The following is a 288358-nucleotide window of genomic DNA, read 5'->3' on the forward strand; positions in this document are numbered from 1 at the left end:
TGCCAAAATTTCTTCTTTTACTATATTTTATATGGAAAATGCCAAATATTTGCCATTTTCCCTGTTTTGTTTACCCAGCTTTGTTCTGTTTTGTTCTTGTAGGTAAATGGTACTGTGAATTACTGGGGCTGATAACTGATGTTCATGAAATGCGTAAGTTAGGCTTCCTTGGCTTTGTTTTGAATTACTGTTTTTCATTTCAATTACATTTGTGGCAGACATCTAGTTAAAATGAATACTCCTTTTTCTTACTTGGTAGCAATCTCAATAATTACTTTCTGGATTTACACTTTGTCTCGCAAGTCCTGCATTTGGGTTTCTTTTCTCTGTTCATGCAACCTTTCTCACTGCCTTCTTCACGCGTTTCTGGAGCTTCTTGGCTCTGTCAGTGATGAATCTCTACCTAGGATGGGTTTGTTTCTGTCTTCTCTGACTAATTCAGTGTCTTTTGTATTGGGAATAGGAGACAAAAAATAAGAGCTTCTTCTGGTATGTGAAAAGATAGAAGGCTGCAGTTCTGTACAGTTAGCTTTTAAAAAATAAAGGGGAGGGAAGGGGGAGCAAGAGAGAGGAATTACTCTGGAAAGCCTCACAGATTATACATCTGCTCCTGTAATTCAAACCGGGATTTAACACAAAAATAGTGAAGTTGATTGAGTAACTTAACAGTGGGAGAATAATCTCCCTGTTTTGGTGGCATGTGTCTTTGAAACCTTCCCTCACTAACCACCCCCTCACCCTGAAATGGTTGAATGCTGCTTACTGTATTTGCCAAATATAAAATTAAACACCTGCATGGTTGTTATGCACAGCTGTACCCATTTGCTGAGCATGCCACTTGCCATTTGCTTTGATTAAGAGCAGGTTAAGAGAGGCTTTAATTAAAGAAAGTCCATAACACAGTTAAGCATCCACCTCTTCAGCCTCTTGCCTTGATTATCCATTTTTCTGCTTTTCTTCTTGCAAAATACAAGGTATTGGCTCCAGAGCGATATAATTTAATAGCCACAATAGATAATTATTTTCCAGCTCAAATATAGAGTATCTAGACAGCAGACTTAGACTGACACATCGGCTGTGATTTTGTGGTTCTTACGCAAAGTGTGGTGTGGGGCTAACAAACTGCTCCTGACAGGCAGGCACCACCTGCCAGTTGTACTGCCACCATGTAGTCTAGTCATATTGTGCTGTCCCGATGTATAAAGATAACAGTTTTCTTTAAACTGTGGTTATCTGGTTATCTGCTATTAGGATAGGAAATACTTTAAGAAGTGTTCCATGGAAAGGTACATAAGCCAAGAAAAGAACTGTAATAATGGAAACATGCCCCATGGGATGCAAATCAACCCAACACCATTGCAGAGTTGTACCTCTTGAGGGCACTGAGGTGAATGGCCTTGGTTTGATCCCAAATAAACATTAGAGCACCCAATCACTCTGCTTGTGAGTCACAAACTTTCTTCCTTCAAATTGCTGTGACTCAGTAAATTTGCATCTTAATGAGAATTAGCTGTATTGAAGTAAATAGTGATAAAATGCATGCAATAATTACTATGTAGTGCTAATACAGATATTCCTTCTGTAGCACCCTTAGCCTGATTGCAGTCACTACCCATGGTCTGTAGTTTACAGTAACAGGAGTAAAAAGTGATACATTTAAACAAAGACAAAACATATCTTACGTGTGCATACTGTTATGAAACTCAGTGTGGGATCTGGGGGCATATGGTCTAGCTTGCTGTTAACTCCTGAATTCTACAAACAAAGGAAAAGAGAATGACAAATAATTAGTGGTGATGCTCTTTGGGTAATTCTGATTGGTTCTTGGTGGTTGTTTGTCTTGAAGGGAAGCCCAGAGGACTCTTTGGAGTGAAACTGTGAAACTTATCAGCACTACTACTACTATGCACTTCCTCTGTTATTCCCAAAAATGTATCATAAATGTGTCCAGATTGCAACAGGAAATTGCTGATAAGTAGTCATGGGTGAAATTATGCTTCACATATTATTTTGCTAGTTTGGGAAATATTAGGCAATGTTTGCATTTAGAAAGTATATTCAGAGTAATTTCCTGACTTTTTCGGAGCTGTTCATCCAGTTTTCCAAAGGCAATAAAGTGGTATAAAGAACTCCAGGAGAGCATTTAAGTAAAAGAAGGCTGAAACCTTGCACTGAGGCAGTGTTCAGAAAGAACAGTGTATTAATAGAACAAACCTTACTAGGATAACAGAGGAAAGACAGACTTACTTTTCAGTTGAATGGCAGCCAATTTTTGAATTAATGTCATGTTAAGAGAATATGTAGCTTTACATTTGAAATGTATTGATTTTTTTACCTCTTTGTCTTTTGACATTTATTTTCCAACTTAACTTGAGTGTGTTCTAAATCTTTTTGTGTCTTTTCCTCTCACATTGTCATATAGAGACCTAGAAAACAAAAGCTAAGAGTGGAAGTAAGAAAGAACAGATTTAGAAAGAATCTTTATTTAAAACATAGACAATATGTGGAGACAGCATTTTTTTATTTATTATATTTTTATCTAGTTACTTCTTGTCTGGAAGTTTGAGACTTATTTTGGATGTGTGTGAGAGTGCTTTGTTCAAATCCTGCAATGAGCATTATAAAGAATGTTACAATTGTGTATATGCATTATCTATTGAGGTTGTAAATGATCCTTTCCTCAGTCAATCTTGATATCTTCCTAGAATTTCAAATAGAGTTAACGCTGTAATAAATGTTGTCCTTCTGACCTTCTCGGCCTATTGAAATAGTGCTTTTTGAATGCATGATGTTTTTGCTGACACTGGTTGGCATTTAGGAATGTGTGGCTTTGTCAAGACTCGGAAAAAAATCCTGTTTCATGTCAAAATTAGATTAAGACTTTTTTTCCTTACAATTCATTTATCTCTCTTCTGGGGACTTGCAAAGACAAAGAATAGACAGGTTCAAGTGTCCATGGGGAACAACACAAAAAGGGGTGTGAGGGCCGTGTTTGATCTCAGGTATCTCTTCCTTCCATCAGGAACTTGTGGGTGATCTCATTCTGGCCAAAATTTTATCCCAGACATGAAAATATTTCCATATGAGAGGATCAAAATTCATGTTCTTGTAAGGATTTGGTATTGAAGAAACTGCCTTTTCCAATTAAAAAAAAAAAAAAAAAAAAAAGAAAAGGCAAAAAAAGTCACAAGTTTCTGGGCTGGTATTGGTGAAGATTTGGACATGCACAAGAGGAGCCAGATGAACGGACATATTCCCACTGGCAGCATCTCAGAGGTGCCACAAGATGTTGCTGAGCAGCAGGTAGCAGGTTGGGTGCTGCGCTGGGTGCTCAGCAGGAGCACTGTGGATACACGGCCATTGCCTGTGGTGCCCACAGCAGGAAGCCTGCGTGCATGGTTCCCTGGCTGGAAATAGGAAACAAGGGTCCAAAACCTTTTGGGAGCAGTTCAGAATACTGTTTGCCAGTTTCTCCGTTGCCTTCCTGAAAAGAAAAGCTGAGCTCTGTCTGATAACTCAGTCTGTAGCCTGAAGAAGAGACTCCCTAGAGCTAGACAGGCTGTGGTTCCTTTCAGGAAGGACATTAGATCTCCTTCAAGGCAAATGTTGATGGTCCTCACCACTGTTTAGCACTTGCTGCAGACTTCAGTTTTCTCAATAATCTGGAGAAAAATATCCACTGCAAGTGGTTACATATATCAACAAAACAATTTATTAAAAAATGACATTAGAATATCAATCAAGATGACAAGTTTTACAAAACTGACCTTTGTAAGCAAGAGAGAACTGGGTGAAAGTCATTTTGCATTCCAAATAATACCAGTAAACTGCAGTACAGATTCTTTAGCCACTTTAACAGTGTGGGCACAAATGATATGTGGTGTGATCTAGATGATAACAAGACAAGTCTGTCTGTTCTGTCCATCTGGCCTTAAAGCACTATAGGCTGACCTCGGAACTGAGGTTAAAAAAGAATCTCTAATGTTGCAATGTTACTGTGTTCTTTGAAATCACATTGCAAGTTTATAGCACTTTATAGTCATTTCGTATTGATGTAGCATCAGGGGATATCAAAATAGAATTATAGGAAAACCCCAAAGGTTGTGTCCTTTCAGCAGGCGAGAGTCTGGATTTGCTTCTTTATCTTAATCCCATCCACTAGCAAAATCCTGCCCTAGATTTTTACTAGTTTAAATGTTTTTTAAAATTATGTTGTGAAATGATCCAGATTAAGGAAGAAATCAGTCTAGAATTTATATTAAGTTGGCAATAGGAAACTGCCTAGCCAGGATCAGCAATAGCAAGTTAATTAGACTGAACCCAAAGCTGGTACAGTGGATGAGGTGAAGCTACACGCGGATGAGTTTAGGTGAGTCATCATGGGTTAACATGATTGTTCTGTGCTGCAAACAGCATCAGTCAGTAGTCTAGAGCTCTGCTTGGCTGCCTGAATCAGACTGGCTTGAACACGTGTTGTGGGAAGGAGCAGCTTAGCAAAGAGCAGCTCTAGAAGGAGAATCTTTAGGGTTTAGCTCAGTTCTTCTATCTCCTATACTATGTTTCCTCATTGATCCTTTCTAGCTCAAGGCAAATTTTTCTTTTGGTTGATAATCTGCTGTTCAAAAATGAACCATACACAATCCATTTACCTGATTCTCTGCATATTGCTGTGATTTGCCAAAATTATTTTGAAATTTGATTTGTTCTGGAAGCTTATTAATAGAGAAAGCAGACTTAGCAGTATGTATGTCCTCTGGCAAAACAAAACCCCACACCTTTTATATAGGAGGAGGAAAACAAAACTGGAGTGTGGGAACACCAATAGGCTTGAAACTTTTATTCCAAATGCATTATGCCTTAGTACTGTGGTTCACCCAAGGCTCTGTAAACATTCTTCTGTTTGTTTTCTGAGATCTGCAGCTCAGTGACTGTCCGATATCTTCATTTGGCTTTCTGGGAGTTGTCTTAATTTTGTTTAAAATGTTAACTGTTTCTGATAGTTAGTTATTGTACAGGCAACCAGAAATTGATTTCTGTTGTGAAGTGGATACAGCAGGAACACAACGAGCATCATCAGCGGTGTCCTGGATAAGACAGTCAGTAATTTATTTCTCTGACACCTTCAGTGCATTCACGAAGGTTTTTGTCATTCCTGCTCCATTTGAAGGGATTAACTTCAGGCCAAACTGGTGATGTTTCACTTGTATCAACTGTAACTATATCTGCTGAGGTTTTTATTCTCCTTATGGGTCAGCAGTTTTTTTACGTGGAGTTATTCTGGAGAAATGGATAAATAAGTATCCATGTGCTGTAGGATGTGCTGTGTTTCCAGCCTGCCATGGTCTGAGTGCAGAAGAATAGCATTAGTTTCACAGAAACACAATGTGGTTGACAGCCAGAGTTTCCTGTGCGAGACTTTTCTTCCAAGTCAATGCCAGCGTCAGCAGGAGGGGGCGGGCGGGGGAAATGGTGCAGTCTGGAGCTGGGCTTGCTGTTGCACGGCAGGCTGTGACCTGCTGGGAAATGCTGCCAACTGCCTGACGGTGCTTTGTCACCAACATCGCCGATGTTCATACACAGGAATGAAGGCAAATTCCCTTGATCTGTCACTTCAGTGCTGCTGGTTCTTCTCTGTTGAACTGCCAGAGCCTGTGTTGCTGCTACACCTTGTACTGTGAGACAATAGGTGAAGATTCACCAGAACAAGCACCGATTCACTTCATAAGTGTTACTTGCCTATTTTTTGCTGCCTGCATCTTGTTCAGTCATGGTTTGCTTTGGAAAATATCTGGAGATGACATAAATATAGGTTCAGAATTTCAAACTCAGTTTTAATATATAAAATCCAATGTGATGTTATGCTGAGAAAAATGCCATCAGTGTTTTTTCAATGAACAAATAATGTCTGTTCTCCTCCCCAGTGCAAAGACACAGTGTCAATAGAAACAATTACTTTGTATAATTTAATTTGAAAAGCTACGTGCAGAGGAACAGGCAAGCAGTTTAGCAAGATTGATGTAACTGTTGGTTTATTTAGGAAAGATATGGATCCAGTTTAAAAACAGGAGGCTTCTCCTGTGCATCTGAGTCCTTAAATTAAGGAAAGTGGTGTTTATTTTTATAAAATATCTTTATTTATAAAGCCTGTAGTTAAGGTGAAATAGGACCTGGGTCCAAAAATAGCCATAGTAATTTTTTTTCCAAAACTCAATTCAAACCCTGAGTTTTTCTGATACCCCATCAAGTTTTGCCCTTAAAATTTGCTGTGGAATGTCTAATGTAGGAAATCTAACTTAATCATACGTAGAAAATTAATCAATTTTAGCAACATTGTTTGTTCTTGAAATCAAGACAACCCAGTTTTGCTGACAGATTAACTAATGGGATATCCTCTTATTCCAGTAAGCACAATGAATTGCTTTAAATTGCCTTAAGGCAAACACACAAAGGTGAAAGTTTCTACAAATTCTGTAGTGGCTTTCTCAGTGTTATTCTTTCATCAAATAAGGCTTGGCTGATCTGTAGTTACAGTATGTAGATGATATGTGAGCAGTTGTCTTTGAAGCAGTTCAATGAATAGAGCAAGTTTGTTCTGAGCCTTAAAGGGCAGTAGACTTTATGGCATGTCATGCAGCCAGCCTGGCAATATATTTTTTTCTTTCTTCTTCCTACCACAAGCCTAACTATAAACCCAGTGTTTTAAAAATGAAGCAGTTATGCAGATGACACAGGTGTAAACACAGAAGAAGAACAGTGTGCGTCTTACTTTCCAAAACCTATAGGTTAGTACCAGACATTAAGCACCTGATGTAGGCTGTGCTTCTGCAATTCCTGGCAGTTAAGCATATGGGCATTTGTATTGCTTTTAATACTAATTTGATACAGAACATTTTGGGCAGACTGTGTTCAGGGGGACTCGTGATCTGGAAAGCTAATCCTTGGGCATGTTGAATTCTGAGGAACTGGGACATAAGTCATGGACATTCTTGCAAGCCCACTTTCTTACAAACTCTTCAGCAGTTTGGATTCTTATTTTGTCTGCAGGGCACAGATTATGTTGGGGTATGAAGATGCAGACGACTATCACTGTTTCAAAGTGACCTTTTCTGTAGTGTCTCATTTCCCATTTAAAATTGAATGTAAAGTCTTTCCTGTGTGATGAAATCAGGGTGAAGTGAGTTGCACTATGAATTGATGGTATGCCATCTTTTCTGCTTTGCATACTCCTTCATGCAGTCTACATGGCCATGGTTAAAAACCTTCCCTTTCCCCCGCCTCTCCCAAATGAACTAGTTATAAGTGATGGAGAGATGTCAACTAAACCTGAAGGGAACCTGCTAGGATAGTTTGGAGAGCTGCAAACTGCCTTATTTATCCTGGCACAACGTTAATCAGCTGTCCAGTGCAATCAGTTACACGTCACCCTTGTTAACAATTTAATTCTCCCTATGAAAAAGGGAGGGAGAAGATGACAGATATTTATAGTTCCTTCTCTGTGACCTCTCATTTAGTGCCACCAAGACAAGACTGTTACTGCCTTGAGCATGAGCACCACCACGGGTGTCTGCTGACCGGATTATCTGCTGACCAGAACAGGCTAATGAGGAGCCCATATGGACTCAATGAACTTATTGCAACTTGTGTGTAAAGTGTTTTTTCAGCTAGCAGGGCATTGTCATATTTTTATTTATATACATCTATAGCTATGCAGATACCTGCATTTCTCTGCTTCCTGCTTTAAAAGTATTTAGTTGTGCAGTGGGAAACAATACTTTCAAGAAAAAAATCATCTTTCTGAACCACAATTGTTGGTTCAGTTGAATTCTAAGAAGTGGTGATGATGCAGGCTAGTTCTTAATTAATTTGAACAAAATGATACCTGCTCTTAATGCAGTTCGGGTGGTCAGGGTAAAGGCTTCCAGCTGGGATAAGTTAAAGGGAAACAGAAGTGAATGAGTTCAGATAAATGGCAAACAGTAGAAAAAGAGGGGGCAAAATGGAAATACCCAGAGACTAGCAGGAAACATCAGACATTTGTAAAAAGGCAGATTTGAAGGCACATGCAAGAAGAGGTTGATAGCTGTAATAGCAGGAGCAGCAGCATCTGACGCAGAAATGAGAGAAACAGTAGTAGCTAGGACAGGAACAGACGCCGATATAGCAATAGCAGTAAATATGTTCTTTCTCGGTGCACCCGAACCACTCATTTAGGGGCAGCCAAATAGACTGCTACAAAGCAAACAGACCATTATGGTCTCTTGTACAAATATGTATTTGGATGTCGATGTGTGGTGGTGAAACAGAAGTTGCCATGCGGGCTCAGCAGCCCCAGAGCCATGCTGTGTGTTAGCAACAGTCCTTTCTGCAGGGGTGCATTTTGTCCTTTCTGGAAGACGATTGGATCAAGAGGATTGTAATCAAGCCGCTTCAAAATTTCTGGATATAATTTCAGTTTCTTAGTCATTAGTTGTTATTTTATTTTACTCATTTAGGTTTTATAAGGGAAAATACTTTGGATACACCAGTTCTTTCTTTCTTAAAGGATTAATACATTCCACTATACATTTCCTGGACTCCAGGATGGCTTTCACAGCCTCTACTGAAGACCAATGCCTTTTTCTTTAAGAAAAAAACAAAAAGCTTTGCATTCGTATCTTAGCTATTGCAACTACATGTTCTCCCTTTGAACTACATTGAGCTGCAGCAACTCGTAACAGCAGAGAAACTAGCCTCTGGACTTCTAGGCATATTTACTTCTGTTTAGAAAAATGGTACTTGAATTCTTTATTAAAAATTGGTAAGTGCACTTATATCAGCTGGCTTTGCAGTGGGTTTGGGTTAGAAGTGTTCCTGTATATGCATGTGCATACGCACGTGTGGATGTGCAGCTTTCCCATCCACTGCTGATAGGAGGTGTTCACACATTTTAGAATCTCAATTCACTGCCTTTATTGGAGGAAAAAAGAAAAAAAAAAATTAAAGTCTCTTTATGCCTTTCAGCATAAAACGGACAAGAAAGCACTCTCTGAATAGTCTGTGTGAAATATTAGGTGCTTTAAAGAAAATTTCTTAAAGGAGCAGGACCTTGATCCAGCAAATTCTGAAGTAGTGTTTAGTCCTGTACTTAGGAGTAGCCAGACTGCCATAGCGAAGCACTTGCTATAGTGTTGTGCGTGACTAATCTTAACAGTTCAAGTATGCGGTTAATCAAAGTTGTGTGTCTATTCTGTGGGCATCTTCCAACACTTGCTTCCATTGCCCAGGTTCTGACCTTGCAGGCACGTGTGCATAGCTCTGCTCCTTTTGTTGGGTGAGTCCACAAGCTTTTACCCACAGGTATAACCTTAAAACTTACAGTCATTTAATAGTAATAATAAAGAAATCTGCCCTCATACAAAGATGTTTGATGATGCCTTTAACCTTGGAGCTAAATTTTAGATCTCAATTCTAATTTCTAGTAAACTCGGGATTAAAATGGAGATGTTGACACAGCAGAAGTGCTGCCGTAAAGACAGCATGTCACACACTTTATTCTAACAGCTCTTGATTGCCTAGAAAAGAAATGCATAACGAATAAACATTATTTTAAAAGGCTTGATAGCACAATGAATTTTTCAGTGGAAGAAACAGAACAGAAAGTATTTAAAAATACATGAGTTTCATATTTGATTATAAGTCATGAAGCTGCAGAAAGAACCAAAAAAATTGATAGCAATGGCAGCAGGCACCAAGCTGTCAGTCTTGAATTAATGAGGTTATTCATAATAGGGAGGGAGTGACATAGTGACTAGTTAATTACTGTGCAGTAACATACAATTAATGTACAACCGGAATTAGGATACAATGAATTAAACTGCCACATAATGCAAGCAACAAAACTTGAGAAGGAAACCTTGACTGCTGATTGAAGTTGTTATAACAGCAAAAAGTCTATTGAGATCACAATAGTTTAGCTATCAAACAACATGTTTAATTTGTGTGATCTGATTCCAACCTGCTAACAGGACTGCTGTGGCAGAGCGTGGCTTGCGCATCAACTGCAGACTTATATGCATATAGAACAAGTGAGATTTAACCCAAGAAAGTTCAAAGGCATAATGTGAGGAAACTTGCATGAATTGTAACTGGAATTTTCTATGACTTTTGACAAAACTAATAGATGTTCAGCCTGGCTTAGTGTAGCAGCTGCCCTGTCATCAGCCCAGCGATGTTGTATCCCGAGCACAGCCTGGCAAGGACTGCCCAGGCACAAAGAATAGCTGTTACTGCCTGTGGATCACACACCAGCAGCTCCATCACAGCCGCTCAGCAGGGTGGCTGTTTCGCTGGACCTGCAGTCTCTTGCGTGGGCGCAATGGTAAGGAATGATTTTGCACGTGGGCTGGAGGTGTCTATTCTGTATGATCTTTATGTACCATAAAGCAGAAGGGCAGCTGCCAGGTCAGGAGCAAATGGTGTTCACCAAGCCAGTCTCTTTTCCTTTTGAGAGAGTAGGGCTCGGACAAGCTTCTATCATGTAAGGAAAGGAAATATCTCAAAATACACCACATTGTAACTTAGAGCTGCCTTGGCTCTACTCCAAGTTATGTCAGTGAAAAAAGCCTTTTTATCTTGTGTATATATATAAGCTATATATATATATAGTGTGTGTATATATATATAAGCTATATATATATAGTGTGTGTATATATATATAAAAGCTATATATATATATAGTGTGTGTATATATATATCTAAAATGATCTTGCTATAGCATGCTGCAGGCTGCACTGGAGCTGCAGGCACGCTAACAGCTCCCAGCAGCTGGCAGAAGGCTGAAACCCTTGGTCTGCAGCACAGTGCAGTTTACTCTGTTGGCAGACCATTTCTACAGTGGTTCAGATAAGAGTTTGCAAGTGCATACATTTTTAACTTAGATTGCAGAAAACTGAGCTGATGTTATTGAAAGATCATCCTAGCCTCAAATTTATTATCTCTCTTGCCATTTAGCAATGTAAATAAGACTGATATTTTTTATATAAGATCTGGTTTCTATCCTAAGGAATTTAAAATCTGAAGTAGAAAAGTAATTTATAATAGTGTACATAAAGATAACCTTGAGGGAATTAGGTGAAAGAGAAAAATTAGAATAAGAGCAATTTGTAGAAGGTGCTTTATGCATGGAAACTCTGAAGTTATGGTCATTGATTTATCTTCTAACGTATTTATTATTTTCTAGCATGTAATCCATTGCTGATACTTTATTTCAACTGGTAGTGCACTTTCTTGGGACATAGTACTTCATCCTTGTACTTCAGGTGAGTTAAAAAGGTCAATAAATCAATAGCAAAAAACATTTTTTAAAAAGGAAAAAAGGTATCATCAGATATCATAACATGTCACTTTTGTGTCAATACAAAATTATCAATAGGTATATGTTGTTATAGGAATCTAAAAATGCAACCACTTCTGGACAGAAACAGAAAAACACATTATTAACTGTGATAATTTTAAGTCTCTGACTGAAAGGAAAAGGAAGCTTTAATCTTAAGAAATGGTCAAGAGTTAGCAAAAAATCCTAGCACTTTTCTTTCCTATCATGGGCCCCAATTCAGTGAAGTACTCAAACATTGTTAATTTAGTTGCTCATAAAGGCTCTGCTAGGCAAGTGAAGTTCTCTGAAAGCCTTTCCTTATGTCACCAGAAGCTGTACAAAAGTCACTAATTTTTTTCCAGGTCATTTCTGAAGATGACCCTTTTCGATAATACTGTGTGAGAAAGTTCACCTTTAGTAAGTGCTTAAGTCTGACCCTATTAAGTTGAGGGCAAAAGTAGCACTAAATTTAATTGCCCAGCATTGGTGACGCTGGGAGTTGCAGCAGGAGTCTGAGGCTCCCGGGCTGTGTGTGACCAATGGAGCTCTGAATCTTCCTCTCTGTGCTTTTCCATAAGATACCACAAAGATTTCAACAAAACCAAACCTTTAGAAATACCCCCCAGCACAATGCAGCAAATTGTCAGCTTTGTCACATGTAAATTATTTTGAAAACTGACTACTTCTCTTCATGGCCTGCTGAAATAATTTTCATAATCAGATGTCTCTTTTTTAACCCAGATCTGGTTAAAATTCATACCATGTCAATCAACTGGCTTTACCAAATCAGAAGATGATTTGGGTTTCTTCAGCCTTATCTTGGATTTCTTTCTCTCTCTCCTCTCCCTCTCTTCTGCTGCTGTTCCTCTGAGAAATTAACTCAGCCTTTCAGTCAGTGAGAGAGCCAGGTTGGGAATAACAGGAAAGCCTCAGTTACTAGGAACGGTATTAGTTTATAATAAAGTGCTGATCCTTGAAATGTCATTTTCTTGTTTGAGGACAGTATCATAAACAGCAATAGAAAATCAAGTACTCTGTTACTTTAAATGGTTGTCTTTTTAATATTTACAGTATTCTAATAAACAAAAATATTTCTGCTTGTAAAAGTTCATCCAGCAGTATTTGCTGTGAAAAAGCCTAATCATTCTATGATATTAAGCAAGTATGGAGTTTCTGGTGTTCTGTGCTATAGCCGAGGAGCAGGGAAACCTCCCAGTGATTTCCAGCCACAGGCTTCTCTCCTCAGCGATAAAGCAAACTATTTACTAATAACTATTCTCAAAGACACTTTTGACATGGGTAAAGCAGAAGAGCTTGCTGCTCGTCATCAAAAGAGCTCTCTACCTCGCCTTTTCCTAGAGCTCTTCTATGTAAGTCACTTATGGAGCCTATGGAAACCAGTCTTTTCTTCTCATCTCCCTCTGTGCCAATAAGTGTGTTTGCTCCAGGCAGCTGAGCATTTGCTGGCAGGTACAACGAGCAGATACTCACAAAGTAGCATTTGGGACTACAATTATTTATGGTACAAAACATGTCTAGTAAAATGGAGACGTGGTTAAAACTATGTTTGTAAGGTTCACAGTAGAAGTGAATGTCTGAGTGGAGGGTATTATATGTACAATGCTGCTGATTGCTCTTATTTACATTACCTTCTGCATTAGCTCTTAGTGTGGGAAGAGCTGCCTTGCTGGGATAGGTGCAATTTCAGGTAGAAGTGGACCTGACTCAGTGATGGTGGTCAGGGATGTAGTAAAAACTGGATCTGTGAAACACACCTATGTAGTAATGCTGACTTATATAGGGCCTGTAAGCTTGTTGGTTTTTCTTTAATTACTCATTTTGAATTATGTTGGTCTTGACTGTTGGCTCCCAAGCAGTGATGACATTTTCCCCATAAAGTAAAATATTAATAGAAACAACAGCCAATCTCAAAAGTTGGGTTTGTTTGTTTTTAATTATTTACCATTTCCATGGCTGAGTTTTAGCTGAGATCAAAACCCCTAGGGAAGACAATGGCTAATTTCAGAGGTCTGGAGTCCAGGATTTTGCCAACACTTTCACAAGAGACAAGTGGTATTTCAGGCTGAAAAAACCCTATCAATTTCAAAACATGACAAAACCTTTTCTTTTTGTGACATCATCCTGTGTTACTTTGAAAAAAATTCTTGTGTTTCATATATTTTACCCTAATGACAAACTCAAAGTAAATTGCTATGTGCTGAAGAGCAGACAGGGAGTGAGTAGGGAAGGCTTCTGATGTAGTTTAACAAGAATTATTTTAAATCAGTTCAGATGCTGGTTTTGGTACAGCAAAGACCTGCACCATAAAATATAAAAAGGTCTGAAGGGCTTGAAACTTTGCACACCACAAAATATGTTGCACAGCTCCGTCAAATGTAAGAGTTGTGCCTCTTTCCACCCTGTACAGCTGGGAGTAGGAGCTGAAGTTCTGTCTCCATTACTCGTCTGCAGGAGTATGGCTGAGACCTGAAGGACCATTTTAATCTCTCTGATGTGAAACTTTAGTTCCTTCTTCTGGAAATGGCAAATCTACAGGCAGATTTGGAAAGATTCAACATTTTAAATGTTCTTAATTCAACATGCACTGAATATGTATCTGGCTGGGTGGGCAGTAAAACATTAGTTACTAAAGCAGTGAATATGTGGTTTCGTTTGAGGACAGAAAGATGAACAGTCAGTGATGATGATCCATGTCAGAAAACCTAATCCCTTGCCACCACTCACTGGTGTTTTAGTTGCAAGTATGAAATTGCACTTGGAATTTTGTGTTTATTATCAGTTCAGTCTGCTAGTTTCATCTTTGCTTATGTATTCTTAAATTAAAACAACAACAAAAAACACCACACCCAACCCAGTGGTTCCTTTATTTGTTCCAAGACATCAAACACAAAGAAATGCCATCACCCTGCCCCAGCAACAGCACTGCATCAGTGGTAAGTGCTGCCAAAGCTTCATGAAAATTTCAGAAAACCCAGTGTGTTGTTTCTTCCATGTTTTGCCAGAGTGAGTCTGAAAATATTGTATTCAATTCCCTGAGTTCTGGAATAATTACAACAACGTGTCATAAATAGATGCCTGGCAACGCGCAGCTTCACTAGACAGAGCAACATCAAGGCTGCCCCAGGTGTATCTCCTGCACTGATGTGTAACGACCAGGGATGAGTTTGGCACAGATACAACAGGAGGAAAGGGTCCTGTGCCTCAATAGGCGCAGATATTGGCTCACATGAAAAATTATCTACTGTTAGGCAAAGGAAATGTAAAATTAAATTATCCCGGTGAGTATGTAATTTAGAAAGTTTTAGTTATACATCAAATGATTATTTGAATAACATCTAGATGTAGGAAAGTCCTCAGTAGAGGTCTATGTATTGAAATAGATTTTCATATAAAAATACCATTTCAGGGTTGTGGCACATGGGGATTTGTGAGTTTTTGATGCTGTACATATGTGACTATGTGTCTCATATCTGGGGGAACTGAGTGCAATAGGAAGGAAATCTTTACCTTCTCAGAGGCTAATGATGAGGGACAGCTGCAGTGCCCCCTTACAACAATGGGGAGTGTACTGAAAAAGTACAAGTTTGTTTAACATTGAGGAAAAGAACATACAAGATAAGATGTTGAGAAGTATTGAATGGCATTTGCACAAGAGGCTCCTGTACCATTTTTGAAAAAGTGCTCAAGTGGTTTCTTCTTTCCTTTTTTTTCTCCATTTCTTAATGTTTCTATTGTACTCTGTCAAACTCTGCCATTCACTTTCCTACATGATGTATTTTACTTTACAATGTTGAAGGAATACAGAGCGTGTTTTCTATTAGCTCTAAGTCTTCTCCTTTCCTTGCTGTGTGAGGGCAGTATTCCTCTCACAAGATATTTTAAAACAACTGCAACAGTTTTCTGGGTAATTCCATGACTGAATGCCTGCTCACATCCACCCCACGTTTTTCTTAATATCTGATATTTTTCAAAGACTGGAAGGCAACATTAGACAGTAAAAAGAGCTGACATTTTTGATTTCTCTCTCCCCATCTCTCAGTGGAGGAGGTAGCATTTGCAATCCCTGGGCAGCGCAGCTGTTACAAAGCTTTATGGTGAATTGTCCTTGTTTACATTACTTCAGAACAGCATTTTTGTAAATCTTTTCCTTAAATTGTTTATTGCAGAGTCCTGTCTTAAACTCTGGTCATCCCTACACGCTAAACTGAATAGAGGGGCAGGCTCAACGCTTACACCTTGCAGTAAGTGGGGTCTGGTGAGAGCGCTATTGACGATCGTGGGGCTTTTTCCACTGATCTCAAGGGGCTGCTGATCAAATCTCTGTATACTATGGACTGGAGCTCAGCTTCTCCCAGTGAATAGCTGACAACATCTATAGTATTTAGGACTGTGACTTTTAACCTAGATGATGTCCTCTGCTCCAAAATGTTTTCTGAGAATGTTTTTTCTAACATCTCTGTTTTTCACATTGATGTCAGTCGCTCAGATACATTTGTATCTGCTTCTGGCAGAGTTAAAGCTTCATCTCCTGCAGTCTCACTCAAACAAGATTTTTCTCTTTTCTTTTGGGAAGGGTAGAGAGGTAAGGTCCTATGCTTTTGTCTCCAATATTCTATTAATGCTCCTGGCCATTTGGGCGCTGAGGCATGACTTTGTATTAAGAACTGGATTACAATGCAATGCTGTTTTCTTGGTTTTGCTATTTTTCCCTGCCTTTTTCCTTCTTGGTTCCTGCCTTTTTCTGATTCCCAGACTACTAAAATGTATTTTTTGTGCAGTGGCATTTTTTTTCCTGTTTCTTTCTCTTACTAATAGCACTTTAACTTCATTTTCGGTGAAGTTAAATTCTAAAATAGGTTATGCTTTAATATGGTAGAGGTACTACTACCTGGTGGATATTATTTACCTCTGAACTTTAGAATTCTACAACACACCCTCAAATATTTTTCAGTTTTCTTGGACTTATTATAAAAGCCTTTTGCTTGGCTAAGCCACGTCTGACACATGAGCAGCTCTGTTGGACAGACCTTCCTCAGTCTTGTGAAAATGCAGCATTGTTATGAAATGCCCAAACTGAGACCAGTCTCCTGCAAGGGAGCAGCATCATGGTGGAACCATATGCTGATGTTTTAGATGAAGATCACACTGAATTGGTTTTCTTTAACTGATTCTAGTTATTTGTTTGGGTGGGTCAGGAGCAACTATCACATTAGATCTCCCTGTTTCTTTCTATAATGTTATTTTCCTTTCTTCCTTTTCTCTTTTATTTTCCATCTTCTACTGGTCACTGAGTTGCCGTCTTCTTAAGTGTGGCTAGCACAGATGTACTGATTTTCATCTGTTTAGTGAGGAGAGAAAGGTGAAGGAATGAAGGAGGGTTTCTGAGGAACTTTGACTTCTCCATAGTCCACAGGATTAATCTAGGGAACTGTGGAAGGCAAATGAATTTTTGTCTGCAAGCAATGGCTGTCCCTGACAAGACTCTATGTGGATAAGCAATATAAGGTTATGGTAAAAAACCACAATGATGAAAGTTCTTGTGACTGTTGGCCAATTTCCACAGCAAAAATTAATGCAAATATATGCAGAAATGCCATCAGTTCAATCCTGTGCTCTAGATACAGGAGGATTCAACATGGAAAGGTTTCTGCTCGTTTGAGATCATGTGGTGGGATGTCTTCAGATCCCTTGGCTACATTCACAGAATCACACACAATCACAAAATGGCTACGGTTGGAAGGGACCTCTGGAGATCATCTAGTCCAAGCAGGTTCACCAGAGCAGATCACACAGCAGCACATCCAGGCAAGTTTCGAATGTCTCCAGAGAAGGAGACTCCACACCCCCTCTGGTCAGCCTGTCCCAGGGCTCTGGAACCCTCAGAGTAAAGAAGATTGTCTTTGTGTTTAGATGAAACCTCCTGTGCTTCAGTCTGTGCCTCTTGCCCCTTATTCTATCATGGGGTACCACTGAAGAGTCTGGTCCATCCTCTTGACACCCACTCTTGAGATATTTATCATCATTGATAGATCTCCTCTCAGTCTGCCCTTTTCCAGGCTGAACAGACCCAGCTCTCTGTCTTTCCTCCTAAGCAAGCTGCTCCAGACCCCTCATCATCTTTGTAGCCCACTGCTAGACTTGCTGCAGTAATTCCTTGTTGTTTTTAAACCTAGAAGCCTTGAAATTCAGGATCTCTCCTCTGCTCATCAAAGATTCAGGAAGGCCCATGGACAGGATGATCTACTGGCTTGAAGGCTTCTCTCAGACAGCAAATTTCCTTGCAGGACAGCTGTCCTTTCCTGCAAGTTTGCTACAGAATATTTTTCCTTCAGCTTTGCGGTACGTGTTTCTTTCTTCAAACTGCTCAGAACCAGAGTGAAAATTAAAGCATGAAGCTGCAGGTGGTGCTTTCAGTAGTTTCCAGATACATACTTGTCTGCCTGAGCATACATTCGCTCTCTGACTCTTCTAAAACCCATCGAGAGCTATACTCAATGCAGTGAAGAAAATGTATGGTCAAGTAAAGCAATCAGTGTTATCTGAAGCCTACTGAGTCTTTGCCTTTATGCAAAACTGTCACTGTACCATTAGTCTTAAATGGCTGGTAACTGCTAAAATGTCTATAATCGTCGCAAAGTGGAGACACAGTGAGGTTTCCTGACTTCTCTGCATATTCCAGCATCTCTGCAGTATATAAAAAGCCTCTGTGAACACTCACAAAGGGCTAGTGCCTCAGCTGAGGCCCATTGACTTCACTGGCGCTTTGCCAGCCTCCACTAGCCGAGAACCTTTTTTCTTGTATTTTCTAAAGATACTATTGGGAAAACACTTTTGAAATCCGGCGAACAAAGTTCAGTCAATAAAAAATTAAAAAAAAAAAAAAAAAAAAAAAAGAGAGAGGGAGAAAAAAATAGCATGTGCAGCAATGGAATAAGTGAAATTGAATTCAGAGGTGAGTGAGTGCTGCTGGTGGATGTGTTTTTCTGTCTGATAATACTGATTTGGTAAAATGGGAACATTTGACAAAAATGCATCCAGTTTTATCAGAACACTATGGGAAATCACTGGAACTTTTTACATCAAAATTAGAACGTAGCATTTTGTTTCAGCTGTTGTGCAATGAGGATTGAAAAATCCTTTTGGAAACCAAGCAGTTTGACCCTTCTGAAAGAAAATACTTCTGCAATCTCATTTTGCTGTAAATTGTGACATTTCAACATGTTACGCAGATCTGGCAAGAAAAGAAATGCCGAAATTCCTCACGGAAAGGTGATTTAAGACAACTTTAATAAGAAGCAGTTTTAATAGGAAGTATTATCTTAGAAAACCGTGAAAGAAATAGGCACGCTTGTTGTTAGCAGAGGTATGCATTACAAGTGAAATCCTCACAATTGCTTTAGAATAGAAAGTGTTATGATATTAAGCAGTAGCACAGCATTTCAAAAGAAAGTGTCGCTTTCCTCTGCCTGTGTTTAACCACCACAAGGTTCACATGGTCTCAGTCTAACTGTGGGACTCAGCAACCAGAGCATCAGCATAAGCATATCTGACTTTTCTTAACAAATTTCTAGATTAAATATAAGAATGCAATAGGCAGTGTAGGTTCAGAGGCAAAAGGGTGTCTACATCTGCCAGTCCTGCCAAGAGCTGGGACAGGAAGAGGGATTGTTCACTTAACATCCTCTACGGACAAAATTGGTTGGGATCGTTTTTTGGAGTATTCAGCACTTGAGTTCCTGGTATTCTGGTGCTGTTTCCCCACAGTTCATTTTCCTGTGGGTAAACAGTTGTGGGAGAAGATAATACATCACCTCTGCACAGTTATTGATGCCAGAAACTTGATCTGTTCTCTGAGACAGGCTATGCTGGCAAGGCAGGTATATTTAGAGATCTTATATTGGACAAGAGGTTTTTTTTCTTTGAATAATGTAAACCATTTATCTTTTTTTTTCTGCCTCTGGAGAGAATATTTTCTGTAACTTAAAAAAGGCAATAAAAATACTGATCTGAGAATGACACCACACCTTGGAGGTGTGCAAAGTTCTCTTTGTACCAAAGCTCCTTTGGAGTTTTTCCACTGGGAGATTTCCCTAAAAACTACAGGAATGGGCCCTCCGTTAAGAATAAAGATAAGTCCAAAGTGCACTTGCATGACCTTGTATTTTAAGAGGCTTCATTCACTCGATTTGGGGATTTATTCCTCCCTTCTGTATTGATAAAAAGTCTCTTTTAGTTCAAATTAAATCGATTTGTATTCATGGTACTATTTCAGAGTTCTCAACTCATAAGGATATTTGCATGCTGAAGTGGAGCTGATTTTGTTCTAATTCCACTGATTTTTATTTCACATTTTTTCTAGTTATAAGGAGTAAAAACTTCTTTAGATCAGGGGATCATTATAGAGAGAAAGGATCTTAATATTCTCCTTCTGTTTCCTACCTGCGGTGTGGCGGGAAGATGAAAGTTAATCTCCAGCCACTCCACTGGGAAGAGTCACTGAAGCATCATTTGTGGCTGTGAGCCCCACCTGAAACAGTAGGTGATGCATCAGATTCCTTCACTTAGTGAAATTTTCCTAAGTAGTTTTAGTTTTGTGCATATTTATTTGGTAGCATCTAAATGTGCATGGCTTGGTCTGCAAAGGGCATGGAGATAAACAACAGTACAGCCAAATCTGCTGTGGTGTCCCTGATTCTGCATTCACGTCCCATTCTGTGCTGTTGGCGTTTGTGCTGAGGGGGGTATTTGAGAAACTGCATCTTTCTCTGAGCGGCAGAAAGGCCACAGAAAACCTGCCGAGGCTTTTCTTCTGATAACCTCTAGGTGAGCAGTGGTGTTCTGGAGATAGGGCAGACTCGGAACCTGAGCTCTTCACACGCTGTCAGCCCTCAGGACTTGCAGCTTCCACTGTTCAGACAGGGTTTTCTGAAAATATCAGGCAGTCGTCGTCTTTGTTATCCTGTGTGTTGAGGCAGGAGGGGTATTACTCATTTTGCTGTGCTTTCTGTGTGTGCTTATAGTAACTGGAAAAAATTGTGGGCCTCAGCAAATCCGTTTCTGAGTCAAAACACTAATCCTGGCCTCAGTTATAGATATATAATTTCACAACCTGTAATGTCAGAGTATGAAAAAATTATGCAGGAAATGAAGGACTTCTTTTGTTCAAGTGTCTGTTCTGACCCCAGGGCCCATCATAACTACGGGAGACAAAGACAACTGTCTTTCTCTATATAAATATGTCTTTTGTTTATATGTATTAACTTACAGGGTTAAATTTATGTGTATATATCTGTAATGATTATGCACAGAGTAGAACTCCCAAATGCTTTTTTTTTTTCACTTAGAAGGATGACTCACAATTTCCTGAAAAGTAAACTTAAGCAATAAAATCTATACTTATCCTGAGTTTGGAAAAAAATAAGGAATATGCAAGAACTGAAGATTTGCCTTGCTGCTTCTTCCTAAACCCCACTGATAGGTACGATACTAGATGAAAAAATAGTAGAGCGACCTCCATTTTCCTCAAATGCCTGCACTTAGATTGCACTGATGCTTGCCCTCAATTAATGAACTCTTTAGGGATTATGCAAAAACCAAACTCCATAGTCCTCCACTTCTGCTCCCCTCTGCACATCCTAATCCCAGTTTTAGCTACAGTCAGGTTGGCCACATTTACCCATGAACAACAGATAACGAGACCCCTGTGATACCAGGTCCCATAGTAACTCTTGAAGGCTTCTGGCATTCCAGCACCCATCAAGTTCTTCTGTTGCCCTTATACCTTGAGCCCAACCCTAAACTAGTTTTTCAGACAGCATTTCGATTTTTTATTTCTTTTCCTTTCAAAGTTGCACCCAGTTGGGTCAAACACACTGTTTTGTCCCCCGGGTGAATACAGCCTTTTTTAGTGATTCAGTCCACTGAACGCAGTGAAGCTGGCCCACATTGGTAGGACTGTACTCACCTGCAGTTTTCCAGCCCCCCAGAGGACACTTCTGTTTCTCGTGCAGGCTCTGCTTGGTGCTGCTCTGGATAAATGAAGATGCATCTCCAACACCGAGTGTGCTGCCAGCCTGGAGGAGCCCACGGGGAAAGGGAACAGCTCAGGGACAAACTGTCCAAAGAGCATTTTACAGTGGCTGTATAGATTTGTCCCTAGTGCTGTGATACTGGACTTGTGGAAGTGTCAGAAAGTTGTTCAAGACTTCTGTTGGGTTTGGTGTGTCAAACTGCCTTCCAGAAAATATACACTGGTAAGCAAATGCCAGTAAAATCGCAGATGCGGGATGCATTCACATGTGTGGGAGAATGAATGCAACCTCAGTATCTCTAGAGTATCACTATTTTTGTAATTTCGTCCATCTGTGCCATTTAGTTGTTCTTTGGGTTTGGGATTTTTTTACCCTGTCTATGTTTTACTGTCTCCTTATTTGATTTTTTGGTCTCTTTAGTACTTGTGAGTTACCTTTGTCAATTAATTGGTGTATAAAATATCAAGGGAAAAATTCAAGAAGGTGGATACAGGCACAGATACTCTCTCTTATAAGAAAAGGGTGGTGTGAGAACAGGGTTGTGCCTGTTTGGCTTAAATAACATCTCCATATTTCTGTAAAATTATTATGTAGACAGGCTAAATATTGGTTTTGGAGCTGATAGACATACAGATTAGGCTTTCCACAATGCATTGTCTCAGCCGGCAACAACAGCATCAAATTCCCCTGGCATTCGAATTATTTGTCAGCCCAGGGGCTGACAAGAGAGCTCTGTGGTGAAAAGTGTGCCCTTCTCCCAGGGCCCTTTTCACAGCAAGTGAAACCATTCAGCACGGCATGTGGATCTGGGAGGGCTGTGTCCTCTGGGGAATAAGGAGTAGGGCTTTGGCAACAAGCTTCTGATTGCGGATTTCTGTGCTGATTCGTTCTGAAGGTCATTGTTGATGGGAAGCTCTTGATTAGGATTTTATTTTGTCTTTTTAAAACTTTTTTAAAAAAATAGTACTTTATACTTTTAGGAAGTTAATGTGTTTTTTTTAATCAAGACAGTTATCTCAGTCTGTGTCTCTTAGGAGCTGATTTTTCTCCTCTTGCACTTCAGTTTTGTCCTTGACTCTTCCTTCAGTTTGGGTTCTATCACTAGATTTTGCGTAGAATCTGTATTTTGTATCCAGTAAGGCCTGTCCATGTTTGCTTTATTTTCTACTAGCAAATGCCCTTTTTCTAATTGCTTTTGTGATTAAGTGAAAACTATTACCTGAGCAGTTCTGATGTGAGCAGAGATTTCTGTGAATCTTACAGACCTAAACTAGCGTGTGGTTCAAAAAACAAGCTGACATGTCTCTTTTGAGACTATCAGTGTAGATACTTCTTGTTACTTAGATCAGTCTTGAAGAAGCCCTCAGCAAAGATTGTTGGACAGTGTGGTGTTATGAAGATCTCTGGTCTCAGGAGGCTGCATAGGATGGGACAAGAAAGTGTATGTGGAAGTTGCTACAAAATGATGCTTACAGTGAGCTGATACCATTTCTGCTAGTTACCTATGGGCTGTTCATTACACTGCCAACTTCTAGTGTCCATCAGAGCCCTCCAAGGACATTATTAAAGGGGAAGAGAAGCTGGAGCTGTTTCTCTTGGCAGAGGAAATAAATTCCCATGACTTTTGTCAGATAAACCCATTTTAAATGTGAAACTTACTGTTTGGTTAGCTTCCCATACTCTTGCCAACTTCAATATATGTTAATTTTTTTGACTCCAGGTGTGTCCAAGGGGTGTGTGAATGCACTCTGCCACTCCTTAGGAAATAGTCTTTTATTTTTGTTCCTTCTGAGGCTGCACGTTGTGTGTCAAAAATAACGGTTTGGTGGTACAGAGCAGTGTGGTGTGAAGCAGATTGAAACTTTGTTGACTTAAGTGCTTTCCACAGGATTTCAGGGGACCACAACCATCCCCAAAAAAACTCTCTTCATAAGCAAGCAAATAAATTTAAGTCATCATGTTTTAAAAATTGCCATGTTTGTTCTGTTTATGCAAGAAAATAGAATAAAAAGAAAGGAGCGTTTTTGTTTTACTTTACTGCTAAGCAGACTGTCTGACCTCTGGCTGACAGAAAAAGATGCAATTTCACTGCGAAAGAACTTATTTCATTCAAAAGTGATGAGATGTCATTGCTGGAAAATGCAGAAAATATTGCATAGGACAGATTCTGGATGGCTTGTGTAGGGCAGTGATCCCAGATGGCCCTCGCCATTTTACAGCATCGCAGCAGTGTTCATGGAGGGGAGCAGGAATCTTGACGTCCGTGTCAGCCGCAGATACAACAACTGCATCTGACAGACGGGTCATTCTCTGCAGGCCTGCAGTAGGTCACTGCCATTTTAAAATTCTTGAGGTGATTTGGAATTGCTTAGCGTCCACCACTTGATAGGCTGGCTGGTTATTAAGTTTAGCTGCAGACACGCTTTGATTGAAATATGTCAGCACTGAGTTGTGAACCGCCAAAGTTTGTAGTTGAGATAGATGATCTTGCAATAATCAGTTTTTTGACCTGGGCACTGACCCCTCTGTGTTTCGAATTGCCTAAGGAGACCCGGCCATTCTCCACAGCCCTCCCAACCACTGCAAAATGCTCTGGCTGTTTACAAGACTTTAGCCCTAGTAAACATTTGGGCTGTGGCCTCTCTGCTTTCTCTTTTAAGGACAACAAAATGAAATAACTGCTTCTCTCCTTTTGTACTTCTGCATGGACAGTGATTAACTTGCTGACTTTTCTGGACTTGTGCTTAATGTATAATAGCAGCTCTCGTGCTGCACAAGTGCAGTTGTTTTGGGCAATTCATGCAAGAATGCTAAAGCAACCTTTTGTAGATGGTACTCTAGGCTGCTTGTCTGCTATCAAAGCTCAATTTGTAATCAAGTTCTTTGTGTCAGAACTGAATCTTGGTTTCTCCAGCTCATGTTGGTTGTCCCACTCTTTCTCCCCTGAATGTGAATTTAGATTTCTTCAGACCCAGCTCTTGTGCCAAAGTTTAGACAGAGAAGAGAACATCACCAGCACACAGGAGACTTGCTCCTCTAGCCTGGTAAAAGCTTCTGTTTTGAGGAGTGGTTGAGAGGTGATGACCAAACATAGAGTGCAGCTGCAACCCTGGTCTCTTAACTGCCTTTCTTTAACCACCAAGATATCTGAAGAAGAAAAACCTAAGCTCTCCAAGTAGATTAAGTAATAATGCTTGCCCTTTATTTTTTTTCTTCCAAATCTTATTTACTGTGATGATTAAAGCTAAAACCATTGAGAGGACTTGACCTATGAACTGACTGTATTATTGACTAAACCAACCGACTTATTTCTCACAAAGCCAAAATGCAACATTTGCAGATGTTGTGAGTGTTCAAGCAAGCTAGAATGGAAATGGGAAAATGCTTCCTTTCCAGCACTCTTCAGGATCAGAACTGAGCATTTGCTATTCACACTGATCTATAATAGATTATTGGCTTTGGGTGTCTCTCGCTAAATGTCCTGTGATTCACCAGTTTTCTTCTTTTGCTGCTCATCAGTTCTCCACACACATGGTTACCACTGCATTCATTCTCTGCAGTTTGAAAAAGCAGAGACTGTTTGTATCTCAGAAAGAGATACAAACCTATACAAATTTACAGGAGACAGTGTAATTGCATCAATAGAAAAGAAATCTGAATCAGTTCTTGAATGGACAAGAAACATTTTGCAGTAGTTAAGAAGTGAAGTCCTTAATTCATTATTAAATCCAGCTGTGCCATATAAAGGAACAGATTGCTGACATCTAACCAGTAAAATAAACCCCTATTTTTCATGGCAGTTGTGGATTGATGCCCCATGACATCTTCTAAAAGTCCAGATCTAGAAGCACATAACCACAAATTGTTCTATTGACACTATTAGTAGCACTTTTACAGATGTAGTTAAACTGCTGCAAATAAAATCTTAATTGCCTAATTTTGTGGAAATTATGGGCCTAGATCCAGGCATCTACATCTGCAGTGTGGTGTTTGGAAAAATGAACTTATACTCCATTCTGTAGCATTGAGAGTAGTGTGAATTTGAGTGCTCTGCAGTTGCTAAGTCAACAAAGTTAGAAATCATTGAGGTTCTTGGGAATGAAGGGTGGGGGAGCCTGGAGAAAAAATGTCTGAAGGAGTGACTGGGGAATAACAGGCTGAGCTTCCCTGGTTTGCTTCTAGTCCCAGCTGAATAGCAGCTTTGCATCCATGGCCATGCCTTTGGGTGCTGATGGTGTATGTCTCCTGCTAATGTTGATCAGAGGTAGGGGGAACCTTCTTCTCCCAGATGGATGTCTAGAAACTCATTTACCTGGCCTTTAAGAGGATTTTACAAAGCAATTGTTTTGTCAATTTGTGTCATAGTGATTTCCAATTATTCATAACTCATTGTACATGGAGATCAACTGCTTCACTTCAGGTAATTAATTATGTTGAAAACGAACACTCACCCTTTTACATGGCTTGGTTTTCCCTTCTTTCTTCCCCTTGTCCCTACTACCTGCTCTTGATCTATACTACCACATTTTGATGGATTTGCTACGTTTAGCAGCTTTGTGCAGTCCCCTTGCGTGGGGCTCCTCTGAACCCCATATGGACGCTCAAAGGTTATGTTGGGAATGCTTTCCTTAACACTTAGACCTAAATGTTTTCATTTTTCTAGGGCATCCACTAGAACAGTTTTCCCTTGGAGGAGTCTCTGGTTATTTGTGCTTGAAGCAAAAGTTAGTAAGAAGTCTATTGACCCTTTAAGGCACCAATATTCTGCTATTTGCTTGTGGTTCTTTACTTGATAAATTGTTAATTTAGGGTGAAATCATACTCTTTAGTGGCTCCCTGTTCATAAATCACAATCTGACATTTTTTTCTCTGGGGAAAGATTGCTGTTTGCAGTATGCTCTGCTACCAGAACAGATGACAATATTAGTTTATCAGGAGAAACCTATATTTTTAAAAACAAATCCTGATGCAATAAATTCCCAGCTGTCTGTATTGCTGCTTGAATGTTTTTATTGCCAGACCATCTCTGTGATCTTGAGCTCATAAGCCTTTGTATAGAGAGTATGATCAAATGGACAGAAAGGGGAAACCAGTATTTCAATTTGACAGTGGTTTACAATCTGCACAGGTATTGTAGCAGATTACTTACGCTGACGAGAAATCACACACCACTTTCAATTAAGCAGCATTTAATCAAGAATAAGATTTTACTAAAGCTGGAATCCAGTATTTTCAAGAATCTGTTAAGCTGTTCTTGTTTTTAAATTGCTACCACAAAAATTGAGGCTAGATTTTTAGAGGTGTGTTTAGACCTTGACTCTTCCAGAATTGGAACTTTATGTTGTATATTGATGTATTGCCTTTCTAACTAGCATACAAGGCTCATTGAACTTGTGTGAGGTCCCTACACATGTGACTTGCAATTGCTCTTTGCAGGAAGAGTGAGACAGAGAAATTATAGGGTTTATCCTCTGTCTCTTAGATGACAGAAATGGAAATCTTAATCTCAAGCCCTTGTGCTTAACTGCAGAATGTCCATCCTACCTCGCTGCTGCCAAGACAAGAACTAAGAACCTCAGCCTGTGCTTTTTGCTGGGCTGTTGGTGGTGATACATCTGTGTGAAGAGCAGTGGAAGAAGCTTCTTTCCCTGCTCCCCCATGCATTATGCTTTCCCCATCTGTGGCTGGGTGGGTTTCTCTCTCATCCTCTCGGCTACACCTTGCAAAAATGGCTGGGAGGTTGTGAATGATGGCTCAGCCCACCCAGCTAGCTGAGATGCAGACGTGTTCCTAGCGAGGTCAGCTGATTTTGGAAGGGAGATGTAATGCACTGACCCTCCTCCATGCTCCCACATGGGCCTGGGCTCCCGTGGGCCACCAAAGTTTGAGCAAGCAGAGAGAGTCTTTGGGATGAAATCCGTGAGCATCCCATGGGACCTTGCCACCCATTTCTTCATTGTAAAACAGGAGCAGTGTGAGACGCAGTACTCCAAGCTTCATTTTTAGCAGATTTGTGTTCTCTTTTCTCAAACACTGCTTTGGAGAAAATTGGGGAGAAATGACCAAAAAGCAGGAGGAAGGAAGGAGAGCAGTTCTGCTTCTGACACCAGCAACCTCTGTGTCCATTCCTGCCCTTGCTGCCCCCTTCCCTGTCTGCCAGCCAGTCTGAGTTCTGTCGCTCATACCTTCCTCCTCTGCCATTATAGATGGTGCTGTTGATGGGCTTGTCTGCAATGTGTCTTCTGTGTGTACATCAGGATAGAGAACACTTGGGTGCGGTGCTCTCCACCTTCCCTGTGCCCTCGGCCTGGGGGCGACAGGGACTCGGCAGCTGCAGCAGCAGTGCTGGGCTCTTCAGTCATGCTAAACACATTTTAAAAAAGTAAAAACCACAGGTTCTTTTGTATTCCAGTAGAGTACTGCTGGCATAAGAACATTGTTCCCATGGGTCTGGAAATGTCTTTACATCCTTAATGTGTCTTTACCTCAGAGAAAACAGGCATGTGCAATTAATTCTTATATGTATGCTACTTGAGCCTATTTGAAATCATGTGTCTGTATGTGCAAGGTAATTAATCTCCATTCCTTAGAAGTAAGAGAGCCAGGGAGGTTTTTTCCTTTTAGCGGTGGCAGGATGAGGATTCAGACTTAGGTTTTTTTTTCCTCCCAATTCTGCGCTGTTTTTTCCAGATCACACTGCCTGAGAAAGCAAAGTCCTCATATAGAGGACTTTCAAGCAATAAAAATGTGAATGATAAAGATGTATTTTAATGATGACCAGTATATAGCACAAATCAAGGAAAATCAAACAGCAATTTCTGATAATTCACTTATTTCTAGAAGAGAAATTGTTTTCCCGAAGGATGCTGTCATGATAAGAGCAATAAAAAATGGTTGCCTATTGAAACTAAGACTCATGCTCCAGTGCAAGTTGCCTCATGAAAATAGTTTGCAGTATAGTTGATGTGCACTGGGTTTGGTTTTCTCTATGGCTGCCTGTTTAAAGTGTCCCTCAGGATAAGAACTTAAGTGTATAGCTTTAGGGTTTGCAAATTTTATTCACCAGCGAGAACCCTCTTCAGTGTTCAGAAGGAAATACAGGAAAGAGAGAAGGAAGACAAAGTGACAGACTCGTTTCTGTGCAGTATCTTCTTTAATTTTGCTTCCAAAAAATCATTTAGCTCCTCAGAAACAAGGTTAACGTGCCTAGGCAGTTTGATACAATTGCTGTTACTTACCACTCATGATGTAACTCATAAAAATGTCTTGCACCATTTATATGGAGTCTGTTGTACTTGACATAAAAAGGTGGAAAGAAGTTGTTTCACAAAGACTGTAGTTTGTTCCTCTGGGAGTCATGAAACTCAGTTTTCCCTGAACATAATTAATATCTTCCCCATTATGAACTCAAGGAAGGTCCATATAGCCTAAAATGGCAGCAGACTAATCGTCAGAAGAGGCACAGGGCTGAGACAATCATATGCTGGGTATTCATTTAGAAAATGAACTTCAGGAAAAATAAGAGACATTAACATCAAGTTTTGTAGCTGTGCTCTACCACCTATGCAAACAAAAGATGTGACTTTCCCTGACCTACAGCGTTTATTTTTCAGTGCAGTGGGTTGTTTCAGCAGCATCACTATCACATTCCGATTGCACACAGGGGGCCAAAATCCTTCCTTGATGCAATCCCCTTCCTTTAGCTAAAGGAGCGCCATGGCTGAATTTGGCTCATGCTTCCTGTGAATTGGGGCTTTTTAAAGGAGATGCAACTATTATAGGAGACATCAGCACAGCATTTCTGCCCCATCTCCCCAAAATATTTTTTCTCAATAATTGTGGACCATGGCATTTATCACCAGGAAGCTGTGCCCATATTTTTGTCAAGTGTGATGCAGGCTGGCCAAAGCCTTGAAGAGCACAGTGTCACTGGTGGCCCACTGGAAGGAGCATGGCCTGCATCAGCTGGGAAATCCAGAAGGGAGCTTTTAACCGTTACCTGTTAGTGAAAAAGGGCAAAGTGACCAAATGGGCCTGATGTGGTTTGCATTCTCTTTGTGTGACAGTGTGGGGTGACAAAACAGTACATGGCCTTTGTGTGAAGCCTGGATTAGCAGACTGAAGTGACAGTGTAGTTCCAGGGAGGAGATACTGTGTGATCATCTACCAGAAACCTGAGAAGGTTGAACTGTCTTTAATTCTTGGACATTGAAACATGGCCATGGCAGACAGGCATAGCAGCACAAGGCTATTCTGCATTGAGAGTTTCTGCCAGGATATGGTGAATCTCTGGGGCTTTTTCTTTTATTTCACAGTAGGTCTCTCTCCTGGGCTACTTAAGTATCACATTCACTTTCCCAGCAGACAACACAGGGCTAGATGTTCTCCAGGTTTGAGTGCAGTGGAATGGTGCTGTTGCAGTCACTCTGGGGCTCATCTGCTGTCCCTTGAACATGTTCTGTGTATGAGTTTCCACTTTTATCACCATTTCTGCTTGGGGACATTGAACAAAACATTATTTAGTGTTTCATCAAAACGAGTTCTCTAAAGAGGTTTCAAACTTGTGTCTGATGTCTTCAATTATTAGACTTGACAGTTTTATAAGAGAATCTCTTCTCTATGTTGTTCTGGATGAACCAGTTCAGACTTCTTCAGGGTTCTCATCCTGCTGACATCTCTGTGCAAGCATGTGGGAGTGATGTGATGAGCTAGATGTAGTTAAACCACAGTGGAACACTCCCCCAACCCTGAGAGTCGGTTCAATAACACCCAGTGTATTTACCAATGAAGTGAGAAATCAAGGCCTTTCCTGTGTGTTCTGACCAATCATCTGAAATGTTTTAATCCCATGAAGCGGACTGACCTTTGACTAAGAGCGCTCTGAGGCAAGAGCTGGAAAGAGAGAGCCTGTGGTGTGACGTGATCTCTGCTGTCGGAGTTGGGAGCTCATCAGCACACAAAGGGAGCTTTGGGAGGACTGATTTGTGGGGGCAAACCAGGCGGGATGCTGGCATAGAAGTATGTGCTATTCCTCTCATTATAGCTACCTCTCCCTCCTATGAGTTCATTTTCTAGTTGCTACAGGCAATGAACTTGTAAAGTGTCAAAACTTCGATAGGTTGTAGCATCTCAATGTGGCATAGGATACTGAACATTCAGACCTCCCATGAAAGCCAAGGAGAGTTCAGCATGTTTTAATTCTGACTGGCTTCAGAAATTAGGACCAAGTCCTTCATTTACCAGTTATCTGCACTTGTTTGGCATTGACCAAGTCTGCCAGTGCTATCCTATTAGTATAGGTCAACAGCATTAATTGGTTGTCGTGCATCTTGCATATTGAGCATGCAAAACGTGGACCGTCTTGCCAAGAATAGAAGCAGAGGCAAATTAAAGAGTGCTTATGTTGGGGTAATCATAAGATGCTTCCAGGTAATTTTAATAAATTAGTTGTTCAAGTCACTCACATAGCACTAAATTAATATGTCTAGAGCAATGTGCTGTATTTTCTATCAATCATTTTTTATTTTTCTTAATTATATTTCCCCTGCTTTAGCTATTGCCTTCTAGCTGTGGAACCGTTATGCTTCAGCTGCAGTAGGTACAAAGATTAGAATACAAACAGTGCATTTAGCTCTCAGCAGGAGACTGAATTTAAAAATGGTTCAGTGAGTGAGTGCACAACAATGTTAAAAGTGGAGAATACTGCAGACTGAGGAGTGGTTCTGAGAATCCTGTTCAGCTAATGCACGAGGAACACACCCAGGGCTAAAGAGTATGCAGAGGTAATACAAAAGACAGTCCTGGATACCTAGTGGGCTATTTTAGTGTAGAAAATTGAGGCCACTTGGCTTTTACTAAACATCAGAGCTGAAAATTTTTAAATAAAATAGGTTGTTTTCAACATAGCACAGTGGTATTATAAGAAGACTTTGCAGCTGAAGAAGCCATGGGAAATGTCACTTGTATATTCAAAGGCCACTTTTCCCTTTCCCTGCCACCGATATGTCAAGAGCAATTCTAGTGAAGTCCAACCAGTTAGACTGGCAAAGAACCAGTCTAGATTGTCACTTCAGAATATAAGGCCCTGATCCTGCAAATCTGTCCTGTCTTCACAGAGAGCTTCTGAGATTCTATGCAAACTTAGAAGTTACCTGCACTGTACTCTTTACAGAATTATCTTCTCCAGTAACATCTCTCCAAAACTATATATCTCAACATGCTTAAGCATGCGAAGATAGGATTGCAGGCTAGAGAAACAGGAGGTTCAGCAGAGAGCGCTGAACAATATTGAACGTACCGACACAGCTTTATTAGCTCTTTCTTACTTCTGGAGACAATGACTTGGCAGGGCACATGCAGAGAGATTTGGAAAAAATCTGGGAATGCAATGCAGAAGCCCTGGCTTACAGCCCTGGCTCATCCAAGCCCGCCGTTGGAATACATTTTCCTTGGGTGTACTCCAAAGGGAGGGGAATGTCTGATGTGCTTGGGTTTGGGGGAGGGATGTAAAAGCACAAAAATTGCAAAATTGGCACAAATGTGATGAAGATACGAGTGAACAAATCATTCTTAACTGGCACCAATAAAATCTTTATGATGAAATAGCTATATTTAGATTTCTTCCTGCTTCTCAAAGCCTTTCTGCTTGGTTTTATTTTTTCCCTTTTTCTGAATCTCCTAAATTTTATATGTTTTAATTGGTAATAATGTTAGCACTGGGCTAGTGCATCCTTTAAAACAAAACCTACGTGTTGGCTGAGCTACAGCAAGTGTCCTAGTTTTTATAGTTTATGCATAATGTCAACTACAGTGGTGCCTCAGTATTAAGGTCCAGCCCTACAGTCTGGATTTACTGTTTGCATTTGCTGAATCACTCTGTATTTACACGTTCTGTTGGGTAGTACGTATTTAGCAGAATTGTTTTCCTGTTTGTATATTTAATAATCTGCCTAAAAGTAAGATATATAAGCAAGCTGTAACAGGCTCGGTTCTTAAAAAAGCACTGTTTAACAGTGCTTCACTGGCATCTGTTTAATTCAAGTGTTATGTTTTCAGTCAGATTGTATGATGGATGTTTACGGGAAAAACCAACCTGGTTTCAGCCAAAGTGCATCTCGAGTTTGAGTTTTCTTTGCTGTTTTTTCATCTTGCAATGTTTGGGGGGTTTTGTTTGGTTTTGGTTTTGTTTTTCCCCCAGTGTGTCACTCTGAAAAACATATGAATTCTTCCTATAATGATTTCTGGCCATCTGTGCAGTCTAGTGGGGATTTCATAGGCTATTTCTATTAAAATTTGTAATTTCTTACACATTTTCTGGAGGACCAAAGTTGTATAGGAGATTCTAGAGAAATGCATTTGTAGTGCTGAAGTGCTGAAAAGAAGAGCACATAGAGAACAATATGACAAAACAAAAGCTTAAGTGTCAGTAGATTGTCCATAAATAGTTGATAAAAGCCTATACCTTTCTGTAAAGCAAGGCAGTGTGTGCCTACTATTAAAATGAAGTTGCCTATTCAAAAAGTAGATACAGGTTATCAAGACAAATATTTTAAAAGCAATAAAGTGAAAAGCCTCTCAAGAGAAAGAGTGGAAGATTCTTCACACAGATCTTTATAAGATGAGATTGGTCAAAAGTAATCAGTCTAGGCTCAGAGCTGCACTAACGAGGTAATGGAAGACAGCCCCAGGTCTTTTCAATGTCTAATTATTATGCCTCCATGAATATTCTCCAAATTCAGGTCACTCAAATCATTAGGTGCTGATCACAGATAACGTTTCCTAGCCTATTTGCATTTCGCACTATGTGCTCAGAGGGTTAGTGATTGTGGATGCAAATTTAAGACTTGTGGATGGAAGAGCTCAGATAATTCTGCATTTCATTGAAGATCTAAGGCCACCATCTGTCCAATGTGCCCAAAGCTCTTAGAAGCACAAGTCCTAATTTCCCACAAATGAACTGTAGGTGTTAAATTTTAAAACAATGGTTCCAATCTTCTAATTTTAAAGCTTCTAAAATTTCTATTCACAAATAGAAATCCTTCTTATCCTTCTAGAATTTCTTATACATAGCAAGAATAAATGAACTGTTCCCACAGGCACAGTATTTACAGCTCGGCATATTGGTTGTTTCATGAGCAGTGATGAAACCAATAGATCTGTTGTTAATCTAACCCTATCTGACTGAAAAGAAGTTTCAAAAGTAGAGACAACAGACCTGCCATTGCAATGTGAAGTTCCTAAGAACAAAAAGACTAGTTTAGCATTGTAAATCCTAGCATCCCGTTTCAAGAAGCACTTAGCTTCTTAAAGATAGTTAGGCATTTGTGATATTTGTGTTACATTTAGCTCCAAGGATAACACTGTTAATGTAAAATTCTCCTTTATGTGCTCTTTGTCTTGTTCCAGGCTGAGTATGGGCTCTGGTAATCCAGTGGCAGATGAAAAAGCTGCATGTTATCCTACAGCAGTTTGGCTTCTGTTTCTCATTATTTTACTTAGCACCCAAACTAATTTTTGTACCTGTTTGCTGTGGTAGTTGATTTTTAATTTCTTCCTTGAAGGTTTCTGTTGTGAGAAAAAATGTTACCACAAGAAAAAAACAGGTTTTGTGTATTTCTGGTTTAGCCAAAACCATCTCTCACTTCCATTTAGTGCTGCTAGCTCTTGAAGTTTATAGTGTGGCCCTTGTATGCAGAGCATAAGAGCAGCTTATATCAATTGAGAATACCCAGGGGGCTTCAGGATATGTTTTGAAACTATCTTGAAGTTGTAGTTTTGCTGTTCATCTCAGAAGTCTCTAGTAATTAAGTGAATGCAGAGGAAGTTTCCTGTAACAATTAACGGTAACGTGGTCATGCACCAGAGTGAGAAGATATCACACAACTAATATTTACACTGCAGTCCTTGTTGAAGACCTGTGGATAAGGGAAAGCTCTGTAGAAAGTATAGTTGTGAAGCTAAACATTCATCAAAAGGTGACCTTGAGAGTTTTGGTGTTGAATTTCCATTCACGAGGTGTAGAGAGGTTATACAAGCAGAAGAGGTTTGAAAGGATCTTGACTGCCAAGGCCATGAGTGCAGAGCCTCCTGAACACCTATTGCAGTGTGCAATTCCTCACTCTCTTCCTCTGCATTCAACATGAACACACCAACCTGTATTTTCTGTTTAGAATAATAACCCATAAAATGCCATAGGTATCTATCCAGCTGCTCTGCCAAGCCCAGCTATCTTGTCTGTGGCCCTCACAGGGCATCATTCACTCCAATCGTTTACAGCTTCCCAAAGCTCTTATTTCTGTTTTGTGACAGGTTTTATGGCTTCATTTCAGACTATGAGACCTCCCCAGGACTTACTGACTCATCACTGAATGGTCTGAAAAACAATAGATAGATCCCCCAGCTTGCTCAGCCAGAGGTCCAACATCTAACAATTACAAAATTGCATTATGCAGCAATTCTGCAATTGCAAAGCCAGGTGATGTCATGCACTGAGTTGCTGCCACAAATTGAAAGGATGCTTTGGAAAATGAGGCTCTGTGAAAGTGGGTACTGACGATGCCTTGGGACTGCAAAAGCTCGCGCTCCTCTTTCAGATCTAGCAGTGAGGAATGGCATAGTATCTTGAATGATGATCTGAGCTTTAAAAACTAATACAAAACTCGTGCTGGGTCCATTTTTTAAAACTACTTGAAACGTCATGTATCAAAGTAACTGGAAGCTAAGCTGAGGAAAAACCTTTTGTTTTTTACTAAGCAAATTCATTGCAGCTTAACTGGGAAAAGTTTGCAGGAACATTTTTCAGTGTGAGCCTGTTGCCTGAATTTGTCACGTTTCCTGAATGTGCTGTCAAGATGAAAAATGTCACCAACACATCAGCTACAGAAATTCAGGAACATGAGAATTGGTTAGTTTGGGGTGGGGGGAGCAGTTGCCTCCCGCTCCTTTTTTTTTTTAATGGGAGAAGCAGCTAGGGTTTTATTCCTCCTGAGGTTTGTGTCAGCTGCTTCATAGTTTGAATTAGGAGCAGCAGGAAGAGCCAGGTCAAACCTGGAGGTGGGCAGCATACGTACTGTTCTGGCCCTGCTGGAATCAAAGGGTTTTATTTCAGAAGAACCAATATGACTATTTAATAATCTGTCTATATGTATCACCTAATACATTGTTAAGGTCTTTGTACTCCCAATAGTGTCTGAGGGTAATGGAAACCTGGCTTATAGTTAGTGCCATTCTTTGGTACTGTCTTGGTGTTTTAGAGTTTTCCTTTGGCTCTTTGATGATTTCACCAGAAAAGAGCTTGGAAATTTGCTTGTGAAATCAAAGGGGTTTTCATACTGGCCTTCAGTGGTGGCAGTGACAATCTGGGTCTGCTGCAAAGTCCTCCTCAGGGAAGAAGCTGCTCAAAATTGCAGAGTCACATAGGATACACTGAAGGGGAGCTCTCAGCATCTTTTCCCTCCCTTGCAACTGCTATTGGGACTTTAGCATTTATAGCCTACATGCATGTGTTCTGATTGACAAGACTCACTGAAAGAGAGATTCATTTTAACTGGGTTAAAATGAAAATTAGCATATACGTTTCTGAAATTGCTGGTGACTATCAGAAATAATATCATTATGTAACTATTGGGATACTTTACCTTTTTTTTTTTTTTTTTTTTTACACAAAAAGGCCATTTTGCCATGCAGACCTCTCCTATCACTGTGAGAGGCATGTCATATTGGGGCTGAGAGGGGCAGAGGACCCCTCAGTGTAGATGCTGTAAAGTTAATCCTATCAGAAAGAGAAATTTGTCCCTTTTAACAGGGACTTTCATCTGAGTGGAGACAGCTGCATTCTGTAAATTGACTCTGAAAAACCTTCAGAAGAGTATTCTTCAATTATTCACTGGGAAGGAACTTTTCCTATTGCAGTAGCTATCATGTCTTTGACATAAAGTTGTGAGAGAGTCATGTTATAAAGTTCAAGTATCCTATTTATATTAATTTTTTCTGATTTGTTTCCTCTACCTTCTGATTAAAACTTGTAGCCACTGTGATAGAGGTGCACTGCTGGAGCTGCTTCTTTCATATGAAGGTACCGATAATGTCAGGAAAACAAATGGAAGAGAAAAGCTGTCTGATTGAAAGTAAATACTTGGAGCAGTTTCAGCAGTCCTTTGGGTGGGAGCTAATATAAAGTTGCTTAGTAAATCAGTAAACAAGTTAAAATGTGCACAAAAAAGATAAAGAAGTAGAATACCATCTGAAATGAAGGGCTCCCAGGAAATAAATCGAACAATCAAATATGTGAGGAGTTGGACAGAATCTCAATCCCCTGTGCTGCAGAAGGCAGACACAACTTTCCTCTCACACTTCCACATCTCTGAGGTTCTTGGCCTCGATTGTAAATATTTTGTAGTTCTGTCAAGACTTACTTAACCTTTATGGCCCATATGCCTTGATTACAGTCTTTTCACTGGAAGATTGAAAATAATTTGAAACATCACCACTAGCACTGTATTAGTACTGCTATGAAGCTCATGCTTATGTTTGCGTAAGTCTACAATAGATGGGCATAATGATAATTTTAAGGCTTTCAGAGCTCAAGTTTTCCAAACTTTACCAAATGTAGTTGTTTCCACTAAATAAATCTGTAATAAAATTATGTGTCTAATAGGACTTAGACTTACAAAAGGCAAGAAATTCGTAGCTTAGTTTCTGTGGAAGCTGAGCACTCAAAAACCCCCTGTGCACCTTTGAGAAATCTGTAATAATGCTTAAGCTGCTCCTGCCCCATTTTTTGCATCCCTGGCAGAGTCTCATCGTTTGGATTTGGCTTATGTATATCTTCTGGGTTGTAGGAGCCATGTAGTGAGTCTTATTTCAAGTATTTAAAGCTAGATGCTATTTCCCATATTTATCTTACTAGAATATTCTCACATTAAAAGTCAAAGCATTAAGATGGAAAAATGTTTCACGCTCATGGTTATGAAGTGTTTTCAGTACCACAACACAGTTTTACCTGCTCCCATGAATCAATCCAGCACCATGGGAACAGCAAACTCAGGTTTTAAGCAGGTGACCTAGGTGTCCTGTTTGAAGGCTTATAGCCAGCAGCATTGACCAACAGCTGTTTAAAATATAGGATTTTTACTCAGATCAGAAAAAAAAAAAAGGCACCAAACTCCATGTATGTATGGTGTTATCCAGTCTGGTGCTTCAGTACATGCTGAATGGGACAGGCCTTCTTCAATCAGAGGAAAGGTCTAAGCCAATTTACAGTCTTCTGGGGCTCACCTGCTTACTGGTATAAGTTGCACTGGTGAGCACTCCCAGCAGAAATATTGCTGCTCAGGAAGGCTGGATAGACACAGTTTTAGCAACAACATTTGCCCTCTTGGTATCTCTTTAGACTAGAGAGCAGCATGTCATCCCTCTGTTCCCAGGTGCCCAGACCACGCACCAGCTCTGAGGAAACTTTGGCAGCATATACCCTTCCATGCCATCCCCCTGCGCCCTCGTCACGGCAGCTGTGCTGCAGCGTGCAGTATTTTGGATCTGATCCCTTAAAAATCTTTCTGTGTAAAATTAGTTTAGGTGTCCGTTTCCTGCTTTGTGCCTTGTCAAAATACGAGTGTTGTTTTGTTTTTCTTCACTGTGTGTGTACTTCATATATTTTTCACACTCCAGGCAAAAGTTGTTCAGCAGCTTGTCAAAAAACGTTCCGCTTTGCTGTCCTGTATCCTGACCAGCCCAAAGGGGATAGTGCCAGTCCCTGTGTGTGCCGTGCTTGCGTCAGCTCTGGATAGTGGTTGGTGACCCCTGTGCTCACCATATGCATCAGAAACTTTTTCTAAACCATAGAATTAAACTTCTGTCAAGCACTATGGGAAGCAATCAGCACCACTGAGCAATTCTGCCTGGTTAGCCCCTAAGAATAGACAAGAATAAATAATGATTTGGGGCATTTCAGTCAGCCATAACCACGCTCTGTGAGCAAGTCAACAAGACTAGGACTGTGGCTGAAGCCTTTAACCACTAATCCAAAACAATTTTGTCTCTTTCCCAAATGTTCCATGATTTGAAACCTTTTTGAACAGAGAATGAAAGTTTACAAAATACACCCTTTCTAAATAAGTTTAACAAAACTCTCACAGCAAATATGAGTGATACAGTCACGTTCTCTAAGTCAGTATGACTTTGTGCATAAAATTGTATACGAAATTTAAATCTTCCTGATTTGAGCTGAACTTGAAAATATTATAATTACAAATTATCTTTTAGATGCAGACATGGGGAAAGGAATTCCTTACCATTTGCTGTCCTTTTTTTTTTTCTTCTTGCATTTCAGCAGGCAGCAAGTACCTAGATAATGTGTTAAAACTATGTATAGGCTATATAGGTGAGCTATATGCTCAACACATCTTGCTTTCAGAGAAGCAGTTAGTATAGGACTGTCTTCTGTTTCTACTGTTATTAATTGTAGATCACGAAGCAGTGGGTAAAAGGCTTTGGAAATTTATTCTGAGCGTATGTGTATTGTTTAATATTGAGTATGCAGACTGGACTGTTGCAGTTTATCTTTTAGTTTTTCATGTCCTACTTATTTTGACCTTTAAACTGGCTAAAGTTTATTCTTTAATAAGAATTTGGTTCTGTGATTAAGGAGAAAATAATTTTGTCATAGGATAGCTAATATGTAGAAGATAGTGATCATTTTTACAAGTCTTTTTTTTTTTACTTTGGGATCAATGAAATGTTTGTAAACCAGTTCTACAATTTCTGCCTTCAGAAGTATTTAATAAATAGTGTAAGCAAGGATAAAGCTGACAAGCTATGGATTGTTTATGAAGCAAGTTTTGAAATTCAGTTTTCAGACTCTTCATGTATACTAATGAAAAATAGTTGGTTTTTTAGTTAGTTAATAAGATCAATCACATTCTACCTATTAGGCAAAACTTAATCAACGATCACATGGTGAGAGAAAATATGCTCAGTTAGAGAAATCTGCTTGTGCCTGCTGTTGCTTCTGTTCGGAGCTCCAGGCAAGTTTTATAGCACAACCCTATTTCAGTATCACCTGAACATTGAATTATCTACATTTTAATCAGATATTAGACAAAACACTTGCTAAAATCTTGCAATAATTTAGTAAACATAAACAGAAGAGGAAAATAAATTTCTAGCTAAGTATTGATATGTTTAAATTGGCAACAGTTTTCTGAATATCACTTTTTTAAATGGAAATGAATCTTAAAATAGGAATTTGTTCCTATGAGTACATACTGTTTCATGAATTCCTACTTTCTTTGCAGATCTTTTTTGCTGGCATAAGAGCTCAGCTTATTGTCATGTCCATCCTGTAATGAGAAAGACAATTCTATTTGATAGTTACTTCTCTGTTTTCAGCCTGTCTGTTTCAGAATTAATGCCAGTTCCACAGACCTGGGTACTATGTTCTGACATACAGTGTCTGGGTAATCAACATTCGGAGATAATCCTCTCTGCTTCAGGCCTTCCATTCAATAATATGCAGAACGACAGAGAGCTTGGTGGCTTTGCCATTGTCAGGTTCTTATCCCTTCCTTTCTGATGATACACTTAACCCTCTTGTTATTTAATGAGTTTTTCATTGCGTGTCCTGCCTCATCTCGCCTGCCCTCTCTGTTGTGGGCTACAGCTCTGCTTGGCTCTGGCCCACAGAGCAGTGGAGGCTGGGTGGCCGCGGCCAGAAGTAAGGCAGAGATTGTCACCTCCTCATGGGCCAGGCACCTCGAGAGCTGCTTTGCCTGTTGCACATTAGGCTTTTTGTTTGCATGTCACTATAGCTTAGCTTCATGTTTTAAGTCTTTAGAAATCGTAGTGTGTTTAGTGCTGATCAGATTAACGTGACAAAATTAATAAAGTACTTTAATATACAGGGAGAAGAGACTGAAGGGAATTGCAATTAGGGAGACAGAAGAACAAAGGCAGTCCTTAAATGAACATTTTTAGCAGCAGCTTAACATTATAGAGATTAATAGGAATTAATTTACATATATAATGCAATGTACAGAATGCAGTTCAAACTGACTACTGATTCTACAAACACTACTATTGTAAGAGAAGAGCTACATAAAATAGGCGTATCTGTTTTCTTCCCCTGGCCCAGTAAACATGCTTGACTAAAACTGCAACAAGATGTTCTTGTGTCATGTGCCTTCATCTTGGACTGTACAGTCACAGGCATCCCACATGTTGAATCTGGTGTGAGTATTCTTATTTTATAGCTGATCAAAGCATACATAGTCATAAGTAATGCTAACGCAAATAATCAACATCTGTGATAACACTGGGCCAAAACAAGATGATCAATAACCTACTGGTTGGTTCTTCAGCGAAGTAAGAATAAAAAAGCCTAAGGAAGAACCACGGAGTAAGACAGTAAGAAAATAACTCATTTTATGTAAGCTGGCTTAACTAAGACAGTCTCCAAGCACGTGAATGTGTAAGCTTGAGCCCAAAACATACAGGTCACACTGAATAGGTTCAGCCTCTGTTTTCTCTGTTCCTCTGAGCATTTCCTGCTCATCTTTCTCAATGTAGTGTGCTGTAGTGATATACCTGTTATCTGCCCAGTCGTAATGTTTATCTATAGTGCTATCGGAAGGCATAAGTCTGGGGAGAACACAGTCTAAATCCAGACTGAGAGCTCTCCTACAACCCATCAGCTAGGACTAGGATTACAAAAAATAATATGGGATTTCCTGTACTGTCTGATTGAATTTTATATATTCAAAATCATCATAATAAATAGGATGGTATTTTCTGTATTTCCCCAACATCTGCTGTTTCCTTATGTGCAGACAAACAGCACATCCTCAAGCTGCAAACCTTCCTGACATGTATACATGATAGGAAATGTCACTTCATACCTTGTCTGCTCTGGATGATCACTGGGAAAGGGGAGAGAGAAATGCCTGAGCATCAAAGATAAGATTAAAGATCTTTAGAAAGGAGCAACTGCAACAGATCAGCAACACCACCTTCCCTCATCCCCACGCAAGCTGCATGCAGTGGGACATGCATTGCTGCCTCCATCAGCCCAATGTAGCATGTAATTTTGCTCACCGGCTCGCACTATTCTGCAGCAGCTGCAAGCTGCTGTTGCTCTAGGAAGCGGAGGCAGGGGCACTTGCACTGCAGCACTGCTGTTGGTACACAGCACAGTGAGAACTGCCAGGATGGGTGCCCACAGTGTATTTGTACGAAGCACACTGGAGAGCAAGTGGTGGGTCTGCTTTTGTTTGTATCTGGCCATCTGTGAGCGTCCTCGCTTGCAACAACACCCCACTTACAATTAGTTGTTTCCACATGGCTGCCCACTGTTTCCAAATGCTGTCAGATGATACAGTAAAGGAAATTGGTCTTTACAGTTCACTAAGTCTCCCTTGAAAGCTATGCTTTGCATGACGTCTGCATGCTGAAACCTAAGACCAATACGAAAGCAGAGGAATGCAGACTTTAATTCTGAAATCAAATTTGAGGGAGGGAATAAGGAATAAGAAAAGGGAATAAAATTGCATTTCAGAGTTTTCAGAGTTCCCGCTGCTTGTCCTGTCCTAAAACTGGTGCTTTTAGGGGTGTACTCCTGAGTGCAGACCAGCTCGGCAGCTGCGAACTCTCATCAGGTACAGTAGTGACAAAACTGTAGAGCTACGTGAGGTCCACTCTGAAGCCCTGGTTTAATTATATTGGTGCATGTTGTCTAGATAAGAATATTGGCCCAGTTCAGAATCTGGGGTTTACTGTGCAACCAGCAAAATAATCTAGATAAATTGTTGTGTTTTAAATAATTAGTTATTGACCTTTTTTTTGTATTCCATCTATGTTACCTAATATCCCAATGGACTCTTGATCAAAGACCTACATCCTACTCTTGCAGGAAGGTGGATTTACTGGCTTGATGTGTCCTTCCCATTTCTACCTTCAAAGGCTGCTCCCGTGCTTCTGCACTGGCATCAGCTGCCTTGTTACCTTGGGTGGACGGTTGTATAAAGATGTTACACAAAGAGCAGATGAAGGGAAACTGGACACAATCTCGGGAAACTTCTAGCTGACACACAGGATGGCTCATACAGCAAGAGGCATGCGGATAACCCCGAAGGAAAGAGGCAATAGTGAAGTGCTGCTTGTAGGCACTGTTTGTGTCAACAAATGACTGATAATGGGTTTGGGAGAGTCAATAGATTTCAGCCCAAGGCACAGATAACATGCCAGTATCATGAAGCACTATTCAGTGGTGTTGGAGTGTCTACAGAGACATTTACTATCTACAAAGACCACAGTGTAGCAAGGTGAAGGCTGCTGCACCTCTTTGGAGTTACTGTGTGTTTGCTTGCTTTTCAACAGTATTCATTGTTCTGTGATGCAGCTCAGTGTTTATAGATAAAAGCTGCTTTGAGCAAAATTTCCTTTTGGATCATCAGAGTAAATATGTCCACAAGTCCAGGAGTCCCTCGTCTTCAGCCTCTGTGTACAACAGCACTTGGAGTGGTGGAGCTGTGGTGGTGCTGTTACACTTGAACGTAATAGCTGTGGGCTCAATTTTAATTTTTTTTGCATTATTTATCATCTTAGACAATGTCTGTGGGTTCTTCAGGTAGCATGCTGCCCTCAACCATTTTCTACTCCGGAATAAGGAATCCCCCAAATCCAGGCAAATACAGAGTCAGCGTATTGATCCAAGTTTGATCACACCATTAAGAATATCCTGTCATTTACAAAAAAGGTTTGAGATTGGTTTGTTTGCTGCAGCTGGAAACCTTCATTTCATTACGCAAATTATTTCTCTGAAAGCTGCTAAGAAGGATTGTGGTCTATAATTAGAATAATACCCCACAGGATTACGTTCACAAATGTAATTATATAATCATTTAGAACTAAATTGTGCTGTGAAACTACAAGGTTTTTCAAAGTGGTACTGGCATTTCTGGAGGGTTGTTTTCAAGATTTTCTGTTGTAAAGTAGTTGCCATGGGCCAATGAGAAAGATTTTCACTTCAACAGAGAGCTCCCCTGACCTGTCCCTATTAAAAGTTTGAGATTAATCAAGACTGGGGTTTACGTTCATATATCTGCTGTAATTCAGAGCCAGTTAGCAGCAGTAAAATCAGACGCAGGCGTTTAGCTTTCAGTACTTACAGTGAGATGGTGTAAGCCGGAGTGTGTCTGTTGAAAGTCCACAGAGGAATGCTGTTTTACACAAGCTCTTTTGGTACTTTAGTACAAATGGTACTTTAGTATTTCATTCAGAAATGAACAATCAGTTGGTGAAATTGTTCTTCGGGGACTGTCGTGTCACGGCTCTATGGCAGGGAGGCTGTGAGCTGCATTTGTGTCCACAGTGCTCTTGGAAGTCTGAATATACTGAACTCTCCTTACTCAAACCTGTGTGAATGTGTTGGTGCAGTTCATGGATGAGCACTCAATTTTGGACTCAATTCATTTCATTGTTCTTCTGCCTGAAATGATGAAACATAAATATGAAGTTTTAAGCAGTTTTAATGTGCGTTTTTCTTCTTGAGGTTTGCAAAATCCATTTTAATACCTTTACACTGTTCATATGGCATCTAATCACATCCTTTTATACATTGGTTTATTCACAGTGCCTTGTCTCTTGCACGGACAAAACAGTACCAGAAACTTTGCTTTGTGTAGCACAGTGTACTCTAGAAATAAAAAGCAGTACTTTGCCATGTTTTATTAGGAATTCACCCACTGTCCTCTCAGGTTGCAAACCCCTGCTTACTGAGCCAATGGGCAGTAGCAGGGTAGACTAATGAGGAACTGCAATATTTGCAGCCTGAGAAAGGCAAATATTTCACGGAGTTCTCCAATTATCTCTGGTAGCCTCACACACTTCTAATGAGCACAAGGTAATCAGCCGATCTCTTCCAGTGTATTAATGAGAGACACTTAAAATTCTCCAGGATTCCTGCAGTGAACTGATACATGGACCAAAATGGATAAATAAAGTGATTGTGCAGTTGCTACTCCGATGCCTCCCATACTCTTCTCAGGGCTGGTTGTCTCTGCCTGCAGGGTGTTTTGTTGATGCCTTTATTGTATGCAAACTAAAGACACACTAATTTTGGAATTGCAAACATGCCTGAGCAGCAGCATAACCTGTCTGCTGGGAGTCTATGAAATCATTCTTCCCCAAGACAGGATCCATCTCCCGACAAGGACTACTCTGTGTTCAGCTACTTGCTCACATCTCAAGCAGTGCAACTGGGCAAGAAATGGGATGTCAGAAAATGCAAAGCTGCAAACACCAGCAGTTACTAGCTGGGCTTTTACTGTCCCATCCCATGTCAGGAAGAACAGGAGGATCTCAGGAAGCAGCGAGCATGGCATGAGGGCCATCTTCTTTGGGAGGCTTCTGATTAGCAACAGTAGCTGTATTTATTTAAGATTTTTTAAAGCAAGGACAGGAGAAATTGTTACTCAAATGGACTTTGCCTGTGAGGTTGGAATGTATGCAGATTTGTTAATACCCAACAGAAACTTGGAAAGGAAATAGAATTTGAAAACATTCTCCAATCCAAAAGTCTGTGCCATAATGAAACCCATTTAGAAGCAGATGTTTATAGGAAAAAAATATCAGTCATTTGAAAGTATAAATTGACAGCCAGTATCCTTTCTAATTCCCTAATCTGCAGCTGTGCTAAATTCAAACGTGTACTTTTGGATGCTCAGGAGATTGGTACTGAGAGACGTTCTTCCATGTTTAGTACCTCCTGGCCTTAAAGTTACACCACATGCTTGTATCTGCTTGCAACTCATATTACACAGTTTTGTAGCACAGATCAGTTTAGTATTTTTGTAATCATGCTAACACCCTCAGCTGAACTGTAAGTTCAGTTGGGGGACAAAATGCTGAGAGTCTGTTGTTACTGAATGAGAATCAAAGTTGCACAGCTGAGTTTTTAACTAGTGTCTTTGTCTTGTATGTAATTGGCATAGAGATAGCCTAAAACAACTGCCTTGAACCACGAGACAGAACTGAAATGTCATTGAGGTTTTGCAGTCGTTTGGTGGCTGGCATGGGGTTTGGGTGGCATTGCAGCTCTCGGTGGGCAAAGATCTGCATGGCAATACCAGCCCAGTCACCTCCTCTCTGTCCCTGCTGGCTGAATGGAGCCCTGGGAGTTTCAGTTCTCACAAAACACCAAGAATGTCAAAATTCTGTCTAATGTGCAAGCAAAAAGCTTCATCCAGCAATGCAGCAGCTCCCGGATTTGCTGCTGAGAAAGCTGAATGCTGAGAAGCAGTCAGAGAGAGCTGGAGTGCTGTGAGGCACCAGCTCAGAGTGCTGGTGTTGGAGCCAGCAAGGGCAGCGAACTGGGGAAAGTAAGGGGAAAAATAAATATTAATATGAGTGAAGTGTTTTGCCTATGTATAAAACCTCAGTTGTAATATTGTAATACCTGTTCTTGTGGTTTATGATGGCATTAGGCTCTCTAAAGGTTTATTATGTGCAGCTGGATGTACATTAGTCTATTTATTAGTCATCACAAGGTTGTTGACATTATTTCCACAGTGCTTTTACATTAAGAGCTTACTGAAATGATAGATTTATGTTAGGGTACTGAAGTAATTTCCTCATATCAAGACAGCTTAGAAATACAGGGACCTAAGCTGTTGCTGTAATGAATTTTCTGCCTCTCACAGGGATATTTATCCAATCTGTTCTGTAAACAGAGAAATTAGTTCAGACTTGTGCAAATGCTTTAATTACACTTAACTGGATTAAATGGCTGAACTCTGAGGAAATGGTGTTTCTTCAGACAAAACAGTTTGACCAGGTCATCAGACTACATTTTAAATTCAGCCTGACAACTCTGGACAGAACAGGCCTGTATTAGCTGGGCTGCTGGTGAAGAAGCCGCTGGCCCTGAGCAGTTGCGTTGAGATGTGAGGATCTGTGACATGAAGGGCTGTTTGGTATTAGAGTTCATGCCATCTCCTCTTTTCAAGCTTACCCCTCTTGGACAGAAATTAGTCTTTGGAAACTGATCCAAATTGTGGCAGTTTCACAGTCTCTTTCTTCCTCCATGAGTGAACGATTGGCTCCAAAGGTTTTATGGTGAATATTTGCTGATCAATTTTCTAAAGGTGCATGCAGCAAATCATCTTAAAGGCTTCAGGTCTCATTTCCTTGACTATGTTGTGTTAGGTTGAGTGATGACTTTTGGAGAAATGCCAGATGGCGTTGTTGCTTTGGTGGCATCTGCCTTCCATTCCCCTTAGAGCAACCTCAGCTATGTCCTGCGTGAAACATGCGTCCCCTTGTGCACTGGGGATGGGCTCCAGGCAGCCAGTCCCAGCCACAGCTTCCCGCATCCTCCAAAAACACTCTTTGGCCCTGAGAAGGATTTGGTTTCTAATCCCACCTTGTGCTAAGCTCCTCATTGAGTTGCTACAGCCAGCTCCCTGCTCAGTATGGTCCTTGCAGGATTATGTTGAGGCATTTCTATTTCATTTTTCACCTTATTGAAACTAAGTATGTCTTAGACAGGGGTGTAGGTCCTGTTGCAAAGCCAGGACCAAACAGTGACAGCTCTAGCACCTGATTCTGTTTAAGCCCCAGGAGCTCAGCATCCCCCAGCCTCCCTGTGCACCCCTCTGAGCAAGCACCTGGGTTAGCCCTTGGCAGAAAGTTGCTCATTGGTGCTGACAATCAGACCTGAGTGTAAAGGAGCCACCTCCTTTCTTCTCAGATGACAAAATGGGCATAAAAGCTAAACTTGATGAGTGTGGTCATGGACATAAGGCAAAATGACATCTTGCACTTACACCCTTTCTCACCTTCTCAACGTTCTTTATAGAGGCGGTTTCTGTGCTTTCCACAGATACGCAAAATGGCAACACTGTCACCTCTGTTATTTCTATATGCTCTAAAATTTACATGTCATATGGTAATGCTCAGCTTTACTATCTTCTCCACTTCTAGCCATTGCAACTCCCACTCTTCCAGCCCTTCAGCCATTTAGAGGTAACAGCTCAGCTTCCATTTTTCATTGCCACTGTCTGAACCAGAACTACTGGAGAGCTTTGGAGTTTCTCTGGTTTGCTGGGGTTCCTGAGACCAGAATTCCTTCTAAACCACAACTGCAGCACGAACATCTTCATGACATATTTCAGCAGTGTCTTTGAAATTCATTCTAATTAGTGCTCTCTGATAAAAATGAGTCTCTTATAAATATTATATACACAGGTACATTTCAGGCACAGGAAACCGGAAGAATTTAAAAAGGGATTGTATGGCAGAGGACAAAAAAATGTGTACATACTCTGTACAGACTTTCTATTTTATGCAGTGTCTGAGAAGCTGTGTTAAGTATATACAATTTTAGTACATCCACATATCCACTTCCATACAAAGATAAATGTTGACTTCAATCATTTAAAAAAAAAGAGCTTTTATTTTTCTCAATATTGTAAATATACTGTTGCTGCAAGGACAGCTGTGAGCTTTGTTCTGTTTAAGGTTTTAAATAGCTTTATGCACATAATGGGAAAAGGCCAGGATTGTCAGATCCTGCCAGAAAGGAAATCAGCTATAATCAAAGTGTGGCACGGCATTACATACCTCACCATGCAGACGGTGCAGGGCTAAACGGAATCCGTAAATTCAGTATGTGTCAATTCCGTGTAATTTAGAGTTCACTGCAAGTTGGCCTTGAGTCTCTTTCGATTTAAAATATTCCTGATTTGCACTGGTGCACCTCAGGAGAGGGAGACATCCCCAGCTTTTTAATATTAACAGTGAGTGGAAATGCCATCAGCATTTATCATTCAAACTTTGCTGAATACATTACACTGCAGATCTCATTGCTCCTTTTGCAGAATGGGAGAGGAAGGGAATTGTGTTAAATACTTGGTGGTTGTGCCAGGAAGGCTCTCAGTGCTCCTGCTGCCCGGAGCAGCTCTCCCCAGAGCACAACTCCTGTCCCTGCAGCACCACACTTGGCCAGGCAGCCTGGGCCGGTGCTGGGGCGATGCCCAGGGTCACCTCTGTGTGCGAGCTGTGCCATGAAGCAGTGGATCACACTGCCTGTTGGGAAACAGGCTCAGGCCTGTGTTTCCTAGAGCTCCTCTAAGTATTTTGAACAGTATTGTAGCCGGTGGTTGCTTGGTTTGTTTGTTTGTTTTCAGCAGAGGGAACAGCGGCAGAAGTTTGGTTATTCCCACAGCACACATAGAGGCACAGAGCGTGTTTGTCCTCCCACCCCCCAGGCTGGAGCAAACTCAGTGGTTTGATTATAAGAGATTAAGAATATGATGCTTCCCCATTGCTCGATAGCGTTAATTCCATTTATCTCCGTCGGTGCTAACAAAGACATGTCTGACTTCTGATTTGGCTTTGTTTGGGTTCAGCTCCCTGACCTTGGTTCCTTTTAATGTTTATTTTCATGAGATAATTAATCCTCTTAGTGTATGGTACCTTCTCACCTCAAAGGTATTGTTCTCATTGTTATTCCCAGCCCTGGGAACATCAGTAAATATTAAACCACAGCCCATTGCTTCATTACAGGGAATGGTGACCAGTGGTGGTAGGACACATGGAAATGGAATGAAGCTGCATCAGGGGAAGTTCAGATTGGACATTAAGGAAAGGGTCTTCACTGAGAGGGTGGTCAGTCGCTGGAACAGCTTCCCCAGGGAAGTGTTCATGGCACCAAGCCTGCCAGAGTTCAAGGAGTTAGTCCCATGATTCAGCTTTAGGTAGTCCTATGAGAAGCAGGGAGTTGTACTCAATGATCCTTATAGGTCCCTTCCAATTTGAGATACTCTATGATTTTATGACTCTATGAACAGCTGAATCTCTTCTCCTCTTCAGACCTTTTATTTTCTCTGGGCTATGGCAGCTAAACATCAGAGTTTAAGCTAGCACAGAGAAAGGACCCAGCTTTCTTTGCGCTGGTTAAAGCCCATGTGGACATTACATTAGCAAGAGCTTCTTAGCATCCCCCAGTTTTGTCAGGGAAGCTTCTCTGGGAACAGCAGAGACAACTAACCATCATCTGTCATGTATCTGATTGAAAGGGGGGCTCATTCTCCTTTCTTTTATGTCAACAGTTTGAAACACATGAAAGGAACCGCACTGGCACTGACCAAGGGCTATTTGGAAGTCACCTGCATTGCTTCTTGTCCTGGAGCTGGTGTGGGGGGAGAAGGCTTTCAGGTAAAAACTCATTTCAGACAAGTGGAGGACTTTTCAGCACTTGTTTGGGTTTAGAAAGTGTAATCACTTGTATTATTACCATAAAATAAATATCAGGAAGATTTTGAGAGTTTTTAGTGAGCTACTAAAAGCTAAACCAGAAAATGGCATTAATGAGAAATAACACCACAAAAAAATAAAAGTCACTGCTGTCCATTTGCACATAGGCACTGTCAGAAAGAGCTAAATATCAGTTTTCATAGCAAGATTGCTGTTTGTTGGTAAATCATTTTTATGCATATAAAGAATGCTTTGGGATTTTGCTCCCTTGTATGTTTATTTATGAAATGTAAAGCAGGCAGAAATTTTGAATACTCCCATGGTATAACCCAGAACTGAAATGTAAAGATGCAACAAAAAAAACAGTGGTGCTAATAATAGAAATGCAAGGTCTCTGAGGGTGAGCGTGATTGGTGGGGAATGCTAGTGCTGTTGTAATCGGGAAGGAAAGGATTCTTCTGCTTCACTTCTTCCCAAGAGTTTTGGAAAGCTTTTTCTTTGTTTTAAAGTTGTACTTCACAAAAAACTGGTGGCACTCACGACCTGAAGGAGCAGGGCAGAAACAAACCACAAATGCAGCAGCGCTGAACGTTTCAGGGCAGAGCGAACAGCCAGTTTTTGGCTTCATGACATTCAGGGGCAGCTGTCAAATTTATTCGTTCTAGGTTGGCTTTGACTGTGCCAACCTGAACAGGGCTGAAGGGAAGCCCTCTGCTACCTCTACAATAGAAAACTGTGACTTCCCTTAACTGATGATGTGAAGAGTGAACAAATTTACTGGCCTAAAGCATCTTGCATCTTAGCGGCAGTGAACCAGCACAAACGCAATGAAGCTCCCCTGTGAGGTGCCTTTCACCCTTCCTGTTGGACTGAGATTCTTTCGTCGTATTTATTTCAAATTCCAGTAGCTTGTGTGCACTCTTGTATCATACAGCTTTGCCACATGGAATTGCTTCTGTGTTTGTCTTTCTGGCAGTGTTTAATACCTTTTTTATGTGTAGTTTTCTCTCCTTTCTGCTCTGTTCCTATTAGTTCTTCAAGCAGTCTGCCATGTCTCTCCTCCAAAAGTGGCATAAGCGCCTTAGCAGGCTAAGCCTTCATGGATGGTTGCTCCTGTTTCACTGAGTGGAGGCGGAGATGATAGGGCCCCTCTTCCAATCCTATTACCTCCTTGTACTCTTCTTATAAAAAGTGGGCAATGGGGGTGAGCTGTCCACAAGCAGTGCTGTGCAGGACATCAGTACAGTCATGATTTAACACTATCATTCAGCAGATATAAGTCACTAAAGCTTTCAGCAAAGCTGTAGGGCTTAACCCAAAGCACTCGGAAACAAGATAAAAGCTTAAGCATTTCCTCATCTCACATTCGCACCTGAAGATATGTGTGTACTGACCTTTCATATTGCTGGAATCAGCGTGTAGTGAAAATCCCTCTGTAATTTAGTGCTACAAGGCGTGCAGTCTGACTCATCTCTGAAAGAACATTTTGTCTGCCACTCAGGGTCCAGAGTGGCTAAGTGTATTATTTGTCTATAAATAAAAACACCTTATGAAAAGTGTGTTCTAGTCAGGGAAAGCAGGCATATTTGATTCACGTGGTTATTTTGTCCACAAAATACAAAAACTGAGGAACTCTGAAGTTGCTCTCAGTTATCCAGGTCTACACTTCACCGACTTCTGCTGTTGCTTCAGTCACATTGAGGTGAAGAGAAGGGGTCTGTGCTACTCCATGAATATTTCACACTGATTATTTCACTTTTGGGGCAACTCTGGAGCATGTTGAAGCACACTTTGTTGGGAGAGGTTGACCTGCTATTCCACCAAGAAATTGTGGCTATACAAAATGGCCCATCTCTCTCCTTGGGTCCTTTTGCCAAAATTACAGCTGTATCCCTGTTCTGAGAGAAAATTAATGTCTCTCATCTTTCACAAAGGATGGTATGCTCCTAAATCAGGGTTTTTAAATAAACCTTGGATAGATTTTGTTCTCTTGCCTGTATCCTCACTAAGCACTAAATTTTATGCCTAATGGGGCTACTATACATCCCCATCTAAGCAGGACTAATAAAACAATATAAAATTATTTCAAACACTTTCAAGTGTCCTGATGACATGTATCTTCATACAGTTACTGAAGTTTAGTCTCACCAAGAGATGGAAAATCTTTTTGAAATTAGTCAGCATCCATGTGGAAGGTAATGAACTGCCTGATTAGATTCTGTTCTCATTATCGGGGTATGAACATTGGCAGGAGAAGCAGAACCTGGGCCAGACGGGGCTGTTTTCTGTAACTCTCACTTCAGGTAACTGCGCTGCATCTGAAATCAGTGTGGCAGGCGTATGGTGTTCCTGGCATTAGACAGTCTGCAAGGGGCTTAAGAACAGCGGGGCAGAAAATACGGGATGATGTCCCATTATGTAGGCAGTGGCAGGCTCAGCATTGAGCTCTGGTGTCATTTGCTCTCCATAGCCACAACTTCTATGTACTGTCTAGGTTAAATAATTTTTGGTAGCAGCATCCATGATCATCTGTTGCCTGCAAGTCCTTGGCTTTTCTAGCGGGGGAAATATATTGGACTAGTCAGGTTGTCTTCTGTGATACCTGTCAGTTTAAATTGTATGACCTTTTAGCGAGCTCTGGACCTCACCTGTCTAAGTCAATTTAATCATGTGTCTTCGTAAGACTTCACAGTTTCAGAGTTCTTTCAGCTGAGAAAACTAATTGAAAAAAGTTGGCAAATACTTCACTTAAGAGTAAGTAAACTTGGAGGATAAATATAACTTCTTCTACATGGATTTTCCTATATTGTTCAACTTCCTTTAGATGCCTTTTGCTGAAAATGTTCACCCTTAAAACAGCCCTTTATCTGCATTTGACTGGTTCTCAGACACCAAGATCTGTGGAAAGTAATTAAATTAAATCTTTTTTCCTAATTGAATTGAGTCAGCGCGGTTGTTGTCCATTTCCTTTAGGCTTCACAACATAGAATCAACTATTTCCTCTTGGATTTCAAGTCTCCTATTTTCAGTCACAGCTTCAACGTGTTATATTTCACCTTTTCATCCCAGAAGTTCCTGTTTGCTTTTTCCAAACCATGGTAGTATCCATATTCCTCATTCTGAGGAGAAATGATCTTTTACACTATTGCTTTTTGCATATGAACTTCAAAAAACCCTCTTCGGGTCCTGTTTTACTTACTGTAACCGTGTCTCGCTCTTCTCTGGGGCTTTTGGCTTGCTGCTAGCTGTCGTGGTGGCACAGAGGGGAGTATCTGCCAGCCCCTGCCTTTGCACAGCACCCAGTGGCTCTTGCACTCTGCTGTTCCCACCAAGGGTGAAGGTTTGGTTTGGTTCCTCCATGGCGTATGCAACACCTGGCTCAGCACTGGGGTGGCATAAGTGGGGACAAGGAATTTGATCCAATAGCACCTAATGCAGTGTGAATGGGAGCCATGGGAGATGCAACTTGTTTTGCTCCCTTTCACCACTCCAGCTTACTCAGGGAATCCTCCTGCCTTATCTTCATTCTGAGTTGCCGGTCCCAGTACAGGTTACTGAGAGTCACTGCACATTTATCAAAGGTGAATGGTGACATGTTAATTTCAGCATAACTGAGACAAGAAGAGTTTAGTCTTCAGTTGCTAATGGTATCACCAGGCCAACAAGAGCCCCTGGATATTTCTTTTGTTGGAAACAGGTAATGCTTAACAAATCATTTGCCACCTTCAGGGGTTGGAAAATTTCTAATCCTAAAGAAAGGGCCTGAGAATATAAATTCACTCATAATGCAATCTGAATCTCTGAGTCCTTGTTTCATAATTTATTAGATCACATTTTGACTTGTAAGAAGTGTCCACGTGGGTGAGACTGGGAGAGCTGCGGCTGTAATGACGTGCAGCACTTGTGATTTCACTCCATCAGCAATCACTCAGTAGCTGCTCAGCAAAGTGAATAAGAAAAGGTCTAATGTAATTGACAGTAAAAGGCCTCTGAATTGAGTTACTCCTGCTTTTCCTTTTAAAGTTTCTGATTACAGTGTAATTGCTACTCAGTAGCAGTCTTCAACAAAACTTCCATTTTTCTTCATCCATGTATTTTTGGTTTTCTAATGCCAAGGTTACTCAGGAGCAGCTTGGTAATTCCGTGCTTGTGGACTCAGTATTGTATAGGCCCCTCCTGTTTGTAACAAAGCTGTTATTTCACCATTCCTGGCACTTATCTAGCTTACTTTAACAGAAAATATGGCTTTTGACTTAGAATTCATTGATGGCAACAAATAGGATGAGGTTATAATTTGTCAACTGTGTTCACTGGGCACAGGTTTTGTTTCAAGTGTCTGATAGATTTCATGCAAAGTTTGGGAGCCAAAAGCTTAATGAGCAGTGCCCCAGGTAGGCAGCTCATCACCTGCCAGTGCCCCAGCAAAAAGATTGGACGCAATGAAGAAGACACTGCGGTGCAGCAGGGTGGCAGGGAAGGACTAAGACACAACAGGCTGGGAGAAACGCTGTCTGCAGCTCTGGCAGGTCACCGCGCAGTTACAACATATGCACTTAAATGAACTTCAGACAAAGCACAGTAAAAGTTTCTTTCTCTACAAAGGCATCCAAGTGCAATGAATAAAGAAGATAAATTGTCTTTTAGAAGGATGGGAGTGTTTCCAATATGCCTAACAACCATTATGGTCTTATGTCAAGCACAAGTGGGGGGAAGAGGAAGAGTTCTCTTCTACGAGATCTTTTCTTAAAGGATATGATAGATGATTAAGGTGCACAGAAAGCTTCAACAGTATATACGTGAAAGTTCTCCCTGCAAGGGTTCATTGTAAAACAAATGCGCTGCTTTAAGGATAATGGCATGATATTATTTATGTAGACAGTTTCAGCAGTTCCCAAAGAGGAGTAAATGCTGTAATCATACCCATAAAGGCCTGCCTGCTTGCTTGCACATTATTTGGCATTAATTTTAGTACAGAATAATTATCAAAGGAACATTTGGATTTATTATCTGTAAAGGCAATTTTAAATGAGGTATGAATTCAATACAGTAAGTGTTCTCTCAGCAGCGTGAATCCAAAATAGAGATGTCGTCTTTCACCCGATAAGTCAAGCTGTGCCTCGGCATATGGAGATTTTCATAATATATTCTATTCAAGAATTAGAAAGCAGTAAATATTTGTGAAAGCGATAATCAGCTACTGCTTCTGAGGGTGACGATGATATACTGTAAGATTTAGAAATTAGTCCCTAAAGTTAGTGATCCTGCGTTGGATGCTGAAAGCTTGGCTTGGTTTTAAGGTCTTTTTGAAGAGAGAATGAGACAGGAGAGTGAGGTGTTAAATGTTAAGAATACAGTTTTAAGATGAGAGCCTGAGTTAACAATGCTCAGTAGTATGATCACCTGTAGTGAAACGTTCAGCTAAAATTCCAGTGCTGCCATTTTTCACCTTCTAAAAGTAAATGGATTAGGAGATGGTGCAAGCCATCTGTACTGCTGCAGACTGTAGGTTTTATTGGGCTATTTTTGATCTCACTGGACTAAACTCTGCTCCTGGTTTGCTAGATAGCGTTGAAAAGAAGTGTCCTTTTCCATCTGTCCAAGCCAAGTAATTTATTTTGCTCTTCAGGATCGAAATGTGCTTTATGCCCTCATCACCTCCAAGCTTGACAGTGCTGTAATGGGCCTTACACAGTGCTAACCAGGAAAGCCACGTTCAAGAATCAATTCAGATCACCCCACTTTTTTTATTAGAGTAATCCAGAAAAAGTGTAACATAGCTTTGCTTCGTGCACAAGTGCTTGCACAGGAACCTATGTCACTAGGAAAATACTGCAAGTATTTCCAAGTGCCTTTCAGCAATTGCCTCTCCTCCAGTGGTCTCTTGGGATTTGGGAAAAGTTCCCTGGAGGGAGCCAGTGGAGCCCACTCTGGTCTTTCTCCTGCCACTGTCTGTCAGGTCATGAATTTGCCTGGTTTTGAACAAGACCAGATATTCTTCTGTCTGTACAACTGCTTTATTTATTTACTTATCTATGTATTTATTTAAGAGGAGTGGTAGTAGTCTGGGCTGGCAAATGTTTCCCTGTCCGCATAAAAAGGGCCTGCACACATGTGAAGTTAAAGAACGGGGTTAAGCAAATTAAAACTGGCAAGTGCTCAGGACTCAAACTCCATTTGGGACTTTTTCTAGTAATAAAATTAACTTTAAAACCCCATGGGGCATCATAACTTTTTAAGTAGGAGGAGAACAGGGGTATAGTGCTCACAGTTCTAGAGGTAGACATGGCAAAGTGATTGATAGAGAATCAGTTAACTCATTTATCTCTCTTCTCTGTTCATGATTTGCCTATAAGTGGTGAAGTATTTCCCAAGTGGGCGATCCTCACCCACTTGTATAGCTACATGTGGACGTCTGCTCATGTGGTGGTCATTGTTGGCCTCCAGGAGGCAAGAGGCTACAGAAGTAGCAAAAAACAAAAAGTGAGCAAAGACCCTTCTGTAGATGGTGCTGTCAGGAGCAAGATACTGGCATTTGTCCCTAAAAAGCAGAGCCAACAAGTGGATTTGGTCAAGCCACCGCAGAAGATAATGTCACCATGAAAGGGGAAGGGCCTGGGGGCAGTTTGCAAAGAGGATGGGGGAAAACTGATAGCTGGACACCTAGCTGGGATGGAAAGAGCAATAGGAAAGCTTAGGAGAGAAGGATGAGGCAGGGAACAAATGAGAACAACACTGCTTCAGTGAACAGGATTTGTGGCATCATAAAAAAATAAAGTAACAGTCCAGATTTAAATGTGGTGTAACAAGGTGCTGTGACCACGCTGATTTTCACCAGGGGAGGATCTGTCTCACTCCTTGTAAAGGGGCTGGTGGGCTCATCCAGCTAAAAATGTTAGCGGTGGCCCTGATGCAGGAGTTACAGGGGGGTGTCCAGTCACCAGCACTGTGCTGGAGGTCAGAATTAGATGATCATAATTTTCCCCTCTGGCTTTAAAGTCTATTAACAGCTATTTTATGCTGCTGATCATTTATCAGCACACCACAGACTGCAAGACCAGGACCACCATGATATACTTCATAGTTAATTTATTTCCATTAATTCACAGCTAAACTTAATTTAAAAGAATTTCTAAAAATTGGATTGGAAAGGAGAAAACCTGGACACCTTTCAGTGTAGAACTAGGGGGGTGGGAGTGGGAAGAAGAATTTCTAGAGTTGTGAGATAGTGTGGGGTCTCAGATGCAGATGTTTGTTGCTTTTTTGTGGCACTCATACCAGCTTGTTCCAGGAATGCCCCACATTTCCCAGGACATGATAAGGAAGATTAACACATGTGCCCAGAGAGATGGATGCTCAAGGCTCCTTCAGCATGGCCCCTTATGGCTGAAGCTTTGCTAATGAAACACCTTTTGCAACAGGGGCTGATATACAGCTTAATTACTTCTCTTTGTCCTTCTGGTGGGTTATATTAACTGTTCCTGAAAACAAAGCATGTCCTGTCTCTTCTGCAAACCTGTCAGAGCTGAGATACACTGAGTCCCTTGGTTCATGTCATCCCTGGTGTGTGGAGACAGTAAAGTGGGTTCTGCAGATGAAAATGAGAAAGGTGACTTGCCCTGTAACTGGTGCCGAGAGGGAATGGAGACAGGCTTGGTGCAGGACAAAAGGAGTAACTGGTTGTACCATTTTCCTCTCTGTTTTGCAGAATTACTCTCTTTCTTCACTTTTTACCTTTTCTCGTGTCATGACCTTGCTGCAATGGGGGGAAAAAGGGGATCCTTGGGGAAGTGGCCTGGTCGCTTCTCCGGTGTAGTTCTTCTCCTAGTGCTGCTTCAAGCACACAAGCTTCCAGGAACAAGGTGGTTTTAGCTCCAGGTTAAATCTCACTACACACCACATGGCAGGATTGTCTCATAGAAGGGTGGGGAAGTTCTTCTGATGATGTAGGAAAAAGTAAACTTTTTTTTTCACTTGCATACTTTACAGCATTTTTTTTTTCTGAGAACCTAATCTTCTATATTAAATTAAGTCAAATAATCCTCTTGTCACTATAAAAATAATTACCATAGCTTTTTGAGAAGAACGTAGGAAATAAAAGGGTTTGGTTTTTTTTTTCAAAAAAACCCCAGAGTTTTTCTTTCCAGAATTATTTTAATGAGCAGAACAGTTTTAGATTTAAGACTGCAATTAAGATGAGAGTACAGAAATGACCAGCTTTATTTTTTACCATATCTGCTGTTGTTGATGCTGTTAATAGGTTCCGCAGGCACTAGTACTAATTGGCCTAACACCAGATAAAATTAGATTTTCTTTTAGGCAGATATTTAAAAAAAAAAAGAAATCTAGAGAGAGTAAAATCTCCTTGTTTTTCAAGTATAAGAACTCCAGAGACAAGGAATCAGCTCCTTCAGGTCTCATCTCAGTATTGAATGTTTTCCCCTAATTTCTGTCACCAGTCCAAGCTCTGTCTCCTCCAGCCCAGACTGCCCTGCAGATGCACCAAGCACAGAAATACCCTCTGTGGGAGAGGAAGCAAAGACTCTTAATCAATAATATCACTTTGCATCTCTTAGAAGAAGTGGCACTATTCTTAGTAGTTTTCCTTGTAAGTATTACTTATATTCCTGTGCTCTTTGGCACAGATCCATTAACCAAATGTACTTTAATGTCAGATTTATGACCATTACAAAATACAAACTGAATGAACATGACAAGGTTACTGATTGCTAAGACATGCAGGACCAGAGTTTTAATCCCCTCTGGGTGAAACTCCCTATTCCCCATGCTCAAGCATTTTCTGCATTGGGACCATAAGCCCTTGACAAAGCTTCCCAGTGCAGTCCCCATGGGGAAACATATAAAGCTGAAATAACTGACTGTCACCAGAGCACTCGCCCTGGCTACAGGCAGGGCTGCTCTTCAGGTTTGCCAAGGCCAGAGTGTTTGCGTAAATCAGGGCAGCAGGACTTGACCCAGTATTTATAGGGATTGCATTTTGAATTGTAAAGTTTATTTTCTCTTGTAAATGCTCATTTACCACTGTTAAACTACAAGGACTTTATTGCACTGTTACTAATTTCACAATGGGTCTGAAAAGTATCCTGAGATCAGTTCATGTTGCTTATACAGCCCTTGCTGCCTTGCCTTGCAAAGTGTTAACAGGTTTGAACAATGACTCAACTCGCGTGCTGCTTCCCTGTGTCAGGACGTCTTGGTTCATTCCCCAGCTATGGCTAATGATGTCTCCAACATTGTCCATGCAGCTCTGGGATTTGTTTGTTTGCTTGTTTGTTTACAGCAGCAGCTTCAGCGTCACACAACTGATGTGAAGAGAGCAAGAGTCTTTTGTAATTCCTTGTAGCTCTTTCAAGTACATCCATTTGTTTGACACTAATGCTGTTGTATATTTGAACAAAACACACAAGAACAAAGATCCCAGTCTTGAAGCCTTTGCTTATTCGGTGTCTGAGAAAGAACTTCCAGATGTTCCTTGTATATATTTAAGCTCTTTCAATCTAAATTTGAATTTCGGATCTAAAATCAGTGAGTGTAGCTCCCTACCAGAATCTGAAGCCCTGAATCCTGATCTGGAAGAGAAAGTTTCATGATCATGTTGTTGCCCCCTAGTAGAAGCTCTCCTGAGATATTTTCACATCCAGGAGAGGATGCCAGCTTTGTACTCCAATTACTTTAAAATATTCCTAAGCCTCATCCTGCAGATTTATTAAAGTGAAGGATAAGTGACAGTATTCACATTGGTTTTGTGGCGAAAAGTCTCTAAATGTAGAAGCAAATTTCCCTGCTTCTCGTGCCATCATCTAGCATCTCCCATCATTTTCTCTCTGCGTGGTGTCACTAATTTACTGACCTGACACCCTTTCTATCGTTCCAGTCCATCGCAAACTCTAAACATTATGCTTGTGTGTATGTTTTACTCCTTTATTTTTTAACTAGATGTACACAAATGAATACTGACTTCAGGTCTAATACCCAATTTACACAGATGCAAATGGGTTATTATGCCTTTAATTTGCAAACGCGGTTACTATAATTAAAGGCATTTGTGCTTTTTAGCCACACCATTGCATATGGCTTTCAAAAAAAAATATCTTCCTGAAGGATTTTTCCTCAGTAATTAACATAATGATTGAGCATGAGGTATAGAGCCACTCAGCAGGCAAGAAAGAGATATTCGTGTAAAATGAGGTATATCCTATGGGTTGGTAGTTGCATGGTCTGAATGTAGCCTTATTACCAAACAGACGTGATTGTTGCTGATCGTTTTGACATCATACAGTCCTTTCTTTTGGGTGATAGAGGGGAATCTAAAGGAGGGCAAACATATAATAGTCCATAAATATAACATTCCTAATTTAAGTGATCTTTCCAAAAAGTAAAAACTTGGCCTAAAAATGCTTTAATACCATATAATCTATTCCACTTCCTATGTAAAAGTAGAAACAGCTTAAAAATTTCAATAATTTTGTGTAAAATATGCCTGAGCTAGTCATTTGTATGCTGGATTTCCACTTGATGCAATATGAAACCGCGGAGATACCTTATCATACTCCGAAAGCTGACATTATAAGGCACCACTGAAAATATTGCAGAGCTTTGCATAGCAAAGAACATTCAGCCAAGTAGCTAGTGAGTGCCTTATGTTTTTAAACACAGACACCTTTGCTGCTTCTATACTATGAGAAGTTTGGGAGATGAGCATTTAGCCCAAAATATTTATATCATTTTTAAGTGTCAAGGGAAAAGAAAAAATCAAAAATGGAAAGGAAAGAAGGAAAAAAATAAAAAGAGAGAAAAAGCAACCTAGCTGGGAAAGCACAGGACATGGCCACATGTGAGACACCAGCCCGGCTACCAGAGAACGGGAAGCACAAGGGGATGCCTGGCTGAGCTCGTGTGGTCTCTTGTCATGGGGGATGGCTTGTAACTCAGTACCTTGCTCAAAATTGTGTTTATAACACTGCTAAATATCAGAAGTGCAGCCTGCCAGTAGCTCAGGTAATGTAGAGTGCTGACTTCTCTCCACACCCACTGCTGGCACAAGAACTGACAAAATACACAGTAATAAAAAATGAGGGATCATCTTTAAAAACAGCTGAGTTTCGTACAAGATGTGGGTTGGAGCTTTTATCTTTCTGCTTTGTGTAAAACTTGATACTTAAACTGTGGCTTCATTAGGAAATGCTATACCTTCAGATAGCTCTTGTTTTCAAACAAGATCTCAGGCTTTCCTGCCTGTTCTTTTCTGAAGCCTTTGGAACTGGATCCAAATTTCACATGGAATCAGAAATAGTGTTTATGTAGATTAAAAAAAAAAAAAAAAGGTTTTAAAACATCTCCCAGTGGCTAAATCCTTTGCTTGCTGATGATAAGGAAGCACTTTTTTGCTACCGGTTTACTACTATTTTCACGGCTTTGTAAATCTAAGCTTTAATTTTTCTTCCCATTTGTGCTTACGTCCAAAGGTGTTAAAGTTGAACTATTGTAAAATTAATTGCTTCAGGAAATATAACATTTTTCTCCCATCTCTGATGTTCACGTTGCCACTGAAGGAGGGAGAGAGATGGAAGGGGAGGTTTCTGAATGTTGTAGTAGACAAGCTGCTCATTTTCTTCACTGATAAAGAGAGTGATTCCTTCAAAGTGGAGTAGAAAGATGGTTTGGGACTTTGGCCGTGAATAACATCACACGCAGCTGCACTAGGAGTGGAGTCGATATCACGCCTTGTGGGCCACCAAGTGCCTGGGAATGAATGCTTTATGATCACGTTTAGAGAAGGCTGAACCAAATCTAAACAAGCGAGAGAGTTTTATATTCTGAAAACTCAAACCTTTGGAGAATGTCTTGTATATTCTGTGCTAATAAGAAGTGTAGTAAAAAAATGACTCTGCAGATTTACACAGACACATAAACACATGGAGATGCAAAGTTGTATAAAACACAATGGAAGAGAGGAGGTAGATTCAGATGTGAATGCAAGAAGGAAAAACTAAACACAGTCAGACTGTTGAAGCCAGGAAATAAATTAGTACTGCATTTTTCTGCCAAACACAGAACATGCATCTCATTTTTAATTGTCTCCTGAGCCATGGATATATAGCTCAATAGATGTGATAAAAGGTCAGGGGTGTTTTAAGCTCCACACTGAAACAATAAAAAAGACAGAATTAATTGTCCTGAGACCTTTTGCATCTTGTAAGAGGGACAAATAAGGTAACTTCATTGTGGTAATTTAGACTTAACCCTGTCTCATGGAGTTCAGGGGCATATTGCCCTTTCCATGTCCCATAGAGGACCAGATTCCTTCCTCACTTAAACATTTATGAACTCTTTGCTCAAACCCTTCCGGGCAGCGCAGGAGGTTAGAGCTCACCAGAGCTGGCAACGATGCTGGTGAGCTTCAAACTATTTACAAATCTATCTGTCTTAATTATCAGAGTCTCCAGACTTTTATTTGTCTCTTGATACCTGCTGTTTTCTCAAAATCTGAATCTAATAAATCCCACTCCTCTGCCAGTAATGACAAAACAACAGGGGAAAAAACACAGTGCTTTCAAAAAAGTAGAGGACCAGAGTCCACATCAGCATCTGAGACTGTAAGAATTTCTTCTCTCTGCAGACAGATTTACCTCCATCTGCAGAAGCTCCAGAGGTGATCTGCAAAAATCAACATCTGATTCTTCTAGCTCCATCTGTCCTTGTCCCGATGACCGTCTCAGAGGGCAAGTCCCATGGCTGGCTGCCTCATGCTGGCCTGTGCAGTGGCCTTCTCCCTTCTCCATGGCCTTCCTCCCTCACATTGAGCTTTCCCCTTTCTACTGCCTCCTCAAGATGGCTTTCTACCTTTCTCCTTCCTCCTCCAGCTTGTGCCCATCCTTATTCATCCACAAGTGATTACTGGTTTCATCTTTGGCAGTTGTAGTGAAAGCAAATATCTTTCTGTGTTTCACCTTCCTGGCACTGGAGGTAGCTCATTGCTGTCCTGCTGGGCTGTAACCCGTTTGGGTGTGCTGCCAAGGAAGAGTAAGTTTTGGTAGACGTTGTGTCAGCTCCATGGCAGCACTCAGGGCTCATTCTGCTCCAGACTACTCCCAATAAATATTATTTATGACAGGCATCTTTTCCCAAGATGGTTTTGAAGAAATATCTATATGTTTATGGACACACAAACACATCTAAAGCAGCGCTGAGATTTTTTTTTCAGACATCTCTGTGCAATTAATACACATTTTTTTTATTTTTTTTTTCTAACTATGGTCAGACACCTTGGATTAAATTTCAGCATTACTGTACAGCATTTCACTTATCCTGTTTAGTGTTGGAGTGGTGTAGTGCTGAGATAAAGTTACAGAAATCTGAAATCAAGAAGTCTTTTATCGATTTTAAGATCTGCTCAGAGTCATCCTGAAGTCAGGAATCGTGCAGAAGGTATATCCTCTGGAAAAGGAGCAGACACCTCACTGCAGTCTGTTTATTCCGCTATGTTTGCAAAATAGTCTTCCTTTCACCTTAACAAATAGAAGAATTAATGAAAGCTTTTTTTGGCACTCTGGCTATTACTTTTATATAGCCATCAAAAGGAAATGTGAATAGGATTGACAATTTCATTTATCTTTGCAATAGAAATGCAAAGTAAAGAATTTGTAGCAAGTTGTGTGCACATCATAATAAAAGGGCAGCAAGAATCCCTTTTCCAGCCAGTACAATTTATTTACCTCTTTTCAAAATCAGCTTCTCATTGTGTGCCTACAAATCAGTCTGCTCTGAATATGCATTCAAAGAGAAAGAAAACAGGACAACTTTGAAAGGGTATTACATAGGAAATTGCAAAAAGTGCTTTATAATTACTTGGAAGTTTTGTCAAATTGGACAGTGTATTTTTGTGTGTTTCAATAGGGTATAAAAGTGGGCTCGGCTGATGACCATGGAAAGGTGGTGTGAGGCTGGTGTGGTGCAGAGGTCCATTCCTTCTTGTAGCACCATCAGTGTGTGTGTCAGTCCCCAGGGAAGCTGTGACTGCCTGCACAGACTCGCAGCTGCAGAGGGTAAAGAACAGAGGAAATGGTGACCCTGAGACAGGATTGATTTTTGTGTGCCGTGATTAGACACTGTTATGTGGAAAAGAGCATAAGATGAAGGGGCTGAAATTAAGACTTTAAAGAGCTTGTTTTCCTCTATCATAGGAGCTTCTCCATTGTGCCTGTAGGATGGAGTTTAGTAGCTGTCTAATGTGGGTGGCTCCGTAGATTCTAAACCACTGTTTAAAAATATCCAGTTTTTGTAGAGCAATTTGGAAGAAATGGCCCAAATCTATCTACGTCTACCATCTCTGTCCCACTCAGTCACATACACAGGCGTGTTGGCCCTCAGTCACACACACACCTGTGCCGCACTCCTGGCTCATCCCAGGTTGGAAGAAGACCAGTGGAGTTATCAAACACCAGGTGTCCTGAGAGCCTTTTCCTGCTAAGATGGCTGGGTAAAGAAGCCACTCAATTCCATTAGCAGGCCTCGCACCCTTTGCATTTACTAATCATAACAAATGTAAATAATAATATTTATATAAAAAGTAGCCAGGGTTTGTTACAGGGATGGAAGAGAAACTTACTCCTTGGGTTGAGGGGAGAAGCATCATCAAAGGTGAAGAAAGAATTACCCATGGGCACAAGCAAGGCAGTTGTTTAAACACAAATGCTATAGTGCTCACCAAGAACCTGCCAGAAAATTTCTGATAATAAGCCATGAGAAATGAATCATGAATATGAACAGCTGAGTGAAAAAAACAGGCTCTCCATGGCACTCCACGCTGGTATTTCCATAATGTCCTACTCAAGGAACAGATTGCCACCATTGCTGTTTACCTAAACAAAAGGTTTATGTGGTTCTTTGTCCTGCAGATAAGATACAGTCTCCGCACAGAAGAGTGTTAAACTAAAGACTCACAAAACCTCCAGTCCAAAGGCAGAGAGAAAAACCAAAACATTGTTGAGTCCAAGATAAAAAGGATTTTTGGCATTCAGTTTGGCAGCATTAGCATACGGCATCAGGAACACCTTTGTCATTCCCTCTGTCTCTCAACACCAGCACAAGTCAAATGTGGAAATAACAATAATTCTTTGGTAGAAATAACACTGTGTTTCGTGTGCTTTCTCTGTCTGGCGTTTCATTGAATTTGCAAAAATCTGACAAATCTAACCAACCATTAAAATGTGTAATAACGATGACAACAACAAAAAAAATGTGCTTTGAGGGAGCATACACGTGTAAATGCAGATGATGAAGGAACAGAGGTAGAATTTCTGACTCATGATGAAGAGATTAAATAATGTGGTCAGACATTTTTAGTAATTTGACATTTATTCATTAATTTGTACTGTAGCATACTCCTATTTATTTTGAGTGCAATGGCAAAGTACAGCTGCACAGAATGAAGGCAGAGAGCTAGCTACAGGATAGTTTTAGGACAGATGGTATCCTAGATTTGTAAGAAGGCCTTTCTATAATTAACAGTGGATTCACCCCATCCAAAACATTTGTTCGTGTAATGTGCCTTCATGTATTATCAGGGTTATACTAAAACCTATCAATTACTTTGCAGAATTCATAAAGATATAGGGATGTAATATATTTGGAGAGAAAAAGGTGAGTCATTAGCTGCATTTTTAATTTAAACAAATTTAACTTTACAAATAAGATTTTATCCCTAGGCTATCATTTTTAATTATGCATCTATATAAATTCATGCTATCGTATTAACATTTCATAAACTAGAAAAGCGGTTTTCAGTCTGTGTGGAATATTGTAGAAAATTGCCTGTGCAATACAACTCAATAGCATATAAAGTTATAGCCCAAATACTTGTTCAATGTTTTTGGAAGCAGCTCTATGTCAAAAGTGCAGCTTTTTTTTCTACCTGGGTAAGCCACAAGTTCAAGTGCAATCAGGTGAACATTTTAGTCTTAGCTTAACCTCTACTGTTAGACAAAGAGTCTGGAAAGCTATCAGCTATTGCTCAAGAAAAGGTCAGAAATAACTGCCAAAAAGGCTGAATTTTTTGTTGCTGGGTATATAGGTCCATCCAAGTACAGCCAAAAAAAACCAATACAACAACCAAAAATATCTTGCAGGAAAAGCTAAATAAACGTGATAGTATCTCAAAACCATGAGTTATTATAGCAGTTACATTGGAGGGAGAAATCTACCTGCCTTTTTTAATTATCTCTGCTATTAACTTTACCCTTGAGGAGGTGAGACCTTTTGGAGGCGCCATGAGGGTGGTGCCCATGGGCTGCAGCTGCCCCATGTTCAGGAGGCCACCACAGCCTCCCTGCCTGTGCCCTCACGTCCCCATGTCCCATCTGTCACTTCTCCCAGCTGCTTCCCAGGATGGTTGAGCACAATGAAAAATTTCCCAGAGAGCAAATATCTTCTGCTCTCCAGGGCCTCACTCTTCCTCTGTGAGCCCTGGCTGTTCTCTGGGGTAACAAAGACCTTCCTTTTTTTTTGGGTGGGGGGGTTTAGTTTGGTTTGGGGTTTTGGGGGGATGTTTTTTGGTCTTCTGAACAAGTTCTCCTGTCTGTCCCTCCCCTGGATTGTTTTAGTTACCGGTAACTTTCCATGCAGAAAGCCACAGATTATTCCAGCAGATCCTTCTTGCTTCCCACAGCACCTTTCTCCTCTCTGTAGGGCCATGCTGTAACATGGGAACTATTTTTAAAAGGAATTAATATGATTTCTTTTAGCCATTGCTACCACCGCCAACTTCAGGCCTCTGGTTTCCAGAAATCCGATTTTGACTTGATGGTATCACGTTGACAGAGAAACAATAGACAACAGAAGAGCTTCCTAATGCAAAAAATGTTGCTTGCTATTGTCAGGATTTTCAATAATCATTAGCTAATGATTCACTGTGATGCACTTCGCCAGAGTCTCATTAGCAAAGCAATCCTGCCTATTTGACTTGGCATTTCTCATGCACAAAACAAGGCCATGAAGTTGGACCTTAAAAAACACCTTCTCTGACAGCAGAAGGTATTTGGTGCAAAATCATAAGAAGCAGTGAGGAATCATCACCCGTAAGATAAAATGATACTCTATCAAGTAGATAATGCACTGCTGATAATCAATATAAGATGAAGCATGGTAAGGTTAGGATTTTGAAAGCCAATTAGGAGTTTCCCATTCAAAGCTACCTTTGAAATTTTGGGGGAAGTGTTCATAGCCAAAGCTGCATGTGCCATCCGGGAAGCAAACACAGAAAACATTTTGGTGAGGATTTGGCTTTCAGGACCAGGTCTCATAGGCACAGCCAGATAGCTCAGGCAGTGCCGAGCAGCCTCTCCCCAGTGCAGGGATCGTCCCTGGAGGGCTGGTCCTTGCCCTGTGCCTGTTGCCCTCATGCTGAGAAATAAGTCGTGCTCAGCTCTGGTGTGCGGTGGCCGGTGCTGGCAGCGAGGAGCAGGACTGGTGCGCCTCACTGCCCAGCTATGCAAAAATGCTTCTGACATTTCTCCCCATTTGTTAGAGCAGCCATCTGGCCAACAGACTTGTTCTGAGGTGTAAAGCACAGCTCAGAGAGACTTTATTGCTAAGAAAGATGCAATAAAAATAGATAAGCAGAAAACATCATATGTAGAGCTTTCGTACACAGAATAATAATGCTGCAAAAACAGACTGAACTTCCACATACGGTGGCTTAAGTTGGAAGCACTGGAATAGACCATGAGTATGCGTGCAGCTGTAAGAAAAATACTGATTTTGCTGGGATAGAAAACTTTAATCAGTGCTTAGAGTTTTCCTCGCAGTATTCATCTGCTAACAGTATTGTGGCTGAATTCATTCAGGTTAACATCTTCATGCAGTTAACATCTTCATAACGGCTTCCTGGTTTCCTCCTGAAAACCTGAACTCCTCAGTAACAGAAGCTAGTGAGAGGTGGCAGGATCACTGCTGTATGCAAAGAGCTCAAAGGGAGAACACATATTATAGTCAACTTTATACAGGATTATGAGGATTACCTCCTAAAAAAGATCAAAATGAAGCAGACCTTCTGAACACTGGAAATCACTATCTCTAACTAGCAGAGTAGTCAATTTATTTAAACAAATATCTATTTTTACGTGGTGGATTAATTTCAGATTAGTGAAGTAAAAGCCTTAATATTAAAGTAGCTGTAAATATCTGAATTCTAGCAATTTTATAGAGTTGTTACTGCTTCTGTCAAATACCTTTCTGCTTAGTGACATGATTTATTCTGTGGCTAATCAAATACGTACCTTCATCTTCCCGTTGGTTGCAATATGCTTAAGGTGGGCGCTGATCTGAGCAGGCAGTGGGTCCCTGGGGTTGGGACAGAATGTGCCTGGGCACAACTGGGCCGGGCTGCCCGCCGGTGGGTACCCTGCCCGCCAGCTGAAATACCTCGCAAATGTCATCCATACAGCCCGAGTCCCAGAAACATGAATTAATTCCGAGCATGCTATGAAGCCTGAACTTTCCAATTCACCTGGATACCTGCCTCTGTGTTGGACTGCCTGCCTGCAGTGAACTGGACATGACTGAATCACAGCTTGAGAAATAATCATGCCGCTCAAAAATTTTCACCGTGCAGAAGGCTTGAATCAGAGCACAGTCACATCTGAGCGTCAGGAGTCTTACCTACGTAGGAGACAAGGAAAGGAGAAACATATTTATGCGTCCAAGTTTTGTTATCTACATGTTATCGCCTAAATTAGCCTCCTGACAGTCAATGGAGCTTTCAGAGGGAAGCATCTGAAATCTAACACATGCTTACCCCTAAAAAACCCCACTTTGAACAAATGTATGTTGCAATTTTTCTCTAAAACTCTGCAAATGCAATTATTTCTCCCTGAAACACTTTGTTAGAACTATTTGGTTACCTCTAAGAATTCATTTCATGATCATCTTTTGTCTCAGACTCTTTTCCGGGATGCTTTTGCAGATTAATTACTGGAACTTGTGTATTTCTACGGTGCTCATTATCATTATTTTAAACTAGCAGAACTTTTTTTTTTTTTTTTGTAAAAGTCAAACTCTCCTGTGCATTTTCTTGACTCCATCTTCCCATATGTTCAATACTTCATCTGTGTATTGGGCTTTGTCTATAGCCAGTATTTTCTGCCCACCCTCTTTCCACATGACAAGCTCCTGTCTGGTGAAAATTGATTATTAGTTACCGCTCTGCTATGCACAACTTCTAGTCCACACCTACCAAATGTGTTGCTTAGGTTAGGTTTTGGTGTTCCCTATCAGAATCTGTACAAAGGGCTGACACAGAAAACCCCTGTGAGAAGTTAACCAGTTCAGATCTTGGGAGAAGGGAGGTGAGAAAGGATTGTTTTTAATCTCATTTCACTGAGAACACTGAGAAAAACATCAGGGTTCACACGCAAAGGATGTGGAATCAAGAACAATCTGCCTTTCAGTTCCCATCTTTCCTTTGCTTGTTGCAGCCTCTTCCCAGGTCTTTGGTGCCACATTCTCTTTGGAGGATGGGGAGCGGCTCCTATTCCTGGGCCATTCGTGACCAAGGAAGTGACTTAAATCCCATAAATTCTTCAAGTGTTGTTGGTCCTTTAGGGCTGTGCAACTCTTTCTCTTTTGGGAAAAATTGCTTTAGGCTTATGGGCTGCCAGGAAAATTACCCAAGAGAAAATTCATCCTGGCTAGGAGCGGGTTCTGACCTTCCCAGCCAGAAGCTGAGAAGCAGAGGGAGGCATCACTCGTGTTTATCAGTTTCTCAGGTCACTTGCTGGAGCGATCCCTGTTTCCAAGCCCTTCACAAGTGACTGCCAGCATCTGCCGGATACACCCTCTGACTGGTTTATTTCAGTTTGGGGGGGAAAGCCATTTGATTTTCTGGATGGATTTTTCTTCGATCTGGGTCCTTCCTACCATGGCCATAAAATGTTAATGTATCAACAGGCCATGGCCAAACTTCCACAGTGTCACCTCCTAAATCAGCACTTACTCCTCCACGTGCATCAGGCCTCCAGCTTTCTAACTACAAGGAGCACTGAGGAAACACTGGTGAGTAATTGATCCTGCTTGAACAAAATAGTCATTTCAAATCTAATTTAGGAGCCATAGTCTCTTAACAGTCTTTCTGAAACAGCACGCAGCGGGTTGATTCACCAACAGACTGAAGAGATCCATTATTGATGAAAGGGTTATCTGCTAACTGAAAAATACACGTTCTTGCACATCCCCGTTCCACAAACACATGCTCGATGAAAAGGGTGCGGAGGTGAACCCCTCTCAGTTTGGCTGCTGCAGGGATGCTCTGCTGCCATCTCCATCCAGGCTGCTTTCTCCTGGTGCCAGCATTGCTGGGAGGAATGGGAACAGAGTAGTGAATCTGGCCCAAAGTTTCTGTTTATTTCCTATAAAGAAAAGAAATATAAATTATTAAGTCAGAGCATCTGATTCATCGGTACAGCATGAGGTCAGGTGTTTCAGCTGATAAATGAAGACATCAACTTATTAGCCTAGTTTTGGCAGAATTATTAAGAGCATGTTTACATTCAAGCTCATTAAGGGAGACATCTAAAACCAGAAGCATCCAAAATTAATGGATGCTTTTTGAAACTGTTGGCTTCAATGAGTTGTGTTGCATTCTTTTATTAAAAGTGGATAGGTTTTTGTGGTTGAGGCAGAGAGCGGCTGCAAATAGTTCCTTAGGAAATAAAAATACAGTCTTGAGCTGTAAAGGAAAATTAATCGAATACTTAGAAGCCTTTCTGCATGTCAGCCCAGATATGGTGTGTTTAATACAAGATGTTTGTGCCTAATCTGATTTTCCATGTTGAATGTTTTATATATAGCATAAAATTCTTGTTCTACTTGAACTTTGCTTTTTCTTGCACTCTCATCTTTTATGCTCTAGTATTTATTGGAAAAATGGGGTTTCCGTACATTTTCTGATTGAACTGATGTAACAAAGCTCATGATTTTGGTTTTATCAACTTGACAGATTCCCACTGTCAACACCTTTTCTCTTGCTGTCTCACTCACCCATGATACAAAGATGTAGCACACTGGCATGCTATGCACTTAAATCCCTAACTGACAGTTGCAGTAACTCACATCTATTTGGAGTATTCCCCTATGTTCTTTGAGCTTAAGTGGCATTTATAAAGGTATTTAATATAGAAAAATCGTATAAATCATTTTAAGCACAACGACTCTGAATACTGAGTATCTATATATGTACACTGTATAAATAGAGAACTATAGATCTATATAAAATAAAATGTATTTTATGTTAAACTGTTATTAAAACAATTGGTCGTGCTGAAAGGCCCACAGGTGAGCACAGGCAGGGTACCCCTCATACCTGGGTGATCCCTGTGGTGAGGCCGTGGTGCTGCAGGATGCTGCAGGTGCTGCTGGCTCAGCTTTCTTCCTCACTTCTCCTGCGCGAGCAGCATCTCCTCTGCCACAGCCGCTTGGCTCTGTGAGCGGCCCAGCACACAGATCAGGAAACCTACTGCAACGGTGTTTAATCACTAATGTTTTCATACCAGCTTTAGCTTCAGCTCTTGACCAGAGGAATGCAAGACGTGACTTTTTAAGAGCAATGTTTTTTCTTCCAGTGGTTTATCAAGTATTTATTATTAATAAACAAACAGACAAATCAAAACACAGTCTAAGCAAATAAAATTATTTTTCCCACCCCTGGTTAATCAGGCCTTATTTGCTTAGTATCTGTGATGTTGCAGTAATTATACTAATTCTTCAGTCATCCATTGAGTCTCTTGAAAAACTGGATAGATGTGACTTGAATTTCTAAATCTTTCTATTTTCTAGCTTTGTACGAGTGGAAAGCCTAGCATGATGTGATCCTGGCAATGCAAATAATAAAAAGGAGGAACAACCTCAGCTCTTTTAAAACGTAAAGTTTTGCACATGGAAAACATGTATCCTTCTTTAAAATCTTGCACAGTAGCTTCATCTCCTCAGCCTTTACACTGGGAGCTGGCAGATTGCTGAGGCACTTACATTGCAGCTCGCACAGAAACCCTTGCAAAACTGAGGCCTCAGCATTTAAGAGGCTGCTGCAGATCTTGTCTGATCTGTTGGTTTCTTATGTGCATTTTTTTCCATAGGAGGTGCTGGGAGTTCTTTGAGGTCAAATCTATGTCGGTTTTCTGCACAGGAGATGTTACTAGTTTATATGAGCCTGGTGAGAAGTACAAGGTACTGCCTAACTCAGCAGTGTTCTCTCTTGGACTTAATGTTCTTTTTTTTAGTAACATTTTTAGTAGTGTTCTTTTTTCAGTCTTTATTAATAATATTTTTGTTTCAATTCCCTATTACTTATACTACTTTAAGAATGCGATGAATCAAGATGTTGGTAAACAATTGCTAAAAATATTTTGTAGACCCAAATGTGGAGTGTTTTGAGTTTTATCAACATGTTTCTCTTTCAAAGGATGATTATATTATTTTTTCCACAGAAGAGGGACAAATGTTAATTTATAAAGTATAAAATTTTACTTTATAATAATTATCTTTAAAATGTAAGATATTACAAGATGGTGAGCGAATATAGTTTATAAACATCCTGCTGTAAGTTAGACAAAAACATATTACTCAGGGAATAACCACAAAGTAGAGACACTTCAGAGACAAACAATACTCTCCTCCAAACCATCAGGCACTGCCAGAACATCTTGGAGTAAGAGCTCCTCATGGTAATGTTGAAGCCTGGCTGCTTCCCTGGATGTAGTATACTTCTGAAAAGCACAGGATTTTTTCTAATGCCCAAGACTGAGCTGAGTTGTCTTTGTCTCTGGGTGATCCACCTCGTTCAAGCTCTTCCCAATAAATTTACCAGATCCCTTTTCCCATGCAGGGGTTGCAGTGGAGGTGCAGCATCTCCCACCTGCTGCAGGTGAGCTGCTGAACGGCGGCCCCGCATGCTGATGGACCTGACAGATGACGATTTTTATTTGTTGTCCATTCTTACCATCTTATACTATTATCTAAGTGCTGGGCAGCCAGCATCATGTCTTTTATTAAAATACGCTTGTACGCCTTAAATTTGAGATAAATATTACAGCGTAATATTTTCTGACTGCTTTTGATTTTATTGTAAGCACAGTGCACTAGAAGATGAGCTATTGTTGTATTATTATTAATATATGTTGCCCTCCCTTTCCGTATGTTCTTGCATAAGTGTCTCATACTGTTAGATCATTTAACGAAGAATACCAGATAAGAAAGCTAGATAAAGTAGAAACTAAAGGCAATTAAAAATTCTGCTGCTGCATAAAGTGAGAACAGCCATTGGAATAATCTCCCTGGGGAGACCACCGGTCGATTCCCCAGCATTGGACTCTTTTAAGATTCAGCTGGACAGGGTGCTGGGCCATCTTGTCTAGACTGTGCTTCTGCCAAGAGAGGCTGGACCAGATGATCCTTTAAGTGTGCTTTCTACCTTAATCAGTTTCATGGAAAGTAAAATGAAGCTTTTTGGTGGAAATGCCACTTGTCCAGAGTAAGGATGAATAAACCAAAGAGACGAGACAGTCTGACAGTTTAAACCTTGAATTTCCTAGTATAAGACCAATCAAGTCTTTCTCAAACACTGGGTTAGACTCCTGCCTATCACCTGGATCCTGGAATAACTTCAAGGCGGTGCAGCCCATCGCTTGCAGGTGGGAAACAGGAAAGTCATCGTGCACAGTGAAAACAATCCAGACGTTTGAACTTGCAGCTTTTATGACCTTTTACAGACTTCTTATGGGAACACAACACACTGTCAGTTTGGTTTGGGCCTGATCAGAACTGGAATTCAGGAGGTGGGGAGAAGGAAAGAAAAATGCAATTATACCTCTTGATTTGATATTAAACCAGTGACATTTTAAAGACAACTAGGCTGGCAGTCGCCAGTGTGTTGTTATGAGCTACTCTGAGGCAGAAGCTCCACAGTGAAGGTCACTGTGCTGGGAGCAGAGATGTGAACATTTCAGCATTGCTCTCTTTTGCTTTTTGTTTGTTTGTTTGCATCCAAGATTCGCTTCTGCCTCTCACCCATTTTCCAAAGGCAATCCAGTTTCAGCAGCAGTCAGCACGCCAGGAGCATATTCCCATTCCTGGGGGGGCACCCAGAGCCCCAGAGTTTGTTTGAATGCTGCGGCAGCGCTGGCTGCTCCCCGCGGGGGCAGAGGCCAGGGAGTTCACAGGAGTCATGTGTAAAAGCATTTATTTTCCATCAGTAGGAGCAAAACTGGCCTCTGACTATGAAAACTTGTCAGTCTAATGAGGAAAATGAGGAAATAAAAAAAAAAAGAAAAACTAACAAAAATCTAAGAACAGAGTGTTGAACAGGACTTATTTTTTGCCAGACAATTTAAGACAGAGATGAACGTTGCTTAAATATGGTAAGAATGCCACGTCACATCAAGTATGTTACAGCATTTTTACACCAACTCAATGTCTCCTCACATATGCTTTGTGTGTATAAAATGGGATATTTTTGCAGCTTTCTCCTTTTCAAAGGTGACCTGCACTGTTTTAATTTCTGAATGGATTAACTCCAAACAGCAGGGTATGAATTAAAGGCTCCTCAAGCAGCCATTAGAAAGTATTTTGGTTATTCAAATAATGGAGTTGCTAGTCATTTAAAAAAATTACAGGGAGAAATGTTCTTAAATGTCATCAGACACACAGTGCTGGAGCTGCTTATGGGATTTCACGAGTTGCTATAAAACATGGTCCAGCAACAGCGAAAGCACTCGCCCATTACCAGTCCTGTGAGTCTGTGTCTGCTTAAAGCACCAGATACTCATCTGCTGGTAATCGCCATCGCCTCCTGAGGTCAGTGATGCTCCTGCATTTCATCTCAAAGGAGGATTTGGGCCAACAGTGAAGTATGAGGATGAGAGTAGGAGATGACAAAGATGACTGTCCCTCCAGGGGAATTCTGCTGGTTTCATCCAATGGTCCTTCCAGATTCCTCCTGGCTTCCCTGGAAATGTGCTCGGGAGCCAGGAAGGGACTTCAGAGCTTCTCCCTGCCACCATCTCCTTGGGGATGGCTTAGGGATTAAGTCACATGGATAAAGTGGCAAAGACTCCTGTTGCCAGAACAAATGCCACTGTGTTTTGGCATATCCTAGAGCAGAAACAATCTTCTCCACTAATATCTGACTCAGAAGTGGAAAGCTATGGAAATCCAGTAGGATTTCTCCATAAAAACAGCCACTTTCAGCTTGCCTAGGTGTAAAATATTGTTACCTATCTGCCACACAGCTTAATGTAATATCTGAGTGATAGTTACAGAAAAAAAATATGCTCCTCAACAAAACACAGCCTTCACTTTAAGCACCTGAATACTTTCCCTGATTTCACTGCAAATTGCTGGTGCGGATGGTGCTGCAGGATCAGCAACTGCAAAGGGAGCTGCTCCCTGTGACATTCCTGCCGTTTGTCACCCGTTCGGGCTCTGGGTGCAGGCTGGTGAGAGCTTCTGTGCTGTACAAGTCCCGTTTGCTGGCAGGATTGAATCAATAAGTGACTTCAAATGTTGTTATGATCCTAAGAGCAAAATGATTTGCACAGAGTACTTGCTAGTCAGAGCAGAGCACAATAGCTCGCCATTATAGTTTTAGTAGAAGAGGAGAACATAAAGAGTCTTGTTATTACTCTAACTTAAGATGGTGAAAACCACACTTGTGTTCCTAATTCCTTACTTTAATTGAATACAAAGATATCAGTGCCTTGGTGTTCAGCTGCTACATATAAAATCAAATGAGGTGGGTAGTAAATACAGTAGAACTGAAAGTTTGATGTTATAAATTGAGGGATACATTCAAGATAAAACTGTCTTCACTTCAGCAACGCTATTACAATAACAACCTTAGATTTATTAAAATGGAACTAAGTTTAAATGCATTTTCTTTTCCTCTTCATTTTTATGACTTTTTTTTAATATATCTAAGAAACAAAACTTAACATGTACTGGGTATTTTTATATTCGAAGCCTTTAGAAATTTCCCCAATGCTTCAATTTCAGAAGAAATTTTTAAACATCAATTTTAATAAAATCTTAAGTAAAAGTTTTTCAAATACAATTTGTCGCTAGTAATTTTATATAAAAATTACTTCTGTATGGATTCTGTTTATCCATTAGGAGATTTCTAATCAATCCTGCTACAGAGGGCATGAAGTTGAGGAACTGCCTCACTAGCAGAGGACGCAGCAAACCTGTTCTTGGGATCTGACCGAAAGTTCTGCTGCTCAGCGGGGTGGCTGCTGGGTTTACTTCCTCAGGTATGTCTGTCGTGGTTGCACCACACGGGGACTCCGGCAAGCGGGTAATTAAACTTGCTGCAGTGCTATATGGCTTCAGGCCATATGCGAAAAGAAATCATGATGCTTACTTACTGCCTGGAACACAGTGAGCTTTTGGGTGGAAAAGCAAAGCGTGATTATTAGACTATTTGATTAAATGGTGTTTAATAGAACTATAAAAGCTTTTATGATTGGTGGGGGCTGACTCCACCTGCCTGGGGAACTGCGCTCTGCCTGCTGGCAGGATTTAGGCTGCAGGTAAAGACTATGGAGGAAGGCAAGGAGCTGGTCTTCAGGCGAGTTGTTGTAGACCTACCAGAGGACTCTCGCAGGATTTAAATCATGATGTGATGGGTGGGAATGGCTGAAAATGCTCTGAAGAAAAACAATTCTAATAGGCAATATTGATTTGATGCAGTTTCAGTATTTTTCAGGATTGTGTAAATTTAGTTGAAACTTTCTGGTGGAAACCATGTGGGTGGGTTTTCCCAGAGGGAGCCAGCAGCTGGCAGGGCCCAGCTGCTTAAGCCTCCCGCAGTCTGGCTGGCTGGACAGGGAGTGAGCTGGGAAGCTGGATACTAGAACCCATTTATAAAGTGGTCTGATTTAGTTATTCCAAAAGTGAATATTTCTAAATAATTTGTTTCATGGGAATCTTTGTGTATCCAGCTTTGTGTTCTGATACAGAATTAAACCATTAAAAATATAAAGGAAATTTTCTGTGGATCATAAAACACACATCCCCTGCCATCCCAGTGATTGAATGAAGTTGCAGCTGAATAAAGTGGTGACTTTTAATGGAATTTCACTGGGAAATAAGGCAAATATTTTCAAAAGGCACCTCAAATTTATTAAAATACAGCTCTCTCACATTACTTGCTGCAGAAATCAAACTTTGCTTGTCATTGTAACTCACTGTAATGCCTTTATTAACTTGACTTTTGAGTGCTTCTATTTTCTAATTGGGACATTTGCCTGAGAAACAGATGATCAACAGAAACATTTTCTTTTTATGATACTGTGTTCTAAACCAATAGCAGGGTTTGTTTTTTCCTTAATGTATTTTTAACAAATAATAAACATAGCGACTTTGGAAGCCTGGCAGCAACTGAACACTCAGCTCTGGGCACGCACCGCAAGAGGAGACCCAGACTTGGATCAGGAGCCAGCAAAAAAGCAGCCGGTTTATTGCTCTTCATTCAAGTACTTGAATTACGTCTAGAGCGAGCCCGGGATGTTGAGACGAGCGGGAGGCAACACGTCGAGGGTGCCGCCGAGACTGGGTTGAACGGCAGAGCTCCGGGGCGGCGGGGATGGAGGGCGGCGGGGATGGAGGGCGGCGGGGATGGAGGGCGGCGGGGATGGAGGGCGGCGGGGATGGAGGGCGGCGGGGATGGAGGGCGGCGGGGATGGAGGGCGGCGGGCAGGGCCGGGGCAGCGCTGCGGGCGGGCGTCAGGCGGGGGCTCCCCGCTGTGGGCGGAGCGGTGCGCGGCCGCGGGGGCGGGGGCCGGGCCCGCGGCTGCAGCTGCGGCCGGGGCTGCTCGTCGCCCGGGAGGGGAGAGGCGGGCTCGGACGTGCCGCCGCGCCTCCTCTGTGCAGGGGTAGAGCACAAGCCACGACGGGAACACGCCGGGCGCTCCCCAGGCTCAGGGAGAGAAGGCTCGTCCCTGCCGCCTCGCTGGACCTTGCTGCGAGCTCCGAGAGCAGACTTGTCAGTGTAATGGGGCTCGGAGGGGAGCCCAGAGCCGCTTTCTCGCTTGCGGACAGCAGGAGCCCCCATTCAGCGCAGGGCAGTTGAATCCCGCTGGCGGCGGAGCACCGAGTGCCGGAGCAAAGAACCGGGACGAGATTTATTGCTTCATTCCCAGGAACGTCGCTTTCACCTGCGAGCGAGTTTGAGCAGCCGGCTGTGGATTTTATATTTGCTTCCCCACAAACCAAGGTTAGTCGGGTGGCTTTGGCTTTTTGGGAAGGAGCCCTGATCCGGCCCCACCGTCTGCGATGGATTGAGGCGCGCCCGGCTGCGCCCCGAGCCCGGCCACCGCCCGCAGCCCACATAGATGAGATGGAAAATCGGGGGCTCTTCTGCACCCTCTGTTACCTGATGTTCAACGCACCTCTGCTGTTCATAGTCACCGGTGAGTAGAAAACTTCTGCCTGTTCTCGCGGGGAGCCGCCGCTCCGGACACTGCTCGGTGGCGGGAGGCAGCGGGGCTCCGGGGCCGGCGGGGATCGCCGCCCTGCCCGCAGCCGCGCTCCGGCTGCTCGGCTCCTGCCGGCAACCGCTCCAAGTCCCGTCCTCCCCGCCGCTTTTTCCTGTGGAAGTGTTGCTGGCTGGGGGCAGGGAGCGCTGCCCGGGGAGGGATTTTGCAGAACAAGGTGGCTCTGTTGCGGCCGCAGCTGCCGGCAGCGCGGGCTCGGTGCCTCGCAGCTACCAGTGCGGAGGGGAGCGCAGCCCGGGACAGTCCCCAAGCCGGATCAGGGGCAGGGGGACACTGGTGCCCCGGTATCCAGCCGGGAAATGGAAGGACCGAAGGGTTTTAAGGTCCTCTTCAAACTTTCCCTTTCCGCTGGAGCCGCGGCTGCAGGGTGGCGGGGACCGGCTCGGCCCGGCCCCGGGTGCGACGTCCTGGATGCTCCGCTTACCGTGCGGTCACCGGGCTATGGGAAACCCGTGTCTCGGTCAGCGCTTAGCCCTTGAGCTGAAGCAGCTCACGTTACGCTGAAAAGCACTGATCTTGTCTTTTAATCTCTTCCGTTAACCAGCCCTTGTAACTCTGTCTTCCCCTCCCAGCTACCTTTACTGAAGTTCCCAAAGATGTGACTGTTAGGGAGGGCGATGATATTGAGATGCCTTGTGCTTTCCGAGCCAGCGGATCCACCTCTTACTCCTTGGAAATCCAGTGGTGGTACCTTAAAGAACCAGCCAGAGAACTTGCCCACGAATTTGCCATCAGTGTCCCCGGCAGCAGGAGCAAGGTAATACAGTACTGTGGAGATATATCTATTCATCTGATGCAATATGCTCAGAGGGTGATCAAAATAAACTCAGCAGTCTCAGAGAGAAGAGCGCTTGCTCTACCCAGTGCCAGTGAGTGGATGGAAGCACTGGTGTCCCCAGGCCCCCCCGGGGACAGAGGAAGACAGGGCATGCACCACGGCAGACTTCACCTCAGGAGAAAACATCACTGCTTTAAGGATTGTACATAGAAAATTATAAATGTCCCACTGCAAAATCAGCAACAAGGGTTGAAAAGAGGCAGTCAAAAATAGCTGTAGCATGAAGTGGGGATAAGCAAAAAGCAGTGCTTCTGTGAGCTGCGCTAGGAATCGTGAAAGATGGGAGAGCCTCTGCTCACTGATAGAGCAGAGAAAGGCACAAGGGGTACACCTCTCTCTGTGGGTATGTTAAGTCCGCATCAGTCTGCATGTACAAATGCACACATTTTCTTGGGGGTGCACGTACATGCCTGTGTCCTTATCTGGAGCTCAGCAAGGCATTTCACACGGTCGGATACAGTAATTAAAATGCATGAAGCAGAGTTAAATCTTGCATGTCCTTTCCCTTCCCCCTAGGAAGCCGCCTGGCATGAGAGTAGGCTCTAGTCTAAATTTTTTAGCTGCATTTCCCCAACATAAGCCAGTTCATTCTGCAGCCTCCTCCCAGCACAAGACACCTTGCTGGTGCCAAACAGTGCTGTACAAGGAGTGAGGTAAAGCAGGATTTCCAGGCCGAGTTCCCTGACTTTGCAGAGCACATCATCCTCACCAGCCCCACGGCCCCTTGCCGGCAGGGTGCCCCGTGGCAGCCTCCGTGCCTGTGCCAGCTCCCCTCTCTGTGGCACGCTTGTTTTCCTGCAGAGCTCAAATAGAGATGCAAAGCATATAGACACTGAACTAATGCGCTGCCGCCTAGCTGGGAAAAGTGTAAGTCAGTTGTCAGGCAGGGAAATAAATCGCTTGGATTTAAATGTCTTCTTTAACCTTATATAAAACTGTGAGTTGCTTTTACAATAAATGATGACAGGGCATGCCTGGAGAATGATGACCATCTCCCTGGGAGGTGCATCAGTGAGATCTGAGGCATCACTTAGGTTTACAGTAGTTGGCTGGAGACAAAAAAATAACCAAGGATGAAACCTGCTGAGCAGCACCTGCTCCCAGGATGTTTCAGGTCCAAAGCTCTGCCCTGAGCAGTGCGGATCCAGCCTGCTCAAGCACTTCACTGCTGAGCTAATACTGCTGGTAAAGCATCTTCCCCAGTGACTGTCAGTGACAGAGCAGCACAGCATGCAACAAGCATTTCTTTGGCTGCTCTTTGCACCTGTGGTAAAGGCAGTGCTGCTTTGAACACCACAGGAGCTTTGCCAAAACAGTGCCCCCAGCTGAGCACTGGTTTGCTGCCTTCCCCGTGGCGTGTGGAACTCCCCCTCCTCAGACACACACGGGCTGCATGAAAGGCACACAGGGAAACTTGCATCTGTCCATGTCCCGTCCTTGCACTGGGGTGGGCAGATGATCATCTTCTTGATGTGCTGGCAGAGTTGAGTCTAATCCCCCTTTTCTCTGTTCTTTTAGGTATCAAATAAGGATGCAACTAAAATCAGTGTAAGTGCAGCTCGAGCTGGGTGGTGCACACCCCTCCTCCCATACACCTGGGATTTACCGCATGCCCCCTCCTTTCCTGACACGATTCAGCTGGTCTCGCTGGCAGCCCCGCTCCTGCAGCACAGCAGGAGTATGGCACGTTTCCCCTCCTCGGTGTGTCCTGGCTTGGTCAAAACGTTACCATCTGTTGCTGATGTAGCAGTCACGTCTCATTCCTCTCAAATCAAGAGGAGGTGATGCTTGCCTTCCAGCCCTTAGCCACGTTTGGAAAGGACTGTGGGCCGGATCGGGAGAGAAGTTTACTTTTTTCCCCTGCCATCTGCAAACCTTAGTCGCCGTGGAGACCCCCTTCTCTCCTTGTCCTGCAGGAAACGCGCCCCTTCCCCGTGGCTGCGGGCCCGGGGTTGCCTCTGCCCCGGCGAGGCGGCCGCTGGGCGGCCGGCCCCTCTCCGCGGTGCTGAGCCGTGCGGGGCTGCCGGGCACCGCCTCGGGCTGGGCTTTCTCCACGGGCCGGGGCGGTTCGTGCGGGACCGGGCAGGGGGAGAGGGGACCCCCAGGCTTGGGGTGGGCACGCGGGGGGGAGTGGCAGGGCCGCAGTGGCGTGGGCATGATGGGGAGCAGGGTCTGATTGTGGATGGTCCCTTGGGACCCCGAAGTGGGGCTTTAACAGAGAAGTGCTGGGTTTTAATGTCGGGTGCATTCGCTTTTGGGGGCTGTTAGCCCGGGTTCGGTGCTCTGGACAGCAAAAGCCGCGTACCCGGGGCGGGAGCGAGTTCTGCCGGGGCTGCACTGAGGAGAGCGGGGTCGCTGCTGGCGAAGGGAAGGGGAGGGGGTTCCCGGGGCGGGTCGGGGGGAGCCGGTGCCGCTGCTGAGGCGGCGCCCCGCGGTGCGCTCTCTTGCAGACTGTCCGCGTCCAGGGCAACGACATCTCGCACCGGCTGCGGCTCTCGGGCGTGCGGCGGCAGGACGAGGGCGTCTACGAGTGCCGCGTGGCGGACTACAGCGACGACGAGACGCAGGAGCACAAGGCCCAGGCGCTGCTGCGCGTCCTCTCCCGCTTCGCGCCGCCCGACGTGCAGGCGGCCGAGGCGGTGTCGCACATCCAGAGCGGGGTGGCCCCGCGCCGCCACGGCCCCGCCGCCCGGCCCACGCCGCCGCCCGGTCCCGGCAAGCGCCCGCCGCCGCCACCGCCCCCGGCCGACGGGGGCGACTCCGCCGCCAGCGCCACCGCCACCACCTCGACGGCCGCCGCTGCCTCCTCGGCCTCGCCGCCGCCCGGGCAGGCCGCCATCCTCCGCCAGCAGCACGGGTCAGGTAGGGCCAGGAGCCCCTTTTCCCCCTTATTCCCCCCGGCCGTGCCGCCCTGAGTCCTGCCCTTCAGTTTCGGGCCCCTCTGTCATAGACAGGCGTGTTGCTGCGATGCTAAAGTTAAAGCTAAAACCAAATAACTACACCGGAATCTATAGCAAATGTACTTAAGTTATCCCAAAATGCAGGGCTCCCTGCCCTGCCCGAAGTCAGCACGGAGGTGTGGGGCTGGGGAGATGGGTGTGAGCGCGGCTGGGACCTGCTGCCTCCGGGGAGATGCTGAGGGAGGCCCCACTTTCAGAGCCCCCTGGCAGCTTTTCGGATGGGGTAGCTGCAGCTTCAAGTGAGTAAAATGCCGTGGCTGTTCTGCAGAGAATTACAATTGGCGAGTGGTTACAGGGGCAGGCGTGGGGCCCATGTGGAGCAGGGTGCAGGTTCAGAAGGGAAATGTCAATTGCTGTGTAATGAGCTCCACGTTGGAATTACTGGTAGGATAAGAATTGGAGATACTACATTCTATAATGGCTTGCAAATGTAAACACTGTGTTAATACTGATTGTCTATCAGTTAATACTGTATTAAGTTATTAATGCCACATTACCATATTACGGCTAGTCAGAGAAGGCTGTTGTAGGACTAAGAACACAGAGTCTTAAATCTACAGTGCAAAGGTATTTCAAGCTGTGTGGTGCTGCTCTGGCGGGGCTTTAGCTCCCTTCTCAGCCACTGTCACTTGGTTAATGTTGAACAAATGTCCCTGTCAAGTTATCTGTGGAAGAAGGGAAACAATTTAATGCCACTGACTGTGCAGGGAAAGCCCTGAGCTCTCCTCTCTGCTGGGTCTCTTCTGACGCAGCTTCATAATCCTCACACAGGAATGTTCACACACCGCCCTGCTACCTCTTCACACTCTCAGGGCAAACAGTTGCAGGCCTGGCTCACTGTAATGGAAATCAGTTGTATGTGGGTCAATGTGACCCACTAATGCTTTACAGCTGCTGGGTTTTCTCTGGCTACTCAGCTTTTGCTGTTTTCTGAATAATTTAGTTTCTTTCTCATGGAGAAATATGTGTGAAAACTAGGGTTTACTGATTATCATTCCTAAAACTAAGCTGGCTGTTCACTGGAGTTTAGTAGAAGACAAAGTGATAATTCCTGAATTCTAATTACAGGAGCCTGTGGGCATATAAAAAAGTTCAGTTTGCTTTTGCTGAATTCACTGACCACAGAAATTAAACTGAATGCTGTAATGCTCAGAATTTTCCTATTGGAAAGGTCTGCTTTCCTCCCAGGAGCCCAGAGCTGCTGGTTGTTTTAGTGTTTCCTCTTTCCACTCACCCATGGTGACAATTCTTGCTGTGTTTTCCATGCTGACAACACAAGTTCGGTTCAGGGTTTGCAGCACTGTGCATCCTGCCTGCTGAACCCGGAGCTTATGTTGTGCCTGTGAACCAAAACCAGGATGATGGAAGTGCAAATGGGCTCAGTTCCATCTCAACAGATGGATGTGACTTTGTGCCGCCGAGAGAGCATGTCACAGATGTCTGTTAGGGCAAGACCCCCTGCCCAGATCATCTAAACTGCTGTCTGTTCTGATTTTTTACAAGCCTATGGTTTGGGAATGTGGCACTGCTGTATCGTTTCCAGGCTGGATTAAATTCTGAAAATAAAATATAAGTGTTGTGGCCAGCAGTGGAGATAATGGAATGATTTAAATCAGTGAAAAAGGTAGTGGAATGCAGAAAAATATTTTGTGGGATTCTCCAGATGAAGGCTGATACTAAAGGGGTTACAAAACACGCTGAACCAACATTTCCTGCTGTGACATTTCTCCTGTGCACGCTGGTGTCTGTGAACAGTGCCACGCCGTGGCAGTTCCCATCCTGGGAGGAAGCTGAAGGCAGCGGAGAGAGCACAGGACTCCTGTTCTGGGTCACTGTACTGGCTTAATCAGGTATAACCCAGCAACTGCTGTTGTCTCCATACAAGGGAGGCAACTAATTTTGTATTTTGGTATGTTCCTCTGTAAAAATAACATAATTTTACTCTGCCTTAATCAAGACCCCCTGAATAACAGGCTTCTACTTGGTTTATGGCAATTTCCATACCTGTGGCAGTTTGGAGCTGCCTGTAATTGCTTATCAATAAAACATCAGCCACAGCATGGCTCAGGAGATGCGCGGCTGAATAACTTGGCCATCAAAGTTCCTGATTCAGGTGCCTTCTGGAGCAGAACTGTCTGAGACTCGTTATCACGCGATGTCTCTTTGGTTGCTCTGTGAAGCAGGTGGTTGCCGTCCCAGTGCCCATCACTGGTGTGTTTCAGAAAGGCTGTCTGGGCCAGGCCCTTAGTTTGAAGCAGAAAGAGAGAAGCCTGGTGAAGAGGAAAGAAATGGATTTATCTCCTCTAGATGTGAAGTGTTGCTCCCTACCCAGAATAAAGATACATGGATAAAATACTAATGTGGAAGCCAGAGTGATGAGGACATGCAGGGATATCACCTGCTTTTGTCAGGAAATCAGAGACTCGGGTTTCCAGTGCTGTCACTTGCGTTGGATAAGCACTAAACTTTCTTCAAAATATTTTAAGAGAAAATAGCATCCTTGAGCTTCAGAGTGCCCTATTTGTATGTTAAAGTGGTGTTCTTCAGAGCTATTTTAGGCACAGTAATTATTTTTCTCTGTAAATAATGCAGTCTCTTTATGGGAAATAGTTCTTCTCATTTTTTCCCCTCTGTAAACTAGAGGTCCTGTTTCAAGTCCGCCCCCTCAGGGCAGTGTCATAGCTAATTTTCCACACACTAGGGCCATCAAATCAAACCAAATCTTTGCTCACATAGGAAACATCACAAGTGCAGGACCCAACCCTGTGTTGCTGTATGAAATATATATATGCATAGTAGCATAATACATATAATTTATTATCCTATTTCGAGCTCTGTAACACACACAGATAAGTACTTGCACCAAATCTGTGTGTAATAATTGAACCATCTAATGCATTTACTTTCAAAAGTCTTTAGCATTTGTAAGTCTTTTCATTGTACACGGGGATATTTCCTCTGTATAAAAGCAGAAATGTCCTCAAACAATGGACTTGCCATCAGTGATTAAGAAACACCCTCATTTAACGCACTGGAGGGCTCTGCCTACAAGCTGATGGCATGGCACCAGCCGCAGTGTCCTGCATGAATTGGGTTCTAATCCTATTTTCCTTGCAATAGAAATCTTCCCAATATGTTCACTGTATTAAGACAGGGCCTCTATGTGCTTGTATTCCAATAAATGTGATTACAGATCAAATGCTGTTTTCAGATGTGCCTGCAGGGCTCTTGTTGACTACAGTTGGAGACCCAGTCATGCACCATGGAAAAACAGGATTGCCTACATCTTCTATTTGAACTGAAAAATGAACTTATTAGAATAAATATGCCTGTTACTGAGATTCTCTAAAGAGCACAGAGTCTCATCTGGTATCTCTACCAAGTATAAACAGAAAATCCATAGTTTTGGACGTGTTACCTGAAGTTGTATTTGGTAGGAATTTGTGATCAACGTCATAGTATATAAGGGAATAGATCCAGTGTAACAGAAAAATTGCCCAATATGCCTGAAATATTAGCTACTCAAACAATTGTATCTGTAATGGTTATATTACCATATAAAAACTTGGTGCTGTGGTCTCACAAGAGATTACTACCTGTCTGCCGGTAAGGTAGGAAAGTGAGAACAAGTTACTGAGGCTGCCAGGTTTAGTGCTATCAGGTGAGTTGCTGTCCATATTGTTCTAAATGAAAATAATATTTGTCTTTCCGTTTAAATACTTGTGTGCAAGTAGAATCTTTTGCTGCAGGAAAAAATCAGGGTGAACAAGTGACGGAGTGCGTTATGTTGTTAATGTGTTTGGAAGTGTTCCTAGTTTGTGCTGAGTAAGCAGGGGGGATACAGGAGCATCCCTGAGCAAGACACGTGGTGTCTGCGTCCCAGAAAGTTCGTAGTCCAGATGGACGAGATGGACGAACGGCAGGGAGAGCAATGACCACCTTTGTTGAGTCTGTGGCAGCTGTTGAATTAAATATGAAAACTTAATTTCAGTTCTCTTAATCTTAAATCCAGTGCCTTAGTCATGAGACTAACTTTGTTATATGATAGGTGAAGTAATAACCAAGGATCTTCATACTGACCTTCTGGGAGGGAAATCAGCTGCGTTATCTCCTATCAAATGGTCTCCAAAGTGAGTGCCTGTGTATTAGCTTGGGGGCAATTTTTAGTTTAACTTCTGAGCAGAATGTAGATCAGACATTGCAGCTTCCAAAATCTCTTTTATTTGTTTGATCTCTAGCCTCACAGCTCTGAAGTGAAAGCTTTAAATAAAATAAACAAAGATGGGAGTGTGAAACAAGAAACTGTGCTTCATTATGCTTAGAGTGCTCTAGGAAGGACGCAGAGAGACTCATGTGTTATGCAGAGATGAAGTGTTCACAGCAAGGAAGAAAATAAGTCTTCACTTCACGCCAATCGCCCTCTCCCCCCCACAAAGCTTTTATGTCTGAGGCAGATCTGCTTGTGGGCTACATGGCCTGAGATGATAAAGCACCAGGGCCGAGTTCTGCAGTCCCTGGGCATGTGCAGCTCCTGGTGATGCTCGTAAGACCAGCACATCGACAGAGTCAAGCTGTGACAACCCACCTCGAGGCAGGAGACCGTGTGGCAGAGTGTCAGATCCCTCTGGTGCACTCAGAGGCAAAAGGTATTTTTTTTGCAGCTTAGAGACAGGAAAGTAAATGAACACGCTGTTTTCTGGAGTGTAACGAGCTGTCGCTGGTTGGAGGGGCCCTCTTTGGAGTGGCTGTGGTTGAGTCTGGATTAACTTTGGGTAAGGGTTTGAGTCTAGGGCTCTCCTGGCGGTGTCAGAATTTGAATGACCCTGCGTGCTACTTTGAGAAACAGCCTGTGGAGCTTGTTTGCCTTTGATAGATGAACATTACACAAAACAGCAAGAAAGGAAAGTCTCTCTGTGTGGCTGTTCAGCTTAGGCTCCTTGCCTTTCCCTCTCGGTCTGGTCTGGGTCCGCTTCACTCCCCCTGTGCTTTTTATGAGACCAGGTATGAGCTCACATTCTGTTGTTATTTGTAGTTAAATGTGACCTGGGTCTCATCACATTTTCCTTTACATTAAACAAAGTAGCAAGACAGAGACCATAACTGTGTTATCAGGCTGACCTCCTAAATGTCACTGGATAATAAACATGCAAAGAGAAGTCTCATTAAAAACACATCACTAGCACTTTAATATCTAGGCAAATTAGACTGGTCTGGGGACAAGTGAGGTCAAATATCTTCTTTTGTGTGTGTGTAATATGGACTAATTCTCGAAGTGGACAAAAGCACGAACTGCAGTACTGTGTCACCTCATTACCTAGGGCAGAAACAAGCTGTGCCAGGGCGTTTTTGTACTGTGGAAATGCAATTTATTTGAGTAACCTCCTTTCAGTGGTTCCTGCTTGTTCCCCAGAGGACAGGCAAAACTGTAGTAACCTATTCTGCTAAATCCCGTGCAATGTCCTTGAAGAAATCTGAATATTATTTGAACCTCTTTACTATCTTTAAGTTACAGATGAAAAAATGTTTTAAAAAATATTGCTGAACACAATGAAAGGAGTATTCCAAGTCTTTCTAATGAATGTGGAAGCTGTACCTAGCACTGGTCTAGATTTCTATATGATTGATTGATTAGTGAGGGAAAATTAGAAAATTGCACGAGGGAAGGCTGAGCGCACCCATGTCTTTTTGTGCATGAACAAACAGCATTTTGGGCAGGAATATACAGACGCTGCTAGTTCTTTACGTACCGATTCAATAGATGCTTTGCAAAATGGAGCCTTAGTTTGCAGTACTATCTGACTTAGCATGTGTATTTTACAAGGGGCAGGTAATTGTTATGTATTTCCCACCTCTGCTACACTGATGCAGCTTTACTGATGTATAAAGTAACACTGAAGTGTGCTGTGGATGAGGCAGCTCCCTAACCCTTGACGTGATGTCCTTAGCAGTCAGCAGAAAGAAATGTCGAGACAATCTTACTGCTGGTACTAGTTCTGAGGAGGACAGTGATGGTGCTGGTCTCAAGGTGGAAAGCAAACATGAAGTAGGATCTGCTGGGAAATGAATCTTACAGTTGTTATGTGAAGAAGGTGTTTGTTCTGTACATGACAGAGCCTGACAGGTCTGTGCCGGTAATAACAGAGGATCAGGCTGGCTTTTGATGTGGCTTTGCTAAGGCAGTGAGGATGCTGACAGATTCACTATTGCTGTTTACTATGTGGGTTTTTTTTAATTAGATAATGGCAGAGCAGTCCCATATGTCAATAATAAACAGTTCAAGTAGGTTTGTATTGGAAAAAATAGGGTTGTCAAGAGAATGGTGTTATTTGTCACAACAGCAGTTAACAACCGTGTATTTTATACTGCAAGGCTGTTATCAGTTGGGAGGCAATTTTATTAGCTGGAAAGAGAAGCAGTTTGGCAGAGCAGCAACTGTGCTCTGTGGAAAAGTCAGTGTGATGGCAGCGCGGGGATCGCTGTGCCGCGGCTGGAGCGGGAGCTGCGCTAACGAAGCTTGCACGGGTGCGAGTGGTGGCCGGAATATCTGGTGTTACCTGGCGCTGGCACGGCCGCGGTGGGACGCCCAGCACCCTGGCGGGGTGTGCGGCTGCTCCCTGCAGGAGGCGGAGCACAGCGGGTCAGTCCTCTAGTGGACATCGTCTGCGGGGCCTGTCATGTTACTGGTCATGTGTAAAATTCAGCAAACTGGTATAATTAGAACTACTTTACTACTTCATAAATTTTAAAATCGGCGTTCTGATCTGAATCCCCCTCACTCTGGGAAGCTGGAGATTTCACAGGTAAAGAGGGCACTGAGGAACAGCCCCTGTCCATGGTTTTTCCAAATAGCCCCTTTCTGGCTTATTCTGTGAAGTCTGACCTCCCTTAGATCTAGGGCATGTCAGTGTCTTTAGTTAGCTAATATCTAGCACATATCAATCACTGGAAAGGTTTGGAGGGTCTTTGTGGGTTGCTCCCAAAATGCCGTTGTTTGTTTATAGCAAAAAGGTGATCCTTTCTTTATGAAATTACAGGCACTCCTTTTTTTCAGGCACTTGCTCTCAATACAGCCACTTTCCTTGTGTCATCATGTATTCTGCTAACGCACTTTGCTCCGTCCTTAAGTATGGACAGGATAGGGTTATTTTTCAAAAAAAATCCTCAGATAATCTGGACTTGGATCTGCTTAACTTTAGTAACTCTGATTGGAGTGATAATTACAACTGCATTGGCAGCTTACTCTTAATCCTGATCACATCTAAAAGATGGTCAAGTGAGACCTGCAGTGTCTTATTTACCTCTGGGTTGCAAATATTTACAACTTGTATCAATTACAGAATGTGAAATCTGTGGTTCCATCCAGTGTGACTTTTATTGCAAGTCTTTTCCTAAAGCGTTGACTTCAGGAATTGTGTGACCATATTGAGCTTGCCAGCTTTTTGCAACGTGGCTTTTTAGTCTTCCTGCTTATAATGAAAAATTTGAGACCATGGCCCAGACTCTCTTCAAAGCTCAGTAACTGAAACCCCACTACCATTATTCTTCATTGCCTCGTGATCTGGGTAGTTTGAGTTGTGCTTTTTGCTATTTGTATGTATCAGAATGCTGGGACTTGCACACGTAGTGCTGAGGAAGGATGTGTAGGGCTGGATGCTCATTTACCACCTGAACTACCACTAATGTAGTTAGCTATTTTTATATATGTTTTAGTTCAAAATTCAGTTTCCAGCAAATCACACTACAAATAATTTTGTATCTCTCATTATTTAGGTGTCAAAGAGTGAATTAATGGTGCCTGGTTTTGTTAAGTTAGTTTTAGATCATGGAACTGCAGAAAGTCTGGAAATGAAACAAATCCATACTTGCATGTTTTGTTTCCCTTTAATAAGATATTTGGTGAGGAGAGATCATCTCACAGGTACCAAAGCAGAAATTTGTTTATGGGAATGCACTACAAAGCAGAGAATAGCTGCGGGTCTCAAAAGAGAAAAGTTACCGGCTTATTTAAATGCAGACCAATATAAAGTATTTAAGCCATATAATCTATATAGAATGAATAACTCTTTTTAAGTATTCAGGATACGTTCCTGTTATACGTTGACCCTGCCTATAGCAGTGTTTCCTTTCGGAGGGTGTTATAAATGAGTGTTGGTGTTTTCTCAAAGCACGTACTGGTGTTTTCTGGCAGTTTTTCCAAGAGCGGGTGTTTGGAGTGGCGGGGAGGTTGGTTTGGCTGTCTCCAGGGGAGGACAGAGCCCAAGAGCAGCCCCTCAAGGGCCCAGCTCCGTGTGACTCGGCTCAGCTGCTGCTCTGCTGGGCACTGTTGGGGCACAACCTTCTCTCCATAGAGCGGTTTTCCCAGCCAGATGTGGCGTCTCGCAGTGAGTCTCTCCGTAAGGCTGCGACTGCTCCCTATGTGTTTGCCTACCACAGAAGGCAAGCAGGTATATTGAGGGAGAATGTACCAACCGTTCCCCATATTGTGTGTCCCTGCTTCTTGTAACTTTAGTGGGAGATGAGTTTTTACCAGCCTCTTGACAATGCAACTGCATATTTTTCTGGTAACTTAAAAAATAGAATTTTTTTTATAAAGGTAGAAGTATTTCTCGCTTTCTATGGACCTCCCTACATTAATCAAATCCACTAGTTTAGCTACCCCTCTTTCTGTTTGTTAGTAGCTGTGTTTAATACAAAAATGTTTTGCCCTGCAGAGCTGCAGTGACTGTCGAACTGGATCAGATCAGTTGTCCATCTAATCCTGTAGCTTATGTCTAATAATGTCCTCATGATTTAGGAGAAAAAGGGAAGAGCCTCCACAGAGGGTAACTGAGCACTTGACTGATCTGTGTACCAATGCATGTTTGGAAGGGATTGTTTGTTCAGTTGAAACACTAAAACCTGTTGAGTTTCTAAAAATTAGGATAGGAGCGGCTTTCACTCACCCTCCTTACACGGTATTATTTTGGCAATTCACTTCTAAATATAGGCCTGAACATAGCAGTGGGTATCTCAAGAGAGAAGGCAGACAAACGGTGAATCTCAGGTGTAACTGAGAAGACCTAAAATGATAACACAGTTCTACAAAAATCTGGCCAGTGTTTTCCACTTGCAGTGGTTCCAGTTTCCTGGAGAGTTTGAGGTCACAGTGTGGATCAGGAAAGTGGAACATCAGCATTTTCAAGAAGGGTGTGGAGGGTAATTCTGATAGTTTCACCCAGCTGCAAGAGATTTACACTTGACCTTAAAAACCTTGATGGCGTGGACAAAGGACGAGAAAGCAGGATCACTAGCTGATACCTGCACAGTTGTGTAGAAATAAATACATGTGCTGACTTCTGTGAGGCGTTTTTCTTGAGATGAGTTATGGAAAGCTGTTCCAAAATTCAGTGAATCATAAATAAAAATGTGTAGAAAACTAATTTTGCCCTTGTGCCTTCTAGGCAGGTTCAGTGGTGAGCAGTGCCTGTGCAGGTGCTTGTAACTACATGGGAAGTCACCATTGTCACGCTTGGCAACTCCAAAAGGCAGCTCAGGAGCTGTTGTCAGTTGCACCAGGCATGATGATCCACAGCCAGCTGAAAGGAGCATTGGGGACCCCATAATTTAGTGGTTTTTGCATAGATTTCCATAGTGCCACATACTTCTTTTAACAAGAACACCTCACCTTACAGATGTTGCTCTAGGGTTAGCTGGGAGACTGTGCTGAAGTTCTCAGAGGCTCTGGCTACACTTCCATACACCAGCCTGGAGAATCAGCCCTTGGTGGGGAGTAGGAAGTTGAAGGCAGCAGTTACAAAGCTTTAGGAAAAACCCTGATAGCAAAACTGCAGTGTGTGGATTGTGCTGGAAGTACTTAAGAGTGGAAGATGGATATATGCAGCTTATAAGCTCATGTCTCAGACTGTGGAGTAATTCTAATGTGGTGTAGCTTATTATCTCTTCGGTTCAGTGAGTGTATAGTGACTTTAGTAATGGTGTCTTTTTAATTAAAAACTTTGAAGAAGCTCTTAGATCTGAAGTTTGGTAAATTCCCTTCAATTCAGTGGAAGTGCTCCAAATGTGTGTTTTATCTAGGAGGTTATTGCCTGTAATGATCCTAGACCAACAACCCATATAAACACCTATGTTTTCCATAGATACAAGATCACAGAAGCAGTTTCTCCAAGAATATGTCTCAAGCACAATCTAAAGTTTCTAGACTGAGGGAATGAGACAATCTATATGGTCAGTTTTATCCCTCACCTCTTAATGAAATGCCAGGTTTGAGAGTTTTAATTGAACAATGTTCTGGAAGGAAAGAGGCTGAGGCTGATGGGGCGCTGCGTAAAGCTGGGACGGGGAAACATCTCGTGACCCTGCCAGCTGGGGTCCCGCTCAGCACGAACAGGCAGGCAGATTTTAGGTGTTATCTCATCTTTCAAGGAAAATAGGCTACTGATGTCTTTCAGCTTTTTATTATATGGGCCACTGCATTTTGCCACTATCTCAGAGACATCAAGGGACTTTTCACATTCTTTTTAGGAAGAAAAATGGGAAACTGCTGGAAACTGTGTTAAATATAGCTTGTAAAAGAACCATCCCATTTTTTCCACGTGTCACAAGTCACTTGGTTAATTAATATTTGTTTTCAACTGGATTAACTGTTTTAAATCAAACTTTGATGAATGCTGGCACAAAACAAATTATTAAATAGAAAAGCACAGTAAAACATTGTGATGTTGTAAATCGAAAAGGACGAGTGAAGCCAGAGAGCAATTCACCACACACAAACAGAACAATTTGTTATTGTTCTGCTCAGTGTAGACTTTCCCTTTAAGCCATCTGTATGTAAATAATCTAAAAGAAAAAATGTAAATCTACGTAGTGATAAATAAGCTTTCAATAACAAAGCATCAAATGACTATTCAAAATATAAATGAAATGTTTCCTTGTGTCTGTAGTTTGTAAGTAACTGTGTACTCCTGATTTAAAGTTTCTGGCTAGAAAATCTGTTCTCAAATCTGGGTCAATCGCTTGTCCAGATTCTAGCGGTCAAGACCACATTCTGTTTAAATTTACAAATGTAGCAATTTATTAAGTAAAAGTCAAGACTTCCAGTACTGCTGTAAAAGCAGAATTGAGGACACTAAGTCTAGCTTGTTTATAAACAGCATTACCCATAATGACAAGGGCTTGGGTTAACTAAACAGGGAGAAATTACTGCAAATCATATTTCTGGTCTACTTGTGTTCAGAGGGAGAAGTCTGACACTCTGTGTATCTGCTTCTACTGCCTGAAGTCTTAGAGCAGAGTAACACCGAATCAGGATGAAAAAAAAGAAGTTTGTATTTGGGGTTCAGTAAGAATAACTGCTTTAAAATATTTTTTTTAAATAGATTTTATTTAACTGCTGAGATTCTGTTAACAGACTCTGAACTTATGTTCTGCTGTCAAATTAAGAAGGTGGAGAATCTAAGTTAAAAACAACGGCAATTTTTACAAGAGGAAAATATTAAAAAAAAAAAAAAGACTTTTGCATTAATTCACAGTCCTGCAGTGAGATTAAAACTAGTACGTAAAGGTAAAAGTGGCAGAAGAATGATCTTGGTAAGCAGACACACAGCTACCGCATGGAGCTGTGAGTCATACCGCTTTCTGTTCAAACCAGAAACAATCCTCACCTGGTGTCCTCTGCAGCCCTTCAGTCCAATGGCTCTAAGAGCTCTTGAGCTACAAGAGCTCATTTCTCCGGGCTGAGTTCCTCACCATTTCCACAGGAATTCCATCTTTAAAAGGTGCAGGTTTCTTTTTGGTAAGTGCCAGCATGTCCTCAAACTCCAGTCCTGTTCATTGCAAGAACAAGTTCAGCCCTGGCAGGGAAAAAGGAATTCTCACTACCCTCAGGTTTGAGCATAAAAAAAAAACATTTGGGGCTGGTGGTTGTCTGCTCCATGTGCTGGCCAGGAACTGAGCTCCAGCAGGTGCTGTGGACTTTCTGCACACACTTCTAGTGTATTTTTGCAAGAATTTTACAAGTTACTCCTTTAGTTGTGTTTGTTAATGATTTTCAGCTTTAAAAAGAAAAATCCTGTATTCATCTTAATGCTTTGCTGTTGCTACACAGGCAGTCTTAGCCACGTGTTTGTGCATGCACAGATTTAATTAAAACCTTAATAACTAAATAATCTCTGCACAGTCTAGGTGTCTGAGATAGCACTATGGGGATACTTCTTGAGTTCCTCAGTTGCACATACCACATTACTATGAACTATTTTTTATATTAGATAATAATACTCTAGCTTTGCTGGTGAGGTATATATAGATTACGAGGCAGCCTTAACAGCAAGCCCAAGAGCAGTGGTTTACTCAGGAACTGTTCAAGGTATTTCCTTTGATCATGCCACAGCTGACAGACTCACATCTCCCAGAGACCAAGACTAAAGTATTCACATTAGGGTGCCTGAAGTGAGTTTCCTGAATAGATGTGGCCTGATTATTCCTTTTCCAGAGATACTGAACACAAAAACTTTTTTTTTTTTTTTTTTAAAGTCTTCACACTTTGCAAAGTGGCTCTGACAGTCACTTTTTTGGGTGACTGTCAGTGTTTTGAGCGTCAATTACTCCTGTATGTAGGGTGTTCAGCACTGATGGAGCCTCTCCCCAGGTGCCTCAGTGCACTCCAGCTGCAGGTCAGAGCTCTGGCTCGGCTCCTGCAATTGCATTCAACCCTGTGGAAATGTCCCATGGCCATGTGAGATGTCAGTCAGGGCCATGTTGTCATGTGACAAGGTTGGTGACAACTGCATATGCTAGTCCATGTCATAGCTTTGGAAAGGTATCACCCATTGGCACTTGGGACCCAAACAGCTGCTGCTGCAGCCCAGTCCAAGCCTTGTTTGCGTGGGCCTGGGCAGTGAGAAGCTGCAATCCCTTGTCTGGCAGCAGAGTGTGACCTGTTCCAGAGATGGAGCAGCCCCAGTACCCCACACCATGCTAGTGGGTCCTGCGTTCTTGGCAGAGCATGGCCAGCAAACCTAGGCCCTACCACACAAGGGAGAGGGGCTGCACCATGGTGGCACATAGCAAATTCCTCTCTTTTTGGAGCAGGTAACTAGAAAATAAAATAACTGAACAAGTATCTTCGTGTAAGTGGATACGAGGCAGGAACAGTCTTGCTAGCTGCAATATGGATGTGGATGCCATATCTTGCTGTGTGCAAAGGCATCAGTGTCTGCCCCTACCCCAGGAGAGCTGCATCCTCCACCTGCAGCCCTAAGGTCGCAGGCACCAGCATTCCTGTGGTGGCACGTACATAACTCCCCCTCAGCCCTATATTGTGCTGCATACTCTTACCTCATAGGAGCAGGAGCAGTCTTGCCCTCCCCGGGTTTGGAAGAAATGACTGTAACAGATGTGTTCCACATCCGACCTCTGTTTTTCTGTAGCTCCCGTGCACATTTTTTAATTTAAAATTCTGCTCTTTCCTATAAAAGGTAAAGAAGATGTCAAGGTCTTGCTGTTCCCATTCCAAATGAAATGGGTTCATGTCCTGTTAATCAAGGAGAACAGCCACAGCATTTGTCATTTCCCTTTAAAGTAATGGGTGGTTGATACCTGTCATTTCTCAAGAAACTATATACCAGATTAAGGTGTATTTATAGAAATCTCAATTGCTGGTAACTTGGCTGAAGCCAAGTTTAGGCATGCCATTAGTAATGCATAATGAAATGACCTAAGTGGCGTTAGATTTGGGAGGGGGAAGAGAAAGCTATTTGAGTTGGATAGCTTGAGGATGCTGTTTTACTATTAAAATTAAGCTTCTGACCCCTGGCTCTGAAGTGATAAAAATAAATCTTCCCGTATTTCTCTTCTGCATTTAATCCTCTATATTGGAAAAGATAAAGAAAAAAAATCTCTTTCTCTCCCTTGTCTCTTTCTTTTCTAGGTACAGGACCTATTTATGCTACAGATCCGTTCCTATATATGTCCCTGTTAATACTGCATAAGCTTGTACATTTATTAGTAAACCACTGACGGACTACTTCCTCCACTCCTCAGCCAAACAGAAAGGAACCTATTTAAAAACAGAACCAACCCCTGACAAAAAAAAATACCTACAGTTTTAAAGATGGACAGAAAGAGACTGAAAGAAGCATGATAAATTCTACGTGGGGGGAAAACCTTATTTTTGGGGAAGCCACAGAAAGTAAGCCGCATAGAATAATGCATCTAGTTTCCAGACTCTATGGTGGAAAGCCCTGCTCTGTGCATGGCACTTTTGATTTCTCTATTTTAATGTAATATTTTTTTTCTTTTCTAAACCTTTCCTCTGACTCTTCATTTTGCACGAACTGTTGAGCAGTTATCTTTATGACAATATGTAAAGATGTTGGGTCAAAGCCCTTCCTAAGAAAGGAAATATTTTTAGTAGATTATTGTGTTTAGGTTTTTTGGATTTCCTTTTTCTTTTTTAATTAAATTATTTCTTTTGGAGACATTTTAATTAAAAAGGTACATCTTACCATAATTAATATTCACTGTCAATAATATTTATTTTTAAATGAAGATTGGAAACAAGGTAAGACATTTGTTTATAAACTGTATTGTATATTGCTGAATAACAGTTGAATAAAAAGATTTTGAAATAAAGTTTTTACAGATGTGTCTGCTTTTCCCTGTGTCCTGAACCACCCTGAGAAGGCTTTGTGACTGTTTGTTCCCCACCTTGTCACAGCACAGAGAACTGAGGAAAGGTGCAGCACAAAATTTAAATGAGTTACTTAATACACACCCCCATGTATGGCCAAACCACACAGCAGAAGGTGCTGACAGCTCGTCACAAGCTATAGCTGCATTTTCCTGTGGTAACACCACTTTTCTCTGGGCAGTTAATGCAAGATCTGGTCAGATGGACAGTGTGACAGTGTGGAGCATTCCAGGTCAGTTGCTTTGTTTTCTCCAGGCCTCTTGGGGAAAAGATGAATCAGCCAGGAATGTTGTATTCCCTAGAGCCGCTTCTAATATTTGTTTAAACTATATTCAGGTTTTTTTTTAAATTACATAATTGTGTCACCTGTCTTACCAAGTGACCTTTCCTCTAATGAAGCAAAAGCCTTTTTTACAGTAAATACAGCAGTTATTTTTCTGTTCCAAAATGCTTGGATTTTAAGTGAGATAATAGGATGACTCGGTAAAGAAACATGACCTTCTTTAGCTGAATTTAGTGAAGTGCTTTGCAATTTCCTGTGTCTGACTGTGATTCTTACCATTTCATTTGTGTAGCATTTTAGAAAAGATGGTAAAGTGACAGCTACAGTGCCAGCAGGACTCGGCACAAACTGTGGAGCAAAAGCAGGATGTGCTGTTGCCTCACCTTGTACCCGAGTCCCCTTCTAGAAGGAGGGTAGGAAGGGATTTTTCAGCTTCTCAGAAGGTCAGACTTTTTCTAGAACTGCCAGTAATATTGAGGGATTTGTGCCACTCGTCACTAGGTGTGAGACCAAACCACATCTGTATTTCATACATGCTACTACATTATAGTAATAAAATGCCACTTGCACTGGGGCAAACTCACCACGGGGATCCAAAGGTGTTAAAATCTTTGTAAGAATATTCATCCCTTTAATGCCAGCTGTAGTATCCCATAGATTGGGGAATAATCCTTAATCATCCCCCAAAAAGCAGAACTGCTCTTCCAAACAACTCAAGGGAGATGGTTGTTGCAAACCTGGAAGTGCATCAGTGTGAAACACTGAAGAGCATGGTCCTTGGCTTCCATACGCACATGGGAGGGAGAGTCTTTTGTAACCTGAAAGGAAAAGACAGGTGGAAAAAATTATATTAATGTTGGACCATGCCTAAATTAATCCCAGCATTCATGTCTGGGAACTTTTTGAAACACAAGTATTCAATGCAGAGGTACACATGGAGTCCATAACATCATGAGGGCTTTAATCCTTCACGTCATGAAGCTGATCTTGAAAGTGAGACCTGCGTGGGTTTGAACCGTGGGTCCTCTGATGAGTTCTTCATCACTGCTGCTTTTTTTCTGAAGGGCAGTGCATATTCCAGTGACTCATCTTCCTTCTAAGGAAGAGAACACAAATTTTTCCACAAGAGGAAGAAAAAAAGTCTGCCTAAATGTATCTAAACAAATAGCTGATGCCTGAAGCAGTGGAGCATGTCTATCTAGGAGTAGTTATGCTTCTATTTCAATGTCAACCACCGCTCAGCAGTCTCTTAGTAAACACATCATCTGCTTTGCTCTAATACTTTTGTTTCATCACTCACGGAGTACATTATGTCTTGAATTGCATACTGTGTGGTTTGCAGAAAACATGGGAGGAAATACATCATCTTGCATTTGTCCTTCCCTGTGTAATGTAGCCTGTTACCTGTGGCAGCAACTGGAAGGTTTGTGTGCAGTGGCAGGAGTAGAATTATCAAGGTCTTTTAGACTTCAATCACATTAAAGGTGAAAAAATATTAAAGCTGCAACTAAAAATAACTTTTTTTTATCCTTTCTGAGATCAGAATTAAGTGTGCCACAGTAGGAATAACAATTCTTATATTCCAATTCACTATAAAACCTCAGAACTACTAAACAATAACCTGAGGATTTGATGAAAAATCTTGTCTAACAAGAGCAACAGGCATCTTTTATTTCCAGTGAAGACCTGCACACATGCAGAGATAATTCATTCCCAGCACACAGGATAACCTCAACAAGGGAGCAGATTGCTGAGATAACCTGGCTCTACTTTTACCTTGGCTATATTTCTGCCTTCAAAAATGTGCAGCATGAGTTCTCTAAGTTTGGGGGGCATTTTTGCAAAATGCACAACTTATGTTTGGCACAGTATTTGGGTAGTGCAGGGAAAATAACTGGCTAGAGATAAGGCTCCAGCTTTCAGTACAGTATGTAGTCTTTAAAAAGCACCTAAAGGAATGCAAAACATTTTGATAGAAAAATATAAAGAACATGGAGCCTTATTGCTTGTGAGCATGTTAAGGACTTCTGCTAAAACATCTGTCCTTTGAGAGAGCTCTTTCTTCTGAAAAGGGCAACTGCCTCACTTCTGCTGATTGTATTTACAAAGGGCAAAGTGAGGTTTTGCCGTACCCTTAATGGACAGAGGCTAGTGGCAAATCTTGCTCTTTCATAAATCTCAGCATTCCTGGTGGTGTTTGTTGTCAGAATCCATTAGGAATAAGTGCTTGGACTGCAGGGCCGTGGAGAGGCAGCGCATCTCCTGCAGTGCCACACAGAGAAAGTGGGGTGGGGACCGTCCCTGGCCCTGCGCTGGGGACAGCACAGGCAGCAGCTCCCCCTCGCAGAGCCAGCAAGCAGCAGAGCTGGGAAACATGAGGGATGGCTGTTAGGGACCAGAGCTGAGTCATCTATAAAACAATCATAAGGAAACACACATTCTTCCTGAGAGAAAATCAATAGAACTTTGCACTTTTCCTTGTAATATTTCCAGTCTGCACCATCAGCCATAGTTTGCTCACAGTTATACAGCTATAAATTCACTGCGAGTTAATGGATTTCTACAAATATGAATGGATTTACAAGAGTGTAACAGAGCTGATGCTGGAGCCATGCACATGTAAAAATACATGGAACAAAAGTAGTTTTACAGCACACAGGTGACCTTCAAAGTACTAAGTAAAAAGCAAAATTACCTTGTTCCTGGTATGATCCTATTCTGGCAGAACTCCCAAGGGAAATAACACGTGCAGTCCTGAAACCATCGCTGTGTGGGCAGGAGGGACGGAGATGCACCAAAGGGAAGACGGGTGAGCAAGCAGCTTCACACTGTGATGGAGAAAGCAAAAGAATGACTGAACATGTCATTTTTCATTTCCTGCATAAAACATTTTGGAGTCCCATCTCACTAAGTAAATAATGTGCTCCCAAACTTTTGTGTCGAAACTAGGTTGGTTAATGTATGAGCTGCCGCTATTCCATTTGTTACTACACAGTAAATTTCATGCTTAGCCAGAGGCTGGCAAAGTTCATTTATTCATTATCCCCAAACTTTGGGCAGTTATTATTCAAACTCCCCTAGTACATCTATTTAATAAGAAAAGAACAGAAAATTGATGGGATCAAAAATGTTAAAGTCTTAATTAATGCTTTTAGCAAAGACTGATTGAGGGGGTTGGGGGGAAGTTGTTGTGAGAATATTAATTGGTAGCGTGAGTACGCTGCCTCGTGTTGCTGGGAGAGCGAAGGGCTCTCGACCAAGGACGCTCGGCACCTGCAGCCTGCTGGCCCATGGGGACACCAGCCGTGCCACCCCAGGGCTCTGCCACCAGGTAAGGGAAAGCCAGTGCTACAAGCCATGGGAGAGTGCTAAAATACCAACCAACGTGTACAAATTATTGCTTATTAATAAAGAGAGTTATTAGATGGTAAAACTTTGCCTTACAGCAAAGACGTGGGATTATTTTTTTAACTGCTTTTTGGGCTTTTTTGGTGTGTTTGTCCCCCAGCAGCCTTGTGGCACTGCAGACTATGGGGCTGTGGTGCACGGCGCTGGGGGCTTCGGTCTCCAGACAAATTTGGGTTTTGTTCATGCAGGAGCAGTTATAGCTATTCCATAGGAAAATTAAGGGGTTTTACACCAAAGAGAATGAGACCAAGGCTGGAAGAAGCCCAGCAAGGCAGGAGGGCGGCCGTGAGGGATTCCTGCATCCCCCTGTCCTGCCCCGGAGCGGCAGCGGCGCCTGTTCTCGGCACAGCCATGGGGGTTTGGCAGGGGCTGGGGAAGAGGAATGGAGGGGGGGTTTGTTGGTTTTAGGCCATATTTCTAAAACCCAGCAATCTCTGCTGAGTAAAAAATTCATATTATTATAAATGGAGCCAGCCACGGAAACTATGCGGTTCAGACCTGCATCAATGACAATTCAAAATAGAGCACTGAGCAAGATGGCTTTTTTAGGGCTCCATTCTGATGTCAATGAATGGATTGAAATCTCTTATTTTTCCTCCAGTGACTGACAGCCTTTTAATTAGAGCAATTATGGATATTCCAAGCAAATCACAGTTATATTAAGAGTCAAATCGAAGAGGACTGTGCTGTAGCATTAGCTAATGGATTTCCCTATTTGTTGCTTACAGATTTGATTTCCTGTTATTGTTAAAATGTTTCGTAAGTCTTGTATGGATAATCATCTGCAGTTAAAGGTTCAATATCTTGAAAATAACTCCAAAAATGCTTACAGTTCAACTGAGGGTTACACTTTTCCAATGAACAGTTTCAGAATTTACTCTGGGAAGATGGGAAAGAGGATGTTAAGCTTTTTTTTTTTTCTATGCTATGACCAGATCTGTCCAAAACTTTCATTCATCCTGGTGTAAATACCCCTGAAATAGGAATCAACAGGTAAAACTTTAGGAATGTTAAGCAGGATGAAAAAACAGGTGCCCACATAACATGGGCTCTTATTTGGGGATTTTTGTGTCTTGAAAACCTGCAGTAATTGATTGGGGGTTTTTTATAACTAGAATACGAATTCTGCATTACAAGCCTGAAAAATATTTAGAATAATAGAATCACAGAATTTAGTAAGTTGCTCTGACAATTGAGTGAAGATCATTACTCATTTTGGGGTTTAGGGTGGCCTATGTAGTTACTAGGCCGGTGTTGATATTTAGGCTGTCAGCTGAAGTCAGCTGTTCAGGCAAAAATTAGTAGGATACTTTTGATTTCCAAGTGCTGTGTTTTTTATAATAGTTTTTAATTTCATTTTTTTAATAGTGCTTCTGTATTCATAACCTACAGTAAACATGAAATTTAGCTCTAAATTCCCATGGCAGAGGCTCTTTTTAACACATATGCTATAATTTATTTACACTTGTATTTCACTGCTTCCAGAGTTGTCAGAGTTGATCCAAGTGACTGACACCTGTCAGTATATCATTAATCAACTGTCTTTGCAGTTTTAAAAATGTGTCATCAGCCCCACAGGGAGAGCTGCTCCGCTGTTAGGATGGGTAGGAGGAAGGTCGGTGTCAGGACTTTGACACTCACCCTGGGTTTGCCTCATCCTTCCCTCTCAAGAAGAGCAACATGGTGCATTGCTGCAACCTAGATATGAGCAGCTTGGCCAAACATTAGCAAAGGGTCTGATTACTGAATTACTGAATTACCCCTTGGGACACGTGCCCTCTCATGGTCTGTGCTCCGAGACCTGCTCTCAGAGAGCCAACTCTCTGGAGCCTCCAAAGCCCCACAAACATGCTGGTGGAGTCTCTTAATTTCTCAGCTTCCTGGCATCCCTGCAAAAGCCCTGACAGCAGGACAGCAGGGGCTGGACTGCCGGGCTCTCGGAGCCCTGGCCGGTGCAGCTCAGGAAACCTCCTGCCCAGCATCCCAGTGCACAGCGCAGCATCCCAGTGCACAGCCCAGCATCCCAGTGCACAGCCCAGCATCCCAGTGCACAGCGCAGCATCCCAGTGCACAGCGCAGCATCCCAGTGCACAGCCCAGCCTCAGGCGCTCTGCCCCAGCTTCGAGCCAGCAAGGACAGCGGCAGCACAAGGAAAAGCCACCCGGCGGCTCCTGAAGGGACCCTCAAGTGCCTCAGGATTTAAAAGCCTGCTCTCCCTAGTTAGTCCTGTGTCTCTGACAGGAATTAGGATGTTGTTGACACACCCCACATTGTTACACTGAACATGCATTGCTCTGAGCTCTGGAAAGCTGTGAGTACCTAGTCAGCGTGCCTGGCCACGACTAAGCCAAGCAGCACATGAGCTTGGGAGCTGCGCTTGCTCAGGAACATTGATAAGTCTTTGGAAAAGGACATGGTGCGCACATGTAAATCTGAGTCAGGCCAAGGAATAACTGTACTGAGTGATGACCTAGACTGACCCATGTCTGTCAGTGATACCTGATACCCTGAAGGGGATGTAGCACTCGAGAAAGTGCACAGGAGAAGCTAAAGGCAACAAATTCAAATGAGACAATGAAAAGGTACAGTTTGATTAAGGAAACATCAGCTGCTTTATGATCTTTACCAAATACACTCACATTTGTGATTCATTTATGCTAATTCAGTGCAAGACAGTAAAAATACAATCATTCAGTGCTACAAATAATGATAATAGTGTGATCCATTTATAGAGGCCTTGGATATAATTTTGACTTTTATAGTGGTATGAAAGTCTCAAGTTAGTTAAATGCACAGCAAGGTGTTAATTGCAACCCTGGTTAAAATGAACCTCAGTTTATGGTCAAGTCCCTTGTTGAGCTAATGGCTGTATCTGAGCTAGCTGAGTCCCACTGAAGTCAGCGACACACTCCTTACATTGTGACATCTTTTAATAATTAATAAGACTGGCATTTCAGTCTCCAGGGAAATAGGCAGAGTTTGACAAGACAGGAAAACCAAAACTGAGTACATACCGGTGCGTTGATGCTGTTGTGGGTTTGCTGATGTGGCCACCTTGCAGTTTTTTCAGCACGTAGAGTCAGTCGGAAGCAAGGCACACCTCGCTGCCACCGGGGCTGGGGGAGCTCAAACGCCAGCAAATGGTAGTTAGTAACACACAGCAGACACCTGTCAAAATCTGAACTGTAACATGATTTAATATCAAGACTGAGTAAATGGATCTAAATCCAGCTTGTTGCAGTGTCACATGCGAGAAGTTGAACTTGTTTGCAATATTTTTCAAGAGCATAAAATCTCATTATTAACCCAAGAGTTGATTATTTTAACATCAGAGAGGTCTTATTCTACTTGTGCTATACTAAAGCATTCCACTAAAGCCAACCATCTCAAAATCAAACGCGTGGAGCTTTGCTAGCTTCAAAAAGTATTTGTCAATCCGGTCATAAATGCGCATGGAAAAGGCAGCCTTGTTTAGGCTCATTACCCAGGGTAATTCGAACCTTGCCACTGCAGGTTTGGAGCAGAGCAGCATGAGAGAAAGCACAGCTCATGTTCCATGCCATGAAATAGCCACGTGTTCACACAGCACATTTCCCTTCATTCAGGGCTCATCTGTTGCTGCTGGCATTTACAGGGCTTGGGGAAAATACCCCTCGCAGTGGTTGTTTATAGCTGAGAGTGCGACTGCAGCATGGAGAGGGAGGAGGCTGGAGAAGCTGCAGGGGCCATTTACCTGAGGACACTAAAACTCACCTGCCGTGGGATCTGGGGAGCAGGAGATCATTGTGCTGCACAGCCTGCACAGGGAAATGTGCTCAGTCAGTTCTGCGGTCAGGCTGAAGCCATTTATTTTTATTTGAGCAACACTCTGTGTTCCCAAAACAGCTGGATGGAGCTCAAGGAGACAGGTGAATAAGCAGGAGCAGCACCATTCGCCACTGTTCAAAGTTTCACTCTGCTCTAAAATAAGCTTTTCTCAGTGGAGAGAAAGTGTTTGTTTTTTAATTCATATGCTGAACCAAGAAGCAAAATAAGGTGTTTTCCCAAATAAACTCACTGATAAAGATTTTCATCATGCATCCCTAGCTAATAGGGGTGTGATAAAGCGCATAACTCAAATGCTATCTAGCCTGAGGGCTTAAAGAAAAGCTTAACTCTGCCTGCAAACCAGAGTGGAGACAGCTGATGTGACAGCTGCCTATCAGTAGACTGCAGGCTTCAAACGAGCAGGGAACAGAGGTGCACTGATTGCAGTTTAATTCTGCCCACAATCGTGCCCGCTTGGTTCAGTGTAGTTACTCGATGGCCAATAAGGCATTAAATAGTCACCATGTACAGCTTATTTCGGGAGAAAGTATTTTAACAGCACAGGTGACTACTGTGCATGCATTAAGAAAACCAGGACACAGCGTACCCAATTTAGTTTAGCTACAGTAAAATAATTGTAATAGAGCAATGCTGACCCCAGCTACTGAACGGTGACACTTGGCTTTTGCTGCACAGGAGAGATTAGGTTTTTCTGGTTTGTTTTCCTCCCTCTCTCTTTATATATATATTTCATGTATAAAGCATATATTTAGTATTCAGATGTTTGAGACAAAACCCCAACATTTTAGAGACAAAAGTGCCCTTCAAGCCCAGCAGCACAAACCACTGTCTCATGGAAACAGCAATTGCAAGTGGAAAATAGCCCCTGCTGTGCAACACCTCCACTTCGTTACATTGCAATATATTTTCTTGTTTTTCATGTGCCTCGTTCGTGTGACCCTGCCAGTACAAAAAAATGGTTATTGACAGTGTCTTTGTTTTTGTTTTATTATAATGTAATTTATGGGATGCTGAAAGTCTGCAAGTTACTTGTACTTGACTGACGTTTCTCTGAGAGTCGAAAAATTGTTATGTATACTTGACTGAGATTAAAATGGGTAGATTGTGTATAGCTGTATCCTGCTTTCAAAGCACAGGATTGGAAGGCTTCCATTAAATTGTTATTTTCGGTTATTATTAGCTCCTAAATCAGTTAATATAATTTCTTTCCCATAATGAATGCACAGCATTGTAAGCCTAAATGCCATATTTTCTATTGATCTATTTCCACAACCTGTTTAGTGAAATAATTAAAATGATTTACAAGGCTGACCCAATATCTTAGTGGTTTAGTAAATCATGTTGCTGTGTGAGAGACTCAGCCAGTTTTAAACTCACAGCTCTTGGCAGCGCCGGGACCTCGGAGCGGAGCTGCAGCGGGTGCCGCGCTGTGTCTGATGGTGCGCTCAACACCGGCCTGTGGAAACGCCTCCTCCGATGCTCAGAGAGAATAAGGGTTCCAACTGGTTTGTTCGTTCATCACCTCTGTTCAAAGCACAAAAATATTTTGGTGCAACCAAGCCAGAGCAGAATTTGAGCTGCAATCTGCAGGTAATACATCTTCACTGGCAACTTTAACATCCCTGGTTTCTACCCCCAGAGCTGACACCACATGCCTGTGCAGGCAGCAAAAATGGGGGCAACTGTGGAGCCTGGTATTTTTATATGCAAGATGATGTGGGAAATGATTATTTCTATCTTTTTTGGTTGTTTTAACTCAGAAGAGGAGGACAACTACAAACACAATTTCTCTTTAAATGCCAGGGTTATGGAAGGGCTCAGCTGGATTCAGCGCTGTCAAGACAGAGACACTAAGACATGCCCCAAAGTCTCTCAAATCTCTGGCAGTCCCTTTGACAATCTCCAGTGACTCCTCAGGCAGGAGGGAGGGCTTCACTAAGACAAACTCCCTGGCACAGGAGCCCCTCCTGCAATGATACGGGCTTTCCTGAGTCCTCTGTGTCTCCCACAGCTCTCACAGGCAAACACACAGGGCTGATAAAGGCAGGATTTAGGAAATATTCCCAGGTTTGTTTCTAGCTCACTTCCCTAACAGGGAGCCCTCGAAGCAGGGCCAGAAGTGCCTGGGAGGAGACGTAGCAGCCAGTCTCTGTAGCAAGAGTGCTAAGAACAAACAACATTTAAAGTGTTATTACAAAAAGCCGGTAGCAACCCTCTTTCCCGTGAAAAATGTACATTTTGACAGCTGCAGTCTGGAACAAAAGGGACTGAGGTGGCTTCTGTGTGACCAGGGCACTGGCTGCAAAGTAAAGGGTGTGCAGCCAGGGCCAGCCCTCATGGGGATCGCGGCCCGGGGGTCCTGCCCCGGCCAGCCGCACAGGGAGGACATCCCCTGGGGACACACACGCAGGCAGGAAGGCCACAGACCTCTGTCCTGGTCAACAACAGCAAGGACAGAGCCCATAGCTCTGAAATCAGTCAGCATTTGAGACACCGTTTATAATGTCTCCACTTGCAATCCTGAGCAAGCCTTGAGCTTGCTTTCAGCATCTAGCACATATTTTTTAGTTCTATTATTTTGCATAACTATACAAAGAAAAGAAAAATGTCCTATAAAAACTTAAAAATTTGAAGACAGTTGTTGGATGCACTTTGCAGCAGATGTCAATACCTTACTTCCTGACCCTAACCTGCCACCATTTCCTTTTTGCTTTAAATGGACCTGTAATTTCACAATGTGAATTCAGCTGGAACTATTCTTTTCATTAAATAAACTTTACCTTTGCACTGACTGCTCCAGGCTCTGAAAAGAAACACCCCTTGCTTGTCACTGTTCCAAAATGTAGGTCTGAAATTAAAAAAGAAGTGTTGGTAAATGGGCTGTAAACACACTGAAGGGCAAGTGAGTATTCCTCCTCTAAGGCAGAAGAAAATAAAGGAAAATCTGCTTTGCCTTCTGCTGCATCAATGCTGATAATTTTACAGATCAGAGGATTTTTTTTTAGGAAGAAGCCTGCTGTGCTCACTATGTGTTTCAGAGATGAAATACCTATAGTCATGCTCTTAACGCCACACTTGGAAGTGTAAATCAGGGGCTCATTTCTACAAGCACCCCGTGCCCAGCAGAACCCGGCGCTGCCGCAGCAGACAGCCTGTGCTGCGGCACACACCACAAGCCAGAGCCGGCAACTCTGGATTCACCGCAGGGCAGAGCACGCAATATTAATGGTATATTTATCCTCTAATGTGAGCATGAGAGCTGTGGGGATGTTATATAAGAGCTTCATGGTGATGATATGATGGAAATGGGATGCGAGAGTCAAAAAGCCCTCAGAGAGGGACCATAAGACACAAACACACCCTGCTGTGCACACAGCAGGGTCACAGGCCCCTCTTCTGCATCAGGTGAACATCCCGCCTGCTTCGATGTCTGTCTGGCCTCAGAATTAGTTGTCTTCCAGAACAGGACAACCACAAACCAGGAGGAGCTGGGCAGCTCTGTCAATGGTAAGTGCACATTGCTAACACTGCTTAGATCCCGAGCAGAAATGCACTTGTTGCCCCAAGTCTAGATGTGCAGTTCTGTCAGTGACTACCAGCCACTTTACAGACAAGTCAGCCCCTTCCTGCACCTACCAAAGATCCTTGAGCTTTCTGCACTCTCAAATAATTGCTGTTCTTCCCGCAGGTGTGATCTGCCACTGCAGCACTCCTAATTTCACACTCCTGTAACTCTTAGAAATCCTTTTAAACCACACCAAGACAGAGAGACTCAAGCTATTTGCTAACTGGGGCTCTGTACTTGCTGAGCTGTGGCAAAGCAAAAGATCCCCCAGCAGCTGTCTGCAAATGCAGTTCAGGTCAGTTATAAGCCTGTGATTAGTTAATTCTGTTTAGAGGATCTGCTTAAATTAAACATTTTCTCTTTCCCATTCTCACCCACCGTTCTGTTTTTAAGAAGTATAAGGTGCTCATAATCTCTACCACCTAAAATAATCACTGACAGGATGAAAACTCTCTCTCCCTCCCACCCCCACCATTTTTCCCATTGCAAAAATGTATGAATTAATCTCATGCTAAAATTAACATATATTGCTGAGGCAAATGAACTGGCATCTCCATGTATATCTATTAGCTTCCAGCATTTCCTGAGAGGGGCTTTCATTTAATTACCAGCCTGACAGGCTAGCTCACTCCAGAACTGCAGACGCATTTATTACTTTTATCTCCTTGGACACCTGCCTCTCTCCAGGGTTTAACAGATTTCTACTGAAGAGATGGACAACATATTTTCTATTCCACCAGGTTATTGTTTCTTTAAAAGGCACTTACTAGAGCACTGGCCTCAAACAGGGGATTTTTGGTTGGCTTTGGATGGACTTTTCTTTTTTTCCAATTACCAAAGCAATGCAGCATTAACCTCCTCACTGCCCCACCACACACCAGCAGTTCAGAAGAAGTCAGATTACAGATAGGGAGCTGCTCTGTGCGGGCAGCTGACCACCCTGAGCACTGCTTGTTAAGACCCTGCCTGCGGTGGGAGTCAAGACCCTCACGCGCTGTCGCTGCTCTTCATCCTCCCATGTATGAAAACATCAAGTGGATTTGCTGGGAGACTCCTGAGCACAGGGTCAGTGCCCTTCATTGCAGTCTCATGAGAGGATCAACCTGAATTCCTCTTGAAGCTTTGGGCTTTATATTGTCACCAGCACCTCTATAACTGGTTGATAAAAAGCCAATGTGGATACAGGGAACATTAAAAAGAAAAAATGCTGCCTACACGCATCACCAGCCCAGTGTGACGGGTTATACATAACCTGCGTGACTATACACTGCTCCCAAACAGCTGGGCAAAGACACTGTCACCTCACTGCCTCAGGCAGCAGTGCAGGACACTGTGAGTTCAGGTGCTGACTGCAGCAAAAGGGACACCATGAGGTTTGTTGAGCCCAGTTTCAACACAAAAATACTTTCTACTTGTTTTCTCTCTGGGTCACACTACCTGAATTCATGAAGACACACATGTCCTACAGGCAGGATTCGCGTGAGCTGGGTGTTGTGACAGATACATTCAAACCAGCAGGATCTAAAGCTACAGGGAGCCTCAGTAGCTGAAGCTTTCACGTGTGTGGACTCAGCAATGCGTCCCTTTGGAGGGGTGCACACTGGCTCATTTTATTAAACAGAATGGTTCATTCCTGACAGCCTAATTGTATTGCTTTGAAATAGTCTGGCAGGAACAGGGCCTGCTGATAGTGATGCCTTTGAGAAAGATGCCTCATTACAGAGGAAAAATGAGAAATTTTTATCTGTTTAATTAATGAACCTTTTCAACTTTCTGGGGATTTCATCCCGGTTCCCAACTCCAGGCATTGGCTGGTCCAAGCTGTACTGCAGACACTGCCCTGCACAGCCAGAGCCTCTTGCTTCTCTGTGGGCTTGGGCAGCAGGAACAGCCCCTGGGCTGGGGGGTGCCCTTGTCTGGACTCTGACCCCAGCACTTTGTGCTTAAACACTTTCTGGAAATGCAGCAAAAGATGCTTCAGTGAAACATAAATTATTTTAACATAAGCCTTGTGCGAAAAGTGCCTCTTCCTTCCTGTCACCTTAGTCCTAGTAAAAACCGCTTCATCTTACTCCAGGGCCCCAAGGCCAAGTTATACACAGTGTATGTAAAACCCTTCTCTGTGTTTAGGAGCTCACTGCGTGTGGTCATAGAATAGATTTGGGTTGGACCTTCAGAGCTCATCCAGTGCCACCCCTGCCATGAGCAGGGACATCTTCAACCAGATCAGGTTGCTCAGAGCCCCGTCCAGCCTGGCCTGGGATGTCTCCAGGGATGGGGCATCCATCACCTCTCTGGCCAACCTGGGCCAGTGTTTCACCACCCTCAGTGTAAAAATTTCTTCCTCATGTCTAGCCTGGATCTCCCCTCTTCTAGTTTAAAACCATCACTCCTTGTCCTGTCATAACATGCCCTTCTAAAAAGTCTATCCCCATCTTTCTTATAGACGCCTTGAGCAGGTGGGTGTCCTGGCCCTGCCAGAAGCTTTGGAGGTGACCAGAGGAAGCACCCTGGCTGCAGGGGAGCATGAACACTGCAGCAGCCACTGTGCTGCAGCATGAAGCGCTCAGAGGTATCGCTTTTCTATTGCACTATATTACAAACAGTAACATACAGTACGCAGTAACACATTTTTGGCCAAAACCTACGTACCATGGGTAAAGTGCCAAGTCAAGACAACCAAACCATGTCACACAGGCTTGCAGAATTTGACAACCCATTTTTTGAGAAAAGCCTAAACATTTTTAATTAAAATCCACTATAATTGATTTTTGAGCCTCGAACCTTTTTATTTGTATTCCTTTTAAATTTTAATGAATTATGTTAATTTTATAGAGTTTAACCAAACCCGAATGAAATATATTAAACTATTCAATCTGCAATAAATCCAATTACTATTATTACTTTATAATTTATCATTTTAATACCCATTTTGCATCATACATCCCTGTCACATATGAGCCAATGTTAATTATGTTTTAAAATAAAATATTCAACAAGACCTAAATGAAACTCAAAGAACAGCAAAAGTAACGACTATAAGACAGACTGTCATGGAATAATACATTAATGCAGAATGCTGGTATTAATTAGCAAATACAAGCTGTTCAGCAGCAGCAGTGGTGTCTGTCATCCTGATGTGTGTGGATCGTACATGATGTCAGAAAGCACAGAAACCAAACAGCAGCTGCCAAAGCCTCAGTTCTCTGACTCGTTTCTGTTTTGGGGAGCAAGTGTTGCTCTTTCAGTGTTGCTCTGTGAGGCGGGGCTGGATAGTTCTAGTTTGCAGTAGTTATCTCCAGGTATTCTAGGGTTGCTCATATTTTTAATATCTCAAGAAGGATATAGCTTCTTATTTTGATGTAAGAATATATTGGTGTTTTAACAAGTGGCTTCCTTAACTTGCGGTGAATTGAATGCCTTCAAAATCCTCTTTCCACTGATAATTTTACTGTGAGACAGAAGAGGTTGGCGTATGGGAGAGCTGGAGTCTTGTACGCTAAAAAAAGCTGCAAACAGGGAAATGCCTTCCAAAAGAGGAAAGAATTTTTAAATTTAGACTTGAAACAGTTAAATTATAACCACACATAGCAATATGCACAGAAAATCCTCAGCAGAGAGCACCGAGAAGCCCTCGGCAGGCAGGAGGGCTGGGCACGGGCAGCCCACCCTGGTCTCGGTCTGCCCTCTGGTGCCAACAGCCTCAGTGACAGGGCCTGGGCTTTGCAGCCAGCCTGCCAAAAAGACCTGCTTCTCTCTTGGCGTTCACTTTAAAACCTGAGTTTTAAATCATTGAATCACTTGAGCATTATTATTTGCCTTCTGATTTCTGTGCTATTAAGTTACATCGGATTTTGTTTCCAAGCTTTTTCTTATTTTCTTCACGTGCACAAAAACTAGTCTCTTTTATTTACCCTTAAGTGGTATTTGCAATTTAAGATGACAAGGAGCCAGGACTGTAAGGAAATAATGAACCTTCAGCCAGAAAGAACAGTATAGCAGATGAGGGGGAGCACAGCTCTTCCTAATCCATGACTTAAAAGATGAGATGACAAACAAGAAAAAATTATGGAAAATATATGGAAAAGAAACATTTGTGATATACAGGGCACATCAAAACACAACGCTCATCAACCGACCACAGCCATCTAAAATCAGTCAACCAGACCCATAATATGCAAGAGGTTGGGCTGCCACACACAAAACTTAGAAACTTTCTTCTAGCAAATCTACGTTAACATTAAATGAAAATGTAGGCCGCTAATACCAAATACTCTGTCCACCCAGCTGGTAAATGGCAGGTCTCACCCTGCCCGCCCCACTGTCACCCCCAGACACAACCCTTTCCTAGACGGGTTTTTCCAGGGCACCCATGAGTACAGAATCCCTGGAATTGCACGGCGCAGGTTTACCAGCACAGGTGGGGCGAGGAGAGAGCAGGGTACGCGGAGCAGGGTCAGCCCAGACGCCCAAAACCTCTGGCAGGGCTCAGCTCTGGGCCCCCCGCAGGGCCAGAGAAGATGTCGGTGGGAGCAGGACCAGGCAGCCATCCAAGACAGCGGCGGGACCTCCGCAGGCCAGCAGCATGATGCTTCAGCAAAGCCCTGGGAAAAGGGGGAAATGGCATCAGAGAGAGGAAATCAGATCAGAAGTTTCTAAACAGAAATTCTTTTCACAAGTACAGATGTCCCTGGGGACCAAATTCAGCTGCTAACGTAATTCGGTCAAGAGGAATAAACAATACTGAGAGCTCAAATGTTTGCTGAGACAGTCCTAGAGAATTATGATATTTATTTCTTGTAGCAATGACAATTAGCTAAAGTATAACAGTTGTTAAGGCTGAGTCACTTTTTACACACATCAGTTTACGTACTTCTGCTCATCTCTCACTTCAGTTCATAATTACTCTCTTAAAAAAAGACAAAAACCAACAGACAAACAAACAAAAAAACCCCAAAAAGCACAAACAAAAAAAACCCCACACACATAAAAACCCAAACCAAACAAAAAAAACCAAACAAACAACAAAAAATCCCAACCCACCAAACAACAACATTGATCTTCTATTATTGTATCACACAAATATCTTTAAATACTGTTTTTGGGTCACTCTGCATCTTAAGTTTTAGCTTCCTCTGACTGTTGATATAAAGCTCTTCCTAGAATTGCTCCCTCATTCACTCAGCTTTCCCCAAGACACTTACCTAGCCTGGCCTGACCAATTTTTTTCCCCATCACTGTAATTCAGCAATACCTACAGGTGCAGCAATATGGCCCCCTAGTGCACACAGTTAGATTGCTTCAATTTTGGGGTCTTGCATAGTTTTATTTTTTGTTATTATTTCTAGAGAGAAACAAAGCCATACATAGATTTAGTAGAATAAGAAATGCCAATCCTGGTACCTATAACTTGGTATTAATAAAATATATGAGGGATCTATAACACTATAAACCTATTCCAAGGTGATTTACTTGAAGCAAAGAGCTTCAGAAGTCTAACACACTAAGGCAGAGCAGGTGATGCTGTGCATTCGGAAACATGCATTATACTAATTTTGTTTGCGTATTTCCATCTCTGAGCCTTCTCTTTCTTATCTAAAAGCTGTCTTTCCATATTCCATGTTTCTCAGTTCCTTCACCCATTCTTTTTCATGTTTATGTGATGAGAGTCTCAACTCCTCATGCGGAGCGTTCTTGCTGGGACACACACTAACGCACTCATCTCGCTCCCTCAGACATCATATCTGAAGATAAATTGGGAAATGAAGATGTAGAGCTGTTGGAAGAGACTGGCTTCCCCAGGCACCAGTTTAGCCTGGATCATTGGATTTACAACACCAGCGCCGCCAAAACTGATTTGACTATTAATCCCTGAAGTGCCCTAGGAATTGCAGCATAAATCCAGTGAAGGAGCACTCATATGGCCCTAAAGACCCATAGTGCTTATCCCGGTACTCCATTCATGAAAACTGATCTTTTCTTAGTAGCAATGACAACTCAAGGAGCCCGTGCTTGTAAAACCAAGAGATCCGCTTGCTGTGGCAATGTACTTAACTGCCAGGAGGCCTGTGACACAAACCAACTGGTGCTCACACTTAATACTCTGCAGAGACAGGATCTTTGTTCTTTACACACATACAGAGATCTACAATTTCATTCCCTGTTAGGGATCACTTTAGTGCCTTTGTGCTCCACAGCAGCACTCAACAAAAACATCCTATTTCCTACACCCTGTCTCAGTAACTTGCTCCTTAAGTATCCTTTACTAAGCAGTGCTTAATTTTATCTGCTAAGCCATTATCCCCCGTGACTAGAATATAAACCCCTTCTGTATTTGGAGCACCATCATGTCTGTGCAGAGGGCAGCATGAGCTGGGACTAATCTGGCAAGGAAAAGTAATTGGCTGCTCTGGTTTCAAAGTACCTCTGTATTGTCCAGCAAGCAAGACACTGTCCTGTCCCGGAAGGAGAGAGGCAGCGACGTATCAGAGGAGGAAACCCCCACATTTGTAAATCCTGACCAGGGGAGATCTGCAGAACAAACAAGGCAACAAAAGGTAGAAGGTGAGGGGGCTGCAGGACAGAAAGGTGGAAATGGGTGAACTAACATCCCTTGTGGGCACAACTGCAGGATAAGGGAGAAGAAATGAGGGTTGACGTGTCCAGGCTGCCAGTCACAATAGGTGTCCAGATTCTAAAGCAGTGCTGTTACTATGGGGAGGACACCAACATTCAAACAACATCCTGTTGATGGGCACCACTGAAAGAAGTCTGTTCCCATCTTCTTGACATCCACCCTTGAGATTAATAAACATTGATGAGATCCCCTCTTGGCCTGCTCTTCTCCAGGCTGAACAGATGGAGCTCTCTCAGTCTCTCCTCGTAAGAAAGCTCTCCTTATCATGGCCTCCTGCGTGGCCAACAGATCAAACGCGTAGCCAAGGCTGGTGTGCTGAGCACCTGCCTTGTGCCAGGGTCAGTTTTGAGTAAGTTCCTTTGGGGCTGAACTCAACCTGGGCTCAAACAGTGCCCAGGCTCCTGCTCCCCTGGGCTGACGGGCCACGGCAGCACCGTCCCCACAGGCACCTCGGGGAAGCCCTGCAAGCTTTACACACCATTTTCAGCACGTAACTGAAGAGAAGCTGCTAAATTAATGCATACTGTGATTAAGTTACAAAAGACATACCCATCATTAACCAATCGACGTGACAAATGCTTTCAGACCGCCTGCAAAACGAGGGGATATTTTTCAAGTTTAAGATTCTTCTGCATGACAACAGGGAGACAGAAGATTGAGTAATACACTGTTTAGAAGCAGAGTGCTTAGTTTATATCTAACTAATAATTAATAGAGGTATTGTAGGTAAGAAACCAAACAATTATAACTAACATCATCAATTATTTTTAGTATATATTCTATGTTAAAAATTTTTAAAAATTGAAATTAATATGCGTGAATATAAGCAACGCCAAGAGCATCCAGTCGTTGGAGCGCTTACGGAGGATGATCTGATAGAATAAAGAATGCCTGCTTAACAGTATAATTGCTGTTAAGTTTGTTTCTTTGTTTCACAGGCTAAAAAATAAAAAAAAAAAAAAAACACCAAACCAAAGCAAAAAAAAAAAACCACATCAGAGAAAACAACAACAACAAAACAAAACAAACACACACAAAAAAACCAACAAAACAAAACACAAAGCACAGACGGACGTCGCCTCCGCTGTCGTCACAGCTGCGCCGGAAGCGCCGGCGGCCGCCGCGATGGAGGGTGAGTGCGGGCAGCGGTGGGCGCGGGGTCCCGTGGCGCGGCCGCCGCGCCTCACGCTCGCTCCCGCCGCTCTGTCCCTGTCTGTGTCCCTTGTCCCTTGCAGGGGAGCTGTACCGCCGCCTGCCGGACCGCCGGACCGGCCCGCAGTGCCGCCAGGTACCCCCTGAGCCCCGGCCCGTGGGAGAGCCGCGGGGTGGAGGGGGGGGGCGGGATTTTGCCAACCTGATAGAACTCCAACTCAGCAGCGAACTCCTGATTTAAATAAAATTTAATTTTGTAAAGTGTCTTTAAAAATATCTGTAGCCTCAAGGATCAGAAGAGGCCAAGGCGTTTGTCAATGCCTTCCTGAAGCGCAGCATGCCGAAAATGAAAGATGAAGCGATCCAGGACATGTTGACTCGGAAAGCGGTGGTTCTGGAGCATCACTCCGCAAAAAAGACAAAGCCCAAGAGGAAGAAAACAAAAGGTTTTACTGCCAAGCAGAGGCGAGAAATGCGGCTTTTTGAAATTGAACCTGAACAGCAAAGGTAAGATCTTAAATATTTTCTTCGTGTAGTAAAAGTGGGAAGTACCTTGAAAGTCTGCAGAAGCAGCAGCACGTACACCTGGCTATGAAACCCTCAGTACAAACAGCAGTTTGGGGCGTTTCCCCATAAGAAAACAATCATTTTGTCTGTATAGCCGGAAAATTAATTTGTTACTGGTCCTCTTTCCTTTTCTGTAGCTAAATATGACAAGAAATTAAACCCAAATACAGTCACCTCTGATTTAAGCTTTTAAAGTTAAACTGCCTGTGACCAGAGTCAAAACTGCATCGGGTTCCTTGCACTAATGCATGTTGAATAAAGCCCTGGCTGTTGCTAATGTGAAGTGAGGAGGAGAAATCTCCTTCATCTGAGATGCAGCCTGATCCTCTAAAACACATCACTGGTTTGGGTTGAGAGAGAGAAACATATTTAGTTTGTGCTTTTTTATAAAGCAGACCTGTTATTTGGAGCGGGTTACCTCATGGGCTGAGTTATGAGAGCAGCCTACAAAACTTACGTTAGTCTTAACTCTGTTGTAAATATGGCTTACTTCAGAAAGTAATAGATTTTTTTAATAATTAAGTTCTTGTATAATGCTTTTTTTTTTTCTTTTTACTGCAGATATGCACTCTTTCTACCCCTACACGAACTCTGGAAACAGTATATCAGAGACCTTTGTCATGGGCTTAAACCAGATGCGTAAGTTGAGATATTTTAAAATTAGTGTAGCTTTGATGTAGTAGGTATTTCCTGTTTTACTGAGTTACTGCTAGAAACATCACAGTTACTCGGTAAGTATGTAAGTATTATTTCTCTAAGCTTTGGCCATGATTTCAGTAGTCATGGTCACATTTTGTAAACCTAACTTTCCATATAATTTTCCTTCCCTCTTCTCCAAGGCAACCACAGATGGTTCAGAGCAAGCTGCTGAAAGCCGATCTCCATGGAGCTATTGTTACAGGTACTCTCCTTGTTTTCTTTTACAAAATCACCTGAAATTCAGTAGACATTCCTATATTTCAGGTGTTTTTTAAAATTCCTTTCAGTACCATCAACTCTTGAGTCGCATAGTTGAGACTGTATGTTGATTGATTCTTTCTCTAATGACCAATGCTAATTACTTTTCAACCACTCATTAGAAACCTGCTGGTAGTTGCCAACATTAGCTGCAAGTTTTACCCATGGTTACTGTAATTGCATTATTTCAGAATATTGCAAAGGAGTTTTTAAAATCATGAGGCAACTGTAGAAGAGCAAATAAACTGCCTGAATCTGAAATTTTCTAATACATACACGCTTCTGTTTTTTCAGTCACAAAATCAAAGTGCCCCACTTACGTTGGGATAACAGGAATCATTCTACAGGAATTTAAACACGTCTTCAAAATTATCACTAAGGAGGACAAATTAAAAGGTATAAGGTTTTTTTTCAGTGCTTTTCACAACTTGAATAATCAGAAATTTCTTAAACACACTATTCATCTTACACCTCTGACTACATTGTTTTAAATAAGTGCATTTAGTTCTTTGTATAGAAGTCAGTCCTTACTGACCATGTAGCAGTCCAATATCTTACCAAAAACTCTCTTATTAGAAATAAGCAATTAAAATGTGGCAAAACCTCAAGTCTATGTGTGACTAATACCCCTTGGTATGTCAGTATATTTTCATAACAGGGATTTATGTTAGTCCACTTTTGTTAATTTCTTTCCTTTTGCATTTTCAGTTGTTCCCAAACTTAACAATGTATTTAGCTTGGAGATTGATGGATTCATTTCCTACATCTATGGAAGCAAGTTCCAGCTTAGAGCAAGCGAGCGATCTGCAAAAAAGTTCAAGTTGAAAGGAACTATTGACCTATGATTTCATGGAAAATCAGAAATATTAATAGAAATATCTGCTGTTATCTTGCAGTTTATAGACCAGGTTTTCTGGCAGCTCCAAAATGGAATATTTGTAAAGCATTTCTTCTTACTGAAGAATGACTTATATTTGTTTTCTTTAAAGCAGTCTCTCAGACTGTTGAAGTTTATTGTATCTGATTTGTTATTTGTATATAACATTCTGGCTTTTATTAAACTTACATGATTAGTATTGATTACATGGCTTCTGTTTCAATTTATAACTGTAAATTTGCACAATGAAAATTACATCTTGTAACTCTGGGATAAATGTTATTGTTGCCTTCTGTATAAACTGGGCTTTATCTGTCTATTATATGCTTATAACGAGACTGTAGGTGATGACAACTGCTCTTTTATATCCTTGTTCCTGGGCCAACATCAACATCTCTGCCTGGTGCAAGCATGTGCAAGTTGTTTCAACTGATATGTTTACCTCTAATATCCCCTTCCCTGTGGTTAATAGTTGCAGGTAACATGTATATGTGTGAAAATATAAACATACTAAATCTGTAATGCAGCTCTGCAACCTGTTTGCCTACCAGCAACATACTACTTTAAGATTAAAATTGTAGAATTATTTTGATTGGAAGAGACCTTCAAGATCATACCGCTCAACTGTAAACAGTCACTAAACCATGTCCCTATGAACCAGAATCAGATGTGTCTATATTAAATATATATTGTCATGCCAGAGTGCAGGCAACACACCACAGTACATAAGAGGGAAGCACACAAAGCTACAAATTCCAAGATGGAAATGATCCCCATTCAATCTTGTGCTTAAATTACCTCCCAAAAGTGTCTAAGAGTAGAAGTTTTTCCCAATTAATTTATATCCATGAAGAAAGAACAAGATGTGTTAAAATTGTTAGACCCAAGTTATTCTGCCTAGTAATCCTCTGTGTTCTCTGAAATTAAATGCCTTGGTTTCCCGTGAGACATCGGAAGGGAAAACAAACAAAGTGATGAAAAGCATAAATCAGCAGAAACTTTCCTTTCAGGACAATTACCTAGTTTTAATTTTGCTCATAGCCTTCAGTGTAACATCTAATTAAGGCATCTGTTAAATGCCTATAATATTAAATTAATAGGGGGAAGCTAATAGAACTTTATTGGCATAGTCCGGTTAATTAACATTAGGGGTCTTTAATGGATGTCTTAAATAGACATCATTGATGGGAATGCCATACAAATTGGAATCAAGCACAATCATGTTTCATTGTGCTGTGAAGGACACACCATATGGACACATAGATGAGCATGATACAACTTCCCATAGCTACTGGCATCTCCGTTTTTTAAACTGTTTCAGCAACCTAAAAGGACAAACGCTGCCTAGCATTCCCCATCGATAAATAATAGCAAGGCATTCATTATTTACAGTGAGGAGTGCTGAAGAGATGTTCAAAGGTCTCTGGAAGGTAATCACATGCTACCAGCACATAAAGACGGCTGACAAACGAAGAATAACAAGAGAGCTGAACAGCATGTTCAAGATGCCTTTACTGCAGTTGGTAAATCACCTGAAGAGGCCTTTTTGTAATGACTGTGAGGTGCTCCAAACAGCCCCATAAATCACTGAAGCTAAATTGCTACCACACACCACTGGTATCACTGCCTACCCATCAGCTCCTTGAGCCAAACCCCCATCCCATCTGCTTTCTCCAGCACACAGCCCTGTGTTCACCTTTCACTATAACACATTAAATCCCCCATTGCCTGTGAAGGAGCTTCCATAGAAACTGGGTAACATCAAAACCACCACTCACCAGACCTCCCCTGCTGATTCGTGGCCCCCCCATCTCCTCATTAGTTGACGCAGTAAATAATAGATTTAATATTAGAAAATTGGAGATCTAATCACAGCTGTCTCTAATATGCCTCTTCCTTCATATGTTCAGCTCTGAACTGCATGCAGCAGAGACATTTTTCATTATTTTTATACATAAACTCTCACTAAAGAAAAAGCTAACCAGCAAATAATGAACAACAATCAACAATATACTGTCTCACTATGTTACATGCATTTCTGCTTTCCTATTACTATGTATATATATATTTATAACCAAATTGAAACAATTGTAAACAATCTAGCTACTGGATTTTGAATATTTAAGCAAGAATGGGAAAACAAACAATTTCTGTTTGAAACCTCAAAATAATTCATTGTAGCAAATGCTTGAAATTAAAGCCAAGTCATATCCAAGAAAAGACAGAATTTTCTATTTGAGGGTTTTTTATACTTCCTCTAAAAGATGGATTACATAGCAATACAATGGGAATCCCCAAACACCTCCCAAGAAAGTCATATTAAATCACTGAAACCGCAGCAGCATATAGGTGACGTTAACTCTATATATTCAAGCCATCCAATGTTTTAGAGAAGCATAGAGTGAACACAAAATTCTGATTTGGACCAGAGCCTTTTAAAATGAATTCTCAAGTCTTGGACAAGGTCACCCCTCCAGCAGACTTCGTCTGTTTTAATGTTTCAGATCTGGGAAGACTCGTGTCAATGCAAGAGGTTAGAAATAATTTCTAAGCCTCTTGCAACGTTTGACCAAGTACCTCTTGTTAAACAAACCTTAAAATAATTTGGAACAGCAACCCATTGTCCTTAATAAGTAGCTGCATTTTGCAAAGGAGAAATCCTGGCAAGGGTGAACAGTATTTTTTACTAAAACAACGCCCCTATCGAATTGCAAAAGAAAGGGCAGGGTATGGCTATGCCAGACTGGCATAGTCTGAAAAAGGAAACTGCTTGTTCTAAGGTGTGTACATAAAAGGTATGTAAACCTGGCTTACCTATTTTCAACATAATTTACAAATCTCAGGTTTAGAAACCTCACCTGGAAGCACTGGTGGTGTTTTCTAATAGAAAGACTTTACAGTCTTTCCTGCCCTGCTCCCCAGCCTATTTTTAGGCTATTACTTTCATCCCCCCTCCCCCCTTCTGCTAGGAACTATTCCCATAGCACCCAACTATTGCCAAACAACACTGATTTAAAACATGTTATCTTCATATACTCTCAGGCACTGACCGATTTTCTAATAACCATCACCTTCTATAGGCAGCTGAACAGCACGTTAAAGATTTGCAGTACAGGCCTGTTAATAGAAATCTCTTCCTGGTGTATTAATAAATTCAGTCTTATTTCTTTCAAGTCTCAGAATGAGCTCCTGGAGTCATGACATACGTGCATACTTTTGACTGATACACTAATCTTAATATATACAAAAATATCTAATAATATATTACAGTTAGAACATTAATTATATTGTTCATGTAATAGTTTCTGGGAAGTATGCTATTACCAGAAATGCCAAAGGACTTCGGCTTGACCTCACAAATTTTAAATCAATTACCAAAATTGAATATAAATGCCAAAGTCCTCATATGCTTGTCAAAGGCAAAAGTTAAGACTTCAAAACCAAAACCTCTGGCATGACTGCACTCACTTGTCTGAGTCAGGGCTCCTCAGCTGAGCCACGGGGCTCCAGGAGTCCCAGGCTTGCAACAGAATGTTTAGGGAAATGTGCTCCCTGTGTACGTGGGTCCAGCTGCCAACACAGACCTGTGACCACACTCTTTGGCCATACTCTATTGTACACACACTATCAGCCCCCAAATGGACTCTGCTTCATAGCACTGTTATTCTGGGAAGGAGGGAAAAAACAGGATTTCACATGTCTCGCAACTGTTAAAATAATCCCATAAATCTGAATGATTTTTTTTTTTTTTTTTGTGAAATTGTCTGCAACACTCTGCCATGCATATTCTTCCTCTAAAGGATTATTTCAAAATTATGGACTCAGAAATGTTCAGCTGGATAGTTCTTGGGTGGCTGAGGTGCTCACTGAAGAATTTAAATGATGTAATAGCGATTGAACACCCCATTATATGGCTGCCTAATTAATGTAAATGATAGTTATGTCTCACTCACAGAGGATTATTTTACACAGAGGAAAATCTACTCACTGCCACAGTAGCCATTTTGATAGTTTTTATAGGAGCAGTTGCATTATGGCTTCATTGAGTAAAAGGTAAGTAGCCGTCCTAAATAATGAAGATTGAAGGTTTAATAGTCCCAATAAAGAATCCTGCAGGTTTTTTATTTCAAAAATTAGAGTTTGATTGCAAGCGTATGATAATGAGAGGGAAAAGAGCACTGGCACGTGGAATCCTTCTGCAGCCCATGCTCCTTGGGAACTTTCATTTCTTCAGCACAGAAAGATAGAAGAATAAGAACAGAAAAAGAAAATAAGCTCTTCATGACAGCCCGTCCAAGCTCCAAGCCTCTCCCTGTGACAGCATCTCAGAGGATAAGGATATGCTGGATTGTGCCTGTAATACTCAGAAGGCTGACATTACTGGAACAGCTGCATTCGGCTGATCACCTACACAAATACGTTCAAATAATGTGAAGAGCCCAACTTAGACCCATTTTAGTGATGATATGCAGACATAAGCCAGCCTTGCAAACTTGTCTCAGAATTGTAGCCTATTACAGCAACTCTTCTTTGTGAGGCAATAGTCAAGGGACTCGGCATTTCTGTTACAAGACCCTATTGCCAAGGTTATATATCAGAGATTATAACAGCTATAAAAATTCAAATGAGATTTAAAACTTGGCATGAGCATTCTCACTTGGGATCTAGTATTTTTTAAGCAAATCTTTGCCGGGAAAGCTAAAAGTTATCCTGTTCCACTTGTTACTTTAGGTCTCTATTGCTATAGAATTCTCCATCTAGATTCTTAAGCACTCCCCATCACAGTGCCCAAGTAATCTCTTTTCTCAGCTGCATTTTTGGAATGGCAGTTCAGAGCTAGGACAATTGATTTGACATTTGTTTCTTCAAACAGCAAACCTCTAAGAAGGGTTTTAAAAGAACTTCTGTTCCAAGGCAGCCACTTTTTTTCAGCAGTAAAGCACCACATGTGTTTTAGCAAGTAAAAAGTGGCAACAACATTAACCTGAATTATGGTACGAATGACTACAAAACAAGCTGGCTGGGGTTTGCAAACAATCTCCAGATGTCTGCAAGAAATCTGATTTATCAAACATACTCTAAGCAAGATTTGCTGTGGGTTTGTATAATAGTTCCTAACAAAAGAAGTCTGTAGTATTTATTTACTGTCATTGTCAGTGAAAGGTGCTACCCTTATGAACATCTTTCAGAAAGGTGAGTAGATTCCTTCAGAATAATCCACAGGATAAGGAGAGAGCCACAGACCCTAGAAATCAAAGCTTGGAATCACCAGTGAGCAGGATGACATGATGATGAGAAACTTTGGCCAGGCCTATTTTTGTGATATGATTCCCCTCCATACAGGAGCTGGACTGACATGAACACATCCTTTCCAAGCAGGTCTCCACACAACTCTCCCCATGGATAAGCACTGCACACAAGTAATTCACCACTCGTGTTAGTGGAAGAGTGGCAGAAGTACAGGCAGAAGCCATGAGGCCATTAAATTCGTGTTCTCTCACCTTCATTCTCACAGTTCTGCCATGCAGTACTTTGGACTGAAAACTAATGCTTCATACAAAGAATATAGTGTCCATTATATCATAGGCTCAATATCCGGGGGAAAAAAAAAAAAATACATACTTATATAAGTGCACAGGAGTAAAATAAGTGAAACACATGATCCATATTTTAATTTTGCATTTACAGTGCAATACCTCCTATTTGCAATGATTTGTAACAATCACTTTACGACAACACTGCATCCAGATAATTACCTCTGTTACTGATTTGTTGCGGTGGTGGTGTTTTTTTTTTTTTTCAAAAAAAAGCAAAGTTGGGGCAATTCTTTAGGATTACTTAGAAAACCCAAAGCTTACCCAGAGAATGATAACATCTTCTAGTTTTGAACAATGAGTTCTGTTTAAAACAAAATTAGTTACTAAGGTGAACAGATTGAGTAATCAAGCTCAATTAAGCATGCGCAATATGCACTGTAACAACATTCACTGTTTGGTGAATTGATAAAACAGCTTTATTTTCTTTTGACTTCTGGCAGTCTACCTCAAAGAACCATTCATTCCTATTTCTACCCAGCTAGCGTTTCCGTGAAAATGTATCATAATTTTAGCTACTTCGCCAAAGAGATTGTTTGAGAAGAAAAAAAGACTGTTGGGAAACAAAGAAAAACATCCTACAGCTGCAAGCAGGAGACAATATTGGCATCTACAGAGACATCGAGCTTTGATGGTACAGTCCATGCTCTGATCAAACGTTGTGTTTGTGTAGGAGAGAGGTGGTGTGCTTTGGAAGACAAGCCACTTCTGGGGACACACATAGCATGTTTCAAAAGACAGTTTTCTTCCTACGCAGCACAATAGTTTGTAGCTTCGTGAAAAGTACATTAATATCTTGTGACTTGGCTCTGAGGCACAGGTATTATTTTAATTCATTATTACTGTTGTTGCTTTTGTTGCAGCTAATATAAAAACTCTATAGAATTCTCCTCACCTCCTCCTGTGCCCAGAGCAACACATTTTGCTTTGGTACCAGAAGATGGAGCCACATGCTCACAGTTCTAAAGTGACTTTTTTTTTTTCCTGTTGTGACAGAAAAACCACCCGAGAAGCAGGCAGTGCCTAGAAACTGCTCCCTTACCTTACATGAACTTGCCTTTTTACTGCGTCTGTGTGAACTGCTAATCTGGTGCATGCCTTACCGTATGTCAGCTGCCTTTCTCAGATGTCTCCATAACAACTGAATTTCCCTTACTGCAAATATATTTTCTGAATTGCCTACCGTGTCAAAATGAAATCAGGAAACAGAACTAAACTAAAGCAGGCATTTCCAACTGCTACAATATCACACTTTTCATCTCCTTCATGAAAGGATATACGCTTAAAGGAAGTCGTACATGTCCCAAAACCTTCAGTGTAAGACACTCAACTTCTCTTATTGTTAACAAGGCCAAACAAATGCAGATAATGTTTTCCTGTGCCCTAAAGCTTAAAAGTATGTGCTCATATGAGAGAACAGGCTAGGTTTGTACTCTGCAAACCCTTCGGCAGTCACTTAGAGCAGGACACACATTTGATGTGACTGAGACATGCCTTTGCCAGCAGTACACTGCTGCCCAGTGTGACTAGTTGCCACAGGGTAGGGCATGGTTGGTTTTTCTCACTATGTTGAAGGCCAGTAAACCCCTGGTTCTGCTTCAAAACCTACTTGCCAAAAAAAAAAAACAAAAAAAAAAACAAAAAAAAAAAAAAAAAAAAAAAAAACAACACAAAAAACAAACCAACCCAGTGGCAGCTGCTGTACTACAGCTGCTCCCCCTCAGAGCACGCGACGGGCAGTTCCCACCTGCTGCCCTGCGGATACATCCAGGGTGCAGCAGTGGCAGGAGCATCTCTGACTCCCCGCAGCTCCACACTGAGAGGTGGTACAGCGAGTTTGCTAAACCTGCCCCTCAGCTGGCAGCGTATGCTTGTGCCACTGCATACAGCCACCTCCATGATACATTAAGATGAAAGGAGCCTTTGTAAAACGACATCCAAGAAGAGAAACCCTTCACTAAATGTATTAAAGCCTATTAGGGCTTTTCTTTGTTGGCTATTTGCTCCGTGTTAGCTGTATGCGCAGACTGTCTGAGAGAGAGATCAAAGCAAGATAATGGCATTCCTAATAAAGCCAGCAGAGATCTCTCAGGTAAAAATGTTTATTGTTGAAGAACACTGTCCGATCATTCCATGTCCTTTCCTGACCTGGCAATGTCCCAAGTTACCACAGAACTGCTTTAAATACACAGACTTAACTGTTCTTTTTGCCACTCTTTCAGACTGATCTCAGGCAGCAGAATCTCATACACTTCCTTAGTACAATACCAAAGCCTCTTTATAACAAATCCTCCACCACAACACTTCACATTTCTCTAATGGGATATTAAAAATGAAGTCAGCAAAGCATTCTAGCAAAGTGGCTCACCAAACAAAAAGACATTTATTTTTTACAAAATTTAAATACAGGACAAAGCATGCTGCCTCTGTAACCCTGAATGCTGCAACCTGCTATCAGCAGTAGATATTCACACATGGCTTCAGCTCCCACCAGCCCTTGGGGAGCCACCATTTGATGGGGAAAAAAAGAAGGGTGTATGTAACACCGGGTGGAGACCACAGCAGGTGGGATTGACACAAGTGTCATCCTCTACACAGAGCTTGTAGATACTACAAAAAGGCTTCACCATGTGGAAAAGCTAGAGTAACAGTATCTATTTTCAGATTTAATTTAAAAAATTGTACTTGCAAGTTTATGTCTCGCAATTACTTAAAGGCACCCTGAGTGACAAATCTGAAGAAAATGTCATATCAAACCTTTTTCTCCCACCATTTACTTCAGTACTGCAGCCAAAAGCCCAGTTACAGTTTTGGTTGCCAGGATTTCTGACCAGTGTCTATATCACCCTCTGTATGATTTTTTGATAATCACTTAAAAACCTGGATTTGCTTCCTTTGCCTGTAATATATGAACAGTACTCAAAGTCCTCAGGGGAGTGCTGCATTTGGGAATCACTTTGTGGCTAGAAAAGCAGTCTGTAAAGGCGTAAGAGAGCTGTGGGTTGGGAGGCTGCGGCAGGACAACCCCTCAACATCAATAAAAAGGACTTTCATATTCTTGCCATTTGCAATCTGGGTCCTTTGCAGAGCAGCCACAGCTGTAGCAGTGGTCCCACTCAAACTGCAGGAGGCGGAGACATCTCAGTCCTGCACCCAGTGGTCAGCTGTGCAGCAAAACCACCTAAGGTGCCTGTACCATGCATCTACCAGGTTTAATCCGCATTAGACTACAAAACCCACAAAGGACACCCGGGCAGGACTTGTGTAGCATGCTAGATGTATCCCAAATACATCACCTGCACTGTTTGTGCTCTCTCTACTCAGAGAAAGATGGAAGTCCCAGAAAGAAATACAGCATTCCTATTGTAGATCTGCACTGAAATGAGGGCAAGCTGAGGAAACCTCCAGGAGGAAGCAGAACAGGCCACACTCACACTGCTGATTGACTGCCGTGCCTGCAAGATGGACAAGACTTTGAAATCCTTTGTAAGGAGACCAAACATATCACTTAATAAAAACAAGGCATCCTACAATGAACCTCCCTTTCCCATATTTATTCCTCTCTAAACACAGCAGTGTACAGATTATAGGAAATGGTTTTACATTTAACTTCAACCCCAAGTGGTAAAGAAACGGATTGTATCTCACAATGTAAATTTGCATCTACCATCATTTAATGGATGTTTTATACATGCTATGTACTACTGTGTTTTTATGGAAAGGCAAAAAAATTACTTGGGAATTTGTTTTTAATTAAGCAATAAGGCTCAATGGAGTACTGCTATCATGCAATAAAACCACTCCTGGGGTGTTGTGAGGCATTTGGTCCAGATGAGTGCTTCAAATCACCCCCAGATTGTGATTAGATGATTACTCCCTGGAGTTAATATTAGATGGTTCTCTCTAGAGTTGTCTTACTGCTATTATAAAAAGTCTTCAACATGGGGAAACTAAGTAGCTTCTGTGCTTGAAGAAGATGAAGTTCGCAGTTTTGACTGTTGAGTGGCTGTCTGAGCTGTGTGGGTCCCATAGATCAATTCACCTATTTAGCATGCGTGAAAGATCATCTCAGTGCATTTCCTTGACCCAAACAGTTTTACAATTAAGTGGCTTGCTTTCTTCTAGGAGAGGGAAGGATATAAAGAGCAAACAATGCCAAAATAAAGCAATCCCAAGACAAGAAGCTGAGGAATTTGATTCTGAGATATGTATTACTGGCTTTATCTGTTTGTAGGGAATAATAAATCCTAATTGCTATTATGCTAATTGTATTAATGAAGGCTAATGCATGCAGTAGCAGTAAGAGATTCTCCCAAGTTGGGTGCATGAGGAGGTACACAGCCTGAGGCATTTGTGGGGGTTCCCAAGCTAATGAATTCAAACAGCTCAAATGGTACAGTGCCAAACTGTGGTGTCCTCCCCTGCCTCCCCTGATCCTCTTCAGGGTTGAGGTTAGAGAAGAAATAATCCATTCTAAGACACACACAAAAACAAACAAGCAAGCAACAAAAAAAAAAAAAAAACACAACAGAAAACAAGAAACAAAGCTTCCTGCATATTTCAGTATATCATTAAGAGAGAAATCTCAGGAAAACATTAACTCTTGCATGTTCTTCCACTCCCAAAAAAGCAGGATGGTGGCACATGTATATGGACAATTTTTGCACAGCTTGAGATTAAATACAGAGCAGAATCCTCAATTCCTCCTTCAGATGTCCCTCAACAGCCCACAACACACCTCTTATTACACAAAATCCCTCTGGTTTCTCAAGCAGGCAACAATTTTTACACTTCACAAATTAAGATGTGATCTTTCACACATCCTCTGCACCCTAGCCTGTACCACATCTCATACCCTACACAGCCCAGGCAGCAATGCACTCTGTAAAAGCCAACCAACCTCTTCCACCTGGTAAGAAATCCCCACAGCTTCTCCTTCAGCTCAGCAGCTCTCCATTTAAAGATCCAGCCTGCCAATGGATGGGAATCCCAGCCAAGCTGAGGCTTCCTCTCCTGGTTTCCAGGATGTCAGCAGAACACCTTGAAAAAAAACACTGCCTTTCTGTTTTCCCTTATATTTGAAGACCATGAAAGGAAACATGGATTTTCTTTTTTTTTTTTTTTTTTTTATTTTCCCCTTTCACAGAGCTCTCTGCAATATGCACTTGATGCATAAAACTTCCCCAGGCAATCACAGTAAATGCCTTCCTACAGAAAAGCCACTGGATGTGGGGCAAGGCCTGGGTCCCTTACAAAGGGATGATTTTTCTTTTCTGAGTGACACACACACTCATCCTGGGCAGCAGTTCCAAAGAAAAGAAACCAAAGGATATTCTTCACATAAATAGAAGCTATATCCATGGGCAAAGCAGGGCTTATGAATGAAACACTTTTAGATGTCTATGTCTAAACAGTCACAGGTGAACACATTTACATCTTTTTAAATTAACTGATGATTATCACACTCTTGTTCCTACGCTTTTTTCCCCCCCACTTAAATATTTGAAATGCCTAATCTACCTAAGTTTAATGTTTGAAATACCTAATTGTTCACCATGATTTATACTCTGAATATGAGATCACTGTTTAAATAGAATAGCAATGGTAGGAAGAGTTCAGATGAAGAACATGCACAGAATGATGTTATTCTGAAAGGAGCTGAGCCCAAAAGATGCTATACTCCCTTATAGCATGGTGCAAAATGCTTTCAGTAGCCTTTTTAGACATTTCTTTTTTCCACATGAATTTCATACTTTTTTTTTTTCCTCTAATATTACATTCTGCTCTGCACTGGATACCTGCACATTCTCACAGTTCTGACATTTCATACTCTGTTACCTCTTTCTCACCTCCCCCTTTCATATTTCAACTAGAACCTGCTCCCATTATCGGGGAACACTACTCAGAACTAGCTGTCTGGCAGTATGCCCAACCCACTGCTTGTTCATCAGTGTGTACTCACCTGTCCCCCTCCTCTGAAGAGAACAAACTTCTGAACTTTCCCCGTCATACGTCCCTGTACAGGGCAGCTCTTGGGTGCAACCTGGAAACTCAGGGCGACTGACCCACTTGATCAATCCACTCAGAAAATGAACATGAAGCTCATGCTGTTAAGGATGAAAGAAAGCATGGGTTAGTGACACAACCTGAAAAAATGGAGACTACGTAACCTGGATTTAAAAAAAAAAAAAAAAGCCTTTTCCACTGAAACAATACTACTCCTCCTTTGCTTGGATCCACTCACTTTTCAGCTACAAAATGCCCTTCAAACCAACAGCCACATTGGAGAAGCCACAGAGCTGCCATGGGACATGTGGCATTGGTGCTCTGGGAGGCACGGAAAGGGCCATCAGTGTGGGATGCTGAGGGTGTTTCTGCACTGCAAGGCACTTCCATGGGCCTGGCAGAAGCAGCTTCCCACTCACCACTGCACATGCCCAGCGCCAGAGGTCCAGCGAGCCCTCCTGATGTCCACCATGCTCCTGCACACTCTCCGCTTGACCCCACAGGCATAAATCAGTGGATTTCCTTTGCCCATGGTTTTCAGTTTCAGGTTTTACCATGTCTCCTGCTCACAGTATAATCTATCACGCAGAATGGTACACACAGATGACTTCAGATTAAGAACATTTCAGTGACAAAATACCCTGAGTATTTTACAGTTAAGAGGGGGGATATAAACGGAACTACATATTACATGCTGATCCAAAACAGAAATTAAAACTCTTGCCAAGCTTTACATCAGATCTTCTAACCACTTCTGTGATTACAGTTACAGACCACTGTGAAGAGAACAAGTTATTAAAACTGAAATTGGCTTAGCAGGGAAATCCCTAGAATTCTTCTCTCCCACTGCATGTTTCACCACTGCTATTTATCACTTAAAATTAAGAAGGAACAAGCAAAATACCTTATGGCTTCACAGCACAGAGATCCACAGTCAGCTGCCAAAGCTTAACACAAATACCAGCTCACAGCCTAAAGATAGCATGGGTTTGAAACCCTTCTCCTAGTGCTGACAACCACATGTGTCTTCTTTTACTGGGGAGAACACACCCTCTTCTTTCTTTTTCCTAGGACCCATCCAAGAGTAAATAATTATTACGTATTTATACACAGCATTTAGAGTTAGCATCTGCTGTTTACCTGCTTCATCACTATTTGCTGTTCAAGATTTCAGATTCAACTCTACCTAAAGGCCAAGCACAGCACTGCACATGTGATCAGCAGAACAGGGCTGAAGGTCTGAGCAGGGAAGGGCAAAGCACAGCAAACACAAAGGCTCTTGTGATGCAAAATTGCAACTTTAGAATCTGCAAGGCTGAGTGGGTTTGTGCTCCTTGCACACGACAGCTTTTGCAATTATCACTGAGAGTTCTGAGCTGGGACATGACCCTGCGGTGAGGCACATGGGGCCATGAGTCAGGAGCTCTGGGGGATGTTCCTCAGCCTCCCAAGTGATTCACTCTGAGCCAGAGCCTGTTGCTGCTGAAAACAATAGCAAATAACCCATTATTCCTACTTCAGCAATCACACTGCATATGACCATATGTAACTCTCCAAGTTTTTAGTTTTACTTCACTTAAGGAGGGTACAAAACCTCAAACAGTTCTTAGAATTTATGCTGCACTTCAAAATCCTTAAAGTGCTGCATACATGCAAAGTACAGTAAGGCCATTGTAAAAACAAAAGCACATTAATTGTGCATTGCCTCCTTATGCAAAAGGCAGAGGAGCAAGCAGGTTTCAAGGTTGATTTCAGGAATATATTCATAATTCTGACAATTATTTTGCAGCCAGGCTCCCAGGAACAACTCAGGAAGTGGCACCTTCCCACACATGGACCCAGAGAGGCTGTGAGGACACAACGACCCTTTGAAACAGGTTTGTCTGGAAGCCGTTCCAGCACATGTGGACAAGTGATACATGAGAAAATGATGTTCTGAAGTTTCAGTCTGAGTGGGGCTCCAATTTCCACACCGTCAGACTTGTAAGAACCTCATTTCTAAAGCACACGAGTGATGCTGGTAGTGCTTGAGACACAAATCAATCACGGCAATTCATACATTTCTAAAATAGGCTGATTAGTTGAATCTACCAGGAGCCAGACCACACAAACATTCATCCCTCCATGCACGCCGCAGTCTCACAGAGCATAGGACAGAGATTATTCATGCTTACAAGTAACCCTTATAAAGAACACACGTTGATTTATTCACTCATTAAGTAATAGCAGTATTCCAAGCTCAATTCAATAAAATTTCCATAGCTGAAACCTGTCTTGTCCGCTGATGAAATGCCCCATGTAGTCAATTAGTTAAAAACACAGTCTATCCTTTGATCGTGGTGAGTTTTTAACATCCCAAACTGAATCTCAATATTGAATTTTATTCAAAATAATTTTATAAAATGCGTTGGTTTTGTTTGTTTGTTTGTTTTTTTAACATGCACTAACCATACACTGAGCTCAAAATTGAACAGATGTTTTTGTTACTATTATAATCTAATCTTTTCCTGCAGGCTGTTGTAGTAATTTTGCCACTAGAAGATAATAAAAAGCCATTTTCTCCCCTGCAGAGCTTACCTTTGGCTGACTCAGCTGAGCAGCTGCAGCTTTCTTTACTTGCTTTGAAATTATTGCATCCCAGTTAAGGAAGATATTTCTGCTACTGAGAAACAAGTGGTTTTGGAGAAAATGCCAGAGGCAATAGATTGGATAATGCAACTGGAGCAAGGTAAAGAGACTTTAAAAAGACAGTAACTTGAGCTGTGGCTTCTTCAAGTGATCTCACAAATGTTTCAGTTTTACAGCCAGGGAAAAAATGAGCTGCTGAGCCTGCCTATCAAATAGCTTTTAAGGTTACTGGTCAAACTCTGAGTTTGTATCTCAATAAGGCATTAAAACAAGGATGTAGCAGCTTCCAAAACAACCACCCCATCGTCAGCTCTCAAATGCAACTGGTTAATACTGACTGAATGCCCAGCGCACACCTGGGGCTTCCCTTCCCTTGTGCACCTGCTGCCTGAACACACCTCCACTTCTGACCCAAGAGGAGGAAAGCAGAAAAAAACCTTCAAATGCCATGCTGTTTGGTTAACCCAGTGCTACGTTTGGCTGACACATAATGATCACTGCCCAGGTGACCTCACTTTGAAACAACAAGAAAAATAAATCAAAGTACTGCACCTCAATGATAAAGACTAAGATTAGGATAACATGCAAGCAATTTCAGAATAATTTTAGCACATAAGAAAACAAAACAAAACCCACACACAAAACAAACAAAAAACCTAACTAAACAAACAAAAAGACACTTTAAGAGTAATAATTTATGTCTGGTTAGATGTGAATTATCCGGGCAGCTAAGACAAATTCTGACATATTTAGTTCAGCACATTGTATATTTACACTTAGCTTTACGTAAGAAAGCACTTTGTTGAGAATTAATTTCTAGGCTGGGTAGATCTGCCCAGGCCTGGCAGATTGCTCACAAGGCAGCCAGGACAGAGATAGCTGGTGTCTGAGCTCAACACTGAATGGCTCTGTAGTGAGAAATGGTCTGCAAAGGCTCTGCCCCTCCTTCAACCGACAGACCACTCAGTCCTGCTTTCCCACAAGGACAGAAAAGGCTCCAAAGCCCTAGAAAAAAAATGAAAATCAGTGCTCAGCCCAGCAGGCTGCCCTGAGCAGCAAGCTCTCTTCTCTCAGGTTTTCAGAAGTCTGTTAACAACCCCACAGTCCTCTCTGTAACTCTCTCACACACCACCAGGGAGCCACGGACTGCAATTAGCTTAGTCCATGTCCACGCTCATCGGATCATCGGACACAAAGCATGAAGAAATAAAGTCTCGTGGAAACTCTTCTGACTGCCCAAGCACTTTAGTTCTGAAGCACACCACGAGCTTCCCAGCCCACATTATTACCAAAGAAAATAAAAACCTGGAAAAAAAAAAAAAAACACCACATTTCTAATACCTTGACAGCTCCATCAGTTCCCATTAAATATAGAAAAGCTATTACAGAAAGTGAGCAAGCACTTGAATTCTAGACCAGCACAGGCCTGGGTAGCCAGGGGTTGTTTCACAGCACCAAGGACGGACCAGAGCTCAGCTCACCCACATCTCCAGGCCGCCTGCGGCAGGTGCGGAGACACCCACGGGCTGTGCTCGCAGGCAGCAACACGCAGCCACCGAGGAGGCACAGCCACGGCAAAAGACCTCCTGGGGGTACCCCCGAGAGCACCAGCCCCTGCGCTGACCGGCCGTGAGCTACGGAGAAAATGCAGGAAAAGCTTAAAGGCGCCTGAAGGGCCGCACGCCCTGGGCCAGCCCGCGGACAAGTGCTGAAGGGCGCGGGCGCCCCGAGGCAGCCCCAGGGAGCGGCTCCGGCCCAAGGAGGGACTAACGGGGAACTGGCCCCTACCCAGGGAGCGACTAACGGGGAACTGGCCCGGGGAGCGACTACCAGACAGCAGCCCCGGCCCGCAGAGCGACCGGCACCTCCCGGCTCTGAAGCGAGGACCACAGCGGCTCGCGCCGGTTCCCGCCCTTCTACACGCAACCGCGCGCCCCGCCCCACGGCGGGGAGGCCCCGCTCACGCACCCCCAGGCGGCGTTTAGCCCCGCCCTTCGCCTCTTGCTCTGCTCCGCCATTGGCCGTCACCCAGCGAGGGGGCGTGGCCTCCCGCAGCGCTCGGAGCCCGAGCGGCACCCATTGGCCGTCGGGCGCGGGGGTGGGCGGGGCCGTGGGAGCGCAGGCCGGCCCAGCGGCGGAGCGGCCGGGGAGCGCTCGCCGGAGGCGGCCGGAGCGGTTCCGCGGAGGTACGGGACCGAGTGGGGCGGCGGGGGGACCCAGCGCAGCGGCCGGGCGGGCAGCTTGTGCGGAGGGGGAGAGTTTTGGAAGAGTTGAAGCTTCCCGCCGCCGGGCCGGTGCGGCGGGAGGGGAGCGGTCTGGCGGTTGCGCTCCGTTGCTCCGACCGCTGTAGGAGGGGCTGGGGGGGCAGTGCTCGCCGTGCTCGCCGTCGGGAGGACTCGGCCCTGCGGGGTTCGCCGTGCGCCCTGCCCGCCTGGGAGCTGTGCCCACCCGCAGGTTTCCCGTCACGCGTGTGTGGTGTCCCGCCCGCGGGGGACCCGCTCGGCAGCACCCTGGTCTGTGCGTGGCCCGAGCGCCGGGCTGAGAGGCGGTTTAGTTATTTTTTTTGGAAAGGACTCGAGTTGCCAAGTTTGACCATGTACCAAAAACACAGAAATTGATCCCGTTGGAGAGTTGTAAGAGGAATCCCCCACCTTTGGCCACACATGTGTTCTAAATGGCACATGGGCTTTAAGGCATCGGGAGTGATGGACAGTTCATCTCTTGCCTTGGTGATCACCCACCCTCACCAGCACTCCTGTGTGTGTCATCTGTCACAAGCCCTTGTCCAGCTAGAGCCTGTAATGAGTGACCTGGCAAAATGCTATGGCCTTAGTCCTATCACCTCCAGCTCCAAAACCCAAGAGTTCCTTATGGGGGTCTCTGGAGAGCGGCCGGTCACCAGGTTGACACTGAGCGGTGGAGCGGGGAGCTGCCCGTGGAGCGCTGCCTCGCTGCGCTGCTGAGCATGTGTGTGTGGACAGCGAGCAGGGCAGGGGGCATGAGGCTCTTCCTTGAGTTTCAGGTTTTCCTTCTCCCCACACAAAGCTGGATGCCTCTGAGCCTGGGTGGCAGGTACAAGAACCAACTGATGGGTTCTGTAGCATCACTCTGAGCCCCTCAAAAGCCACTGGTCAGCTGTCCCCTCATTCTGACCCTGCATGCCCTAAGTCCTGGGCATGCTGAGAAACAGCAGCAAGCAGCTCAGTAACTTGACTAGTCCAAATTCCACCGTGATTGGCAGCATTTCTCAATCAAAAGCCTGATATGGCAGTCATTCCACAAACCTACGTGTACTGAATCAGGTTCCTCATGAGCACAGCTAGAAGGGGGTTGCCTCAGCCTGAGCCCCTTGACCCCAGTGGCCCAGCGGCTACAGCATGCCAGGAAGGAGGGAGAGGCAAGCCGAAATCCCCTTGGGCAGGAAAAGGAGAGGAAGTAGGTTTTTCTTGCTCTAAATGCCTGCTCTGGCCAAAAAAATTGGCTGCATCCTGCTTACTGCGCTTGGTGAGGAATAGCTTATGCCAGCCCTAACTCTAGGAGAGGCTTCTCAGCTGAGCAAAGCAGAAAGAGGGAGTAAGGGAGAGCTGCGGAGAAATGAGGCTCGGGGGATTTTCTGCCAGCAGACCGCAGCAGTCAGATCTGCTGTCAGCGCACTAATACTCATGGACCATCCCTTGCCTGTGGTATGCATTAGGTATGCAACGAATACCAAGACTGTCAGTTCTGTTTGACAGCAGGAACCGAAGAATCAGGTAGAACTGCCCACTGCATTGCTGCACCTAAGCCTTAGATACATACAGACTTGAAAAACATACCCCAGACTCGCTGACCCAGGAGCTTAAGATGAAATGCTCTGCCTGGCATGCATCAACATGGCTGTTTATACACAAGTGAACAAGTGCTCATTGTTAAAAAATGTGGCTTGCTTACTTCTGGAGTGGAGTGCCAAATAGTATTTTTTTCCTTTGAGTATCAGTTGTATGCACTGAGTTACATATTCACTGCATAACATTTGATCACATGCAAAACCAACAGATTTTGACAAAAAAAAAAATCTCAAACTTTGCTATGCCAAAATCTCCTGTGAAAAGTAGCACATCAGTAAAGTGCATCTTCCCACCCTCATATCAACTCTGTTAGCTTCTGCTGCACATGGTGCATGTGCATAAACATCACTTGGTAATAAGCACTGTGACCCTGCTGACCTGACAGGACAAACTTGAACAAACAAGAAAAAAAAAAAAGATCAAATAGGTTGGAATCTATATCCTCATTTTTATACCTTATCACTATTGTTCCAAAGGGAGAGGCTCCCAGTAAAGGGGAATTTACCAGATTCACATAGAATTCCAAAGCCAAACCAAGTATTCTTTGCAGTGAGTCACAATATTAGCATGAAATGGGTTTGCATGTGATTACTCAAGCTAAGTGCTGTCTGGAACTTGGGGCAGGATTGATCTCACGTGTGGTGGGATGAAGCGAGTCACCCTCTGCAGACGGCTGTTTCTCCCCACTAACTGAAAAGGGAGCCTGTAGACAGATGCAGTTAGTTGTCCAAGTTGTCCAATGTGAATCCCACCCCTCTCATTTTTTCACTGCTTAGTGTGTGTTTGTGCTGTTCTCCAGGCATTTACGCCTGAGGGGAGAGAGATGGAAGAAAAACACTCTGCTTTTGCTTCCCTGGGAAAACTCCTTTGGGAAATACCCAGGGCTGGAGCAGCAGCTGACAGTCTTAGCATGGAAGATTTTCCCAGGACGGAGTTAGCTTCTCTTTGGTTAACTCCTGGCATTTTAAGTACATAACAAACCAGAAGGTAGAAGAATAAGGACATGCCCTGCAGGTGGAAGCATGATGTGTAATGAGATCTGGCTTTCATTTGTTTCACGTTGCAGGACTGTGTTGATATACCCTGTCCACCCTCTTCTCCCTTTGCTCCATGCAGCAAGTCCAAGAGCTTTCTGGTCCATATAGGGGCCCAAATCAATACAACAGCTAAAGCTGTCCCAGCAGCAGGGCTTGCACTCCTCTGAAAATGAGCTTATGTTTCCTGGCTCTTTGCAGGCATGGTCTTTATATCTGACAAAATGTTTTAATTTCCACTGGGATCGAGTACACAGAGACCCCTAGAAATAGGGTTGTCTCAAGTACCATACTCACTGGAGAGGTCGGACCATGCTTCTAAAATACATAAAATAAAAGTAAGTGACACAGGCTGAGAGCTGGGACTCCATAACCCAGAAACATGAGGAAGCGAGACTGCTGGGAGCAGGATTAACTGCTTGGTTTATCCCACTTGGTGTTGCTGGTGCCAGAAATTCTTGACAGTGTTTTCTTGCATTTGTGGCCTTTCCACACCAAACTTCCCAAGCTGTAATTTCAGTTTTTCTTTTTTTTCTTTATTATTTTGTGTGCGTATCTTGCTGTTTCACTTAAAAGCTCCTCATCCAAGGATTTGTTTGCAATGGACCTCAAGAGACCACATCCCAGGGTAGGGATAACTCCAGATATTCAAAGTCAGGGAGTTTAGTGTTCAGTTCTGGACTGTAGTTTGCCCAGCTTGTTTGTTCTTCAGACTGATTTGTGTATTTAAGAGGGAGAAAAAACACATTCTGCATTGTTGTAATATGGAATAGATTTGAATATATATCCTGCAGCAGAGCAGCTCCTTCAGTGTGCTGGTCCACTCCGGCTGACAGATCAAGGAAGAGAATGGAGCCTTTCTCCTCTCTTGAGGGCAAGTAATAAATCCTTTCACACAACTTCTGTGTGTCCATACTGAAACAGCAGGCTGGATGGGGCATCACTCCCGCCACTGCTTGTGTCATAACACCCCATCTAGCTGCAGCATGGCCCTGCTCAGAGCATTGCAGTTAATTGTAAATTCCCCTCTGCACTGGAGAACATGCACATGAGTGGCTGTGCTTGATGCTGTCCAACTCCGTCAAATCCATTCTGGTTCTTCAAGGCCCTGAAGATCCATGTCCTTCCAGAAGGAAACTGGAGGCCTTGGGAGACCCCGGAGAAGCCAGCTCTTCAGGAGCACTGGCCACACAACACTTCTCTATGAAAGCTAATTCTGCAGGGTAAGTCACTTCATTCAGGTCCCTGGGGCTAAAGCAATGCCTTAGCTTTGTGCTGGACATCCTAACCTGCTCTGTAGAAGAAAATCCTGGGAACTCAGAGGAGCTGACTGGTCTGTCTGCCATACAGCTCAGGTGAGAGGTAAATGGCACATTGCAGCCTGAAGTGGTGGTTCTGTGGTTTCCGTCTGGCATACCGAAAGGGCGATTTGAGGTGGAGGGTAAGGAAGAATGTAAATCAGCATTGTCCCAAATGCACAGGACCAGGTGTGTTGTCCTCCTCCTCTTCCCTTTTTCCTCCAGCCTCTATGGCTACCGGGACTCTGGCCAAGGAAGACGGGGACAGTGGTGGAGAGCAGCTCTGCAGCAGTGATTCTGTGAACCGCTAACCAGGGCGACACACGTCCCTGTGATCTCGCAGCCGCCTCGTGACGGCTGAGCTACCTCTCTGGAGGAGGAAATGACTCACGTTCCTGCGGCCGGCCGGCCTCAGGCAGCAGCTTTCAGTGCCGGAGGGGCTGTGTGCAATGAAAAATGGGACTTACAGCATAGAGCACTTTCCTTACGGCAGACTACCAACAGCAAACATCTGCTTTCGCTTCAGAGTCACCTTTATCTAGGTTTTTCTATTAAAACCAAACCAAAACAAAGCAAAAAACCGCAGGCTATCGAAACCCCAGATGGTATGAGAAGGAGGGTGCAGAGGTGTGGGAAGGGATGAGCTTGCTGCCTGCCACTTCCCCTTCAGCAGAGATCAGACAATTTGCACAATGATGTGTCTTGTAGCTGGAAGCACCGGCAGCCCCAGCGTAACTGGGGTAGTGGAGGAAGGGCTTGACTTGTGTGGGTTTATCCACATAGCGAGTGCTTTTTTCTTTTTCTTTTCCTCCCGTTTTTGTCACGCAGGGAGAACCAGGGGGAACAAGTGATACTGCACTGTTTGTTCCTGCCTCAGCTCCGGCCCAAAATGGTGTGGGGGGGTGTGTGTCTGTAACTAATCCTCAAGACAGCAGGTGTGCCGTCAGAAACGGGAGCCTTGCTCCCAAGGCCACAGATCTCATCCCTCAGCCCTCATCCGGCCCAGCATCACTTAGCTCTCAGCATCAACAGGGATAGAAAGGGGGGATCCTGGTACCCTTCAGCTGTCACGGTACGGTAGTCCCTGAGCACGTACTTCTACTTGGAGAAGAGCAGGTTCAGAGCAACTGGCCTCCTTTACTATGGGCACACAGTTATACTGGGAAAAACCACAGCTATAATGGAAGAGCTGGCTCTGCCTTCAAGGGCTTCCATTGCTGCAAAATGAACTCTCACAGTATAGACTGTTGCAAAGTGGGGTCAGAAAGTTTGAAGATTTAATTTAGAAAGGTAATGAACTAAAGTGAGGAGTGGTAAGGGGATTACTCCTAACCTTGGGTTGCATTGGGAGCGTCTCACCTGTGCATACATTTGCTACTCAGCCTCACCCCGGTACAGATGTTTGCAGCTTCACCACTTCCCTCTTTATTTTCCTCTCCTCAGAGCGAGCTGGAGATGGTGGACCATCTTGCAAACACTGAGATCAACAGCCAGCGCATTGCTGCTGTGGAAAACTGCTTTGGGGCTTCCGGGCAGCCCTTAGCTGTGCCAGGACGGGTCCTTCTAGGAGAAGGGATTTTAACCAAAGAATGCCGCAAGAAACCAAAGCCTCGCATTTTCTTCCTTTTCAACGACATCCTCGTTTATGGCAGCATAGTCATCAACAAAAGGAAGTACAATTCCCAGCACATCATTCCCCTTGAAGATGTCACTTTGGAGACGCTGCCAGACACCTTGCAGATGAAGAACCGCTGGATGATTAAAACCTCCAAGAAGTCCTTTGTGGTTTCCGCGGCCTCCCTCACGGAGAGGAAGGAGTGGATCAGCCATCTGGAGGAGTGCATCAGGCACCTGCTGACAAAGACGGGCCGGCAGCCCTCCACGGAGCACGCGGCCCCCTGGATCCCCGACAAGGCGACGGACATCTGCATGCGCTGCACGCAGACCAAGTTCTCCACGCTCACCCGCAGGCACCACTGCCGCAAGTGCGGCTTTGTCGTCTGCGCAGACTGCTCCAGGCAGAGGTTCCTGATGCCCCGGCTGTCCCCCAAGCCCCTGAGGGTCTGCAACCTGTGCTACAGGCAGCTGCTGGCGGAAAAAAAGAAGGAGGCGGAGGCAGATCACAGGCAGCCGGAGCCGATCGGCTCTGCCATCCCAGCCTACGAACCCTCCAGTGGTGATGACAGCGACAAGTCTGACGACGACAAAGCTGAGCAGTGGCCAGCAGACACAGAGTTTTATACCTCAGAAGTATCCTGGTCATCTTTCCATAGCTGACCTTCTTGGGAGCTGGTGGCATTTAGACATCAGGAAGCCAACTTCTGGCCTCCAATGTGTGTCCTTCTTGATGTTTTCTCTGGAGGCCATGCCTGGGAAGGTGGATCTTGGCCCCTGTGCCTGTGGTGTCTGTGTGGGGAGCAGAGATGGGGTTACCCCTCTTAGAACGTGTCTCATACAACACAAGCACAGAGAACAACAGCTCGGTGAAGAGCAGGGACTGCAGCAGAGACCTGTGAATCAGCCTTGGCCAAATGAACTCACCCTTCAGTGCCTTAGTCTTCCTGTCTGCAAAAACAGAACAATACTAACTTCTTTTCTCAAATTATCTTTGAGATTGGCTCTTGGGAGAAAAAGGAGCAAGAAATCCTGGACTTAAACACACTTACCTGCTAGTGGTGTGTTCCTCTGCCGCAGTGAGGGGCACACTGGATGGCATTTCCATGAGCAGTGCATCTACATCAGAAATTCTCATTGCAAGCCTGCCAGCCTGAGGGGTAGCCTCTCATCCCCACCTGGTAAGGTCTGCACAGGCTTCCATGTCTGCACCCGAGTCTCTCGGCTTCCTAAGCACTAAGGAAATGGTGCTTCGATTGCAGGGACTTCATATGAGGTTTGGTGTGAGCAGCCTCAGCAAAGTGCTGAGCATCCAGCTCTCTTGCATGGAAGAAAGCCATGTTGGTGGTACTGGGTCAGGAGGGAGGAAAGAGAGGGGAAAGGGACAGGTACAATTAGACAGAGGAGTGAAATAAGGAAGGAGAGGCTTAACCACAGTTGACTCAACTAACTGCAGAGCTCCAGATCTCAAACCCAGGCAGTTCTGACAGACTACCAGCAATGTGATGAACTCAAGCCTATCAGGTAAAAGGATAGCCCAGGGAGGACTTGTTAAAAGTGTTTAAAAATCTAGGAAAATGCCCCAGATTGAGATCCTATGAAGCACAGCACTTCCACTTCCCTCCCGAGCAGGAGCCCAAGACATTGAATGTTCATTTGTGGGCTCACCTCACATCTATCAGTCTCATGAGTCCAAAGTTAAGGTCATTTATATATTTCCAGGATTGGAGCCTGAGACTTTACAGTTAACTCAAGATCAACTTTAAAGTTCAAATTAAGTTAGAAATAAACTGCATCTATTCAAGTATTCTGTCATAATATAGTGTGGGAGTAAATACATCGAAAATCAGACAACAGCAATTGTTTTGCAGCAGACACTTCTACAAGCTCCGTTATTACTTTTAGTGTATTTTTGTATTATGTATTTTATGCTCTGGAAAAGGAACATGGCTGAGAGTACACAGGCTGCTTCCTTACCATGACCTGTTCCAAACAGTGAATTGCCTGCCAGACTTAGGGTTTTTTAAATTTCAATTCAAAGTAATCGTTCTTACTGCCTTTTGTAAACTGCCACTGTTCCGATGAGTTTGTATCACTTGACTGTGTGTGAATAAAGATACGGCCAACAGGAAGAAGCCAAGAAAATACAACAATAAGGCATCTTGTTATTTAACGAGAGCCTTGATCAAGAGCTGGGATGTGTGCTCTGGTTCAGGCCCAGCCAGCCAGCACGAGTTCTGAATCCTCAGCTGTGGGGTGAATGCTCTGTGTTTCTCTTTGCTGCTTAAAGGTAAGCGTGAGTAAAAACATTGCCCAGTCTGATGCTGCCTTTCTATTTATACCATGTTATCACCCAACCGGGTTTTCCCAAGTGTTTTGCAATCCCCTGCAGTAGTCTGTATCAATCAAAACAGTATTTTTCTGGTGGGGGCACAGCTTAGAGTAGGTCAACAAACGTTATGATCTAAGCAGATGGTTCTGGGTTTTAAAGCAATAAGTGCACAGAGTTCTGTTTTTCCATCCCTCTCCAAGCTTAGTTCATAACTCTGCGCAGCGGCGATTGTTTTTATAATGCCTCCCTCCCAGCGGAAGGGTGTACATGCTATGCAAACAGAAAATGACCTTAAAAATAAACAGCCGTTAGAACGGTTCACAAGCCAAAAATAGCCCAGCTGCTAAACCCACATCCATAGCTGACATTCCAGTTCCCTGCTCCGGAGGCAAAGCTCCCATTTTCTTCCTAGTAACTGGCTCCAGAAATGTATTCCAGTTTTGAACCTACTAAACTACTCCTTAATTCTCTTGGAGATCAGCTTTTCTTTATCTTATGTGTCTAAAGGTCCTGCTATTATCAGCCCCCAAAGAACTATGAACTGTTTTTATCCACTAATGAAGGACAGGCACGCCTCTAACAAATGTCTTCTTGTTGAGAGAGTTTTTCTTAATCACAGCAGGAAAAAAAAAAAAAAAAAAACAAAAACCAAAAAACAAAACACCACACAAAACGCAGACAAACAAATTCCACCGAAACCAACCCAGGTTCTTTTTTCTGTCTGTACTGTGGTTGATGGCCTCTCTAAAAACACACATACCCGCATACCTTCCAGCAATGGGTACGTCCCTGTTCCTTACAGGAGGTGGGTATGGAGAAGAGTCAGAGTGGAAAAGCCATGACACTCTTGTGAATAATGGAGAATAAGGGGGAGTTCACATCACATACACATGCTGCTGTTTTGAAACGTGGTGTTTTGGATTCGAGGAGGTGCACATGAGCATTTGCACTTCCAGAGGATTTTTACCTGTGTGTGTTGCGGTGCTTTCTCCCAGAGCCCTCCCGTGGCTCCATGCAGCTCCCAGCCATGCCAGCAGCGTCAGGGAATCGCGCTGCTGCCGAATGGGGAGATCTGCTGAGGCGGGCAGGAGTTCGAGAAGACATTTCACATGGAAGCCCCAAGTAACCTAGTGATTCTTAAACTGTTAATGCATATGGTGAAAGGAGCCTGCCCAGGAAAACATGGGGAAATTTAAACAAAGCCTCTCCCCGTCTCTCCTGTTGTTTTATTAGCCAAGCTGGGGAGCTCAGCACTGGGATTAGAGCCCGGGGCTCCTGGCTTCTGGCCTGCTGAACACATGGGTTTTACATCACGGGCTGTGCTCTTACGGTTCAGCCTGGAGTTTTCCAGCATGATTCTGTCTCCGGCATATTAATGGGGCATTTCCTGATGTTTTGGGTTTTGTTCTTTTCTGACCTAAATGAATTACTTACCAGGGACTCATTCAAGTTTGCAAACCCATGCGACTAGGAAGAGCAGTAGCTTGGATGCTCACTTTGGAAAAATGTCTGCAGGCTGAGGATTTTGTGGGGTCACATCCTTCTCCTGCAAGGCTCCCAGGCACGATGCATGGGGATCAGTTGCCACAAGGGCTTCCTTGCTCAGCCCCTGCCTGTAGGTGTCATGGCCCAAAGGCCACAGCACTTAGCAGCCATCCCTGCTGCGCACCAGCCCTGGCACTGCCTGGCCCTGGGGAGCAGTGGTTCAGGAAATCAGATGGCTGAAAACTGCTCCTTCTGCTCCCCTGAGTGGAAACAGGAGCCCAGGCACTTTTAGAAAAATGCAAGTTTTTTGGCTCTCAGAAAAACGGTTACTTTTCAGCTGCGCACGTAAGAGCTGGACAACAGTCCCCAAAGCTGTCAGGAGCAAGACTAGAGCACTGAGCACGGAAAGCAAACCCTGGATGTCAGTTAGCATCACACCTGCTGAAATTGGTGGGGGTTCTCCAGCAAAGAGATGGGAGCACAGAGTTAAGGGCCATGCAGTGAGGCAACCCTCTCCTCTCCAAAGTTGGGAAGGACAGCACCGCTGCAGCAGCCAGTCACAAAAGCAGAAATAAAGGTAATGGGGAGATTTGCCATAAAGTCTTAAAAAGCCAATTGCAGCATGTGTAATCTGTCAACAAAACTGAACAAACACTGACTTCAGGTTTGGCATTATGGCAGGGTGAGGAGTGCCCACTTACCGCTTACTTCCATCTGTCTTCCACGTCACTGGAAAAGTGTTTTGAAGTGATGAGAACAACCACTGCCTGGCACTCCAGACACACATGTACACTGAATTCATTAATGGCAACTTGCACCTGCAGTTAATTTCTCAACTGTAAGCAGTAGCAACATCCAAGTTTAAAGCATCACCATTTAAAGCTCAACTTCCAGAAACCTCACCACACACAGAGAGATGAATCTTTATTTTAGGGGAAAACTGAAATTATGAGAGCAGTTTCACTTGTTTTTACATACGAAAGAAGGCACACCTGCACATTGTTCTACTTACAGACTTGTCATGCAAAAATGAACAACTGGCTGGGCTATTTGCAACATGGCCCTTGGAGCTCACGGTGCCACCTGCAGCCGGGGTCACCCCACAGCAGCACCAGCTGAGCAGCCCAGGGCTGCCCCCTCCTCACAGAAGTCAATGCTGAAATGACCACCCTAATCCCAAGGACAATACAATAGTGGCAGAATCAAACTCCCCATTTTTAATTTTTTTTTAAAGAGTAAAATTCATTAAACTGCAAAAAGCCTGCTCTGGAAAGTTTTATTCTAAAGGCTTTATATCTGCTCCTAGTTCTTTGGAGAAGTAATCTGTCAGCAATGCTATCAACTTCTGCTGGAGACTGGCATTTTCCATGACAAGAGCAATCAGCTCAGATAAACCACTCCACTCAAAGGGGCAGAGAATAACCATGGCTTCATCACACAATTTCTTCTTCTTAAGAGGAGGCAATTCCAATAAAATCTGAGAGACCGGCTTGAGCTGTCCAGTTTCACCACAGAAGCAGTCATGAAGTACTGCTCCTAGAAAAGAGAGATGTTACTCTTCACCAGTTGGATATTAAAACCTGAAATTCTATCCACAGCCTTCACCAGTGTTCCCACCTTTACTAGAAAGCAACGCAGAGTTGCGTATGCCTGTACTTTAGGTTTATGCACAGTGTTCAAAGCTCCAAGGATTTTTAAAGCTTTCTACATCCACAGCAACCACAAAGGAACTCCTGACACAATCCAAGCTAATAGTGTCCAGCTAGAAATCAGAAACAAAATAATGCTCCTTCTGGCACTAGTCTCTAGGATAAGCTCTCCTACTAAATAAAACCACACTCAAGGAAAACTCGTGACCAACAACTGCCTTATCAGTGCCATTAACCCATCACCTCTTACAAGAGATTCCCAGAACGACCCAGCTTTCTGCTTCTGTGCAGCTGCACACCACAGTCTCCCCTTCCCATGAACCCACCCTGCAAAAGGTGTCACAGACACCAAATCCATCAGCTCCTGGGCTGGACACATCCCTGCTCTCATCTGCCAAACCAACACCCCCCGCACCGCCCACCCCAGCGTGGCAGGAGAGTGTCCCTAGCTGCTCAAGGTGACAGCAGGGACACCCTCTGCAGCTGGTGGCAGTGGCTGCTGCTGGGAAACCCCGTCACACTCCTGCAGGGCTGTTCTCTTCCAAGGGGACACCAGCCTGACCGGCAACACAGGGGCATTCCAAGAGCAGTTCACGGGGCTGATCCTGCTGCCCAGAGACATGGAAACCCTGAGGGAAGGAAGGACTGGTGCTCCCAACAGAGGGGCCTCAGAACTGACTCTGTCCCCAAAATTCCAACCTGCAGCCACTGCTCCAAAGGACTCATTTCTGCACTCACAGAGATGCAGTCTTCCATTAGACAAGAATTCCTTGATTTGCACATATTACTCAGTTGGCAATTTTTCCCATGATACCACAGAAATACTTGAAAGCCTACAATGGCTGAATTTGTCTTCAAGGAGCTTTTATGAGAACATCAATATCTGATTCAGGGGCACTTAATGCAAAAGCCACTACAAGTATCGATGTCCAAGTTCTTCATTTCTTGAGACACAATTTGTTACGTGATCGCACTTGTTCCCCTAAGCAACACATCCACAATCCATTCTTCTCAGAGCAAGGAGTCCTTAGAAAGCACCATGTGCTGCAAGATTATCCAGTGACCACTGCAGATGGAAGGTAATTCATTCTCTGATTGTTGGTGCATGGCAGCAATAAGGACAATCCTGGCTGTCCAGTCCCACACCTGGCCCAGCTCAGAGCCGCTCCCTTCACTCTGCTATCCCACCCCTGGGGCACTGCTCTACCTCAGCAGGTGGGAACCCGGCTCTACCAGCCAAAAGCAAATGGTTTGTTAACAGCCTGTGCAAAGCATTTCAGAGCCGCCACTCTCCCAACCTCCCACCTCTGCATGGGTCCCCCTCTGCAGCACGGGAGCCAAAGTCAGCAAGGTCACTGTTGCCCTAGAAGGAAACACTGACATGCCTTCCTGACACACACCTCGTTTCTAAAGAGCCAACATGTGAAACGGCACCTTGTAGAGCCCCCAGCGCTGCACACCCCTTGCCTTCAACCCACTGCTGCTACAGAGACTTGCTAGGGAGTTAACCACGTTTCTTTTTCCATAGCAAAATACACTTACCTATAATCACTCCAGGTGGACCTGCCAGCAGACTTTCAATAAATGCTCCTGCTCCTGCACCTGCCAGGAGATGACGTCTGTTGACATCAGCTGCCATCGCCTTCTGGTCCGAGAGATGGCAGAACAGCAGAATCAAATAATCAACATCAATGGGCATCTTGGTCAGTCAAATCCTGGAAAACATATTTTAAATTATGTTTGGATCAATGCAACAGGGACTAAATGTTGCTGCTAAACAGACAGAGTGCAGGAGTCTATGAGACTAAAAGGACAAAGGTACAGTTGATACAGGAAAAAAATACATTCTCTTTCATTTCTGGGAAAGACAATCCCACTTGGAAACAGCTGAAGGTTACTGAATCTGAAAATGAAATCACAGGGCAGACCTGAAAAATCTGTTTTTATGACAAATTCAGAAGAATAAGCAAGGACAAGTACCAGCAACGGGACACCTAAGAAAGTTTCTGTCTAATTCTACAGTATATTGGCTGTGACTCAAGCAAATGCCATGCGCATTCAGCCTTGCACACAGCTCTGGGAAAAAGGCAAAGCAGAGCCTCACTCTACTGCAACCAGCAGATCAGAGTTGACAAATCTGTCTCGTATTTTCTCCTTGTCTTAAAACTTGCCACGAAACAGTTTTTTGTTTTCACATATCACTTCTTCTCCTCATTTTGTTACATGCTTAAATACTTACACACTGATTTCTGAAGACAGAAGGGCACAGGTTTCAGAAGGAGTCAGAAGAGAGACCTGGGACTGGGAATCAATGGGGGGCTCTGGAGTCAGGGCATCAGAACCTCAGGGGTGTTTCCTGGGATGCCTTTATGAGCCAGGCAGCCCAGCAAGCTTTCACTCTGCATGGCTTTCTTAGCCCAAAGCTCTTTTGTACACTCCTCTAAGACTTTGCACACCCTTTGCATCCCTTCCCCACTCCCCAGCGGTACCCAGAGGAAGCCCATTGGTCCAGACTCTGTGTCTGGGGCTACAGAAGTGGGGGAGCCTCCCAAGACTCTTTGCCCAGCACAGCTCAGATGGCAGGAAGGAGCCTCACAGCACTTGCAGGGGTGTCTCCTCTCCAATGAGAGGCTGTTTTTACTGGCTTGGCAGGACCCAGCTGCTCTCCCTGACACACTCCTAACACAGCTGACCTTATGGAATCACTCCAGCGGTGCAGAGAGAGGAGTAGTGCTGTGCATTAACCCTGCAAGGGCCTCTGCCGCAGAGCTTTCCGCTGCAGCTCATGCAGGGGAGACACCCCCCAAACCTCAACGAGACAGGCTGGTGTCAGTCACACCCATCCTGTGGCCAGGGGAGGATTTGTCTCACTGGGTATCCTGCTTCAGCCACATATCTCCATTCTGCTAACACCACATACAAGACACATACAACGCCAGCAGGCCGAGCAAGCCTCTGCATCCGTGCTGGGTCCCAACAGGCACTTGGGATGTCACACGCTGCAGCCATCTGTTTGCAAGGGAACAGCCTTAATGATGAGAGGTTCTACATAATCCACTAGTAAAGAGCTACAATGTTAATCAGAGGAGGATGACAAGTAGCCTGTCATGGTTTGCTATTTCAAGACTTCAGCAGTACCAGTGCTGTTCCTCTAATGCAGCTGTCAGAAGTATAAAACGGGGTCTGAAATGCAGCTGGTGTAGCCCCCGAGCAAGGGCAGAAATGGTGTGCTGTGTGTGTTTGGGATAACACATGAAAACAGTATTAATGAACCAGAGCCAGAGTTCACCTACCCCAAAATCATGAGAAACGGCATGTAAGAGGCACCTATAGAGCGATCCTTTGCTGGTTTAGTCTCTCGTCAGCCCACAGTGACAAGCTTCTCGAGGCAGCGGTTGATTCTGGACAAGTGTGTTTAATCGTCCTTGCTGCCACCATTCTGCTTAGTTGCTCTCTCAACACATTTTTGTTTTGGCACCCAGAGCATCTTTCTCCAACCAGTTCCACGATTCCCAGCTCAGTGGGTGCACCCTGCCTTCTGTGCCATGGTATTGCTCCTGCTGTTCACCTGTGTGCCGTTCACAGCTGCAACCAAAACTCTCAATTAGTGTCTTTTCCAGGTTGAGTAGTTCTAAAGCAGCCCATCTCCCTTTACACAGATGCCCTCCCATACTGTGTTATCTTTCTCCGTAATCTTCCTAGCTCTGCAACACCCCTTTTGGTTCAAGAAGGACTAACCAGCGCGGATCAAACAGACTACACAGACTATTCAAGTTGTGGCTGTGACCTGGATTTATTCAGCAGCCTAACAACATCTACTGCCCTGTTCTTGGTTTTCTTCCCTGTCCCTCCTAACCTTCTTGTTCCCTTCTGACCTGCTGCTGAGCACTGGGCTTGTATTGTCAGAAATCTGTCCACAGTGACCACAAGCTCTTTCCTGAGAGAAAATAGGTCACTCAGAACCCAGCGCTGTGACTGTACAGCCAGCGTTATCTTTCTTCTGGGGGTATTTACCAACACTAACCAACACCTACCGTTCCGCTGACCACTGGCTCATGTCGATGCTGGCAGCTGGCGGCAGGCAGGGCAGTGCTGTGGGCAGGTGGCTTCATGGCCCGGAAAGGCTTTGCAACCCTCAGTTATAGTCAAGCATCATCTCTCTTCCTTGACATGTCAGCAAAGCATGTGAACACAGTGCAAACTTGATTTCCTTTGAGACCGATGCACACCAGTATGGTATTGTACGTACAACACGGCACCAGCAGCACAGGAACTGGGGCTCTTCAGTCAAGCACAGCAGTGCTGGGGTTTAAGGCGGTGGCACTGGGACCACATCCTCTGGGCAGAGTTAGGAGACGGTGGAGGCCATATGCATGGGTGGGATGTGAGCTGCTGCAAAACACTGGAGCCACTTTGTTAAAAAACACTTGGCATCATGCTGCCTTGCATGAATGTTGAAGGTCCCCAAAGATGCGCCAGGGCTAAACAAAAGACATGGGGCAGCTTTGAAGCTGGCTCAGCTGTTGGGGTGTGAGCAGCCTGTAGTTGGTTAATTGAATTACTGGTTGCTATCTGAAGGCACCATCCAATTTTGGTTTATTGCATAACAATACAGTAAATTACACACAGTAGAAATACATACCTTTGTCACAAGGCTGTGTGGCAGCCTAATTATTTATTATAAGCAGAGCACTTTGAAGACATAAAGCGCTACAAGAGCGCTCCTTATTATCCTCATGGCTACTTATCATTAGTGGCACGACGTGAAGGCTCAGCTTCGCCCTATACTCACGGGGATGTGCTGCTGCCATTGTCAGCAGCCCCAGTCACACAGGGCCGGGCTGGGGACATGAAAGCCTGAAATTAGGATTAGACTCAGCAGCAGTGTAGGTTCCTGCAGGGTTAAACGTCACAGACAGCAGAAAGCCTCAAGTATGCAGGCGGCTGCCAGACAATGGGAGGCTGTTCACTGTGGTTATGGAAACAAATATTTTTATACACAGATTCCTGGAGAGAATGGCTGGGAAAAAGCAAGCAAGCCCCTTTTATGGAAACCAACAAAAATCAGATCCAAGAGCCTGCCTTGCCAGCACCCTATTTAGCATTTTATCACTGACTTTTTGCTTGCACAAGCAATTAATAAACTGCAGTTGGGTCAAAAGTCTGTTATGTGAACTTTAGCTTGTGGACAGGCACAGAGCAGGCAGCTGATTCCTACTGATACTCCAGCAAGTCTTTCACTTTAACGCGGTATTTGCCTGTCTCCTGCCTTCTGGAGTGACTGGAAGCATTTGCTCCTGCAGTCTCTCTTTCCCATGCCCAAATATTACTTTCAGCCATTGGTGCTATTTGTATCCTTCACTGCTCTAAAGGCGAGCAAGTCTTCAACTTATGATTTCAAACATCTGGTTATGTGGGGCTTAAAATTAACCTTGAAAGGCAAGGTAGAAAAGTTAGATATCCCCCTCATTTTGGCCTGGAAGAGGAGGATTTTTAGAGCCAGAGATGTTTGAGTAAATGCAGGTTGCAGTCAAAAGTCAGAGCTACTCTGGCTGCCTTTCTTGCAGAAAACTTCTGCTGGTATTAAACAGCACTGCCTGCCAGGGAGAGGGCAGAAATGTAGAGGAACTATCCATTGGCACAGTTAGCTGGGCAAGAACAAAACATCACATTGGAAGTGCATACAAATAGAGGAATGAGCTAACTTACTTTTCTGCATCAGGATGGGCTTTACCCACGGGCTTACACGCCCCAGCAGCAGACACGGATCTTCTCCAGCTGGGAGGGAACGGCGGTGCCTGGGGACAGAGAGTTGGGGCTGATGGCACCTCTGTCCCTGCTCCGCCATCTCTCCCACCAGGAACCTTCCCATCTCTGTGTTCATTCAGGGGCCAATTCTGACTCAACTGGGTGATTCTCCGATTGTTTTGTCATAGCATCTCAACACAAGGAGCTGCTCAGGGAGCTGCAGTGAGGTGCGGTAAAAATAAGACCTTCCAAGCTTTTGTTTTGTTAGATCAATTTTGACTCCAAATTACAAAGATTATTCATAATATCTTATTGACTAATACAAAAATAACAAAGCCTTCAAACTGTCATCACATTATACGTACAAGGGAATATCCGAGTGTGCTCTACTCCAAAGCAGCATGTCAGAGCACAGGAAAGATTTAATTTCACCCTAAATAACTCCTGCCCACTGAGGCAGAGCAGGAAATAAGGAATACTGAACATTTACATCCTGGTAGACACTCCTGTGCAGAGTCTAATTAGTTAAGGTCAAACACCAGTGTAAATATTTCATTCCCCTGCAACAAAGAAAGTAGCTACTTTACACAACCTAGCAGTTCCCTCTTCATCCCGATTGCTGTGAACCTCTACTAACATTCATTACATTCCTTCTTCTTCAATGCTCATGTCCCGACCGCAGGGTCTGAGCATGGTTAGCTGCATAATAGTCCTATTACTTTTGTGTAACACACCATTTCCTATGGAGAGATTGCAAAGTGTTTAACAAAAAAGGCATTCAGGAACGAGATGGGAAGTTACTCAAGGTCACCCAGCAAACAGGCAGAAGAGCCAGCGAAGGTGATATCCCTTCTCAGGCCCAGCAAAATGGGCTTTCCACCAAGCCACGCTGCTGTACCTGCTGACAGCTGAAGCCTTGTCTTTGTTGGAAGGTCAGCAGTGACACCAGATGAAACCGCACCATTCTGAGGGAATTGCAAAGGTACAGATGTTCGAACGCAGCGTCTTCACCAAATGTTGAAAGCCGTAACGTTCATGTTTGCTTAAATCCTTCCTGCTGAACAGTCATCCAAAGAAACTAATGCCTTCATTTTTGCAGACTTCAGAATGATTTTATATATTTACCTCTTAGGCTCCTCTGGAATTCATAAATCACACTTAATGAGAAGTATTAGCACACGCTTACTGCAATTACATGATGAATGTTTGATTTCTGGCTTACAGCCTGAAAAATACATAGATTTCTGTGATCTCTAGAAAGGTAAAGATGAAACCTCAAGTTTTAATTAGGGGCTAATAGCTTTAGTTCACTGCAATGCAAAGGCCTTTGGTTTCTTAAAAGCTTTCCAACCCAGCTGAAAGTCTGCCATTCAATTAGTCTGGGGTTATATATCAGCTAGTCAAGCCATGACAGCCTTTCTAAGAAGGTAGTGCTTTCTTCACAAGAGCTTTTACTCTGGGTAAAATGATGCATTTCTTTGACATCCTCTGGCTGCACCAGTGCTGCTAAACTGCTGCTGGAGACCAACCTCAGCAGGTCCTACCACTGCAGCTACGCAGGACTGAACCCTTGAGTCTGCCTGTGTTTCACTGGCGAGTGCTACCGGAGCTGCTGCAACACTGCGAGGAGAAAAGGGAAAAATGTAATTTCCACATGAATCTGCATAGTCTTTAACAGAAATATTAAGATTAGTATAAATGCTGTGTGACCGGAAATATGTGCATGTGAAAGCACCATAACAACAATTAAAAGAGAGGCCTGTATGGACAGTGAGGGATGCCATTTCATCAAGCAGAGGAATGTGTTGCTGCCGTCAAGCCCCACACTGCTGAAATCACAGCACAGACAGTGGGACAGAGGCAGAGGTTGTAGCAAATCTCCTTTTGATAGCCCAGCAGGCTAAAAGGGAGACAACAGCAACAGGATATAAAAGATATCCTTAAGGTTATAAAGGATTTGTCCAAAAGCTTAGTTCATCATTGACAGTCAAGAAGAACCCAGGAGAGAAAGTGAGGATTTGATTTGTCCTCTGTGTTGTGCACAAGCAATCCCAGTCAGACCATATGGACAGGTATATGAGAGTATGGCTGTGTAAAATCAATTTGCTTAGTGACTTTGAATAATACAACCTTCTTCCCCTACTATAAGAACTTCCAGTTAGTTTTGTAACACTAATTTCCTATAAACCAACCAAAAGGGAAAAAATACATGCTAACCACCATCAGGCTGCAGTCATCAAATTGCTGTCATCTGAACAAAACACGGATGGATGCTCTCCGTAGCTTTTTGTTGTGCATGTCAAAGAGAATTTCACTTCTAAAGAAGAGCTATCCTGGCCCACCCAAGTCCTTTGCAGCACAAGCCATCCTCCCAAAAGAAGAGGTGAGTGTTACTGGTGTGACGGATGCACCATTCATCCGTGATGACTGGGAGCAGGTGACCGCAGCCGTGCCATCCCACCCCACCCATGTCCCACACACATAGGGCAGGAGCTATAAATCGTGACCTGTAAGAGAGGAAAGCAGTTCTGCCGGGGCACAGCGGCCTGTGATCAGGCTACCATGGATAATACAACACACCGCACCACTGGTATCATCTTAAACAATGCGGTGAGAAATAATAAAATAATAATAACAAACTGCTGGTAGTATCACACCCCACCGCTACTCTCAGTCAGCAGCCGTCACCCGCACAGCCCACCATTGTTGGCCGGTGGTGTCATTGCCACCTCGCACAAAAGCAGCTGAAGGGGATAGGTGAGTGACTGTCCAAAATCATCCAGCAAACCACGGCTGCAGCAGACCGGTCAGCTTCCTTCAACAAACTGCCCCGAGTCTGGCAGCAAAGCACCTCTGCAGCCCACCCTGCCCCGCAGAGCCCCGGGCAGGGGAGCAGCCCCGGCCACCAGCTCCCCCAGCAAGGACAGACCCTGCCCAGAGGGCTGCACACCCACCTCCTGCCAGCAGCCCACGCAGCCCTCTTGGAGAGATGGAGGCTGTTGGGGAACATTCTTCCCCAGCAAAGCCCTCTGTAGGTAGAAGGAGAGAGGTTGTCCTTAGAAGGACTGCCCATGTAATGCTAATCCATGCTACTTTTCATAGTTTAGTAAGAAGTGAGAACTGATGTTACACACACAATGTAAATGGGTTGAGCCAAGAGCCACTAGACCGTCTTCATGGGGGCATGTACTCACCCTGCCAAATCTCAGCTCTGAGGTTCAAAGCAGCTCCCTGCCTGAGCCCCGTTTTGGTAGATTACTGCCACCGGTGAGGTTCTCACTGCCTCCTGTAAACATTAGCCAGTTAATGGGAACTCAGAATTATCTGCTTTTACAGTTCTTTGTGCTCTCTGGAACTGCTAGATGTACAAGATGATCCAGTTTCACCCAAATCACTCCAAATCAGGAACAAATCTAGATGTTATGGTGGGCAAGACAGCAAGAAGTGCTGCGGTGTGGATGTGCCTTGCACCAATCATTTCTTCAAAGCACTCTGGAAAAAGGAATAATTTCAGGGAACCCTCTTCCACAGCAGAAGGATTTCACCAAAACCCTGTAAAACCTCCAGTTAGTGAGCACTGTAGCAACTAATTAGCCCGTGTCACAGGCGCTGTGGTGGCCACCATGGTGCACCACCCGAGCGCCGGCTCCCTGCCCTTAGCTCAGGATCTCCATTCCAGTTCCCGTGCTCCCCCAGAGCACTGAGCCCAGGAGCCTCCACCATGCCGTTGGGAACAGGACCTTTAGGAGGACTGTGTTGTGACAGTGACCACCAAAAGACCCGAATTTCACAGCCCAATGCTCCTCGGTCCTGCAGGGTCCATGGGAGCAGCGGTTACGCACGGGCCATTTGTAGGCGAGACATGAGCACCGCTCCAAAGGCAGATAGAGCTGTTAGGGGTGCAGACTTGAAGGTGACAAAACCAAACAAAGAAATGCAAACTCCTCAAAAACAAGCAATTATTCTTTCCTCGCTTGCCAATCCGCCTCTGATCAGTCTTTGCGAACTGGCGGCTGCTCAGCTCACAAAATCCACTTGTCCTTCTGTAATCATGAGGGTAAAACCACCTTCCTCTGCCTGATTGTGTATTTTTTCACTATAATTAAATGTGACATGCAGCTGCAGTAAATATTTGTGCAGTCATAGCTCACATATGATAATCGTCAAAAAACGACTTCACCAGGGAATGTGCATGAATTCTAGTCCAGTCTGTAGTTAGGCTGATATTTCTAAACTAATACAAATTCATTAAAGCCAGAAATGTAACAGTCCACTAGCAAAAAAATAACTTGCCTTTACTTTTAACAGGAAAAGATAACTGCTATCCATATAGTAAGGCTGTCTTGATAACCTGAATTTAAGAAATAATCTGATTGCCACTAGGTGGCACATCTCAATTAGTAATCTGTGCTTGAATTCGTGATTGCCTTTTTTTTTTTTTTTAATATTCCCTGTCTTTGCTAACATAACACTTTGTAATCATGCTTACTTTCTATTTTTAAATCAGACAGCTCTAAGAAAAAAAAAATTAACTAAAAATACACCATCTGCCAGTGAAAATCAAGCTTGATTCTGTCACGTCTAAACCCAAACCAGGTTAATAACCAGAATCACAGATGGTTTCTTTATATGAACATGTACATCTCCCCGCAGTGACTCTTTCAGCTGCTTCCCAAACCGCTGGCACGGCATCACCTCGTTTCCTAGGCGACAGCTGCGCCTCGCACTCAGCCTGGACGTTACACGGCCAGGATGCATTTCAGAAGGTTCCATCGCTACCCATGGTGGGTCCTGCACTGCCTGGGATGCAGCGGTGGGCAGGCACCGCGCTCCAAAGAACAGCGACAGATGGGTACTGATCCATTCTCATGCAGTTGCTCTTTTCCTCAGATGATCAACTCTGCTGCAGGATTCTTTTAACTTGTCCAAATCCCCACAACAGGCTACACACCAGATATCATTGTGACCTCGATACGATAGCACAGGGCTGTAGTCAGAGCAATAAAAGCAGAATTTGATCTTTCTCCAGCAGTCAACAGTAAGGACTGACAGAAACCACTGAAATACAAACAGCGAAACCACTGTGGGCTGTCACGCTCATTATCCCTCAGTACTTATGAATCAGGGTCTCCTCAATCAGAAGCGGTTATTTCCTAATTCTCATGTGTCCAAACACACTTTGGATGAACACTTGAGCTGGCTTCTGTTCTTCTTCTACTACCATCAGTGAAACGTGTTTCAGACCAAACTGCAAACCTATTGCTACCACTTCGAAAACAGGTATCTGCCATCTTCTAAGAAGTTCAATGAGAATCAAACCTGTTAAACGATACAGAGCATACATAGAACTCAATTCACTTCTTCCTGGTTCTACTTCAGTCATCTGAAAAGCTATGGAACTTAAAGTTCACTGATGTCTGAAGCCACCTTGAAACCTGCTAATGATCTGTTTAAATACTGGATACTGTTATAAATTGAAACCACCATCTTCCCCATGGGCTGCTTTGCAATCAGATGCCAACTTCTTTCATGTCTGCGTTTGAAGAGACGATGAGAAGGTGCCAGGCTCCATCCCACTCTGTCATTCAATCACCTGCTGTTGTTAGCAGTGGATCACTTTGCAAAGAGTGCGTTTAATTAGTGAAATAACCAGAAAATTGCAACTAAAAGTAACAGGGTACCTAAAAATATTTAGATGGATATACAGACTGTGTAAAGTTGTAAAAAGCCAATTGCAGCGTGTGTGATCTACCAACAAAACTGAACAAACGCTGTCTTCAGGCTTGGCATTATGACACTTTGACAGGGTGAGGAGTGCCCACTTACCGCTCACTTCCATCTGTCTTCCATGTCACTGGAAAAGTGTTTTGAAGTGATGAGAACAACCACTGCCTGGCACTCCAGGCACACATGTACACTGAATTCATTAATGGCAACTTGCACCTGCAGAAGTAAATTACTCAACTGTATGTAACAGCAATATTCACCATTTAAAGCTCAACTTCCAGAAACCTCACCACACACAGAGAGATGAATCTTTATTTTAGGGGAAAACTGGAATTACCAGAGCAGTTTCACTACATACAAAAGAAGGCACGCCTGCAAATAGTTCTACTTACAGACTTGTCTTACAATAATGAACAACTGGCTGGGCTATTCGGCAACATGGCCCTTGGAGCTCACGGTGCCACCTGCAGCCGGTGTCACCCCACAGCAGCTGAGCAGCCCAGGGCTGCCCCCTCCTCACATTTCAGCACCAGATCTTAGAGTTCATCTGCCCTACAGCAAAACACAGGCCTCTATGATGCTTCTTAGCAATATGTTAATGAAAACAGAGGACCAGCTGTTTGGATTCAGTCAAGAAGCCAATGCTGAAATGACCACCCTAATCCTAGGAACAGCACAACAGGGGCAGAATCAGCTCCCCATTTTAAATTTTTTTTAAAAGAGTATTCTTGCCGTGCTTTCCCATTCTAGGACACCATGAGCTACTACTCATGCACAGGTTGGTTACCTGTTGCTTTATGCCCTCCTTAGGCATCGGCTTCACTTATTACAGAAAGGAATAAATAACTCAAGAGTTACAATAAAAATGTGACAATAAGTAAGTAAGGATTGAGATCTTTGAGTTCACAGTAAAATAATCTACTTAAAACTTTCTTTTGAAGGACTGAAGCAGACAGGAGGTAAAATTCTTCCAAGTGCCCTGGCTGCTTTGGCACCTACGTGTCATTCACAGAATAAACTTAAAGCACTTTCACAAACAGGATGAAATCTCCTAAACAAAACACAATTACTTTGAAAATTGTAACTAGTGATACATTAGTGTAAGAGAAGTGTAATTCCCTTCAGTGACTTTGAATTCATTCCTACTACAGTGTCAGTACGATGCAGTCATCTAATACTATCCTTACAAAACAAATACCCAACCCCAAAACACTACTTACACCTACCTACATTCATAATTAGTATTGATAACTAATAATTGCTATGTTGAAGAAACACAACTGTCAGAGTAAAATTCTTTACACTGTAAAAAGCCTGCTCTAGAAAGGTTTATTCTCTATACTGTATCTCTGCTCTTAGTTCTTTGGATAAATAATTCATCAGCACTCCTAACAACTTCTGCTGGAGACTGGCATTTCCCATGACAAGAGCAGTCAGCTGAACAATATCAGTCCAGTCTAAGTTCCGGAGAATAACAATGGCTTCATCATAGAGTTTCTGCTGCTCAGCAGGAGGCAATTCTGATAAAATCTGAGGGACCGGCCTGAACTGTCCACTAGTCATCCAGGCGCCACACAATCCACCAAGTGCTCCTCCTAGAAAAGAGAGAGAGAGATGTTAATCTTTACCTGTTAATGTTACAACCTAAAATTCTATCCACAGCCTTCATCAACAACGTTCCCAGTGTGATGAGAAATCAATGCAGAGCTGTGCATGCCTCTAACTAGGTTTATGCACTGTGTTGAAAGCACCAAGAAGGATCCACAGCAATCAGAAAGGAACTCTTGACATAATCCAAGCTAATAGCTTCCTGCTAGAAACTGGAAACAGAATAACGCACCTTAGGGCACTGGTCTCTTTAGTGTAAGTTCCACTACTAAATAAAACCACACCCAAGGAAGGGAAGCGGCCTCAGAACTGATTCTGTCTCCAAAATTCCAACCTGCAGTCACTGCTCCAAAAGACTCATTTCTGCACTCACAGGGATGCAGTCTTCCGTTAGACAAGAATTCCTTAATTTGCACACTTTACTCAGTTGGCAATTTTTTCCATGATACCACAGAAATACTTGAAAGCCCACGATGGCTGAATTCATCTTCAAGGAACTTTTATGAGAACATCAATATCTGATTCGGGGGCACTTAATGCAAAAGCCACTACAAGTATCGATGTCCAAGTTGCTTGTCTCTTGAGACAAGATTTGTTACATGATTGCACTTGTTCCCCCTAAGCAACACATCCACAATCCATTCTTCTCAGACAAGCAGTGCAAGACTATCCAGTGACCACTGCAGATGGAAGGTAATTCATTCTCTGATTGTTGGTGCATGGCAGCAATAAGGACAATCCCAGCTGTCCAGTCCCACACCTGGCCCAGCTCTTTGTGTCAGTGGAAGTGCACTTGATTGCAAATTCACCTTGGAACTGCCCTGAAACCTACTGAAGACCCAGGGTCATTTACCTTTGTCATATGAAAAGTTAAATCAGGGTCTTCTGGTTTGGTTGCACTATGATTGGGACACAGTTTTTGGTAGACTTAGTATTTCTTATTCTATATACTTATTAGTGTATACTTTTGGTATACAGTAGTAGGTATACTTGTTCCAGTGCCTTCACCAGGTGCTGAAGAACACTGAGCTTGACTGGGAGACATTAGGAAAGCTTAAACAAACCAACAAAACAAGAAAACACATCCAAGAATAACTTCAGTGTTTCTCTTCACCTTGCTTAAGAATGAGGCCATTTACATTTTTACTTTTACTTCTAATTTACAGCTTACAAACTTCTTACAAAAGTTTAATTTCACTTCTTTGTTCCTGACAACTTCAGGCATATGTTTGTCAAAAATATTATTTTTGGCTGTTGGTTAACTCTGAACTTATACAAGAAGTAAATACTCCGCTCCATTTTGCACTTATGGTTATCACTCCTCACATATTATTTGGTCATTGTTTGTAATCCACCTTGCTAACCCTCACACAGGCATACTGCAATTCACTCCTATATCAGTGAGCCTGTGAAATCGCTGGAACTGCTCACATGAGCAAGGAGCATTCAAGGATCAAGGCCCACACCAATTCAGTGAGAAGACAGCTTTCAAACCAGACAACTCTTAATTCAAGAGCTACAGAGGAGAGACAATTTTTTACTACTAGTCTCTAGCCTTCCTGTAATTTTCCATACAAGTGAAAAAGCTAAGTGATGGGGAATAATGAATTCCAGAAGAAAAAAACAAGTTCACCAAGAAGTGGATAGCAAGTACTTCTAAAATAGAGAAATAAGTATTATTTTTAATAAAATCATGAGGAAGATGATCCTCTCCCTTGCTAAGGCTGACTAAGAATGCTCATTCACCCTCACTTTACACACAGAATCCCACAGAATGTTAGGGATTGGAAGGGACCTCAAAAGATCGTCTAGTCCAATCCCCCTGCCGGAATTCTCCCAACTGCTTCCTTCACTCTGCTATCCCACCCCTGGGGCACTGCTCTACCTCAGCAGGTGCGAACCCGGCTCTACCAGCCAAAAGCAAATGGTTTGTTAACAGCCTGTGCGAAGCATTTCAGAGCCGCCACTCTCCCAACCTCCCACCTCTGCATGGGTTCCCCTCTGCAGCACAGGAGCCAAAGTCAGCAAGGTCACTGTTGCCCTAGAAGGAAACACTGACATGCCTTCCCGACAGACACCTCGTTTCTAAAGAGCCAGTATGTGAAATGGCACCTTGTAGAGCCCCCAGTGCTGCACCCCCCTTGCCTTCAACCCACGCCTGCTACACAGACTTGCTAGGGAGTTAACCACACTTCTTGTTCTAAAGCAAAACACACTTACCTACAGCGATTCCAGGTGGACCTCCCATCAGACCCCCTATAAATGCTCCTGCACCCGCCAGCAGTGCTCCTGAGCCAGAGTGTTTGACTGCAGCTTTCATCCCCTTCTGCTCCGAGAGATGGCAGAACAGTTTCATCACATTGTCAACATTGAGGGGCATCTTGGCGAGATCCTGGAAAAAGATGTTCTAAGTTATCTTTGGATCGCTGCAACAGGAACTAAATGTTGCTGCTAAACGAACAGAGTTCAGGAGTCTATGAGGCTAAAAGGACAAAGGTACAGTCAATACAGGAAAAAAATACTTTTGCTTTCTCTTTCATTTCTGGGAAAGCCAAACCTACTAAGAAACTGCTGAAGGTTACTGGATCTGCACATGAAACCACAGGGTAGACCAGTATTAATAATCTGTTTTTATGACAAATTCAGAAGACTAAACAAGGTCAAGTGTGGCAGATGGCTGCCCCACTGGCACCCAAAAGCAACAGGAACCTCCAGGTTGATGGAGCACCATGGTCATGCCCACACCCCCTGGTTGAGAGACAGGGCCTTTGGCCAATGTTACGCTTGCTTGAAAGACTTCTACAGTGCACTCACTGCCTTTGCCTCAAGGAATTGCCGTGTGCATTCAGCATCGCACACAGCTCTGGGAAAAAGACAAAGCAGAGCCTCACTCTACTGCAACCAGCAGATCAGAATTGACAAACTTGTTAGGTATTTTCTCCTTGTCCTAAATCTTGCCACAAATCAGGTTTTTGTTTTCACATATCACTTCTTCTCCCCATTTTGTTACATGCTTAAACGTTTCTGCACTGATTTCTGAAGGCGGAAGGGAACAGATTTCAGGAGGAGTCAGAGGAGAGACCTGGGAGTGGGAATAAACAGGGGGCTCTGTATACAGGGCATCAGAAACGCAAGGGTGCTCACATACAGGAGTCTGGACTCAGCAGACACGTGAGACGACTCTCATTATCTCACTCACTATGATTCACCACGTCGGAGAGCCGACAACACAAAACAGCTGTCCCTGAGAGTTACCGTAATCTGCTTTTCCCCGAACTGACTGACTTCCACAATTTCCTAAAACAACCGAATCATTATGGATGTAAAAAGATATTTTGGGAGCAAAGAAACCTGAAGCTGGGGCATCAGGTTCCTGCAGTGTGTAGAAGGTGCTGTCCGCAGAAAGCCACCGCATTGCTCCATCTGCCACTGCCAGCACCGCGAGGTTTCCTTAGGGCAACGTGGCAGCTCGAGCAGCGCAATGGTCATCAACTGCTCCAGGGTTTCTCTGGATAAATAAAAGACTCTTTCACTATTAGATTCAAAGTGCAAAGCGCTTCAGAGTGAAAAAAACACAGACCATAATGAAAACAGGAATCACACTGCTACCTGGTGGTGCACAAAGTGCTTTGAACACACCAAGTTGTAATAACCTGGAATAAAAAAAGCAGGTAAACGTTCAATGGGAATTATCTCCTTCCAATAAGACTAAAGGAAATCTGAGGCCTAACCTGTCTAGACACTCAGGATATCCCACTTACCTGGACTGCCAAATTACAAGGTATATGTGAAATACTGGCCATAACTCCTTCAGCCCTTAAGTTTTTTTAGACCCACTCAATGTCTTTTTAACTTACAAACTGAGGGTGGATTTCTTTTCCATTTCCTAGCCAGCTCCTCCATCTTGAGGGCAGTATTCAGAAAAGAGTGAGTTACAGATCGCTTGCATCAACTAGCTGATATTGAAGCCAAAACAAATAGATTTGCAGTTAAGAAAAAAAGAGCTGACACTTGGAAAATAGTGCTTGGTCCCCTCTAGAGACACTTGGCACAGAACATCTCAGTGGTATCTCCAAAATCTAACTAAGCCTGAAAACTGAAGGTGCTTTCCCCAACTCACTACAAAAACAAATATCAGCTCACTAAAATTAATCAAAGTCTCCTGAAGATTTTAAAATTTATTAAAATCTTTATGGCTAAAATAGACTGAGCATAAAATGTAATTATAAACTCTTTCAAATAGCTGAAATTTAATTACAGTTCAGATATATTTTTTTATCCTCCGACAACGCCTATTTCGGGTTTACTATCGCTGAAGCGATGATTCAGCTGCAATGTAACTTGGGGGAAAAAGAAATCGGCAGTCAATGAAGAGGTCAAGCCGAGCCCAAGGTTTTTAAGCCTCTCCTCGCCGCCCCCAAAGGCGGGGGGTGCCCCGCCAGACCGCTCGGCCCGGACCCCCACGCCGCCCTCCCCGGGGCGGCCCCGGCCCCCGCCGGGCTGTGGGCCCCGGCCCCGCTCCGCAGTGCCGGCCGCCGCAGCCGCACCCGGCACTGCGGCAATCTTCCCCCCGACACGGGGCCGGGGTGGAGGGCGCTCCCTGCGCAGCGGAGCGAACAGCGGGGCCGGCCCGAGCAGAGCCGGCGCCGAGCCCCGCGGCGGCCCTTCCTTCCTCCCTTGCCTCCCTCCTCCTGCCGCCTCCCGGCCGCCTACCTCAGCGGGCAGGGCCGGCAGCACCCGCGGCTCCCGGCTCAGAGGAGACCGGGTAGGACACGGCTACGGCACCGGGGGAGGAGCGCGGCCCGGAGACCCCGCGCAGCGCAGCCTCCGGCCCTGCCCACCCGCGGGACCGCTCCGGCGGTGGGGCCGCCCCGCCAGGGAGTGCCGAGCCCCGGCAGCCCGCCCGCCCTCACCTCCGCGCCGCGCTGGGAGCGGGGCGGTCCCGCAGGCCCGGGGGAGCGGGCCCGGCTCCCTCCGCTGCAGCCGGGTCTGCGGCGGCTCCCGCGCCTGCTCCGCGGGGAGGGCGCGCAGCCCGGGGCGCGTTGGGCAGGAGCTGCCGCCGCCTCCTCCCGCCCGCCCCCGCGGCGGCACCGGCAGCAAAGCGGCCCCGGGCCGCCCCGCTCGGTCCCCGCCCGGCCCAGGCCAGAGGTCTGACGGGCGTCACCGCTCCCCCGGGGCTCGGAGCTCGTTTGGGTACATAACGGCACGCCCCGGGGAGCATCTGCTGCTCCGGTGCGCGGACACGGCCCTTGTGAAAACCATGACAAGGTGTCACAGCGTTTCCAGGTGCTCTGCTCTGGGAGAGAACCGGGGGGAGGAAGAGAGGGACTTCTGCCACAGAATTCTATTACCTTGTTTCCCCCAAAGTAAGGCAGGTTCTTATATTAATTTTTGCTCCAAAAGATGCATTAGGGCTTATTTTCATGGGATGTCTTATTTTGCCATGAACAACAGTCTACATTTATTCTCAAAGCATCAACATTTATTCAAATATGTCATTGCATTCTGGAACATCATCATAACTCTCCAAACCCTGAATTCCATCCTGAATTTCTTGTGACTCTGTTTCCTTTAGAATAATTTGCCCCAGTTTCTCGTGTCTAGCAATAGCACTTTCCTTGAACGAGCACCTCTTGTCCATGTCACCTGCTCTGAGCACATTGGCAACACAAGTGGCAGTTGCCTGTCAGGTGTCCGCTTTTCTTGGTGAAGGGTCTGCCTGTCCTGCTGCATTCTGTTGCCAATTAATTTTACTTTTTTTACATGTATAGCTGCCTGGACACTATTTAAATTGACTTTTTAAATGCCCTGTAACTAGGGCTTATTTTTGGAGTATGGCTTATATTTTGAGCATCCTCAAAAATCCTGAAAAATCATGCTAGGGCTTATTTTAAGTGTAAGTCTTATTTTTGGGGAAACAGGGTAGGACAACCCTGGCCCTAATCTGAGAATATAACCTGATAATACTTTTGCATACTTTTCACGCAAGTTTATTTCAGTCACCAGCCCGGTAAAGTGCAGCGTGCTAGTCTGGTACAGCACCATATGTGATCAAACAGGCTCTGCACTGAAGCAGCGCTCAACAGCTGTGTCACATATGGCTCCTGAAATATCACAGTTTTTCAACACCAGTACGATCTTTGGAAAGTTACTGCGTAATGTTAAAAATGCTGCCGTTTCGCAAGAAGAGATTATTAACAGAGGTTTTTGTCAGCTAAGCCCTTATTATGATTTCATTTCTGATTTAAGGTAAAGCATCTCCCCTCGGTTCCTTGTTGAGAAGATGAAAAAGCAGGATGAGGAAAAGAGGGAGGAACATAACTCACAAATTTTGTCCCTTTCCTGTGGCTGCACTGGGGACTTCTTAACCTCCCCAAGCTTTATACGATCACATAAAATAACCCTCTGTGTAACAACTCAAAATGTTACAGGTCTACTGGTGCTCTTGATTTTTATGATTTGAATGTAAAAAGCAAATGTAATTCCTAAAATGAGCAAAGATCAAAAATGCCATCTACATTTTAAAAAGTAATACCCCAAACTCCAGCTGTAAGCAGCCTTCCAAGGGGCAAAATTAAAAGCAATGAAGTCTGCCAACCATCAAAGGAGGGGATTTTTATCACTCTATCCCAAAGTGAATCATTACTTCACTACTCCAGTTAAAAATACAAGTTCTTAGGGCTACATCAGCAGGTATTTATTATGTCTATTTTTTTACTATGGTAGAAGTTACTAAAATGAAAATGTAAAATAACAGTGCAACATGTATCCTTCAAGGATGTACATGCTGCTGCCAGTCATGCTGTTCTCTCAGAGAAATCCAGCTCTGTTGAAGTCAGCGGGAACCTGGTTATTGCAATGAGCTGGTTAAGCTGTGATTCTGTACGTTGTGACCAGCCAGCACATGATGGCATGCCCGTTATTCTCCTTGGCGAGCATTAACCAATACATGTGAATCAGCACACCATACATCCCACCGAGCATTCCGTGAGCCCAAGCAATCAGCACAGAAATCCTCTCTTCAGTCTCACTGAGGCAGCAAGACCTGCAATAGTTTTTCTCCCGCCCAGGGTCGGTACCCAGTGGGCTCCATCACCTGCAGCCGGTTGGGAAAGCGCGTCCTAAACGTGAGAAAAAGATGCGAAAAAGGACCGCACTGCTGGCTGCGTTCTCCTCTACAGGGATGTGTATTCTGGCTGGATTTGTCACCGTAACTCTAGCGTGTATTTATGCATTTTAACATCTACTCTTAACAAATAATTAGCACCTGAGATTAATTCTCACATGCTTTTTAAATTCTAGGAGCTGGTGACATGAGAGCTGTTCAAGGCGGTCCTGCTGCAAATCTGATCCTGCCAATAATCTCAATGTACTTGCTGGCCTCTTTTAAGTACTAGATGTCATTGCTATTCTGATATCATAGTTCTCTTTGTGCCCTTTATCAGCATTGATGCACTATTTAATTTCCTTTATCAGAATGTTGTGCATCTTTTTACTCTTCAGGTTACTAGGAGCTCTGTACTTTTAAAAATCAAGAGGGGAAAAAAAACAACCCAAAACCTTTCACCCCCCAAAAGCCTCAAGTCATCTGTCAAACGCAAGTATCGGAGATCAACTACAGCTTTGGGTTTGATGAGCCACTTGGCAAATTTCTGTCAAGTCCTTCCCTAACATACAGCAGAACCCAAAATAACCACAAACCAGTTCAGGATGTCCTCAGCACGCTGGGTTCACTGTGTAACTTCACGGCTTTTGACACAGTAGGAGACAAGCCAAGAGGTGCCAGGAACGGTTTCAGCTGGAGAGGGGCTGTTGCTACCAACACAATGATTCACTCTGGCTTCCAGCCTGCTCCTTACGGCATCTCAAGAAAATGCCACCAGCAGCAGGCTCCGTCTGGAGGAACTGTCCAGAAACACCTGATGCAATTATCTGAAATACCTGTTACCTTCACAGGAAACCTTTATATTTTTTCTTAAGACTAGGCACTTAATCTTGTTGGACAGAAAGAAGCTGTTTCTCTAAATTTTCTTCTGTGCCAGGACTGAGCAACTGTCTGCACACAGACTTAGTTTCATCATGTCATCTAGTTGCATTTTTTTTTTTCCTTAAAAACTTTAAACTCCTTTCTATGAAAACGGCAGGAAAAAAACATGTGAAACTTGAGGCATGTACAAGTAATACAGATCCCTTTCTCTAAGTTTGCAAAGCACCTAAGAATAGTCCTGAGATTCCCCTTGTCAACTTGGATATGAGTGAGGATGATTTAATTTACAATGTTACATCAAAGCAAGGACAAGAGAGGAGAAATGAAGAAATGTCATCTGTTCCCCAGAACATGTGATGGGAGTGGCCCACAAAGAAAGGGGATAGAAGATGTGACATAGCAGGTTTCTATTCATACCGAAGTTTAGGAGGGTAAGAGATTTCTATTCATTCCCTCAGAAGTCTGGGAAACCCTACTCTGCACTGAAGAAAAGCTGTTTTGCTTATCCCTGTCTAATGTCTGGGGCCCTAGACAATATACATCTCTCCCTGGGTCTATAGAGTCCTGATACGTGTGCTCGCATAGGGTCACAGGAATAACAGCAGCTGTTCTGAAAGTGTCTGCCGCTTCTGCTTCATATTATGTTTATCATTTGAACCTTCCCTTCTTGACAACAATACAGTTCTATAACTTCTGAGTTCCTGATATTATACTTCGGATTACCAAGAAAAGGGTGAGCTTCTCAAGATCAAACAAGGCACAACCTGTATTGAAAATGAATATAAAGTAATGCTATGGCATTTAAGTCCTTAAACAGAGCCACTTAGTAGGGAAAATTTTGCAAGTGCAGAATGGCTGTTTAAAAGGAATGACAATCTCTCTGGAACTCTGTGCAACAAGGAGAAGTTACATTTCTAAAACCAGGAACCTAACTCCAATTTTCACCTATTAACACTCTTCACCTCTCTGCATGCCGGTATAAATAATTCAAGAAAAATTACCGAATCACTACAGGAAGAAACAGTAGCAGGTTACAGAGATCCACTACAAGCAAAGCATATGCTTGATGGCAAATCTTTTCCCCATTTCCTACATTAGATATTCATCAGGGTCTGACTTCTAATTGAATGCAAATAAAGGATATAACAGGTTTTTGCATATGAAGTGAAGATATAGAACATCTGTCTCTTCACAGCCTTTCAATGTACCTTATGTGACATTAAGCAAAGAAGAGGTTTGCCTCATCAGCTTGTAGGAAACGGTGAATGTGACTGAATTAAATCATTCCACTGCTGTTGTAAAAGGTGCTGCTTTGGTCTCCCTGCATCCTCTCAGGTGATAAAGTGCCAAGTTGGGCAAAATCAGTTTCAGTGCCAAAAAGATGGACTACTGGTGCAGAAGGTCACAAAACACTATTAATTGCCTTATATCATCTCAGTCTTGAAAGATGATCCAAAAATATAGGCTGGCGCTTTGGAATAAAGCACACACTGCTAGCTAGCACTGTCCAAGCAAGCAGTTAAAGATACTTCAGGCTTATCCTTACTTGCAAACACTATACCTGTCTTCTGCTCTTTCAGACTTTTATTATACTAGTCATTTATTATTTGGTTTTTTTTACTGCTTCAGCAGCGTAATTCAGTAATTGTGTTTATTGGTACAGAGTAGCCATTTTGTGGCCTTTTCAGAAAAAGCTACAGCAAATTTAAATGTAAAAGTCGGTGTCCTGAAATTAGCTTACATGTTTATATGTTATAGCGTGTATGAACACTGAAGTGGAAATAAAATCCTGGTTAAAAAACAGATACACAGAATACCTGCAAGGTTTCCAGAGATGAGCTAAAAAAGAACCAATCTTTACAACCTCTTCTGCCACTCATCACTTTTGCAAAATGTATCTAAGAACAGTGCATCTGAGGTTCCTTCAAACCTGTAATTAAAGGGCATACATAAACCAGACAAAGTTCAAAATCAGATCTAAAATGCGTATTGTAAATTCAGTTAAGGGACAAAGAAAGCATTCTAGTACCAAGGATGGAAGGATGACATTTGAAGCTGTCGGTAACAACAATGACAGATTTCCATGCTTGCTACTATTCAGTGGTGTGAGAAATCTGTACCATAACCTGGTGCTCATGGAGTCTGAGAACAATAGATGTTCAGCTACATATAATTCTGGCCCCAAACACACGGTACTTTGGAGACTCAAAGAGTAAGAACAAACAACCTGACTTGGGTCCTTGGCCAATTTAACTTCCAGCATTACAGCACATTCACGAGTTCTGAATGAGAGCCCAAATTTTACAAAGCTGTTAAGACAAAGTTTCCTGTTCTTCAGGGAACACAGAACAATTCTGTGCAGCCTCTTCAGGTCTGAGTTGTGGTAACGTGGCAGGCAAGAGGGAGCTCGCAGTCAGCGGGGTAGCGGGCTGGGAGGGAACAGGCCAGCTTGTACAGTTTGCATTGCATGATTTCATTTCTCTTGTGATAGGTTGGAGACAAGATGACAAAAAGGTGAATTTGAATCACTCTCTTCAATGATGGACAAGATCCAAAGCTTCCAGAAGTCACTGCCAATACTTAAATGTGTTACAATGGAGTTTTCAGACCTACACAGTTTAGCATGTTCTATTTTAATATTGCCTCCCGGGCCACCTCTCTGCTTCACTTGCAGTCACAAGGGTGTGATTTGGGATCACATAATGCCTATGTGGCTACAACAGGGTTCTCTAAAGAGCTATCGCTGAGCTAAATGAAGAGCAGGGCAGTGTTTATACCATATTTGTAGCTGTCCTATAACGTGATTTAGACTTTGGAAACAAAAAGAACTGGAAACTCTCTGCAAAATACAAAGAGGCCCTTTGCTGGCTTTCTGCAGACCTCAATTTGGGAACGACTGCCTTAAAATCATCATCAATGACTGTCTTGGGAGTAAAATGATGTGCATTCAAACGGGCATAATTTATAAAGAAGAGCTAATGCCAGTTGGCTTTACCTACAACGGCGTGCATATACACAGTCATGAGACTCAAGTGCCACTGGAGTAGAAAGCATTGACCAAGCAGATGAATAGCAATAGGAAAGAACTGGGCAGCCCCTTCTGTATGATAAGTTCCAGGGGATCTTTCATTCTGCCCTAAGTAGACAAGCATTAAGTTCTCAAAAGTCTGTTGAAAAGGCTCACAGCAGGATGTGCCAATCTCTATAACATGGAAGAATAAAAGACTTAAGATTTTGCTGCAATTAGAATAAACAACTGTCCTTAATTTCTGTCAAACAGTAGATGTCTCCCTTTGCCAGTATTTGAAACGTGTGTAAAACGTTAGGGTACACATCCACAGCCAGCATTATGACTCTTTTTCTCAGCCTACATTCCCATCATGCCTTGTAGAAAAATCCATGGGGGACGAAAGATAACACTGAGTCCAAGCCCTGAGAACAGAGCCCCATGAAAGCAACAAATTATAAACTCTACTGAGGAGATTTTCTTCAGAAAGATCACAGGTCTCATGCTTTAGTCATGGCCCGTTCCTTTGCCAGCAGGTTCAGAGGGAGGGATCTGTGAGAGCTAAGTGATTTCTTTCAAGTAAGCTGCTCACGATGACTACAGAAACCTCAAGGATTACAGTGCACAAACAATGGGAGAAAAGCTGCTTCAAATAATACACCCAGACAATGGAGTTGCCATTATGGTAGCAATGCAAAATATGGACAGGGATTTAAATGAAACGGGTGATATCTGTATACTTTGGAGGGCTCACGTATGCCAAATTTGGCAGCATGAGTGTTCACATTGCTTGTTGCTCCACCCCTTGAACAATGAGGCTAAACCCCATATGTGCAGGAGTTGGTAGAGCACAAGCAGTTCTGCTAATCACACTGCATGCAAAAGCAAAAAGACAAAGGAAACTAGTAATGCTTAGACTAGCATTGGGGAAATAATTAAGCATGAATGAAATATTGTATGTGGATTTGAAATGAATGTTCTTGGAAACAATTGTGCTGTTTCAGTTGTGCTGCTTTCCCCTCTAAGTTTCACAAAGTAATTTGCATGTCATTTAAATAAATACCATAAATTAGTGCAAACTTTTTGTTTTTATTTACATAAAACAAAATGCTCATTTCCATTATTGTTTGGATTACCTGACAAGAGTGAAAGAGGTCTGAGAGGAAACTCGTCTGTCCCCCAAATATTACAGATTTCTCATGCGTGAGTGAGCCAGAAAGCAGGATCCCATTTTTAGTTCTTCCTTACATAGGTAAGTAATGCTCTGTACTGTAACAGGTACTCGATGAGATCTTCCAGCGGGTCCAAGCTGGAGCTCCAAGCTGGCCGAGGGCACTGGTATAGGCTGCCTTGTGTTTGTCAGGGTCTCATGGCCCTTCATGAAAATAACAAAAGCCTCAGCACTGCTTGTCTGCTGGCCAAACCTGCTTTTTCTGGGGTAGCTCAGCTCTTTGCAGCCAACACACAGAGCAAACAACAACCCTACTGGTATCCTGAACTTGCACAAGCGACCCAAGTGTTTGACAGCATCTGCAGCAGATACCCAGGGCACGTTGGGAGGTCAGGGCACTGTTAACTTGAGTTTCTCTGATTAATCATCTGTTTCTCTTTGAGAACTCATAACTTGCAAGGCCTACACTCATCTCTGATGCACATATTGTTTTTACTTCCATTCAGTGTTATTCACCTGTCACCAATTTGATTTAACCTCTGATAAATATTTACCTTCCTTCTTGACAATTTATTTATGCTTCTTGCTCTGACCTCTTCTCAAACCTCCTTTCTCTTCTTCATCTTTCAGAGGGTCAACAGCAGCCAATTCAGAACCCTTAATATTCTGTGCACTCTGACAATTAAAACAAAATAAAATGATTGAAATACAGAAATCCAGAAAAAGGTGAGTGCAAGGTAGCCTAAAAAGTGAGGAAGGTGCATGTCTCTTTGCAGGATCATATGGGGCCTGTTGGCCACTGAAAACTAAGTATAGGTACCATCACCTGAAAAACCAAGTGACCTAACCACCTGCAAAAGAAGAAATTGAATATCTAGCATAAATTTTAATGTTCTAGCCATAAGACAGTAAATGATCATTCAGGCTTCTGACCTGTGAAGACTGCCTGCAGCTTTCCTCCACAATGCCTCAGTTGCATCTGGTTTCTCTTTCCAGTCTAAGAGGGAACCCAACAAATATTCTCTCTTCTCACAACCCTGGGCTGCTTTTCCCCATGATCTGTTGTAAAATACACCCAACATTATAGATTGAAAATCAGATGAACTCATTATACAAATGTTCTTTTCACAGAAGAATATCCTGCAGTCTCAGTTTCTAATATATATATATATAAATAAACTAAGGGATTCAACCCACTTCCCATTTTGGATATGAAGGCTTTTACTTTCCTGGACTTTGCTTAATGAGTCCAAAGTTTTGCTTCACCACAAAGGAAGTAGAATTGATTTGATCTAACTTCATGATTTCCAGATATCACTAGGGTGTGCTGTAGATCATGAAATTTCAGTAAAGCACAGTTAACAGTGACAAACCTAGCTGCTATAATAAATATTTTAAACTAATTACAAACATAGAACCAACTCAACAACGACTCAGATTCCTTATAAAGCAACATACATACTCAAGAGAGGTAATGTAACAAGTTAATAATTTTAAACAGTTTTGTTACACAGGCTTGGTAAATTGGGGGTAGTACACAACAGAGAACTAACTAGCAACAAGCAGGTAATCACACACCTAAACCGCACATAGATAACTAAAATCCAGACATGCAGTTCAGTGGGAATAGAAAAAAACCTGGGACTAGAACCAATATCCATAACAAACCATGTAACAAGCAATAAGGGACTCTTTGTGGAAAACTTAATCTGAAAAAAAAATTACGAGACTAAGTCACTGGAACTCACAAGGGTAGGGCCTGGGGATGCAGAGTCAGGGGCTGAATAGTAATTATTTGTATCAATTAATGCACATAAACAATAGTGCTGAAATTCCCAGTGAGGATAACAGTAGAACTGAACCAAATCCGTCACAGGAGACTGCACCTGTTGGGTATCAGCTCTCAGTCCAAGGGTGCCCAGCAGTGACAGCGGCCAGGGGTGCAGCCGCTGGAGGAAGGAAAGCGCCAGCTCCTGGCTCTGGGCTTCCAACCCTTGCTACAATCTACACCCAAGCAGCTGCTCAGCTCCTGGGCAGAGGCATCTTCCTGCTCTTGCACCTGTAACTTCAGCCTGAGAACGAAACACATATCCTGGCACACTGTCCTTCTGTGCCCAACACCTCCCAGTATAGGCACGGGAGTGGTGGTGGGATAACAAACCCGTGCAATTAAGGACAAGAGTTTTTAACCACAAGCTTAACTTTAAGCATATATATGTATACACTAACAACCACAGACTCAAATGCAAATTTGAGCACCTATTTAAACACAAACAAAAGCTTAAATGGCTTACTGTGCTGAGGCCCCAACTGTCAAGACATAGCCAGTATGCCATAGTTAGTGGTAAACGCAAACAGAATTATCAAGTGATGCTTCAGCAGGCTGCATGAACTGAGTTTGGTAGTCTTACACTATGAACCACGTATTCATTATTATAACAACTTGTATTACTATTTGTAGCATCTAGGGAACCCCAATCAGGGCTCTATTGTGTTACAGACTGTACAAGCACTGAAAAAATAGGATGGCTCTTCTAATGAGTACATCACAGGCCCCACTACCATAATTAACATTGATTAGCATCGATGCAAACAGCATGGGAAGACAAAGATGAGGCAGTTTGGGAGCTGAGGTACGCTCTCACCCTTTAAGGTGGCTCCTCTGGTTCCCAACTGCAGAACAGAGGGAGGCTGTTCCAGTGGGGAAGGCTGCGGTCTCCAGTGCTCCCCGTTAGCAGCTCCCATGGGCACATTCTAGGACACAGGATTTAGAGAGAAATCTTTGTCACTTAGTAATCCAGCCTCTATCACAGGCAACTACTTCACACAATCCTGCCCTTAAAATTATCAAGAACCACTACAAACCACTTTCCACCCAAGGCATACGTCTCTCTGAAAACACCCCAGGCTGGCTGGAGCAGTTGGATTAGACTGTGTATCTGCGCATCAACCTAAATACTAAAGCAAGCCTGCTGTTCGCTGTCACAGAGCAGTAGTAGTGTGAAATGCAATGGTTAGAACTGACCTAAAACAAAGATCAGAGTCAGACTTTCAGGGTATATAAATCAACAGAGGTCAAAACCCCAGTGCTGAGCTTGCTCCCTCATGTCTGAATGGGATATTTCCCCACTTCCCCAAGCCCCCATACCCAGCGTATTTGCCCTTCCCCAACATCACCGTGAAGCCATATGATTGCAACCACTACCATCAATTGTGATCAAAAAGGACAGCTGGCAACCTCTGATCTACTTAATGTGTTAGAAAAAGACCCCAAAAAGCCAGATTTGCTTTAAATGAAATCTCAAAAGAGTGACCTTAATGGACATAGAATGTGGAGCTGCCTGCAATAAACCTCCTCCCTCCAATACACAGTCCTTGCTAGATCTATGATTATGATATGTACCTTCGCATCCCATGGCATTTTCCAAGGAAATGGCATTTTCCAAGGTTTGCCTTGGATACTAAAGCATTTTTCCTTTCCAACTGTAGGAAGGTTTGTCAACAACACTCTGATGCCAGCAAAAAAGATAACATGGATAGTGTGAAATCATAGGGGTGAATATTTTGATTGTATAATGAAACTACCTTTGTTAACCAAACGAGATTCAAGACCTTGGAACCATCCTCTCCCCAGAATGTTTCTGCATGTTTTTATTGTGTAACCTTACAAAATACAGACACCTTTAATTTCACTTTCACATCTGGTACCATGAAAAATACGTTAATAGAAAATACATTCACACTAGAAATTTTGTTCAGTTCTCCACGACATCATTCATATCATAATCTAACCTGCAATCTGGTGTATCCTCAGAGTTGGTGCACATCTCAAGAATCCTCACATGCACTAAACTGAACACATATGCAAATATTTGCAGGACTATACTGTAGCCAAAATTTCAAATGCAATTGGGATATGTTTACCTGCCCAACTGTAGTGAAGTTCTGGTGTTTCATTACTTTGTGCCATTCTGGTAAAGTTTTTTTTTGTGTCTCTTTTGTTTGTTTGTTGGTTTGGTTTGTTTTTTAAGATACTTCCTATCATTTCCCTGTGAGTGAAAATGAATATTATTCTATAAAGCCTAAAAATAAACTCGGATCTGCTAAAGAATTAATCATTTCACTCCCAGGCTTCCACCAGCTGGGCTTGTCTGCTTTAGGTTTGACACCCTTGAGAGCTACAAGCCCAACTTACAAAGATGAGCAAGTTAACATCAGAAAGATGGAGAGATCATTTTTTTTTTCAATCTTTCCTTTGCCAAAATACTGTCTGGGGTACTTATGACTGGAAGATATTTATTTTTGGCAATTTCTCACTCACGTATAGAACTGTACTTATGTTATTTGCAAATTTGGAGGGTTAAGGTCCAAATACATATGCTTCTCTATGTGTATTTCTTTCAGGTTTGCTCATTACATTCGTTAAACTATTTAATTCTCAAGGATCTACTGGAGATACAGTGAAGACCCCCTGAACGCCAGTTAAGAATAAACTTGTAATGAGAATAAATTACACACACATATCAATTGCTACAAGTCCCGTAAAGAGCGAGACCTTTCTACATAAACATCTGCTGCAGAATTAAATCTGATACATTAATAAAAGCCCTCCCCACCCAAATCAAACAATGGAAGTAGAACAGTTACCCGATCAGTTAAAAGAATAAACCTTTTAAATAAATAAATTTGAGCTACACCAATTTATGTCACTGTGGTACTTAAGGCAAAACCTTTTAAAGGAATAGATTTACTGTGCATACAGATCTCCACTGGGTATGTGTAATTATGCAAAGGAAAGGCATTACTTTTAAAGTGGATGAATGGCTGATACTTTTTGATTTACTGCTAGAAACAGAAAAATGGTAATGGCATGAAATAAGCATTTGCAAAACCGTTTTGGCAGACAGAAAATGTTTGATTTACCTAGGGCATCCATCAGGTTCTATATTTTAGATCAAAGTAGATAAATGGAAAGGCAAATGGATATTTGGGGGGAAAAAAAAAAATCTACCGCTCTTCCATCAGCCCTGCAAGTTAAGTTAAATGCTTGGAGGAGGAAAAAGCCCAAGGCTCTTTGGATGGAAGGAAGTCATGATTCATCACTGCTCTGGCAGCTACAGCTTTCTGTATTTACCTGGAAAGGTGAGAATCACATAGAAATACTTGTAACTTTCTGGGCCTGATTTGGAGCGGTGATTTCAAGGCGGCTGGCAAAGCTCAACAATTCCATCTGACACTGGAAATGGATAATGCATACCCTGGGTCATATTTTCCTCTCAACTCCAAGTTGTTCACTCCCTTTTTCTCTCCTCTTCTGGCTTGAATTCACATTGGTGAAGAAAATATGTTCCAGTCAAGATACACACACTCCCCAAATCAAAACCCACTGCCTTCTCAGATCCTTTCAAAAGCTGTGCAATGGGAAAGCACACTGATGGTAGGATAAGGCTTACTGGACTGAGACAAGTCAGGACACTGCAGAACCAAAAATCAGCTTCTTCCTAGAGGCTCTCAGTGAAAAGCATGATTTCTGAGTGTGCCACAGTCTTGTTCTGAACTCTTTCTATACTGAAATGCATCACCAGGCACTACGTATTGTGCCCAGCCCTTAAAGCATCACTAGAGGTGTGGTACATGTGTTGCACAGATGGTCTGAACACACACAGTAAACCCAAGATGTTTGGGACACACTCAATTTGTTGTGCTTGTGAAAACCCACAGGAGGGCACACGCACAAGAGCCCCAGCTGCATCAGATTTACTGTGAGTGTGCACGCCATGTGCAGGGAGCGTTTCCATAAGCGTCAGATTTGCGATACATGCTCGGCAGAAAGGATTTGCTCATGTGCCGAGAAAATGCTGGCATTACTAGACATCTGGAAATCCTGACAAACATACAGAATCCTTGAAAATAACCTCTTGACAAGATGTCTGGCTGGGGAAGGACACATCTGGAGAAATTCAACATATGTCCCTCTGCCCGCTCCATCAGGAAATAACGGAGTGGGATGTGGCCTTTTCAGCTCTCTCCACATCATTATGAACATGAGCAACAAATCCATCAGCTACTTCTGCATCCTTTTACTCTGTGGAGGGGTTGCCCGGCTCTTAAGCAGCCGAAGAGCAATCAAAACTGGCATCTTTTTCCCACACAGGTAAAAAAACAAACAAGACTTATAATTACACAATAAGAGAGAGCTGTTTGCTCTCTGGGATACTTGCTTAATACATTTTTTGTCACAAAATTAGCGGGTATCTGCTCCTGCTGACATACATGACCTGTGTTTTTAACTCAGTAGCTTATCCTTGAACACTGAAATACTAGAGCAGGTTACTCAGAGAGGTTGTGGAAACTGCATCCTTGCAGATATCCAAAACCTATCTAGATCCTAAGCAACCTGTTCCAGTTGGCCCTGATTTGAGCTGGGGGCTTGGACTAGATGATGCTCCTTCCAGTCTCCACTGTTCTGTAATTCTGTGATTAAGATCTTTCCCTTCGGTTTTGTAGATGCACTTGCCTTCCAATAAGTAATTCACTGATCACACTTCTACCATAGCCATGGGTATCACTGTACACAGAGAGTTCAAAGATTCTGCATTTGTGGAGTGGGCCAAACACTCTGCAGTGATCAACAAAAAAACTGACAAGTTTCACCAACAAGAGAGAGAACACAGAAAGACCAAGGACAGTGCCAGCCCTCTGCTGCATTCCAGTGTCTGTGACTGGTAAACAGCCCTTATACATAAGGCTTTAGGTACACAGCTCCATAGATGAGATGAAAACCAGCGCATCTTCACAGCAGGCTCAGCCAGCAGCATCCAGAACTTTAGTGCCTATGTAGCCTCCAGTGTCCCTAAACTTATCTTTAGTTACGCCTCTCTGAAACCAACAGCACCCCTGCTACAGACTCACGTGTACATGAGCCCTCCAAATCAAGACTCAAGACTGTAAGACCACCAAATGCAAGATGCGTGCAAACATATAACAGCCAATGTACCTTTGCGAGCTTAAGATTTGTGCACATCCTGGGATATCTGAAAGTTATACACTCTGTCTGTAGAAAAAGTCATTGCAAGGTTCCATGCAAGAAATAAAATAAGTGTTAAAATATTGAGCTAGAAGTAAGGCCAGACTGTATTTCTCCTCCTGTAATAAATCAGCACTATATGTATATATTAAATCCAATCCCTTGATGTGTCCAGTTTCAGTGATAAAAACTTAGCGAGGAGGGCAAAAGTTATTGGGTAAAGATCGATATGCTTGCTTGTTGTCCTTGATTGGCAATAATGCGACATTTTCTCCTTGACTGTAAGAGGCGCTTTTGTGATTTGGGAGCATAAAGAAATTCTGTACTTGACAGATTTATATAGTAGGAATACGCTAATGTCCTTTGACCCGCTTAAGAATAAATACGACCTACCAAATTGTCATTTTTATGGGTATTTACAACTGAGGCACTTTGTAAACCTAAGAACTAATATTTCCCAAAGGAAATCTGTGCTCTTGAATCTTGATAAATTATTGAAAAATACAAGCCACTACCAGCCCTACAAATTTCCTCTTCTATTTCTCCTATTTTTAGTTACATAGGAGTTGTCAAAGCAGATTGGACCACTGATCTATTTCGCTGGGTATGTTGCTGCAGCCATGGCTGGTGCTTCAGAGGAATCCAATAATATTTTTGGCTATTTGATCAAGGCTGTGTAAAAGAAAAAAATACAAAAATCTTTCCTGAAACGTGAAGGTTTTCAGTGCCCAAATGAAATATTAGTCATATAATTCTTTAAGCTCTCAAATTACTCTTAGAGAAGTGTTTCAAACTATAATTTCCACAGCTCAAATGCCATCAGCTGCATTTGCTCTCCTGAACGCTCCAGTTGATACTTTAAACAGATAGTGCAAGGAGTAAAATAAGCCATCCCAATTCACCCAAGCCCCAGTGCTCACCACCTCATGGGCGTAGTGCAGATAACCTGCAAACTTAATCACTCGTTACTGACCACCTACATCCCTGCTTTCTTAATTCTGCAGGCCGGGTGAGCCAGAAGCCTTCACTGAGTGCGGTGTCTCAGCTCCGTTTCATCTCACCTACCCACTCCACTTGCCATGTACATTTCTTCCATCACCTTTATGCTGTGTCAACCTTCAGAATCTTCCTCTGGAAGATGACAGCACATGACTATACCTCTATAGCTTGGTCTTAAGGAAGCAGAGGTTTTTGACAGGACACAATATTAATATTGTCATCCATAACAGAGCAGTTGAAAGCTATTTCCTTTTATTCTTATTCTCCAGCTGAAAGTTGACAAAAAGTCAACACCATTCAGGACAGTATCTAACAGATGAGGCTTGCAGTATTTTTCCAGCAGAAGCTTCGTGTTTCTCCTCTTGGTTATATCTCTGTACAACAGTACAGATCCTCTCAAAGACTTTCAACACATCAGATTTTGACTAAAGCATCATGACGTAGCGCTCATCTCTACTTTTACTGCATTTCTAAGGGCAGCTGCTTTTCTATTTTTCTTTGCGCATCTGTGGACAACAAAATCTTTTTTCTATCACAAGAATGTCTTCATTAAGGCAGTTTCTGCCTTCAGCTTATTCTTAGTCTTCTGCATACTGTAATCTATGTACATGCACAAGAAAGGCTCGAGAGGCAAACTGAAAAAGCAGGAAGCTGGAATAAACAATGAGGCAGGAACTGCAGCAAACTTGAGCATCTTTTCTTGCCCTTACTCTGCTGCCTTCCTTTTCATCCTTGTTGACTGTTGAATTTGGGATTCCTCCCACACTTGTATGAAACATTTCAATGTCCTCTGTTTTGTCACCTCATTCTGACAGCGGTATGACAAGGCACAGCTAGTACAGGGACTGCAGCACAAAGTCGAACAATTCTGAGTTTAACTACCGTTTTGAACATTTCATTTCATATCAGATTGGGCAAATTGAAATATTTAAAATTTCTTGTATGATTAACTTACATTTTTACACTTAATTTTGTTTGCTAACTAATAACAGGATCCTAAACACCCACTGCTTCATGAACTCCTACACTCTACAGCGGATATTCCATCTCCCTTTGAACACATGGTAGAGCAGAAGTAGAAATTGCATTTTAATATACAAAAGGGAAAATCAAGGATGGACAAGGATTCAAGAACCTGGTATTAATACCTGCTTAACCTGGTATTAATTCTAACCTGTTTGTATTAACTAACACGGACCATGTGCTCCCTCGACAACAACATTTCATTTTTTTGAAATTTTCATCTGTTCCTCATTCTGCTTCTACAAGCGTAGAAGTTATTTTCAGAAACAAATGCCTACAAGCAGAAGAGAAACACCCGATAACTCAGCATTCCGCACAACCAAACAGCATCTCTGTCCTGTTCATTTCAAGGAGAGCGACGGCCTCTGGAAAAAGAAGTTATGAAACACCAACACTTGCTGTCTGACACTGAATTTACTTTGTGAAACAATGAAAATTTGACAGTGACAGGAAAGAGGGAATTTAAACATAAACAGAGAGTATTCATTTCAGCTCAAATCGGCAAAATCCTTTTTTGACATATTGAAAGAAAACTACCTGTTAATAAGATCAACAGTTTTTTAATCAAGATAATTACCCTACACATCTTTTCCATTCCTTAAGTGTTTAATAAGAAACATCTTAGGCTCTCCTTACCTTTAATTCTTCTAAAGCTTCAAACTGTAAGCAAAGAAACAGACTACGTTCTGAATTGCAACCCTTTTGCCTCATGTGAAAGGCTTTTCTATTTGCATTGCAGGAAGACTTCCTCCTTCCCCCAGAAAAATCAGTTTATTAAAGATTGGGGTGAAAAAGCACCTGTTGCCCTCAACATTTCAAGTAGTAACTTTGCAAGCTGAAGAATAATCCAAGGAAAGCATTTCACAGGTCTGTCTGGACCCGAATGAGTGAGCGTCAAAGTCTTTTTGACAGATGGAGTCAGGAACATGAGTGCAGTCAGGAAACTCTGCAACATTTTCGACTTCATATTGACCAAGCATGGACTCTTCAATAGAATATTCCTAACCAGCCACCATAGGAGAACAATGTGATTGAAGTTATTAGTCCTAACACAGGTTTTTAACAGACATCCTAAGGGAAATAGGGTTTTACCTCTAAAGCAAGTGTTCAAAGGATCAAATAATTCTTGTCACTAACAATCAAACAATGGTTAAGAGTAGGGAAAATAATTGAGAGAAATTCCATAATGCCTCAACATAAACAATTTATTGCAAGCCCCAGTACAAGCCCCAGTTCTTATAAAAGCAAGAAGCTAACTGGGTGGGTTTCCCTGGCACCTCCAAGGCAGGAATCCAAGAATCCTCTGTCTCTCTCTGAAGGATTTTATGTTCTGATGGTATTTCTGCAATGGGGACCACAGAGTGGAGAGTCAATTCTACTACACACCGTGGCATGTTAGTCCCCAACAAAGAATATCTCAGCCAAGTTCTCCTCCATTTCTAAACAATGCAGCATTTAGGTCGCATAGATAAGCACTGCAGATGTGCAAGAAAAAAGCCACAGACAGTTCTGTCCTTAAACTCAACCTCTATGTTGCTCAGTAGAGCAAACACTGACTGGATGCTGGGGAAAAGCGCAGGGAGCAAGGGAAGTTTTTGCAATGCAAACCTGTAATCTGCTCTTAAACCAAAGAGCTGCAAATTCCAAGCCTGCATTTTGCTACAGTTATCACCCCTTATTGCCATAATTATCCTGCAAAACTTCAGCTTTCCTTTAGGAAAAAATGTCTCCCTGAGCACATATATCAGCAGAGGTGATGTTGGAAACATAACCCAGGTGTGAACTCATAAAGTCTTCAGTGAAGAGGCTGCAAACAACCTGAAACTACAGCAAACATCCCCAATCACTTCTCTCAATAGAACCGTGCAATGTAGCACTTCGTCATTGACTTCTAGGTTTTGCTAAAGCCGAGTATTTTGGTTTTCCTCCCCCTTCCTGCTCTGCCAGTCCTTTTATTCCTCCATTTTCCACCAGTGAGGAGTTTGTTGGAATAGGTGCAGGAAACAAGAACTGGACTCCAACTTGTAATCAGGGAATCTGCAGAGCCAAAAGAATGGGATGAAAGAATAGCCTAGCAACTGGATTAGCTGCCTGTATGACACCAGGAAGGAAATATCTGGAAATTATCCATAAATCTTACAAGCTTACATATTTTCAGCACCAAAATAGGTAGAAAAACATTTGGCTTACTAGGTCCAGATAAAAATATCTAAGTTTTATGAGTGGAATGAAGTTGTATTAAGACTTATGCATTGACTTAGACAAAGCCTATTATTACCAGTGAATTTTAATTATCTATAACATTACTAAGGAGACCTCTACTTTTACTAAGTATTTTTCCTGTCCTAAAAGTGATACTGAATCTTCACGTAAAGTCACTTTGTTACACAAACAGACACTTACATTCTCTCCTCTGGTTCATTCAGTTAACAGCAAGAACCACACGTGATGTTCAGGTGGGCAATTATTGCTGTATTTTCACAATCTATTTTCAAGTTTTTTCTGCTCAGCACAGAATGGATGTGAGTACTATGCAAGAGCACAATCTGAGAGAAGGAAGAGATCCAACAAGAAAGGGAGGCCACTAGCTGACATTTTAAAAGGGCAAATCAAAAGCAATCAACACCCAACAAAATGTTCAATGTAGGATGAGGTGATAGCTCAGGATATACTTAAGATACTGTAATGAGGCTAACAAGTGCTGTGTTTTAATGTAAATTAACACAAGATAATCTCTTCACATATTTAAGTGATGCACTTCAAATTAATTAATACATATTTAATAGAAGTCTTCTTGAACAGCTGTTATTTACTTCTGGAGTTTCTACACATTAGCACTTGCCTGCTTTGTTCTGCTCTGAAGTTGTTCATGCTCCAAAGTACTTTAACAACTTGGGCTGTAAAAAAATTGAACAGTCTTCCCAAAAGAGACAGCCTTTCTGATAACTTAATATTTTTACATTAAATATTCAAACACTTTCTGAACAAAAGGTCAGATTCTTCTTCCAGCATCTGTGTGAAACAGGCAAGCAGATGCTTAATGCTGCTAGACAAACACTTTCGGCACAAAGAATGATAAAGAGTTGGTGATCAGTCACATTTCCAGGCTTTAAATTAGCTTTCCTTTACTTCTGTTCCCGAAATTCTGCACTTACCACTCATACGTAACAATGCAGACCCAAGTTATGGTCTGATCCTTCCATAAGGGTTACACAGTGGAGTGTTAAATGAAATCCTGATAGTGAAAGTGCTGTCTACAGGATTCATTGCATGTCATGAGTATTACAGCAACTCATTAGGGTTTTTGTCTAACAAAGACTACCATGTATGACACCATCTCATTCAGACCCTGCATGCAGCACTGAGGTAGTTCTCACCACCCCCTCCATTCAGATGAGAGCCCATTTGAGTTCCAGTCACTTGGGAGTTTTTAGGATGTGAATGAGTAGAAACCAATTCAAGAAACATGCTGGTAACACACTATATTTTCACACAGTGATGATTGTGACTTTTGGCAACTGTAATCAGTTTCTTTAAAAATAAGTATCGTCACTGAACAATCTTTATCAGTGTATTTGTTGTAGTTTTCAGCTGACTACTTGAAGATGTTTACTCTTCTTACGGCACTAGAGCACTGGCTAGTGCTCGTTGCTTGCATGTTTACTGAGAATAAATTTCAAAGTCAGTAACAATTGTAATAGAAAATATCTGTTGGGACAACAATCATTAAATCTTCTGTGCAATGATGTACAGAAATATATGCAACTTGTAGAAGGCCTGAAAACAGTCCTAAACACACAAAGATAAAAAATATGTATGTTACTCATATCTAAATTCATTTTTTATTTAATGTGATGTTTTTCACAATAGAGGATGTAAGAGAGAACTCATTACTCAGGCAGAGAATTTAAAGACTAAACCAGATCACAGAATGATTTTGGTTGGAAAAGAAGCTTAAGATCATTGAGTCCAACCATTAACCTAATACTGCCAAGTCCACCACTAAACCATGTCCCTGGGCACCACATCTACATGTCTTTTAAATACCTCCTGGGATGGTGACTCCACTTCCCTGGGCAGCCTGTTCCAGAGCCTGACAACCCTTTATGTGAATGAATTTTTCCAAATACCCAATTTAAACCTCCCCTGGTGCAACTTGAGGCCATTTCCTCTCATCCTATTGCTTGTTACTTGGGAGAAGAGACCAACCCCCTCCATGCTACAACCTCCTTTCAGGTAGTTGTAGACAGTGATAAGGTCTCCCCTCAGCCTCCTTTTCTCCAGGCTGAACAGCCCCAGCTCCCTCAGCCGTTCCCCATCAGACTTGTGGTAGCCACGTGGGAGACAGACTGATCTAGAAAAAAGAAACCTGAGGAGAAGACTTAATCTCACAGTGTGATGTTCTGGAATCACCACAGTGTTAATTAAACTAAATTTCTTGAAAATCTTTCTGCCTTTGAAAGGAGGATGTATTTTTTGTTCAGAGAAGTATGGGCATTCTGCCAGCTGACACAAAAAACGTGTTCATACACTTGCTTTGATATCTACAATATAACTTTCATTAGCATCAGCAGAAGCCTGAGACAGAGATGTCAAGGAAAGAGAGAGAGGGAAATCCCAAAGGACAAACTGAGCTCCCAGTCCCCAGGAATGAAAACATATGCCCACATTTTATATAACCATGACACTACAGGTATTCTTTGGGTTATTTTAAGCTTCCTTAGAGCTAAAAGATCAAATTCACGTGGAATCTCTTACAACGCACACAGTAAGACTGTCGTATTTTTCCTCTACATTTCACAGGAAAAATGAAAATCTGTGTTTGCTGTCAGCTTTGGTAGAAAGGTTTTCATCATAATTACACCTTGTGTAACTATGGAAGGCAAATGGAAGGAACCTGGCAGTTTTTAGCACCACTAATATCAGTCTGAAGAGGTACAAAGCTGTAGGAACTTACTAAAAAATAACAAACCTTTATTAAAATTTCTGATTTTTGGAAAAACATTTTGATTAAATTCCAACTCTACTTAAAACGTAATTAAACATTTACATTTATTCTCTAATAAGTACTGTAAATAAATCAATTGCCCAATTATATTAAAATTTTGTATGGTATACAATTACTGCATTTTTGTAATAAATGCATAATTCTAATGAAAAAATAATGATCTTGAACTTTAATAGAGCCCTTCATTTCAGGAGATGAAAGTGCTGTACATTCATTTATTATGTCTTACAACCCCTTTGTGATGTAGGTACTATTATCATCATTTTACAGATGGGGAAACTGAAAGGCTAATTAACTTGTCCAATTTACAATACTCTTAGCTGTAAACTTAGGGCATCCTATTGTACTCGGAGGCAAAACAAAACTCAGCTCACCTGTGATGAATATTTGCTACAAATTCTTAAAGCTCCATAAGCATTTTACTTATAGGAGAGAACGTATTACACAAGCCTTTGGAGAGCTGGTTTTGCACTGGCGATGGCTTTGAGAGCCACAGAAATGTGCTGCCTAGAAACAAACATCAGAGCACCAGTTTATTGTAAAGTGTCACCATGTTTGCCAGTTAGTTACGGAGATGATTGCGTTTTCATTTAATGTTATTAGCCATTCAAGCACATGTCTGTGCATTAATTCTGTACGCTGTATCATACTGCACTTCTACACACAGAGAAACACGATTTGCTGGCAAATTCATTCTCGCAGTTTACTTATGTGTTCCATAAACTTCTTTACTCGGTCAGGATCAACACCATTTGCCCAATAACCTTCTCTCTTGAAATACGAACCTATTATTAGAGCGTCTGCATCCAAATAATTCCTCACATTGTCCAGAGTCACTCCAGACCCGATCAACACAGGAATCGTCACAGCACGTTTAACCTCTGAAAGAGAGAAAAAACAAAATTAGGGTTAAGTCCCATCCTTGAAACTCTATCAAGACTCTAATTTGTGTAGTTTTTCAACAATAGAGAAAGGTGAGTATCGAGAAACTCATCATTTCTTCTGCTATAAAACAAAACAACTTCTCTAGAAAAAAAACCCGTTAGCTCTGGACAGCCGTTAAGAAAAATTTCACTTTTATTTTCTTTTGCTTTCTGTTGTTGTATGAAACACTGCAGAGGAATATTCCTGGCCACATATCAGAGGATGGTTTCAGTGGTATGGAAGTTAGGTCTTGGTACCTGTACCCCTCTTTATTCTGAAGGAACAAGATTTAAGCAATTTTAAGTTGAACTGGCTGGCAGAGAATGTGCTGCCTTTTACTATATTCCTTATCCCTGATAAGAAGTTTTTGCACAGCAGGACCAGACCCTTTCACTTACTGTGATTGGCACCATCAGGCTTAGAGGCTTCGTTGTGCTTGCAGTACTACGCATACACAGAAAGGAGCTCTTGTTTACTACTGTCTTGCAGTAGCATCCAGTACAGATTCCAGGCAAACCAGGTCCATCACCTTGGCAAAGAATTTACTGATGCCAGAGTGACCACATGGGCTCCCATGCCTCATCTGGAGACTCAGCTGTGTTCTTGATTTCCCTCACCTTAAGATGTGAATAATCATCTCCTCCAGTCTTTCCATGAAGTAATCAAAACACAGCCACGAGAAGAAGATGATGCCATTCTTGTTTCCATTCATTGTGTCAGCTCAGGTTATTTTTTGCAGCTCTGGTGAGATCACTACAGTGGCAGAACTGTGCTCATTACAGTTCTTCAGTCATCAGTTTAAATCACAATAATGGCAATTTGACAGGTGTGTATTTTGGCCAGGTCTCCTTGCTGAATTTATGCTATGCTGACAACTAGAAGATTTTCAGTGAAGAAACAAGAAGGGCCTTCTTCACAGGGAAGAGAAAAGGAATGTACGCTCTACTTCATGATAGATTTCAGGGGTTTGGAAATAGGAAAGCAAGTAGTGGTTGTATAGACTACATTGGTAGCTCCAGCTAGAGTACCAGAAAGCAAGAGATAGTACTGATAACTACTACTTCTCTTGCTATGAATGGCAATGGAACAAAAAAGCCAATTATTTTTTTCTATATACAGTATGTCTGTCTTAATTATCTGACCCTCTACCTTGTTGCAAAGGGACAAATAGACAAAATATCAAAACAAGGCTCAAAATGTTACACATCCATTTAACTCCTAACACACAGGGGTGGATTTCAGCCCACAGTTCAGGTGGTCGTGTCCACTGTGAAATGTATGTGCATTCCCACAGAACTGACTGTTCAGAGTTACCATAGTTCACATTTTTTAGAATAAAAAACCAAAAGAGGATGCCTGTTCTGGCCATAGAAAGGTTCCCCATAGATAAATAAAAGGTTATTGGAGTATTTTCTGCAGAATCTGGGTTGGTACTAGGCTCTGGGGGAAAAAAAAATCCCAGTTCAAGAATTACTAAGCATTCCTCTCACCCTTTTGTTTCAAACTGACCAATCTAAGAGTCAATCATAGGACTGGATGCTTCATCCCTTACTTACAGAGATGTTGTGAGGCATTACTTCTGATCTTTCAAAACATAAATTGCTTTAATTGGTGATAAGCTGAAGTAAGATGGTTAGAATTTGAGGTAACTAGGGAAAGCATACATATAAAAGTCTGCTTCAAAACACTGTTTAAATGAAGTTCCATCAGAAGCCTAACTTATTAATTATGCTTCAGGGAGGACTAATTATTTTTCACCTTCCTATCTCACTGAAGAAAGGGGATCAATTAAAATGCTCTTGAATCAGTTTTTATGTCACATGCCCCACCATTTTTCCATCTAGGAACAATAACTCCTTCTTACAAACATTTTAACACAAAAAGAAAACCATCCCACACAGTCCTTATTGAAATTTTTAAAGAAATGAGATGGATCATGCATATATGATTAAAACTATAGTTATTTCTATGCATATTTTATATTCTTATAGTCGTCCAACTTACAGCAACAAAATAACTCATTTTTAGTTATTTATAGCATTATTACTGAAATCCTGTTCTAGAAAAATCAGCATTTTATTTATATAGTATCTACATGCTTTTAGAAATATATCTGCTTTACATAGATACCATTGCATAATTACGGTACTACAACTGACCGGAGATTTGTACAACAGTACTTTACTGAATTCCCAGAGGAATTGCATTCTAAGTCAATATTTGTTTTCACAAGAAGTGTATAAGGAACATCAGCAGGTAATTGTTTTAATTAAACAGAGCATGATCACACGGGTGTAAGACAATAGCTCAGCCCTACTAGGCAACGAGTAAAAACCAATGAAACCAAAGACTACTGTGAAACTATAAAAACTCCCAAAGCTTTCCAAAGTAGCAAGGTATCCAACTCCTGCTGCAATCCAAACATGACACATGGAGTCCACACACATCTCCTGTGCTGGAGATTTATTCAGATTGACAATGTGAAGAACAGCAATGGGAGTGCTCCTTCTGCAATGAGCCTGGGTTACTTAATTCAATATGCTACAGATGCTGCTTTTAAGTCATTTACAAGCATATCAAGGCCTAAAGTTGATTAGTAGAAGGTGATGCGTCTACTGTCTGCATTAATACAAATTCTAACTTGTAAAAGAAAATAAAGCAACAGCAGTGAAATTTGATTTTGCGTGGCAACGTTCAGTCATTGTCAAGATGCCTCTAAACACAAAGCTTTGCCTTAAATCTCTCTCAGCTTTCCTGACTTTCCTCTTCTGATTATATTTGTTTTGACACAAAGAGAAAAGGAGACAATTTTGTGATCTTACAATAACAAGATCCTAAAGTTTATGCAACTTGCACATTTCCCTATTTCAATAAACCGTAACTAGAGGGCACTGTGCTCTTTCTTGTGACTACATCTGCAGACACGTCTTTAATAAAATCACATGAAATAGTGCTTGGTTGCAAAGCACAATGAAAGCATTTGAACTATGGTATGCACAAGTTACATGAAATAATGGCCAAATACTCCTAGCTTGAAAACAATGGCAAAGAGCAGCGTAAAAATGAGCACCGCTGTGCAAATAACTTGCTCGACTACTCTTCTTTAACAGCTTTTTCATATGCAATAATCACTGCAGCGTGCAGTACTGTACACAACACTATGTTTATGATAATGCTCCGCTGTAACACATTTTGGTTTTTTAATTCAAAGGATGTTTTCTCTGTCATTAAATCTAGGGCTCACAAAAAGTACAGATGAGAGACTCGCATCTCCTGTTTATCTCTGAGGATACCGCAAGGGCAGCAGCCTCTATTTTTGACCCAAATGTAGCATTGAAAGGTGAGAGGGTGAACCAGTCTTGACACCCCTTTTATGAACAATAACTAAGGAGGCGACAGTCACAGCGAGCTGTTGGATTTCACAATGTACCCCATTTTCCACTGGATACTGAGCTGAGGCCATTTGCTTTGCTCACCCAGATAACTAAGCAGTCAATACACAAAGCTTAGGTCACTTAAAATACAGCCTGGATGCAAAACAGCAATTATACCCCAAAGAGAAAAGCTGAGAGATCCACTCTCCAACCGAAGCACGTTTCACAATGTAGCAAACTGGAACAAACTTCTATAACCTCTTAAATGAAAATATGGTTTATTAAATAAATTAATTGTAATTCAAAATGCTCAGCTATAATTTCTGCTCCTCGGTCACCTGAAGTTTGATTTTCAGGCCTTGTGCTCCATCGACCACTGATGCCCGGCCTGCCAGTCGCTGTGAGGAGCGATGCCCGCGGCTGCCGCTGAGAAGACGACAATACAAACAACAAACAAAACCCACTGAAAACAGTTCTCTGGCTTGACAGGGAAACACTCATTTCCCACACCCCATCACAAATCAGTCAGTTCAACACAAAGGCAAAACCACTTCTATATTACTGCACAACAAAGCTAAAGACATGACAAAAATCTCATCTGTCTCTTGGTTCTGCTTTCAAGAAATGCTTTGCAGCGTGATGAAAGGTGCCCAATTGTGTGTATCATCGTAATACAGCACTTCCAGGGCTGCATAAATTCGTGAAATGCAAAATTTCACTCACATCAACACCAACTTTGTAGACTGTATATCTAATTCCTTTTAAGAACATGCTGACATAGATATGCCTAATTTGTCATTTCCTTATACCCTGGAATATTGATTTTTAAGTTCTTCCATTAACTGTTTTAAGCCAACATCCTTCTTATAAGAGGGCCTGCTAATGTCCAGACCCCTGTATATTAAGCAAAATAAATCTGTGATCCACAGATTCTTGCTTTCATAGCAGAAATCCAAACATAAAATTAATGTGTGTAGTTCATTACAGCTGCCAGCTCCGACTCATTTTGTTCTTTGGACCCAGAAAGAGAACAAGACTGAGACTGACATGTTTGTCCACATGAAAGAAAAGCAGAAGCCCCGGTGCTGTCTGGTTGGAGTCCTGTGGTGAAAAACCTGTGGGCCCAGAGGTCACGTTCTGCTCTCTGACACAGGAAATCAGTGAAGGTTGCACATGCAACTGTGAAAGCAGAATTTAACCTAGGATTTTGACCCAAGACTTATCAAATACCTTTTTAAATTCTTTAATCTGCATTAAAGGTGGCGGAGGTTTTGATTGCAGTTAGGGCTGGAGCTCTAGATTACTGAAATTTGGTAGTGTTAAAAATACGCCTCGCTTTCAGGGTCACCTGTTCCATGTATCATTCCAGTTTACTGTACCAGAAGACCCAACTAATTCAAGAGTTCAATATTCACACCAAATCATCATTTTCTTTTTAACATTGGTGACTGAAGCATAGTCATTTATAACCTATTTGGCAAAAGTTTAATATGTATGAAATAAAACCCCATTTTGACAAGCTCGACATTCATTTTAAATGCTGTTAAGCGTGTATGATATACGTAAACCCCTGAAAACATTGAATGATTTCATATTATTTCAAAAGATTTTTGAGGTCCAGGTATCTATGGCAAGTATGCTTCTCACCCTCATCAGCTAACATAAGTTGAATACAATTCACTTTGCACTGGAACTTCAAAACACATGAGGTTTAAACATGCCAGCAAAAATACAACCTGAAAACATACACATTCTATTTTAGGTAGTTAGACCCTCAAATTCAAGTCATTAACCTAAATTTAAATTAGTGATGAATATCAAATGCCCCGTCCCCATAATAGAATTTTAACTCTAGCATGGGGGTAATCCATTCTCATGAAGACAGCCCAAACTTATGCCAGTATAAAAATATTAACAATTTTATAAAACTTTTGCAAAGGTCAGAGTTCTTAGGTCAAATGACACTCTTAATGAGAAGTCCACACCATTTAAAATTTATTTTGATGTAATATCTTTCTGTCTACCAATTAACCTGTATTCTTCCCCAAAACCTTCTAAGCAGTATTTTCCCTGATATTCCTATTTGGCTTGTTGTCTTATCAAAATGCCTCTTTTCTTGTAGAACTTCCATTTTTATTGTGAAAGATAAAAATGCTTAACTCTTCAATGGAAAAGATTTATAGTTAGTTAGTTTTCTAATAAGGCAGCTAATAAGGTAGTTTTATCTTATATGAAGACATTTTAGAAACCGAACAGTCAGGGGTTTTTTACATATTTTACTTAATTTTTTTTACTTTTTTTTTTTCATTAAAGCCTCAGCATCATTCAGTGTTATAAAAGCCTGAAATAATTTTCATTTTTGTCCTGCCAAACTGTTGTTTAGTACCATATGACAGCCAATCTGACTAGCACCTTAGTGCACGTTAGTTCTGCTGTATCAAATCAAACCTTACAGTGAGACTCTCTTTCCTTCCGTCTTTTTTTCCCTTAAGGAACAGCATGTCTATAGATTTATTTCTACGTGACTCCAGAAGCTGATTCCTTGCAGTGTTGGCTCTCACCTGCCAGGTCCTGCGGCCGGGCGGGCAGCCCAGTGGCCGTGCCGGTCAGCACCACGCCGTCCGCCAGGAAGAGCTCGGCAGCCGCCGCGGTCTCGGCCACGCTGACATCGGCTGTCAGGGCGTGCGCACTGTCAACGGCAGGAATGGAGCCTGGGGTTACTGTCGGCACACACATTGGTTTATCCATCTTGGTGAATGCTTAGACTGCGTTTCTTCATCCTCCCGGCTGCCAGAACAACCAAAGGCAGGCTTTGTGAGAGAGGGTAAGCATCTGGTTTTAAAACGGGAAGTAAAATTGAGATATGAACGAGAGGAAAAAAACCCAACCTTTTCCATCAGGGAACCATGATTGATTGGTCTACTGCCCTGGATCTCCCATCTCTGAAGAGTGATTGCAAAGTGTGAGCCACCAAGTGTCAATTGAGACAGCTGCTTACATGTTGAGCACCTGTATTTCAGACATGTTGAGCACACGCAGCTCTCCGACTTCAAGTGGGAGCTGTGGATGTGCAGTCATTCATAAATCAGATTCTGTTGCCTAGAACAGAATTAACACCCTCCACTTCATTTCACAAAGTTCAACTAGCAGAAAGTATAGTTATTATTTATATAATCCCAGGAATCATCTTACACAGCAGTTACAAACATCAATTACCAGCTTTTCAACAGCGGTCTTTGATATATGGGTGACGCTCTTTGACTAAAACCTATAGCAACAATAGCTTTTAATTTCAACAGTTCTGAACTTTGAAAGAATTCCAGCCATTGCTGATTTGACACTTGGCTGTTGTTTCTGTATTTGTATTTAAGGAGAAAACAATAGCTATGGCCAACACGATGGGTGGTGATGGAGCCAACCTCTTTCCTGGACCAGCCTGGGTGGATGATGCTCTGCCCACAATCCGAGGCAGCACCCTGAAAGTAGAGTGTGGAGGGTTGCTGTAACACAGCAAGTACACTACAAAAATGATTTCTCTCCATTTAAACAACAGGAGGCAAGCAGCTCTCAACAGGCATGTTTTTCTACATTAAAAAATTCAACCAACAAGTCCTTTAACATTTCCTTCTCAGCTTACAAATCTGCCTGAGACAAAAGCTTCGTATTCTTTCTTAAAAAGCAAACCCTTTGAACAACAGAAAGTATAATCCAAATATTAATTCATCAATTGTCAAGACAAAGAAAAGAAACCTTTTTTTTTTCTTTTACAAAAAAGTCTAGTGCAACATATTTTTATATGTTTATATATACACACACATACATATATATAAAGAAATAATCAGAAAGAAACCACTCTGAAAGGACCTTAAAAGCTTCATTTGACCATGCTGCATTGTTTCCTTTCTGTTTTGAAATTTATTACCTGTTCATTAGGTATTTAAGATCTTCCAGACTTGGTTATTCTCATGATTACCCACATACTACACACAAACATTTTAATTAGGTTATTTAGCATGTATAATACATAACACTTGAGCAGTTCTTCTGGAGAAAAAAAAACCCAAAGAGTGACATCTAAATAGCTGAAAGTACCACATGACAGTTATGATAAAGTAGCAGCAGAAAAGAAAGTGGATTCATCTGTCATAAGTTCCTTCTGTTTGATAATCATAGAACATAATCCGTACATAGACAGCACTGATTTAAGTAAAAGAAACTAGTATTATTGGCAGGAAAGAAAAAAGAAAATAGCTTTTTAAAATGCCAAAATATTATGATTGGAATGCTTTTATATGGCAGCTGCTTGCATAACTAAAAATAACCTTGGATGCCTTGCTTCTTTAAACATAATAGGCATGTACACAAAATCTCACCTAATCCACATGTAAAACTTTTACAGTCTGCATTTAACCTGGAGGTTAAACAATTGCAAACTTCACATATGCAGCAAACTGCAGCTTACAGGTGTAAATCTATTTTTAAATGGATCCTACAATAGCACTGCAAGACCTTGCTTGAACAATAAAGTTCACTCTATATAATAAATAGGCAATATATCATAAATAGACAATAAATAGGCATTAAAAAATCAGAAAATGGAGAAAAATATAAGATCATGATTACATTGATATTTACATAAAATATTGTTTGTATTTACCTATGTTTCTTTTTAATATCAGCGAAAATCTGAATGTTCTCTGCTCCGATTTGTTTTCTGTACCGTAGCAGGTCACCTGCACAGGCATTTATAATCCCTTCATCAGCAACATGAGAAAACACAAACCCTTCAGCCCGAATAAAATCAAGACCTGAAAAAAAAAAAAACCAAAACAGTAATATCTTAGCTAAAACTGAAGACTGAAAACCAGAAATCCTAAAAATTAACAAAACCCCACCTTACCGCCCCTCTTATTTGATCCCAGCACAAGTTGCTCTACATGCTCTAGGGCTAACCAACCTTGCTTTTCCACATATTTTTTACATTCTCTATTTTCACCAATATTCTCTCCGACTTCTTTCCATCTTACCACCTTCAGCTCACGTCTCTCCCCCAGAGCCCACCGGTTTTCTCCTGTCCCCACGGCTCTTTCCCAGGCCCGGTGGGTCTGTCCCCATGCAGCTCACGCCACTCTCACCCTGACGTGCCACTGCACACGTGCTGACAGAGGAGCAGGGGGTCAAAACACGGCTCCTTTGTCCTAACAACATGTCTTCTCTCCAAAAAGGGTCATTAACTTGGATCTCTCCCCTCTTTCCAGGTACTCTTTGATTGTATTACTTCTTTCCCAACATTTACTCCCCTGAAGTTGGTCATTCGGTGAAAAAGCAACAAGAATGCAGACACAGAGGAATAGCATTATGTCTTCTCTCTTTAGCAAATCAGGCAAGAAAACAGCCTGTGGCACATTATATACAACCTGTTTGACTCTCCATCTGAATGTAGCTTGTGTTGTCTACAGAGCACCACATGAAATTACTTTCAGATCTGTGCCAAAGGTACAAAAAGATATGGTTTGGGAAGAGTGAAACATTTTCCATTCCACTCCAAACTGAACTCCGACCATCAACTCTGCCATGTCTTAGCAACATGGTTTCCACCGTATCCATTTATTTTTTGTCCTAGGAAGGTTTTATGGGTTGGATGCTGAAGAGGAAGCTTAGAAATAGCAATGATTTCACACAGGACATTCATCTACTCTCAGTGCCACCCCCACCCCCCCAGCCTTGAAATATCTATGTCGAAATACTGAAGCTTTGGGGTAATAAGTCCACAGTTGTGAGGCACAAGATTGAATTCTGACTCCCTTTCTGTAATCCCCTGTTCTCCGTCACTTAAGACAGGTGTAAAAGCTCTGCACTCATCTTGCGCAGCTTTTGCTGCTCCTTCAGCTTGCTTGAGAGGTCTCCTCCAAGCCCTTCTGAAGCTCTGCCGCTGCTCCAGCTTTGCAGTCAGCTGCACGTTTAATGAAAGCTGATATCACACCAAGAGAACCGCTGCTGTGACAGCAGCCATCAGGGATGCAATCCCACCCACCAGAGAACAACAGAGGCCTCACCTTAGCATGTTTCAAATATAAACACAAACGATCTTTAAAATGTATTTACCAAATGACAAGGTGTCTGTTTATTTTTAAATTTCAGTTGCATTCCAAAAGCCCTGAAGTTGCAGAAACAGAAGCTGATGTCTGACAGAGAAGAGCCTGTATTGCTTAGCAACACAGACTCCAGCTAACAAGAAACATCCCAGACAGGTGCCAAATCAAACACGAGCTGTCCTGAGCCTGGAGATTGGCGGGTGGAAAGCATGTAGTGTTCTCAGGATCCGAAGACAAGAATGTGCCACAAGCATAGTTACCAGCACTAGTAGACATTGGGTAGTAAATACGGTGCAAATAGCTAGATTGAGGTATCTATCGAGGAACAAAAACTACAGGTTCTATTTAAATCATCCAAGTTTACACTGCAATTCAGTGTTAAATAACAAAAGTTACTTCTCTAACCATAAGACTATCGATGAGTCTAGAGATATGTTACATTTTCACAGCCATCACAATATCTAGCTCAGGACAGGGGCTATTCATTGAGTCATTTCATTTACTGAACTCACTGCTTACAGGTTTTTTTCTCGATGCTTTGTTTCTGTTCCCTTAACTCAGTAATTTAAGACTTGCAGCTAAACATTAGGATTGTACTTAGTTTAACAAAGCTGCGCCCTCTATCTGGGTTTTTGAAGGCTGTGAAAATAAAAATTTTAACCAACTGTAATAGGTGCAGGCACCAAATCATTACCCTTCTGTTTTATGAAGCCATAATCAGATTCCGCTAATGAATTCATTTTTATGCTCATAAAACTGTGAGAATTATACTATTGCTTACTTTCACATTTGGCAAGTTGAAAAGTAATAGCCATTGAATAGCTAATAGGCAGTCCCGTTTCTGACTTATATGGGAACAAAACAGTTTTGTAATCTCACTGGAGAACAAGAACAGGAAATTTCCAATGAAACCTAATAAATAGAACTTCAAGACTGTATTAAGGACATGGAATCAAGTAACCAGCCACTGCAGAGCCTGTTGAAGAAACTGGAGCTTGTCTCTTTTTCAGAAGTTAGTGTTACTCCACTTTAATCCTACTTAAACAGCTTTGCCTAAACAGCTGTGGAGGTCTAACAATTGTAGAGAAAAGCTTTATTTTTTTTCCTTCCCATGATAATTTATGATTGAAAGTAAAATTAAAAATAAATGACAGACTGAAGCACCTCTTTTGCTGGGCAAGAAAATATTTCAAGACTGAGCTGATAGAGGAAATGGTACTTTTACTTTATCCACCTTAAATACTGCAAATGTGCATCTCACTGCATATTAACATCACCAAAAAAGTGAATTGGCTGCAACCATTGAGAAGCCCTTTCTCAGGTATGTTCATTCTTTGAGTTATAAAGCCAAAAGGAGCTGGGAGCTTGGATTTACTGCTTTCACAGAAACAGGATCTGGCCTCTGCAAGGCAGCAGCTCCTGATTGCTGTTGAATTTTGGACTTCAGGCAAATGTCTTTGCCTTCACACAAAGGCGAGATGCTGCCGGTAACTTTACTGGTGATATCTTGTTTTACATGCACAGGAAATCCTGCCTCTCAGCTCTTCTTGCCTTCCTAATTCAAAAAGAATCCAAAAGACTGATTTTGTGCTGAAAATGAAAACCCAGAGAAGCATCGACTGCACATGCTATTGATGCAAGAGGCACACAATTTCCATGCTGCAAAGACCCATCACCACTCAGAACATCATCTTGCAGCAGCTCCTTCCACACTCGGCAGGAATGGCAGGCCTGGGAGAAGCATCTCCAATGGAGCTCAGAGCAGAGCCCGCAGTGCCCGCTGCCTTTGCTCCACAGCACCCATGGGTGCTCCCAGGGCATGCACACCCATTGCAGTTCTCAGCTCAGCTGCGTGCCCCCACCGGAGCGTTAACACAGTGACAGTTAAACAAAAAAAGCAGTATGAAGTTTTGCCCAATTGTATCCCACCTTAAACACTATAACAGGCTGTAGCAAGTGAATTCCTGTGGACAATATCTCTGCTGATGGGGGAGGGAAAGGAACGGTCTCGGACAGCAAAGCTGCTTTTATAATTAAAAAAAACCCGTGGAGATATCTGGGTACCTGGGATATCATCGGATATGAAGCATCACTTAATCAGCTGCCAACTGTGTCATTATCCTTGATGAAGACTAATTCAGAAATGGGATTTTAGTAACATGATCCTTAAAGTAAAAGAAGTGCACTCTCACAGTCAGGTGGAGGTGCAGTTAGACTAGATGGTTATTTTAAGTTCCTTCCAACTGAACTATTCTATTCTAAATTTATGAGACGAGATAAGATAAACTTAAAAACTGAGCCCCTGAGGAGTGTAACACAGGCTCACCCAGGTGTGGGGAAGTTACATTCTCTAGTAGACCTACAGTCCTTGCTCCCAGGCACCCAGATGGAAGCTCTGGCCAGAACGTGCCTGTGGCCCATGTGCCTGGTTTTCCACCCCATGGACTCAAGACACAACAGAGAGGAGTACCTAGAATATCAGAAGTGTTCCCAAGCATCACTACAGAGATACAGCTATGGGGACTGTTTTATGCCTCAAAGACCAGCAGATGGCCAGGCCAATACTTCTTGAAATCCTTCTTCTCACCATTAACTTTGTCTCCATTAGGTTAATGATGGGTCAGTTACTTTTTTCTTCTCAATCACTGCCACATGCTGGTAATGGAGAGCATGCAGAACGTGCAAAATAATAAAGGGAGCATCACCAGCATACAGTCCCTGTATTACAAAGGCTCTGCACCTCCTCTGCAAAGACCTACACTGACAGGTTAGAGCTAAGCAGAACATCTCACTAATGCAAGGAAAAACACAAATAGCAGCTGAGGGCTTTTGTGCAATTCCTTTAGATACAAGAGTCTCCTCTAAGATGAACAGTGCTGCACAATTAGCAAACTTTCTAAGAAAGAAAAGACATGTAATTTGGAACAACAAACACCACGAGTACATGAAATTAATGCAATGGTTAACTTCAGGAAACAAGACACACTGATAAATAAGTAAGGAAAGCCAAACACTACACCTAAATCTGACTCAGACTTAGTGAACATATTGTGGGCGCTCCTGAGCACTAAGAAATGGTAACCAGTAATATTTGCTAAACAAAAATAAATAAGGGAGCATTTGTATTTTTATTTGCTCAGAAAACCTGCTTATACACATCATTCTGTTTCAACCTCAAGCAGATGTAGTTAATTATATCAGAAACTACAAACAGGAAATTATACACCTCTAAAAAACACATGGTACACCTGTTAATAATGAACCAATTGAAAAGTAACTGTAGCAAACAAATTCTGACTTGCTTCTCCACAAAGAACATTTTAGGAAAGAAGGAAGATAACAATGTCTTTGGAGAACATCATTAGAATGAACTGTTGTTCTGAGAACAAATATTTGAAATTAAGATGGCTTCAAATCAAAAATATAAATACAAAATTGTACGATTCTCTATTGTCTCCATGTTTTGCTGTCTACAGCTCCTTAGAGACATCACTGTATTTTAAATTAAAATGCTACATTAGAAGAATTTTTAAAAGTGAGCAGCAGAGGACTTCGGTATTAAGAAAGGTGTGACATGAATCTCCCCCACTGTTTGTGTATATAATTACACTAATTTTTGAGTGGGATAACATTGCCATATCTGCCCTTAGGAACAGAGGGAGATCCGGCAGCTTTCATCACAACCTCTGAGGACAACAGTGGAAGCAGAAGATCAGAGGCCGCGGGGCTGGTTTGTGGGGCAGACGGAGGGGAGGACGGGCCCTGCAGCGAGGCCAGGGCAGGAGAAGCCAGGGCCTGCCCTTGATGGATGCCCTTGGGCAACCGCCTCCTTCAACCCCAGTTGGGCTGAACCAAGAGCATTCAGCATTGGTGTAACAGTCTGCAATAACCTTTTGGAGCTGGGAGGGTGTTGGCAACAACTGTTTTGGTTCAATAGTTGTTTTTTGATAACACGAGCAACTGGTTGTTTCTGTCAGAAAAGCAAAGACACATCAGTTCCCTTTTTCCTCAAGATCCCCCACTGTTTTCCTACTGCTGCCCCATACCTTTGCTGAAGCACCCAGCATGAACACGTTTTTGCTGGCATTCCTTCCTTTAGGCATCTAATTGAATAAATAAATGCTTCCTAAACAACCAAATTAAATAATTAAAAAAATCCTCAGCCTTCTTAGATCCCCTGATTTATTATTGTTATTTTCAGATTTATCCAATACCTTGTCAATATGCAAGGAAAATTCAGTAATTTCATCCGTTACTATTAGGCTACCTACAACACATTTATTAGCGTAACCGCATGTTGCTGATGTTGAGCTCCTCCTAGTCACACTGTAAACCTGCTGACTTTTTTTTCCCCTCTTTACAAAATAAAATTATTACCTTCACCTAGAGACCACTTACAATCTCCCTGTGCAGTTCTCTTCAGAACAGTTATTTCTACTAAATACAGGAGTTTCCACAGGGAAAATAAAATGACTGCGTAGTAGCAGGAGATGCTTCATATGCTTTTTAGCTAAAACGCCTTCAGCAAGTATTTTTTGTAGTGAAAGTATACAGGGCTTGCTTTATTAATAGCCACCTATTAAAATGGGATTGACATTAAAGTCACTACTAAGTTGCTACAGAAAAACTACTGAAAGACTTGCTACCTACAAAGTAGCACTCGCTTTACTATGGTTTCGCTTAAAGTGATTTTCCTTTCTTTTTGCTTTCCTGTTCAGTGAACTTCCCACAATCATTTTTAGCGAAGAGCAGTGAAATGCATTAAACATGGGCCTTTCCTAGCTGGTATTCTCCAGTTACAGAGCAAGGAGTGCACAACAGTAGTAGGGCTGAGAAAAACCCAAGCCTTCCAGGAATTTTCTCCCTCATGAATAATTGCTGAGAAGGAAGAGAAATACATTGTTCCCACACTACATCCCTTATTTAGTGATCAATTTTGCTCCTAAAAGGGTGCATAACTCACTAGCAGTTTGACTATTGCTTTTAAAAGTAAGATGTGTAAATGTTTTTGCAAATGCCTATGTACCTCAAGTATCCTACACACATACAATCCCTAAAAACTAAATCTGGATTCTGTTAGCATCTTTAAGTTTTCCTATAGGTTATATTGCGGTAATAAAAATTAGGTTTTGGCAGTTTGTCAAGCAGCTAGATACCTTGAAAAGAGCAACTGCTGATTTTAAAGCACTCAAAACAAATCTGAGTTCAAAACACGACTACTAACAAGAATTCTCCCAAGAAAAAAGGAATTTAAGACTTCCACATATTCAATATACTTAAAACTGTCACTGTAGATAAGTTACCCTACATTATATTACCTGAAGTATGGTTTTCAATTAATACCAGCATCTTTTAGTTTTGCATTCTTAAAAAATTCTGCCTGATTATAAAATTTGTACATTCAAAAATGTACAAACATACTGTAATCACATACGCAATTTGGGTAAAACCAGAAAATAACTCTCAATTTATGAAGTATTTAGGAAGTACAAGCCTTCCATATTAAACCAGCATCCATCTTTAAATCATGGAATGTTACACATGAAAAACTAAAATTGCTTCAGCAAGCAGTAGGAGTAGAAAGGTTAGCAAGTCTAGGATTCATGCAATAAAGACACATTAATTTATATTTAATTCCCCCAAATGCAATTTAATTTTAAGTAGTTTGGCTAACTGTACACTCAATTTTTTGTTATTATATAAAAAGCTTCATTCCATCCATTCATTAAAAAAGGTAATGAAAACTTAGTTTTAACGGATAACAGTAGTAGCAACAACATATAATTAGATGCTGAAACTGGATGCTAAACCACAGTGGGTTAAATTGATCCTCAAATATAATTTAACTGAAGTAAATAGAGTTACACCAAAGGTGGCTTTTAGACATGAGAAGCTTTAAACTAATCATTATATTTAGACAGGTTTCACCTAGAAAGCTGCAGAAGCAGCCTTGGGATTTTCAGCTGCCTCCAACTGAAGCAGCGCATGAGTATCATCTATTATAATCAAGCAGGCATCTTTCTCAAAATCTAATTTCTGCTTTTTCAAGGTACAGTGAGCTTTTCATGTCTCATTTTTCATGGTATCTATGTTAGTACAATGCACAATTTGCAGAGAGTAAATGCCACAGCAAACAACAGCGGTAACTGATGAGTCATTTCTATTACCTGCGGCAAGCGCAACCGCGATCGCCTGTTGATTCGCAGCACACAGGACCTGGACGCCCAGCGCCAGGCGGGGACACGTTTGTCTCACCGCAGCGCTAAGAATCGTCATCGCTGCCGTTACTTCAGGCCCAGGACACAGCGTGTAAGGAACATCATGCATGTTTTCTACTATCAAGCCATCCTGTGGAGATTATTATAAAGAAATATGATTAAACATGGAAAAAAGGAACTTAGCAAAGATGGCTAGTTTAACATTACGCTGTTTTGTATTAAAACACACACAAGTTTAAAGGTTTTCCTTCAAAGGAAGGATTATCTACAGTAAGTTGTGTTGATGCACTTACAGAAGTGCTTTCATCAACAGCATGGTATCTGCTGGGAAATCACGAAGATAAATAAACGTGATTTTAATTATACACGCATCAGCCAGGTTCCCTTTGATCCATCCTAAAATGTGAACTACAGGTGAATGAGTTAAATCTTATACCTCATTAAAAATAGTGTAGAGTCAATCTTCAATTATCGAAGTGGAATACAGCATATTGAGTGTGTTTGGATAACAGAGAATTTAGAGATAATCAAGGCAATTTTCAATTCAATTAATGTCAGAAACTAAGTGTTATTTTGGATAAAGGAATTTTTTTGTTTGACTATTATTTAGCCTATTTGCAGTGTGCCTAATACCATAGTATTAACTATTGATATTTCTCCCATTCTGGATTCAGAATTACTTGAAGGCAGATGTTGCTATTTATTATCTACTATACCTCTCACTCCACACAGACATACTCTTAGCAAACAATGGACGGATGATGAAATATTGTGCTGATACGATGTATGCAATTTATCGAAAAACCTTTGTGCATGATCCCATACCTTGTACTTTTCCAATCATTGTATAGTATATGCCAAAAAGTTTGCAATAAGTGCAAATCATATATAATTTTGTCAGGGACTAATAACAGGAGTAAAAATATAGCATGAAACATATCTCAAGCCTGATGTTTTGCATTTGCAGTGAGAATGTTAAAAACAGCTAAAAATTTCTCATCTGCTTCAATCTAAAAATACAAAAAAGTTTAATAGATGTATTAATTGTACCTCTAAAAAATTAATTCTGTTCTCTGGAGTTTAATTACACACCTAAATCCTTTAAAATGAGGGGTTTACATTTCAAAGATATTCTAACTGAACCGGAATGGAAAGAAAAACATTTGGGAAAAAGAAATACCACTAGAGATGAAACAAGGAAGTTTGGTTAATAACAACAGAGAGAATCAGGAAGGGGGAGGAAAAAACACAAAGTTTTTCCTTTTTAAAAAACTTACATATGTAACGCTGCTTTAAATTTGTTGGAATGTAAAAGCCCTTTTGGCAGTAAAAAATAAGACAGTATATAAAATGCGGTCAGCATTTAATGGCTGAATTACAGGCTAAGCCCCAGACATCATAAATGAATGCCTAACATGGAGAACGGGGGAAACTGAGAATGGAAATAATCCAGTGGAGCAACAGTCAATCCAAGCACAACCCACATACATTCAGTGCACCAGGGTACAGCTGCACTAACCAAATGACTGACAGCAGGGTATTTAAATACACAAAATACATGCTACCTTAAAAATGACACAGCTTATTAATGGAAAAAGTGATCTAATATAAGCACTAGACCTATGCATTAATTGGTGCCATTCATCAGCATATTTAATTACAAAATTCCTGTCCGAGAAAACCTCAACTAGGCAAAGGAAAACTAGATATGATACCTAACCAAAACATCTGCGCTTAATTTTGTTTCTATGTCCAATTCAATGTATAATTTAACATCCACACTTTCCCTACTTGTGATGGGAGTTATGGGTTTGCCATACGACAAATACGACAACCAGTCCTCGGAAAAACCCAGACCATTTTCAGAAAGGAAAAAAGTCACAAACTTTTAGCCTATTTCTCTGGAATGAGGTCGTGACTATTCCAACAAAACTGAACTGACCAAATGGTCTTCTACCTGAGGCACAACTACTGAATCTTTCATGGTACCAACAGAAAGTGAAATCCCTTGGCCTTTCGTCCTCTGTACACATATTAGGTCAATCTACACAAAACTGCAAACTTGGTCAGTAGCATTATGTAGCAAAAGGATTAATGTAGGAGTATAATGTTTTAACAAAACAAACCAAACTCAAACACAACGAACCCTCAAAACCAGGTAATTTCTTGAGGGCAAAAACCTAGAAGACTTTGGTCTTTGGCTCAAGAACGCTCTACTTGGCAGAACTCACCAAAAACTGAATATCTGGGAAACTCCAAGCTTACCATAAGGGCAAGGAGCTGGGATCTGCAAACCAGAAGCCCCAGGCTTTCAGCAGCCAAAAAATCAACCTCAATAGGACACACAGGAAAAAAGATGTCAGGGAATGGGAATGGGGCTTCAGATGCTCAGCTCCCGACCAGCCATGGAAAGAGCCAAAAAAGCAGAACAGGCTGGCAGAAGTCCACAGGTATTCTGCAGTGAAACTGAGCTTCCTTTGAATTGCTACTACTTTGATAGCTCAGGACTGGTATAAAGCAAATTATTCCATTAGACACATTAATGAATTAATTCATTTAAAAATTAATTTTAAACGCTAGCCATACTACTGTGCATTAAAAGTATCTGATTGAATTCTAGTTCAAAATGCAGGGATATGGGAAGATTCCAACATTTCTCTCTCCCTTAAACTTACTATATTCACTTTTCAGCAGTTTTTGCTTCCTAGGGCCTCAAGGTCCCCAGTTACAGCAAACATTTTTGGTATCACTTTAATAATGCGTTATTCTTTTGGTACCATCTGATAGACTATGTTCTTTTGCATATTATGTTTTGTTTAATTAAAGAAGAACAACATATGTTCTGCAATACAGAGAACTGAATTACAGATGCATCAACTCAAAGCTTTCCTTCATATTTTATATAAAAATATAACACCACAGATTTCTGTGTTTACTGAATTGATATGTATATAAAACAGACTTCAGTGCTATCAGACAGCTAAATAAAATGGTGGAAAGAAAACAGTCATGCTAAATTAAAGTTCTTGAAACTTAAACTTATGGTTTAGAGGTCTATGGGAACAGCTACTATACAGAAATTTTTTTTGATAGTACAAGATAACACTCCAACAAAAACCTTTTGTGTTCCTTTTCCATTGAATATTAAGATAATCTAAGTGTTGCTTATATATAATAGCCTTGTTATAAGTAATTCTCAAACAATATATTTCCTTTTTACTTTAAATGACTTCTGAAGTACTATGTGCAAAGTGCCTCTTGTATCACAGTCAGCTACTGGAAAATAAGTCATTTAAATAGCTCTCTGATTATATAGAAAAATAATTTCCTTAGCTTTATTCCACTTATAAGAATGACCTCTCAAAACACTTCAGCTGCATGCACACATAATATCCCAGCAGGAAAGCCTCAAAAATAGTCACAACACTAGAAACCACAACAGGCATAACAACCATACAAGTTTTAACTCAGCATCTGACTTCTCTAACTTTTTCCCCAGGGTAACTTTAAGCCCAGTGTTTCCCCTAAGAGAAAGATTTTACCTGCAGACACATACATACTAACACAAGGTTTTGCAAGCTTAAAACAACTATTCATTCCTACAGGAAGAAAGGAAGTTTTAAGGAGGCTTTTGCACCATATCCATTATTATACAGGCTCAGGTGTGCTCCAAGATGATTACAACCTTTCCCACCCCACAGCCATGTGCCCCTTACACAGGAAACCAGGTGCCTTTGAAGAGCATTTATTTGCAGTGCCCAGGCACAGCTGCCTTGCAATTCCTTTAAAAACTCCACCTCTAGAGCAAGAGATTACAGCCTTAATGTAATATAGATAAGTAGATATCTTATGTTCTCCTGCATATACCACGGGACACAGTTGTGGGGAGGTTTGTCTGCTATTTTACTCCACTGTAATATAGGTAAGATTTGAAATGTTAACCTTTGTGATCCAAGTAATAACCACCTACATGTTTCTGTGCAGAAATACTAGTTATTAAACTCCAAGTAATTTGAATTCCAACTATCATTGTAGATATAATAGACTCAAATATCTTCATTTTCTAAAGGCATCTATATGTATGTATGTAAAATATGTACTAGCAACTCTCCTTCCAGGTACAGAAACAAAAGAAGAGTCAGGAGGATCAGAATAACAAATTTTGTGTGGTAAGGAGCATTGTAATATTTGCAGCTCAATGTAGTTTTATAATTTTGGGATATTTTCTTTAAAAAAAAAAAATAGCTTTACTTATGCAACTCTGTCTTTAACATCAGCTACTCAAGTAGCTACAGCTAGATAACAGTAACTAGTAGTGAAGTGATCTATATCAACAAAACCAGAGGGAACCTGGACTTTATTTTCTGGCTGCAAGGTAAGCATTACCCAGGTTGAACAGAATGAATACAAGCCTATTTGAATATATATTTTTCATTTTTCTTAAACAGATACAAACTGGAGGGATCATAATACCTCATAGCTTGCTGCTTATAAAATCTTGTCTGGAGAATTTCATTGTTTAGCAACACACAAGTACAAAGCATAATATATTTTGAGCACAGATGGCTTCCTAACTAAGCACTCACTTATTATCATTACTGTGTTCTAATATCACAAATCTTTCATGTTTATTATGTTAAGCTGCTAATGTGCCAGACAAGTCACCTTTTTCTGAATATACCAGGATTTAAAGTGCAATGCATATTGAGTGAGCAAGATCATATACTTTTTTTTTTAATGTTAACACCAATTCAAGCAACTTGAGACAATATGTAAACATGTAGCAGCAGCAAGATGGTTACATATCTTCAAGGCTATTGAAGGTAGCATTTGGAAACGCTGTCAGAAGAAACACCTGTGGAAAAAATCTTTATGTTTCTAGCTCTTCTTCCACAAGAAAAACAGACAGCTTAACAGTTCGCTTGGAGTACTGAGGGGAAAACCCAAATATATTCCCATTACAGAAGCAGGATAGTGAGTTCGGAAGAGTGGTGATCTCTGTGCAAAAGCCAGGAAGCTCCTGAAGTATCAATCACGAAAACTTGCATTTCTCATAAAGTACCAGGGAAAACAAAGCAAGTGAATTGCAAAAACTATGAGGCAACCATACTGATATTTATGGAAGCTCTCCTGATTATCTGACTTGTTTGTCACATTGCTGTAACACTACTGTGTACAGGCCTTTAGAATGAAGATTGGTGTGGAATGTATACTGATGTTCTTGTGACTTCTACAGGAAATAGACTAAGTGTAACTTTGGGCCTTGAATTTCTCCAAAACATGTAAAGAAATAACTGCACTCCCCTCATCTGATTTAAAAAATATATTCAGGTTCAGAGACAGCAATGAGGTAGGAGAGACGGTAAACCAGTTTGACCTGGAATAGAACTTACTACAACTGTTAAAAAGACAAAGTACAAAACCCAAATTAAAATTGTTTGTTAGTAATGATTCTAAAGTTTGTCTTAAAACTGTTCCAGCTTTGTGCATGTGAGCAGTGAAATGCACTGTTTCTCCTCCCTCAGCTTTAGAGGTACTTGGTGTTTTCTCCCAGATGCTAAAAGCTTCAATGTGTAGTTACATAAGGGAAATAGGTAAACAAGCACTGGGATGTGGGGCAATGGCTTTAAGAGTTACCACTTGTGTAACCACTTCCTCTAACACAGGAAGACAGAGACTAGTCCTTGCCACTCTTCTGATGTAGATCAAATCACATTATACCTCATGTTGATACTGTAACTGTAAAGAAAAAATATACATTCACAGTATAGAACACAGAGCTATTACACACCTGTTCTTTCAACAGGCATGCAAAGGAAGAAAACTTACCCATTCTGTACAACCTGTGGTTATTCTAACTGGGTGGGCATCTTACACATGTTCATTTGGGTCACAGGCACTGAAGCCTGCCTATATGAATGTCATTCTTCAGCATGGCTGTTCATCGTTTCAACAATTCTGTTCTCTGGATTCTTTCCTAATTTAGCTTTACTAGCACTCTGCCCATAACCTACTTTTTGTGGCTTGTCTTGCATTTTAACCTTGGTGTTCTATAATTCAGACTAAGCTCTTATATTCAGTTTCGTTCAGCCTGTAAAGTATCGTTCTAATTTATGCCATTAAAGAGATTTCAACTGGCTTGATGTTAAAGTTTTGCAGAAAACAACAGCTCAGAACAGTGGCAACTTGTTCATTTAAGACATTTTCAAACCTCAGACACTAGGACACCACCTTACCATGCCAGAAAAGTACATAATACTGTAAGTGGGTCAAAGAAAAAGCACATCAACACCTGAAGACAAGGTGCAATGAAATGTTTAAAACATATCTGACCTTTCAAAAGGACATACACTCTGTTAAAATCTACTGACCTATGAAGATTACTACACTACTTTAGGTTGAACAGCAATTCAGTACCTGCCTCCTCTTGCCTCTGGCTGAGACTGACCTTTTGGGCATTCTATTCTAGATGCACGAAGCAGGCGTGCTTGCTGCCAGGGGGCTCGGAGAGAAGGGTTGAAGAGCATAAAAAGGGCCAAAGTTGTTTTTTTTTTTTTTTTAGTCCCTGAATAATCTGTGCTGCTTTGTTACAAACACAAGTGTGGGACAATTCTGCAGCCTACAAGTGACTGAGGTCCGTACGCAGTGCCTCAGCTGTGTGCATGGCATTCCTCCGTGACTTCATGAAACCAGAGCACTGCACAGAGCTAAAAATATACAGCTGGATACCTAGAATGCCAGCAACCATCCGTGTTGCGGTCAACTTTCCGTTTCTTTTTTCTTACCCTTAAATTGACGTAATTATTAGAAACTGATGGTGATCCAACTTAAGCAACTTGAACTGCACAATTTGCCCCTACACTTTTCCTTTGTTTTGGGCGCATGTGATGCATATTTTAGGTCTTGTAATCTAGAAGGCCTAATTATTACGCTGAAATAAAAGATGAGGAGTTAAACATCTTCCTAAACAGTGTGTTTTAAGATGCTTTTGATGAGTTATAGACTCAATTTAAAATATTTGCTATACAGAAGTAGCTTCATGTAAATGCTGCCATAGGAAGAAGGAAACCAAAACTTACAACTCCAGCATCCCTGTAAGCTTCTGCCTCTTGACAAGCTTGATCGATGATCTGGGTCAATGGAAGAGAACTCCTTGGTGTCCCTGAAAGAATAACACTGCTTACCCCAGGACACACACAAACCAAAACTGCATACAGTAACAGCTTTCAGGCAGGACAGCTATAGGGATTGGCACACTGAAATAGGGAGAAACAGGGTAAACTTACAAGGAGATACAGCAGCCTTTTAGCGTCATGCTATTGTGGCATCTCATTCCTTAGCTGAACTTGACAGACCTGTTGTAACCATTCAACTCCTAAATCTAGTTCACAAACTTAAGGAATATCTGCTACAATCTCTTATTGCACCAAGTCTGCTTGTTATTCTTGTACATATTATAGCTTGTCCTGCATTACTGATGCTCCACACAATACAACCTACAGCAAGACCAACCTCTAGGTCTGCAGAATACTTATGCTAAACACCAGTCAATTTAAAATTAGTTAAAGCTATCTTAAACCCTAAACTTCAAGATTAATTGTATCTGGTCTTAAGTATAAGTACTTCACAGCAGAAATTAGCACACATGGGTTTTGGTGGAGTTCAAGGAGTTTCCCTTAAGATCAGCTCCAAAGTCTTTCCTGACACTTGGGCTCCTAAAGCCAAGAGTCTGAAATGGGGACTGTGAAGAGCCTCTGACAACTGTGTTTGATGATTTGATTTAACAGCGTGGGGAAAGCTGCCCGTTGTGCCTGGAGGCTGCTTCTGGGGCACGGTGAGCTCTGGACACCAACCCATCACCGGGAAGGTCACCTGCTGTAATCAGCTCTGCTGCCCTGAGCCGCGGGAAGGGCGGACGAGGAGGTGAGGGTGGAACAGCCCCTGCCTGTGGTCTGAGCTTCCCACTGCCCCTCAGGGGGCAGAGCTCTGTCCGACACCACCCTGTCCCAGGGCCTATTCGTGTATTTTCCTCACCCGAGACACAGCAGTGAGGAGCTCACTAAAACAGAACCCTCGCTTCCTCAGCCCAGCTCCCAACACGAAGCGTCTCCTGCCTCTTTTGCCCGTAGAGAGAGGAGACGCCCGCACCTGCGGCACTCGTGCGGGGCGGGGGGAGGGGCAGGGCACGGGCTGCCGGGGAAGCGGCCTTTGCTCCGCAGCCGGGCTCCCGGTGCCGCCCCGGGGGCTGCCCGTGCTCGGCGGGCGCCGCTTACCTGGCAGCGCTCCCACGTGCACCACCCCGACCACCGCCGCCTTCAGCCGCCCGAAGAGCGCGGGCAGCCGCATGTCCTGCGGGAGAGAGGAGGACAGGGAGGGGACCACGGCCGGTCAGCGGGGCGGGCAGGCCCCGGACAGCCACGGCGGCGGCCCGTTCGCGTTCCCTCTGTCGGACAGGGCAGCGCAGGGCAGGGCGGCCCGGCCTCTCCGGTCCGCTCACCTCAGCTCACCCCGCCGGGATCCACCTGCGGCGGCCGCGCGCGCCACTGCCACTGCCGCTTCCGCGTCTGCTCCGCGGGCCCCGCCCCCAGCCCCGCCCCGGCCCCGCCCGCCGGCCCCGGCGCGGGATCCCGCGCCCCGCGGCGCCCCGCGCGGCTCCCCCGGGCCCGCCGCGCCCCGCCGCGCGCCCCGCCGCGCCCCCCGCAGACCCCGCCCCGGCCGCGCGCCGGCCTCCGGCGCTGCGCGCGGGGCCACGTGTGCGGGCGGGCGGGGAGGCGGCCTCGCGCCGCCCGTTTAAATGTCCCGCGCGGCGCGGGCCGCGCTGTGCGCAGGGACGGGAGCGGCCGCGGTGTGAGGCAGGAGGCGCCCAGCGGAGCCCGCCCGCCCGCGCTCCCGCCCTGCCCCCGCGCCTCGCCGCCGCCAGACGGGCACCCAGCGCCTTCGCCCGGGAAGGTCCGGGCCTGCCGGCGCGGCGGTGAGTGAGCGAGTGTGCGGGCACGGGGCGGCGGGCGCCCCTGCCGCCTCCTGGGGCGTCTGGCTGCGGGGTGAGGGGAGCCGGCGGGGCCGGCCCGGGGCTGCGGCCGCCCTTTCCGCGCTGTGCGCCCGCGCCTCTGCGGCCCTTTGTGGGGGCTGGGGCCCGGGCCTGCTCGGCCGCTCCCCGCACGGCGCTCCGCTCGCCCCGACCCGGCCCAGGCGGGCACCATGCGCCGGGAGAGGTGAGTGTGCCGGCCGCGCTGTGCGCGGGGCCCTGTAGGCCGAGGTCTGTCACACACCCCTGGGGGGGCTCCCGCGGCTCCTTCAGCCTCTTCTCTCTTGGCAGCGACTGCGCGGAGGAGAAGGCTCCCGCCAAGGGGGACGGGTGTGCGGAGGGCGCCATGCGAGCCCGCAAGAGGAAAGCCGATGTGGCCACGGTGAGTGCGGGCCCGGCCAGGCGGCCCAGCCTGGTGCTCGCAGGCCAGCGCCTGCCCCGCCGCTGGGCTTGGCCTCCGGGCCCTCGTCTCCTTTTGTTGGGTGGCTGGGGCCCATGTGGTGCTCTGGGTGTTGAGTGGGCCCTGGGCTGCTGCGGGCCTGTGATCCTGACGGGCTGGGCGGGTGTCACAGTGACCCATGGTCGCTTGTCCCATGCTTTGTACCCCTGAAATTATGTGTTGCTGTTTGTAGTTCTTACAGGATCCGGATGAAGAGATTGCCCAAATGGAGATGACTAGAAAAAAGCAGTATGAAAACCAGGTAACTCATTTGGCTTTAGATCATACTCTCGTAATCGTACTCAATCCTCTTGTTATTTTGCAGTACCTTATTATTACAAACATGGTGCAACACAGATACCTCCAGCTATATAGCAATGGGCAAGTTGGACTATCAACCCTGGCTGCTGAAGTGTTCAAAACACTTCAGTTTACACATGTTGCTTTGGAGCCTGTGCAAGAGATGAGGCCTGAGCTGATCTAAAACGTTATGTTAAGGCTTTAGTATATTCAGCCATCCTAGGATTGCAAGGGTGAACTTTACAAAAGCTTTAATGTGCATTTAGGCCTACATGGAGGGACTCTGCATTGAATTCTCTAGAGGGTTGCAAGCGTATAGTCATGAGCTTACGTGCTCTACCTTGCAAGCCGAAGTATGAGACACTTAAACATCCAAACAGAATTGTCTTTTGAGGTGATTCTCTTTGCAGTCATGTTTCTACTTGTGTGTCACCTGGGAGAGAGGAAAGATCCCCCTTTTACTGTCAGCTCTAGTCCCATTGACAAAGGTCGTTATCAGAAACAGAAAGTAAGAGGTTCCTGATTACAACTTTGAAGTTTATACCAGATGCTTATGGGGACGTAAAATAAGCTTCATTTATATGCAGAACAAAAGGATAAGTCACTTACCTGTCAAAATCAGACCTGTGGTGGAGGTTAGTAGTGACCATTGCCAGTTTTGTCAGCAAGACATTTAGAATGATCTGAGTGACAAAGTCAAAACTAGCCCTAGTAGTGTCCTCTAGTTCCCTTAGTGCCCCTTCTATATTCTTCAAAACAGCGATGCTATTGATGTCTCTATTGGATGCTATATCATTGTGTGGTAATAAAAATACGATGCTTTTGTACATAGCAATGCCCACGCTAAATAGTCGTCTGTTTTTTGAAATAGGTTTATTCTCATCCTTTTATTTCTGCACGCACACGCTTGGGCAGTCGCTGTCACTGGGACTTCAGCCTCTTAATGCACATGCAGGGTGATACTTAAGCTGCAAAAGTCACAACTGGGGAGTACAGACCGTGCTCATTTTGTACGCAAGGCTGTGCATAATGTGGCACATCTAACCAGAAGTGGCAGCTGGAAGTTCTAAGACTAAAGTGCTACCATAACAGATGGGCATCATTGTTTGGAATGGCCTCTGCTTGTTGCAACTGTGTATACCAGTTATCAGTCAACATATTAAGCAGGGCTCAAATGGTGAGCATTTAATGAGGGGATCTCTCCTTCCCTTCTGTCTTTCTTTTGTGCAGTATATTAAACTAATTTCTCACTTCTGACAAGGAAGAGCTGCCCGTCCTTCACCACAGCTCTCTCCTTTACCAAAAGATTCATTCTGTTTGAGCTGAGCAAGGGCTTCTTGTGTGTGTTTATTGCATAATAGTAAAGTGTTGTTAAAAAACTTTCAATGGGCACTCAGTTGTACCTTCTTCCAGAAAGACAGTGGAAAGAAACTTGAAATATATTTTGCATACATTGACCTTCAACTTTGAAAATAGATAAAGTCTTCCAATTTTGTGTTCTTCTTTGTGTTCCTGGTCTGGTGGCCTTTCAATGTTACTTCAGGAATGATAGGTAAATTAAAATTTAAATAATTTAGGGAGTAGACATCCAAAATATTTACTTGGGAGTTTTTCTAGTTAAGCTTAGCATACTGTTGGGATTTGGCTCTTTGATTCTGTAAAGCATAAATAAAATGGGTACCTGTGTATCCGTTGCTACATAGAGAAGGTTTTTTGTTGTGACAAAGTAGCCAGATTGTTACAGATCTGTTTAAAAAAGCTAACATTTGGCTGCACAGCAGCAGCTCTTCAGTCTATGGTGTGACACAAGCTATTCTCTGATATAAATTGCCATGGGCCACTAATGAGAATATGTTTACGATTCCAGCAGCAGTATAGCAGGCTTGTATGATAGCCAGTGCGGTAGTTATTCTGTTGAGGCACAGCAATTCTAAAATGCAAGTAGCTATAAATCCACTGCAGCCTATACCACATGACTTCTACATTAAATAAATTGTTTACTGACGCTAGTTTATACACAAGGCAAAATATCGTAGTCACATCCCACTTTACGGCATCTTCATAGTCAATTCATTAGTTTGCTTCTGCTGAACATAAGGCCTGAGTTCTTAATTAGGATGCTGTTACCCTTTATGTGATGAAAGGGTGGCTATATCATCAGGTTTGTGACAGCAGAATATTGCATAAATTCTGTGTTTGAATTTAGAGAACTGGCACTACTGTAATTCTGCTAGCAATTCTCATATTAATTCTGGCCACTTTCTGTGGATGGATACACTTCCAAGGCTCCGTGTAAAACAAAATTCATCTAACTAGATTAGAGTCTTCTATGCAATTGTGACACAAATACATGGCCGCCTCCATCTAGAGTGGAGAATTGAAAGTTCGCTTCTTTAGATGAAACTAATTAATGTTTTCAGATGAAAAGAAGATGGAGTAAACTATCAGGAAATAGTTTTGATCAGTTTCTCACTAGACGTTTTTCCAGAATCTGGACTTACTGTTGTCAAAATTTTCCACTTAACTGGTTTGAAAATATCCTCAAAAAAGTTTCTTTAGTCTAGGTTATTTTTGGAGGATCCAGGTTGAAAGCTTGACTTGGCCTTTATCTGGGGGAGGACAATATTCAGTCTCTTTAGAAAATTAAAAGTAGTAGAAGCTCTTATGCTATTTGGAAAGAGTTGGATCAGCTTAATAATGTGAGTTGTCCTCTCTTATATATTAATTCTGGAATCTCTTTCTGATGGCAAAACCCACTAAGCTTCAAACTAATGCATCGTGTCAGTGAAAAATGGCTAGAATTATAGTCTTACTATTTCTGACCGGCAAACCAAGGCTGGAGTCTATTAGTTGATATCAATATTTCTCTTCTACAAGGTGCTGCTTTTTAGGGTGAGACAAACAGTCCTGTCCCCTTCCTGTTCCTGTGTCTTTGATTTCAATGCTGAAAATCCTGACTTTGCTGTTTGAATGCAGTTCTGGGTTACCCTCTTCCTCTGCTTTCCTGCTGCCCTCCTTGCCCTCAGTCTGTGGAAGTTTGTTCTGGTGGCTCCCAGCTCACGTGGAGATGCATGAGTGTCTCAGTGGCTTGTGTTTTAGTGGTGGCTGCTTCACCAAGGGCTCTGCCTGGTCTGTCACCAGTAGCCCCAATGGTTGCTACCTGCTCTGTTTTGTGTCTGGCTTGTATGCCTGAAGGATTTCCAAAAGATCTATTTAAATGAGCATTAGAGATATTGGTGAATGATGACATGCTGCTGAAAATGGAGCTGTGGGAATGTTTGAGCTTTAAAAATAACCCACCTCTGAAATCCTGGGTTTTCGTCCTTTGGAGCTGTGTGGGCTTATCTGCTCTGATGGACTTCTTTGGTCACCTCCCTTCTGCCATTCTTGGTGCTCCTCCTCCTGTCTTCAGTTCAGTTTCTCCAGTCTTTACCTTGTTTTCAGGTCTGAGATACAGATCTGTATCTCTGGTCAGTTGTTCCTGTATCTGGAATGTTACTGCAGTTATCACCAAGCTTTCTTGCTAGGTTCCATATAGATTTGAAGAGTCAGTTTTCCCCACTGATTTTTGGCTTGCATCGTGCTTCAGCTCCTGTTTGCCTCAGAAGTAAACCCAGGACTGTAGGATTTCCTTCATTAGGCTGCACAGATTCTCTATAACATCTCCTGCTTTTTGTCAGCTCACTGCTTGATGGTTGTCTCTGTTCAAGCCCAAAGGAAGTTCTTCATGGTTTCCTCACACCTTCCCCACCTTAAACTGTTTCTTTTTCAGTGGTTGCTCCTGTTTCCTTACAGTTAGGGTGTGATGTTGTGCAGTTTCTTGATACTATTTCTTAGTTTTGGTTGAATGTCTTGCTGAATCTGCTTTAAAGACTTGAGTCTGATTAATATGCTCATTCCCTCAACTAAAATATGTGGTCTTCCCTCACCTACACTTATTCAGACTCCTGTCTCGCATTTGTTTCCTTCTCGCCTGAAGCTCAGCTAGATTCTTTTGCTCTTGCTTGCATCTTTTCCTCAGTCATCTTGGTGAGTGACATTATCTAGTCAAAAACTTTTTTGCTTCTTCACAAAACACCCAAGAGGCTCTCGACCCTTGATTTATATTTCCTTATAGAAGATCAGGGGTGGCGAAATCTCTCAAATCAATTGTCGTTGCTGCTGCGTAGCATGTGAGGTACCTGCCTTGGTTGAGAGCTCTGTGGAGCAGCTCCCTTGTCCTTCAGAAGCTGGTGGTGTAGTAAGCACCTTTAAATATATGTTATATAATTTACTGCTTTTCTGTTGGTTTGCTGATTAACTGATAAGACAGCACTTCTCTGAAGGCTGTTGGCAGCTGGGCTTGCCGTGCAGTTTGGAGGACAAAGTGTAACTAAAGTCTAGTTTTGAGGGAGGACAAAAATTAACTTAAAACAACGCTGATGTGATACTTTTCAGACTTTCAGTTTGTCAGGAGGCTGTAATTTTTAAGATAAAAATGCTCTTCCTTCTTTTTGCATTCCCCCGCTCAGATTAAATCGTGGCATGGCTGGGTATGTAGCTATGCTAGGTTTCAATGTAGAGCTCGAAGAAGAAAAACTGCCCATCTGTGTGTCAGTAACTCAAAGCACAAAGCAGTCTTAGCTGTGGGTGAACTGTGAAACGTGGTTTCTGTTTCATCAAGTTGGTAGTTTCTGTTTCTGAAGCCAGTGCTAGGAGGTAGCCATTTTGGTGGAAAGTGATGTCATTTATAGCAAGGACAGGGCAGAAATCAGGTGTGAAGCTTCCTGGCAAGAGGCAAAGTTTCATGTAAAGCATTTAATTGCTATCACTTGATGATTCTTCAGATTGTTTTTTCCCCCCCTCTTAAGAACCATTAGGGAGTTCTTGTCCCTTTAGTGGTGCAGAACAGATCAGTTTGCAGCAAAATGGCAGACTTCACTGTTAAGCAGAAATGGCAGATTTTAATTTGCTTAGGCATGATGACATGGGACTGGTTCTGTATTCTACCAGAAAACAAAAAAAGTAGTATTTTCCTGGGGAGCTGTGTGGAGTGTACACCAAGATGTTGTTTAACAGAGTTAGGGAGGAGAAAAGTAAACTTAAGTTCTGGTCCAAACAAAAGTAAAAGGATATGATGGGTGAAGTGTTGGATGTCTGATGTTTGCATACCTTGGCAAAATTCTTTACATGAAATGGTCAACTTGATACTTTAGTGGACATTGCTTAATATGTACTTGCTTTATTCTGAAAACAATTGGATCATAACTGCATTGTTTTTTCATCTTAGCTCTGCTAGATGAAAGAGTAAGAAAAAAATTCTATGGACTACTGTTTTGCTCTGTTCATTGTTAAACTTGCTTTGCATGGAACCATGACTTCAGGTGCTCCATCTACATATTCCTTACCAGAAATCCTAACCTTGTATTTGAGTTTTGAAGTTCCTTCTGCTTATTCTTTACCTGAAGGCACACATATTTTGCTAAAAACAAAGTGCAACATGACAGTAGGAGACTCTGACTTGGATATTCTTCCATGAAACAGTTGTGGTCCTTCAAAAGGAGAACAGGGTAGCAACATCCCTCTGCCCAGCACTGGTGAGGCCACACCTGGAGTACTGTGTCCAGTTCTGGGTTCCCCAGTACAAGAGAGACTAGAACATACTGGAAAGAGTCCTGCAGAAGTCCAGTAAAATGATTAAAGGACCAGAGCATTTCTCCCATAAGAAAAGGCTGAGGGAACTGGGACTGTTTAGCCTGGAGAAGAGTTAGGGAGATCGTATCAATTGTATATAACTACCTGAAATAAAGGATATAAAGAAGATGGAGCCAGGCTTTTTTTCAGTGGTGCCCAGTGATGGGACAAGAGGAGATGGACACAAACTGAAGCACAGGAGGTTCCCTCTGATAATGAGGAAACACTTTTTTTAGTGTGAGGGTGACCAAGCACTGGCACATGTTGCCCAATGAGGTTGTGGAGCCTCCATCTCTAGAGATACTCAAAAGCCATGTGTCCATGCTCTTGGGCGACTGGTGCTAGGTAGCCCTGCTTTAGCAGAGGGGTTGAACAAAATGACCTACAGAGGTCCCTTTCTGTCTCTAACTCTGTGATTCTGTAGTTTTTTGTCATAATTTCTTCCTAATGACATGTATTTTATTTACAGCTAAAATGATTATTTGAAAAGACATAGTGCAAAATCTTGTGTTTCATTTAACAGCCATCCTGGAATAACATTCACAAAAATGCCCATATGCTGCTTCCTACTCCAGATAAAGATGATGATCCAGTTGGTGTTGATTACTCTCACTTTATACACCTAAGTGTTGTTCAAACTAGAGCTTCACCATTACCAGTTCTAGGGTAAGTGAGCCATTTTTCTGCTGCTTGTCTGCCTGACTTTTGTCTTATGATTCAAGACTAAACATAGTGTTCTGTCTTAGCTGGGCAAACAGAGATGACGTATGGAAAAACATGATGAAAAAAGAAGAGACATATGTGAGGGATAAACTTTATATGCAAAGGCACCCTCTCCTGCAACCTAAGATGAGAACAATCCTTCTAGACTGGCTAATGGAGGTAAGCTTTCCCCTGCTTGTGAGTATTTCAAGTGTGCTTTTCTTGGTGTATTAATAACTTAATGTATTTATTACAATTATCTTTGGATAACCTATTAGCACCAGACACTTGTCCTCGTCTTAAAGTTTGTGAAGAATGGCATCAAACTTAAAAAAAATATATATATAATGGCTGAGGTGATGGTGTGCAAACTGACAATGTAATCTGTTATTAATTTAGATTGTGAGTGGATAATAAATTTATTCTTAAAGCTCCATGATGTAAGATTTTAGGGTCACACTGCAGAAAAAAAACTGCACAAATGATTATGAAAGTCACTGTAAGAAGGAAGGTGTGGTGGCTTAGAGATCAGATGTATCTCACAACCTGTCTAGCCATTATTGGCATGCAGAATGTGCTACAGTTCTCTCTGTATGTGAATCTTTTTTGCTGTTTGGATGACTTGGTGACGTGGTCTCTGTTCTTAATTCTAAAGTATTTGTGAGAGTTTTCTCTTTTGAGGTGTTGTAATGGTGCATCTTCACAAAAATGAGGAACTGATGTTCTAGCATAGTTAGAATGTGTGCTTGCGTTTCCTAAACGGCTTTACACTCTGATCTCTTTTTTTGGTAGATACTGTCGTGGCTGTCACCTTGTGTCAGAGGAAACTGTTCAACTCGTACTCTTAGTTAATGTGTTAACTTCACAGTAGCAGTGAAGCAAAAAGCCAATATGAATTTTATGTCTAGCTCTTTTTTTTGGTAATACATCTGTAGCATCTATTTTTGACTCTATAACACTGTTCTTGACCTTTATAATCTCTAATGTCTCTCCAGGTTTGTGAAGTCTACAAGCTTCATAGAGAAACTTTTTATTTAGCACAAGATTTCTTTGATCGGTTCATGGCAACACAACAGAATGTTGTAAAAACACTATTGCAGCTTATTGGTATCTCTTCTTTATTCATAGCAGCAAAGCTTGAGGTAAGTATTTCCAGCTTTACGTGAACATAAAAATGTGAATGGACAGACAGCACACTTATTGTACACTAGATTAATTTTAAGTTATTACTGTTTGTCTTTTAAGAGGGCTATTATTCTTCAATCTGTTCTTCACTAGCAAGGGATAAAAGGCCTTTTCTTTAGGATGTATAAAAAAAATCTTGATGTCAATTATGATGCCATCTTAATGGTGCTATAGTAAGACATAAAGTGTGTTGTACTGATCCATCAGAAGTGAAAGGTGAAGGCTATGAGCAGGAAATTTGAACAAGAAGTCTGGATATTAAAGGCAGAGGAGAATACCATGAGTTAGGGTGGGGCGGTTGGTTCTTTATTTTATTTTTTATTTTATAGCACATGAAACTAGTTACAACCTATTCCACAAATTAAATACTTGATCTTCTGTCTTTCAGGAAATTTATCCACCGAAGCTGCACCAGTTTGCCTACGTTACAGATGGAGCTTGTACGGAAGATGAAATCCTCAGTATGGAATTGATCATTATGAAGGTAATATTTCAAAGTGAAATTAGTTCTACTTCAGTTTTTAAAAATGCATAGCATGATCAGACTAAAAGCAGAGAGCCTCAGTTAATCTTATGTTCTGCTAAGAGGCACAATTTCTCTTTCTAATAAGAAAACAGTATTCTCTAGGTAACAAGTGATTTAAAGCACCCACCAGTGTGTGTGCGTTAACAAAATGAATTTTTCCCCCATCCTATCAGCAGGAAGAGGTACAGGAGAGGATTAGATTTGTGTGTTTCAAAGATGTCCTGACCAACTGGAGTTGCAGTTTCTGGTCTGGAGTAAATAGAGTTTAATGGTTTAAGTTAGGAGCTCTTTACTGATACTGAAGTCTTGTGCATGTCTGCTCTTTCAGGCTCTTAATTGGAACTTAAATCCACTGACAGTTGTATCATGGCTAAACATTTACATGCAAGTTGCATATTTAAATGAGCTTTATGAGGTATTGCTGCCACAATATCCACAGCAAATATTTGTACAAATAGCAGAGGTAAGGCTGAATTCTTCCTTCAAATGCTATTTTACCTGGGAGAAAAAGTGTTCTTGTGATAAACTTACTAAACATCTGTTGCTTTGTAGCTCTTGGATCTCTGTGTGCTGGATATTGGCTGTTTGGAATATACATATGGAGTACTTGCGGCTTCTGCTTTGTATCACTTCTCCTCATCCGAGTTGATACAGAAAGTTTCAGGTATTGGCATTTATAAACTAAGTCTAATGTGTTTAGAAATGTTGAGTCTTCATTCAGGCAGATAAGCATATGTCTTGTCATCCAGGTTATGAATGGTGGGAGATAGAGGAGTGTGTAAAATGGATGGTTCCGTTTGCGATGGCTATAAGGGAAGTAGGAAGCTCCAAACTTAAACACTTTAGAGGTATAGCTCCTGAAGACTTGCACAATATACAGACGCACGTAAACTGCTTGGATTTGCTGGTATGTATGTGGGTAATTATGACTAAAATCTGTCTGTAAAATCCCGTAAGTCTTGTTTCTTCTTTGGTTGGAACATACAGTAAACTTAAGTGAAACATTATCAGATTGAGATGGTATTCAGGTGATACAAGGCATAATGTTGTACTCCGGTTCCAGAATTCTTGGGACAGAGACTTGTCTTGGGACTGGCTTGCTCAGGATTTAGTTTAAAAAGGTGATTGTGATTTAAGCCTCTTATCTCAAATGGCAAACAATTACTCTAGAAACTGGAAGCAGATTTCTACCCTTTGGCATACTTCAAATACCATATGTTAGACCTTTATAGGAAATACAGGTGATGCAACCTTGTCTGATGAAAAAGAGGAAATACAGACTGACCTTGTGGGACTGTTACATGACAGTGGTGGTTCACAAAAAGTTGAGCAACAGTGTTTTTTAGGATAAAAAACTTGCAGAGGATCAAAATGTTGTCCAGCAAATTGTAGTTCATGTAAGCTGTGGTGTGTGGGGTTTTTTTGTTTAATTTAGGTTATTTAATTGCAGAAGAGGTTAAAGCTCTTCTTGTTCAGTTGCTTCTGAATTTTGCTTTCTTGAAAGTACAAGTACCATAATGCTGATCATCAGATTCCAAAAGTTAATACTGTAATACTGATCTCTTGGGGTTCCTATTCACTATTGTGTAAAATGTGATTTATCAGTTACTGTTAGGGGTCCTAGATTAAAAGATACATTTCCAGATTAGCAACCTATCCAGTTATAGAGCACTCAATTATATTGATGTGTTGCATAGATTTACCAAAGTATAAATATTTTCTTGTACTTTCAGGACAAAGCTCAAGCAAAACAAGCCATATTGGCTGAGCAAAATAGGACTTCACCTTTCCCCACTGGTGTCCTTACACCACCACAGAGCAGTAAGAAACAGTGTTCTGGACCGAAGCCAATATGACTTTAGAAACTGTTGACAGACAGTTTTGCTGAAGTGCCTGTTCTGCTGGTTCTAACTCCTGCTCCATTATGGAAATGCTGCCAGTGAAGTTCATAAGCTTTTATGGAATCTGAAAAGGAAATCTTTTTTCGTGACAGAAGAATTTTTCTATTTGAAATATTTTATTGAACATTAAAATATTTTAAATAAATGGATCGAGTACACCAGCCACTTAAAAGAACACCGAAGAGTGCTCCAAATGCTGCTATGGAGGGTGATGCTTGATGTGACCAACTGTTCAGAAAAAGGGCTTGAAGTTTAGATTAGTTACTGTGCCTGCTTGTCCTTTGGATAATCTGCAGTCATACTGTCCCCTGTTGACAAATGTGCAAAAAGTGCTGTGGAAGACAACATTTCAAAGCCTCTTTTTTCAAATGGTTGGCTTACAACTTGATGCCTTTTCAAAAACTCTTTACTGTAAATGCTGCTATGTCTCTGTGTATCCATTTTTAATAAAAATGCTGTCTAAGACAGCCGGTTTTATGTATATTCCTATTTTTCTTTTAATTATGATCAGCTACGGTTTTTGAGACTATGACCACTAGTAGTGTGGGAGTTGGGGATGAATAATGTAGTAACTGTTGTTTTATTTATTTACCACTACTGGCTTATCAATTAAAACTTCCTTTTTGGATACTAAGATAAAGTTGTCATGTTGGGCTACTTGGATTTCCCTTAGCCAGATGCAGGTGGCTGGGGAGGGGATAAGAAACATGACAAGTATCTGGGGAATCCTTCCACAACTCACTGCCTGATGATCAGTGTATTGTGAAATTCTTGAATCAAATTGTCTGGATTGTTATGCTGAATGGCATGAAGTGATCAGTGGGAAAAGCTTACCTTTGCTTGAAGCTAATCATTTAAACTTTAGGAGTTTGGCATGTCTTTGACAAGTAATTGTCGTCTGTGCAAAACTCAGTTCTGGAATGGTGTGTGCCTTTTTGCAGGAAGAGTCGTCCTTGACCTTTGGGGAGTCTGAGAAGTCATAGTAAGATGCTTTATGGGAAGTCATGGTTCTGGAGAAAAGAGGAATAGAAAAATAAATGTAAAAACTGCTGCTTGTTTTTTTCATCATGTTCACTTTGAAAGACTGTTCAACAACACTGAAAACTTTTGTGAGACGATCAGGATTCATCACGTTCTCCTGTAGATAACTTATATGCTACAACACTTATATTTCAGGAAGCTCCTACTCTGCTGTTGGTTAATTTTTCTAAACATTAGTTCCCAGCAAGGCTGCTTTTTAAGTTATTCTCCTTTTTACTCTTCCCTGACCCAGTATTCTGATAAATGTTAAAGCTTTAATGTAATAAAAATGCCTATGGTAACTAATGGTAAGCAAATTTTTTGGTGCTGCTGGCTTTTATTTTCTATTTGCAAATGAATGGTTTTAAGTTCTGTGCTAACAAAACAAGTGTAAATGTTAGCTGAACAAGCTTGGTGCCAGTTCAGAGAGGTTTTAATTTCTCAGAAAACTGGAATGTTGTATTTGCTTATTATTGAAGAAGTTTGTAACGCTGAAGGAATTGCTAAGACACACTTTGCTTATTTGTTCTTAAATTTAGAACACCAAATGGGGGGTGGGAGGTCGGACAATAACCCTCTAGGCTTAATTCTGAAATCACCAGCCAAGCTTTGGTACTAGTCCTTTAGCACTTCTCAGTGCTTAGTATGTGTTACATCTCTTTCTAAAAAAAAATGTTTGAAATAATAAAATTGTAATTAGCCTTTTATAAAGAAAATGTAACCCCCATTACATTCGTTCAAGAAATGATCTGTAATAGCATTAATCTGATGAACTCTTAACTTTCAGTTTAAGCTAAATATGTGGTTTTGGTTGATACCTAGGAGTGAACACAGGTGTTCTCTGCATTGTCTGCGCTGTGTGGGAAACCTGTATCTGAGAGATATGTGTCTATGAATGAAACTTCAGATAACAGGCCTCCTTCTAAATTGGATCTCTGCTTCAGATGGTAATCCTGCTAATTTTATAACGTTTTCCCCATCTCCTGAAAGGTCAGCCTGCTTTATTTCCCTGGGAAGCAGCCTGGTCAGAGCGTGGAGATCACAACTGCCCAGGTAGGAACGCAACCACGTGCCAGAGATGCGGTCCTTGCCAGCAGCGGTGGCTTATCTTAAAAGCTATTTTCTTTTTCATCTTTATGCTTTAAGAATATTTGCTTCTGGTTGTCCTGCAATACGTCTGGATACTTGTGCCTGAGTGTGCTGTCTTTCTAGGATAGCTTGCAAAAATTATGCACTGGTTGCCACAGGCTGAAAACCATCTTAAGGAGGAATAGTGCAGCTAATTTTAAGGAAGATAGTTGCCTCCATTGGAGGAACAAACCAAGCAAACAATAAAAAACAAAACCCTGGACCAACCTGGAGGCAAATTTATGGTAGCTGGGGGGAAGCAAGTGGGCAGTTCTGCTTGGCTAGGAAAGAGAAAAAGGTTTAGTGTGTGTTTTTGTGCCACCAAGATGAGCTAACATCAAATAATGTGTCCCTACCTGCTGTGTCTGACTTGAAGCCACATTACCCTGTGCGGTGGGGAGAGGGCTCTGGGGGGACGGCCCTGCGGCAACGTCTGAGGCTGCTGCTCCTGGTGCAGGAGTGCGGGGACATGAAGGCCCAAGGAACACTGAGAAAGTAATTTAGCTGTGTGTTGCTGCACACTCAGCTGGAAACTGTCTCTCCCTTTAATAGCTACAGACCAGCATAAAGCATGCTGCAAAGTAAATTGAATTCTGCAGTAACCCAGGTGGCATGTGATTATCTTCCTCCTCCTGAAAGGTTTGTCATAACTATGTATCAAAACCTCACCTTGGCCTGAAAGCTGGGGACACTGGAGAAACTTTGAACAAGAGAAATGAATCAATTGCTAATTTTGTATTACTGCTGTTACAAAATTGAAAGTTGGTGGTACCTGTGACCGTATTGAAGGAAATAGCCCCCAAATGAGCAAGCTGAGGCTGCGGTTGTGAGCTGGGGTTGGGAAGGAGGGCTGCTGGTGAGCAGAAAGGATGAAGATACAAAACTGCATCATGAGTCTGCCAGATGCTAAGCTGTTGAAAATGCTGTAATTACCTAACAAGAGTTCACAGAAATAGTTCTGCGTAGCTTGTCTCCCATGAAGTGGTAGGATGATCTGCCTGTGGCTATCTATCAGTTTCTAGGTGTCACGTCAGTATCTCTTGGTTCTCAGGAATTACAACAGGAGGGCTTTTATTACATCCCTGCTTGCGAGAGGTAGAGTTAAGCAGCCGGTGTGAGTTCAGCAGAGTGCTTGCACAGGTTCTCAGCCGGGCATCCCATGGGAGCTGCAGGCTCTGCAAGCTCTCTTGACCTGGCTCAAATTTCTCTCAATTCCTGGTTGCTGTTTCCTTCATGTGCAGCGTGGCTGGCTTGTCTCATAGCAGCAGCCTGAATTCAAGGCGGCTGGCTCAAACGCTATTCAAGTAGGCTGTGAAATCAGACCATGGTGCAAGTGGACAAGGCTTATTGTAGCATTGCCTCTTGGCAGGGAGGCATCAGGGCACCTGAACGTTAGCTTGGGAATTGCTAAAGGCTACAACTGGCTTTCCTCTGGGTTTTGATGGGACTAACACCCAGTCTGGGCACTGCAAGGTTAGTAAAAGCCTGTTAGGAAATTGTCAGGGGGTACTATGCAGTGCAGCAGGGGAACTGGTTGTGCACAGGTTGACACTGGATGGACCTGCCTTACCTTGTTTGTTGGTATAAATCCTCTCCTGTTTGGGGAATGTGCTGCTTCTACGTGTTTAACAAAATGTATTTAAAGCACCAAGTTACTCATACCTGCATCTTCCAAATGTTCCTGCTCCACAACCCTCTACCCCCATAAAAGGGAGATGCACACACTATGAAATAATACAGGTTAACTCTGACTTTGTCTAGTCTTGAATTTGTTGGGGGTTAAGCACAGCTCCTCCTTGCTGGCAAGGCTGAGGTCACCTTGACCTGGGCTCTCATAGACTCTTTGGAGAGATCTCCTGCTTGGACTTGACATGTAAATCGGTGGTTCAGCTCCATGCACGATGCCCATGGTAGGAATCAGCAAGGCGAAATCAAAAGATCAAATGTTTGGGTTTTTTACAGATTGTATACAGTAAAATTCCATGAAATGGAAATGATACTGGGATTAATCATGAGCTGAACTATTTTCCTGACAGAGAAAAGCAACAAGCCTAAATATTTTCTGGAAAATCATGCAGCTAAAGGCTACACCACAGACGTGATTTCCTGGTACTAAAAGCATATATTGGTATGTTGTATCTTCTTCCATTGGAGGTAGATTCTTTTATTTTCAATAGGGTCAAGGGTCCAAAGTAGCTTGTGTACAGGTGTGAGCTTTCAGAAGGAAATGCGAAATCCACGAAACCCAAGAGGGTGAGACCGCTGCTGGTTGGCATGAGCAGGCAGCACACACTGCTGCACTCTGGAGCTAGGATTGTTGCTTTTTATCTTAAATACGGATGGAAGAGGCCTCACATAGAACTAAAAATAAGTGACTTGGCTGGAAATAAAGCATTCACTACAAAGTGTGTAAAAACGTGATAAAGCTGTGTAGGAAAGGCTTTGGTTTCTGCTCCTCCCTGCCCCCCAATGTAAAAGGAGAAGCAGGGACAGCTGTGATTTGCCAGGTTATCGTGTTCAGACTCCAGTTACATGAACTTACCCATTGCGTGCCCTGCGTGTAACTGGGATGAATGGTTTGAGTGTTCTTGGATTGAAGCCCAGAGTAACAGCATCGGACAGAAAAGAGTAATATGGTGCTTTATTTTATAATTCTGAGTAAGGTGTTTGGATTTTTTTTTTTACTTCAAGGGCAGTACTCTATCAAGATACTAACCTCTGCAGCTGAGCACCTCAGCCCAGTTTTTCTATATGTTAAGAATTATTGAACATAAGAAGAGTTGAAAGATAATAGGTATGGATTTTTTTCACCCCAATATTCATCTTCTAAGTACTTTCCAGATGTCAATATAATATTTGGACTGTACAGCTCACAGTGGTTTGGTGGTTACACTTTGGTTTAAGGTTGGTCTGAGAATAAAAGAGTTGCTTTCTCACCTCAGCCAAATCTGCAAAATGTTGCTTTCATAAAGCTGATGTTTCTGGGCTCACAGGAGACATCCGCTCTTACCTATGCCAGAATGATGATGATGTTATTTGGGCACAGCAGAATGCAAGTGAAAAACTTTTTTCATCTTGGTTTGGGAAGTCTGGTTGTCAGCCACGGGCTTGTGAAAGCAAAGAAAAATGTTTTAATTTAGGCCAAAATCTTGCAGAATGAAGAATGTGCTGAGGAAAGGTTAGCTGATCCTGTGCAGTTTTATTAGTATTCTGGGCTTCAGTCAGGAGATTAATAATTGCCACAGACAGTGTCTCTTCATATTAAAGTGTCTTCACATGAGTAGTTTGGGTGAGTGCAAAAGGACTGCAAGGCACAAGCAAGCTGTCCTGTCTCGCCCCAACTGATAATGAGTCAACACTTTAATATAAAGAAGAGACAGTTGGTAACAGTCATTAACATAACAAAGTGCCCTATAGATCACTCCAAATTCATCTGACTGCTTTTAAGCAAATGTTTTCCCCTGAGAAGTGGCAACAGAACAATTTGTTGAATGTTTTGCTGCCTGGGCCACCCTGTTCTGCTGGGAGTGGAAGAGATGCTCCTGTGGGTTGGCTGGTCCTGAAACCTCCTAATAGAGGATGCTATTTGTTTGCAGTGACAGTGTGCTGATTTTTTTCTCTTTTAGCCTTATTTCCTATCAAAATTGGACTCATGGGGTTTTTTTGTGTGTTGTTTTGTTTCTCCCCTTCCCTGTTTGTTGGCTTCCTCCATTGGACAGCTTCAAGAAGATCTGACTTCTGCTAGTATAAGTAAGAAGAAACAGGAGTCAGACAGGCTGCTGGTCCTCCATGTGAGGAAGAGACACAAGCTCAGTGACCGTGCTCTCTGCTTGGCCAGACCCCTGGACAAGTGACAGCTGGGGCTTCTGTGCTGCCAGGGTGAAAGGTGGGAAGCAAGAGGGAAGAGGGGAGGAAGGGATGAGGGAGTGTAGCAATGGCAGCCATGATGTACATCTGGCATTGAAGAGTGCTCAGTAGAGGCTACGAGTAGGTTCAAGGAGGGAGGAAATGCCATGCACAAGAGCAGGTCTGTTAGTCTGGTGCTTATGGAGAAGTTTGATTGACTTCTTTACGTGCTATCATGCTGGGACAACACAAGAAACACATTGGCTGAATGTACCAAGAAGCCATTGTGCATCTGCCCAGAAGAAGCTGTTTTTGTCCTTGTTGTAACTTGCATATGGTCTGGAGCCATGGTCAGACTACAGGTTTCTCCTGTGGTTTCTGAGATCTGCTTGCCTGTGGCAACAGGGCTGGTGTGTGCTGGCAGTTCAGCAGCTTTAGATCCTCCTGCTTCCAGGTGGACTTTGCCCCCCCAGCAGCCTGCAGAGACCCCCTTCCTGGGACTGACGGAATGGGAAGGTTCGACTCGAGAAGGTAAATCGTGGGAGCTGAGAACACGTTTCTGGCTGGCAGATGAGTGGTACCAAGGATGAAGATACCAGAGCAACATGGGGGAAGTAGTTTTGAGAGGCATGACTTCACTGCTGATACTTGCATACATGATTTAGAGTGCCTGCAGATGGGTCACCACCACGAGGGCAGCTGCAGGCACGTGGGACAGTGGCTTTGGGGTGGCTGTGTGCATTTTGGGACCTGTTGCTCACGAGCATGAGAGCAACATAGCATTCGACAACAGTAGACCTCGGTGAGGCAAAACTTGATAAGGCTGATAAAATACCGACCCATGTAAATCAATGGGAATTTTTGCCATTATTCTCTTATTTCATTTGAGCTCTTACAACCAGAGTAACCTGTGCATCCCTTCTTAGATAAATGATGCATCCATGCTGCTCAGCCACACGTGTTGTCCAACTGACTCTCTGCCAGCTATTGGTGTCGGAGGGAAACCGGAGGCACCTCTGCCCACCCTGCCGGGGTAGCTGTGCATGCCAGACACTCATCTTTGGGGTGCAGGGGGAGCATGAATGTGTCCCTTTGTGCCGGGCTGCGCTGGCGGCCGTGTACTCCTTCAGGGATGCAAGAGCGGGTTGGAAGATGTGCGGGTGGGACCTGGCTGGGAGAAGGGCGATGGCGGGAGCAGCTCGGTGGCCCCACACTCATTGACTTAATTGGGGCTGCGCGGCAGGGCTGGAGGAACGCAAGATGGCCGGGATTCTCACGGCGTGGGGAGGCTCGCTGGCGACAACCGGGACCCGGCCAAATCATTAACGTCAATTAAGTACAGAATGTGTAGATTACTGACATGTTATTGTTAGGGCTCTAAAGGAAATATAATTAATAAAACTCCCCCAGCCACACCGAGAGGCAGCCCTTTGTGTTCCCTGTGCCTTCCCCTGCCGGCAACGTCTATCTCCTCCCGTAGCCCCGCGCTCCTTTCAGCAGCCTCGGACAGCATTAACATTTGAATTAACATAAAATCACTTTCTGAAATCTGTTAACATTCATAATGTTGCTGTACTTTGCCTGATCACTGCACTTTTTCTGTCGGTTTGAGCTCGGTGAGTTTTTTCAAGTGATACCAAACATAGACATATTATGCTGCAAAAATCGCATATTTGTTTAATGATTTCCCATTGGTATCTTTGTTGCTATGAACTAAAGCATTAAATAGAAGCTAGCACATTAACGCTTTGTTGTTCTACATAATAAATTTGAATATCCCCCGATGAATATTTTTAACAGGAATTTTCTGAATAAAATGCATACGTGCCAGGGTATTAGTAATTACTTCAAATTGGTTTTTGACATTTAATGTTGACATCTAAAATATCTCCTTTAATTTTTGGTTGCCTCTGCAAACAGAAGGGATGGCATTCGTCCTGGGGAAGGCTGGGTGGACAAATAACACTTTTACTCACGATGAAATGAAAAGCAATAAAGAAAATGTGCTGAATGTCAACAGTAAAGCATATCTTCTCTTCATGTGTTATGAAGAGAATATACCCCAAAATGTGCCTACACACAAAAAATATCCTTTAAGTGACTTAATACGTTTGAATATTAATGGTTTGAATGTTAATCCATTGCAGTTTTTTGAAAATTGGTTATTTAAATACATTATTACCTCAATAAATTCTCCATGGTCACTGTGGTAGCCATAGTATGAAAAATAATAATCATAAATCTGAATTTACAAAATATATCCAAAACTGCATGGTTTTGCTGAGAGAAACAAAAGATGAAGTATATATTATCTAACTCGGTCTATTTTGTCCTTGCAGGAGTTGCTTGTCTGAAAAACCAGCAGATGGAGTCTGTTGGAGGACACGAGGGTCTGGCAGCAGCCTAAGAAACCAGCTTGATTTCATAAGCGAGCGATGACTGAAAAGCTTTACCATGGGAGATGCAGTCTGGAAACCTCTGCTAAGGAAGCTGTTTGATGCTGAAGCGTCTGCATTTGCAGAAAGCAACTTTGCTGGGAACCTGGGTGAGTGGCTACGGGATCGTGTGCCCCTGGTTGAAGGGATTTGGCCAGCAGCGGTCAAAGGCGGTTTCTACCCCTGCTGCCGCTTTCTGCTGGATGGTGGAAAAACCAACAGGCTTTGGTTTCAGCACAGCCAGCTGGTATTTTTCAGCATTAGCAGCTTTGCGTTCAACTGCACAGAAATAGAGGAGCAAGGGTGTTCAAGGGGTGCAGGCAGGTGTGCTCCACCACGAGCTGTCCCGGGGTATCTGTGACAGGCAAGCATTGGTGGCCTGGGGGGAGCGGGGACGTGGGTTTTGGGTGCGGGAGGCCTCTGGGAGCCACCCCACGGCACAGCCACACTGCAGGACAAAGCTTCTGGGGTGGTCTGAAGGGAAAATGGATGTCATGCTCTTATCTTTCTGCACAAGGTTCCATTCAACACTGTAACATGTCTGAAGGCAGGCTGTGATGTGTCATGTCAGAGAGCATCTCCATGGACGCTTGGGTGCAGGAGAGGCCAGGGCAGAGGCTTGTGTGTGCACAGCATCAGGCAGGGTGGGAAAGCCCCTTATCCCTTCTCTTCTTAGTTTTTACAACTTTTTTGTTAAAATAATTATGATGAAAATCATGAAGCACCTCTATACTTTTGTGTCCCTGAGTGTCTCTCATTATGCACAAACACGTCTTTGCCCCTGAATTCCCTGGGTTTTTTAAGAGGAAGAGGATTGTTATTTGCAAGTGTCAGCAGTTGCTGGGTTCTTTGCATGGAGATGGCCTTTGGGGCAGCAGTGTGGCAAACCCAAGTGAGAAGAGAGAATACCTGTGATTCCTGAGTGCTCCCTGACACTGTACCATAGCAGAAGAAGGGTCGTGATCAGGGACTTTGCAGCCAGCAGGACCTGCAGGAGAATCATAGGCATTGCTTGTGTCCCACAGATGCAGTGCTTCAGGGGTTACGTAGTAATAGCAGTAATTCTAGGCAGAAGAGTGAATGAAGACTGCTCCACCTTTGACTTTGTCCATTCCCATGACATCTATTGCTCATCATTTTCAGCTTCTGCTCCACTCAAGGTACCTCTCATCTGCGCCTGACGATCCTCGTGTGAGCATCTGGGAATGTTACTGGCTTTTGAATTTTTTTGGCTGCATTGTGACTCAGCTAATAGCATTCAACAACAGTAGACCTCGGTGAGGCAAAACTTGATAAGGCTGATAAAATACCGACCCATGTAAATCAATGGGAATTTTTGCCATTATTCTTTTATTTCATTTGAGCTCTTATGACCAGAGTAACCTGTGCATCCCTTCTTAGATAAATGATGCATCCATGCTGCTCAGCCACACGTGTTGTCCAAGGACAAGGAAAGAAACCAAATGACTCTTGAGTCCCTCAGGAGCCCCGAGAATGGGGACATCACATCTGTATGCCAAGGAGCACACCCAGGCAATGAGTGCAGCACAGATCCCCCCCTTTCACAGGCTGCAGAGTCCTGACGCAGGGACCGACCCCAGGGTGCTCTCATCCAGCTCAGAGTCAGGCATCTCTGTAGGTTTAGGGATACAGAAACGCGATTAACTTCTCTGCTCAACCCTCAAAAAGCTGAGCACCCTAACTGTGAATTACAGCCTTTGCTTTCGTATCTGCAGCTGAGTTTGACATGTGTAGCTGCAGCTGGCCCTACCTCTACAGTTTTATTTGATAAATCTGATTGATGAGGGTTTTTTAATTCCTCTCAATCTCTTCAAATTAAAAAAAAAAAAAAAAAAGAGGGAAAGAAGTTGAAAAGAGATGTAATTGCAAGTAAGCACTATAGAAATCTCCAGCCAGCAGGCATGCTTCAAAGGAAACAGAACCAGCCTGGACCCTTTAGTTGCTGGTGAGTGAGGGCTTCAAATGTGACAGCATTTTAATTTTGATCCCTACCAAAAGAGCTTAATTGGGAGATACTGGGGGTTTTGATCCCTATGGCCTCTTCAACCCGGTGAGCAGAGGCTGCTGTTAGCTTGGGTTTGATCAGTAACAAAGAAAAGTTTCCTCCTCGAGGGGCGAGAGCACTGCTTGGTACCGTTAAAGCCCTGATGCTACAGAGCAGCCTGGCTGGGCCATGTGGTGCTGTGAGCCCAGCTCTCTTGGGTTCTCCTGTGCTTGCCATGGGCACCAGGCAGTGACAGGGCTCTCCCCTGCCTTTGTATGTGAGTAACTTGTCCATGTCCTTCTGTTTGCTCACACCATGATGCAGCTGCTGCCTGGGCTTCTGGGCACACACAGGCAGCTGCCTGCACCACCTCCTGCTGCCTGTCCGCATCAGCCCCCATCCCATCCTGTCCCATCAGTCCGTGCCCCAAGGAAGGGTGACCAGAGAGCTGTGGCTTTCCTCTGCTTTCCCATCATCTTCCCTGGCATGTTCTCCTTCAGGGCCAGGGAATTAAGCAACTTATTTTCATTAGTGTCAATGCACCTCGCACCTAGCTCTAAACTACCAATTAAAGTTATCGATTCCGATCAGCAAAGGTACTAAATTCCAGTTGGAACTGAAAAAGCAGGTATTAAACTTAAGGAGACAATCACAGCCATGGATTAAAGCAACTGATTTATCATCTTTGTATCTTTACAAACACTAATCCTCAGGATGTGGGTCTGCACCTACTCCTGTGTGTTTGGAATCTCTTATTTCACCCGAGCGGGACAGATTTGAGCTGCGAATCTCAAACTGTCACCCTTGAATAGCTATCTTCCCCAGAAACTGGTTGACTTTTTGGTTCAGCTGATTAATTCTACAGGATGATTAATTATTGTGTAAAGATAATTTTGTGTTTATCAGTTTGGGACTTGAGAATTTGTTCTTTTATTTCCTGATCCTGCAAGCACAGTAGCAAAGTGTTGTAATTTTTCACCAGCTTCTGCTATGGATTCTCATGTGGCTTTTCTCGGTCTGCTCACTGTATTTAGTCCTTAGCTTGTGGTGTCTCCATAAGCCATTATCAGTCCATACATCTGTGCTGTGAAGAAAGCATTTAACATTTTTCTGTTCTAATTTCATCTGAATTAAGAATGCATCCAAACAGGTCACTGCCAAAATTAAATGATTGTTAGGATAACTTGTCCTTGGACCTTAAATTTAAAAAAAAGCTTCATCCTGTCTTAGTCTGAGTTGATTCAAGAGGCATGAATGTCTGCATTCCTCTGCAGCAGGAGTGACCTGTGTCTGCTCGATACATAGTGGTGGTTTAAAAAGCTAATAGTATGGTTGAACTGAGAGTGAGAAAGAATATGAAAGAATATTATAATTGTGCATAACAGAAATTTCTATAATTAAAAATGGAATTCTCTGGCATTGGAGCAGAAATAGCAATTTTCTACCCAGTGAAGCTCCAAATTATTTTAGAGGGAATTAGATGTATTCTGCTGGACTGCGATCACTCTGAAAGATTTTTTTGATGCTAAACTGTATCTGAATATTGGAAAGAGTAAGCTGTGTTGTAGTTTCACTTGCTGCTAGCTTGGAAGTAGAAACTTCAGAGACAAAAGTGTCATAGCTTTTGTATTTGTTACACAGTTACATTCTCTCTTCGCATGGTTCTAATGTGGGAAATACCTTCTATAACCATTGTGTAGTCTTGTATGTGCATTTTTCACTGTGTTTGAGCCAAGATAGCAATTGGCTTTACATGCAGTTGCATCCTGAGAAGCTAATTCTATGGGTTGGTGGTTGAAAGGTGCAGGAGGTTCCTGTTACAGGACAGGCAGCTCTGAGCAGCAAAGACCTGCGCAGGATTCCTAGATGGGACATCTCAGTTTCCCCAACACAGCAGCAAAAGTGAAGATACCCTTTTCTTTTAATTTTTTTTTTCCCTATTTGTTTTAAATTGACTTGTGCTGTAATCAACTGTTTCAGCATAACCTCCAGTACTTTTCTGGCTTTCCCAAACCTGATCTTCCACATGCCAGAAGGCCGACCTAGATGGGCTCTGGAGATAAAGGCAACAAAATATTCGGGATATGTGCACATGCTGGCCCCAGCATTAGGTTGCCCTCTAGTTTTATCTCCACTGCAGTTCACTCCAGGCCTTTGCCAAAGCCCGGTTTGTCTGAGCAGTGCTCTGGTGCGTCTTCCAGGCTGGGAGCCTCGTGTGGTCACACCTCAAATATCAGTCCTAAGGTAAGCTACAGTTGTATGATTCATTTTACTGAATGGGGGCAAAATTCAAGTGAGCACTTGTTTGCGTGAGAAAACTTGCTGGCACGGTGACTCCAGCTCAGACCCATCGGTACGTAGTGCTGGTATTTCTGGGCATGGCTGAGCATCCTTTGGAAAGGTGGCAGAGGGACCAGCTCCTCTGTCTGAGCTTGGCTGTGGTATATTCAGTGTAAATCATAAGAAAGCGATTGGTGTTTGTCTCCATTAGCTCTGATATAAATATTGCTGCTCTGCCCTCGCTATTGACAGTGAGTGTTTTTCTGCTCACAGCCCTGTGCCAGGCACTGACAGGCTGCTCCAGCACGGAGGATGCCTGACCCGGCCTCTGACCTGGTGCTGGGGAGAAGGAGGTTGAGTTTGTGCTTAATGTACTGGGCGGGCACCCAGGGGAGCCTCTGCAATTCCCAGTTCTGTCACAAACTTCTACAATGGCCTTGGATAAATCATTTAATCTCTCTTTCTGCAGCAACTCCCCTTTTGGGGAGAGAGGTGGGAGCAGCAATAACACCCGTCTTCATCTTGTCTGGTTTTAGGGCATATTTTTAATGAAGTGTGGCACCAGACATCTTCTGTTTCCTTCTTTGCCTTCTCAATACAGGTGGGTTTTTACTTGGCACTTAAGACTTAAACTCACACCTGACCAGGGCTTGCACGTAAGTTGGGGCAAGGTGATAAAGCACATTGCTGCAAGAGCCCATTGGTATTTCTGGTCCCTCCGCCTCTCCCCTCGCTGCCCATGCCCAGCTTTCCCCAAGGAAGCTCTCCAGCTGTCCCCTGATGTCTGTGTTAAAGCAAGAGACAGCCGAATGCTGCCCTACCTAGCAGCATGGGGAGGTCAGGCAAGGGAACATATTTTACTTGCAGAGCTGACATAATTGTTTAAAGCAAACAGACAGCTCAACATTTTTGCTAACTTACAAAATCTGGCATCTCCGGAGAACGTGTTTGGACTCAGCAAGGCCATTTTCACAGGCAAAGCATTGTCATTAATCTGCGTGTTTGGCATTGCTGCTGGAGGGCCTCCTTTTTGCTCTGAATGAGATGTATATTCATGGACTGAAAGTTGCCCAGTTTTGTTTTTATGCCGGCCGCATGGTTTTGATGGGGCGGGATCTCCGTGCAGGCGCTCGGCTCTCCCAGCTGCACCGGCACAAAAGCTCTGGTCACTGCTGCTGGATCGCCGAGCAGAGTGCGAGCTGTGATTGTATCCAGGCCAATGCAATCATATCACCTGCCAGTCTGGGGAAAAATAGGGTCTAAATACAATGACGACTGAATGATGTGGTCAGAATTAAAAAGGATAAACAGTATCTTTCACTTAACGAGCTCTGTTTAACATGTGAGAAGGCCACACATGCTTTATCTGTATTCTGACCAGCGAGGACCCTTACTCAGACTTCATATAACAATTCATCACGGCCGATTTGTGCAAGGCATATTTGAGATGTAAGATGTGTGACTCAACCTCTTTTATTCCCTCATTAATTTTCTATTCTGCCTGAAATGGGTTCTTACAGCGCTCATTGCCAGGGTATGAGCGCTGGTGAAAATGGGGCGTCAGGATTTTTGCTCTTATTTTTGTCACTGTGGTCAGATAAAGGGGCAGATGTACAAACACCTGGGTGAGGCGGGCTGGGTGTCTTGAGTCATCAGCACCTACTTCTACCTGTGACTGCTGCCATGCCAGTGCAAAGCTGATAATAAGGGCTGGTCGTTGCTGTATTGTTAACAGCATTTCTAAGAAAATCGGTGCCCGAACAATTGGAGTTTGAAGATTTTAGCTCATGTTGATACTTTTGAAGACTTCTCCTGAAAGTGCTTGAAGATCTGGTTTATTTGGTCAACTTGGATGCGCACCTGCTGAACTGCATGAACTACATGCAAATCTCATGCAGATTTGCTTCTCTGTCCCAGTTCTTCTTGCTCTTTCAACACTTCTATACATGCTTCTCACTATATCTCTGTATTGTGTGCTTTATATATCTTTCTGCTGTGATACATATTAACTATTCAGACTCCCAATGGCCTCAGAATATGAACAGCTTTATCTATAAGATTCCAGTAATAATCCATTTGTGTATGAAATGTGTTCTTCAGTGCATCACAGAGGGTTGGCATTATCTGGTAGCTGCAGAGGAGGCTACGGGCAGCTACTGTGTTCTGAGCTGTGCCTTGGGCTCTCCCGCTAACTCCTGACAAGTCACTGAAATTCCTTGCTGTTCAGTGTATCCAAAAGCAGACATTTCTGAGCTTGAGGAATGCACAGGCTGCTGTGTGGCTTCCTGAGCAAACACCTGCAAAGCACCCCAGCCTTTGGGGAAGTGCAACCAGTAAGTTCATACGCTCCAAGCAGTGATTCCAGGCACCTTAATGGGAGATGTGGTGGTGGGTGGTGTAAGGGAGCTTGGTGACACCAACCATGCTGTGTGGAGGTGTTAGAGAAGAGCTCACCCACCCTCTTGCAAATCCCCACCTCTGATGGAAATGGGCTTTTCCAGGGGTTTCGGGTAATGCATGTAGCAGCACAGCAGCTCACTCCAGCATGCAGTGGTGTTCTCCAAGTATCGTCCACTGGCCTCTGATTTAATTTCAGATTATCTTAGTACAGGCAAAAAAAATGCATTCTGTACCAATCAAGAAGTATAGAGCACACAGTAAGTACAGTTCAAAAGCTGCATTACCCTTATCTATTAGTAACGATCAATTAGCATGAAGGTCAGTGGGTGGCTTGGAAATGAGTCAGATAAGAAGGGCAGAAGGAGGATTGAATGGAAAGGAAATTCTTGATTCATATTCGGCGTTTAAAGTCATAACTCTGTAACAGTGGGGGCGGAGGGTAGCGTTAAGTAGTCCTGCTGTCACACTGACTCAACCAGAGCATAAATCACGGTGAAGACGCTGCTGTGGCTTTTTTTCCTGGTGCTAAAACATCATATTGTACCACAGAAGGGATCATCACAAGTTGCAAGAAGTCATCCTTGCTCTCCAGACCACCCTGAGAATCCCACAGTGGTTGCAGGGAGAACAGAGCCACCCCTGATGCCCATGGCTGGGCTGTGTCGCGCAGCCCTGGTGGGGCGGCCACTGCCACCTCGGGGAGGGGACCTTCTCCCCAGGCCAGGTAAGAGGGAGCTTCCTCAGAAGACACATCAAAGCTGCTCCTGACTATGAGAACTGATGTCTGAGGCAGCTTCTCTGCATTAAAACAGACAAGCGAACTGTGGCGTCTTGCCACAAATTTCAGACAGTATGATATGATCTTTCTTGTTCTCTCAGGTTTATGTATCCCACATTTTCACTGTTGCTGTGGGGCAGGTTGGTGGATAGGTGAAAATAATTCTGTCTCTTTTTGCTGTGTGAAGTTTATTTCTGCTCATTTCTCCCACGCAGACGTACATATACATGCATGCCGAGGCTTAACAAAACATATCACCTCTTTCTGTGCTGGGTGTGTGAAGGAATACACGTGCACTGTGCTTCCAGCTTCTCTTCCTGAAATACCATATATTCTGGCCTGCAAGCTTAAAATATCCCAATGAAGTGATGTCTTAGAGCATGAGAGTGCTACATGACGGGTTTCTTCTCTGTAGGCTAATTAATCCCCTTAAAATAGAGAGATAGTAGTGAAATGGGTGCTCTTGGTACCAAGCAACTGCACTGCCTGTTGAAGATGATGAAATGTAAGTACAAAAGAGAATAGGTAGGGGTAGGTTAAAACCAGTGTTCCTGCCTCTGACAGTTTACTTTGATGAATGCACTCATTCACTCAGCTTCACCATTTGGATCCTGCATAATCAGAGATAACAGGCGGATGGTTTGCATGAATAACTAAGTTTGTCATGTTTAATTTTCTTTAAAAAAAGAAACAGCAGTTGCTTTACCCTCATCCTTCAGGCCCAATACATATTTATAAATTGTCAGGAAATGAAAAGCCTTTTAACAGCACGCAACAAGCATGCAAAGCTATCAGGAGAAATAACCGGGAGAGCAGCAAGTGCAGGAGCAGCAGCCGCCTGCAGCTCAGGCGCGCTCACCTCGCTTCGCCTGCGAAGGTGCTGAGGGGAGGGGATGCTGAGCGGGTTGTCTGAATTATTAGGATGTGTGGTCACCGGTATTTGTTTTGTGTTCTGCAGATGGTGTCTTCTGATGACGTTGTGCAACAAGAAGCATTAAAACTGAAAAATACAATACATCTGTGTTTGGCAGTGAGTTGGTAATTCAGCGACTGACTGTGCTGCTTAGTATTTGATAGGGTGCTTGCTTTATAGCATCCATCCCATCACTGGCAATTTCTTAAAAAACATAGAAAGTGCAGCTGGAGTTTGCATGGAGCAAAATGGTGGAGGAAGGTGTCCTGCAGAGCACTGCTCCAGGCAGCCACCTTGTCCCCTCCAAAGCTGGTCCCAGCTGCCCCAGGAGGAGAACATGAAGGTGAAAGATGGCTTTAATCCAGGACTAGCCCTTCCCAGCCTGCGTCAGGTGTAGATGTGGGCATCGTGACTGCTATTGAACACCGCTAATGTTACAATTAAAAAAAATCCAGTCTCTTTATTGAGCAAATGATTTCTGCAGAGAATAGTGTGATATATTAAAATGTCTGCGTAGAAAGCTCCCAAGGGAGAAATTCAGAAGAAGAAAGATTGGATCACTAAAACTGAGAGAGAAACCAGGAGTTGCTAATGTCAGGCTGAAGGAAGAAGACCAAATCTAGTTAGAGGGTCTTCTAACCAGCGCGGCTTTTTCCATAATCATCCTATCAAGAAGATCTTTGCAATGGGTGACCTCTGACTTCAATACCAATATATATGTCACCAGACACAAATCCCTCAAGAGCTAACTCAATGATATTTCAAGTAAAAACTACTAGGCAGAAGTGCAATCTGATTATCGGCGTGTATGCAGCCTGGGAGGCGCAGAAGATCTATGAACGCTGAAGCCAGGGAGAAACTCAGGGCAGGAGCACACTGAGTCCTGTCCATCGGTCCTGCTGGCTGCCCACTGTTGCCCCTCCAGAAGTCCCTCTGGTGGCATGTTACAGCAGACCCCCAAAGAAAAGGAACCTTGAGATCACTTTGTTGGATTTTAATTTGACTTTAGCATCATTTAAAACAATCTCAGAATTGCTTTAAATTACAACCAGTTTATCACCCCACCTTAAAAGTCCTGGGTTTGTGGGCAGAGTGGGTGCCAGGGTCACTCACCCTCCCCAGAGAGCCAGAGTCCCTTGGGCGCCATCTGTGCTGTTTGTGAAATCACTGCCGAGCAACACGGCAGTGAAATGAACTGCGGATGTGAACTTGAGTGGGGTTTTCGGATTTAATGGTAAAAATGATAAATCTTACCAAAAATACTACTGAGATGAAAAGTATTATGTGTTTGCCACTCGTAGTCTTCTAGGGAATAGAGAATAATGCAATTGCAAATTCAAAACCACAAGGGCCTGTAAAACTTTGTTTCCCTGCTAAAAATGTTTTACGGAAAAATCTTTAAAGCATCAGTCCCTCTCTTTTTTAGAGACCTCGCTTCACCCAAGCGCTTACGCACGTTCTTAGTTTTCAACGTGCGGGCTGTTGTAGTGATGCTATGGAGAGAGCACAAGTCTGAAGCACTGGCATGTGGGAATATTTGGCTGGACCAGCCCGTGGCGAACGCTTGTGGGAATCTGGCAGAGGATGGGTGTGCGGAGCCTGATTCTCATTTATGGCGAGGCAGCTGTACGCGGCTCCCCGGGTGAGCGGGGCTCTTGCAGCGACTGTAAGTGTGTGTGAACGCTAAACCATGTAATCAATTTTAAATCCCCTGAAGTTATCCCAAAATAGTCCCACATCAGCATCGTGGGGCTGGCAGACCACAGGCATCCACATGCTGCGCTCTTGTCCTTCCCTGCGAAGCTGCTGGTGGGTGTCCCATGGCTGTGGTGGGACAATCTCTGGTCACTGCCTTCCCACCCCGGCTGCTGCCCCATCCGTTACCCAAGGGGCTGCATCCCACCCCTGCGCTCTGAGCATCTCATCTGCTCTCTGGGCTGGAGAGCTTGGTCTCAAACAGAGACATTAACATTTCTGTTAATAGGGATTTCTGTGTTGCTACATAGTCTGAATTGGCCTCTATTACTTATTAATGAAGATCCAAAAGTGCATGTACTTAAGACCTTGCTTAGCTAAGGGGAGTCTTCTAGGGCCAATTTGTGTCCTATTTAATGACTAATGGCTATTGAGACATAATGTCCACTAAGCAGATATCACATCCTATTTAGTATTTAATGTTTAAATATTTAATTAATTAAACACTGCCAAATATTTAATTAAACGCCATCAGAGCCATCCTGACACTTCCATTATGCATAATGCAAAGGAAATCAGGGCTTTCCTTATCAGCCCCACAAATAATGCAAATTCAACCTTACCCAGAAATAGCTGGGGTCTGTGTAGCCAAAATACCTGCAATCATACACAATAGAGAGGGCTGTTTTTTTAAAAAAAACTTCTTTTTTTCCCCTTTGGTTTCAAATGAGCTGAGCTAAATGTTTTCTTAGTAAATCAGGCTCTGAAGTGACACGTAGGCAAAGTGGTGGTACTGTATGCTGCACTGCAACAAGAATACTATGCTTGTATATTGACTTTTAATTATTTAAAAGTAAATGACTGCTACTTAGCATGGCATACCTGCCAGCAGTTTACACTAGTTTTGCTTAAATATTTACTCTGCTATTCAATAAAAAATGAGTCTACTGAAGCAAAAAATGAGAACCTACCATATCACATGGTCCCTCTCCTACCTGTGGCATGCCAACTTCACACAGATTTATCCGCAAAGAGATGCTAGATTTTGATGTTTTTCCTGCACTAAGCCAAAATATGGGCTTAAATTTTCCAGTTAGGTTTCCTGCTACAAACTGGGTCATAATTATCTGGTTTTGACATTTGTTTTCACTTTTACTTGTGGAAACTTGGCACTTAGAAATACAGAAAACTTCAAATCCCAGTTTCAAAATCTGGACACCCAGCAGGTACAGAAACATTTAGGGCTGAATTGCTTATTTGAATATTTTATTACCAAGCTCCATCCTCTGATGCGTGCTGAAGCTGCTAGGTCGTGTTTCATCGTTTCCAGCCTGTGTGGGGATGTCTTATTTTAATGCTCCCACATGGGATCTCTTGCTAACAAGGAATGTGGCTACCAGTTGGAGAAACCATTAAAGTGACATCGTTTTTATGCTTGGATTCAATCCATTTATTAATGAAATGAGGATACATATTTTGGTCTTTCTTTAGAGGATCTTACACGATCTTATTGGCTGCTCCAGCCAAATTATCTTTCACTGTAAAGAGCTGATGTTCCAGTTGCTCAAATTGGGTTTTACTTATATAAACAGGCAAAAAAAAATATTGGACTCACACTGTAAAAAGCCTCTATTGTTAGGACCTTTATCTCTCAAGTTCAGTGATGCTTCACTTTGTCCGTTTGCATTTATTGAACAATCCGTTGCCTGAATAGCCAGGCATTTGCCTACATCTACAGGCTGCTGGGATGTTTTGAATTTTCATGTTCTCCTGCCCACCCAAGCAATAACCTCAAACTAAATTTGTTCCTTTCACTTCTCTGCTCCTTATAGCTTTTTAAACAAAGGTATATGGCCACACATAGTAGGGGTAAAACGCCATCGTGCCCATGCTTTGCCCAAAAATGAATGCTAAATCTGAGCAGGATGGAGGACTCATCCACCTCATTTAATGTAACGGATGCTTGATGGTCTTCCTTGATGTAGGTCATATCTTTTAATTAAGTTTTACTTTATTCTCATATGTATACATATAAACCCACATAATTCATTTAAAGCAATCTGTGTATCAAAGATGCAGAGGTGGCAGGGAACTGGCAGCTGTGAGCAGAGAGGGGAAGGACAGGGATGGTGGGATGCTCGTGTCTTTGGTCTTGGGCCTCTCCCCAGCACTGTAGGCTCCCAGAGGGGGAAAGCAGCAGCTATGGGGAGAAAGCTGGGCTCTTTGGAGAGGAGCTTCCCCAGCAAAGTCAGGGCTGGGGATGCTCTGCCAGTGCAGTGTGCACCCGCTGCACTCGCCGCACTTACCCAGGGACTCAGTCCCAGCTGCAGCTGAGGCCTTTTGGTGCTCATTTATTATTCAGCACGTCTTGACTGCTTAATTGAGGAGATGTGTAGCAGTTTCTATTAGCGCGTGAGCTCTTTGGAGGGGAAATCAGTGCGGACAGTGATTCCATGTTTGCATTTTCACTTTATAAAGAAAAACTCCTTCAGCCATCTGCCATCAGCCCGCAGGTCCCCAGATACAGTTACCAGCCGCTGAATGTTGATGGTGCCCTGTCTGGGTTTGCATTGCTGATCGTGCCTTGTAGCTGTAGCTAAAACCAGCCCTGCTTGTCCCGCACAGCTGCAGGGGCCTCCTGCTCACCCAGCCCCCAACACACCCACGTCTGTGGTGCCCGACACCACAGCTCCTGGAGAAGGGCTAATGCGGGGCTTGTTAGTGCCTACACACCTTGTGGGAAATGCCTTCTTTTTCCCCAGCAGGAGAGAAACCTCTCTCTGACTGTGGCATGTGCGGTGGTCGAGGGACCTTCTGTGCTCCAGCAGTGTCATTGCCCCAGCTGTGCTTCGCTGCCCAGCTTCACCTTCGGCTGAGAGCTTTGCAGGTCGCTCCTGCCCCAGCCTGCCTCCCCTGGAGGATCTGTTCCCGCGAAGTAGAGATATTTGAGATACCATTTTCTCCTGTTGCTACGTTTAAAAGATCTCAACAACATTAAGTTTCTTATTGCATCAGTAGCACACCAGCAAGCTGTGCTGAGCGTGGCAGAAAAGGGCATTGCTGGGTGGATGGCAGAAGTGGGTTGGAAAGGGGCAGAGCTCTGAGCAGCGCACACCTCCAGGGAACCCGAGTTACCGCCTGGACACACTCTCCTGTCGCCCCAGCCCTGCCAGGAGACGTGTCCCTGGCAGGCCTGTCCCGCTGCAACGCAAAACCCGTGGAAAGGCAATTCACCCCACAGCCACCCATTGGCTCTCCGGCCCGGCGCAGCTGCAGGCGGGGAAGGCGCAGCGGGGGCCGGGCTGTCCCGGCAGAGCCCCCGCCCGCCGCCCGGCCCCGCCGCCGCATTGCAAAGGGTCTGCTGCCACCTCGTGGGCAGCTCCCCGTGCTCCCCGCCCGGCCCCGCCGCTCCCGCTCCGGCCCCGCCGCTCCCCGCCGGCTCCCCCATCCTCCCGCCCCAGCATCCTCCGGCCGCGCCTGCTCCGCATCCTCCCCGCGGCATCCGCATCCTCCCGCCGCACATGCAGACCCGCGCCCGCACCCACGCCGCTGCATTCCCACCACCCCAAAATAACAAGTTTCCCTTGTTAATAACGAGTCACCCCCCGGAGAGCCCCACCTGCCTCTGGCCGAGCCACCGAGGCCGGCCCTGCCTCTGCACGGACACCGGGAAACTCTTGGTCTCTCGTGGGATTCTGTTTTCCACGCGAATAAAGTTTGGGTTTCAGTCCCCACAGAGTGTGAGCAACTCAGAGAGGCACAACCAATGTGTCCTGTAAAACAGCTGCTGCAGCTGTGGCTTAGGATTGTCTGTGTCACAGAAACTAAACTGAAGTAGCTCGTTGTGTTTTGTGTAAATATGCAAAGATTAAAAACTTTTCACTAATTTTGGATTGGTGTTGTTTTCCCACCCCTGCCCAGGTAGGTTAAAGGCTACTGGAAACACCATGTTTTTGGCTGTATTGGTTTATGGACAACAATTTTGTGCTTACACAAGGACCTGAATCCATATGTAGGTGGAAAAGCCCATTTTTTTCTCTCCACAGTTTCAAAATGTATATATTTCATTATCTCACAGAAGATTTTATCAGGCATGTTGTTTTCACTGCACATCCTGACTTAATGCAATGTGGCCTACAAAAATTAGTCATAACACAGTACATCAGCCAGGAAGAGACAAACATTTCCATAAACCGCATGTTCCATCAGCACGTTGGTGCAACCTATGGGCAGATGGTTTTGTCCAAATTCAGCGGAAGCACATGTTTTCCAGATGGCTCCATGTTCACAAATAATGTATTCCCACACAAGTCTGACCCAGACATGGGTCAAACTCAGTTTTGAAGCAAAGGTATATTAGTAACAAATGTGCCGTTTTTTTTCTCCCTGCCTCATTTCTGGGTGAGCACGCTATGAACCATTGGAAAGAAAGCTCCGTATTTCTAAAAATAGGCTCTAGAATAACTGAGGAGCCATCAGCTTTTATTCCGATGTGTTGGTTACCAGCTGCTGTGGTTGAGCACAGTGCTGACCACGCTGGGTGAGCGGGGGGGGCCACGCGCCACAGGGTCTGTGCTCACCCCAGGCTGCTGCAGCCCTGGGAGGCCCCACGAGCTCCATGAACAGGGCGAGTGCTTGGTGGGGGTTCAGCTGACGTCCTGCTTCTGGGAAGCCCATCCAGCCACAGGCCCCACTTTGCATGAGCGCAGCGCTCTCTGTGCACAGTGCTTGTCTCCTGGGAGGTATCTTTGGGGCACTCACCAACTCTCCAGCCTTGCCCCCCATTTTAAAGAGGCAAAATGCTAAGCAGGTGCGCTGCTCTGGTCATCACTCAGCACTGCATACCGCATTCCCCAAGGAAGCTGGGCACTGCCCCAGCAGGGCCAGTGGGACCTCCAGGTGATACTGGGGAGGGGGCATGGGGGCCAGCAGCTGTAAGCCCCCTGTTCCTGGCTCCCCCCCACAATGTCCTGCGAGTCAGCTCTGCTCCTCACCCTGGAAATGATTGTCAGTTGATCCTTTGCTACTTCAGTGATGCTGATCAGCTTTTGAACTGCTGTAAATGAGGCCAATCAGCATTACTTTCGTTTCATTACTTCAAGAGCTTACTCATAAATTTCCTCTTATCCTGCTTCCCCTTTGGTCTGGAATTAGCCACAGCACTTGCTACAAGCTGCTGTACCCAGTTCTCCTCCACTGGAGCCGTTTGATCTTTCCTAGGTTTAGTAATCAACTGGCAAACACACCTTATCTTGTTTGACTTGAAGCAATACAACTTCTTGCCCGTTTTTCTCCGCATTGCACACACGGTGCTGCTGGGGAACAGGGGACAAGCTGCAGCACTTAACTGACCTCAGTATAACACGGGAGAGAATGAATTGGCAACAAGTCCATAAAATAATTAACAACATCTTTAATTTAGCTGTGTGAATTTTATGACTTGGATGTTAAAAGTGGGGAGGATGGATTTAATTGCAGACGAACGGGTGGGTCCCCCCTGTTACTGCTAAGCAGCCCACGGCTCAGCGTGCAGAGAGGATGGGTTTGACAGCAACATTCTTCTGGGGAGAAAACCAGCATGTTTCTGAAAAAGTACAGCAGGAATGTAAATTATTTCCCTTTTCACACCATTTCATTGGTGTTGGGGTAAGTTGAAGTGAGGTGAGGGTTGGCTCCAACCATGCTCCTGCCCAAAGTGCCCCAAAGTGTCCCTGACTTGCATGGTTGGTTCAGGGAGCTGTGGCAACTCTTCCAGCCAACAGCAGTTAATTAAAACCAGGGTGGGTGTAAAATAGTTGCAACAAATGCAAAGTCCTTCAAACGTATTCCCCTCTCAGGAGAGAGCACAAAAGGGTCATTTTAAGAGGTATTTTCCCTTTATTTTCCTGACACAAGGTAACCTAACGTGCTTTCAGAAGAAAACAGGCAGCAACTGTCTTTTTTTTTTTTTAATTATTTTTTAAATTTTTTTAACAATTAATTTTGCATGAAATGGAAGTTAAAAAACTACTTGCCATCTTAGTGTTGGAATCTCTTTTAAAGGATTGATGAATAAAATTAATATTGAAAGTCATCAGCGCAAATTATTTGTGCGAGCGCCTGTACTTCTGGTGCTGAGCCTGAGCCTCCCTGGCCACCGTGGGCAAGGCTGGTGTGGGAGCTCTTGAAGGCATTCACTCCCTCCCTCCCACCTCCATCCACTTGCCCTGTTGGGATGGACCATTTCCTAGCTAAACACAAATGGCTCCACCTGTCATAAATTACAGATTTTTCTGGGGATTTAAAAAATTCATAGCACCTGGAGGAAACCAAAGCTGCCCATAAAAGAGTCCTGTGCTCTTATGATGCCTTTTGGGGCTTGAGCTCTTGCTCTACACCTCTTTGTTTTGCAATCTCTGCTTTGGAGTAGACCCAAGGCAAACAGTTATTACTCTGTGTTGTGCTGATGCTGGAGAGGTAAGGTGTGATCTCATGTTTCCTCTGTGTGGATCTGTAGGAGTCATTTGGGGCAGAAAAGCAGCAAGTGGGAGCCTGGTGCTTGCTGTGTGTGAGGGCTGGGTCTGACGGTGCAGTATCATGGCTGGGAAGTTTCCTGCCCTTCTGCTGTTGTAGTGCGATGGTCTTTCCCCAAAAGCCTTTTTTTCAAAGTGTCGCTGCGCACGTGTGAAGTGAGAGCTGGAGCGCAGGCTGTGGGCTCTGCTCTGGCCGTGCTGCTAAACCGTGTGCCCAAGGGAAGTAGCATCCTGGTGACTCCTGTTTATTATGTGTAAAATGGGGATAATAATAACCTACGTCACAGGGGTGTTGCAAGACTTAATTAATTAGTGTTTGCAAAGAGCTTTCAGATAATTGGATTAGAGGTGTTATATTAACATGAACTGTTATTGTTATTATTTATTTATTATGTACTTGTAGAGTTCATCTGTGCAGGATGTTTTTGCTGAGTCTAGCTTGCAGATGTAAACAGAAGCGATTGCATGAGTTAAAGGGAGCGAAAGAAGCAAATTCACGTTTTAGTTCTCGCTTGTCACCTCCCCAAGGCAAATACACAGAGGCTGAGCAACAGTTACAGAATAGTTTTGAGTGGTGCCTCCTGCTGAAACTGAGAGGATCTCTACATTTCTGGAAAATGCTCAGAAAATGGGGTGGGGGAAAGGTTCCACATTTTGTGAGGCTGTGGTACAACATGGTCCAGGCTTAGCTTTGCTTCCCAAGTGCCTTTCAGCCCCTCCTGACAGGCACAGGCTGATGTGGAAAGGGACTGATGTGGGATCCCTAGAGGCGTGTGTTCATCCCTGGGTGAGGTTTGCTGCCCAGCAGCAGCTGGGCGTGGGAAGTGTGGCACTGTTATGTGTGTGGCTTATTGAGGCTGGGTACCCTGGATTCGTTTTTTTAAGTTGGAATACGTTTTTAGGACTCATCTAAAATAGAAAGACATGAGAATAACAGAAATGGTCAGTGGAGTGGCTCTGTGGGGATCTGGTGCTGTGGGAATGGCTCCTGTCATGCTGGGTCATGGCACGATGTGCACCAAACCTGCACTTGCTTGCACAAAAATGAAGTTATTGGTTAATATGTAAAATATGCTTCCTAGAGCTGCAAATGCTTTTCTGACTCCAGCTTCTCTAGGTAATTCACCCCTGAGGTGAATACTTGGGTCAGAGTTAAATACAGCTGCTTTGGGATTTTGTGGGTATGAAAACAGACTAATTTGGTGCATAAGTCATTTTTAGTGCACTAATTTCCTGTTTTACATGCAGAAATGGTCCATAAATGGCAGAGAAGTCTTCAGGAAACTAAGCCTAAAGCATCTTGTTCAGATAGACTGAATGCTGGAATCTTCCTTGAGAGCATATTATATGAAAACTCTTGGTGCTTCACTGGTACTAGAGACCAGCAAATCTTTATCAGTGGATAGCTCTGCATAGGTTATTAGTTGTCCCAGGCTTGCATAGCTCTGTTTTTCTTCATTAATATTAGGCTTTTATCCTTTCAATTTTTTTTAAGAGCTCCAAGTCCGCAGCTGAAGATCTGAAGTCTTTCTTCATTAAAAAGAACAACAAATACAGTCTGCAAATGAGATATTTAGGGAAACAGAGCAGGAGTTGCTGTGTCTGGAACCAGCAGCTCTGGGCTGGTTCTTCTGCCATGTCCTCAGGTGCTGCTGCAGCATCTCCCGCTCTGTCCCAAGGCTGGGCACACCTGGCAGGCACTTGGTGCTGCCCCACAGCCCACCCGTGCCCCAGCCACTCACCTCTGCCAGCAAAGCTGCAATCTGAATCCACAGCAAAGGCTTTTCGTCTGAATCACTGTTGGATTTGCTGATTTTGGATTTGACTGACAGAATTCTGCCTTGTGTAGTTGTGTCCCATACACAAGAGCAAAGCTTGTGCTAATGATGGAACTAGAGCTTTTTGGGCACCTTCTGCCTGAACAGGAAGGCATGTGCCAGACCTTAGACTCCCCTCTCATCTCTTCCAGGCCCTGATGGAAAGGCAAGCAGTCCGGGTTAAAATCTACCAAATCACCTTGTTTTGATGGCTTAGTCTCAACTTCCATACATATGGTTTGGGGTTCCCTTTAACTGTGGGAACTTGTCGCCTTGAAGAAAGACCCCAGAGGGAGGGACTGTCATGGGGCAAAGGCACTGAGATCTGGAAAACTTGTGAAAGTTCTGAAGAGCAGCCAAGTCTGCAAGAAAAACTTGAAGATAAAGTTCAGTTCTAGTTGCTGGTGAGTTATCAGCAGAGGTGAGCCCTTGGCAGGGGCCTGGGTTAGGATTTCATCACACGGTGAGTGAAGCAGTCTCCCCATCGGAGAGGGGGAACCCACCCTTCAGGCTGCAACCCCTTCTTCTCACCTCCCATTTATTGGCTGTGCCTCACTCTGTGTTTTCTCCAGCACATCGCTTAAGCTTTCAGCCATGTTCTACAACAGCCTGCGGTACGGATTGTGACACGAAGCAGTTTCTGCGTAGATGGGATCCCGGTGGTAGCACCAGCAAGATGCAGGTGTGGAGGGCTGGGGGGCTGGCTCGTGTGCCACGCGGGCAGAGCAGCAGCAAGTCCGCAGCAGGCTTGGCGTGCCCAATTTATGGCCATTTACATGTGAAATTGCTCTGATCTAATTTGCATATGCAGTCATAGTAATCGTGGGCCAATTAAACTTGTAGTTCACAAAAATCTGGGCCTGAAACCTTTACAATTCTTACGAACATACTAATCTGAGTGTATATGTCACTTCATCAAATTCATGAAACCATAAATTGCTCCTGTCTGGCATCGCCAGCTGCACGCGGGAGTCGCTGGGGCTGGGCTGAAGGAGCCATCGGCCCCATGCAGCGACTGGGGAAGATATTTTTAATGAGCTCTTCCCTATTCAAGGATTGAATCAGCGCTGTTAGGATGTCAGTGTAAGATTCATTGCAATATCTATGGGAGATTTATCTTTATGCTTCCTTTTTTTTTTTTTTTTTTAAATGCTGTTGTCCTGGAGGAGTTGTTACAATGTCAATAAATGTGTCATCTACATTTGTTAGTGCAAATGCAGTTATAAAATGTCAGAGATTTGTCTTAAGTTTTTTATTTCTACCTTACCATTGATGAACAGAAGTGGCTTCAAAACGTGTGGTGTGATGGGCCCATGGGTGTGTGGGGAGCGAGCCTCTGGACACCCTGTTTCCCTGCTGAGGTTTGGGTGGTGGGGTATTTTGGGTCTCTGACCGCATGATTGGGATGGTGAGGGACTGTAGAGGTGGTTTCCCTGGGCAAGCGGAGCTGGTACTGGGTGCTTTCCCTGGGTGCTGCACTGGTACCGCCCCAGGAGCTGCCTCCTCCCCATCTGGAAGCATCTGCAAGCACGCAGAGAACTTCTTACCCCTAGAAGAGCAGATTTGAAACATTAGTCTGTCTACTCAGCTTTAATTATCCTCTTCCTGACCCAGCAAGGCACACGCTCAATACCTTATCCAGCCTTCTCGGAGGACACCTACTGTGTCTTCACCTATCCCTTTATGTAGTTCAACTTCTCAGGCACATCCTGTGAATTTAGCAGTGCATCTCTGACTAGTTGGTGTTGGAGTAAGGCTTTATCATCGCCAGATGCTGTTGACGACTTGAGGTTTGGCTTTTATTCAGTGAGAAGAGCTCTAGCTATTGAAGCACTGAGTCTGGGGCTGGCTATGGCGGAGCCAGATGGTTTTGTTCCAAATGTTTAAAATCTATAAATCTTTAATCTATAAATTCTGTTGTCACTATGAAAATGATAGGTTAAATTTTGCAATCCTCACAGATAGTTACCCTCTGAGTAGATATCATCAAAGATTAAAAAGTCATTATTTCTTGGCTTTTTATATATTTTTCCTTCGTCATTTTTGTGTAAGTTCCTACAGGGGAAAAAATATTCTAAGCTCCGAGTTGAAGAACATCAGAAATGAGCCTCTCTGAACTGGAATTGAAAGATTTTTTTTTTTTCCAATGCATCACTCCTCTTTGGTCTAAGCTGCAATGTTGAAGGCCTTGGTGTATTTGTGAGATTTTTATTTATATTCCAGCCAACTACAGATTTCATTCTCTCGAAGATATTTTACACATTTTGCAGAAAAGCAGTTACTCAATTTTTACCCCTGTATTTCTGGCTTTAGGTCTCTAAGCAGCAATATTTTTCTTCTCCCTTAAGTCTTGGTAGGGGCTCTGGTGTGGTAGCTCGTTGCCTGTGGTTGACTGTTGAGGTTTAAGTGCACCGTGCTACATCTCTGTCACCTACACAATTTTTGCAGAACAATGTGGTTTAAAAACCTTGCAGAAGTCATGTTTTTCTCAGACTTAAGCCAAAAGGCAAGAGGTTTCTGGTGGGGGGATGTCAGGATGATCTGCCTGTCCTGCTGCAGGGCTGAGCTGCAAACAGCTGACATCAGGACGTGTCATGTGCATAAGGAGCTTGTGGTTTTCCTTGCTAACCCTGCATTTCCCTCTCTACTTGGCTTTACGTGGTCCGTATCAGTAAACGTGTCTTGTACCAGTGAGACAGTCTCTTCTGCAGGGATGGTCCTGCTATGGAGCAGGTTATACCATAGGCAGAGAGAATGCATCTCTGTCTGGAGAACACAACTGAGAGCCAGAAAACCTGATGCTTTTAAAGCAATCTCAGTGGCTTGCAGCAAATTTTATACCTGATCAGTTATGGATTTGAGAGATAAGAAACACACCTTCTTGAAAAGAGAAATACTGGATTGTAGGTTGCTGAGGGAGCCTGGAGTAGCTGGACTAGCAGATCTGACCCAGAGGCTTAGTTCAGGGAAGAAAGGTTTGTTAGCCCGGACAAGTCTAAATATTCTCCAAGTGTCAAACCACATTTTTGTGCACACCTGAACTACTTACTGCTCAGTGACTGCTACAGATAGCATGGGGCTGGTCAGCACCTGATGCTGGGCTCCAAAAGGTGAGAGTGAAAGAATAATTACAGGCTACTCTAGAAGTCTGAGCCTGAGAACTTAGCTGCAGTCACAGAACAAGTCTGGGCTCTTATTCTACCACCAAATGATTGCTTTACTTCTAATTGTATAAAGTTACATTTTTGGCCACCTAGCAGTGTGTAGTATTTTGAATACAAATGTACATATGTGCTGTGCTGCAGCCAGGGATGTGCCTGTTCTTCCCACATGTGCTGCCAGGGCAGGTCCTGCTCCCCTGCCCAGCTCCTGTCCTGCACAGGGGGAATTCCTGCTCACTTTAACCAGCCTCTCAAGGCAGCTGCTTACAATGAGCTCTTGACGCTAGCACTTTGCTCCAGCATAACTTAAAAAATGTTAGGGACAAAGCTTTCAATGTATTTGCCTGAGTTTATGCAAATTTATTAAAATTAATGCAAATTGCAATCTATTGATTTTTTTTTTTTTATTATTATATTGGCAGGCATGAGTGAGGTAGAAAGACACCACACTGATTTTTCACTATCTTGCATCTTTTCAAGCACTTTACTCTTGTGCACAGTGAACGGAAGTGTCTGAAACTCTGTTTCATGCTCACTTCATAGAGGCCAGAAAGCTGAACACACAGCAGAGACGAACTGAACCCGAATTTATTAACCATTTTGAAAAGGAAAAGGATTACTGTCACCAGATCCGCGTATTGGTGAACTGAAAACACATGCAAAGGGGAGCAATTTGTGCTCAACGTGTGAGAATCAGAACAGTAGTAACTTGTGTACGCTGGCAGGAGCCAGCTTGGGAAAAATCCCAGGAGGGGGAAGAGGCATCAGGCAGGCGGGGAGGCTTGGCCAGAGGTGTACGGCGAGCCAGCAGCTACCGTGGTGGGCGGACGTGGGGACACCTGTGTGGTGGGAACACCAGCAGCTTGTTGTAAGGCTGGGAACAGAGGAGAGGCAATGGGTAAGGGCAGCCTCTTGGCCAGGGCACAGACCTGTGGCTGAGTTGCCCAAGCCTGAGGATAGGCATCTGAACCAGAGCTGTGGGCTGTACACCCCAAAGCTCTGCTCCTCCTTGGCTTGTGCAGGGGGAGGAGATGCGGCCCTGGCCCCCAGCTGTAGCTTGTAGCAAATGACTCAGTAGTTTATTTTTGAATTCCTTTTTAGTTTACAATAACTGGGCTGAACCTTGGATTCTACGTCTCCTCTCTATGTTGTTTTTTGAAGTCTTTGTTATAGAGTAATAGTGTCTATCAATCCCACATGGTTTTTATTTACATGAGTTTGCTAAAGGGTACACAAAAAAGGTGACTCTTGATGTATATAGGAGAGGCAGGCTGGGTGGGTGCTGGTGAGGGTGTGATTGCTGCCAGGACTTAGCTGCCTGCTGAAGGGCACCAGCCCTGGCCTCTGCTGGTGGGTCAGTACACAGGAACGTGCCTAAAGCTTTTTGATAATTTAACTGTAGTTTCTTTCTGTTTGTTTGAAAAACAGTCCTGCGTTTTCTTTATACAGTGGAAAGAGTTTCCTTTGCAGTTGGTTTGAAGCTTGGGGAGTACAGCACAAATCAGCGTCTTTCCAGGGTCCTCTGGAAGGTTGCAGTGAGGAGCCGGGCAAGTCCAGGAGGTCACTGGCTGAGGTTGTGCAGCAAAACCCAGAGAGCCGGAGCAGCTCTGGGGCTAACGCTGAGCTCGGTGTCACAGGCAAGCAGCTCTTTCTGTGACTTTCCCATCTTTACGTGGCACCTCTCACCTTGCTGCCCATTCCAGCCCAGCTTCTGCCAGGTGTGGCTGGGGACCAGTGCCACATGATGGGGGCTTAGTGACCTGTGCAAGCGTTGCAATTTTAATACATTCCTTGATGGATAAATATCTGTGTTGCAACTAGATTATTATTTTTTTCTTCTTCAGAAGTCCTCATAGAAAGGCTTCAGGGGGAATGGGCAGAGAAGTCAAACTCTGTCATCTGGGAAACTGCCTTTCAGCATTGGAGTGCCACAGGAAAGGGAGGTTTGCCCTGTTTCCAGGCTGCATGGTCTCCTGTCCAGAAGTTTTCATCACTATTAAACTTTTGTGGAAAACTGAACTCAAATATTTGAGTGGGGCAAAGCATGGGAGACATGTTTGGTGTCTTCAGTGTAACAGATCACTGCTGGACATGGTGAAAATAACACGACGAAGAACTGATGACCTCTATCAGAAATGTTAATGGAACATTTCTGTTAGAAGGGAATTACATGGTCATGTTTGTATGGCTTTTCATAGGAAAATATTTCATATTAATTGGCTACAGTACAAATCTTAGGACAGGAAATCCTTCCTCATGTCTGGTTCTATATAGAAACCAACGAGGTAGAGCAAATTTGTTGCTAACCTGCAGCTTATATAGTATTTCATTTATTGGAGAGTCTAGTTAAATCCTAAACCTGCTGTTATATACCCTTTTATGGAGCAAACACTCAATGCTCTTCTACTGGTTTAATATACTATTTGCTTAATGGACCATTGACATAATCATTTGATATAGATCCCAGTCATACCACGTTACCAAGCCATGATATATTAATATAGCCACATATTAATGGTGGAGGGCAAGCATGTTATATTATTATCCATGACCAATTAGTTTCTGTCTATCTTAGGGACATGCTTATCCAGGTGTTTGTCTTTACAGGCCTGATTTTTAGAAGTCTGAGTATTCCTGGCTTCCATTGAAGTGAATTGTATTTCTTGATGGATCCATGATTCAGGGTTACTCATAGCCCTCTGTCTAATATAATCTGTAAGCATGTCACTGTAATTGTATATTTCCCCTTGCAGTTGGAGGTTTTTATGTTTAATTATTAACTGTTTTCTTCCATTTTTTTTATCCAATGGATAAATCAAATAAGGCTTTTCTTCCCCTTTTTAGCTTTCTACTTGATCAATCAGAAGATGGCCTATAAAGTCAGACAGGATTGCTTATGTCAGGAAAGCATGATGCTTTACAGATCTTCATTAATATAGATGCATTTAGTTGCTCCCAAGCGGAGTTATTGTGCTACAGTTACGGTATCTAGTGTAGAACTGTACAGCAGCAAATCTGGTCTTTCTTCTTTCACCTCCCTCATGCTCAGATTATTAATAACAATATGAAAATATGAGGGACCAGCATGCAGATTCTGCTCTTTGTGGGATGCCAGCAGAATTAAATGATCATTATAAATAGGAGGTGAAATTGGCATTTTATCTGTCTCATACACTGTAATTAAGTAGCTGATTTCTTCCTGATGTGGCAGAAATAGTGACTATAGAGAGAAGAAGAAAGGGTAATAGTCTTCTCGATCAGTTCTGGGAGGCTGTCTTATGCAGAAAAATAGAGATATAAAGTATGGAAAGTGCAAGTGACCGAACAGTCAGTTTTAAGGACTAAAATAAGGGGTTTGATTTGCAGAGGGATTGAAAAGGCTGGGATGCTGAAATGTTTGGGTGGCAGAAGAACAGGATGGGATGGTCTGGATGCTCCAAGCACTGGAGGCAGCACGTATGGGCTGAGAGGAGGAGGAAGGAACTCGGATACATGAGGAGCTCAGACGGCTGTTTGGGAGTAGATATTTTTAATATTCTGGACTCATTTTAACATTCAAATTCACATCCAAAAATAAAGGAACAGACTCCTTGAGGAAAAGCAGGCAAATTTTCTGGGTAGTTGCTGAACATTTACCAGAGAAACTACCGCCTGCCTATCTCACCTGCTCCTATAGTGATGCTTAGAGGGAGCAGCCAGGCTGCTCTGTGTAGCAGTCCTATGTTTAGCCCGAGTGATGAGAGGCACCTCCTGTGTGAAAACTGTCCTGTGTTCCCTGCTAAAGTCCTGCCTGCTTTCCCTCAGGTATAATGGGGACTCATAAGAGGCTCTACTAAGCACCCTCAGCTGTGTACTTGCACAATGTCATGTGTAGATGTATGTTTCATGCTTTCTAATTCAGCAAGTGCAGTGCACAGGATAATGTAAAATCCTGTAGAAAGTGTAGTATGAGAGAATATAATTAAAACTATACGATGTGGCTGCACCAAGTAACCAAACTGAGGTCTTGAGGGAAACCTCAACTTTGCCAGTTTTTAACTTCCTGTGCTTGATTTTTGTAGCACTATCATTTATTTCATGTTGTATTTGTAAATAACTTTCTAAGCTTTTCAGATGGAGGAAATATCCCTTCCTTCTGGGGAACATACATCAAGCAGGATCTGACAGGCTGCGAGAGATGAGGCTGCTGCAGCTCTGTGCTCCCAGGTCCAACCAGCAGCAAGGCTGAAGATGTATTCCCAGTAGACACTTGCATACACCACATATATATATCTACATATGTACACACACAGCTGGCAGCACAGATCAGGCGTGTGTAGAGCACTCGCACAAATGCAGGCACCACCAACAGCTTCATCTTGCTCCATCCCTGGCTAAGCAGGAAGGAGGTCTGCTAGTGAGGATGAGTGTGTGTGTATAGAGGTATCTATATCTACACACGTACAAGGTGTAACCCTACAGCAACTGCACTCAGACGCCCCTGGAGAGGACGGCATCTCTGTTCCCCGAACCCTCTGCCAGGTCCTGCTCGGCTGCTCCACTTGCAGAGTCCTCCTGGACCAGCCCTGGGATGGAGCCAAGACAGCCCGAGTCCTTCTCTGAGAAGTCCTCGAGGAGGCTGGGGGAGGAATAAGGATGAGCACAGATTATCGCCCTCAAACTTAGACAACTGGCGGCCATATGTGTAAGCAAACAAAGTTTTACTACTTCTCTCTAAAAGAGATTGCTTTAAAAGCTTTATTTTCTTGCCAGTTGGCTAAGAAGCGAGCAAGGAACAATAGATTCAAGCTGAAATAATTTGCATTTATGATGAAGACAAGGAATATCTACCTTGCATTTCCCTAAAAAAGAAAAATTAAACCCCATTTTTAATTAACTGATAAACTATTAATCAAATTTTTGCAATGTTAGGTGACACATTATTCATTTAGATAGAATGACTGTGAACTTAAACTAATCAAATCTGATTTGCCCACATATGCTTGATTGAAATACATTTTAACTAGCATATACAAAGAGAAAATCTTGGATTTCTTACCTAATCTTCAGAGTATACTGCTGAGTTAATAAGGGCAGTTTTTTTAAATGAGACCACCATTTCTTAATCTGCATATCAAAATCAAGAGCAACTTAATTGCAAAACACATATTCCTGAAATCTAATCATTATACTGCTTTAGGGTATTTTATTGAAGCATGTTAAATTATGGACAGAATATTAATGATGAAGCTAATCAAACCCAATTAGTCACTTCTAACAATAGTCACATAAATATACAAGTCAGGTACTAAAGTACTGTAGGTACGGTTTTAAAGTTTTTTTTAATATAAAATTTATGTGGTATATATGAATTATATACTCGATACTTTTAATCTAAAAATCTAGGACAAGTCATTTCAAAGAAAACATGATATGCCAGAAGACAATGGGACTTGTCCCTTAGCATTAGAACCGACACTCCTGATTTTTTGAATATATAAATGTCGCTCCGGTGTGAGGCTGATGGGCACATGGTTAATAGGAGAGAAGGGCAGATCTGCCCAGGCTCCCCGATGTGGTAAAACGGATGCACACACACAGTTTTCTCTCCTGCTTGTGCTGTGATTACTACGACTGCACAAACCAGTCATCTGCGCGAGCAGTCTTGTCTCATGCTGCAATGTACAAGATTTGCATATGCTGCTATAATAATTATAGTATAGAATAATTACAGTCGTATTGTTTCTGCATTAAAAAACAGCATCTTCCTTTAAGCTCACATACAGCATCTTGCACAGATTTAAGCGTAATGCTTATCTTTATGCTCATTCCATTTGAGTGTACTTTGATATTGATATTTTGGGTGGCTTTCAGTTTGTTTCAGCTTCCTACTTGATAATTACATGAGGGCAGCTGTCATCTTACTTTAGGTCTATCTAGTCTATCAGAAAAAGCCCACACAATGCAGGGGTCACAAATGACCTTCTACTGATGTGTCTTTTGAAGGATGATGTGTTTTGAAAATCAATTTAAATTGCAACTCTTACAGTTTCCATAATTATTCAGGTCACATAAAAGAATGACTTAGCGTATTTATAACCCCTTTTTTTGCACTTTCAGATTTAAGGACATGTATTTTCTAATTTGTAATAATCTAATTTCAAAAAGGGGTTTCCATAAATAATAGGTGTGGTTTTAGTGCCAGACAGGGAAGCCCTGACAGGATTTGCGATGCTGTCGATGCCTGTGGTTGTGCTGTGCCAGGGAACAAACAGCGTTTTCCTCCTACGAGCTGTGATTGCTGGTGGCTCAGTCGTGTCCCTTCTGCATGGTCCCACGTGGGACTGCCACAGGCCAGGTGAGGTGAGGGTGCTGGGTGTACATGTGGGTGCTTGTGCTGGTCACCAACAATACCGTGCTGGCTCTTGTGTTCAGAAAATAGCTCCCTATCAGATATCCAGGCTACCCCTCCAGAAGATGCTGGTGGGGGGAGCAGTGCCGTCCACCAATGACCAACAGTGAGCCCTTGCAAACAGTCTGTGATGATGCTGAGATCTGCAAAGGGTTTTCTCAGATCAGTGTAAGATCAGTTGAAATCCACTACTCAGTGAAACAAGAGCTGTTAGAGGCAGCACTAGAGCTTTAGATTTAGACAAGATTTAAACCTCTACCTGCTATGCAATTTCAAGTTGGCTTGTCATAAATAGTGCTCATGTCCACAAAAGCAGGCTGAGAGACCAAGGGCTACCTGAACTGACACATGCTTGTGTGCTTTTTATTGTGAGTGTATAGCTTTTTCCAAAAGGAACCAAAAGCTTCTGGCAAGTTTGAAAAGGGAGATGACTGATACTACATTGCAAGTGGTGAAATTAAGACTTCCTCTACTCCTTCATAAACTCTTCAGGAAACCTGCCTACGCTCTAAAGGCCACAGGCTGTTTTACTCTATCTTTTGTTATAAAAGGCAGATTGAGAAGTGACTCAATTATAATATATAAGCACCTTCATGGGAAGAAAATACAAGACACTAGGGAGTGTTCTCACCTAGCAGGGTAATGTGTCAGATGAACCAATGTCTGAAAACTGAAACTGGAAATAAAGCGGCCTTTTCAGAGAACCCACTGGAACCCTCTGCTTGGATTTGTGATGGGTTCTACCTGTCTTGGTGTCTTCAGACTATCGCAAGATGTCTCTGAATGATACTCTTTAATGGAAGCTGTCATCCGAAGTATAAGTATTAACACAAGGGTATTTTGGTGGTCTAGTAGCTCTTGCTGTGTGAGTTGAGATAGCTGATCTAATAGTCCTTTCTCGCCTTAACAACCTCAGAACTATGTATTACACTTCTTTGTATGTCACAGTTGAATTGCAACAAATATTTAGTGATGTCTTGTGAGTGCAAGAGGAAATTACTGGTTCCTTGATTTTTCCAGTATTTCAGTTGCATAGCAAAGCATTGTCCCAACCCAAAGAACACTTACAACTAAATAATTCAGTATTCGTTTCCTCTCATTCCTAAATAATATCTGCTTGCTCCTATTATTGCTACATTAAGAGTTAATATTCTCTGAAGTCTGAGTTTGTAGCATATTGCAAACACACTACAACTGTATGTACTCAGAGGGTGGCTGCCCTCAGCAAAAGGGACAGTGGTGGCCTGTGCAGTCCCATGGACAAGGGCACATCTGTCTGGTGCAGACAGTTGAGTGTTTGGAGGTGCTGAGGATCTGCCCTGGTGGGAGGGAGCAAATCCGATCATAGTGTAGGGCAGTTTGGGGGAAGATCTGCTATCAACCATAACTTACTATAGTGTTTTATAAGAATAAAATGGGATGCTGCTAACTAGTTAAAGCTCATTAGCTGTGTGGTTATTACATCATGCCTATACTGGAAAAAAATAATCCTCTGCTGCAGCTAAACTACTTCAGCACGGCTTGAGTACAGCTCAGCTCCCGCGGTGTGACTCTTTGGACCCAGCAAGCTGCGTATAGTGGTATTTGAATTTATCAGTGCTTCAAAAGAGCATTAAAATTTAACAAGTACATTTAACTAAAAAATCTATATCTAAATAGCATGGAGGTAGTGATAAAAAGGAGGTAATACAGGCTAAGATATTGCATTAACTTCCCTGTGAATGAACCTTTCAGACAGTGTGGAGCCAGGTTGAAGTCACTCAACCACTGCCAGTTTCTTTACTTGGAGCCTGTGTCTCAGTTTAGAGGGTGTCACAACCTCTTCAGCCTTAACATGGTGGGTGATTTTTTTTTTTTTTGACAAATAGAGCTAACCTCAAACCCAGCTCCCCACTTTTTAGGGTACTGAACTCTTTGCTAGTACTTTAAAGGTATTTTGCTACAAGAATAATATTTCTGGAAAGGTTTTTTTTCCTCCCCAACAGGTCAATCAAACCTGGGCAAGAGCATAACCAACCCATGTATTATTCCAGCTTTACCAGTGACTTTATTAAGGTTAGGATCTATGTCTGTAATAAGTGAATTTTATCTATTTTAGGTGGGTGCAAATTCTGAAATATTAGAAAAGTAATAACTCCATGTAACTTTGCATGATACCTTGAAAGTGTCTACTGCAACAAGAATGATGCTTGCCCATTGCTAGCTTTTTCCCTCCTCATGCTCAAAGACGTCCAAAGTGCTCAAGGAACAAAGCCCTGATCCCTTAAATTCTTTTAATCAAAGATGGAATTAAAGTGCTTAACACAATATTGTAGGGCACTCTGCAAATACTGAGTCACCACAGTGAGTTGTCAGTTCTCCTATAAAAATTACTGAAAACCATTATTGTGATTTATTTCCCTGGCAGTATATCTAAAAATAAAAACTGGGCCCAGATTTCCTCAAAGCCTCCACTTCTCAGCTGTTTCAAAACTGAAAGTCAATAGTGAGAGCTGCTGCCTGACAGTTTTAAAGCTCTTTTCCTGTGCGAGCCAGGGGAACGCAGCATTTACGGTTCCTGGGGTGAGCAGCAGTGAGCTCTGAGTGTGGCCATCGGTGTGGGCCGTTCTGTCCCAGCACTCCTGTACTTCTATGTTTCCACACACCTTTAATCTCAGAAAAGCACTGCAGAATTGCAGGTGAGGTATCTCCCTCTCTTGTAAGAGTCTCCTCCTTGGCTTTGGGGTGACAGCAAGCTTAATTAGAAGGGCTGGCTATCAAGAAAGGCTGGAGAAGGGTTTGTTGCTGCTTGGTGCGCTGCTGTGTACAGCTGCGCGATGAGTGACAAATCTTCCTCCTGAGAGCAGGGCATTGATAGATGTCTACACCCAAGTTTCCATAGGGCAGACTTGTGGGCTATAAAGATTTGTGTGCACTTTCTTTTGGGGACATACGGGTTAAAGGAGAGACTCAGAATAAAAGCCTGACTCTATTGAAATGAGTGGCAAAACTCCCATTCACTCTGGATTGTCAAAATGATCTGTAGAGCCCCCTAAGATTTGTGTTCTGTTAATAATTATTACTTCTACATAAAAGTAAGCTTCTATATTTAAAACTTATAACTTGGCAACCACAAAATGCACATGTCTATAATGAATAACTGTGTGAGCCTATTACTCCAGCTCTCCTCCATTCTCATCCCCTCCTACGTTTTACCTGCTAGTCATCTGTCCAAATTTCAGACTGGAAGGTCTTCTGGGCAGAGACCATTTGTTTTTTCTGCTGGCACAGCAAAGCACCTCTGTGGCTCTGTGCTAAACAGGCAAGTATTTTAAATCTGGGGAAACAAATGTTCATGCGTTTGACAGTTTCAGAACATGAATGCAAGTGATCAGGCATGCGTGTCTAGAGATGTGCCTTCTACATACACATATTGTTTCCTTTTAAAGACATCTGCATCTATTGAATTCCGTCCAGAATTCGGCCTAGAAGTTTACCGTTATTATGCCTCAATCCAGCAAAGCATGACTGTAGGGAGACTTAAAATTAAGTATACATGTAAGTGCTTTGTTGGATGGAAGCCTTAAAGATTTTGTGCATTTGTGCTCTTGTAATTTTAAAATGAAACATATTATTGAAAATCTTCAGTTCCTTATTCTGTCACTTCTTCACTTCTTTTGATTTATTGTATATAAATATACGTCTCCTAAATTCTAGATGCTTTTGGAAAAATATAACTCAAAATACATTGAAATCAAATAGTAAAAATAGTATCTGCTCTTCACTGAACTACAATAATATCCCCTCTGTTCATCAGCATTACTTCTGTAAGTAAACAGAAGTTGCACTGTCACGGCCTTCCCATGTCAAAAACTTGTTTTAGAACACAGCCTGGCTATTTTTAGTAAGAGCAAATGTGTCTGCTCCAAAGTTGGGGCTTTTTCACACAGAAACAGCCCTAACCTACCTTCCTGAGCACAGTACATACTGCTGCATCTCCCCCTCACTGAGCTAGCACCACTAACCAAACATCTTCTTGAGTGGGTGCTCTGAAGTGTTGTCCTTCCAGTCCTGCCAGCACGGGCAATGATGTCTTGGCTGTTGTTGGGCTTTCCTTTGGGCTAGCTATGATTTTCCATGTAAGTTTTAAAATATAGAGATGCTGCTCAAGGATGCCTGTTAGCTGTCGCTGTAGCAGAGTGGACCAGGCTTGCACAGTGCTTTGAAAGAGAGCTAAGATGGCCAGGCAGTAACTTTCTTGCAATGTAATGCAATAAATGCATGTAAACACACATAGATTAAGGCTCAGCTTGTAAATTGATATGGTGCCCAGTTCAGGTGGATTAAAATAGTTTATATGTCTCCAAAACTATTAGTCAACTAGATCCATTCCATTTGATATGCTGAAGGATGTGGAAATACCTGTTTATTTTTTGCATAGGAGCCTAATCAGTCCTGATTTGTTGTGTTGTATAAAATCACATCTATTTGTATACGTGTCCTGAAAACACAGATGGCATCTTTGGAAGCATATGCCTCTTTGGGGCCCGCAACTGCTAGCTTAAATGGTTAGAGGTTATCTCACTGAGATTCACTCAAATATTTGTAGTTTACATCATTCCACACAACAAATGCATTTTTAAATTTTTTTCCTTTTTTTTTCATTTTTTTTCTCCTTTTTCTGTTTTTCCCCCTTTTTTCCGTTTTTTTCTCCCCTTTTCCCTTCTTTCTTTTTTTCTCCCTTTTTATTTTTTCTCCCTCTAAATAATAATAATGAGAAACATCTAGTGGCAATCTTCAGGGGTCAGAAAATAGAAAGCTAACTGACTTTGTTTTATTTTCTAAAGATGCTGTGTGAAATCAACAGTGGTAAAAAGCGCTGGATTTACAGGACTGAGCTGAAAGACCTCCGCTTCAAGTGCCACCTGCAGTGGTGGTTTATGAGATGAGGTTTGCTCTCCTAGAAGTTATAATGAGACCACCCAGCCCCGATTACATATGCCATGGATTAGAATTCAGATGGTAATGATTTCTCACTATTACCAAGGCCAGATTGTGCTACAAGTCTCCTCAGCCTAGAGCCTCCAGAGGAACTCTTTGACAAGACATTTGAAATTTGCCCTTGAGAAGAGCCCATGATCATGTAAATACTTCCACCAAGCCATGAGGACTGTCTCAATAATTTGGATTGCACGCTTAAGAAAGGGCATGCAGGAGTGAATTTTAATATGCTTTTGGTTATGTAGCAGCAGAAGACAGTAGTTTCTAGCTTCCTTCAGTTTGCCATAGTCCCATCCCAGTTGTTTTCTTAAAAATGAATGTAATGCACAATATATTTTGACATTTTACTGAGAGGAATTAAACAAAACTGGTAGGATATCAGGGAAACCAAAGATGTATTTAGCAACAAATGCAGTATTCTAGAATAGAATAAATGTCAAGAAGCTAAATAAAGGGTGAAAAGGAAGTTGGATGATAGGGAAACAGGCTTAAGCTTGTCAGGGAAATGCCCTGTTTTCATATGAGTAGATCTGCTAAAGTATATAAATAAGTATATGCAAATATATGTAAATAGTTCCCTGAAGTGAATAAGAAATTACAATTAAAAGGATAGACAAAGTTATTAACTGAAAGTAATGATAAACCAAACCTTTGTAGTTATAAGCTTTACTTCAGCTCCAGAAACTCAGGTAAAAAGTTTGAGAAGCAGTTTAAGGCTGTGATGCTGGCTTGCTGCAGTCTAGAGAACCCACTTCTTCAGGAGAAATGCCACTTTATCACTTTGAAACAAGACAGTGTGAAATACCCAATTAGCAGGCACATCTCCTTTTGGGCCCTCAAACGGGAAACCAAAGAAACAGCTTTCTGAGAGTTTAACAGTGTCAAACTGGCTGTCTCTGCTACAGCAAAAAAATAATGGTATATGACCTGCTCTTGATCAGTAATTAGCAGAAAAATACACCCAGTAACAGAGTAGTTAACAAGGCTGCTTCTGGTTGAGAATTCTTCATGGGTCTGGTCCAGGTGGCTCATGTCTGAACATGATGCATGACCTGTATTCAACACACTGTCATGAGCCAAAGTCTGACAGCCTTCTTTTAGCTTGTGAAAGTGAAGTGCAGACCTTCATGCAAATTTTATGCACTGCCAGCTTTGGTTTTTGTGTGCAGTGTGTGTGCATGTTTGCCGGTGCCTGTACTGAAGAGAGTTTGTGTGTCCAAATGCTAGAAAAGTTGTGCATTTGCATTGGGAAGACCCTTAAATCTGCTCCCTGGGTCTGTATGAACACTGCTCTAGCTCTGCCACCCTCGTCAGCACCTTAGCAAACGAGTACAGGAGTAAAGTTTTGGAAAAAGACATCCTGAACGTCAAAATCTTCTTTTTAATGTAAATGGAAATCTGGTATTGTCTATTTAACAAACTAAAAGAACAAATTTCATAGTATCCCTTATAAAAAAACCTCAACTTGATTCTGCTTTCACTTATGCAGGTATAAATCACCACTGAAGTCAACAGAGTTATACCAGCTTTAATTCTGGTACATATGAGAGGAGATGGAGGCCCTTAAGGTATTCAGCTACCCAGGCTCTCTTTACTGATGTACTGCCATGATTAGAAAGCTCTCCTCCTTTACAGAGAAAAGATGAGGGGGAAAAAACAAAGTGACACTAATCTTTTCTGAGTTAGGCTTTCCTCTTGGGTGTGACTACATGCAGAAGAGCTGGGACTTCCAGGTGATACTAATCAAAGATGGCAGAAGCAACTACAAAGCATACAAATAAAGCCGCCCAGTTTCATGTATTCAACCAACCAGGACAGCGGTTGTGGTATAAAAGCTGGGATACAGTCAGCTGTGTTGCTGCCAGGGGCCTGGAGCGTTATTGCGTGATAGTAGCATAAAAATAAATTATTATTATTAGCAAACACATAATAAGATTAAAACATATCGCATACTAATAGTTGGCTATCTTGCCTTTTAAAGATACCACATATTTCGCATAGATGCCTTTTGGATTGGGAAATAAAATTTCTATAGGTGGTCCCATCAGAAAGCTTATAGCCTGCCGCAGCTTTTCTCAAATACCTGCTCCCTTGTATGTGTGGTAATGTGTATATGTGTGTGCACACATATGAGTAATTTCTGACTATCTTCAGTATCTTGACTGAGTCTAATATGCACATTCAGGCTCCTCTTTGTCACTACCAATGTAGAAATGCAACATACTGTATTGATGGGTCTTAAGGTCCAATGGCTTAAACCTTAACGTAACAGAAAATCAGGCTTCTTGCTCTTTCTGCAGAGGAGAAACAAATGAACGTCAACCTACTAAATACACGATCCTGCTGAAAAACTGAACTTGAGGGTGCATCAGTTTGGTCATTCTCAGATATCACAGTGTTGAAGATGGGATAGTTGGGTGGATGGATGGCAAGGGTAAGGGCAAGTTGGTGACATGAAGCAAATAAATACTTAGCTGTCACCTATTGCCCCTAAAACTGCATTTTAAGCATAAGTTCATGTGTTTAAGTACCAAAGTGAAAAATTAATAGTGTTGGTGTCATCCCTGAAGCTTTGTACGTTTCTCTAATGAGAAAAGGTGGGAGAGAGGAGCATGCTAATGTCAGTATTGTGTGCTGATGTTTTGGACCAACAATGACTTAAAAACCTTGCTTGTTCTAGGCCTGGACAATGGAAGGTGTCTAGTAGTTTGACTCCATTGCCATCACCCAAACACAAAAAATAGTGGCCCTTTAAAACTGATTGGACTGAAGGAGATGCAGGCTTTGACTATGGTTCTGCAAGCATTGCAGAGCTTCACTCCTCTAACTAGTTTCACTGAGCCCAGAGGGACTGGGAGGGAGTTTCATGGCCATATTTTTTGCAAAATGAGGCTCCAAAAGGACATATCTGCAATCTTAAGAATATTTATTAAAAGTTAATAGCGGTCTTGTTCAGAATAAAACTTTTGGATAGAAAGAAATTCAATTATTGCTGGTGGAGCAGAGACAGTTATTCTTAAATATTTGCTGGTGCACTTATCCTCCTGGCAAGGCACAGCAACAAAGAAAGGTTTTTAAAAGGAACTTGAAAGGTGCTAAAAACTTCAAAATGAGCATGCATGGTGAGTGTTGCATCCAGAATTATATAAAATTCTAGGATGGACCTACTGTTATGGCATTTTGATTATGAGTTAGGTTTAACATGAGAATACTGGGGTGTGATTTTTTTGTTCCAACTGCAGCAATATCTTTCACAAACTGTCCATTAGGATTAGTGCCATGCTTTGTTTCAAGTCTCGTAGTGAGCCATGTAGAAAGCAGCTTGCCTACAACCACAGTGATGTACTATGGTGTAGCAATTGTGGTTAAAAAACCCAAACACCTGAAAATATTTAGTTCAGAATCAGAGCCAAGAAAAAAAAAAACAAACAAACAAAACTACATCAATTCTAGTATGTTGATTTCCTGCCTGAAGATGGAGTCTGAAATTCTCCTGAAGCAGATGAGGGAATTTTCTGTTGGGGAGTTCATTTGCTATTCACGTTACAGACTGTGTGCTGACAACAGAGGTGGTCTTTGTAGGTTGCATCTTGTTTTCTAAAGATGCATTCCTCCTGCGGCAGGTCTGTCTCGAGATCATTTATTCTCCAACTTGCTAACGATAAGCTCCTTTTTGTCACTTTTCCCCAGTCCTGTTACCTGTTTTCCACCCAATCTAAATGCAACTGTGCTTCTTTGCGTAGCTTTGCATGTACACGCACACACACGTAAGCTCCAATGATGACCTGGTTCTTAACCCTCTTGTCCTCATCCATGACTTTTTATTGCAATCTATCAATCTATGTTTTCAGCCTCAAGTTTCTGGTCTTGCAAAACAGGTGTTGGTTTTGTGGTTGGTTGCGTGTGGTTTGTTTATTTATTTATTTATCTCAGCAGAAAGACTGGCTGGGGGGTTTTCCCCCCATCTGTCTACTCTTTTTGTCCTCTTCTTATTTTCCTTTTCCCTTGGCTTTCTCTGCCGCAAACTTAACCTGACCACTCCAAAACTTTGCTTCTAATCCTCTGTCCTCACAGATAGAGTTGATCCGATTATACCAAAACCAAGGATACAATACTGATCTCTCATTCTCAAAAGGCCATCCAACCTAGCTAGCTTGGGTTTTGATAGGAGCTCTGCCAGCAGCCACATCTTCGGCTACAGAACAGGCGTATCTGCTGACTGCTAAGACATCCACTTGGAAGAGAACGTGGCAGCTTTGCTTGTTTGCCTTTCCCCCACTTAATTACAGAGAGTTCTCCAGAGTTTTCCCCAAGGTTTTATGAAAATCATCTGGTAGGGCATCTAAAAGATTTAATGTAGTAAACAAGTAAACAAAAATCTGCAGCTTAGAAGTCCAAATTTAAATTTGATTTACTTTATATTTCACAGAGTTTCACTGGTGACATTGGTTTTGTACAGGTTGTAAGTGCAAAAGAATGTGACTCAGAGACAGGCTTCGTGCTCCTCTTTGGCAAATGCCGCATCGCATCTGTTTGTCACTATTAGAATGTTTCTTTGTTGGCAGATGAGAAACAAAATGTACAAAAGGATCCAGTAAACTATTCCATACTATCGTCACTACAACCAAACACATACAGTCATTTCTCTGATAATGATGTAGCCTCTTAGTTTGGCCAACTGTCAGAAGTCTTCAATGCAATCGTGATATAAAATTCCTACTTTGTGGCTTCTCATTTGTTAAATGCTTTTTTGTTACATCAGGCAAAAGAATAAAATCTTAAGATATATATCTTTATGTTGTACATCTGTTTTGTCCTCCAATTGAGTTGAGGTGAAATAGGAACAAACTAGAGCATTTAAAAATGATGTGTATTTGTAGTATCTCCTCTGCAAGCCCTGATAACTGGAGAAAACTTTAGAAGAGGTTCTAAGCAGGTTGAGAGTGAGCTATTTACTATGAGAATTTAGAAGGATCACAAGATTTGTATAACCTATTTAAACCTGGGATATTCTTTTGCTGGTGAGCTATTTTCTGATGACAATACACAGATGTCTCTTGTCCACTCAGAGGACCCAGAATCCCTTGGTGACAAATGCATGCCAGAGTTTTCAGCTAACTTTCAATTATTCTTGAAGATTATGGATGTAGTTATTTCACAAACCAAACTACCCAGCTGCAGTTGCAAATTTTTATATGCAATATTGGAAGCTGTATTAAAGTCTGGCTAAAAGCTAACTTCCAGCTTGAGTAACCATGCTTTGAAAATTGTTTCTGAATTCCTCATCTGTGGAGCTTTAACAAGCTCTTTAAGGGGGATGGGAACCTGCATTTAGAAAAGTGCACAGCACATACCATGTCATGTACATAACATAAACAGTTGTTTTGTGGTGTATACAGAATTAGTTCTGCTCACGGAAATGCTTCTTTTGTAGAAGGAAACCGTTGATATGAACATAGGGAAGATGCACCTTTTTACCTCCATCTTAGGACATGTCTACCAGTCCCCGAAGCCCCTCTGCTTCACTGGCAAATATATATGGTGGGTGTTCACAAACCCCTGTTCGCTTAAGGGAAAGGTGCAGCAGTAAACACAAGGTCGGTCTATAACTGAACCCGCCTATGGGGTTTTTAGTAAGTAGAAATTAAAAATACACCAGCTAGAATTGCAGCAGCCAGTCAAGCCCCAGGGAGGTTCCTCAGGTGTGCAGCGGTGCTGTGACCCAGCGTGCTGTTCAGCATGGCTCCGTGCCATTAGCAACACGTTACTTTGGACATGTCTAATGCCATTCACGAAATTAGCTAATGAATTTACCACACGTGAATTACTCCATGCTACTCCAGAAGTGGCTGTCTGCCGCTCTCTTCCCATGCAGTAACTTTCCCATCTAGGCAAGCCCAAGCGCTGCTCCGAGTGATTTCAGGTCATCTAAAAATATTTTGCAATCCTTTAGGTCATAATAACCTACTGTTTATTCACTGCCAGACGTCCTGACAATGTAAACTACAGAGCAGGCAGCCTGAGACCAGTTACTGTGCCATCACCTCCCTACTCTTAGAGCCATGTAGGCGTCTATGCATATCAAGGGTTATTGTAGGCTGATCGAAACACTTTATAGATGATGGTTCTATTTTCTGAACCAAGGCCTGCGCTCCCAACAAGTGCAGGGCCAAGGGCCTCAGAGCGCTGTCAGGCCCCGGCAGCGCCGAGCCGAGGCCCAGGGGAGGCCGCGATCGCCCCCGGGGGATCTGCCCGACTCCATGGCGGGGGTCGGGAGGCGGCGGCCGTGCCCCCCGCGCTCAGCCCGCCGCGGCGGCGGGGGGAGCCGGCGGGGCCGGCGGCAGCGGCGCCGGGCAGGGGGTGGGGAGCGCCCGCCTCTCGCGGCTCGCAGCCGGGTGCCTCCCGCGGGCGCGGCGGGCCGCCTGGCTGGCTACCCAGAGTGCAGCAGGCAGGCGGCGGCAGGCGGCGGCCGGCACCGAGCTGCCGGCGCTCTCCCGGCCCGCCGGCGCAGCGGGAGCCGGGCCCAGGCGGCGGCGCGGCCCAGAATGCGAGTGTGAGATGCTTCTCCCGGCAGCGGCGCCCCGGGCCCAGGCGGCGGCGGCCCCCGCGTGGATGCGGCTCTGGAGCCGGCGCTTCGCCCTCCACAAACATTTCTATAGGACTCATTCGCCCTGCTGAGGAGATCGGCCCGGCCGCCTCTTCCCCTCGCCGCCCCCTCCGCGCCGCGGAGCGGCTCCGTCAGAGACCGCCGGCCCGGCCCGGCGGGCATGGAGGCCCCCGGCGGCGCCTCGCCGCTCAGCCCCGAGCTGGTGGGCCGCCTCCGCCAGGAGCACGAGAAGGTAAAGGCCGCGGCCGCCGGGCCGGGCCGCAGCGTGCGGAGGGGGCGCGGGCCGGGGGGCCGGGGGTGCGGCTCCGCCGGGCGGGGGGGGGCGGGGAGGGGAGGGGAGCCCCCCCGGCGTGGCGGGCCCGGGGCGGCACGCGCCGGGGCCTGCGTGCGGCCGGGGGCACGTGACGGCGCTGACGTCACGGGTGGCGGTTGAGGCGGGTCGCGGCCGTCGCGCCGCGGCCGGGGGGATCCGGAGCAGCCGGCGGGGGCAGCGGGAGGCTCTGCCGGGGTGTTGGCAGCGACGGCCTTGCCGAGATGGCCTTTGAAACGACGGGCGTCGGGCCGATGAGCGGGAGTTGGCAGGAGCGGCCTTGTGAGCGCTGGGGAGGCACCGGGCCTGTCCGCGCCCGGCCTGCGGGCTGAGAACCTGCCCTGACGCTCCCCGGGGACCGTTACAGTTACATAAGCGTAAATCGTGTGTACACAGCTCTGCCTCGAACTCGTGTTTTTGTCCCTCTTCCCACGTGCATGTGTTTTTTTATCCAGTCACCTTTCTAAAACCTGGTCCTGCAGGTAGGCCTGACACAGCGCCTGGTGGGTGTCTGAACTGGGTCATCTCATGGGCCAGCGTGAAGAGCGGTTGTATCGAAACTTAATTGTTCGTGACTTGCGTTAAGGAATCCTGATTACACATGAAATGTGTTTGAAAGAGCCAGACTCTTCTGCGAAACAATTCACTAGAGTTCAGAGGCTGGTTCCACCTGTGGCCGTAGACAAAACTTGAGACATCTTTTCCTGCAGATCACACTCGTGATCTAAGCCTTTCTGTAAGCAAGTTTAAGACACAAAGACTACCGAAAGGCTCTCCTAATTTAATGAGTGTGATTCTGGGCTTGTAGGTCCCAGCCTTGCAGTGGGCTCTGTGAGTGCAGGAGTCACTGTGAAGCTCTTGTCATGTGCACTGGCACAAGTACATTTGCCCACAGTCTGCACGCTTTTCCATTTTTCTGCTCATTTTTGTCATATGAACAGGTTTTTTTAAAGCTGTTTCTGAGACACATTAGAGCTCCTCAGTTATAACAGAGGACTTCAGTGTGCATTGCTTTGTCACACGTTGGTTCAGTTAAGAGTAAGAAAACTGAGTAACTCACATGTGGTCTAAAAAATGAGCCTTATCTCAAATAGGGCATGCAAAAATGTGTGTACTTTTGAATAGCACACTAGATCTTTACTAAAAGATTTACGTAACCAACTGACCATTAATCTGGATGAAGAGTAAGAGGATCTGCCAGAGCACTCTGCATTGTCTGTTCTGCACGGATAGTAACCCATTATACCAATAATTGGTGATAGTAACGTGTCTGCTTGGACTCCTTCAGTTAATTTTCAAGGTGGTAGAATTTAGTGAAGAATAAATTCTCTGGTACATTAGTGTCAGTCAGGCCTGATGTGTAAGCGGATGTCTGTCGTAACCGTGTAGAATTATTCTTGGTTCATGGCAAGACCTTTCTGTAAGCAAGTTTAAGACACTTCTTAAACTGCTCCAGTGGAAAAGAGGCCCAGGAGACCATTAATTAAGCCTCTGTTAGGCTGATGTACCAAAATGATATTTTATCTTAGGGAAACTTTACATAATTTCTGCAAATTGGTTAAAAAAAATTGAACACTTCAGTTTCAGTATGAAATTATAGTAAAGAACTACACATCTTGGTTACAATGGAGTGTCATGATGAAGATATAGTAGACTTTTCCTCTGTGCAATGAATATATATAATTGTATTACAACAGTATTTTCGGTTATAAAAATATTGTATTTTAAGATGGAGGAGGTCTTTCCATTTCAGCAGCCTCTTTTCAGAGATTCATATTTTTCTCACAAAATTACTGAGTTGAAGGCTCATGTTTTGATCTTAGCACAAAGATGAGGGAGAATTAGCTAGCCAGTACTTTGGTAACCTAGTAATCGTAGGATGAGCACCGTAACAAATAGTAAAGTTATTTAGCCAGAACTATACATACATATATATGTGTATATATATTGGCATTTAAGCAGGCACATCTATTTCTTTTAATTACTGTGATGTTGTGCTGTCTCAGTGACACTTAAGTATAAAAAAATCTATTTATTCCTATTAGTCCGAAGGCAGCCTTTCATGTAGTGGTGAAATACAGCATTATCTGCAGAATTAAAGATAATATTTGAATCATGGTGGATTATTTTAACATCCAGGCCTTTGTACAACCCTGGTTCACCTACAAGTTTGAGCTTTTAAGTGCTAAAGAGCTGCCCTGTAGAACTCATGAAGTGAGGCTTCCTTCCTGTTTAAAAATATTAAAAGAACAGGATGTTCATGACTTTCTATCTCTGATCTGATTGAGGCTGCAACTTCTGAGTTTAGGACCCCTGGTGAAAAGTAATTTTAATTCTTGTTTAGGACTGCTTGCCTGTTGGACAGATTTCATCTTGTTAATTTGTAGTGATAGTAAGACCAAACTGTTAAAAGCAATTTTCAGTGCTCCCACTAAAGGCACTTTGTATAAAAACATGACTTAGAATGTGTATCTTGGGGATAAATTATAGAAGAATATCTAGTAATTTTCATGATAAAGACCATCATTGGAAGCACAGTGCCTGCGTAAAGTTTTGAATATTTCTGTAAGAAGAATGTGATGTATGTATCATGGATTACTTGCAAAAGCAATATATGTTAGCTGAAAATACTGTGTTAAATCTATTGCAAGTTAGTACAGGAATTATAAAATGAATATTTAAGTAGGTGGATTCCCATGCTATAGTGCCTGCATTTAAATATAATATTTGATATACATTTACGCCTACAATCAAATGGGTTTGGATTACTAACTGATAGGAAGTTGACAAGTTGAATCTATGTAATTTGGTAAGACTTGTGTAACCAGTGAATTTACAGTGGGCTGATACGTTCTATAGTTTCTGAGCAAGGCAATGAAGATACGTGTAATGGGAGACATTAGAGAACCAATTAGACCCAAGAGACATTTGTCGAGTGCAAACACAGGCATGGAAAATCTAAAGGATTCCAGTGTGAGCTGGTAACAGGATTTTTTTTTCTTTTTCATAGCACTGACAAGCACTTTCTAAAAATTTTCCTTCTAGGAAAATTAGGACAGGGAAGTGACTCTCCTGTCACTCATCATGACAACAAAGCACAATTAGATTTAGTGTAGCTATTACTGTAACTCATTGGCCAGTGTGTATTATGACATATTCTTAATTTTTATGAAATTATATGTTGGGGCTGTATGATCTTTCATTTCCAAATTGTTTTCAAGATCCTGGGTACTTGGAGTTTTTAAAGTTAAACAACTTGTGGGTTGTTTATGGGGAAACAAGTCACAGAATCCTACACTTATGTTCTTTTAAATTGTTGTCTTCCTACACAAATTACTTCTGAGGCGGGCTGCTTCTAAGTCTTTTTCACGTAGTATCTGTGCTATGAAATCAGCAGCTTGTCAGTTTTAAAACTGTTTCTACAGTCTGAAAAAGGGCAGTGAGACTGAGCGGAGTCTGGTACACTTCACACTGCTGCAGGAGCCCCTGGAAATCTGGAATCACTTGCCTGCAGGCTCAGCAGATGTGATTCGGTGTGCTTTCCAGTGCAGCGTCTCCCAGGGTATTTGCACTTTTTCCAGCCTGCATCCAAGTGAGCAGAATCTATAGAAGTCTGGGTACGAGACACCAGTGCAGTAGGACCTAATTTTGGAATATAGCTGTTGAGGAAAGTTAACAAAATATCTGAAGCTTGGTTTGACACACTCCTTTTTAAAAGGTACCTGGACAATAACCTCATCAGAAACCTGAGATGACATCCATTCCAACCTGCCCAGTGCTTTTTTGTAGTAGCAGGTTCCATTAATGTTTTATCTTGTGCAGCTTTCAAGTAAAAGGGCTAATTCAGTCATTATCTGAAAGCTTTCAATGTAATACTTATTGTTCCTCCAGTGTTAACTGATCATCACTTTTACTTTTTGTAGTGAATATTTGTCTCTGTTCTTATTAGTATGAAAAAAATACACACTGGTTTATATAGGATCAAGAATTGTGAAATAAACTAACAGATCTTAAATATTTTTTAATGGTACTTGAAGTGAATCTATTCACAAACGCATTCAAAGTGCGCTTGCCTTTATTCTGGAGAGGACAAGTCTGTTCGTCTCCTGCCTCATTGGCAACTAAGGTATGTAGATGAGATTATATCCACAAAATCTAAACGTTACTGAATTGTGCTGCTCTTATATGTGTCTACAGCTTTTGTGAGTAGAAGCAGTGGCCAGGGTACTGTTTGGGAATCATCCTTAGTTTCTCCAGCATCTGTGCAGGTCTCCGTTCCAGAAGTCACGCTTATAACCTGTGTTTTCTCAGATCAGCTTGGGTACCCCCTGCCTCATGTATTTCTTTCCTCCTTTGCAATTGTGAACTTTTATTTTGTTTGAATCTGAAGCTCCAGTCTTGCAGAGAAGCTAGTTTGGAGCTTGCCATCTTGAAGCCTTCAGAGCAGCAAGTACACTAAGACTTCATTTTTTCTTGGTGGGGCTTTAGGACACTGGGCTGCACTGTGCAGCTGCTGGTTTTGTGGTTCCTCTTGGTGTTAGCGTAGGCTGCAGTTTCACTGCTGTAGAAAGGCTGAATCCCTCCACCACGTTTGCACAAGCAGTTATGATCAGACTGCTGTGGGGTAAGAGGAATCCAGTGATTCGTGCCAAAATGGTCATGTCAAATGCCAGCCCAGTGTGACAGGGGACATGCAGAGCCAGCAGCAGGTGAAACTGGGCTGGCCCTTTGAGCCATGGTCATGCTTGTACCAAGTTAGAGCTGCTGTGAGCAACAGTCTCAGTCACTTGTTCAAAAAATTTCATTAATGTTCATGTGAGTTATCCAGGAAGGAGATTAGTATGTTGAACAACTTTTGAATCTTGGTTTTTGTTGCAACTGCTTGGTTCTGCTTTTGAGGAATTTTAGGCTGGCACGTTTCTGACACTGCCCAGTGACCTGGGTTGGGATACAGCTAAAAACCAAACTTTTATTGCTGATTTTTTTTGCTGCTTTTTTTCTTCCTGGGTTATTTTTCAGCCAGTGTGGTTCCCTGATGTGCTTGATGGTGCAGCAGCACAAATGTGTGCCAGCAGATTGTGTTGGGGCTGGAAGAATAAGGCGGTGGGATTGAGTAGCTGGGGACAGGGAGGGATGATGACTAGTTCACTCAGGGCTGCAGCTGCATGTTGAACCACAGCCTGAAGGTATGTCTGTGAGGCAGGTGCCAGGGCTCATGGCGGTTTTAGGCTAGTTAACTCCGGTATCGCCGGCGGCATCGCTGTTGCACCATAGGCTACATAAAAACTGGCAGAACTTGCTGGAGGTGTTTGGTGGGTGAGATCATGGGAGCTCCATGCTCACATTGGCCGGCTGCTTTCTCAGTACCTGAGCTCGCTTTGATATTGTACAGCCACATGAATATGTTTACCTGAGTCAGCTAAAACATTAAGTTACGAGTTCCTTAGCTCTGTCTCCAAATGAAGTTACATGACATGGCTACCGCTCACTCCCAGGAAAGGCGATACCTGGCTCCAGTTTGTTCCTCAGTTGATTCAGAGCTAATTAAACTCACTAACTCAGCGGAAAATGTCCTACTGCCTTTAGGGTTTTTGCTGGGTTTGTGAGTTGAAATGACTCCCAAAGGGGACTGACAAACAGCAAAACCATGTGAAGTTGTTGGGAACTCATGGTTGCAAGCGAGGTGCTGGCTCCTGGAAGCCGGGCTACCTGTCCCACGGCTGCCATGCATACGTATGTGTGTGTGTGCACTTACTGCAAGGGAACTGCAAGTTGTTTGTCTGCGGGACATGTAACCACAGCAGTGGTCACAACATAAAATAGGATTGAGAAGGCAGAATTTCCCAGCTGGCAAAGGAGAGATGAGGCGTTTTCTGTCTGCTTTTTAATTCTTAGATGTTTCAAATAGAATTTCTAAGCTCCCAGAAAAATTTTTGGTCAAAACTTGATTTTTATTTATTGATAAATAAGAGTTATATACTACTTTTTCTGCAAAACTGACCCACTTGTGTGTACATAACTAATATACAAATAGTAGATCTTCACTTGCTTTCTTGTAGAGAGGGGTAAAAATTGTTGTTATATTTTTAAATAAGATTTTTTTCCTTTAGAAATAAATGTTTGCCATGATGAAAATTTCTTTCAGTCTTTCTTTTAATTCAGTATTCTTCCCAAACATTACTTCAGAAGGCAAAGATTTGCACCCAAAGGGGGATTTATGTTAATACTTTGTTGAAATGTAGTGTTTTTGAGTAATATGATTTAATAAATGAATATGAGAGCTCAGAAATGCTTTCTTCCTTTTCCATTAGATCATACAGTATGCCAACAGACTGAAGAACTTTTAATAGTTTTATTTCATTTTTTGATTGAAAATGGGGCTCTAGGAAAAACAATTGTGCAAATGTTAATTCTGTCTTTCTCCATCAGTGATTGCTCTGTTTTAGGCAAGTACCGTGTAGTTTCCTAGAGGAATAAATGAAAACTCATTTTAAATGTTTATTTTGCGTGTGTCTTGTTACATCCTTGTTACCAAGAGTTGATTAAATATTTGACCACCCATTAGTGTTCTTCTGTAATGTAAAGTCATATTGTGAACTGGTTATTTCATCAGTAAACTTTTAGGGTTTGGGGGAACGACAGAGAAATCTCATGCATGAGTTGCATGGCAGAGTGGGCTTTGGTACTGCAAACATTTACAGATGGAGGCAGCTCACGTGTGTGTATCAACCGCAATAAATACTTGGTTGTAGAAGGTTAAGCAGTTAAAACTGCAGAGTTGGAGTCATCTGAATTAGGTCAGTAGTGGAAACTGTCTTGGATTTATCATGCAAACGTGGATCTGCATTTCAGAAACCCAGTGTACACTTCCACTGTAACTTGTGGAAGGTTCTGAACAACAGAACCAAGGTCAAGACTGAGATATTTACACAGCCCCAAACAGCAAGGACAGTCTCCTGAAGGCAAATCGTTGGTTTTAGACTTTATTAGACCCTTACTTTAATTACCACCTCATTACTTGCTCTGCTTCCACAAAAAGTATTCCATACTGTCATTTTCCCCAAGTAACTGGAAGTGTGATTGAAAGGGATGTTTAAAGTGAGACTTAATTCAAGATTAAATAGTCACAAATTATATTATTGCTACATGTAAACAAATTACTTGCATATCTGATTTTATTCAGATTACTTTTCAAGTGGTAAATAATGCTTTATCACTTATATAGTGCTCTTACATCTTTAGAGTGCTTTTCTCACATTAATTAATCATCATTAAACACTCTGAGGTGGGTAGGTTAATACTATTATCCCCATTTTGCAGATGAAGAAATGTAGACTGAGAGGTTGTGATTTGCTCAAGGCCATATAGAAGAAATAGAATCAGAGCTGGGATTACATCTGTGTCCCTGGCTTCTAATTTCAGAAGACCAGCCAGATTGTGAGGCACAGTTTTGAAGCAAAATACTCAAGTATGCCTGTAGAAGCAGCACACGTTTACTTGGCCCCTTAGACGCCTAACTTGTGGTTTGTTTAAACAGAAACTTTGCTTTTGTGCTGTGCTGCGTATATTCCCATTCATACCCACAAGTGTGGAAATAGCCTCTTAATTCATTTAGGAACTCTTCCTAATCTAATAGGGCATTTTTATTTTCAGCATTTTTGTTGAAATTAACTTTCATCTTAAAACCACCGGTTTCTAGTTCTTTCAACCTGAACATCACTGTGTGATGCGGATACAGCAGGTTTAGCATCAGTATCCAAAACTGTCTACAGATGATACCTGGACCAGCTCTGTTGCTTATAATTTTTCATGAGCTGAGACATAAATAAAATTCTGACTTGGCAGTTTGCCTTATTGCTGTTCAGAACAGATGAGAGAGAGAAGAATCGCCCTCAACGTGCTAAAACCATCACCTTTGTAGGCAGTGCCTCGCTGCTTAGGAGAGAGAGACATTTGCACACATGCACTGCACCTTGGAGAACGACCTCAACAAAACAAAATAGCCTTGGACTGGAGAGGAGAACAGAACCATTTGTGCATCACCTTGATAATCAGAAGCACCACAGAAAATTATATTCAGCTGTTAGTAGTGGGAGCATGTGCAGAAGCAACAAGTACAGAAAAACTAAGTGGAAGAAAGAGGAACCCTTGTATGTGAGGGTGAGGACCTGCTGGGGAAAGGTGGGTGGTGTGAAGAAGGTTAGAGATGTGTGGGCATGTACAGGTAAGAGTCAGCTTTGTGCTGCAGTGTCCTCACCTGTCTTCATTCCCAGGGAAACGCTGCAAGTGATGGTAGTGCCTGGCTACTGAGTTAGGAGATCTGGCTTCGGTTTCCAGCCCCATTCCTAGCCAGGGTTAGTGATGAAATGACTCAGCCTGCAAAATCAGTGCTGCAGTCTTTAATTCATGGAAAAGTTTTTGAGCTCTTCAGATGGAAGATCCCAGAGAAGGTAGGATCTCAGCAGATTGGAAAGAAAGTATTGCAGATGAAAGGAATTTTCTGCCTTGAAACAGCTAATGAAGTCTTTGGCTGAGTGATATGAGTTGTCTGGGAGTGATTTGGAGTCAGTGCCCTGTGCTCAGATTGGGACAGTGGAACACCTGGGAAGTGATTGTAGGGCTAAAGCTGATCCTCCTGCTCTGCTGAGACTCTGTGAAACCGAGAAACAAGAGATTCCCTAAAAGCAGCAACAGACACTTCTCTTTAAATAGCTCAACCTATTAGCATGGGAGCAGAACCAATGTGTCATCTCCTGCTTTCACGGTTTGGTTTTTACTCCAGAAGGAATTGCACGTGAGGTCTTGGTGCCAGAGGTGTGCTCTCCCATGGGCACTCAGGGAGCTCCCAGCTCTGGCTCTGTCCAGCCAGGGGCTTGAGAAGCACTCAGTTTTAACAAGTTGCTGATGGAGAAAATGAAGGGAACAAGGTATTTGCCCGTTTGCTTTCTTTTAAGACTATGGAACATGTTTTCCAACAGTGGAGCTTGTTTTGATAACCTCAACCGTGATTAGGTAACGTTAAATTTGCTGCAAGACTAGTTTAATAAATATTTTAGTATGCAGATAAGCCATTGATAGCTGTGTGCGTTCACAAACTCTTAAGTTTTTATGCCTAAAAGGGGAGAATTCAGTTTATTGATACCATTTCCACTACCATGTCTTAAAAGTAATGCATAGTTGGTGGTTGGTGGCACTAGGTGTCCAGACAAATTGAACTCAAATGAACAAACAAACAGGTCATTTATTTTATTTACCCTGAAAGGAATTTTCATTCTTTAATTGTAACTCTAGATATAAATTATGTGTGGAAGAAAGACTAATGATTTTCCTGTGTTTGATTAAAGGCAAAGAATCAAAGATTTGTTTATATATTTATCATCTATTTGTTTCTTTGCTGTGATAAGATCAGTTGTTATCCAAACAGTGGGACTGACCTAATAAAGGACATATGCATAATTGATCTCCATCTGTTTTTCAATATTTATTCTCTATTTTTTAAATAAGAGTTCAGTTCCAGAAGTGCAGCCTGAAATATTTTTAAGGTGGTATATTTTAGCACTTCTGTAAAAGGTCTCAGTTTATGCTGGCTACTGAAATGAAAATGTTTGTTGTTGGTTCCACCCTTTAGTATCCCTTCAAGAGAGATTATATCAAAGAAGAAGAATTAAATTAAAATTGATTGGTGTTATTGATTTTCCCTTTTTTTTTTTTTTAAGGGGATAAAGGGTGATGGAAACGGCATACGCCTATATGCTGTTTTACTGATGGACTATTTTTTAAAAACATAAAAAGCATATATGCCAAATTTACATATTTACTAATTAAAAAAGCTTCCTGGAAACATTAAGTAGACTATCTTCTGTAACCTTTAACATTGTAGCTAATGGATATAGCCTCGAAGATTTCATAGAGGGTCCTCTAAATAATGTAAATGATTATGAATATGTAACTAGTTAATATGCAGCTACGAAAGGATTATCATGTAGAGGTTAATGAACATGCTGCTCTTATGGTTTGCAGGGCTTTTCTTTCTGTGCTTTTAGCTCACTTCATGCATGGAAAGTCATGGATTGGGAACGGAAAGCTTCCTGCCTTTGCCATCTTCATCTGTATCGGGGCAATCAAACTGCAATGTTTTGAAAGGATTTCATAAACATTTTTGTGTGCTTAATTGCATTGTGTACTTCCCAATCACTACCAAGTCTGAAAGAAGGAAGGATATTGATAGAATAGGCTCTGGCTCTTCTACTTTTTAGTGGTGGCTCCATTGTGTGTCAGCATTGTTACCAAATGCTGCAGAAACTTTACTCTCAAAATGGGGTTAATATTAATAGTATGAATTAGATTTCTGAATTGATGTCCCACATTAGTCGGTACATTTATTCTTAACCTTAAAAACAGTTAGCTGGCATATTAAAGAATATATTTGCTAGGCATTTGATTTATAGGAGTTTAAAGCAAATGATAAATTTAAATTTGGCTTATGCAGGACGAGCTACCTGGCTGAATTTCTGATGGATTATGAAATAGCGTAACCACAAATGTAGAGCTGATCCTTTTCATTTAAGTACTTTACTCTGTTTAAAGAATTATTAGCTCACAAAGTAGACCCATTTTTTTCTCGCTCCATATGAGTAGGAAGTGCAGGGTCTGAGATCTGTTCTGCAATAGCTGCACATATGCTAAATAAAAAAAAAAATTGTCTTTCTTCTGTTGTTTTGAAAAAGAAAAAAGAATTATCTGCTCCAGTGATTTCAGTGGTACTTGAATGTATGTTATTGTTTTCTCTGCAAATTTACTCATTAATTGCTTTCAAATGTTAACATTATTTTGGCTATAGGAAAAAACAAAGTTTGTAGAAAAAAAAAATCTAGAAAATGCTTATCTCGAGAAGATGTCTAGACATGTTTAATTGCATCATGGCTTCATTGCATTTCGTATAATTGAATGAAATTGTTTGTGGTATGTTTTTGGTAACCATTATTCAGAGATCAGAATATGTTTTGAAAGACAAAATCTCCACGTAATTGTGGCAGAGAAGGTCACAGGTTTCAGCACCTTGTCTGTTTGCTATATCTGTGTAGTCTAAGAGACACACAGTTGAATAAGATTTTCATTTTAACAGTGCGCTTTATTTTGTAAATTATTTTGGATCTCTTGGGAAGGCCTGTGGCATAAAGAAATAAGGGAAATATTCACATTAAAATGTCCTCTTTTTTTGACACCCAGAGAGAACAGAAGGGAAGACAGCAGCCCATAATGATGTAAAATATCCTTGCATTTAAACGCCAAAAAATTAATATGTGCTTTTTCAGATTAAAATGGCCAGTGGGAACATTGGTTGATGTACTGATAAAGGAAAAAAATGGATTTGGTGCTGTGGTGTTCATTTGTTTTTGTTTTTTAATGAGTATGGAAGTTACATTGATGTGTTGCTATAATTTATGTTATTTTCTTATTCTGCAAACGTTTAACAATGGAAATAGATCTGCAGATTGAACAAACTACTACTTATCTTGTGTCACCTAATAGTTATGGAGCAGGTATTGTACCAAAATATGAATTGAAAAGCTGTGATTTTTTTTTTCCCGTGGTTATCAGTCTGCATTAGTGTGTGATAAAATGTGCAGCTTAAGAACTACCATTCACATGCCTTTGCACTGACAAATAAAAATGTATATAGAGACACCACCAAATCTGTAAAGCTACTGTTCTAGTTTCTGATGCATTGACATTGCAGCTGTGTGCTTAGCCTTGTTTTTTCATGAGTAGTTATCTGTTTTAATGACAGGTGGTCACTAGCTGCCAAGAGAAAATCCAGCACTGGTAAGTGAAAAATGTTTGATTACATGCCTAAAATACTGATGAGTAACCTAGTTGTATTTTAGTAAAGTACTGCTATTTATTCTAATGATAGCTAAATCCTACTAGCGTGTTTTGAGGGTTATAGTTAGCGATAGCTCAGAATTATTGCAAAGTACTCACTTTAAAGTGTATCTATTTTCCACTGATACTATTACTTTAAACCACGAATATACTGAACCTTAGCGTTTATACTTCTGTTTTAAATATCCCCGAGTAACCTTGTGGGATGAATGCTGAATTTGCCTGGTTGGTGAAAAGATACTCCCAGGGTGGAATTAATTCTTCTTCTTGTGTTTTTTTCCTAACTGTGGAGCAGGTAAGGAAATTCTGCTCCCACCTGCCCCAGGTGTGCTAAAACAATCTGAAAGTAATGTTTTCCTCTTTCTTTCCCCCCAGTAGAATGTATGATAAAGCTTAGTTTGTTGTGCTTAGAAAGAGATGGTTTGTTATGTAAAAAATTATCTGTGGGCACTTTTTTCTCTGTTGGCAATCTATGGTTAATAGAAAACATGCTTAGTAAATAACAGTTTTGTATGGCATCTGAGGAAAATGTACATTTAATGGTGAATGAAATCTTATATTATGAGTTACTGTGAGATATAGCAGTTGATCTTACAGATACCAAATTACAATATATCCATGCTGTGTTTACCATGATTTTACTGAGAGAACAACAGGAGCTGTCTTGATTATTGTCTGCAGGGTTATTGCGGAATCGCAGCAACTGCCCCTTTAGTGGTGAGATTAAACCTTTGGTTATACACCATCAAGCATATAATATTTTAAATTTATTTTAAGAGGCTTTTTTCTTCATGCCTGAAAGATCTCCAAGCAAATAATTTATATTTAGTGTGTATCAAATATTTTTAGTTTAAATGCACATAGGCTGCAAGCACTGGATAAGAGGAAAAAAATCAAGGCAATCTATACACATCATCATATTAAATTCTGACTATTGGCTCGCAAAAAATAATCTAAAACTAATATGTTTCATTTATGTTTAAAATTCAGAGGCTGCATTAATTTTCAATAAGGGAAATATTATTGAAGTGCCTGCTGGTGTTGCTGTGGTGAAGTCAGCACACGTATTTTCTCAGCGGCTTTGTGGTGTCACTACCAATTTGGTCCTGTGTGGAATTCACAAAATCATAGAATGTCCTGAGTTGGAAGGGACCCACAAGGATCATCGAGTCCAACTCCTGTCCCTGCACAGGACACCCCACAGGTCACACCGTGTGTCTGAGGACGTTGTCCAGTCTCTTCTTGAACACTGTCAGGCTTGGGGCCGTGACACCTCCCTGGGGAGCCTGTTCCAGTGTCCACCACCCTATGGGTGGAGAACCTTTTCCTGATGTCCAACCTAAACCTCTCCTGGCACATCTTCCTGACATCCCCTCGGGTTCCGTCGTTGGTCAACAAAGAGAAGAGCTCAGCGCCTGCCCCTCCTCCTCCCCTTGTGAGGAAGCTGCAGCCACCATGAGGTCTCCCCTGAGCCTCCCCTTCTTCTCCAGGCTGAACAAACCCAATTCTGCATGTACATTCTTTCACTAAGAGACAGTATTTTTGCAGAAGTAAGCTCATTGACAAAAAGCCTTAAAATTCAAACAGATTTTTCAAAGTTTGGAAAGCTGTGACAATTATTTTCTCTTATGAAGATGGCTGAGGTTTGTGAGCGGGCTGGGATGGTTGGCTGTGGCAGGAGTTGCTCCAGTGTCTGCTTTTATGCAAACTCTGGGCATGGCCCCGTGAACTTGGGGATTTTGAGCACAGAATGCCAAAAGGAAAACCTAACTTACTGATATCTTTTATGTAGAAAAGCAGTTTATACAGCATCCATACAATCTTTACTTTATAAGAAAATAATTTAAAATTTAGTACCCTTACTTAGATCTTGATTGTGCAAGAGCTGAGTGCTCTCGTTTCAACTGAGTAATTTGTTCGTATAAGACCTTTTAAATAGTCAGTGACACAGAAGAATGTTAAATAGAATTGGGTGAATAACAATAGGGTTTTAAAATGCTCAGCTTCAATATATTTCCATTAAATTATTTTCTTTTTCATTTTTTAGTACACTTCTTGAAGTGTATTTCTAAAGCTGTGAATCTGGTAATGGGTCTGGTACGGGATTAAACATCTAGACACGCGTTTCCCCTTCTAGGGACACATTTGTAGCTGGAGCTTCAATGTTCATCCTCCCCGTTCCCTTTGGCTCTTCATTGTGGATCGGGACTGAGCATGGGGCTGGCACACCCCAGAGCTCGGGGACTGTCAACTGTACGTGAGGAGGGAGGTCAGCTTCCTTCCTTAAGTAATGCTGTTTCAGGTCAATTAAGGATTGATTTTAATTCTCTTTATCTCGATGGTCCAGTTCCAGATGTGGCAACACTTCTAGAGATTCCCACGGTTTGATCAGCAAAGAGCAGTAGTCCCACTGAAAAGAAGAAACATACTTTGCTTCATAAAGCAAAACAGTTTTTTAGCGGGTGATTTGTGCTGTACCCTAATCAGACTGTTCAGTAATGGGCAGCAGTCAGACCTTAAAGGCAGTATCTTCTTTTTAGATTAGTGAAGAGATGTTGAGTGACTTTCAGCTGTGAAATGATGGGAACATTTAATCCAGCTGCGACTGGGAGGATTTTCGTATCATTCTCTTCCCATGAACTCTTCTCTTGGCATTTGAGACATGGGCAAGGCCTTTGGCTGGGTTTGGTTTTCAGCAAATGTTTGGAGCCCATCGCTGCCCATTCCTCAACTACAGATCTCTGGCAGGCAGAGGCTGGATCCTGTAAATATCATTAAGCAATCGATTTTTATTGGTGACACCAAGTTGTCATTATATTGCTTCCCCCAAAAAACATCTTAGTGAATTCTGTTAAGATTCATGAGTTTGTCCTTCCTCTCTGAAGGAAGTGAATTGATGTGGGCAGTGGACAAAGAAACTTGCCTAAGATGTCTGGGAAAAATCTGCTGTCAAACCAGAGCAGCAGCAAGGTTCTTCTGTAAATCAGTTATATGGAATACGGTTTTAATGTCCAAGTTGCATAGAAACCTGAATTCTCTTTTTCAGGACCAGTTCAGCAACTTAAAGTATAAAGTACTCCAGGTATAAAGTAGGGTGATTACAGCAAAGTTCAGCTATGGAAGCAAATAAGTCAAAACATAGGAGTATCAGATAATTTTTCATAAGGTATACTGAAGATTTCACTCTGCTTATGAATCTAAGAAAATCAATGCTAATATTTTGAGAGTTGTGCTATCAACTATGACATTCATTTTTCAGCACGTTTATAGATTGCTTTCCTGAATCATCCTCAGAAAACCTGTAATTTGCATCTTGGGTCAGCTTTGTTAAACGTGCTGCTCTGTGCTTTCAGTTGCCTTTTTATTGCAGAATTTACTACCACATATATGTTTACTGTTTTGAAGTACAAGTAAACAATATCATCAAACCTGACATTTATTGGCCAGCCCCTTCATGCAGGAGCTGATTTCTGGCCTGTTTTGTCCCTGGTCAGGGATTGAGGATGGGATGGCATCGTAGCGGTCAAGCCATCTTTCAGGCATGTTGACTCTTGGTAGGAACACAAAGTTCCCATGAAAATCAGAATTAATTAAAGTTTTGCCCATTTACGTTAGCTCAAACCAAGGTCTTGAATCCTTTATTACATGTGCTATTTTGAAGAATTTGCCTCTTATAAAGTACGAACTAGATTTTCAGTTATTTTTCTAAATATTGATGGTGGTATAACCATTGAAATTGAACATGGAGTGGGATATGCCCAATCTAGTGAAATAACTGATTCTTGGCACCATAAAAAATTCAAATTTGGAAAGGGACATGCATGATCTGAAAGAATCATGTCCCTATTTTAATACATATTATTCTAAAATAATCTAGCTATTATATTCGTCATCCCAAGTCTTTTATTAAAAAGTTTAAGAGTAAAATAGTTTATTTTTTCTGTATTTTTTGAGTGTTGAATCATTGCTTTTAGATATATAATAGAATCATCTTGAATTTGTCAACAGGAAGAAGGTGGAGAGCGATTATGAGGCTCTTCAGGAACGACTCAGTACGTTGCCCGATAAACTGTCCTACGATATCATGGTATGTATGCTGGAGAGTTAACACAAGGAAATGGGCTAAAATTTTCATTAACTGAGGTATCTGCACTGGCAGTGAGGTGTTATTCAGGTTGCCACAGAGTACTTAGTACTGTTACATTTATTATGATTATAGTTAAGTCTTTTGTTTCTTTCTCTTTTCTTTGAAATCCATTGTAAATTACAATGTTACTGACAACTGAGAACTGATGACATAAATGCTAACACAAAACCTGACATGTTTGATATGTAAATCTGTTATATAGAAAACTATAATTATGGCTGAATTACGGTACTTAGTCATTTCCCGAGAAGAAAGTGGCCATAGTATTTCCTGATTCATGGAAATAAACCCTAGAACATTGATTTTTACATAAAAAGGTGCTGCTAATTTTTGTTTCACTGATCTTCACATTGACATAGTAATCTTTTCTGGTGCTTTGAATCTTCCCTAACAACTGCAGAGCTCCCTCAGAATTTTGAATTCACCAGAATTTTGACCAGATTGGTTTTTCTTTCTTTCTTTTTTACCTCCTTCCTTCTCAGGTCCAATTCAAGATAAATCTTGGAAGGGAGGGAAGTTCTACTGTAGGTAGCTAAATGGCTAATTTCAGCACCAAGTGCCTGATGACTTTCTTCCTTGGCAGCCTGGCTCAGCACATAGAGTTGAGCTGTAAGATGGCATTGGAGTACTCCTACCATGTGGGAAAAGAGTGTTTCCCTTTCCTGTGCTCATGATTCAGCTCTGGATTTTATGTGTGTAGTCCCACCACCATGTGTGTTTGCGTGGCCACTTGATGTAAAGCAGAAAGATTGTGTTGTTTCGAAGCATAGAAAAGAAACTGTTTTTAAAAAGCTAGATAGAGCGAAGTTAAAGGAGCAGTGTCAGCTCACATCTGCTATTTTGAATGTATATAAATAGTTCCCATCCTGTTAGCCAAATGTTTTCGTATGTTTTCAATTTTGCTTTCTGCATTTTGGGGGAAGAGTGAACAGGCAAATGGTGCAGTCTGCTACTTGAAATCCAAGTCAGGAAGGGTGCACGGGTAGGAAAAGCACATTCTGCATAGGCTTAACGTCAGGATCCTGCCTGCGGGAGAACTGTTTCAAGCATTGGTACCCTCCTTAAGTTGGGGAAGATCATTTTCCAGGGAAACATCCACTATGCCAAGCGCTCTGGTTCACCACAAACACGATGAGAAAGCACATGGCTGTCCTGAGGAAATGAAGACGGCAGCGGAGGAATAAAGTAGAAGAAACTGAGACAAACTGGTTGAGACAGATCTCTTTCTACCTTAAGAAAGAGAAAACTTGACATGAATGTGGTTCTTAGGTTTTTGCCACCTCCATGTTAATTTGATTTTGATCTCCTAATTCCTTTGCAAGCGAAGCCCAAAGGTGGGTGGGCAGGTGGTCCAAGGGTAAGAACTCAGGAGGCAACAGTGAGGATGGCCAAGGCTTCTTCTCAGCAACAGCATTGTCTGTAAACTGTGGGCTGTGGAAGGTGTCTTAATTCAAAAAATCAATGTAAAGACATGGTAAAATGGGGGTTAAATGTTTTTAAAAGCACCTCTTGAAGTTACAAACGATGTTTCTGGCCAGTGTCCTCCTGTCTGAAGCATTCTGGCTTTATGTGTTGTTCCTCTGCCTGGGGAGTCATTAGAAGATGGGCACTGCTTGGTGGAGTATCGCGTGAAGGCTGAGGTCTGCATCGTGGTGAATGATAAACCAAAGAGAGATTAAGCGCAGTCTGTGATCCTGCCAGTAGCCCTGCAAATTCACACTGAGGTTCTCGGAACTTACTATTAGCAGGACAGGTGTTGAGGAAAGCAATTCCATCTTTGAGTTGACCATACCTATTTAAGTATCTTAAACATTTTAGCAAAGCTAAACTCGCTTTTATACAAAATGAATGTAGTCTGTATAACAAATATGTAACTCATCTAAATGCTAATATTTTTATTATCAAGGCTTGCATATTACGATTAAGTGAATTTGTTTTCCATGTGAGCATTCAGCTATACCATAGTTTTATATCATAAAACAACTTGTCTAGTTAAATACCACTTTTCTGATTTTGTAAGTACAATACTAAATTCAAATGGATCTGGTCATTTGAATATTTATGAAGGGTTAGTCATTAAATAACTGCTGTAGAATTTTTATTTCTTTAACTCTGTATTTCACTATTAAAAAAAGATTAAGATGAATGACTGTCTAGGTTTTATTTTCATTAGTGGTTTTCAGCAGTTTCTTCTGTGTCTTTAACAGGTACCTTTTGGTCCTCTTGCCTTCATGCCAGGAAAACTTGTCAACACCAACGAGGTTACTGTTCTACTTGGGGACAACTGGTTTTCAAAATGCTCAGCAAAGCAGGCAGTTGCACTGGTTGAGCACAGAAAAAAACGTATGTATGTTTCTGAACATAATTTGATAATCAAAATTACGTATCTTTGTATTAATATATAAAAGTAGCAGCGTGTACACTGTTCTCTTTTTTTGTGAGCTCGCTGACAGAAGTCCTGTTCAGATATAATATCAATTTAGTACCTAATTTTCCCTTCACTTGGTATTTTATTGAATATGTCTAATTTTTTTAAACATTTAGCCAGAACTTTTTTTATTGATACATCAGCTTAAGTTACCAACAAGATCAGTCAAGATTTGTTCATTAGTTTATTATACACAAAAGTAAAAAAAGAGGAAACAGCCCAAACTAAAAACTCCCTTTCACTTTTCTTTAATGTGAGAAATGCTGTATTTTCTCCCAGAAAGTGAACATCACATTGTACTTTTGCTCTTAGTTACTTTATTACCTGTATTCTGTTCCCTTGTCTTATCTGTTATTTCTTTACTGCCTTGTCCCCCGTTTGTTTTTTTGTCTATATCATTTTCCATCTTTCTTCTCTACACACGCTTTACTCCTCTTTGGTGGGGTTTTTTGTTTGTTTGTTTCTCTCATTTTCTGCTCAGCTGCATTTCTGCCTCTTGCCATCCATGTTCCTAT

General features: G+C 42.6%; 7 protein-coding genes and 3 long non-coding RNA genes across 25 annotated transcripts in view; 5 read left to right on the forward strand and 5 right to left on the reverse strand.

Moving 5' to 3' along the window:
* The first annotated feature begins 77792 nt into the window (after nt 1-77792).
* Nucleotides 77793-97569, forward strand: VSTM2B (V-set and transmembrane domain containing 2B). Its single transcript, XM_082063178.1, has 5 exons — nt 77793-78128; nt 78785-78969; nt 80569-80598; nt 81501-81912; nt 95935-97569. Exons 1-5 carry the CDS (start codon nt 78056-78058, stop codon nt 96021-96023), a joined length of 789 nt encoding a protein of 262 aa, XP_081919304.1. The 5' UTR covers nt 77793-78055; the 3' UTR covers nt 96024-97569.
* On the reverse strand, nt 93127-97687 carry LOC309444900. Its single transcript, XR_014185175.1, has 3 exons — nt 97564-97687; nt 95343-95473; nt 93127-93859 (listed from the first exon to the last, which is right to left on the reverse strand). It is a non-coding gene; the product is annotated as an uncharacterized lncRNA (long non-coding RNA).
* A 234-nt stretch (nt 97688-97921) lies between these two features.
* Nucleotides 97922-133767, reverse strand: LOC309444473. 5 transcript variants are annotated; one of them, XR_014185044.1, is made up of 9 exons: nt 133602-133767; nt 129527-129671; nt 112193-112384; nt 106996-107063; nt 105593-105739; nt 104141-104184; nt 103402-103512; nt 99675-99807; nt 97922-98075 (listed from the first exon to the last, which is right to left on the reverse strand). It is a non-coding gene; the product is annotated as an uncharacterized lncRNA (long non-coding RNA). The 5 variants fall into 5 exon arrangements; XR_014185046.1 differs by adding an exon at nt 114205-114311 and having other exon boundaries at nt 103402-104184; XR_014185045.1 differs by having other exon boundaries at nt 103402-104184.
* On the forward strand, nt 115517-118174 carry POP4 (POP4 homolog, ribonuclease P/MRP subunit). The gene is made up of 7 exons (XM_082062690.1): nt 115517-115549; nt 115653-115705; nt 115853-116076; nt 116698-116775; nt 116976-117037; nt 117388-117489; nt 117802-118174. Exons 1-7 carry the CDS (start codon nt 115543-115545, stop codon nt 117936-117938), a joined length of 663 nt encoding a protein of 220 aa, XP_081918816.1. The 5' UTR covers nt 115517-115542; the 3' UTR covers nt 117939-118174.
* A 532-nt stretch (nt 133768-134299) lies between the features above and the next one.
* PLEKHF1 (pleckstrin homology and FYVE domain containing 1) lies at nt 134300-142290 on the forward strand. The gene is made up of 2 exons (XM_082062659.1): nt 134300-134384; nt 139801-142290. The coding sequence occupies exon 2, from the start codon at nt 139813-139815 to the stop codon at nt 140632-140634; it is 822 nt and encodes a 273-aa protein (XP_081918785.1). The 5' UTR covers nt 134300-134384; nt 139801-139812; the 3' UTR covers nt 140635-142290.
* A 2405-nt stretch (nt 142291-144695) lies between these two features.
* Nucleotides 144696-156123, reverse strand: LOC309444644. Of its 3 annotated transcripts, none has more exons than XR_014185120.1 (3): nt 155881-156123; nt 146980-147152; nt 144696-145324 (listed from the first exon to the last, which is right to left on the reverse strand). It is a non-coding gene; the product is annotated as an uncharacterized lncRNA (long non-coding RNA). The 3 variants fall into 3 exon arrangements; XR_014185121.1 differs by lacking the exon at nt 155881-156123 and adding an exon at nt 147677-147951; XR_014185122.1 differs by lacking the exon at nt 155881-156123 and having other exon boundaries at nt 146980-147282.
* A 1085-nt stretch (nt 156124-157208) lies between these two features.
* LOC309444916 (protein C19orf12) lies at nt 157209-162011 on the reverse strand. The gene is made up of 3 exons (XM_082063231.1): nt 161872-162011; nt 160741-160912; nt 157209-158507 (listed from the first exon to the last, which is right to left on the reverse strand). The coding sequence occupies exons 1-3, from the start codon at nt 162007-162009 to the stop codon at nt 158242-158244; spliced, it is 576 nt and encodes a 191-aa protein (XP_081919357.1). The 5' UTR covers nt 162010-162011; the 3' UTR covers nt 157209-158241.
* Nucleotides 160776-209932, reverse strand: LOC309444915 (uncharacterized protein F13E9.13, mitochondrial-like). 10 transcript variants are annotated; one of them, XM_082063226.1, is made up of 8 exons: nt 209851-209932; nt 209627-209702; nt 208433-208515; nt 201303-201483; nt 193698-193848; nt 191602-191729; nt 185528-185623; nt 160776-160912 (listed from the first exon to the last, which is right to left on the reverse strand). In XM_082063226.1, the coding sequence occupies exons 2-8, from the start codon at nt 209697-209699 to the stop codon at nt 160884-160886; spliced, it is 741 nt and encodes a 246-aa protein (XP_081919352.1). In that variant the 5' UTR covers nt 209700-209702; nt 209851-209932; the 3' UTR covers nt 160776-160883. The 10 variants fall into 10 exon arrangements, 9 of the variants coding, with proteins under 9 accessions (XP_081919352.1, XP_081919354.1, XP_081919355.1 ...); XM_082063228.1 differs by lacking the exon at nt 160776-160912 and adding an exon at nt 161879-162028; XM_082063229.1 differs by lacking the exon at nt 160776-160912 and adding an exon at nt 171329-171360.
* Nucleotides 209933-210185: 253 nt separating this feature from the next.
* CCNE1 (cyclin E1) lies at nt 210186-222842 on the forward strand. Its single transcript, XM_082062349.1, has 11 exons — nt 210186-210565; nt 210670-210760; nt 211011-211079; nt 217314-217456; nt 217537-217672; nt 218488-218634; nt 219066-219161; nt 219532-219666; nt 219756-219867; nt 219953-220110; nt 220937-222842. The coding sequence occupies exons 1-11, from the start codon at nt 210552-210554 to the stop codon at nt 221057-221059; spliced, it is 1224 nt and encodes a 407-aa protein (XP_081918475.1). The 5' UTR covers nt 210186-210551; the 3' UTR covers nt 221060-222842.
* A 46014-nt stretch (nt 222843-268856) lies between these two features.
* The window catches only part of URI1 (URI1 prefoldin like chaperone), a 42148-nt gene continuing 22646 nt past the window's right edge, over nt 268857-288358 (forward strand). The window contains exons 1-4 of the mRNA XM_082062377.1: nt 268857-269304; nt 281174-281208; nt 285277-285355; nt 287623-287758. Of these exons, the coding sequence (XP_081918503.1) occupies nt 269233-269304; nt 281174-281208; nt 285277-285355; nt 287623-287758 (322 nt within the window). The 5' untranslated portion in view covers nt 268857-269232. The remainder of the gene's footprint in view (nt 269305-281173; nt 281209-285276; nt 285356-287622; nt 287759-288358) is intronic.

This window comes from Streptopelia decaocto, assembly GCF_964273445.1.
Source record: "Streptopelia decaocto genome assembly, chromosome: 11".
Taxonomy (NCBI): domain Eukaryota; kingdom Metazoa; phylum Chordata; class Aves; order Columbiformes; family Columbidae; genus Streptopelia; species Streptopelia decaocto.

Coding starts and splice junctions, on each gene's coding strand:
- VSTM2B (XM_082063178.1), top strand. CDS start 78,056: ATGGAAAATCGGGGGCTCTTCTGCACCCTCTGTTACCTGATGTTCAAC. Junction 78,129..78,784: donor TCTGCTGTTCATAGTCACCG/GTGAGTAGAAAA, acceptor TTCCCCTCCCAG/CTACCTTTACTGAAGTTCCC. Junction 80,599..81,500: donor AGGATGCAACTAAAATCAGT/GTAAGTGCAGCT, acceptor GCTCTCTTGCAG/ACTGTCCGCGTCCAGGGCAA.
- POP4 (XM_082062690.1), top strand. Junction 117,038..117,387: donor CCATGGAGCTATTGTTACAG/GTACTCTCCTTG, acceptor CTGTTTTTTCAG/TCACAAAATCAAAGTGCCCC. Junction 117,490..117,801: donor TAAGGAGGACAAATTAAAAG/GTATAAGGTTTT, acceptor TTGCATTTTCAG/TTGTTCCCAAACTTAACAAT.
- PLEKHF1 (XM_082062659.1), top strand. CDS start 139,813: ATGGTGGACCATCTTGCAAACACTGAGATCAACAGCCAGCGCATTGCT.
- LOC309444916 (XM_082063231.1), bottom strand. CDS start 162,009: ATGACCATTGCGCTGCTCGAGCTGCCACGTTGCCCTAAGGAAACCTCG. Junction 160,913..161,871: donor ACCTGATGCCCCAGCTTCAG/GTTTCTTTGCTC, acceptor ATCTTTTTCCAG/GATCTCGCCAAGATGCCCCT. Junction 158,508..160,740: donor TCCACCTGGAATCGCTGTAG/GTAAGTGTGTTT, acceptor TCTCTTTTCTAG/GAGGAGCACTTGGTGGATTG.
- LOC309444915 (XM_082063222.1), bottom strand. CDS start 209,699: ATGCGGCTGCCCGCGCTCTTCGGGCGGCTGAAGGCGGCGGTGGTCGGG. Junction 193,849..201,302: donor CGCGGTTGCGCTTGCCGCAG/GTAATAGAAATG, acceptor TTTTTTTTTCAG/GTCTTGATTTTATTCGGGCT. Junction 185,624..191,601: donor CCGGCCGCAGGACCTGGCAG/GTGAGAGCCAAC, acceptor TCTCTCTTTCAG/AGGTTAAACGTGCTGTGACG.
- CCNE1 (XM_082062349.1), top strand. Junction 217,457..217,536: donor TCACCATTACCAGTTCTAGG/GTAAGTGAGCCA, acceptor GTTCTGTCTTAG/CTGGGCAAACAGAGATGACG. Junction 219,667..219,755: donor TATTTGTACAAATAGCAGAG/GTAAGGCTGAAT, acceptor GTTGCTTTGTAG/CTCTTGGATCTCTGTGTGCT.